The following is a 244716-nucleotide window of genomic DNA, read 5'->3' as shown; positions in this document are numbered from 1 at the left end:
ATTTAAAAGTCCAAGACTCTAAGTGACGGCCTGGAGATTTCTTTCTCTTGGGACACTTCTTTAACGATTGGACTGGCTGTTTTAATAAAGGAGATTAGTCCAAGTTAAATTGGTCTTGGGGGTAAATTATGGAGATGGAGGTTGGGCTTTTTATTTCAATTTTGGGCTGGAATTTTTCATGCACGCTATTCAAGAATGAAAAAGGGCCGAAGGAGTAAGATTTTGGAATCTCGAATGGCCTGCTGACTTCACTCGCCACGTTTTAAGCGGCCGCGAAAATTGAAAGGGAGATGAAGACGGCGTTCTAAAGTCACGGAAAATTTCTAAATTCCTAAGAAAGATTGAAGGGTAAAATAAATATCACATAGAATACATGCTTTGTTTTTAATTTAATTGTTTTAATAAAAATCTGATTTTGTTTCTCACGGTATGTTCTTTTAAAAAGGTGACGAGAACAGAAAGTCGAGTTGATGAATTAAACGAACGAGGTGGGCTTTATTTTAAAATATTTTTGAAGTATTTTTCCAAGTAATGAATGATGTATTTATTTTCCAAAAACGTTATGTCTTGCCATATTTTGGTTTTTTATGAGCTGCTTATCGGCTTGTCTAGTGGGAGGGAGTCCCTACTAGAATTATTAATGGTCAACGAATTCGGGTTTGACATAGATATAAAAAAAACAAAAGGTGTTAAAGGAATTTTAACAGAATATATTAAATTGGAACTCTAATGAAACATTTTATATGATTTATGTTAACCTAAAATATAGGTAAACTTTTTGTATGGTGAAATTTTCCTACCAAATTAGGGTTTCCTTAGTAGATATTTCCTTTAAATTTATTTTTTTCATAAGTTTAAGATTTTCTTTTTCTATATAACGGTACCATTGTTGGACTACAAAGCCACACCTTATTTTTATCATAAGTTTGTGAGTTTTATCTCTCTTAGTTCTCTCATTAAGATCTTTTATCCAACTTATCAACAACTTTTCTGGCATCATTCATTCCACATAACGCCTTATCAATGGTTCCATCATACCGGTTGTAGCATCATTCATCCACAGTTACAAGACTTGCGCCGCGCTCTGAGCCGATCCACCATAAAGTGTCAAATCAAGTATGGAGATCACATTTGGTGTGAGCACGGATTTTAAGAGTAGTGTGTTGAAAAAGTTAGTGGAATATAAGGTCCATTTATTTATATTGGTTTTATAATAGAATGCGGGTTAGTAGAATGTAAGACCTATTTACCATTTATGGTAAAAGTAAAATGTGACTCTTATTGTGGGACGGACCGAAATGACAAAATGTGACTCTTATTGTGGGACGGATGGAGTAGTATTTATTATACAACTAAAATAAGAAGAAGATGGATTTAACCTTCGCTTTATTGATGGTTTGATCGAAACACATATTCCAAGGGATGCTGGCTGATACGCTCAGATTTTGCACTATTTTAAGGTCATTATTTGGGTCGTTTTGAGTGTTAAAGCTGCATTACATGTCCATTATTTATACATTTGGCCCATTTTGGTATTTTGATGTGTATTGTGAGATGTTCAAATTAAAGCCTAAAAAGTCGAATTCATAATTCTTGGGCATTAATGCCGGCCAGCGGTCCACCGAGCATCAGCCAGCGGCCACCGGAGCCCATCGACCGCTGGAATTGCAGCGGTCCACCTTGGAAATTGTGCCTACAAAGAAGAACACGCTCAGCAACCGCCGGGACGTGTGCAGTGATACACCAAAAGTTGCATTGAGAAGACAGAACATTGGTAGCGGTCCAAAATGTTGAGTACTACTCCCGATTCCCACGGAATCACAACTGTTCTGGAAACCAATTTTTCGGTAAGAGATCGAACCTTCAGCACAGACGAGTACGAGGTGGAGGAGATGCACTCATCTCCTCCTAAGGAAAGGGAGAAGACGACGAAGGTTAAGGAAAAGGCGGGGGATCCATCTGCGCCTCAAAAGTTTAGGAGGCTGAGGAAGAACTATAAACCATATGAGACGCTTGCTCTGACGAAGTGTTGGATAGATATCGTTGAGGACCCAGTTGTAGCCAACAATCAACGGAAGCAGGGTTTCTGGATCGTGTCACAACGATACAATCAGTAGATGAAGCCCTAGTGGGCACATACCCACTTGAGCGTGTTATGCACGACATGGGTAAATTTCACGGTATCTACGAGAACAACCCCTGATCTATGAGGAGCAGTATGAACTACAACGACGTCCAGGAGTTGTCGAGAGAGCAGTTCGTGGCCACCGTCAACTCTGCCGGCTTCCATCACTGGAAACCTTACAACAAAATGAAGGATCACCCCAAATTCCAATTGGGGATTGCGGCAGCGATGTCGCAAGGTTCAAGGAGGACGAAGCTCATCGGATTTGGGAATTATAGTTGCGGCGGACCGGTGCTAACCAACTTGACCAACTCCCAGGAAGTCAGTCAACCACTCCTCGCCGCCCAACCGGAGGAAAAGTAGCGAAGGCAAAGGCACAATCGAGCGCCTCACAGGCGACCGACGGAGAGATGGATGCTGATGCAAAAATAGCTGCCAACACTACGCTGCACAACTTCTACAAGTTGTACAAAGCCGAAAGTGATGAGGGACTTAGGAAGGACCTTTGGCGAACAATCAACAAGAGGAAGGACCTTTGGATTTCGACAGCGACGACGACGCTTAAGCTATTCTTCCAATTTTCTTCTATGTTTTTTATTGTGTTTTTTAGTTTTTTTTTGTATTTTTGTTTTCTAAATGTAAGATTTTTTTTTTGAAGTAAGTACTCCTTGCGTCCTTGAAAAATATGAATAGACTAATGTAAATAAAATGATGCATAGGGATAATATACTCCCTCCGTCCTACCACAAGTGATCAACTTTCTATTTTGGGTTGTTCCACCACAAGTGATCAATTTCTTTTTTTAATACTCCCTCCGTCCCGGGCTACTCGCCCCTTTCATTTTCGGCACGGAGATTAAGGAATGAGTGTATAGGAAAGTCAAAAATGACGGCTGTAGGTGAAATTTTTTACTAAAAATGGAAAGATTGCAAGTAACTTGGGACGCCAAAAAGGAAATAAGTGCGAGTAGTGCGGGACGGAGGGAGTAAAACAAAAGAAATTACTTTATCCTCTCTCTTATTTTATTCTTTCTTCATTTCTCTTACTTTTTCTTCTCTCTACTTTAACTCAATACATATCATTTTATTAAATCTCGTGCCCAAAAGAAATTCATTACTTGTGGTGGGACGAATGAAGTATTGTTTAACTATTTAAAATTCATCCATTTTAGAGATGGACAAATAAGAAAATGATAATATGCCTTTGAGATCGGCTATATCCACTCTGAATGCTGCTATGGAAGGCAATTGTAAAGCAAAAAAGACAGCAGAAAAGAAACAATGTCCCTGTCCAGCATAATCATTTTAGATCCTTCAAACCCACCTCTCTGTTATCATATTAATTCTCCCCGCCAACTCATTCTCCCTCTTTTTCTCTCTCTTTCTCTTTCTCTTTCTCTTTCTCTTTCTCTTTCTCTCACACACTTTTCATGCATTTGCAATTAATGCACCATCTTCTTCACCCCCAACAACAGCTCCACTGCTTTTACCCCTCTTGCTCAATTTTAAAGATACCGTTGGGCTCACATTTGCTTCATGCAACAACAAGGTAAGCCCCTCCTCTTCGTTCTATCTCTGGATGCTCATTTCTGCTTATTTCCCTTCAATTTGCACAATTGTGAAAAAGGGTTTTTGTAAATTTATGACCTTTTCTTTGAATTTAGTCGTAGATGGCAGCTTTGTGCTCAAGGTTCTTTTTTTCTCGCTTTTCTTGGAATAGGGTTTGATTCGTCTGCTCTTATTTAGCTTTTGCGTATTGGAATTCAATTGTGGGGATTCAGTGTTTGACGATTTTTCAGCCCATTTTTTTGCTTTATGCTTTTGTGCTTTTATCCCATTAGTCTAGGGAATGAAATATCAGTGTTTGAACAATTGCATCAATTCTTTCCTTTTCTCTTTTTTTGTCTTTCTTTATTTCTAGTTTAGTATTGTAAAGCAAATACAATGTATGTACTTGTTTCTTTTTTTCTTATAGATCTCTTGTGTGTTTGTGTCTGTGGATATATCTTATCCTATTTTAGATTCCTCAGTTTTAGCTGTTTTCTTGTAAAGCATTAGCCTTTAATTTGATATGAGAGGTTAATTCCCTTTATCAGTCAACTAATTCGAATTGCTTAAAGGTTTATCTTGTTTTATGCTGTGTTTTGTGGTGGGAAATGTGACAATAATTTCAAGATCACCCAATGCTTATGTCCTCAAATATTATCTTGGATGGTTGGGTTGTAAATTGTAATAGCATGAAATCTTACAACATTTTTTAAAATAATGAGAGATTCCTGGCAAAGGACAAGTAGTTAAGACAGCCTTGTGATAATTTTTAATTCACACTTCACATGCTAAATAATTAAATTTTAGTCTTGTTGAATTTGGAGTTTACTTTCTTGCAGCCATTTCCATATTTATATACATTGAAATGCTAAATGAGAAAACTCCACTGATTGAATGTCTTTTTTTAGCTGTCTTGGTTACCGGTCCACATCATCTTCAAACCAACTTGATGTTTGACTCAGAGAAGAAGGGACCCAGAATCTATATTCACTTATTCAGAATCTTGTGACTCTTCCTAACTGTCTTTTGCTTGGTCAAATACTATCTGATCTGTAAAATATTATTGAGATTGATTCTGGTCTACCAAGAAGAAGAGGGCTGTTCTTTGATTTAATACAGATGGTCTGTTGTTTCGGGGTCTGAGATAATGGGGGTTTGTGTCTCGATTAGTAGCAGGAGTAATGGAGAAAGGATATCTCCTTCGTGTCTGTGGATAGATATGTTTCAGCGCAAGAGGAGTAGGAGGACGTTTTCTGACCACGGCACAACATTGCAACATCTATCCACTGTCCCTAACCGGATAATCACCAATGGGAGGAGCAGCAGTTCTTGCATATTCACTCAGCAAGGCCGGAAAGGCATAAACCAGGACGCTATGATCGTGTGGGAAGTAAGTCCCTTTTCTTTGTTGCTGTTGTTGAGGCCGTCGTTGTCTATTTCTGAAGATGATATTCTTTAATCTTGTGGATGTGCAGGATTTTATGGCAGAGGATGTTACCTTCTGTGGCGTCTATGATGGCCATGGCCCCCACGGACATATGGTGGCTCGTAAAGTCAGGGACACGCTCCCGCTAAAGCTCTCTTCTTTTATGAACTCATCCGAGTCGAAGAAGAATGGATCAAGTGCTAATTGCTGTAATGGGAATGTGAAATCAGATGTGGTAGATCCCATGAAGGATGCACCTGTCGAGGAGGGAGTGGAGTCTTTGTGGGGAGATGCTTTTCTGAAAGCATATAAGTCGATGGACAAAGAGTTGAGGTCCCATCCTAACTTGGATTGCTTCTGCAGTGGGAGCACCGCTGTGTCGGTTATAAAACAGGTATATTTTATAGTTTTGTTGAAGTTTTTACATCAAAATTTGTATTCCACTTATATTTCTGTTGAACATCCCTTGAATTATCGAAGGGTCAAAATCTTTTCATTGGCAATATTGGTGATTCAAGAGCTATTTTGGGATCCAAAGATAGCAACGATGTGATGGTGGCAATCCAATTAACAGTTGATCTAAAGCCCGATCTGCCTAGTATGTTCTTTTTGTCTCATTTATATGATTTAAGAAGTCGTGTAGTTATATTAATTAGGCAAACAAACTTATGCTTGTTATTACTTGAAACAGAGGAGGCAGAGAGGATTAAGAGGTGTAAAGGTCGAGTTTTTGCTTTGCAAGACGAGCCTGAAGTACAAAGAGTGTGGCTACCATTTGATGATGCCCCTGGTCTAGCAATGGCTCGAGCGTTTGGGGATTTTTGTTTGAAGGAATACGGAGTCATCTCTGTCCCTGAATTCTCTCATCGAACTCTCAGTGACCGAGACAAGTTCGTTGTTCTTGCTTCAGATGGGGTGAGTGTACTACTCTTTAAGCTACGGCCTATGATTTATGAGTTATTTGCAAACATGATGAATTTGTTGAAATGTGTATATGATTCCTCACTTTTTCGCATTTAGACGCCTTACTATTATCTCACCTATGGCGAAAATGTTCTCTAAGATAGGCATTGGTTAATTTAAAGATCGAGATTGTAGCTTGATTTTGGTATAGGTTGAGCAACAGGTGCTAGAGAGTCAAGCCACAACATTATTCTTAAGGCCCCCTTTAGTGATCATTGGCTGCAAACCCATTTTTAATTGTTGAATTAAATGAAAAACGAGTGACAAGTTTCTAGAGTTTGGTACTGCAACCAGGGCATGGTTTCCTGCAGGGATATAAATGAATCAACAATGCATTTAATTTCAAAATGTTATCAAAAAATCAAGTAGTGAGACATAACTGAGCGGCCGCATCCCTAGGTTCTGTTTCTTGAACCAATGATGTTGACTAGATGAGGGCCATATCCGATGTTTCATTCAGCTGATGGACATAAAAATTGATAAGGTGAGCAAAACCGGATCCAAACCGAAAAATTGAACCGTACTGTTGGATTTTGGTCAGTTTGGTTCTGTTTTAGCCATATTTGATTTGGATCAGTAATATTTATAGGAACTGACAAATTTCAGTTGGAAACCAAACTTACTGAACTTTTAATATGAAATAGGAGTATATTTTGGAGTATATTATTATATGGAGTATTAAATTACTCCCTCCGTCCCGTGCTACTCGCACGTTTGCTTTTCGGCTCGTCACAAAGTCCTTACACTATTTATAATTTAAGTTATAATTAATGCATTTAATTAATATGTTAGTTTAAGTTAAGAGCTCTTTTATTAAGTGATGTCTCATTACACCTAAAATTCTTTTTTAATTACACAAAAAAATCAATCCCAAATTTACGGCCTAAAATGAAAAGTGCGAGTAGCATGGGACGGAGGGAGTATTATATTACTACTTTTTTCTTTTATTTCTTTGATTCAAAACCTAAAAAAATCATCTAAGATGATAAATACATTAATATATCTTTTATTTCTTTGATTGATGTTGATTTTATTATGATTATTTATTTTTTTGGCTATTTTGGATTATTTTTTGATAATAAAAATGAAAATTTCAAAAATTTCTCTTTACCGAAAACCTAATCGAAACCGAAACATTTTTGGCTCGGTTTGAGAAAAAAATCTTGGTTTTGGTTGGCCATTTTGAAATGTATGGTGTATAAATGCTATTAGTTTGGTTGGTGGATTTATTTTTCAACCAAACCGACCGCATGCTCAACGGGTCAAATAGCATTGCCCTGCCTACCTCTGCTTTGATTCTAGACCTTCACCTTGTTCCCATGCCTGTGGATTCATTGATGTAGCAGAAGCTCTTCATCAATGGTTGTTTGAATGTGGCAAGAATTTTCTTGATTTAGTTTCTTCTATTTGATTGCTTGGTTTGAAGTTTCTTTCCAAAATGATGCTTAAACATTTTGATTTTTTAGCTTAATGTTTAATTAGAGGTTGGATTACTTTGATATAGTGAACAATTTTGTTCTTGTTTGATCATGCATTTCTTCGAATTTTCGATTATGCATATATTTTCAGTCTAAATCCTTCGAATGCGCTTCCTTACGTAAACATCTTCCCACGATGCAGGTATGGGATGTCCTTAGCAACGAGGAAGTGGTCGAGATAGTATCATCGTCCCCAACGAGATGCTCAGCTGCCCGTATCCTAGTTGAGAACGCTGCCCGCGAATGGAAAGCCAAGTATCCTACATCAAAGATGGACGACTGCGCCGTCATCTGCTTATTCCTGGACGGGAAGATGGACATGGAGTCCGATTACGAGGAGCAGGGCTTCTCCTCAGCAACCCTCCAGAGCAACCACTCGGGCAACGTCGTGGAATCAGACGACGGCCAGCACTCCGAGCCATGCCTGCAGCGGAACTTCACTGTCAGGTCGTCGGAGGACAACGAGCACTACAGCAGGGTGCCGGTTGTGGCGGACAATGGGGAGAACGCCGGTGGCAGCGAGGATCAGAACTGGTCGGGTTTGGAAGGCGTGACCAGAGTGAACTCTCTTGTTCAGCTTCCCAGATTTTCCGAGGAAAAGACGAGGCCGTAACGACGTCGTTTAAGTGATCTGTTTAGTTTACTGCTGTGTTATGTTTGAAAAGTACAAGAAATGTGTTCTACTATTTTTTTTCTTTTTTCTTTTTCTAAAATTTGATCAATATTTATTTTGGTCAGTTGAAATTTATCTTTTATTTTATTCTGAAAATTTCTTTAATTGTTATTAGGTCGACAACACGTACGGTCAAAATTGAAATCATAGTTTGAATAGTCCTCAAAATTTGTTAGTGGCATTATGAATATGTCGAACTTTCAAAATATATTCAACTCAACTCATTGGCAAAACATATGACCAGTTTGGAAAATTAGGTGCCCATTTTTCCTGAAATTAAAAAAGTTGATCATTAGTTCCGGATTATCATTTAAAATAAATTCGATTTGAGTAGTAGTAGTAGTAGTAGTATTATTTTAAATGAAGATCTGTAGTTACCGTACTTGGCTAATATTCCATTCTCCAAAAAAGTATATACTGCATAATTATCACATGTTTCTATAAGTATATTAAATAATTGTGTCATTTATTTGTCATTATATTTGTGTATTAATTTCTATCGTGCGAGTTTATTCGAACAATATAAAATTAAAGGAAATAGATTAACATTAGGATTAGTAGATACACATTTATCAATAATTAAAAACAATATGGATGCACAATAACCACGATTGGCCTATGTTTTACATCATTAATTGGAGAATGACAGTAGTGACTTGTTTGGTATAAGATATTTTTCCCCTTAGTTTATCGTAATACCTTTTAATTTAGGGATATCAATCGAGCTAACGCGTTCGGGTTGGACCAACTCACTCGGGTTGTCGGACTATTTGGGTACGGGTCATTCGGGTTATGAATTTTTCGGGTTATAAATTTTCAACTCTAACCCTAATTCACCAAGTTTCAGGCTAACCCATCGGGTTATTCAAGCCAAAAAGCTTTCGAAAACAAACTCATGTAATTAAAATTTCTCTATGTAAATTGATTCTAAATTTTTGATATTTTTCTATACTTAGTTTTAGAATCACATAATAGTTGGACACGAGGCTTGATGAATAAATAAAGATAAAGATTGTATTCGTGTTAAATAAATATAAACTAAAATTAGAATAATCAATTTAAATTAAGGTTTGTATTCGTGTCATTATTTTGGCATTTGTTATAATCATTGTTATAACAATAAAAACATTGAAATTTTGATGGGTTAATTAATTCTCAATTTTGTTTTAATTGACTTTGATGGTGGTAAGCCAGCGATGACGAGATGATGGAAGAATGGGTTGAGGTGGAACTTAGAAGTTGGTAGTGTGGAACCATGTAGAAATGTGTGGAATTTTGTCTTTATTTATTTCACTATCGAAGAAAATTGTGGTATAATTTTTTCTCCGTTTCTCCGTCTTCGTATTTTGGAGCTTTATGTCCAAATTGCCCTCCCATATTTCAAACTATACAAGCACATACCCATCACCAGACACTCATTGGCGGTGGCAAAGTCAGGTTTCCGACCACCACAGGTATGCCAGAGAAACCATTCAATCTTGTAGTCGTTGAAATTGGAAAATGGCTATTTCTGATGAGAACAATTCTGTTCAGATTAGACCAGCTAATGGTCAACAAGGTAAAAAAGATTGGATTTTGTGATGTGGGCCAGCTCAAGATTGCAGCTTTTTGCGTGAATTGATTTGCTTTCTTGATTTAGGTGGGGGAGAAATGGAAGGGAGGAAGTTTGGAGGTGAGATCAAAGCTAACAGGAGAGCTCTTGTTGTGTTTAATCAGAATCACCATTGTGTTGTCGACAAGAGAGGCTTTGCAGACTACTTATCTTAGCTCCCATCTTCTAATCTTTCTCTCACTTGTTGAAGTTTTTTGACACCATGTGAAAAATCTCAGGTCTAATGGGGTTTGTGATAAGAATGGTTCAGTGCCAGCACATAGGATAATCAAGGACGATGGAGAATGAGGGAGATATTTCATTCCCAAAAGTATGGACATATTTGTTATCACTCTATTTAATCTAATGTTGAGATAGAATGTCTAAGAGCATCCACAACCGTGCTCTTGCCAGCGAGGACGGTTGTGGACCCGACGCAACTATTCCTGCCTGCTCTCTGGCAAGAGCACAACACCCACAGTTGTGCTCTTCCGCAAGGACGAGCACAATTCAATTTAAAATTCAATTAAACAAAAACATTTCCATAATATTAAAATTCATTAAAAAACCATAAATATTACAAATTACAAATAAAATAAAAAAGACATAATTACAATCCTAAAAATTAAAAATTACATAATTAAAAGCTAAAAATACCCCGTGGACGACTACTCATCCGGCGACACTACCCCCAATTAGGTGTGCACAAACCGAACCGGACCGGCGGTTAACCGCCGGTTCGTGAACCGGACCCGGAACCGAAACCGGCGGTTCGAACCGTCCGGCGGTTCGGCGGTTAACACGGGCCGGTTCAGGTTTGGGAAAATCATGAACCGTGAACCGGCGGTTCGGCGGTTTGAACCGCCGGTTCAACGGTTCAAACGGCTAATTCCGGGATAGTTTCGTAGGGGTTCAAAGTAGGGACTGGTGTGAACCAGCGGTTTTGACGAAAACCGCCGGTTTAGGGCGAAAACCGCCGGTTTTGGACGAAAACCGCCCGTTCAAACCGGCGGTTCCGACCGGTTTCCACCGGTTCCGGGAGCTTTTCAGGTGTAGGGGCTAGGGTGCAGAGCTTTGGCATGCGTGTCAGTCAGAAACCGGTGGTTTTCTGTCGGAAAACCGTGGAAAAACAGCCGATTTTGTGGAAAAACCGCCGGTTTCGAGGGTGAACTGCCGGTTTGGGCGGTAAACCGGCGGTTTGTCCGAAAATTTGAAATTTGAAATTTTTTATTTTTTTTATTTATTTCTTCCAATTTTACTCCTATAAATACCTCACTTCCCCTTCATTTCTCCTCACCCCATTCTTGTGTTAATAAGAATTTCTCTTCTCAATCTCAATTTCTCTATTCTCTCCTCATTCTCTCTAATTGCTCACGTTGTTTACTAGTTTCTGCTTACTACTATATTTGTTGTTGTGCTCGTAATTCATCACTTATACTCCATACCTATTCCATCCATACTACTTTCATATAATCAATATGTCTTCAACTTATGGAAGAGGTTTCTCGAGTGCAGGCTGAACGCATGCAAGTAAGTAATGAAAAATTATTTTTACAATTCATATTTCATAATTTCATAAAATTGAGTTCATATTTTTTTTGTGTTCATACTTATACTTATAACTTCAACTTATATAATATTTGTAGTTGGAAGAAGATCATAGGACCGTCATGCTACTCGCTGAAATGCAACAAGGTGGGGGTAGGGGAGGTGGTTCCCAACAAGACGAGTTCGACGTTGCTATATCATCGGACTCGGACTCGGACAACAACGAGGATAGATCTCATTCTCGTATTCCGTCTAGCACCGGCGGAAATGAGGAGATGCCTCCCCCTCCACCCACTAACCCGGCAGCTCGGGTTCGTCAGGTACGCCTCTGTTTAAATATGATCAAAATTTTTTTTCTGATGTTATGACTAGATGGGCGGCAATGAAGCACTTTCCTTTTAACGTTTATGATGACAAAAAATTTGAGGCTACTATGCAAAGTGGTTTGAACGTAGCAATCAAGAGAATTGGTAGAATGACCGTGCAACGATCTACCGTTCGGCAATGTTTGGAGAAAAAGGTAGAATTAACATGTTATTTAGTCAACTTGGGCCACAGAGTGAACATTTGCTCCGATGTGTGGACGGATTGTTTTAACCGTCATTCATACATGGGCATTACGGTTCACTTTGTGGACAATAGTTGGACTTTAAACAAGCGTTTAATAAGTTTTAGAGAATTTGAAACTCCACACACTGCACCTGAAATTGCTTCTTTGATTATACAAGTTTTAAATGAGTTTCAATTATGCAACAAGATATTTTCTATCGGTTTTGATAATGCAACCGCCAACACAGCGGCAATTGGCGATTTGATTGCGGCTTGTACACAGGTAATTGGAGGTAAGTATTTTCATCAAAGATGCATTTGTCATATTTTAAATTTATGTGTACAAGATGCACTTGAATTATGGCAAAAGCATGTTTCTCCTATTAGAACTGCAGTTAGATTAATCCATCAAAATCCACCTATTGGCAAAGCATGGAAGAAATATTGCCATCAAAAGAATGTCAGGTATACAAATTTTACTATGGATGTGTCTCATAGATGGAATTCAACATATGATTGTCTGAATTCTACTTTGACACATAAAGATGCTTTATGTGATTTTTATAGAACCTATCCCGTTCATGATTTATATCTTTCGCATAGTTGTTGGGAACATAGTGTGGCTTTATTTAAATTGTTTAAAAATTTTAAAAATGCTACTGTTGAATTATCGGGTGTTTATTATTGCACTGCTGTTCGTGTTTTAAAACATTGCATGTACATATCCCTTGGGTTTAAAACTGCAATGAAAAATGCTTCCTCTTCGCCTGAGCTAATGTGTGTCTTATATTACATGATTGAAAATGGCTCAAGTATTTCAGTGAGATTCCAACCGTGTTTTTGATTGCAAAGGTATTGGATCCAAAATGGAAATTAGCCGGTACCTCACGGATTTTGGATTTTTATTATAACAACTTGAATTCAATTGATCTTGGCCCCCTTCAAGCGCTCCAATCCGATACCAGTGGCGAATTTGGAGTAGACCTCTCAGAAACCTTTCAAATAACCCTCCCGGACCGGTCCATTATCCAACAAACCTTCGAGTTTAACTTGCGTGCTCTCTACACCGAATATGAAACCAAGTATAACAACACCCACCAAGTCAGAAGACCCCCCTCCTCCACAACATAACTATGGCTTTGCATTTCAAGCCGATTATGATGACCCCGACGCCGCGTCCTAACTAGCCGACCTATACAGCTACAGCACCGGCGGAAGGAGCTCAGGTATAGTAAGTGAATTGGATTTATATTTCGATTCACTCTTTTCATTTGGTGATGAAGGTACTACTCCTCCGGCCCAAATCGACGTCCTTGATTGGTGGGGAACCCACGAGAAAGATTTTCTCATCCTTGCGTCAATGGCCAAGGAGATTTTCTCTTTTCCGGCTTCCACTGTCGCCGTCGAGCCCGCCTTTAGTGTTGGCTCGCTTGTGTTGGATGAATCAAGAAGTAAGCTCTCGACGAAAAATATGGAAGCCGTGATGTTACTTGATGATTTGGCCAAAGCCGACGTCAGAGAACAAGAAAATGATTGGAATGATCGTCAGGAGGGATCACAAGATGAATTCACCGGGGATGAATCGTAGGCCAACCGTAAACCACCGCCGGCCATGCCAAATAGGTAAGTAAGGTAAGAGAAACTACGTGGGCTTTGATTCCCTACTGCAAATGAGCATTGGGGATACGTAGGCATCTCAACTTAAATTTTAAATTTAAGTTGAGTTCAAGTCCTTTTTCCTTTATTTCTTTTTTTCCCATTTGTTCCTATTTTAAAAATATGCAAATACAATTACATAATTGTATTTGTATATACTTTAGTCGATGAAGTAGATTTCTCTATACTGCTAAATCCGGAAAACTTTTGACAATTCTACTATAATTGTTGATTGTTAGACTAAACTCAACATTTAAAGTTGAATTGGTGTCCTTAATTTAGTTATGTAGAAAGATCTCCTTCGCCGATTAAGAGTATATATACTTATAATTTTTTTAATAAGAACTTCTAAGTCTTTTTTGTCAACACTTGTAAATTGTAATTGTTGTAGCTTGAATTTAAATTTTTCGATTTGTAATTGTTGTAACTTGTAATTGTTGTAACTTGTATTTAAATTTTTCGATTTGTAATTGTTGTAACTTGTAAACGTGTAATTTCAGTAAAATTGTAACTTTCATCGTACATTTTTGAATAAATATTACACGTTGGAGTCGTAATTTAATTGAAAAATGCAAAAAAAAGGGCTGAACCGCCGAACCGGCCCGGAACCGCCGAACCGGCCCGAAAACCGGGGGTTTTGAACCGCCGCTTGAACCGCCGATTTTTGAACCGGAACCGGAACCGCCGGGACCCTAGGCGGGCGGTTCCGGTTCATGCATTTCATGAACCGTGAACCGCCGGTTCATGAACTGTGTGCACACCTACCCCCAATTGTCTTTGGAGGCCCAATATCATGGCCTCGTGCGATCGGCCATATTGAGTTGGGCCAAACAGCCATATTGAGTTGGGCCAAAAGCTGCCACAACGAGTTGGTGGGGGGTGGAGGTGGCTCATATGGAACGGGAGCGGGAACTGGAGCATCGGCGGTTGCAGCTGCGGCTCGACGACGGTTGGCCGCCGCCTTCTTCCTTCCTTGCGGTCGGCATTGGGAACCGCTCAGGCCGGCGTCGGGGCTACTCAAGTTAGCTCCGGCGAGTTGGCTAGCCACTTCTTCAGAGCCGGTGTCGGATAGGGATACCGACCTTGACCGTTTGGAGGAGCCGCTAGAGGAGGATGTTACGCCTCCCATATACTTCGGGTGCTTCCGCGTCTCCTGCCAAACGTTGAGATACTTGAACGGCTTGTAGTTCATGGATTGGTAGGTGCTCATCGCGACAGTGATGAAGTCGACCTCGTTCCTGCCGCTCCCTGCATTCCGCTCTTCCTGGAGGAAATAGCCATTGAACTTGCCAATTTCATCGTTGGCTCGGAAGATGGCGTTGCGCAACATACTCTCGTTGCGCTCGACTGTTCTCGGCGGCCGGTTTTCATTGTACCGGCGAGCGATGCGCCACCAAAAGTGATCGCCGGATTGGTTCGTGCCAACCACCGGATCTTCGGAGATTTCCAAGTACGCCTTGAACAATTTATCCATCTCCGTCGGAGTGTACGGTGTGCGGACACCGCGAGTAGGAGGAGTCGGAGTTTGGGAGGGGGGCGGTCGGCCTAGGCTCCGGTGTCCACCCGTATCGCCCTTCGGGGGCACCTTGGTCGTCGATTGGGTATGGCCGCTAGCCACCCGGAACGCCCGAACTTTGGGTTTGAGGAGGGGCCGAGTATTCAGTTTCCGGACTAGGAAACGGTGGTGAACCGAACCATTCGGGGTTCCAACCGGAGCTCGGGGGGTTATCGCCGTGGCCAGACATTGTTATGGTGTAGGAGTGGAAGAAAGATTGAGAATGGATATAGGAGAATGAAGATGAGAATGGATATGGGAGAATGAAGATGAGAATTGTGTAGTTTGGTGTGAACTTTTGGGTGTGAAAGTGGTGGTATTTATAGATGAAAATGTGTATTTTTGGGGGGAAAAAATAAAAAAATTTAAAAAGTGGTAATAAACGGATATATTTTTTTTGGGAAGTGAAATTTTTTTTATCGGTTTTTTAATTAAAAACCGATTTTTAATAAAAAAAATTCAAAGGCAACGGCTATGCCGTTGCCCAATCGCGTGCCGCCACGTCGCCTGCTCGCTGGCACGGACGTGCTCTTCGCAGCGAGCAGCGCCGTGCCAGCGGCGCGAGCGCAGCGGCGGTGGAGCTTGTCCGTGCCAGCGGCACGGACGGACGAACGCCGTCCGTCCACCGCTGTGCTTGCTCTAAGTCCTACCAAATGACGGATTAAGTCACAAAACCTCTTCAACCAAACGCCAATATACGAAGGATTAGACTGGAAAAAGGTGCATCTGTAAACTTATTAAAAGCCTATAAATTGAACCAATCACACTCTAAATAAACAAATCATAGCTATTAGAAAAAACTATTAGCTCTAAGATATATAAACATAAAATCATGGACTGATTTACTTCTTTTCATGATTCATACTCAACATATCGCACTTATGAAAAAATATCAAAATTTTGGTATATCATACTCCTCCGTCCCGCTACAAGTGAGGCGCTCCAAATCAGAAATAGTCAAATGTATAGTTGAAAATAATGCCAAGTTGGACATTAATTTCAGAACCAATTAATAAAGTCTGACATTCAAAAAATTAATTTCCCAATACAATGAACAGGTTTGCCATAAAATCTGAAAGGCTACTAACTTAGTTGGTAGTCTCTTAACATTTATGTTAAAATTAATTAAGAATTTATTAAAAATGTCATAGGGCCCAATAATTACATTTGCTAGAAAGTCTAGTAAATGGGATTTGCCAAACTTGGAAATTAGTATATTCAAAAGTCAATTGATGCTTTGATTGGTGTCACCCGCGGTTAGATTTTTTAAAAATATTTATTTTTATCTTCAAGATATTTGTAAAATAATTAATTTCTAGTTGAATTCTTTTGATTGGAAATCATACATAATTTTCGAAATGTATCATTAATGTCCTGTCATATTCTTATTCATAATAAATTCATCCATTTTGTTTTTCAGAAGTTGGAACTGAATTAAACATTTTACAATTGAAAAGGGCTCAAATCAACCAATGGCCAGGAAGAAAAAAGTCTCAACCAGCCACATAAATTGTAGAAAAACGGAGTCAAATGGTAGAAATCAAAATCATATTTTTATCAGGCATATATATAGTAGATACATATAATATTGTAAATCATTTAAAATAGGTTTAATATGGGAATTCGTTATTTATGTAGTATATACTTATTTAAATCCAACCAATTTTACATTGTAAAAAATGAAACAATTGGAGAAAACGCATACTTCAGAAGATTTAGAAAGTAAATTAGACTCGGTAATTCAGTTTACCCCAACGACCGAATCAATTTTTACAAATTACTAACCATTATGTAATTCGGTATATTAGGTAGGAAATTGGAATGGAACAAAGTCAATTTTTTTTATTAATAGTCTTTTATAGTAGAAGTTACTCCATGTGCTATTAATTATTCAAATGAGATAGAATAATCGATATGTATGGTGGTGATTGATATCATAAATTGAAGACAGTCAAATACACGAGAAGTAATGAAATATAACTCAACTAACCCCATATTCAATATTATTTGCCTAACTTGAATTATAGAAAATGACAAATATTTGGTCCTATTTAGAAAAGTAAATTCCATTTCTTTGGAATGGAAAATGATGAACAACACTTATGGACCAACATAATAGTATATAGTACTCCGTATGTAACTATTTAATTTTAGAATAAAAATGTAAATTACATACTTTAAAATGAAAAAAGTAGTTGCAAATAGTCTTATAATGGAGAACATAAATTATAATGCAACATTGATCAAGTATGAGAGAGATACAAAGAAAATGATATGAGTATTGTTACTGAAAAATGATACAACACATATTGATTAGAGGAAATTATCATAAATACGTAAGGATTAATTTTGATGGCTGAACTAAAATGAAAAACAAAACTATATTTTGTATATAGATATATGAAATATTTTTAAATTCAATTAAATTAAATTTCAAATAATCCATTCTAAAAAATTTGATGAAAAATATAAATTAATTATATGCATAAGTTATACTACTAATAAATAACGTTAATAAATAAAAACATACGATATGAATATATACATGAGTAAAAGTGATGAATTAGTGATATAATTATGGTATTCAATAAATAATAAAACATATGAAATATATACAACGAAATGAAAATAGTGGTAAGTTATGGATGCCTTGATTAAGAATAGTCACAATAAACAAAATCCAATATTAATTCGCACATAAGAGGAAAATGAATCCATACACTATCACTCTGCATTGACTTGTTCAATGGCTAAATTCATTTCTACTCATTAACATATTCCTACTTTTTTTTAGGGTTACAATTCATTATATACCACAATTATTTATGATACGATAATAATACTACATATATACATCGATCGATTGTATTTACTATCTTTTGATTTTTTCTATTCTGGTCAGTCTCATAATAAATGATTACAAGGATCAAATCTTTTGATTTTTTCTGTCCTAGATTCCTTGTTTAGTTGTTTTTTCCTCTTTTATAAAATAGTCATATCTTTTTATAATTTTCTTAGACCATTAGATTGTTTTACAAGATTGTACAAGATTGAAGCTGAAGTATACTAAATTAAAACTTCGTACGTTTTACAAGGTCAAAATACGTGTGTGTTTTCAAAATAAGACACATAAACAAGACCGTATGTTTTTATGTTTAACTTAATCGACAAACATAATTTAGGTTTGGATTAGATAATTTTAGCTTTATTCTGCATAATCTTTTTGGATTAATTAATTAGAAAAGATGTGACTAATGCTAACGGATGATTAGATTCCAATACATAAATTTAACTAAACTTAATCCGATCATAAAATATCGGATAATTGAGAAATTAGAGCATGCGCAGCGGTGGCGTCGCCACCGCCGTCCGCGCCGCTGGCACGGACGCCATCCGCCGCCGCTGCGCTCGCGCCGCTGGCACGGCGCTGCTCGATGTATCGAGCACGTCCGTGCCAGCGGACGCACACGTGGCGCGCTCCCATTCGTCAACGGCATAGCCGTTGTGTTTAAATATTTTTATTTTTTAAAAAAAATCGGTTTTTTATTAAAAAAAACTGATAAAAAATAAAAAAAAATTTCACTTCCCCAAAAAAATATATCCGTTTATAACCGTTTTTTACACCTTTTTAATTTTTTTTTCATTTTTTTTACCCCAAAATACACACTTTCATCTATAAATACCCCCAATTTCACCCCAAAAATTCACATCAAACTACACAACTCTCATCATCATTCTCCAATATCCATTCTCATCTCCATTCTCTCATATCCATTTTCATCTTCATTCTCTCATACCCTACAACATCACTATGTCCGGCCAAGACGATAACCCTTCGGGCTCCCACGGTTGGAACCCCGAATGGTTCGGTTCACAACCGTTTCCTAGTCCGGAAACGGAATATTCGGCCACTCCTCTCACCCAAGATTCGGGCGTTCCGGGTGGCTACCGGCCATACCCAATCGACGATCAAGGTGCCTCCGATGGGCGCTACGGGTGGACACCGGAGCCTAGGCCTCGCGCCCCTTCCCAAATGCCGACTCCTCCATCTCGCGCCGGTGTCCGCACACCGTACTCACCGGCGGAGATGGAAAGATTGTTCAAGGCGTACTTGGAAATCTCCGAAGATGCGGTGGTTGGAACGAACCAATCCGGCTATCACTTTTGGTGGCGCGTCTCTAGCCGGTACAATGCAAACCGGCTGCCGGGAACGATCGAGCGCAACGAGAGTATGGTGCGCAACTGCATCGGCCGAGCCAATGAAGAAATTGGCAAGTTCAACGGCTACTTCATCCAGGAGTCCCGGAATGCCGGGAGCGGCCGAAGCGAGGTCGACATCATCATCGCCGCGCTGAGCACCTACCAATCCATGAACGGTAAGTCGTTCAAATATCTTAACGTTTGGCAGGAGACGCGGACGCACCCGAAGTATAAGGGAGGTATAACATCCTCCTCTAGCGGCTCCTCCAAACGATCAAGGTCGGTAGCCCTATCCGACTCCGGCTCGGAAGAAGTGGCTAGCCAACTCACCGGAGCTAACTTGGGTAGCCCCGACGCCGGACCGAGCGGTTCCCAACGCCGCCCCCAAGGAAGGAAGAAGGCGGCGGCCAACCGTCGTCACGGCTCGACTCCCGAAGCCACTCCCGAAGCCGCTCCCGCTCCCTATGTGCCACCTCCACCCCCGAACAACTCGCTGTGGATGCTCTTAAGCCAACTCAATATGGCCGATAGGTCATCTATGACCCCCACGCAACTTGAAACACACGAGACCATGATAAAAGGTCTCCAAAAACAATTGGGGTTGATCCCGCCGGATGCGTAGTCTTATTAGGAGTTTAATTATGTAATTTTTAATTTTTAGGATTTTAATTATGTAATTTTTAATTTTAAGGAGTTTAATTATGTAATTTTTAATTTTTAGGATTTTAATTATGTATTTTTTAATTTTATTTGTAATTTGTAATATTTATTGTGGTTTTTAAATGGATTTTAATATTATGGAAATGTTTTTGTTTAATTGAATTTTATATTAATTGTGCTCGTCCTTGCGGAAGAACACAGTTGTGGGTGTTGTGCTCTTGCCAGAGAGCAGGCATGAATAGTACCGCCCGGGCCCATAACCGTGCCGCTGGCAAGAGCACGGTTGTGGATGCTCTTATGGGTTATCTATTTCTATGTCAATACTCGGTGTAATAGTAATGACTAAAAACCTAAATATGTAATTTGACATTCAGTACAGATTGTTTTATAAGAAGATTAATAAATTAATGATTAATTACTTCACACCACGGAAAATCTAACTTACTTATAAAATAATTTCATAAACTATTTGTCATATCATAACCAGCAACCACGTACGTCTGTCTATAAGACACAATTAAATCTTTTTATTTTCATTTATTTAAAATTTGTTTTTAATAATTAAAACCATAACAGTACCAATAATAATTATCTCTACAGCAGTATTATCACAATAAAATAGATGAATATTTATTTAAAAAGTGAAATGTTATAAGGTTTGTTCATTCGATAGTATTGATTGTAATAAAAAGTTGTCGTATATGCATTCGAAAAAATGGATGCAATCAGCAAAAGTGCATTCACATGAAATCTTGATAATCATAAAGCTGAAAATGATTTGTAATTTTAACAATAATTAAGGTTTAAACTATTGCCAGTATTAACCCATGTTTAAATATGTTAAGGATTGTTGATTATTTGTTTAGTGAAGAATAATTATTGATTTGGACCATGACCAATTGATCCATTTATGGCATCCATAACGGAGGTTTGTCACGTCCCAACATAACGTAACGACAACAGAGACGCATTAGTTGACGAAGTGTTATCTTGATGGCACATCGTAGGCCATCACGTCATGCGTGCGTGACACACGTGGCCGTTTTAGGATGTCCCACTCTAAGAGCATCTCCATTGGGCGGATGTCCCACTCGGACATCCACTAGGACTTCCCAAAAACACCTCCTGCCACGTCACTAGGACTTCTCATCCCACTGCCACGTCACCATGACATCCCCTTCACAATCCGCCCTTCCCATCGCCCTTCCCACTAGGACTTCCCGCAATAAAAAAAATCACATATTCACAAATAAAGCAATTTACATTTACGGAAATAAAATTTCAACACGAATACGAACGGGAAATGTCGGCCGTGCCTCCGTACGCCAGTTGTCTGATTGCGACAGTGCACTTCTGTAAGGGTGTGAGTCCGGGTTTGCCAGCTGCATCCTCCCTGATCCTAAAATACAGGTATCTTCTCTCTAAAGCACCCACGATATGCATAAACAGCGGACGATGCATCCTAAAACGTCGTCGGAATAAGGCATCCCCAAAACGCGGCTGCGGAGCGAAGTAGTCCTGATACAACCGAATATGTGCAGCAATGTGGTCACGGGGTATTATAGTTCGACGACGGATCGGCCGATGTACCGCCGCCTGCTGCCGCCGCTGCTCCCTCTGGTGTAGCAGCCTATCTATCGCACCTTCCACAGCGACCTCCAATTCATCCTCGCTATCACTGTCACTAGCCATTGTAGATATACTTGAAATAGAGATGTAGAGAGAGAAACTTGTTAACACAAGTGGTGCGAATGAAATGAAGTTCAACGAGCCGTATATATAGAGTTTTAAAAAAAATTTAATATACCGGACGTCCGCCCGCCACAATGGCGGACGTCCGCCCGCCCGTCGCCGCAACGTCTGAGGACATCCGACGTCCTTACGGGACGTCCGTATCCGAGTTGAAACGCCACAATGGCGGACGTCCCGGTCGCCCGTCGCGGATGTCCGACCGGACGTCCGCCATTGGAGATGCTCTTACCAATAAATACCTCAATTTCAATTGAAATTATTAAAAAAATTATAATGAGAATAACTAAGTAATTTACTAGTATGTTATTAAATTAAAATTAAATACTCCGTCTATTTAAATCCATTTTCGTATCCTTTCCACTTTTAACAAAGTAAACTAATTTTATTTAGAGTGAACTACAAAAATGGTCCTTGGACTATGGATTTATTTAGCCCATAGTCTCTGGTCTTTTAAAATATCGCCAGACATTTTTGGACTATGGATTTATCTCAAAAATGGTACATTCTCACTGTTTTCGGTCGAAAATACCCTTTGGGGGGTTTGGGCAATTTTGTCTTTTTACACTTTTAACATTTTAAATCTGATATTATTTCAGTTATGTACTAAATCTGATATTATTTCAAAATTATCACTCTTCTTCCCTTTTGTCATCCTTCACTTTGTTTCTTTATTTCAATATTAGATTTAATTTTATAAAATTAAATTTTAAATTTCAATTTTTAAATGTCAATAAATTTTTTTAATTAAAACTATTAATTCATGGACACTATAAATATTATTTAAAACTATTAATTTTTGTTATTTAATATAATATTCAGCTGAAATGAAGAAGTAGAGAAAAATAATATTAATCATGATAGAAAAAATAAGAGCTATTCTATTTAGCCTTCGTTCGGTTGTTATAATTGTTTTGATTAAATATTATGAAGTTGACTAAAAATTTGATCATACTAAAAATTTTATATATGAGTATTTTTGTTGAGATTTTCTACTAAATTTTGATTGTTTTCAAATTAATAAACGAAAATTATATTAGTCTTACATTAGATGCATATTTATTTCAGAATAAATCGTGTTATATGATCTATTTATGATTAAAGCTATTAAATATTGATTAAAACTAAGGCGTTATCATACATTATTGATTAAATATTAGACACTATCAAATATTGATTATGACTATTAATTTTTGTTATTTAATAATTTTTATAATTAAAAAATTTTATTGATATTTAAAAATTGAAATTTAAAATTTAATTTTGTGAAATTAAATCTAATATTGAAATAAAGAAACAAAGTGAAGGATGACAAAAGGGAAGAAGAATGATAATTTTGAAATAATATCAGATTTAGTGCATACTTCCTCCGTCCCGAATAATTCGTCTCACTTTGACCGGGCATGGGGTTTTAAGAAATGTAATGAAAAGTAAGTTGAAAAAGTTAATGGAACGTGAGTCCTACTTTTATATATTAGTTTTATAATAAAATGTGAGTATGAATGAGTTAGTAGAATACGAGGTCCACTACCAAAAAATGGTAAAAGTGAAATGAGACAAATTATGTGGGACGGACCGAAATGGAAAAATGGTAATATCAGATTTAAAATTTTAAAAGTGTAAAAAGACCAAATTGTCCAACCCCAAAAAAAAATCCCCAAAAGGCTATTTTCGACCGAAAACAGTGAAAAATGACCATTTTCGAGATAAACCGTTAGTCCAATGATGTTTGACGATATTTTTAAAGTCCATAAACTATGGGCGATATAAACCATAGTGTAGGGACCATTTTTGTAGTTCATTCTTTTATTTATACTTTAAAGTTCACATCCTTTGACGTTCATATTTTTTGACATTTAACATTTATTAAAATTGTGCTGATAACAAATGAGACAGACAAATTAATTAGTGAGAAAATAAGATAAGAATGAATTAAATTATTGTATATCATTCAGTGGAAAATCGTTTTCAAACTTCTTTAAATGAGATTCATATTCATACAGACAGTAATCTCACTTCTGTTTCAGGTTTCAAAACACCTGCCCTTTTCCTCTCTTGGAGTGAATCAAAAGTTGTTTCTATCACAACTCCTCTTCCAAGTTTTTCCCTCCCTCGCTTTCACGCACAGCACACGCACTACAAAGCGTAATTCGCTGTGATTTCTTATCGAATTAAGGAAAATCGAGTGCATGTCATTTTCCCAGCAAAGATTGAAAAAGAAAACCAATATTTTTTTATTGTTTTTTTTAATCGAATTTTCAATTTTGGGTAGTGGGTTTTTTTCCCCTAAATTTTATAGGTAAGATTATGATTTTCTCTTTTTCAAGAAGAATATCTGGGCTTTTTTGGATAGAGAAAAAGATTGAATTTTTGGGGGTTTAGCCGAAATCCGACGGAGCCCGGCTTTTCCGGTGATCGGAAATCTTGTTGAAAGATCGAATTTTGGGAGAAAATAAAATAAGGGAAAATTTGATAGAGTTGCGGTTTATGCTAATGGTTTGTCCAAACGTCGTAAGTGTAGTAATCTTTTTTAAGACCAATTCTCTCTCTTCTCTCCTCACATAGAAAGTGAAGGAAAATCCCGTCAATTTCTCTCTTCCTCTCCTCGTAAAATCCTTTTGGTTTTTCCCTTCCTCTGTTTTTCATCCTCTCTTCTCCTCCGTGCCAACGAGTTAGGAGAGAGAATCACACCCAAATTCTCTCTCTTAATCCACCATATCTCGCCGTGTTGAAGGGAAATCATGTTGATTGACAACAAGGTTTCAATGCAGACGACAAACCTTGAAAGCTTCTTAGATCGCACAACGCCCCTTGCCCCTTCGCAGTTTCTCTCAAAGGTTTGATCTTTATCTCAAAATTCCAATTTACATGAATTGTTTCAAGCTCCCATTATTTCTCTATCATGTTTCAATTCAATTTTACTATTGATTGATGATGGTTTTGTATGATTCCCCTCTTTTGTTGATGGTTAAATTGATGTGTAGAGTGAGGCAAGGAAGCTTAACAAGCTATGGCATCCTTGTGAAAGGGAGAAAGTTGACTACTTTGTTCTTGCTGATCTTTGGAGTAGTTTTGATGAATGGAGTGCTTACGGAGCCGGAGTTCCGATTGCCTCCGAAGACGGCCAGAATCTCATTCAATACTTCGTGCCTTACCTCTCTGCAATCCAGATTTTCACCAGTAATTCATCTGCAAACTGCTTGAGGTGAAGAGACCTCATTTGCAAAGCTGATCATCGTTCTTGATTTGATTGAGTTCTTTGTTTAGTGCTTATTTGATTGTGATTGCTGATTTGTGCTGGTTTTGAGTGGCATTGCTAAGCTGAAAATGAATTGAAATTTGAATGTGGATTGCTTGATTTGATTGGAGACTGCATTTGGTGTAGGGAAGAGACTGATTCCGTGAGCGAGACAAGGGACTCGTTTAGTGATTCGTTTAGTGATGAGAGCGAGAGTGAGAAGTTGTCGAGGTGGGAAGGGTGCTCGTCCGAGGAGGGGATATGCGAGCTGGATTTGTGGCATCAGAATGATAGATTGGGTAATCTTTACCTTGAGTACTTTGAGAGATCGTCTCCCTATGGAAGGGTCCCTCTCACGGACAAGGTAACCCTTTTTATCGAGCTTGAGTTCGTGTTTACGCTTGATAAAGTTGAAGGTTTACTTCATATTGGCAAGGAATCAATAATGGAGAAGTGGTTTATTTGGATATGATATGGAAGAATCAAATAATTAGGTATAAAGAAGTTGTGAACTTTCTTGATTCGTGTCTTGATCTGTTATAGGCGAACATCTCTTTATTCTACTTTCGTGTTATTGTTGAGGAATATATTCTTGCTTTTGTGGATTGAGTTTCTTGATTATTTGCTTCTCAGATTAGTAGCTTAGCTCAAAGCCATCGGGGATTAATGTCGTTAAGAAGTGTGGATCTTTCACCGGCTAGTTGGATGGCCATCGCCTGGTTAGCATTCTAAACGCATTACTATCGTATCATTTGTATTCGGTACGCGTGTATAAATCATTTCTTCTTGATCTAGGTACCCCATCTATCACATTCCGACCGGTAGAACCAATAGAGACTTGCAAACGTGTTTCCTCACGTACCACACCCTTTCCTCCTCGTTTCAAGGTATGAACATGGATCTCAATCATCGTCCCGTCTTCCCATTTTCTTGAAACGTGCTTAAAATTCCGGGATTATGATGATATAGACATGGACTTGGACGACGACATAGACAATTTGAAGAGGAAAACAAAGGAAGGGAAAAGTATCTCTCTCCCTCCATTTGGTTTGGCAAGTTACAAGATGCAAGGGGACGTGTGGCTTTCAGACGAGAACGGCCTCGACCGGGAGAGGATGGCGTCGCTCTTGAGCGTGGCCGATTCTTGGCTAAAGCAATTGAGGGTTCAACATCACGACTTCAACTACTTCATGGGAATGCGGCATGGCTAATACACACACCCTTACGTCGCCGTCTATGAAGTCCTCCGCGAGATAGGCCATCATGCATCAGAAGCAGGCGCGCTCCATCGTTTCGAGCTTTTTTAGGACTAGTCTTTTTAATGGTATTTTAGGACAAGTGAGACTAACTTTGAAGGCTTTTTCTTTTCTTTTTATTTGTTTTAGTTTTGCAAGAGAAGGCTTGTGATGTAGCAAATGTAGGTGGGAGAAAGGTGAAACTAATTTGTGATTGTATTTTCTGACTCGATGTACTATTATACAAAGGGGTTGTGCTGATGAACGATGTTTATAAACTCTTTTTAAAGACATCAAATTCCTCATGATCATTCGAATTTTCGATCTACCGGAATAACTGAGAAAATTGCATCTATTTTGTGTTTACTGCCTTTTTCGATAATTGTCGTTTCTAAACAAGTCATTCGAAATTCCGATCGATGGAATCACAGAGAAAATTGCATCTATTTCGTGTTTACTTCCTTTTACACTAATATTTTGTGGTTCATAAATTTGTATAATTATTATCATTCACGTATCACGTCAACTTTTCGACTTTTCGAGTAGATGACAAGTACTTACTCATGTGTATAAGCCATTTATGTCACGTTAATTTTCCAAGGATATAGTAATTGATAAGCGACAAATTAGGTTAGTAGAGTATAATTCACTTCATTACTTACTTTTTAAATTGTTATTTATTTATTAAATTGAAATTTCATATATTTATTTAAGTTTAAAAAATAAGTAATTAAAATTTTATAATTATAATTTAAATAAAATATTTACATAACTAAATAAAATAAAAAAATTGAAATTACATACTTGATCTGACATTTCACGTAAAACTAATAAACCCGTGTTTTAGTAAATTGATTGTATTTAATGTCAAAATCGACCATTGTATATTCATATGTATGTGTGTTATTGCACTACTTAATTTAGTTGTTCATATATAAGGTTATAGAAATGAAAGTTTTAAGGTACGCTAATATAACCTCAATTACAGTTTTTTTTAACAAATACTAACAAAATAAAATCATTGTGGATATGTCTTTCACACCATAAGAGCATCTCCTATGGCGCCCCTCCGGTAGGACGTCCGGTCGGACACCGGGAAGGGCGACGGGACGTCCGCCGTTGGGAGGTCGGAGGTCGGATACGGACGTCCCGTGAGGACGTCGGGTGTCCTCGGACGTCCCGGGGACGGGCGGGTGGACGGGCACCACTGTGGCGAAGGTCGGACGTCCGATATTTGATTTTTTTTTTTTTTTAATTCTATATATACGGCTCGTTGAACTTCATTTCATTTGCACGGGCGACGAGGACAGTGCGGAGTGAGCCGGGGATGTTGGACTATGTATTTTTTTTTTCATGATTATGTATTTTTCTTTTTTTCCTAAATTTGTTTTTTTTTATGTTTTATGACTTTGTATGTTTGCCCTTTTCAAGTATTTCCCGTAATTTTTCCGTATTTTGCTTTCCCGTACTTTTTGTTTATGTTAAAATTAAATTATTGTGATTTTTTTAATTGCGGGATGTCCTAGTGGGAAGGGCGATGGGAAGGGCGGATATGCAGGGGATGTCCTAGTGATGTGGCAGTGGGGTGGGATGTCCTAGTGACGTGGCAGGAGGTGTTTTTGGGATGTCCTAGTGGATGTCCGAGTGGGATATCCGCCCACTGGAGATGCTCTAAGAGAAGTGGGCCCCAGTGGATGAATAGATTGATGTAGATATCGTTATCCTAATTGCAAGATTTCTACGTTTATATACCCATCTTTTGGAATTATTTTTAGATTAGACCAAAATTTTAAATTTAGCAATAATTACTTTGAATTTAACATTCTTTGTAATTGAGTATATTTTTGTGCGATATTGAAACCGAGATTTAAAAAAATAAATTATAATAATAACAAAGACAAAAATAATTTATCCAAATAAGATTTCGAGCCAACAACCAAACAAATATATTTAAACCGTATTTCTGATAATTGAGTGATGGTTGGACACAAGAATTAATTGACCACATATTATTCTACCATATTTTATAGAATAAGTTTTATTGGTTTATATCATCTAACATGTGAGGCACGTGTTTAATATGCATAGTAAGCTCATGTATTTAGCAAAACATTCCATACACTCAATATATTTACCAAATTGAGCCAAAAGAGGGTTTTAAATTATAGGAAAAGACTGAGATCAAGATGAAGAATGCCTTTTATAAAGATTATCTTATAAACTATATTGAGTAAATTTTATGACGAAATTGATAATCAACAATTCAAATAAAAATATGGCGGATTCGTGCACCACAAAAGTTTCCATGAATAAAATTATGAAAAATTAATGAAATTGTAGTACTATATTTTTATTGTTATTCTTATTCATTTATTTAAAGTTAAAGAAAAAGATCAAAAGAATGTTGATTTTTATTTAATTTGTAAAATTAATTATATCATCAGATTTCAAAATTAAAACAAATATATAGGTAAGCGGTGGTTAGAAAAAATTATCACAAAAGATAATCCAAAAGATCACGAAAACTAGTTGCAACAAATTTATGATTTATGAGACTCTTTCTCCAAAAGTTAAATAGAGTATATTTGAATGAAAGCGATAAACCCGACTCTTGGGGGACCAAATCACATGTTTTATGCGCTTTTATTTTCGGTTGAGTTGCAAAAGCGTGTTTCCAAAAGGATTTGGCCCATCATGTGCCCATTAAATTCTATATGGACCCTCTCTTGTTTGTCTAGATAGTTTTTGTTTTGATTTGAAAGTGTTTTTGTTTTAATCCGAAAGAGTTTCGTATAAGACCATTTAACAGAATGAACTCATAGTAATTTTTTTCAAATTGGATAAGTGCCGTGTTAGAAGGTCTAATGGGCTCATATGTGTAACGGCCTAAAGAACGACTCGCAGTAATTTTTCGATTTGAAAAAATGAACTATTAAAAGATCTGATAGGCACATGTGATCTTATAGAATCCAACTTAATATCAAATACTAATGATGATATAATTATGCCATTAGAATGAGTTATTTAAACATCAATATTACTCCATATTGATAAATTTTCATACCATTTTTAAGGGAATAACTTACCTAGATTTCACAACTTTTTTTTATGTATGAAATTGTTTGGTTAGTATGTTAACTTAAATATGAAGATGAGTATTACTATTTCGTTATGTTTTGAGAAACTGTTACAACTCCGAATAAAATATGAGGAAACATTCCTTCTCAAAAAAGAAAAAGTAAGCGGAAACAACCAAGCTTTTAAAAGACATATATATGTCACATTAACTTGATATTATAATTTTCAGATACTATGTGAAGAATGAAAAGACTTTGTTTCTTGTTTTTGGTTGCAAATAAATACTCATCACAGACATTTTATCAAAAAAGTACTCCATGTATATACATATATACTATAATGAAAACGTGTTTGACTTTAGATTTTGGTTTAATAACAATTAATTTCATATGGTATATATATATAAATATAATACGTGTTTGACTTTAGATTTTAGTTTAAAAATATTCTACGGAGTATTTATTTTCTGAGTTTGAAGAAATCTCTGCTTACTACAACAACGATATTATGCTTCGGGTTATTCGATTTGCAAAATTATATTTCGGAATTAAATATATAGTACTCCCTCCGTCCCACAAGAATATGCACTCTTTTTATTTTAGTCCGTCCCACAAGAATATGCACTTTCTAATTTTGAAAAGTTTTTTTCTCTCTAAAGAGGTGAGACTCATTCTCTACTAATAATACTTTAATTACTTTTTCTCTTTACCTCTTTCTTATTTTACTAATTTTACATTAAAACTCGTGTCGAACCCAAAGTGCATATTGTTTGGGGACGAAGGGAGTATGTGATAATTATTTTGGTCCACGGGATAAAATCCCATAATATAATCGTAGATGTATATTCACATGATAATTAGTCATAGTCAACCCCTTTCGTCTGAGGAAAATAACTCCTTCCTTGGGCGACACGCGATTCTATGCAATTTTATTTTATATGTTACAGGAAGAGAATAAAGTAAGAAAAAGAGAATAAAGTAGTGATAAAAATATTTTTATTTTAATAATAAATCATCTTAATTTGGAAAAAAAAAAAGAAGCTGAGTCTAATCTTTGAATTTGCTCACTGAATTTTCCTTAAAAGACTGAAAGAAAGGGACCACGATCATCGTTGCATCATCCTGCAATCAAACCACTCAAAAATTCTAGACAAAGTGGAATTGGATGTATAATAAATAATCATGATTCATTTTGCTTTATGGCTTATGCCTCACTTATGCAATGTGAACTCTCCCACATCAATGCTACAAAAGTAAGTGAAATGTGACTCTTGGGACATATCGAAATAGCAAAATGTAACTCTTATTATGGGATGGTGGGATTAACACTTATTAGGGAAACACATTCTATTGTCAAATAGTTTATCTCTTTGGAGACGAATGGATTACCACATTAGATGCCTCAGATTCCATAGATGCTACAACATACGAATTAGTACAAATTTACATCAAATGTCTCATCAACGGCCATCCACATGATACGTCCGTGTCAGGCTTAAGCCCGACACAGACGGTAGATGCTACACCAGGTAAACTAATCCGCCCGGTGCATCTCTAAAGACACCATAAAAAGAGGAAGAATTCGCATTGCTTCTAAATCTTGGAATTAAGTAATACTCCAATAAATGTATATATAGATAGATAGAACGAACTACAGAAACAGAAAGTTAAAAGCTGGCAAATCATGTATTCCACGAACATCTTCTAAAGACAATTCTCTTTCCAATTGTGTTCTTGTTATTTGCAACACTTCCTGAACATAGCAAGCAAGGTTACTATCTTGTTAGATAAAGAAGAGAGGAGAGACACAGAGAGAGGGAGTACATTGAAATCCATGTATGAAGCATGCATTGCAAGCCATTGAGCGTCCATCATCGTGAAAGCTATACAATAGAGGATGTCGAATGCATCTCCGTCTTCTGCAAATGGCACCACGAACATTTCTCATTCAGTATAACCGAGCATGAATACAAACAAAACATTGCCAAAAACTCACTTTACCTCCTAATAATGTAACAAAGTTGAATCCGGGGAGACATCTGGGCTTTTCTGCAAAGATTAAATCAAGAAAATTGATCAAATATTTATATTTATTAAACGGATGAGAAACGAATACCACATAGTTAGAGCTCGATATCATTTTGATTAACGAAGAATGCACTAATGCAAAAAAAACACACCCCAAAAACTCACTTTCATTAACAATGAATGCCACACCTAAATGCCTCGAAGCAGTCTGAGGATATGCATGAAAAAGCATGTTATTCGGGGCAAATATCGATTTCTAGCCCAAAGCATGCCCCTTTTTTAGGTTCTGTCTGAAATGGTTGTGAAACCAAGCATGAATATATAGAATGCCCGATTTTTGTTGTCTGAAATCTCTCACACTTTACATATCACTACCTCATGAATCGCCTTTGTTCTTAAATCTAGAGCGCACGCACTTGTATTCTGCGTGGAAATTGTACTCGGAAAAAAGCCAACACGGGTTTACAGGGCACAAAAGTGGGCACGAGCCATGGGAAAACATGCATACTTCAAGTTAGAAAGTTGTAACATTTGCCCAATTATATGACATACCTGAATGTAAATCTAGCATCTGAATCAGCATGAACGAGACGTTAATGCCAGCAACGGCAAACGGGTACTCCCATTCGGAATGCTCCCCAGCTTGCTTTAGAAGTAACCTATTAAAAGTAGCCTTCATTTATTTTGTATTAGTCGAAAACCATGTTGCCAAGTGTAATTTTATCCAACTACAAAAGTTCATCAAAGAGTAGAAAACTTAACATACCGGGTAATTCTGGGCAAAGTATAGCAAGTTCTCAAGTGAGAGGAAGCCACAGCCCCTAAAGTGAATGCAATTCATAATGAGAAGAATTGAAATATTGGGATTGATTCACTAACACAATGATGATAAGTGGTTGATAATAAGGGATTTCTAAGACTAGGCTGACTAAAATCGAACCAAATACGTATGCAATTAGACTGAAACTACACGGAATTAACAACTCAACAAGACTACTAGTTGTCTGAACTTTCATGCTAAGATGCGTTTTTTTACGTTTCCATACACTGAGAAGAAGCTAAAGACAAAAGTGCACCTGAAATCAGTCGACGGATTTGCTCCCTTCCATCCCATATCTTTCCACTGCTCGGATATCATTCCTTTAAGCTTAACATCCGGGAAGGCCGCATCCCACAAGGCTTGAAGAGCTTCCTGGAAATGGAGTCGGACTATGAAGTCGTTAAAGATTGGAAATATGTTACACAGTCAAAATCACCCTACTCAACGAGACCACTTAGATTCAGTCAGTTTGAGGAAAGAAAGGAAAATATAGAGAAAGCATACTTGATGTTCGTTCCGTGTCTCATCATAAGGAACTCCTAGACGTTCTTTAAGGCTTTGCAATCTTTCGTCCTGCCAGAAATCAGAACGTCACCACCCACAACGAAGCTATCGCCAGTTGAAAATTACACAAAGACACAGAGAGTATACATACGAACTAATGGAAGACAACCTAATCACCTGCATAGGGGTCAAAGTGTAGTCGAGAAATTGGGTGCTTCCAAATCTTCTGTTGGTGGTGCGGCTAAAGAATCCTCCTACCCACGATCGTGGTCCAACCATAGCATTAGCTAAAAATGAAAGAAGCAGATCAGGAACAAATAAATAGAATATATTATGTAAAACACAATTGGATAAATTGACTATGCACTTCCCTCTCCGTTTATTACATGAATACACAAGAAAAGACACAACTATTTGGACAGATTTTACGATATTGGTAGCATTCTTTATATCTGATGCAAATATTCATACGGAAAGCTAAATTAGGAGATGCAAATTAAAAGATGGGAAAATTTGGAGTGAAGTGAAAAACAATCTCTACTCACTAAAGCATTGGGCTAACTGTGATATTAAGTGAGCAGAATCATGTGACCATGCTGATTCCTTATCTCGTTCCTTCCCGTCCCAGTACAGTTCATCTTCACCAACCTGAACACGGACTCCCTTAAGAACAAACAATAAAGATTCAACTGATTCAAAACTACTGAACAATGAACACTTTGAATGATGACCGACAAGTTCTGGCCTCGCATATGAAAACAGTATATCTTGAAACATTGGTTCAATATTTGAAGTTTGGCAATAGCACTGATATAACAACTTCAAAAGAGGTGAAAAAGAAACAAGAAAGCAAAAGATGATCTGGGAGTGGACAATCAATATCAACAGCTAAAATGATATAAAGAAACCGACAGTACAACTTACGCGAACAACAAATCACACCATTAAATAGAAAACCTTTTGAGATCATTCGCCACTGAACTAGTTCTTAAACAGCATAACATCAGCTAATAATTCATCAACTTAAGATTGTGCATCACATAATTGGAGGCAAAAAAACTGCAATCTACTACACATTTCCAGCATAAAGCTTCTCAGTTTTCGTGTCCGAAGCCAAATCAATGCGTTTTGAGCAAGAAAGAAACACGATTATAAAGGAATATGGATGCAACAGCTTACTCCTTGGTGAGAGGCACAAGAAGGTATACATTTTCTTCTCCTTAATTTCATCACAGAAAGTAAAAATGTGGGAGATCAGATTCCCACAGTCTTTGCCACAAAAGGGGATATGAATAATATGAAAAGCAATTTAACAGTGCAAATTGAATCCATTAATTACTCCAACCCATGCTTGGCCTCTCTCATTCAACCTCTAATCATTCCATAATCCTCTCCCCCTCTCTATCTCCTCTCTCTTAAACACTAGTACAATTTAAAAAATCCCTACTTCCTCAATAGAGTCTCAAGTACTATAGGAGCCCTAAAGATTGGATTTTTATGGACTTTTACATGAACAGGGAGACTAATGGCGCAATCAAAGGAAACTTTTTGTGGGTGTACTTAATCAAATGATGGGTTTTCATTAATTGAGATATATTCTACTCCATGAAACAAAACAAAAAGCTCTCAAAAAAAAAGGAAACAGTAAGGCATGCACATTATGCTTCCATCTTTGCATGACAAAAGGAATAAGCACAACAAAATCATTTGCCACTAACGTCCAATTAATGCTATAAATTTTCAAGAGAAGAAATTGCAGTACCTCATATTTACCCCATGTGAAAAACTAAATAGTAAAAAATTCTTGATTTTGTGATTTTTTTCTTTTTTTGTGTTGAAAAGGAAAACCCAGCAGGGCGAATAGTGAATACCCTGTTTCCTGAATTGGAGGCAAAATGAAGATGAAGGGTGAAAAGTTGCTAAAACATTTTTGCTACCTCGATTTGCAGTTTTTTTTCGATTGTGTTTTAGATTGATTATCTTATAATGGCAATTGGCAAAAGAGAGTAAATGATAATGGGAAAAGATTATTGTGGAAAATATTAATCAACCAACAATGTGGATGTTTTTATATCGTTTGATTTGCTTTTAGAGGGATCTTTGCATGTACTGTAATCGAATGAATTTATTTATATTTTTTGGGGCGATAAAAGCTACTCACACGTTCCATGAGAATATGCACTCTTTCCTTTTTAATCCGTCCCACAAGAATATGAATTTTCTATTTTTGGAAAATTTCTTCTCTAATGAGGTGAGACTCATTCTTTACTAAGAATACTTTACTTACTTTTTCTCTACATCTCTCTTACCAATTTTACATTAAAACTCGTGTTGTCCCCAAAGTGCATATTCTTTGGGGACTAAGGGATTATACGACTATGGGTTATTTAACCATTAATCAATATTTCTATTCTTTTTTTTGTTGCGAAAAACTTATTTTTAATTTAAATAACATAGAGTTGGATCTAAATTCAAGTCCCGACTAAAAATGGCAATATATAATTTTATTTGTAGTTCATTTACCAAAGGAAATGCATATAATTATAATCGGAACCTACCAGTTAATTGAGGAACCAGGAACCGGAAAACCAGTTCCGGTTCCAGTTCTAGCCAGAACCGTCGGTTCCTAACTGAGAACCGGATTATAATTCAATTTTATTTTTTTAATAATTTAATATACTAATAAATCTAACTTATTGAATTAATATTGAATTGAAGTAAAATAATTTGAAATATTGAGTGATTTTTAGATTTAAACATTGTTAAATTTGCGAGCTCTGTTTTCTAAAGTATTTGAAATGTTTAACCGTGAAACTTTGAATCTACAATTATTTCCCCAATCCATTTTTTATGAACAAAATACTATGATTAGGACATCATAAATTTATTTTTAATTTCCAAAAGAACTTATACAAACAAAATATCATTTCATATGATACAAATTTAACTTTATAACAAATTTATGTAACAATTCATTTAATATACAATTTTAATATGTTTATGAATAATTTATTAATTGTTCCGTTATAAACCAAAAAGTCACAACAAGATCAATTAGTATTGGAAATTCATTGAATATTTGTTTAGCCAAAAAAAGGGAAATTAGAATTCAATTTTAAAACTCATTTTTTAAAAAAAAAATTCTAAATTTCAGAACCCTTATTTTGTTATAAAGAGATTGTCAACATAAATTAGTCCGGCCTACTACACTTGGCATCACTCTTACCCGTTGGTTTGTATTTTTTGTGTATTTATTTGAATTTTTAGGTATTATTTGGTATATTTCTAGATGTTGGATTATTATTTTTTAATATTGAACAATAAATTTATATTAAAATTACACATCGGTTCCGGTTTGGAACCGTAATCGACCGGTTCTTAACCGACCGGTTCCGGTTCTAAAATTTATGAAAAATTAAAACCGATTAACCGGTCTGATTAGAACCGGAACCGGCCGATTAAGCAAGCCTAATCTAAAGAAGTAAAATAAGCAACCACTACATCTGCAGGCATCTTTTAAACATTAAAAACAATTATAGAAAACAAAGACGATATACATATACTCGACCAAAAATTGAATTAATCAACGTATCATGGCACATGATACGATTTATTGTGACACATACATTTATAAGCTATAGGGCAAGTCTCAGCCTCTTCAATGGATGAGCATACAAAGCTAACCCTTACTAGCCGGCATGGGGTACAAGATCCACACGCGTGGGTACAATCTGGTAATCTTGACCCAACAACTTGTAATGTATTCGGCCGTTTATGCTTCGACAGGTTAGGACTGACTTGGTAGATTTTGAATCTCATAAGGGTATTACTCTCCATATGATGCAGTTGGATTCGATGGCCACGATCTGCTATTAAAAAGTCAAAGAAAGTAAGTTTAATCATGAACTCATGTTTGAACACTATCCATGGCATGTTCACATCACATGCTAATTAGTCGAACATCGGAAAATAAAAAATGGAGAAAATCTTACGCGGGCGAGCATGAATGGTAACTAGAAGAAACATCAAGGCAAGGATCACAAGTGTTGAGCCCTTCTTCATCTCAAACATTGTTAAATCCATGCCTTTTTTTTCCTTTTAACTCTGGTTGATTTTCCTAAATGAAGAAAACGAGAAGGTAGAAATAGAAGAAATGAAAGGAAGTAGCATTGAAGCAAGTCACATATAAATGAGTGTGAGACGGGAAAAGCTCACATGAAATGAAGTTAATAATTAGATCGGTCACAAGGCTTCAACCATTTTATTTAACCTAATGTTGCATTTTACAATCACACTTCTGTGAAGAGTGAAGATAATAATGTGAAATTTACTGCCTAAGGCGTAGTGGTGCTTTTACGTGACTAAAATTTAATTGCGAGGCTGATTATGAATGTTGCCAATTAATGCATAAAGATGACAGGAAGTATTTATTTAATGTTAAGTTTTTAGTTTTTGAGACATCTACATATATTTTTCCGAAATCTCCATTCGAATAACGCCACTAAGAAAGTTATTTCCTAAATATTGAATTTTCTTCTGTAAAAAAATGGTTATCAAACGCAAATTGGGAAAATAAAGAAAGAATGGAGTTGGAAGAAGAGTGATCAATCCCACATCTAAGAGAGTGCTCGTCACAATTGAAATATAAAGATATGAAAAGTAGAAAAAAGTGATGTTTAATCGACTACTACACAATAATCTTATACTTTTGTTTGTAAAAAAATTTGGCTGCTACCTGACATCTTATTCATACGCAAGAGCATACAATATAATAAGGGGACATTTATTCTTATTAATGATTATTTGAAAAATAAAATAATTATCGGATTAGCTAAAATTATTTTTATCATCTCATCATGAACTAATCAAAGTTATGTAACAATAAGTTTCTTCTCAGAATGTTCATTTACCACTCCATCTGTCCCGAAATAGAAGTCCTATTTAGTTATGACACGGGTTTTAAGAAATGTAAAGAAAGTTGATTGAATAAGTTAATAGAATATGAGTCACACTTATATATATACTCCCTCCGTCCCAAGGTAGTTGAGGCATTTCTTTTGGGCACGGGATTTAAGAAATTGATTTGTTAAAGGTTAAAGTGGAGAGAGGAAAGTAAGAGAAGGAATAAAAATTTTACCAAAAAAGGAAATGACTCAACTACCTTGGGACAAACTAAAAAGGAATACGACTCAACTACCTTGGGACGGAGGGAGTATTAGTTTTATAACAAAATGTGAGTGGAATGTGGAGCCTACTTACTATTTATGGAACGACCGAAATGACAAAACATGACTCGTATTAAGAGACGGATGGAGTATTTGTTTACCAGTTTTAGTTAAACACGATTTATAATGGTCACATCATTGGACTTGGATCCCCTGTTGTGGCAAAATGCACAGCAAGGGATGTTGTGCACATTATCACCCTTCGTATGTTTTTAAGAAATTATACAATTGTTTTTTTATTTAAAAATCAATGGTGGTGACGTGCACAGATTCCCGTGCAAAATTCACGGGAATCCAAATCCCACGTCATTAGATCATCACAAATTGTTAAAATAAATCTGTATTTCATTCCACCAACCTTCTTAGAAACTAAACAGTACCAGTCAAAAAATTTCTCATAAATCAAAACTAAACATTTATTCTCTTAATTTCACCACTAATCTAAAATTAGTTCGCAGCAGCGATGAATGCCGCAGTTTCGCGAAACCCTACGATTCGATTCAGTGGAATTAATGAAAAATTCGACTACAACGCCGGAGCTAGAAGCGGCGGCGGTGGCTGGAGAATTTTCTCAACGCGGCAGAGCGGCCCGAATCTGATGACTTCATGGAGCTACCGCCGCGATCGTTCGAGAAAGATGCGATTTTTTCTGCAGACTATTGGAAATGGGCCACTCACCCCTTAAAAGGGGTCATAAAGGGGAGGGTTATCCACACTTATATAGGTGAGCTAGGATCGTTACCAAGTCGATGTCGGACAAGAATTATGAATTTTAACACGCCCCCTCACGTGTGGGCCGGAATGATACATCGGACTTCCATCATGTGGGTAGGCAAGAGAAGAGATAAAAAGATATAATCCATCATCGACTTAGACCCGCTCTGATACCATATTAGAAATGGGTCACTCACCCCTTAAAAGGCCTCATAAGGGGGAGGATTATCCACACTTATATAGGTGAGCTAGGATCGTTACCAAGTCGATGTGAGACAAGAATTATGAATTTTAACACACACTTACAAATTAGGCTATTCCGACGGCGATGGTTTCGGCGTTGGAATTCTTCCGCGGCGGCGCGTTGAGATCGTGCAATTTCAGAGCCGCTATTCAGGCTGCGTCTCCTCATCGATTAGATAAGTTTGGTTGAATTAGTACTTAGAAAATAATTTTTTTATTTTTAAAAAAATTTGTCCTGTTGTATTTTATTGCCTATTTAAATTTTTACTGTAAAATAGCATGTGTGAATTTGATAATATTATAAGCCTAATTTTTTAATAATATAAAGAGTTTTTTGAAATGCCGCCACATGTATGGTCAAAGTTATTTTATCATTAAAAAGTTATTTTATCATTAAAAAAAGTTATTTTATCATAACTGGTCAATTCATAAACTCCAAAATACTCTGAATTGAAAAATACATATCTTTGTAATTAAAACATAACTAAAGTCATCTATAATCATTTACGCTAAAATCAAACTCATTTATTAATATATGTCACACCAAAAAATAGTTTTACTCCAATCATTTACACCATATTTAAATTTTACACTATTTTTAAGCTTTTGTCTCACAAAAATTTTGCAGTAACATTATATTTGGTGTTATTCCATTGAAAACCTTAAAAATAGATTTAATTTTGGTATATAGTTGGAGAAATTATTTACACTAAAAATGAGTTTTGGTGTATAGTTGGAGATGGTGTAGATAATTTATGAGTTGAAATTTTACATTTACGGTTGAAGTGGTGCTAGTCCATGTGTTTCGTGGGTTGTCACATTATCGAATAGGAATATTAAAACTTCATCCAATGGTATTGATATTTTGAAATTGCAATTGAATTTTTCCTCTTATATAATGGGGCTTAATTGGTTGGATTATGATCCCTTTTATACACTTCTGATTTCATTACTAATTGGGCCCAAATAAAAACAATGCCAATGGCCCAATCAGCATCAATACTTAATAAAATGCACTAATCACAATACATAAAAAGTTTAATTTAATGAAATTTGGGACATAAGTAGTTGGTTAATTTATATCTCACGTATGTAACGTCACAGGTAGTTGGCCTACTCTTTACATATGGTTTAATAAAGTTTGGTTAACAATTCCATGACTAATTATATGTCACAAAAGTATTTAGATATTAGTAGAAGTTATAGTGTGTGTGTGTGTGTCTCTCCCACGCCATCACACTCACACACCCACTCCTAAAAATAACTGCCGAGAAAATGCAGAAGCCTCAACTCTCATTGGTGGATTCACTTCACATTCACCTCCAGCTTCAATCATCACACCCACACTCTCTCTCCTTTTTTATTCATTCATTTTTCTCCGCAGCTAAATACAACTCATACCCAAGAATTAAGCCTAATCCATCTCCCAAAACATGTTCAATATTATCCTCTTTGGATGGAGAAACGCCTCAAAATGGTGCATAGCCCTTCTTCCCAACATCTATTTTCTTTTTCTTTTTTTGTACTTATTTTTATGTTTTTTTGCAGTAAGAAACTGATAAAGAGAGTTCAGTGCCGCCTCAAACTGCTCAGGAGCAAGAGGAGTTGCATTGTGAAGCAGCTGAGAAGAGATGTTGCCGAGCTTCTCAAGCACGGCCATCATCAACTCGCCTTCGAAAGGGTGCGATAAACTCGTGTTTTCTTATGTCCCGGAAAATAAAATACGAGATTGAAATATAGTATATAGTTTTATTTTATATATATATATATATATATATGTATTGTTTAATTAATGTTGTCGAAGTTTTAGTTTGAAGCTACTTTCAAAAAAATTTGGAGTAAATTTGTTGATTTAGTTAATTTCAGGTGGAGCAGGTTGTGGTTGATGAAAATATGGTTCAAGTGTATGATCTCCTGTACCAGTTTTGTGAATTTGTGATAATTAATCTTCCTTATATCCGAAAGCACAGGTAAGTATTTTTTATGACTTCGAAAATAAGTATTTTATTGGATTATTTTAGTTAATCTTTGACAAAAATGAGAGGATTTAGAACTCTTTAAATTTTTAATCTACTACATTTTAAATAGAGAGTTTTGTGCTCTGTACAATATATGTCCCGTGTAATAATCTACACTATTTATGTGTCTTGCTTAATGTAACATGATTAATTTATGGGCATATATATGTTACTATGTGTTTACAGATAATGTGGTATTATGACTCACATACATAATATTCACATGTGGAAGTAATGATTTCGCAATTCTTTTATTGACCATCAACGATTTTGCATGTTTATTAATTAGAATAACAGAATAATTGTTACAATTGTTGCAACACGTGAAATTAATTAATGAGCATGTATTAATATCATGAACTAAATCCAGTTTTCAATTTGAGGCAGTTGTGCCCAAATTAAATAAATGAATTAAACTGTCCAATTATTTGGATTTGGATTCTTAATCGATCTTGGTCATAGGGATTGCCCTAATGACATCAATGAAGCAGCATCAACACTGATTTTCTCATCAGCGAGATTTGGGGAGCTTCCCGAGCTCCTCTCCATCAGGAAGCTCTTCGCCAGCCGTTACGGTCAAAAATTCGTCACCTCCGCACTCGAGCTACTTCCCGGGCACCTCGTCAGTACTGAGGTGAGCCCGTCTTCTCTTGTTTTAGCTACTTGCGTTCATTACGTGTGGGGTCTCCCTACTTTTTTCTATTTTGGTTCGTCCACAAAATTAAAATTTCAATATTTTTTTTCTTTTATATTTTTATTAATTTTACATTAACACTTTAAAAAAATTAGTGGACAGAGAAAGTATTAAGTATATAATTAGTTAAATTTAAGAATTTGAATTTTGTTATATGTCGTACGTAGCTCTAATAACCCTATGGTTGCTTTAAGATTAATATCAAGAACTATGATAAAAAAAATGTGATTCTTTTTATGTTGTAAAATTTTATTTTGATTTCAAATTGAACTTTGTTGAGGAAGCTATGAAATGAAACATGTTAAAATGTCTAATTCCTCCATTGCATAATTCAACAATCAATATGGGACTATTTTATTTAATTTCTTTTTTGTCTTTATTGCAGATTATAGAAAATCTTGAAATGAGAAGTGTGCCTGACGATGTCAAGTACAAATTCGTGGATGAAATTGCTGAAAGTTACACTAAGGAACAGCCTTTGTTTCTTGAATACAAACCTCAATTTCTCGAAAATGAGGTGAAATTCAATGTACATGATTTTTAAACTTTCAATTTAATTACTATCAATAAATTAATCACATATTTTTCAATGTGCGCATGAATGAGCTCAGATGAATGATCAAAACCACGTCGTAGAGCTCGAGATGGGAGAGGGAGACATGAAGATCATGTACGAAGATTTGTTGAATGAATCCAAGAAATTTTGGAGAAAATCATGTTTTGGAATGAGGAAAGAAGTCGAGTTAGGAAATGAGATGGAGACTAGTTCAGAAATTTCAGTCAAATTGGGTGAAGAAGTGATCTATCTTGATGATATCGAGGAGTTCATTCCACCCGTGATCAATGATAGCAATCTCCAAGATCAGAGATTATTCGTGTTCAAATCGTTTGGCGCGGATGAAACAGAGTTGACAAAGTCGATAAGGAAAAGGTCGAGGAAGAGATCAATCATTCAAGGAAGCCTAACCCCAGCTTACAATGAATTTGCCTCATATTATGGGGAGTCGGAAGGGTCATCGCCCGAGGAAGAATCATTCAGTCAGTCTCCTGACGTCTACTCGCCTCATCGCCACATCCATCCAAAGCTTCCGGATTATGATGAGCTGGCGGCCAAGTTTATGGAGCTGAAAAGAGCACATCTTGAGAAGAGGTGAGCCATCGATTTGAGTTTCTTAATTGCTTTACAAGTCTTTTTTTGTTAGTATTTTATTTTATTTTATTTGGTGGTAATTGTCATTTTTGGACCAGGTTTGTATGATTATTCGATTTAGATTGTGTTTTTTTTTTTGAATTGGTGTGACGAGAATTAATACTATTTGGTAATACAAAATGTCTTCTTGCTATAGTCAAATGAAACACTGAAAGGCATTTGTAGGAGTTGATGACCTTTAGATTTTATATATCTCATGCATATTTTCGATTTTCGAACATTTAATAGGAGTACATAATTGTAGTTACGATATTTGTTAAGTTATTACTCCTACTACACTAAAAATTACTTCATGATTAATTTCGTAATTATAGTGAATAGTTGGTTAATTACGTAACAATTGACAGTGCTCACTTTGACCATAAGAAGCCATGGCCCCTCTATTGTATACTAATATGTGTACTAAATTATTATTGTTCATATTAAATATTCAAGTTGATCTTTTATGGGCTTATCAAGCTTGTTTGATACTTTAATTGATCTACTTTTTAAACAAGAAAGGCATAAAAGATGCAATTGAGTTATGTGAGAATAAAATTCCAGTAATTAATAATTACAAACGCCTTTTGAACAACATATGTGTGATATTCTTGGCCCATTTATTTTGTTAAATTGGCTCAAAGCTCATTATCTTTTACTCCTTACCTTTGTGAGTTGTGCCGCCTAGGTTAGCTGCTCCAACGGGATCAGAGTTTTCTGTCTTTTCTGTTCAAATATATTTTATTCTTTAAATAGTTTGTGTTTCTTTCATATCATCAGTCTTGCGGTTTAGATCTAGTTTGATTTGTAACTTTCAATTGTATTTTTTGTTATATGTCACTTATATTCGATTGTAACGGTATGTTAGTTGTGAGACTTGCCGTTTCATTTAACTGTTGACAAAAATAGTCTATGTTAAGGCCATCCGCAAAGGCGCCTAGCGCACCGCCTAGCCGAGCCCCGGCGCTAGGCGGTCCATTGCAACCGCCCAGCGGATTTCGGAATTAAAAACCGCCCAGCGCTCGGCGATGTGTGGGCGCTGGGCGATCCGCTCGACGCCATTGCAGGCTCCGGATCGCCGAGCGCATCGCCCAACGGATTTTTTAATTTTTTTTATTTAATGTTTTTTTATGAAACTCATTCTTGGTTGTTTCTATTTTATAGAGACATCGATGAATGTTTTATGTTCCACTTTCGATGTGGGACAAACTCATTCTTGGTTGTTTCTCTTTTATAGAGACATCCTTGAATGTTTTATGTTCCACTTTCGATGTGGGACAAACTCATTCTTGGTTGTTTCTATTTTATAGAGACATCGATGAATGTTTTATGTTCCACTTTCGATGTGGGACAAACTTATTCTTGGTTGTTTCTCTTTTATAGAGACATCCTTGAATGTTTTATGTTCCACTTTCGATGTGGGACAAACTCATTCTTGGTTGTTTCTCTTTTATAAAGACATCCTTGAATGTTTTATGTTCCACTTTTGATGCGGGACAAACTCATTCTTGGTTGTTTCTCTTTTATAGAGACATCTTTGAATGTTTTATGTTCCACTTTCAATGTGGGACAAACTCATTCTTGGTTGTTTCTTTTTTATAGAGACATCCTTGAATGTTTTGAATTTCACTTTCGATGTGGGGCAAACTCATTAATGAGGATGTTGTAATGTTATTTTAATTTTAATGAAGTGTGTTTTTTTAATTAATGTACTTTTTAAAATTTTAATATTATTATTGAATTTTCTCATATCTGTGTCGTAAATTTAATTCCGTATTTTGTGTGATTGTTTATTATTTGTTTTATATAATTTTGAGTGATGTGGCTAGGCTATGGCTAGGCTATGGCTGTGCTATTTGCTTGTTTTGATGATGTGGCAGGAGGATTTTTAGTGTTGATGATGTGGCAGGAGGAGTTTGTGGCTAGGCTATGGCTGGGCTATTGCTGAGCTATTCCTATTGTGGATGGCCTAAAAAACAAACTTTACAAGTCTAGCATCCATGATGGGATGACTTCCGCCACGCAAAAACTCTAGCCACGTCAGCCACTGGCGGATTCAAGGGGCGACCGCCCCCTTTCGAAAGTCAGGAGAGCCTAAATATCCCTTAGAGTTGAGCCGGAAATAGCAAGATCGCCCCCTCCGTGCGTAGGAAAATATGAATTTTCAATAAACGTCATATTAAAGTTAGTAGCCTAGTGATTGTGTTGTTGGTCTTTAAGCTAAGAAGTCCATGGATCAAGCCGAAGAAAAAGTCTTGATCTAGCCGAAGAGAGCATCCTCACGGTCTCGGTGAATATACATGGGTGGTCGTGGTATAAGCGAAGCTTAGGAAGTCGGGTATTATTTCAAGTAGTCTCTTTCCCTAATTTTTTTTGAGATTGTAGGTACAAGTAGTGCATCAACGATTAATTCCATGCTTGAGAAAAGCATTTGCATCCGGGCTCTGGCCTCGAATGAATTACTCCCTTTGTCCCATTTTAGGAGTCCCAGTTGAGTTCGGTACAAGTTTTAAGAAATGTAAATGAAAGTTGGTGAAAAAAGATAGCGGAATGTGGATCCTACTTTTTTATATTAGTTTTATAATAAAATGTGAGTGGAAAAATGTTAATGGAATGTGAGACCTAATTCCATTTAAGGAATATTCCAACCGGAACTTCTAAAGTGGGACACCTAAAAATGGTAAACCGAGCCTCCTAAAGTGGGAAGAATGGAGTAATATTTTTTAAAGAGAAAAATATATTGGACAAAGAATGAAGTATACTTATAGAATTTGAAATTTTAAAAATATTAAAAACCCTCACATCCCAAAACCCCACCCCACTTCCAAGCGCGGCGGTGACTGTCGCGGCTCTCCTTTCCAGGTGAGGCGCTGGTCACCCAACCATCCTCATCCACCAGCAACGGAGGGGGCACTGCCGCTTCCGTCGCGGCTCATCTCCGTTCATACACTACGGAATGCTCTTGAAATGGAACTAAACTAGAGTTCAAATTAAATAATCAAGAAAGTCAAATCACGACAATGTAATTTCCATTGGAAGAATTTAATAGGTCGGTAGTGGATTTCCACTTTTGTCAATAAAACAACACATTCGTCGACAAAGTTGCTACCAAATTCATGTCATGATCTAAAATAATAATGTCAAACACGCCTACACGTGGCCACCTTACAACTCGCTTCATGGTTAAGTCGAAATATCTTATCACACTTTGTATATGTTTGAAAAATTCAAATTCATTTTGGTGTACCAATAATAAGTGCTCATTGTATCAAAAATGTCACCCACCATAATAAATTTTCGTGATCAAAGAGTGAAAATGTGACTCATTTAAAACTTGAAACATACTCCCTCCGTCCCACGTTACTTCAGGCGTTTCTTTTCGGCATGAGATTTAAGAAAGTTGTGTTTAGTGAGTTAAATAAAGTAGAAGAAAGAGGGGAGAGGATAAAGTAAAAGAAAAAATAAAGTAAGTGTGATTAGATGTTTTATTTTTACGTGAAAATAAAAAATGAGTTGCAATATTTTCTATGATAATATATTCATATTTTGAGTGTACATGTGTAAGATTCAAATGTAGCTAATTAAGTATTTATTATTATTATTATTATAATTATAATAAAACTCAGGATTCTTTCGAGAACAAACAATTCACCACACAAAAATCGGGTACAATCTAGTTACATCAATTATAGTGAGGATTTTGACCACAGAGTAAAATATATTTCTCATTATAGTGACAATTCTGTAAAATAAACTCGCCAATTGCACGATCAAGATTTTTATATTTGTACTTAGGCCATCCACAATAGGAATAGCCCAGCAATAGCCCAGCCATAACCCAGCCACTGCCACATCATCAGCACTAAAAATCCTCCTGCCACATCATAAATAGCCCAGCCATAGCCTAGCCACATCATAAATAGCCCAGCCACATCAATAGCCATATCACTAATAACAATTATATAAAATGACATAATTAACAATCACACAATATACGAAATTTAATTTACGAGACATATACGGGAAAAGTTTAATAATACCATTAAAATTTAAAAAAGTACAATAATTTAAAAAAAGTACATTAATTTAAAAAAAATACATTAATAAAAAAGAGTGACAATTCACTCCTCGTCTCCGTATGAAAATGGTGCGAATGAAAATGACGAGCAAAGCGCGTATATATAGTGTTTCGGAAAAAAAAATTAATTTTCGCGCTGGGCGGTGCGCTGGGCGATCCGGAAGCTGCAATAGCGCCGAAAGGACCGCCCAGCGCCACGCCACCGCCCAGCGCTGCGCGGTTTCTCTCTCCAGTCAGCGGCTGGGCGGCTGCAATAGACCGCCCAGCGAACCGCCCAGCGCCGGCGCTCGGCTGGGCGGTCGCTGGGCGGTTATTGTGGATGGTCTTACGCGAACAAGTATTCAATTGGAATAATAATAAGCTCTTTATTTCGAGGCATATCGCAAAACATTGATACTCTTTAAAAATTACATGTGGAGTAATTAATTAATTAAGAAAGAAAGATAGATAGATAGATATTAATTGTATTTAGTACTCCCTCCGTCCCTCACTACTCGCACGTTTCATTTTCGGCACGGAGATTAAGGAATGAGTGTATAGCAAAGTCAAATATTACGGTTGTAGGTGAATTTTTTTACTAAAAATGGAAATAGTGCAAATAACTTGGGACGCCCAGAAAGGAAATAAGTGTGGTGATGAGGTGATGTGATTGGTGGACCACCAACATTAGCCGATCAAACCGACTTCCCACAGACATAGTTACGTTGGTTGACTTTCCTTTCCGAAAGTGGTCATACCTTCTTATATTACTATTATACTACAAGTTTCTATTGCCCATTTTATGACTAGTAAAATATTCATTATTTCTAATATAAGTATTACTACCTCCGTCCCCCAAAATTCGTCCCGGTTTGACCGGGCACGGGTTTTAAGTAATGTAATGGAAAGTGGATTGAAAAAGTTAGTGGAATGTGGGCTTGACTTTTATATATTAGTTTTATAATAAAATGTGAGTAGGAATGAGTTAGTGGAATGTGGGGTCCACTACCAAAAATGGTAAAAGTGAAATGGGACAAATTTTGGGGGACGGACGAAAAAGGAAAGTTGGGACAAATTTTCAGGGACGGAGGGAGTACTAATTTATAATCCAATCAATTATAATTAAAAAATGGAAGAAAAAGAGAATACGATTGAGTGGGCATAGACAATATATTTGAATACTCTAAACTGCTAAATTCTACTATTCTCTTCTGCCTGCTTAAAAATAGATGTTTTCTTTTTGGCACAAATTTGCAAGTTATTTCCATCTTAATACCAAACTAACCATATTATATATCTATGCCAAAGTATTTTTACATGCTGGTATCAATTTGATTTTTTCAGAATAGGTTTTAATGGGTGTACTAATAATTCAATGATTTAGTTGAACTATTTGATTTATTTATTTATTCTAGGGAAAGATCTAAAGTTTGAGTTCACATTTAGAATCTTTACTTGTGAGATGTCTTGGTTTGGTTTTAAAATGTTTGTTTTGTTTTATTTTTATGCTATTAATCTGGTTTTTTTATTAGAAGTTCCGTGATGGCTTAGAATATCGACGCAATGCGTAATAAAATAATTAGCCAACCTTCAATCAGTGAATATCAATCGTTTTTTAATATAGAAGAATTTCGAGCCTCGAGTTGCTATCAATTCCCAATTACAAATTTGGCCTTGACGAAGAATAAATAATTGTTTTGACTTCGAGATTCAAAATTAAAAAAATATGCAAATAAAAATCGGAGATGTAACAAAAAATTAACATGTTTTTATTAAGGATATTATTATAGACAAAGTCTCCTACGAAAACGTTTTGTGTAAGAATGCGTGGAAAAGCACCAAGTCAAGATTTATAAATCTCAACTAGGATTTATTGTTACTAGTATCTAATTTTTATTTATTTATTATAATTAGTTTTTATTTCCAGATTTATAAAGCGACGACAAGAGATCACACTCTTAATTATAAGGAAACCCCATAATATAAATTAATAGATGTAAATTGATTTATATGTATGGAAGTAAAGTACTAAAGTATAATGTCACACGTCTTAATTAAAATCTGGGAAAAAAATATTTTGTTGTATGCATGTTTCAAAATTGTAGTAATAGGAGTAGTAATTATTTTTCTTCTCATGCTGCCGTCCTTTCACTATAACAAAAGCCGCAATTTGGTAAGGAAATCAAACGTTACATTATGAATTATGCTCATCATTGTTGCTTAAATAATCCACATGCATTCTACTTTTGAATTTGTCGTGGAATTATTGATAAATGGGGCATGAAATGTGGATGAGAGGTAGGCTTTAATTTGGAGTATGAACATTGGATTAATGCAATTAAATTATGCAATTAATGCCAATATAGGTTCATAAATTTCCACAATATAGACATACAAGGTCTACGACTACTATTAAAGGCAGCACTACTCGATTCATACATCAGTAGGGGCCTGATTAAATGAAGATCCTCCAGATTTAGAAACATAAAAGGATAAATCATATTTCATTCCCTTTAAGAGCGTCCACTATAACGTGGACGGGGCTATAGCCGCGAGCGGGGCGAAAGCGGGGCGGAAGCGGGGCGGCTTATAGTGGGAAGGCCGCCGCGGGGGTGGACGCGGCGGGTGATGGGAGGGGCGGCGGACGCGGAATCGCCGGGTTCGGGGCGAGGACGCAGCGGGGGTGGGCATAGCCGCGCCTATAGGCGCGGCGATTATAGTGGGGGCATTAGCCGCGGCGCATGCGGCGAAATTTTTTTGATAGTTTAAAATGGAGGTTTTGATAGTTTAAAATGGAGGTTTAAAATGGAGGTTCTGATAGTTTAAAATGGAGGTTTGAAATGATGAGAGAGAATTTGTTCTGCCAATTTTGATAGTTTAAAATGGAGTTTTTGATCCGCTTTTAGATTTAAATTTAGTCTAATTTTACGATGAAATATGATTAATTATTCGTTGTATAATTTTACCGGTTTGCAATACAACGAATATTCGGCCCTAATTACCTTGTTTTCTAGTTATTTACACTGCAATTATTTAAATTACACTTGATTAAAACTAAAAATATTTTAAAATAAAAATTGATTATAAAATTTGGGGCTATTGGAGGTGTCCACTATAGTGGCGGAAATAGAATTTTGGGGCTGTGGACAAAACACTGGGGCTATGGACAAAAAACTGGGGCGGGGCTATTGGGCGTGTCCGCCTTATAGTGGACACCCTTATTCCAACAAAAGATAATCATCCTTTTTTTAATATTCGCGTTTTACTAGTGTATAATTATTTTGATAGTTTGAAAGCTTTTGCTTCTTGTTGATGTAGCTTGGACTTGCAAATAGCGTTTTATGGTGAGCAGAAAGCTCAATAGCAAGTGAAACGAATATTAGTTTATAAAATTATAAGTTTTGATCAAATTTTGGTATATAATCCACAAACATGAAAATTGATACCCTCTCCGCCCACGAAAAGTAGTCTAATTGTGGACAACACGTGTTTTAATATGAAAATTAGTAAAGTAAGAGAGAAGGAAAAAAATAGGTAAAATAAGAAAGATAGAGAAAAAAGTAGGTAAAGATGAGAGAGGAGAGGAAAAGTGAGTACAGTATGAAAGGGAAACTTCTCATATTTAGAAATGAGACAATTTTCTGTAGACATCCCAAAATGGCAAAATGAAACTATTTTTCGTGGACGGGGAGAGTATAAACAAACTTTACATTCCTTCTGTTATTTCTCACGGCGGGTCAATTATCATATCCGACTAACATACTTGACTTTTGGTACGTACTAAATAAGTGGTCTAAAATATCATAAACGTTTCACGATTGCTCACATAGAATAAGTTTTTTGTCGAAAATAGCTTATTTGGATCGATTTGGGAAATAACAAAAAAAAATTAAGCTTGTGATATTTGAGACCAATTCTAATGTTTGTGAGATATACCAGAATTTGGCTAAAATTTATTATTTTAAAGACTAAAATCAAAGTGACACCAACCTCTCATCCGAGTATCACAGCGTCAGAAAACCCTTTGAATGTGACCTTATTCCAAAATGTCCCAATGAACCAACAAATGACTTTATATAACCAACTCAATCTAAAAATATTAATACTCTTGGTAAGTTCGAATCAACCATACCTTGGCCACGGCAAGAAGATCAATAGATCCTATTTATTAGATGAGGTGACTCCATTCATTAGAAACGTTATAATGGACGACTCCATGTCCCTCCAAACTAAGGTATTTGTGTTTGACTTGAACTATTAATTTATAAATACTAATAGAGAGGAGAGAAAAAAAAGAACAAATGAGAGTTAGCCACCATATGGGCACGGCCATGGCGCCGCCCTTGGGGCTGAGATGGTTGGATCCCATTGGCTTCTAGTTGGATTCCAATTTTTTCTCAACAAACCCCACTCCTTTAATGTTTATATTTAACTCGTCTCTTTCACCAAACACACACATTATATGCCGTGCCACTAACGTTCCTTTCCTAGTGAAATTATTTTGTCCTAATTCAAATAAATATGCGTTGTTATGCCACTTTAATTTTGGAGATAATTTTGTTTACAAGCTGAGTACGTAGATCTAGTTGGTAACTAAGTAGTAGATAAAATTCTCGTGTCAAATGGATTATAAAGAAAGAAAGAAAATTGAAAATTCAAATATATATTCGTCTACAAATATAAAATTAACTACTACTACTATATTTTAATAAAATTAGATTAAAAAAATAACTTTTTTTTTACTTCTCATTTCTATATGATGGTTTTCTTTATAACTAAAACTATTTTAGTATCTGAAAAATAATACGGTAAAATAAAAGAGAATAAAAGGTGGACGTGGAGTAAAAGCAAGGACAGTAGAAAAAAAGGGAGAAAATCAGAAAGAAAAACAAAAAAGATGAAACCCGCGTGGAGCCCATCAACAACCGCGATGCTTCTTCACACGCCAAAAAATATCTTAATTTCTCTCTTCATATAAATCCTGCAATTTCCTTTCCTACTCTTCCACACTTCCCTCACGAATACAGAATAATCTTCCCTCTTTCTCTCTGCAAAATACTCCATTATTACCAAACCCCCATTTTGGCATTCAGTGTTTTTTTCTCAACAGCCGCTCGCTCTCTTATTACATCCTCGTATTTCAAATACTCATCACTTCTTCCATTTCATCATTCTAGATTCTCTGTCAGCTGATTCAATCTCCCAGAGAGTTTTAGCATCTGGGATTTGGATTTCAACAAGAATTATCACTCCTCAAGAGCGAGCGGCCAAAAACAGAGCACTCAAGAAAACAGAGCAAGAATCTATCTTCTAGATCATTCTAGATGGAATCTTCTAAAAATAAAGGAAAATCGAAGAAGACGACGGGAAAAGGAAACGCCATGGATTTCGACGGAGACGTAGCTCTCGATGAAGCTTCCTTTTCAAACCGGCCTTTCAAGAAAGTCAAGAGCCCCGACCGCCGCCAGAATTCATCATCATCATCATCTTGGACGCCTCCGCCGCTTCTACCCGCAATGAATTTTCCGCCACCGTATTTCCCCTTCTCGACGGAGAATCTGCCGCAATTGGGGTCGAATCCGACCCCAATGCTCCGGCCGCAGCACCAGATGATCTCATTCTCGCCGCATTACCAGCAAAACACGGCGTTCCCGCCGTATTTTGCTGGGGAGGCGGCTGCCGGCACGCCTTCCCAGCAGCAGCTCCAGCTGCTGCAGTACTGGAGCGACACGCTCCATCTGAGCCCAAGGGGGCGGACGATGATGCTGAGCCACCTCGAGCAGCACGGGCGGGCAGCGCTGTACCGCCCGCCCGCGATGCCCCTCTCGGCGACGAAGCTCTACCGGGGCGTGCGGCAGCGCCACTGGGGCAAGTGGGTCGCGGAGATCCGCCTCCCGCGCAACCGCACGCGCCTCTGGCTCGGCACGTTCGACACGGCCGAGGACGCCGCCCTCGCGTACGACCGCGAGGCGTTCAAGCTCCGCGGCGAGAACGCGAGGCTCAACTTCCCCGACCTGTTCCTAGGGAAGTCGGCGCCCCAGCCAGTAGTAGCGACGGACGATGAAGAGAATTCCTCATTGTCTGTCGCTGGACCTGATCCGCCGCTAATGCTAGTAGCGGCGGATGAGGCAGAGGAAGAGCCCCCGCCTTCTGGTCCAGCAGAAGGCGGGGGCAATGCGGATGGCGCGAGACCGCCATCGTCAGAGCTTGTGTGGGACGACTTGCCTGAAGCATGGTTCGACACGGTTCCGGCGGGGTGGGGCCCGGGGAGCGCGGTGTGGGACCATTTGGATTCGAATAATAATTTGATGCCACCTCCAAAACTTCCTCCATTTGAGTATATTAAGCATCAAGACTCTGAAAACCAATCAGATGCACAGAAACAGAACAACAGAGATTCTTCATCATCATCATCTTCTTCTTCCCATCCCTTCTTTAGGAACTAACTCACATGAAAAAGAAAAGGAGAAACATCTTTTTAGTCATCTCCTCTTCAATTCTTCTCTCTCATCAGCTGCAGTGGGCTGCATATTAGAGGCCAATCTGCATGAGCATTTGATTTTGTGTTATTAGTTTTAGTTCATCTTTTAATTAGGGGTTTCTGTTGTGGAGAGAGTTTTGTCATATCATTTGCATTGTGATTTTATCCATCATTGTTTCATTAGATCTATTTTTATTTTGATCTAAGGGGAGATGGAAACCAATCAGTTGTTAATTTCTGTTTAAATTATCAGTATGATTGTTATATATTTGGCATACTACTTACTTAATATGGTAACTGTTGCATTCAATATTTTTTTTATTTTGATTAATTTCATCATTGTAAGTATCATGATTAGTGTTATTGCTGAGTAACTCGTGTTTTATCCATGTTTCATGGTGACCTCTTGTTGGTTTCAAGTTTATAATTTCTTTACCAACTTGATAAAACTCTATTATTACTGGAGTATATGTTTTGAGTCGAAATAAAATTATATTAGAGCATCTCCAATCATTTATATTAAAGTGTTGATTCAAATTTATTTTAGTATAAATACCACATTAAAAATTAAGTTTTTCCAATCATTTATGTTAAATTCATGTATGTTTTAATTTAAACCCAAAAACAAATATTTATTTTCCAAAATCCCAAAAATGGGATGGTTTTGAGTTAGTTGTAACTATTTTCTTAATACTTTATTTTGGATTTTAGAATACGAAGAGAGCTTAGGACATAACAATCGTAAATTATTTCCATCTTAGTATAATTCATGCGCATTGCAAGACTATTTATGATATATCACTTCCCTTACATTAGGCGTATATCATATTTATATAAAATCATATGGTAGATGAAAATTGACTGAAAAATCTTGGTTTATGTTTCATACAACCAAACCTTCAAATCAATTCAAACAACCCAACCTTCAATCAATACATTAAATATTAGTACTACTATTTGAGATTATCAAAATCGAGACTGCTTAGTTTTGACATAACAGCCATAAATGTGGGATTAGTAATAAATATTAAAATCATAAAAAACAGAAAACATAATGGGCATGCGTTCCAAACTTAATCTATTTGTTAATCCCTTAATTAGTGTTAAAAAAATGTTATGGGTGTGCTGAGGTGGGGCCAACATCCGGCCCGTGAGATCATCTTAATTTCTTAATTGCGACGTCAAGATATCTGCTTAAAGATAATGATATGATTAAAAACAAATATACACACTATTAAACTACTTATAAATCTTGGTCTTCTTCTCACTGACCTATTCACGCCCAACATTGATATAATTGGGTGTCCCCCAATTTTCTTTTCTATTTATCAGTTTGTGAAGAATAAGTATTGAGCATTGAGATAAAAGGAATGGGCCAATTTTTTTTTTGTGCTATGAGATAAGCCTAGGACAAGATAATGAGGCATGCAAATTAAGTTTTTATCTAATTGTCACAAATACTTCATATATGAATTTTGTTTTATAAATATATATACATGAGATTGTTGACAAATGAATTTTTAATTCATAGCACCTTCACAGTATATACAACAAATACTAAAACCACTGCAACAAAAAAAATCCGTTAAGGACAGTTTTTAATACAATTAAGGATGCTAATTTGTGTTTCTAAATATGCTACCAACGCTTTAAAAGGCGTTATTATTGTTGATGTTCCAACTAAAATTAGAGGAAGCAAATGGAAGCGTCCCAAAATGACAAATGATTAATTTAATTTGTCTTTATTTAGGGACAATTTCTTTTGCATGCTAAATTGTTGTTATTTTTAAAAAAATTCAACGCAAGTGATTGCGTCTTAATTTTTGTATCCCTAAAAAGATAAGTTTTTTTGTTGTGAACATACTAATACTTTCTCGGTATTTATTTAATCAAATAAACATAAAGTAAGTATTAGTGTGAAATAATTAGTACTAATATATTTATAATTTTTACTTGAGACGCAAGAATGGTATTGGAGTGGTTGTGACGACTACTTGTACATGAAGCCGATGTTTAATGTTGTGATAGACATTAATTATTGACAATCCATTCTGATCATGAAGATTATCTCAAGGAATTTCAAAGACAAAGATTTATTAATTATTAATCACACCAAGTCAAAGTAAGTAATGTTTTTTATTTGGATGAAAACTGATTTTGGAGGTTCAAATCGAAGGATAGATATAGATGTAGTTTCCTTTTCAATTTAGATAACAAATTTGATTGGTTAACCTTTAATTCAGCCAATTAATATATCTATAAGCTTCATGAGGCCCTCCTCCCCTTAGTCCCCTATATCGTTGATTATTCACTTCACCTATCCAATTTAATATCAAGTTGGAACAAGAAAATGAAAATGAAAATGAAAATGAATTAAAGAAAAATAAAAAAGACCAAAACAAAAATATTGTTATCTCGACTTAATTTGATTCAAATTCACACTTTACTCCAATTTTCAAGGCTAATCCAAAGTTTTGAAAAGTTGGCTAAAATTTCAATTTTGTGCGAAAGAATTGGATTCTTTTAGCTATTAAACTATGGACGAATAAAATGCAAACCAATGCTTTTGTCTTATTTATCTTTAAATTATGTAGGATGGGCTTTTTTATTAAGGTCCAGAATACAAATTCCATAAAGCCCAGCCCATAACATTACAATAAGAATATTGGCTTCTAGTTCTAATAGGGTAGTTCAAATTTTTTAGATGTAAATAATAACTAGATCAGCAAATCATTATGCAGATCCTACCCTTATTTTTCAATATTATTGACAAATATTATATATTAAAAACTTAATTCTCTCCCTCACGGACAAAGAATATTTATTTTCAATAAATTATTCTCTACTTAAAAAGTACTTCATCCGTCCCAACTAAATTGAGTCAAAACTTTTGGATACGGAGATTAAAAAAATTGTATTGAAAAGTAGTTGAAGAAAGGAATAAAGTTGGAAAGATGTAGATAGAGCAAAGTAAATGGTGGAATAAAAGAGTAAGAGTGATTAGATGTTTGTTTTTCATCAAAAAATAAATAACTTAATTTAGTTAGGACATCTCAAAATTGAATACGACTCAAATTTAGTTGGGACCGAGAGAGTAGTAATGTAGTACAATATACTATAAGATTACAAGTGGCTATTAATTAGACATTTGTCAACTAAAATATGATTATGATTCACAACAAAGCTTCTTAATTAGATGTTTAACATCATTATGACTGCTCACATATATTTAAAAAAGAAAATATGAATGAAAAATTCAAATATTGTGTAAAATTTAAAAATATCAGTTTAAATTATTGTTATTTTTACTAAAATAGAACAATAGTTTAGGTTTTGGCTCTAAATTTTCGTAGAATGAACGAAAAAAATAAATTGATAGTCTAAATAGAATTGGTAGGAGAGGGTAAATATATAAAATTATTTATATTAATTACAATAATTTTATATGGGAAGTGATAATATATTTATTTTATTATGCATCAAATTATAACAAATGGAGTATCATTTTTCACGTCATCGATGTCCGAAACTATGTGAGTGGATTTACTTAAAAGATAATATTTCAAGAATTATAAGAACAAAAATATGAAGTCGAATCAAAGTATATAAGTAGATAAAATATCATAAATATTATCTAGAAAATCAAGACAAATAAAATTGATAGAGAAAATCTAAACTCGAATTCTGATTGGACGAAGGTACCATCGATCCTTCAATCCACCTTATCCTTTCCCGCTTTAATTTTCCCTCTTTACACGACACCAATTTTTCACTCCTAAAACCATAAATCTCCAATTTCAGACAAAATCATCTGAAATTTCGAAAATTCGACACGAATTCTGCAGATATCTCCATGGCTCTTCAAGCAGCTACGTTGTTTCCCTCTACTCGTTGCATTTCGAAAGAGGTACAAAAATGTATATGAATTCCGCTGATTTTCTCTGTAGCAACTGAAATTGAATACGTTTGTGAATTTTGATTCTGATTTTGTGAATTTTGTTTAATTTTGATGTTGTTAGAATAAGGGAATTGCAATTAAAGAGACATCTCTCTTTGGAGCTGCGTTGCCGGCAGGAATTAAAGCTGAATTTAGCCCATCTTTGTACAAGGTGATTCATTTTTATTTCTTGATTTTGATTCCTATCTATGAAAAATACGCATTTAGTTTAGGCTGGAAATTTGTTGTTAAATTTGTTTTCTCTAAAATGTTTAGAATAAATCTTCTCAATGTGCAAAAAGTTAGTAATGATTGTTTTCTACACGAAAACTATAATGTTCTATTATTGAGAAATTGACAATTAGGGAGTATGTTATATTGTATTCTGATTTAGGAGTTGAGGAAAAAGGTATCAAATGGAGCAATCAGGGCACAAACAGCAGCCACAGCTCCTGCCGTGAACCAGGCCTCCTCCGAGGCGAAGAAAACCCTACGCAAGGGCTGCGTCGTCATCACCGGCGCCTCGTCGGGGCTAGGCCTTGCTGCGGCCAAGTCCCTGGCCGAGACCGGGAAATGGCACGTGATCATGGCGTGCCGGAACTTCCTCAAGGCCGAGCAGGCTGCAAAGTCGCTCGGCATTGCCAAGGAGAACTACACCGTCATGCACCTCGACCTCGCCTCCCTCGACAGTGTCCGCCAGTTTGTCGAGACGTTCCGCCGCTCGGAGATGCCTTTGGATGCTCTAGTATGCAATGCTGCGGTTTACCTCCCGACCGCGAAAGAACCGACTTTTACGGCTGAGGGCTTCGAGCTGAGCGTCGGCACCAACCATCTCGGCCATTTTTTGCTCGCCCGCCTCCTCCTCGATGACTTCAAGAAGTCGGACTTCCCGCAGAAGCGCCTCATCATCGTTGGCTCCATTACAGGTATCAGTATTACTAGTTCTCGCACAATTGCTTCTATCTGCGAATAGTTGGATTCGTTCGACTTTTTGCCAAAACCGAACAGAACCAAATAAAATAAAATAAAATAACCCAACGGAAAAATCTAAAAACCCGAACCGAACTCAATATTTCAGTTTGGTTCGATTCAGTTATTTGGAATATTTTGCTCTCCCCTATCGGAAGAGGCGAAAAACAGGTTCTTGAACCAGTTCTGCTGTTGCAGGAAACACCAACACTTTGGCTGGGAATGTGCCTCCGAAGGCGAATCTTGGTGATCTGAGGGGGCTTGCCGGAGGTCTGAACGGCGTTGGAAGCTCCTCCATGATCGATGGTAGTGATTTTGACGGGGCGAAGGCCTACAAAGACAGCAAGGTTTGCAACATGCTGACGATGCAGGAGTTCCACAGGCGCTACCATGAAGAAACCGGCATCAGCTTTGCCTCACTCTACCCTGGCTGCATAGCCGAGACCGGTCTGTTTAGGAACCATATTCCTCTGTTCAGGATTCTGTTTCCACCATTTCAGAAGTACATCACCAAGGGCTACGTGTCGGAGAAAGAAGCCGGAGACAGGCTTGCACAGGTAGGTTATCAACGATGACGTTGTTGTTGATGTCGCATTCTTGAAACTGTTCTACTGTGGTGGTTCAGGTGGTGAGTGATCCGAGCCTGTCGAAATCGGGGGTGTACTGGAGCTGGAACAGCACCTCAGCCTCGTTCGAGAACCAGCTGTCCAAAGAGGCGAGTGATGCAGAGAAGGCGCGAAAGCTGTGGGAGGTGAGCGAGAAGCTCGTTGGACTGGCTTGATGCAGTGTCGGACCGTTGAGGAGGCTGTTTGTTAATGATGAGCAACAAGTGGGGAAAAACCAGTCTCGCCTTCATTCGAACAATATCAAGTATTCATGTTTTAGGGTTAAAGAAATTAGCATGCGTGAGCAAATGAGTTGTTACAGAGATGCAGAAAACAAGATGATCACTTTTTCAAAGGCAATGGGGCAGTGCCCTCTCTGTAAACATGTGAGTTTTTTTTGTACTGGCTTAATGGAGAAACGTTGCTATTTATAATGATCTTCTATGCTTTGATATGAACAAGATTTGGCATGTTTTAGATACTACCTTACAATGTCCCACAACAAATTACTGTATAAATTGTTTTGGAGGATTCAATGTGAACTAGTGCAATAGAACAAGATGCATGATAGTACAAAGAAATCACTAGATACCAACAACCTAGTGCAAGTATAGCAGCGGTAAAAGTAACACCAATCATGAAAACTGATTCTACAACAGCAGCAAAGATAAGCAAGCAAATCCATAAAAATAGAAAGCAAAGATATCAACAAAAAACTACGATAGATCCACCAATGTCAATATAACTGTAAGATGTCAGCATTCACAATCATATTCCTATATCATCTAATGCTTTAGCAAAATCAGAAGTAACGCTAAACTCATCACTGAGGTAAATGAACTAGTTTTTGCCATTTTCAGCAACATGATCTTCTTTCCCTATAGCAGCCACCACCTTTTTCAAGATAAACTCAGTAGGCTGATGGGAATTCTCCACAGCCTTCGATATCCCCTGCCACTTCTCTCCGTGCTTGGGGTCTGCAGCGACACACCTGTTAAGCACATCCCTCTGGTTATCCTCCCCACCATGCTGGAGCTCGAATTTGTAGTACAGCGCCCAGAAATCCCCAATATCCGGAGCAAGTGTCACAGCCCTATTAAACCATGCTCTAGCCTTCTCGCCCTTCCTATCATGATGCCACAATATCTTCCCCACAGCAGCGAGGACATGAGGGTCGTCGCCACATTTCTTGTACGCGTCCCTGCTCTTCGTCTTCTGCTGAGGCCGAGGAGCCATCTCTATTGAAGCAGCCCAGAGGATACCACTAGTCGGGCATTCTTGCAACGCCTTCGCCGTCAATATTTCGGCATCCTTCTCGTCACCACCCACGTCGAGACTCAGCTCTCACAGCAGCAAGCCAAAGCTCAAGTGTTTGAGGGTTTTTCTTCCTAGCCATTGTCAGAACAGCACGGGCTTTGCTTAAGCCTTAATGCATTGTTCACCTTCTCCTCTAAGTGAGCAAGTGTGAGCCACAAGGGAATACACTTCGGGCAGTGCTTACGCATCCTTGGCTCGTTCCAAGTTCTTAAGACGCTCCTCCAAGTTTCTAGCCTAGCAAGTGCCAACCACAGCTCAACATGCAACGAGCAGCATTCCACAGCCCTCTGCAACAAAAGCCTCGCATCTTCCTCATTAGCAAGCTCAACAACCGCCTTCCAAAGCCTCACAGAGTCCCTTCCCCCGGACGCGGCCCACGCCAGGCGTCCCAGGTGTGCCGATCGCCGCGGCGGATCTGTCAGGCAAGTCAGGCGCAGCTCTGGCAGGACCGATATCAGACCGGGTGGTGAAACCGGTGGCGCCACGTCCCAGCCCGGCGACGTAATTCGGAGGTGGCTTCGTGTTGAGGAAGTCGGTCCTGGCTTTTGGAGCCACAGGCGCTTGCATACCGCCGAGGAGAGGGACGTGTAGGGTTAGGGTTGAATTTGGGGAAACCCCCAAATCGGAGAGGAAAACGGCGTCGTTCCTTCGGCGGATAGGAGGCGCGGCGAGAGACAGAGGCGCTGGTGGGAAATTGGGATGAGGTGGTGGCGATGGAGATAGAGGTGAAGGTGAGGCAGAGTGGTGGTTGAAGGATTGAGATTGACGGTTAGGGTTTTGTTGAAGGGGGATTGGACATATACCATTTTAGGGTTTGATCTGTGCTTGAAAATTGGTGGAAATAGGAATTTGAGAGGGCTGTATGTGTGAGTGTATGAAAAATAGGGGAAGTGGGAGTCGGAGAGCGTAGAAAGACGCCGGTGATGATGAAAACAGCTTTTCCCGACGAGATGATCGAAGAGAGAGCCTGCAAGAAATAGGGATTGGGGAACTAAAATAAATTACTGTTACTAGGTGCATAATAAATAATCAAAATCTAAAAATCAATTTCAAATTTTATAAATTAAAAAAAATTATTCCTATTATTATAATATGCTAAGCAATGAATATATATTAATATATTTTCCTTTTATTAAATTAGGGTTTACTTTATTTTATTCTATTTATTTTCTTTTAATTTATTTTTTCATAAGTTTAGACTTTTCTTTTACTTTATATAAAGGCTTCATTATCAAACTAAAAAACAAAGCTTTGAAGATTAATTATGAATTTTTAATACAGGTAAAGTAAAACAGAATAATCAGTAAAATAAAAAAAAGATGAAGAGAAAATGGATAAAGTAAGTGATAAGAAGAGAAAAAGTTGTAAATGTGATGTTAATGAATTGTGGGTTTCACGTTTTAAAATACAAAGTTTGAAAAGCTTTAATTTCAAGGGACAATCCATCGTAGAAATAGTTTCTATTTTTAATTGACGGATCAATTCCCGATAGAAGGTATGTAAATTAAAAAATAAATAATACTACTACTAGAAGATGACGAGCATCTGGTGCAGAAAGAGTGATCCGTGTTTGCAAAAGAAATATGTTTTCAAACTGCTTGATAGAAAACCTATATGTAAGTCCCTTCTTTTGTTAGTTAAAGTTTTTGAACATTTATTCTATTACAATATCACAAATGAGTTGAAAAAAAAATCTGAAGTTTGAGTGTTTTTTTTTCTCAATTATTCAATAATGAAATTTCTTTAGGGGGTTGTATGCGATAGTATGCAAGCTGAGAAATCATGATGGATGTCATTGTCGGCGAGTTAAGCGATATCGTCTATTCATAAAGAAAATAATGTTGTTAGGTTGAAAAACAGGACAATATATTACACATAGACCATCTATTTTTTTTAGTATGAAAATTTAGAATAGATCAAAATTTTATTGTTTTTCCATCTGATATTTTTTAAGTTGCAAAACATGCAAGAATTTGACCTAATTATTCTAGCAATTGAGCCTAGGTTTAATTGTTAATTACTATCAATTTCCGATTGAATGCAATTTACTGATCTTTCACATAATATTATTATTATCAATATAGTACTCCATATACTAATACTACCATATGTATGACACGAAATCGAGATGTACTTGCTCTTACTTGCATTATTAAGTCCAAACAACCAAACAAAAATTAGGGAATTGATTATTGGTAATTTGTAGCAATTGGAAAATGGAAATCACAATATTGATGGAATTTGGATTATATTCCGTCACATGGAGATGAGATAGATCACACCATTATTTAATTTGTGGACCTTTTCATGCTAGCTCCTACACTTTGGGCGTTCACATGCAATAGATTTCATATTTGATATACTGCTCCTGTTGTAATTATATTTATTTTTCATTTCGTATATTTTGTTATCTTTCATATAGTTTTTGGAATAATATATTAGGGAGTAATATTTGGCCGTTGGAAGTAAGCAGCCACGAGCTTGATTGGTTTTTCTGCAGAGCATGTGAGTGTTGAAATTAAAATTAGCTATTGTTGCATTCATATCTTCTGACACAAATGGACCCTACTCTCATGCCAATAAATTTCATTTTTATACTATACACTTATTGTTTATAAATTATGTCAAGGATTAAAAAGATTGAGTAGGTTAGTATAAATGTTAATCGACCTACATTTTTCATTTGTTTGAAATTATAATGTTTGATATTGAATTAATAGTACTCCCTCTTATGAGATTCTTGTTTTAAAGTCTAGATTAGATCCGCTTTTTTTCCAAACATGATAGTTAAATTTGACAACCAAAAAGTTGCATGGATCAATATTGAAACTTTGATTTATTTTTTAGAAAGGAGCAAACTTTGGTGAAATTATGTTATTCAAACACACACAATATTATGAGGAGACGAGAAAGATAAAAAGAAAAGGACAGAGTGGCAAAGAAAAAATGTGTTATCCCCATATCATCACATTTCCTTCAAATAAAACAAATATCACTATATTGATATTATATTGCAATGTCACAACATACAACCATAAATTGTGCCATTACTCAATGTAAAAGAGCACCACTCACGAAGGTGATTCATACATAAAACCGCACTTCCCACCGCACTCTCTCCTTTGGAGATGGCTACATACACTTAAAAGTTAAAACACTTACAATGCTTCACACACTACACACATTAGAGGAAAAAAAAAACTTCTAGGAAATCACACAAGACAATCTGATCCTTTCTCCTTCTCCATTTCGTGTTTTATTTTATCGATTCATGCTATCGTACTACAAAACTAGTACATGCAGATCGAATAAACCACAAAATTGGTACATAATATATAACGGAGGCTTGATTGTCCATCTAAAGATGTATGAAAAAGAAAAAGTTAGCCATAGGTGTTGTTGTAACTTTTACCGGCTACTTTTTCTTTGAAGGAATAAGAATCACACACTTAATTTTAGACACTGAAATATTAAAATATAGACTTTACCTAAATTTGGCATAAAAGTTAGTACGATATCAATTGTTAAAATTGAGCCGGGAGGTGTAGGTAGCCTTCGGAGCCCAGTTCCGAGGGATCACATCCCTCGCGGACAAGGATTTTCCTGAAGATAGAGTTGTGAGCTTGACAGAGAACGGTCCTTGTAGAGGGCCGGCTATGATACACCAAGTCGCACCCCAAATGTGGGTCATCTCAAGCCATTGGTTCGAGTTAGCCTACATAAAACATAAAAAAATATAAAAACATAATAATATTAGGTTAATTAAGTCCCTTTTTTTTCCTTTTTTATACTCATAAATGAAGTGTGTGTGTGTGTGTGATGCACTTAGGATTGAGACATGGCATTAGAGAAGAGAAAGTGGAGGCCTTTTCGGCCAATGGCATGGGATAAAAGATAACTGGCCTAATATCTAAAGGCATGTGTCAATAAGAATAATATTCCAAAGAATAATTATGATCTAATAAAGCTAAGTGAATCTCTTTTCTAATGGAAACCAACACATTGAGTGTCAGAGGCACGTGATGTTAGAGATCTTAAGTTCAACAAATAGCTCATATCTTCACATATGACATAAAATAGAATATTTCTAAAACTGCTGAGATTTTGGAATTATGCAATACAGTAAATTTTTGTTTCTTGAATTTCATGAGATGTTTCTTCAAAAAGGAGAGGTTCTCTGCTATAGTGAGGTGTGAAAGTGGGAAACTTTGTGAAAGAAAAATCCATCTAGAGAAAAGGGAAATTTCTTTGACTAAGGTGAATAATCAACCAAAAAATGAATTCATCAATTTTTGGGGTCACAGAATTTAGCTTTGGTTTTGTCATGTTAGACAGTATGATACTCTGTTATGCCCTGTTCATAATTATCCATACCTAAAAATTCTGTCCCTATTTTATCTTAGATCTCACTATTCTGGTGACTGTGACTGTGACGCTACTTCAACTATTTTTTCTCTTTAACTTGTTTTACTAATTTTCACATAAAAATTAATTTATAGTTTTTCAGAGAAACAGGAGAGTATAAAAGTAGATAATGGTACCTCCCTAATGTGCATGGATCCGACATCACCATCCCCTCCCTCGAACTCGACTAGCAACGACAACCAATAATTAGTCGATCCTTCGTTAACGTGAAACGCAATGTTCTTTCCAGGATACTTGCACGGAGTCCTGTACATAATATTTCATTTTATTAATTATTTATCTAATCATAAAGTGACAAAACAGAAGAAGACTGGATCAATGCATTTTTCCATAGTACTACTACTATTAACGTCGATTTAACTAAATAATAATTTTAGCAAATTTAATTCGTGATTATAAACACAAACATTACATTACATTACCTCCGGAAGATGACGGGGATCTCGCCGCGGTTGCGGAGCTTGCCGCCGTTGCCGGAGACGGCAATCCTGCCAAAGGCGGCGCCGCTGAGGTCGAAGTGCGTGCGGCCGCCGGAGCAGTAGCCGCCGGGGCACTCGTCGGTGATGATGACCGTGACGGCGCGGCGCGAGCAGATCGAGCGGTCGAGGCAGCGCACCTTGTAGCAGGCGCCGCAGCCCTCGCCGCCCTTGAAGAGCACGGGGCTCACCGCCCCCACCCGCGCGCGGAACGGCTTCACGTCCACCAGCGATCCGTATCCGCACGCGCCGCCGTCGCTGCCGTCGCCCTCGGGGCTCCCGTACCACGTCGCCGTCGCCGGAGTCCAATGCTGGTTCCCCGCCGCCGCGGCGCAGGCCGCGGCGGCGAGTAGGATGCAGGAAATGACGAAATTAGACGGAATCGACATAATGCGGAGGCTAATTTCACGGCGGCGCGTGGAAATCGAGGCGGGAAAGTGGCGACAGTTTGGAAGGGAAGGCAGTGGAAGTGTAGCTTAAAGAGACTGAGCGATTTCTGTGTGTGATTTTCTTTTCTATATCATATTTTTTTTGTTTGGAAATTGGGGAATATATAAAGGGGGGAATTTGGTATGACGATATGGCCCATGGGGGTTTATTTAATTCACGGTAGTGCCAATGGCAATAGGGTGTGGCCGGCGACAGTTAAGGCGTTAAATCCACTGAACAGCATGCACGTGTTGGGAGGGTAGTTTGGTCATTATGGAAAAGTTGATGTATCAACATTCTACCGTTATGTTGCATTATTTTGTTTTTCATTTTGATTTTTAATTTGTTTGATGTTGAAGGCATGTGTTGTGAGGAAGAGTTTTCTATCTTGACCGAAAAAACACGTGGGGTTTAATCTCGTTGTTGTTCTATTTATATGGGTTTGGTAATTAATTTAGATGATGATTGATGTGAGGATGAGATGCACATATCGTCCAGATGGTTATGGTTCGAGTTTGAGGTATACTCATAAATTTATACACACAAATATTTACAAAATAGTAATCCAAATTCAAATTCAGTCTCATGTTTAAACGTCTAATATAATGATTTAAAGGATGGAAATTTTATTTGTTTTTAGTTCAAATTGTTAATATTTGATTACTTACAAAATAATGGTATTGGATATTGACTTTATAAGTACTTAATCCTAATTTCTGTGTAATAAATTAATACTATAGAATAAACACATCTTATCTAAATGGACCCAAAAACGGTTGGAATAATAGAGTTGACGAATGCAACTACAAGCTCAACCCATACTTGTAAAATTGTTCTCAACGCAACTGAATTTGTTGATGTAATTGAATTTGGACACATCCATTTAAATACGCAAACTTCAAATTAGAAAAAATAAATAAATAAATAATAGTAGGGTAGCAAATTTGGAAGAAATCCTCATTTGAAGCATGTATAATTTCGTTGGATGGAAGTGTGAGGTGATTAGCACTAATTAGCATAACCGCACGTATAAATGTATAATTATGGTCGTGGATGATGATGGTGGTAATGTGTAACAGGCTGCAGCTTAATAATTCCAAATATTTTTATAAATCAAGTTGTCGGTATGATTTTTACTTGCTTAATAATCAACAAATCTGCTTCGACTATTTTATTCAATTATTTATTGCCTCGTGATCATGCACTTCTCATGATCTATGGAAATTGGAATCGTCATCCATGAAATATGTAAATTTAAATATATTTGCAATGTGAATTATTGGGATCAAACTCGATTTTGTGCATGGACATGGAATTTCAGTTTTCTTCTTATTTTTATAATTCTATTCATTATTTTTCTTGTTTTTTTTTTCTTAATTTGACGGTGAAAACATTTAAATTTTTTTACGAAATTGATATTTTTAAATTTATAATATTGTGGAATGTGTTGTGAATGTCACAATGTGATAATTATGTTTGGCGAATCCTGATGACTATGAAATTGGTGTCACACCATTTGATGAGACGGAGTTGTATTACATATATACATTTTTGTGTTAAAATATTGTATTGGATTGAAATTCGGATTGAATTGAAGCTTTTTATTTACTTATTGAATATAACAATTTCATCAAATACTTATAGGACGTTACAATAATGATTTGGATTTAAAAATTGTATTGTGGTAAAACATTTTATACATTGAATGTACACTAATTGCAATCGATTATACTCCTTAACTAGATCTTTTCCTTTCTTTAAATTATTGTGCTCTAATTATACATGGCGTGATTATTCTCTTTCGCGAAAGAGAGTATACATATTGTGAGGCCTCAATATTGTCTCATTTAATACATTCATTAAATTGCATCTAGCATTTAATTAAATCAGTGGAAGTACATGATGCATATGCACATTCTAAACCAGAAATAAAAATATGAGTGTGAAACCGTTTTTGACTGTTTATACACAATAGTCAGTTCATCGATTTTATTGAATAAAAATATCGTAAGTAATTAATTATATAATGTGAAGGATGCCAAAAATGTTGAAAATGACACTGCATAGAGCAGCCATACCTAACTCAGTAAGTACTGCCCACCCCTCATTTTGTTCATACCAATAATTAATATAGATAGTTGCCGATTTTATTTCAGTTTAGTTTACCAAAATTTAAGATTTTCCGATGAATTAATGTACCTTGGGTTTTTATTCCATATGTTAAGTGCATTCAGTTGTAGGTTCATTTATTTGAAGGCCGGATTATGGTAAACTCGAACCCGAAACCTTTAACCTAAATTTTCAATTAAAAAATATTTATTTTTATTTCACTCAGGAAAATGGATCCTTTATGTTAATTTCAATTTCTTCTCTAAAACATCAAAAAATGGATTTTTTTTTCGTCAAGAAAAAGCTATATGGACATACCCAATCAAGTGAAAATGGACCATTATAGGAAAAAAAAAATGAAACATAATCTAATTTATTAGCTATTTCAGTTTTTTTTTATTAGCTATTTCAGGTTTAGACCATCCACAACGCGTCTCGCGCCGGGCTCGCGTCTCGTCTCGGAGAGACGAGACCCCGCGAGACGCATTGCAGCGCCCATCTCGTCTCTATCTCGCGCCCGTCTCGTCGCGTAGCTCGTCTCGGCGAGACACGAGACGAGATGGCTCGTCACGCGCCAGGGACACGTGGCACGTCCCCATGCGTGAGTGACGCCCACTCGCTGGCCCGCGAGTGGGCGGCGTCACTGATGACGCAATAATTCGTTTTTTTTTAAAAAAAATCAATTTTTAATTAAAATTTTTTTTTTCAAACGGTAATATTACCGTTAAATTTTTATTTTCATTTTTTAAATTTTTTAATTTTTTTCTCTATAAATAATTCTATTTCATACTCATTTCAAACACAAACACACATCTATTCCTCTCAAATCCTCTCTATCACTCCAATTTCCATCTTCAATCAACTCAAACAAATGGATCCTTTTGAGCAAATGCGTCAATTAATGGAACAATCACTCGAAGAAGATCGACGACGAGAGGCGGAGGAAGCCGCACCACCCCCACGACGCTCCCGGAAGTACATCAATCGGAACCGGGAGGAAGCCGCCGCACGGTTAGTACGCGACTACTTCTGCGATAACCCGATTTGGGGAGATACCTATTTCCGTCGCCGTTTCCGCATGCGGAAACCGCTATTTCTCCACATAGCGAATACTTTGGCGGCCAGGGAGGAGTTCTTCCGAGAAGGGTTCGACGCGGTCGGTCGTCCCAGCCACACGACGCTGCAGAAATGTACTGCAGCCATCCGGCAGCTTGCGACTGGACAAACGGCCGACATATTCGACGAATACCTGCACATCGGAGACAGCACTAGGCGCTTGTGCTTGCTCAACTTCTGCAGAGGCGTCCGGGCAGCTTTTAGTGACGAATTTCTCCGGAGGCCAACCACGGAGGATTGTCAGTTCCTCCTCAACCTGCACGAACAAGTGCACGGATTCCCCGGGATGCTTAGCAGTGTCGATTGCATGCACTGGCAATGGAAGAATTGCCCGGTGGCTTGGAGGGGTTCCTACACGAGCGGCCACAAAGGCACCCACCCAACCGTTGTACTCGAGGCCGTTGCCGACTACCGACTTTGGATCTGGCAGGCGTACTTCGGGGTCCCTGGCTCGATCAACGACGTAAACGTGCTCCAACAGTCCGACATCTTTATCGAAGTTTTGGATGGTAAAGCGTCGGCCATCAACTTCGTCGCCAACAACCGGCGGTATAAAATGGGGTACTATCTCGCCGACGGCATCTACCCGAAGTGGCCGACCTTCGTGAAGACGTGCGGCAGGCCAGCGAACCCAAAGCAGGCTCTTTTTGCGCAGAAGCAGGAGGCTGCGCGCAAGGATGTGGAGAGGGCGTTCGGGGTTCTCCAAGCGCGCTTCAACATCATCAAAGCCCCGGCTCGTTCGTGGTTCATGGAGAGCATGGTCGACATCATGTATACGTGCATAATCTTGCACAACATGATTGTCCGAGACGAAGGACCCGATGCCGGAAATTGGTTCGACCCCGAATCCCCCGGAAGCTCAACCGCAAGTAGTCCGCCGCGAAGTGGAACGCATCCATCTATACAAGAACGGTTGGCTATTCGGGCAAGGACACGCGACTCTAGCGCCCACACCCAACTCCAAGAGGATCTAATTGAGCACATTTGGGAAAATTTTGGCGGAGAAGATTAAATTATGTCATTTTTATTTTTTTTAGAATTTTAATTATGTATTCGTTTTTTTAATGTTAAGTTGTAATGTTGTTTTAATTTTAATAAAGTGTGTTTGTTTAAATTGAATTGGGTTTTAAAAAAATTTATAAATTAAATTGAATGAATAGTAATTAAGAGACGGTTAAGAGACGGAGCGTTGCAGGTTCCGTCTCTTAGTTAAGAGATGGAGGAAAAAAGGACAGTGGGGCCCTCAAATAGTGCTCAAATGGTAGTTAAGAGACGGTATAGAGACAACGTTGTGGATGGCCTTAGTGACTTAATATGACGTTGAGAGAGTGTCGGTGGAAATGAATCCGCACTTCACATGAATATCTATTAAATTTACACACTTATGAAAATTAATTTATGAAAAATACTTTTCAAAGGGAAATAATAATATTGCTAAAGACGCCAAATATAGACCTATCACTAGTGAATTGTGTTTTTCGATTCGACAAAAATGGATATGAAAATTATTGACACAGACAGACGTATAATCTATAGAAGAGATTCTTCGTTCAATCAAATTGTGACACACATATGCTACATATATTTGAATGAATTTTATAGTTATACCGATATTTTGAACTTGATATATTGCATTTTTTAAAATCAAGAACGCCCTTTATGGGCGGGAGGTTTAGGCAGACCTCCAACTCGTAAATAAGATCAAAATGTAATGTTCCAAAAACATGATCTTAGCCTAAAAGTGACTAAGATCTAAACAAGAACATGAATAGAGGTCCCACAAATCGAGATTCTCCGTGCTATCAAGTGGAAAGAAACCGACTAAATATATAAGAGGAAGAACAGAAAAAAAAATATTGCCTTTGATATATTTTGAACTTGGATATATTGCGTTTGATAATACCTTATATGTCGATAAATTTTCGATTTTAATTTGCAACTATTTTAATTCGTCACTCATACATTTGCAAAAAAAAAGTTGATTCATATTGAGATTTGAAAATTGAAGGTAAACTTGTGTTGTAATAAATCTCATAAACAAAATCAATTAAAAAGCACTGTAATAAAGTTTCTGAAAATGCAATCAAAAGAAGGCCTTTTAATGATGTCAAGATTTGGTATTATTATGCCTAACGAGATACTGTTATATGGTAGTTAATTAAATATAAATACTTAAGGTTAAAGAAAAGTTATACTATTGTCTCCCATATGCTAAGCACAAAAAACAAACAAATTAATAAAGTCGTAACTTTTCTTTTTCCAACAAATAAAGTCACAACTTTGTTACCATATCATATGTAAAGTATTGGCATGATAAAATTATCATTTTCATTTACTTTACATAAAGATACAAATGGCGTGGTCTTAGTTAGCAAAAGTATTGATATTAGTTAAATCCGTTAATCAAGGGGCCAAAAAGAACAAAACTGAATTTGGAAACAATTAGCTATTTTTGCTTTCAAAAAATGGGACCAGGTCATTTTACTAGATAAGTTAATATGGAAAATATGGAAAATGAAATTATTTCACATTTTATAGCAATCAAATTGCATTGATTACTTATGGGTCAATTGCGCACATTCAATAATATTTTGCATTTTCATAGGATTTTTTTATTGAATCTAAATACATTAATTAATTTATAATGCTTGTCTAGTTTTTTTACGAAAATTATTCTCTCCCAAATTGAAATTGGCATGTTTGCCGAAACTTCCAGATTGGCTAAATCGACATATAGTTAGAATTAAGATGGTTAAATCCAAAATTGAAATGCTCGTAAGCCAAAACTAGAACAAAGATGATTAATTGTATATAAGTTATAGACTTTGACGCACGCATCGGTCAATTAGTCACCACGTCTACACACAGTGTCGAAGCTACTATATGGCCTGAGAGGCCAATGAGTCTATTACGGACTCAATTCTCACATCGGTGAGAACAACTGATGTGAGGTATATAGACTAAATGGGCTCTCTCTCCAAACATGCTAGTTTTTTGGGATGTGTTCTCTCGTTTGGTCTGTATCAATTGGTGCTTTCATTGAGAGCCAAAACGGCTCGGAGTGGTGGCCGGGCAACGAACTCGCCGTGACCAACGAGTACGTTTGGGGCCACTCGGAGTGGTGACCCACGGAGTTGTGGCCGGGCAAAGAATCCGTTGTGACCAACGTGGCCGTGACCAACGAGAACTTGAAGTGGTGGCCTGACAAAGAACCAGCCGTGACCAACGTGGTCGTGACCAACGAGGACGTTGGCCCTTAAAGGATGGTCGAATGTTACGGACTCAATTCCCACATCGGTGAGAACAACTGATGTGGAGTATATATACTAAATGAGCTATCTCTCATAACAGGCTAGTCTTTTGGGATGAGTTCTCCCGTTTGGTCTGTATCAGAGGCCCAGCTAGGGGTGGCAAAACGGGTTACCCGCGGGTACCCGTACCTGATTTTAGCCAAATTTGTTGTCCCAATACCCGCCCTGCTACATACCGGGATTACTCGGGTATCTCGTACCCGACATTGAGGGTACCCGTACCGGACTCGAAATCCTAATAAAAAATTTGAAAACCATAATAGCCGTCGATGTTCCCTAATTTACTCTATTAATATCAATGGAAAGCTTTGAATGGATTGAGAATAAAAGTGAGGGGACACTCTATAGCTAGTTCCGGTGAGTTTTCAATTGTATATCGTTGGAATATAAAAATGTTTCAAAAGAACTCTTAAATTACAAAGTATTCCCACTATTCCGCCTTAATAGAGGCATTTCATTTTCTTCACTCATTTTAGAAAAATAATAACATAAATACACTTCTCTACATTATTATATCCCTTACTTTACTTTTTCTCCATTTTACCTATTTATTTTTAATTTTTCAAAATGATTGCGTATATGGCTATTATTATTTAACTATTTACTTTTTTCCCCACTTTAACTATTTGAAACACCTCTATTAATATGGAATAGATAGAGTATTAAAATATGGTATATGACTAATACTAATAATAACAGGTAATATCAGATTAACGGGTATACACGCGCGGGCTTCCCCCAAAACTCTAAAACACACTACTCGATCCCGCCCCGTTTCCCGTAATTATCGGGTAGCGAGTACCCGATACCCGGCGGGTAGCGGGTCGAGATGAGAATTACCCATTACCCGCTACCCATTTTGCCACCCCTAGTCCCAACATATATGCCTTTATTACTACTATATATAAAAAAATTCATTGTTTTATTTTCTACACTTTTATGTCCAAGAGTTTTACTTTCCTCCATTGCTATTTTATTCACTTCTATCCGACTTTTAAAATTCCTTTTAATTTATTTGTACTTTATTTTTTAACGATAATCGACATATATATTTCTTGTTTCTACTATGCATTCTCTAATTTTTTCTCTCTCATTATTAAACTATATCTTTTGCAATTCTTAAATGTCCATGTTAGTGTTGCCCACGGTTCGAAAACCGGCGGTTCCGGTTTGATGGAATTCGGAACCGAAACCGGACCGTGAGGCTATTTCACGGTTTCGGTTCGAAAATCGGCGGTTCCGGTTCCGGTTCGGAACCGTCGGTTTTCCGGCGGTTTACACGGTTCCGGTTCTCGAACCGGCGGTTTCGCGGTTCGATTTTTTTTAATTTGAAATTTAGACTTATACAATAAATTGGAACAAGACAATGGATAATTTAAATTGAAATAAGACGAATAAGGTGAAAATGATATCAATTTTATTGAATTTGAGTTGTAACGGACAACGATACATTACAATTTACAATACATATACAATACAAGTATACAACATACAACAATGTAATATAATTTACAAGTGTCGTCGGAACGTAAATAAAAAAAAAACATGAAGTGGGGGGAAAATTTGAAAAGGGCTTGAGCTCAACTTAAACTTTCAAAGTTAAACTTTTCAAATTTAAGTTGAGTTGCTTACGTATCCACAATTTTATTGAGGAATCAAAGCCCACGTAGTTCTCTTACCTTGCTTACCTTTTTGGTCGGCCGTGCTCGCTATTCACTGCCCCTCACCCGTCATTGCTATTGTTGAGTGCTCTCGCTTCTGACCTCGTCATCGCCATCAGAGGAAAAGTCTTCACCATCACTCTCTACACGGAAGTTGAAATCCGGCTCTTGTGCTCTCATGTCCGCCTTTGCCCAATCATCAAGTAACATAGTGGCTTCCATGTTCTTGGCGGAGAGATTGCTCCTTTTGTCGTCTAGGACACAACCGCCGACACTAAAAGCTTGCTCAACGGCGACGGTAGAAGCGGGAACGGCAAAAATCTCCTTAGCCATGATGAAGAGTATCGGAAACTCTTTGTCATGTGTTCCCCACCAATTAAGGACGTCAATTTGTTGAGTAGGAGGACCTACATCTTGAAAAATAGAGCGTGATTCCAAATATATATCTAACTCACTAGTAGCTCTAGTCCTATTGGTTGTAGTACCGTATAGATCTTGAAATTGTGATAATACATCTGGATCAATCATGACATTGCTAAAATTCCTGCCACCAAAATCAAATGTAGAAGGACTATGAGGAGCAGGTACCTGGTGAGCGGTTTTATACCGCATTTCATATTCCGCGTAGAGAGCACGAAGTGCACTATCTAACCTTAGTTTGATTTCATCAACATTCGGAAGACTTAGTTCGAAGCATTCTCCTCTTGTCAACCCCATTTCGCGAAGTTGAGAAAAATCCAAATCGTGTAAACAACCATAGTACATGTCTAAAATTTTATAAACACCATGCAACTTCCACTTTGGATCCAAGCATTTTGCAATCAAAAACACATTTGGAATACGGGCAAAATATTTTAACCATTTTTCAACCATATAAAACAAAATAGCCTTCAACTCAATGAATTGAGTATTTTTCACACATGTCTTAAAACCAATTGTCACATACATGCAATGCTCCAAAACGCGCACATAAGTAGGATAATAAACACCGGATAACTCAACAGTGGCATTTCTGAAAGCTCGGAATAATCGAAACAAATCCATGATGTGGTCCCAACAAGCAGGTATCAAAAGCAAATCTGAAGGAACATGAGGGCAAGTTCTAAAAAAATCACATAAATATTCAATTTGGTTTAAAGTCGACTCCAACATATCATACGTCGAGTTCCAACGAGTTGAAACATCCAAACGAAAGTTGGTGTACCTGCATTGCTTGCTATGACAATATTTCTTCCAAACTCTACCAATATGAGCTTTGTTATGAATCAACTTAATAGCAGTTCTAATAGGATCAACATACTTTTGCCACAAATCGATCGCATCTTGAACACACAAATTCAAAATATGGGCAATACATCGCACATGAAAATATTTGCCATCAATAACATGAGAACATGCACTGATTAGTTCATCTATACTAGCAGTGTTAGCGCTTGCATTATCAAAACTAATGGAAAAAATTTTATTGATCAATTGAAATTCATTCAAAACTTGAATGATCAATTGAGCAATTGCTTGTGCAGTGTGTGGTGCGGGAAATTCCTGAAATGCAATCAAACGTTTGTTTAAAGTCCAACTGTGATCAACGAAATGCACAGTGATGCCCATATATGAATTTTTGCAAAAACAATCAGTCCACACATCAGAGCAAATAGAAACTTTATGACCCAAGTTAACAATAAACGTACCTAATTGCGTCTTCTTTTCCATGCAGTATCTAACAACAGCTCGAGTCATAGAAGTTCGACTCAATTTTCTTGCAGCGGCATTATAAACTTATCGCATACTCAACTCAAACGCATCGTTATCAAAAGCATTGAACGGAAAATGTTCATAACGGCAAATCTAGACATCACATTAAGAGCATTTTTGTGATCATATTTTAAAAGAGTATTGTTACACATACCTGATGTTTGGGATGAACCCGTCCCACTCCCGGTCCCGACTCCATGTTGAAAGTTGAGTTGAGTTTGGGTAGGAGCGATACCAAACTCGACCGGATGCGCTTTCTCCATGTGACGGGTAAATGTACCATATCATCCACCCTTTCGGAATGTGTATACGTTTTCGCAATAGTTGCAATACACATTATAAGTGTCCGGATCGTTACTATCTTGTACCTTCTTGAAATGTTTCACCATGATGTTTGAGGTTAAAGACCTTTCAATTGGTCTAGGAGGTTGAGGAGGGTGTCCACGACCACGACTACGGCCACGACGACTCCTTGGTGGTGGTGGGGGTGACATTTCTTGAACCTCTTCCGCCTCTACCTCCTCCCCCACCTCCTCCTCGTCGTCATCATCATCGTCATCGTCATCAAGATTCACAGGGGTTGGAATTTGTTGAGAATAGGCACCGCGACCGGGAGCACTACTACCGGTACCAACATAAACATCGCCTTGGGATTGAGAGCGAGAGAGAGCAATAGCATGTGCCATATCTTGCTCTTCTCGAGTCTACAAAATAATATTTGTGTTGTAAATATCAAATAAATTATGAACAATAATGTAATATAATTCAAAATTAATTATATTAGTAGATAATAAACATTAACCTGCCACGCATCCATGTTCATTTGAGAAATCTCATCAATAACGGATCTCCGAGTTGGCCTCTTGGACTTTCTCTTTCCCTTATCAACACGATCTTCTCGGGATGAAGACATCTTGATAGTAACAAATTATGTAGTAGAAATCTAGAAATATGGAATAATAAAAAAAATTTAGTTTTATCAATTGAGAAAGAAAGACAACTTATAACTACGGGAACAAGTATAAGTGTATAACAATGCGTAATAAGAGTAGCACTTGAATAATTCAAATGGAAGCACAATAGCACAAATGAGAAATTGGAGACAAAGAGAGAGAATTGGGAGATTGAAGAAAGAAACTCTTATTAACACAAGAGTGGGGTGAATGTAAATAAGGATAGAGGGGGGGTATTTATAGATAAAAATGGGGAGGGGGGGAATGGATGAATTTGAATTCAAAATCCGAAAAAAAAATAGAATTTTTGAAAAACTGGCGGTTTTGGCGAAAACCGCCGGAACCGCCGGTTCGGTCAACAAACCGGCTACCAAAAGCTGCGATATGTCGCCTCAGGTTCCGTACCACCACCAAAAGCCACCGGTTTTCCGGTCCAAAAACCGCTTAAACCGGTCGGTTTCAACGCATGAAAAAGCTGCCCCGACTGACTCATTGGTTTCCGTGCCCAAATCGTGAAATCACCGGTTAACCAGTGGTTCGGTAACGGTTCCGGTTCAAAAATTCTTGAACCTGAACCGGACCGCGGTTCGAATTGCGACGGTTCCGGTTCGAGGAAATTGCCACGGTTCTGGTTCGCTGGTTAACCGCCGGAACCGGAACCGGTGGGCATCTCTAGTCCATGTTGCAGTAGTTATCGGCAATACCGACATTAAAAAATACCTAAGACTTGGACCCCAACATAAATTTTTGGCTTCTCCACCGTCTACAATAATACTATATCAATTGAATTTAATATTAATGAACTAATATGACTATATGATCACTCAAGAATATAGTATAATTGATTCTATTTTAATAAGATGAGACTTTCCATTTTAGAATCTTGGGTTATTGTCATTTTCTCGTGTTATAGTGTGGTGTATATATTTTAAATACTCCCAATAAAAATAATCAATAAAGATTATTAACAAGATATGGAGTGGAGATTTTGGGGAAAAAAGTGTGTTAAGGCTTTAATTAAAGTTGGGCCCTTTCAGATCTAATAAATTAAAAGCCCAAACAATTCAAATCCAATTTGCTCAAAACGAATTCTCACCTCTCTACCATCCCTTCATTTCGATTCATTTTTCCTTATACAGTTTCTGCTTTGTGTGATTTTCGAAGCTCTGCATTTCAGGTATTGTATCGTTCTATGTGTATAGATTGATTTGTGAGGTTTTTTCCTGCATGAATCTAGAATTTTGAGCTAATAACATTAGGATTGTTAACGGCTTGCATCATCCGTATAGAATTAGGCCTGTTATTGTTTCCGTCGCCATTTCTTAGATCGATCTGTTCGCTGGTTTACTGAAGCCGCTGAATTTGATTTTGACCAGCTGTGAATTAGAATGTTTGATTATCCTTTTGTTTTATTTTAATTTTTTAATTATCACGGATGGTGTTCGTGCTTGAATTCAGTTATGTGGTTTTAGGGAAAGATTGCTAAGACTGTGTTGGCTGTTTTTAGGCTCAATTGTTAGATTAAATCCTAAGCTAATTTATACTCCCAAAATTGGCGTAAACTTTTTCAATAAAAAACCTGGACTATTGACATTGTACTGAAAAAGTTTGCACTGACGTTTTTGGTTCACAAAATGCTTACTTATAGTGGCTAAATTTGTGAACAATACATCTACTTCTTCGTCTTGTATTTCCTAGTTTCGTCATGATGTGCTTGCATAACTTAGTTGCTATAAGCTAGCAACTAAGCAGTTAGCATCCCGTCCACCAAACGTGTTAGTGGGGATATTTTTGTTACAATGTCAACAGTATTGCTGGTTATTTATATATTTGAAAGTTGAATACATTTTTGGGACTACGGAAATAGGTTAGAATATAAAGAGAGTGTTACATGTCGGGTTAAGTTTGCTTGTATTAAAGAGAGCATTTCGTCTTTTTCATCAGAAGGCCTTTGGCATGCACTTCTTTTTGGACATGTCAACTTATCTGCTATGGTTTATGGACATATTTTTCCTGATTTTATATGTAATGATTGATAACTATGAGTCTTGACCCTTGATTACTCTCATCACAATCATAAAGACTGTTCTTTTATTCAATAAAAACACTTGGGATCTTTTTTGGGGATGAAGCCCAAGGCTAGTGGGTAATGTTGATGAGAGTAGGACCTTCAATACTTGTGAAATTACTAATTTGTTCTTAAATGGGGCACATACTCGGCACCCCCAAAACAGCGTTTAACAATTGCCTCTAGTGAATGATTATGGTGTCTTTGTATACAACTGAGTGAAAAACTTGATGGCAGAGAGAGGGAGAGGGGGAGAAGAGATGGCAATCAGCGCGACCATGTTCGGGGCCATACTGGGAATGGGGACTCAGATGTACTCTAACGCTCTCCGCAAGCTCCCTTACATGCATCGTAATCGCTCTTTCCTTTTCTTCTCTTTTTCACTGATTATTTTGTCGAATTAAACAATTCGGAATGCTAAAATGCAGATCCGTGGGAACATGTGCTGGGGATGGGTTTGGGGGCACTATTTGTTAACCAATTGATCAAGTTCGATGCAAAGGCTCAGGAGGATCTTGACAAATTACTCATCAAGGCCAAACAAGCCAACGAACGTCGCTACTTTGGTAATATACTCACCCTCCCCATTTCTTTCTTAATTCCACCTTTGTAAATGAAATTAGTAATCGTTCCCACTGGATCTGCTCCCTTGTTCTCTCCTTCTCATACATATATTCATATTTCATAATCTACTTTCATATGCCTTACCATGCTCCTCGTTTTATACAGTCAACACTTTTCACATATTAATTGTTGATATTGTGATGATGAAACTGGAAGTATTTGAATTCATGCACGCATGCAATCTTTTTTCTTCACAATATCTGAGAACCAACTGTTGGATTTTTTTTCATGCACCGTCATTGTTTGACTTATAAACTGTTTGCTAGTGCCAAAGTTAAAGATGCTAGTTGTGCTATGCTATCAGGGATTACAACAGAAAGCTATTGAGGATTAGCTACTTGATGCGGATAATATTCTTGAGTGGCTAGAAGTTACTAAAAGAAAACAATAGGTAGAATAGATTTTCATCCATACATGAGCTAAAATTTAAAGAGAGCATTTTATGTTCCATGATCATTATACGAATCCGCAGATTGTAAGAAGTAAATCTGGAAATGAAGCTAGACATGACATAACAAGGTTTGATTAAACAAGATACATGTTCTGACATAGCATGATCTAAGATACATATTCAAATATGTCTGCTTCCGGACTTCATCAAGAATGCCTTTGGGATATCATACCTGCATGGGTACCCATTACCCGTTTCAGTTTCAATCTCTTTCTTCTGTGACTCAAAGCAATGATCACAGACATAGGAATACGATGAGGGCCAAACTGGAAGCTTAATTTCTAGTCATGCTTTATTTTTTAATGTAATTCTAATGAAGGTTGCCAGTATTTTATTTTTCTTTATCTGCTAAAAAAGTTGACCCAAAGGAGAGTCTGATGGTTCAGTCCCTGCTGTTTTATGAATACTCCATTCCTTCTGTGATTGGTTTCGCTTCATTTAGCAATTCTTACCTTTTATGGCTGTTTACTCCGTCTGAAACTGTGTGCTAATTTTGTTTGGATATTTGCTCTGATTCGTATCCTTTCATCCTAATTTTGTTTGGATATTGTGTTTGCAGATGATGATGAAGAATAAAAGATGTTGAAAGGGTCAAACCTCTTTTTTATTTCTGAATTACATTTCTGCAAACATTTGTTAGCCTAGTTTTGTACCAGGCTTGTGTTGCCCTGTATGGGCTTGCTCCGGCTGTTTTTATGAGAATAAAATCTTTGTGATGCACATTTGTTTGCACTATGTTTTGTTAACAAATTTATTTGAGCATACTGCTCTAAAAGTTGTGAGAATGTGGATTTTTAATTGAAATAAATCAGAAAATGGTTAGCAAATGTGAGCCTCCAAGATCTTGTTCAGAAATTAAGTCCCACTTGAGTAAAAATAAGAGTTTCAATATTCTGACAATCCCACACAAGTCATCCTTTCGAAAATGTCATATTAAACGTTCTGACTTTGTTACGGTATCAACAAACGTGAAAAGTAAAATCAAGAGAAAAAAGAAAGAACAAGCATTACATATAATGCATTCACAATGTGAATAAATAAGGTACTAGGTTCAAAATGACGCATTAGACTGCTTAAACAGGGCTACACCTAAACAACAGGAGAATGGTAATCAACAATACTAGGGTTCTGCTCATGATGCGGTCGATATATGTCTAACGATATCTACAGACGTAGTAGCACTTGATATAAGTTGGAGTAAATTCGTGTATAAAGTATAGGAAGAATTTACTGTATATGCACAAATTGGTGGAGATCACGTCAACCAACTGAAGCTCAGAAACACTATCGACTGCCAGAAACTAGTAAATTTGAGACGCAATACCATACTCCCACTGTTCGTCTGCAAGCACTTCATTTCATTTCTTTACCTGAGGGCCAGGATAGGAGAAGAATAAGTCAGCTTAAACTATTTAAGAGGCCTGAGAGATTCAAACAGAGCACATTGTTTAGGTGTTCCAGTGGGTGCAGTCAAGACAATCTTGCAAGGCAGTTGAATGATACAGTGAAGGAAAATTTTCATTTTAACCAAATATGTTCATAACTGACCCATGTATAAAATGAGGTCATTAATTTACTATTGCCTCTAATTAACTAGCTAAATTAATAACATTTTCTTTTTAAAATCTCAGTATGGAAAACTTTTATTTTGATTTTGAGTTATAATAAGTCATAGAGTTATCAAATCTCTCTCACGATCATTGATTTACCAAATGGCCCAGTGATTGTTATGCCATTTCTAAGTTTTTGTAGTGGATGTAAACATGTAGCATGTCTATGGTTCTACATCATCCCAACTACTGAAATTCTTCGATCCAAATGCAGCAACGTTATTATTACTTTGCAAAACTAGATGTTAACTTAAACTATGAAAAGAGGAAGTCTAGCCAATAAGAATGGGATCTGTACCATTCAGAAATTTACATTCCAGTCATGCAAGTGTTATGAGACCTTCTTAATGATAAGTGCATGTACCTTACTGTTGATCCTAGCAATCCAAGAATCACTTTTCACACCGTATGCCGGTTCACTACCATTACCATATGATTGTGGAGGGACATAATTCTTCAGCAGGGGCACCCTATCAGGTAGATACTCATCATCACTTTCATAGTATTTCTCAGAATGTGGACCTAAAGCTTTGAGTACCATAGCCAACAACATGCTTAGTCCCTGCATGCAGAGATCATTACATTAATAAGAAAGGATAACAAAGATCAAGTGGAATAGGATGCTTTACATATAGTCATATAGTAATAATAAATTACACAACAGGTGTGACTTGGAAGGCATATTACTATAACCTCTCATTAACCTTTATATTCATATTTTGAGGATTATGTTTTTCATTTCAAAGAATACAAACAAACGCACACATTTGGAAAGCGCGAGAGCAAGGCAGATTGTGCAGGAGAAGTAAGAAGTTGACCTGTACAGCAACCATTGACAAGCCAATCCATTTGCAAATGTCAAAATTGTCCTTGATGAAGTCCTTCAACCTATCGAAATTTCCAGTTGCATCTGCTGGGAAGTCCTGAAAAATATTCAAGTTAGAATTGAACCATTTCTAATATTCATGCAGTGTCTTTCCATATTAAAAGAAGCATTATTAGAGCAAAATACCTCTTGCCAGTCGTGGTTTAAGAACACATCTGTAGTAACTGCAGCTTCCAGCAGAAAAATCATGAATACAAAAGCCATGTACTATGCTGGTTAAGGTCAACATAGAAATTTGATGCATGCACTTGACTAACTGAATTGACAGACCATGAGCAGAGGAAAACAGTAGTACTAACTACTAACCCTTCATAACACCAACGAGAACCACATAATAGCATATCAACCAAAAGTTGGCAATAAACAAAGCATGCGTTCCCAGACCTAAAGGAAGATACAATGCTTCAGGGGAGAAGGCAGAGATATGCAACTGAAGCAACTACTCTACAATCTAGATATTCTTCTGAAACAATCACAGACTGCCCAACTTAAAAAGGTTGCTCATGTTACACAAGAATAAGCATTACCTAGGATCGCAAGGGCATTTAATAAGTTAATTGCTTCTTGTAAGAGATCTTGTTCAGTGTATTTCACCGAAAGCAGAAGATAATTCAATCACTCAAAAATCTTCAACTAACCTTCAATTTCCACAAAATAGTTAATCTGATCTAGCAGCTGAATACAGATACTGCATCATCTAAAGGGCTTATTTCCTAAGACGCAGGGGCTAAAGAACCAAACATTTTCAAAGAATAACCAGCAACTTGCTTGAATATGACTAATGTAAGCATATGAAATCTAATTGTGTGCCGTTCTAACCACCTTGAACTAAACTATCTCAACACAGCTCATCCTTTACTAAAAAAGGCAAAGTTTGTCTGAATAAACAAGAACACAAATGCACCAAAGAGATGATCTGAGAAAGATGTACAAAGTGCTCACAGTTTCTGCTTCAAGATAAACTGGAAGGAGTGGATTATGAGTCCATCAATGATCATAGTCTGTTGCCGGATAAGTAAAAAAATAAAATGCAACCAAACAAACCCTGATGAAAGGATACAATGTACAAGCAACAGCCATTGGCAGTTTCCGCAGCAATGTGACCGGAGCATGTGATGACGCACAAACTAACACCAAGGCCCAAAATAGTGTATATAAACCTGTATCGCAGCTCCCAAACAATAAAAACAACTAAACAAATAGCCAATTACTTCAAACACACGCAGCAAAAACGCATAAAACCCCACTCCTAAAATTGCCCCCACAAATAGATGCAACATTTGAATTTGTGATTCCAAGAGCTGAAATTAGTAATTACTCCAAAATCCACCTTCATGAAACACACTTACCATGGGACTGGGAAGTTCATAGATTCGTCGGTGTGGAGCCAGACTCTAAACATCCAGAGCGAGTAGATGGTCATGGCGATTCCGGCCATTCCGAGGAGCGAATTGACCAGCTTCAGAAGAGATTGAACGCAGCTGCGCGGCATTCGACCCATTTGTTAAATTTTGGTTTGAACGAAAGCGTTCAAATTGACCACAAAGGGGAACCCTAACTTGGAGAAAATCAAAGTCAGGGTTAGCGTAGAATAGATGGATGGAAATGAAGAAACAGAGGACTAAAAGAGAGAGAGAGACAGATATCTGGTTCACAGCTCAAAATAGTGTTGCGGTTTTCACGGTGCTCCACTTTTATCAGATATATACTATTCAATATAGTAATTGCTATTGCTAGTATGAAATACGATCACAAGGTTGCTGTGGTGTAGTATGAAATCTGACCAAATCCAATCCAAATACTTCGAACAATTTGGAAATTCAATAACAAATATCCAAAAAAATTAAAATCAAATACCAAAAATCCAAAATCAAAATACTCCATTCGTCCAAACTAAGATGACAAACGCATTTTTCTTTTTAGTTTATCCAAAATAAGATTACACATATCAATTTTTGGAAACTTTATCTCTTCAAGTAATATAGTCAACCATCTTTAATCTCTTTGATTAAAGTATTCAATCATCTTTCTCTATGCATTTAATACTCACACCTATATTTTATCTTTCCAATTAAACTTATTAACCAACAACTCTTAAAATTCCATATCGATCAAGAAATATATCATCTTAGCCGAGACGGAGGGAGCAGTAACATTATTCATTTTTAAAAAAATCATGCTTAAATATTTATATTATGCTATTAGATAGGATGAAATATTACCGTCCATTCTCAACCGCTTCTTGCCCTTTCACCTTTCCCCCTTCTCTAAGATAACCTCGTGATAAGGATATAATCATTAATCCTTATCAAGCCAGAGAAGGTAGAGAAAGTCGCAGAGAAACCGTGCTCTGTCGACAATATGTAATTTCAATCTGTAATTTGTGAGATGCTAAACGGAAAAAGTAAATACGATAAAAGGTAAAAGATAGATATGAAGAAGATATTCAATCCCTAAATTATTTGACTAAATAATGCAACTGTCATGATTGTCAACGTCGGCAGTATTAGTTTGATATTGTCCGCTTTGAACCAAGCCCGCACGGATTTGTTTTTAGGTCACTCCCAAAATGCCTCAAACTAATTGGGGTTGAATAGGAATTATATACACCTTCCAACTTCCCTCAGATTTCCGATGTAGGATAGGTTTGTACTCAAAAAACCTCCCCCTCAAACCGAGACCACATCGAGACACATTACGGACAACTAAATAATAATGCAAGATATGAAAGAGATATGAAACAATGAACGTATCACCTCGCCTCAATTTCGGGAACCTCGTTATCATAAATATTCACCGTTAACGGATGGTAAGAGCTCTTATTGGACACCATTAACACATATGGGACCACAATATCTATGCGCACTTCTCATTATGAAACTGAAATTAGTTCAAATTGAAAATAAATTTAGAATGAAATAAAAGTGAAAAGAGTAATTATATTTTTCCAGAGGGAACTATACATTTCTAATTGAATTAAGATTTACAAATATTATAATACTGTTCCTGGTTAATTGAGTCATTTTTTTATTTTTGACAAAATAAAGATTTACAAATATTATAGTACTGTTTCTGGTTAATTGAGTCATTTTTTTATTTTTGACAAAATAATAAAGAATGAAGTGATTATTAAATCTAATTAATTTTTGGTTATAAATTGGTATACAAATATATTTGTTACTACTGTTCTTAGTACTCCATTGTTTATTATGTTTATTAATTCAAATAAATTTCACGCATCATTAATATTGAGTAATCAGATAAATTCGATATATCAAGCGACTACACATTAATTGAAGACCCGATCCCTGTCACTTTAAAACCTAATCTCAACCGTCGATATAACCTTCACAACGGTTCGGATCACTCAACAACGTTGACGCGGATCGCAATCTTAGCCGCAGTTAAGCAATCCAAATCCAACGGTCGCAGATCACCCATGACATCTATTTAAAAACATCGCTAATTTCAACTCAGCCACCACTAACTCCACCTCGCCTACCAAATTGCAATTCCAAATCTAATTCGCAACCGAAAATGTCTGGGCGGGGCAAGGGCGGCAAGGGTTTGGGGAAGGGCGGAGCGAAGCGCCACCGCAAGGTCCTCCGCGATAACATCCAGGGCATCACGAAGCCGGCCATCCGCCGTCTCGCTCGCCGTGGCGGCGTCAAGCGTATCAGCGGGTTGATCTACGAGGAGACTCGCGGAGTGCTGAAGATCTTCCTCGAGAACGTCATCCGCGATGCCGTTACCTACACTGAGCACGCTCGCCGCAAGACCGTGACGGCGATGGACGTCGTCTATGCTCTGAAGAGGCAAGGACGCACTCTGTACGGATTTGGCGGTTGATAATGTGGCTAGGGTTAGGGATTTGTGTAAATTTGTTGTAGTTTCGTAAGTGAATTTGGATTTGAAGTTATGAATTATGAAATTCGATGTATGGAATTTGATGTTTGTTTAATGAAATGGTACTCTTGTTATCTGAAATTCAGCATCCATTTTATTCACTCTTTTGTTTTTGTGTTATAATTTGCAGTTCATAGACGCCAACCTATAAGCTGTTCACTCTGATAACATATTAAATTGCCAGTGTTTTGGAAATGTGGTTTAATTGCATATTCCTTTTAGCTCTTTGTTGCTATCATTTTGCTAGAAAAGTTTTCTTTCGTTATCAGATTCAATAATGTATGAGCTATTGGAATTGAAGCTTACTGTGTTTTGATTCTTTGTTGCTCAGAATCTGAAGTGTATGCAAAGTGTGAAATTCTGTTGACTGATGCATGCTTTAGCTTGGTGCTGCTTTTAATGCTCTCTATTTTGATTCATGATCTTTTTTTTAGAGCCATTCTCCTTTGATTCTGAACTTGATGATTGTAGCTATGTTGAGACTTCATTCAATGCTCTCATTTTTATGTGATTCCATATGCAGATCTTGTGGAAATGACAGCAGCCACAGGTTAGTACTAGCATCATTTGTGTATTGGCAAGTAAAAGCTGAACATATGCATTCTGCACCTTCCATAGATTTGTAATGCTTGATATGATATTTTACAACTGATAGTGTTGGCAGTCCATTGCCCAAATCCACAGTACAGAGCCTGAAGGCTATATTTACAAGATTTATATCTTCTGCAGGCACTATTCACAGACATAAACACATTTACACACGTCATATACACATGTGCCCTATATACACTATTATGCAGGGAACTCTAAGCACGTTCAGGTTCTGAAATGCTTCCAGCTCCGATCCCACCCCCGTTCTGAAATGCTTCCAGCTCCGATCCCACCCCCATAATGACCGAGTACAGCGAAACCAAGTACTGAACTATTATTCAATAAGGTTCCTCGAGGTTATCTTCGGATAACCTCGTCCCTCTTTAGAATTCCTAGTCTCTGAGTGCGTATAGCACAAGACAGAATGGATAGTATGAGAGACGGCGGAATATGTGGCGGTTTGATGAGCCCAGGAAACATAGAGGAACAAACAGCACTATCAATGCAATGACAAAGCTCGAGCTTATGAGGAGGACGGTTATTGCAAGCCAGCAGAGTGTGCTGACAACTAGGTAGACAGCAGCCAAGAATGCTATAGACATCATGGCAAGAGCTAATCCCAGCAGAAGCACAGCCGACTTCAAAGCTAAACGCATGGAACTAGGATCTCCCAGTTGTGCCCACAGTAGAGTGACAGCAACAATGACAGAGGTATGCATTGCTATGGTGTTGCAAATCACAAACTCCTGAAACTTTACCTTTTTGAGCATGGTTGCGATATCTTGGTCATAATGGGTGCTGTTATTACCACCAGGCACAGTGAAACCTGCTTGAAATGTAACTGTTGCAACTAGCGTGGCAACCACCAGAATCGTATTTATCTTGTCTCTCCAACTTTCTGTCTCCAGTTGGTCTCCGAGCTTAAAACTCGTGCTTCTAGAAGTTGGTTTATGTGCTCGTGGGGCATCAACTGCTCTTAAGGCCATGCATGTAAGTCTCTGCATTATGAATTGTTCGTTTTCAGAGTCATTGTTGGTCATTTATGGTACTTGTATTTTACAATTTACTGAGAAATATCATTATATTAAAATCTACATAACTTGTTATTTGAGGCACTTACCTTGTGAAATGATACCAATCCCACTTCAATTTGTTCCTCGGCAATGTCAAGTGCCATCTGGCGATTGTTATTTAACAACCTAGGAATCACTCTTCTGTCCCTCACAAGAATGCCAACCAGCTTTGGATGCGCATGAATGGTTGCAAGGTGTAAAGGTGTGTTCCCATCAGCATCTTTTTCATTAATAAGCATCTCCATCTCTGGCCTTTTAAGCATATACTCCACTGCTTTGTATTTTCCACTTCTAGCAGCTACGTGCAGTATGTTCTGACCGTGTGCAGTTAGCAGCTCCCTTGTATCTGGCCGATGCTGAAGCATCATTTGGATCATATCTACAAGTCCTTTGCTGGCTGCTGAATGGATGGGATGAAAGCCTTGTTTATCTTTCTGGTAAGCAAATTCAAACTGTCTATCAAGCAAGAACTTGACCCCTTCTGTAAATCCCATGCATACAGCTGCGTGAAGTGGACTTTTGCCTTTGCTGTTTCTCAGCTGAAACATTGTTGGATCCTTTTCCCACAACAACTTAATGACATCTAAAATTTTATTATGAAAACAAGAAAGGAAAGGTTAAAAAAAGCATAATATCATAGGAAGAACTCAAGAAAGAAGAAACTGGTATGTGTGTATATATAACCGAAGTGGATGAGCAACATTATCAATCTAAATATAATTGCTGTGTCCCGACTCATCTCATCACTTTTCAGGTAGTCCTTTCTGCTCATCATTATCAAGTTACAACAAAATATAATAGTACATGTAGAAAATAAAGAATGGTATGGATGTTTACTACCTATGTTGTGCCCGAGTATCGCAGCAAAAACAGGTGACTTGTTTTTATGTTTTGCACCTGTGCTGTAGCTCCCAACTGGATTGTCCATAAGGAGCCTTACAATGGTGAGAAATCCTGCTCCTGCAGCCAGATAAAGCAAAGACTTACCTTCCTTGTTAATAGAATAAGACATCACTGGGTTCCTGTTGATCAGAATTCGAGCCACTTCTTCATGCCCATATTTCAGAGCCTCGTGCAGGGCAGTGTTCCCTTCCTCGTTCTTTTCACTCAAACCACCTTCTGCAAAATCCGAATTGACTAGCAATGTCACCAGTTGTGAACTGCCGGCTCTTGCTGCTATATGAAGTGCAGTGTCACCTCGGGCATTCTTTTCAGCAACTAAGTCAGGTAAGTCCTTGCAGATTAGTTTGACGATTTCATAGCTCCCATAGCTTGTTGCTACGTGCAGCACTGTCTTATTCTGTGGGCCTAACTGCACGCAAGAAACCGTTGGCCCGTGTTGTCGATCACATTCCATCGCTCTCACGAATTCAAGAATGTCATCTTTCATTATTGCTCTATATAATTTCGGGTCCATGGTTTGTGCAGTCTCATAGCTCTCCTCTTCATCGAGCAAACCGGGATATTTGGGCACTGACATAGGTAACTATTTTCTTCTCTCAAATTCATTTCGTAAAACCTACTCTTGTTTATATACACACACAGTTGCCAACCAGCCCTTTTGTAAATTGTTCAGTAATTTCTTTAAGCTGTATGATGGTAATGTTTGATCTTACTTGTTTGGGACCATGAAGATACCTAATTTATTAGTGGAGCAAATATTGATTTTTTAAATGAGTAGGCAAGGATCATATAATTTACCTGATCAAGTTTGTGGACTTTCCCATATTAGATACCTCTGAATATTCCTTAAAAACCAACAGCATGTTCTAGGCTACAAGATTTGATATGACAAAGATACATATAATAAAACTTTACTATTTGGAAAAACATTCAAGAAAGTGGAATAAGCATGCATATTGCTGTGTTGGACTTGGGGTGATGTTCTTGTTTGTGTCTTAATATCGTTAGTCAATCACGCGTTGTTAGAAAAGTGTATAGTAATCTCATATTCTTTGATTCCAAGACTTGAAGACTTTTGATTGCGATCAGCTGCCATATAAAATGAGAAAAAGAATCCAATAAAATATTAAAATTTGGAAGTTTCATTTGAAACGGAGTGGCTTCTCTATTTATAAAATCAGGCAAAAAAGTCCACTCGCCAACTTACCCACTCCATCGAGTTGCCCTGTGAGACGGGATGCATGCAAAGCTGGCTCGTTATGTTTTTCGAGGGGAGATATACTATTTCACCAATCGAGTCACATATACTAATTTGAAATACTTTAATTAGAGCCTTCACAACGAAGCTAGTTGTTGGCTTGTCCCGGTGGGACGATTTCGAGCCAGCAACGAGCTTTGTTGTGGATGCTCTAATTAAAGTATTGTTAATGGTCTCACCTTATTAATGAAAAAAAACTTTTTAAATTAGAAAATGCATAATCTTGTAGGATGAATTAAAAAAAAGGAAAAAAGTACCTACTCTTGTACGATGGAGGAAATTGATTTTATGATTAGTTGTGTGTAAATACACAAATTCTCAACTTTTTCACATCTTTTTCCCAACCTTTTCTGAGTCCAAATGTATTAAATTTCTATTGATCAGATTCGTCCCATTGGGGGGAGAAATCGAAAGTGATGTGTCTAGTCAAAACGTATGAAATTATGTCGTTTTGATGTTATTAAAAGGTAATCAAAACAATTAAAATGCCATTTCAACACTCTTCAATATCACCTCTCACTCTCTCTCGCGCTCTCTTATGCGTGTAGTTACCACCAAGGTTGCGCATAGCATCTGCTCCCGACGAAGAGATATGTGAGGAGAGCCTCGTCGATGCCAACACAACTTTATGATGATGACCGTCATCTTCGAGAACCAGTGAGTAGGGATGTCAATCGGGCTAACCAACTCAGAAGGTTGAACTATTTGGATGTGGGCTATTCAAATTATAAATTTTTAGCGTGTTTATAAACACTATTTCTATAAGTTGCAGATAGTGTACTAGCTAGTTATAGACTTGCAGTAGATTATGCTCTAATTTAGTGCTTGTTTTTATTTAACGTCCATTCTTTTAATACATGTACACACCATTTTTGGACATCATGGACATATATTTTATCGAATACTAAAACTGTCTATATTTCATTTTATTTTCTATCTCATAAATTACAATTAATGAGATCATCAAATTATAAATACTATTGAAACTCTATAATAATACGCACTTAATCCATCCACAGTTATTTGGTGTTTTAAGTTCAAGCAATATATGCACGCATTTTTTTCCTATTCTTATTCAACTTGTCAAAGTTTGATGCTTCTTGCGGTATTAAATGAATCATATTAATATAGTTAAGAATTAGTAAGATATAAATAAATAATTTTATAATTGCATGAGTATATTATTCTGGTGTGATCAACCAATCGTAGTTTGGGTATAATTTGGACGAATATATGACTATGACTAATTAGTAATCCATCAGATACTCCGTTACAAATCCCATTTTTTCATTCAAGTATGTTTATTATAAGAGTCGCAGTTTACCATATGCTCCTTAATTGCTAACTACAACTAATTTAATACCATAAGATTTGAAAGATCTAATGGTCTATAAATTGCAACATGTAAATTCATTTTTTATTTTTTTAATATTAAAAACTCTAAATTTAGGGTTTCAAATCAAAATGTCAACACAGTGAATTGAATATATCAACATCATGCTTTGAATATGTCAACACAGTTTCATATTGACATTTAATATGTATTAAGTTGACATATTTTGTTAGTTATATTGACATTATCTGCTTGAAAAAAAATACAAAAATTCACAAATTTTTTTTCTTCAGATTTTGATCTTGAAACATATGTAATTGACTCGTTGGAATCGTTATTAAATTATCTTTAATTTGATATATGTTGTGTGAAAAGATAATTTAAATTGAGATAGTTATAATCATTTAAAGTTTAGAGATATTTTTCAAGAGTTAGTTACAACTAATTTGTTGTAAATTGATCTTAATACCTTTATTAATGTTTTTTATTGATCATAGTGACATTCCGGGGCTGATGACTTAGGCCATTGATTTGAATATCTAATGACTATTATTTAATTATAGTTAATAATTAAGTATTGAGTTAACAATATAACACTCTCCGCCCCGGTATATATAATAAATATAGTCCACTAATCTCCTCAATTATCGACCCAATCAGTTTAGGAAATAAGTCCATTTTGAAAAAAAGAAATCAGCCCAAACATAACAACTCCCACCTGCCTGCCCAAATTCTTATAGTGAAAGTAAAAGGTCCAACAATGTATTTAATGTTCCTTTTGATTTAAATTCTTTTGTCTTGTATAAAAGTATCTTGTATCAACAATACACATTTTGATGGGCAAAGCATTTCCTTTGCAACAATCTCGATTCACATACATATAATTAGAAATCCTTCGTGTTGTGATAAATGCAGACTAAGTAATTGAGAATTGAGACGTGAATTCATAGATAAAACTATACCATCGATCATCACATAAGCATGGAAAAGGCGACGTGCGCCTAATTAGTCGACGTTTTTTAAAAATAACTAAAATTAATACGGGTGGAAAAAGACGGGTCGTCACGCGAGCTTTATAATAGACGCATGCTCTCGGATGCCCTCCCGTCCCGTTCCTGTCCCAGCCCCCTCACTTCACCTGCAATGTATGGCGCCACTCGCTGGAACGCCCCAAGTGGCGTGGCATCTCCATCCCCCATCCATTGTGTGTGCTCTTAGTTGAGCCAAAAAACAAAAATTAAATGATTTGAGTAGGTACAAAAGCACCTTAGTTTTTCCTATTAAATTATCTAAAAACTCTGTCATAGATCGACTTGGTGAAGATCACATCTAATCTATATAAGTGTGGATAATCCTCTCTCTTATAAGGTCTTTTAAGGGGTGAGTGACCTCTTATAAGTGTGGATAATCCTCTCTCTTATAAGGTCTCTTCTCTTGCCTACCCACGTGATGGAAGTCCGATGTCCTTTCCGGCCCACACGTGAGGGGGCATGTTAAATTCTGTCTGATGTCCTTTCCGGCCCACACGTGAAAGGACATGTTAAATTCTCTAACCCTCTTATAAGGGGCAAGTGGCCCATTTCTAATATTTCCCATATCATCTAAAATTGAGCCATTCTTTCCAATAAACCTATACAATTGTAAAAAATAAATCCATGACATTCAATAAAAATGTATAATACTATAATAATATTGCTTTCTCAACACACATTAAATTTGGACAGAAAATTTAATATCTAGCATGTTTATAAATATATCAATAAATTGGAGAGAGTGGGAGTACTAGAGAATAGAGATAGCTGCAGACTCATAGATTACGCTCTTATTTAATGCTTGAATTTGTTTAATTTGGTTCGACTTTGACTTGACTCAATTGAAACATTGACTTATAATTTCGGCAATCAAAATAATTTAATATTCTTTTGTTTAATTAGAGTATTATATATTTATACGTGTTGAGGTGTGTTATATTGCTAACTCACTCTTAAATGACTAACTACAGCTAAATGATAGACATTAGATTTTCAAATCAAGCGTCATGATCATTCAATTCCGAGTATCAATACAGTGAACAAAAAATGTCAATTAAGGTATTTATGTCAATTAACAACAATTAGTTATAACTGACTTTTATAAAATATCTCAATTTTAAATGCATATAACAGTCTGAAATTTTAAATTATTTTTTCACACAACATGTATCAAATAAAAGATAATTTTATAAGTATTCTAACAAGATCCCACTTGCATATGCTTCGATGTCAAAATTTGAAAAAATATTTCTTGAATTTTTGTATTTTAAATGAAACAGTTAATGTCAATATGGCTATTATAATATGTCAACATGATACATATAAAATGTCAATTCGAAATTATGTTGACATATTCAAGACGTCGTATTGATATGTTTAATGCACTATATTGACATTTTGATCTAAAATCCTAAATTTGCTAGATATTCTTATCTTTTTAAATTTAAATAATAATAAAACTAATTTACACACGGCAAATTATAGACCACTGGATTTCTAAATATCTTATGATCTCTAATTAGTTGTAGAACAATTTATATTTCATCTTTATTTTATTATCTCATAAATTACAATTAATGAAATCATCAAATTATAAATACAATTGAAACTCTATAATGACACGTCTTTCACACCCATCCACACTTATTTGGCGTTTAAGTCCAGCAAAATATGAACGAATTTTTTCTCTTTTTCTCATTCAACTTGTCAATATAATGTTTGATTCTTCTTGCGGTACGGTTGAATCATATTTATACTAATAGTTAAGATATAAATAGACAATTTTATGCAATTGCATGACTATATTGATTTGGTGTGATCAATTAATCCCAACTTAGGTATAATATTAGTATAAGATATAAATAGACAATTTTATGCAATTGCATGACTATATTGATTTGGTGTGATCAATTAATCCCGACTTAGGTATAATATTAGTATAAGATATAAATAGACAATTTTATGCAGTTGCATGACTATATTGATTTGGTGTGATCAATTAATCCCGACTTAGGTATAATATTAGTATAAGATATAAATAGACAATTTTATGCAGTTGCATGACTATATTGATTTGGTGTGATCAATTAATCCCAACTTAGGTATAATATTAGTATAAGATATAAATAGACAATTTTATGCAATTGCATGACTATATTGATTTGGTGTGATCAATTAATCCCGACTTAGGTATAATATTAGTATAAGATATAAATAGACAATTTTATGCAGTTGCATGACTATATTGATTTGGTGTGATCAATTAATCCCAACTTAGGTATAATATTAGTATAAGATATAAATAGACAATTTTATGCAATTGCATGACTATATTGATTTGGTGTGATCAATTAATCCCGACTTAGGTATAATATTAGTATAAGATATAAATAGACAATTTTATGCAATTGCATGACTATATTGATTTGGTGTGATCAATTAATCCCAACTTAGGTATAATAGTATAAGATATAAATAGACAATTTTATGCAATTGCATGACTATATTGATTTGGTGTGATCAATTAATCCCGACTTAGGTATAATATTAGTATAAGATATAAGGGTAGTGATTTAGAGACATAATGTCTCTATGACATAATGCCCCTATGTTTTTTTGACATAAGAATAATTTATATATGACCTAGTATACCCTTAGTTCAAATAAGAGGAAATTAAATTAATAGTTGTGTAGTGTAACCGTTTCATTATTGAAAGGAAAGTCAAATGAAAGCAAATTAACTATTTTAATACTGGCTTTCAATAACTTTGGGGAATTATAATTAAGTTATTTAATAATTTTCTTCAAAATTGCATAATATAAAAGTATTTGAATTGGCTTACCTCAAAATGGAGAATTTTTTATATACAATCACTAATATAAATATTAGCTTTTCGATTGAATTTACTCATTTAATAGTCAATAGCGCAATTAATTATTCTATTATTAAATAATACTTAAAATTATAAATTATAAAAATGATTAGATGCATATATATTTAAGTTCTTAGTGTTATTTGTTACTAGGATTAAAAAATTATTAAAATTATAAGTCATAAAAACGGCTACATATATGCATATACTTAATTTCTAAGTATTGTCATCCAACGAAATAGTAATAGTATTAGCATCAAATTATTGTAGTTTTATTTTTAAATAATTATTAAAATTAGTAAGTCATAAAAACGACTACTTGTATATATGCACTTCATTTCTAATTGTTATCATCCAACGAAATAGTAATAGTATTCACATCAAATTATTTTATTAGTAGTATTAAAAAATTATTAAAATTATAAGCCATAAAAACAGCTACATGTATAGATATACTTAATTTCTAAGTCTTATCATCCAACAAAATAATAATAATATTCGCATCAAATTATTGTAGTATTATTTTTAAATAATTATTAAAATTATAAGTCATAAAAACGACTACTTGTATATATGCACTTCATTTCTAATTGTTATCATCAAACGGAATAGTAATAGTCATTCTCATCAAATTATTTTATTAGTATCAAATAATTATTACAATTCTAAATCATAAAAATGATTACATGTAGTATATACTATACATACTTAATTTGTTAGTGTTATCATTCAACAAAATAGTAATAGTCATTCACATCAATTATTTTTTTTTTATAAATAATGTTTAAAATTCTAAATTGTAAAATAGTAATAGTATACATATGTTATATACTTAATTTCTACTTGTTATCCTCTAATGAAAGGATAATAGTCATTTGCATCAAATTGTTTTATTAGTAATTATTAAAATTTGAAGTCATAAAAATGACTACATACATATGCATACTCAATTTCTTAGTATTATCGTCCAGCTAAATAGTAATAGTCATTCGAATCAAATTATATTATTATTTTTAAATAATTATTAAAATTCTAAGTCATAAACGTGTATATATGCACTTAATTTCTAATTGTTATCATTCAAATGAAATAGTATAAAAAAATTGAAATTTCTTAATTGTGAAACATGACTATTAAATTTCTATAGCTAAAACACATTATTTTGACACCATGTAACAATTTAATTCTAGTATACAAATTTAAATTGTTGTTCCCTAACATTTTGTCCATTAATAAAATAAAGCATGTATAAATTTCAAATCTTCATTTTGATGCTCTATGAACTCAAGCAATTAAATTGATTTATTAATTTTATAAATATTAATTCCAGATTCAATAATGATTTGTAATAATAAAATTAAGATTGAGTATTAAATCTATTAAGTACCTATAAGTTTAGAATTTAAAAAATTTAATTGTATAATGTATTATTTAAATAAAGTTTAAATTCATTATATTAGATTTTTTTTAAAATCGTGATTGAAGTTAGAAAGAAAAATTCAAAAATTTAGCATCATTGGAGTATTTAAAATTTTGAAATTTAACTTCCTAAACAAAATAGTATAATATTAAAGTCAATGATGGAGCCGATTTAGGTTGAGAGATTGGAGATTGGAGATTGTGTGCTTAAATCAAGCCATCCATATAAATACCCTCAACTTTCCTAAATTCTTAAATATAAATAAATGTTTTTATATGCACAAGGATAGTATGGTATATGTACAAAACATTTATTTAAATAAAAATATAAAACAATCTAAAATGACTACTTTAACCTCATTATGTCTTAGACATTATGTCTCCAAAACATTTTTCAAGATATAAATAGACAATTTTATGCAGTTGCATGACTATATTGATTTGGTGTGATCAATTAATCACAACTTAGGTATAATTAGGTATAATTTTGACGAATATCTTGATAGCTATGAGTAAAATTAAATTAACTTAGGTATAATTTGGAAGAATGTCTTGATAGCTATGACTAATAAGTAGTACTCCTAAATGCCAACTTACATAAACACGATTAATTGTTCGCCTAAATAAAGTAAAGTAATTAAGTAATTGCCTAAATAAAGTAAAGTAATTAACTAATTGCCTAAATAAAGTAAAAACTACTCCCTCCAGCCCGGCTAAAATGACACATTCCTTGGTTGGCACGAGATTTTAGGAGTTATTGATTAATGTGTTTAATTGGAGAGAGAAAAGTGGGTGTAGGTATTAAGATGAAGAAAGAAAGAAAGATAAATATTTTAATAGGGATGAGAAAAAGTAGTTGGTTGTATTAATTGGAAAGAGAAAGTTTTCAAAAAAGAAAACGTGTCATCTTAGTTAGAACAAAATAAAAAGGAAAATGTCTCATCTTAAGTGGGACGGAGGGAGTAATTAAGTTTGGCAAGACATCAACAAGGGATATGGCCTAATAAATTAAACTTGGCTAGGTATAATAAAAAATCTTGAGTGTTTTATTTTTGACTAAAGTGGGTGTAGGTATTAAAATGAAGAAAGAAAGAAAGATGAATATTTTAATAGGGGTGAGAAAAAGTAGTTGGTTGTATTAATTGGAGAGAGAAAGTTTCCAAAAAAGGAAACGTGTCATCTTAGTTAAAACAAAATAAAAAGGAAAATGTGTCATCTTAAGTGGGACGAAAGGAGTAATTAAGTTTGGCAAGATATCAACAAGGGATATGACCTATTAAATTAAACTTGGCTAGGTATAATAAATAATCTTGAGTGTTTTACTTTTGACTAAAGTGGGTGTAGGTATTAAAATGAAGAAAGAAAGAAAGATGAATATTTTAATAGGGATGAGAAAAAGTAGTTGGTTGTATTAATTGGAGAGAGAAAGTTTCCAAAAAAGGAAACATTTCATCTTAGTTAGAACAAAATAAAAAGGAAAATGTGCCATCTTAAGTGGGACGGAGGGAGTAATTAAGTTTGGCAAGACATCAACAAGGGATATGACCTAATAAATTAAACTTGGCTAGGTATAATAAAAAATCTTGAGTGTTTTATTTTTGACTAAAGGTCATTTGTGGTCCTAAATATATGACGATTTTACGATTTTGATCCAAAATATTATCTTTTGAATTATTGCATCCTGAACAAATGAAACGGTTCGAATTTAGTCCATTTTGGATGGAACCATCAAATTTTTAATGGTCAACGATAATTAAGTGAATTTTAACTGGATTAACAACTTTTAATTTGAATATGAAGTAGGAGACCCCTCAATTTTCTTTTAATACTATAACCTAGCATTTGTTTATTGTTTTGTTATAAAAAGACTAAAGGCCATTTGTGGTCCTAAATATTCAAATTAAAAGTTGTTAATCTAGTCAAAATTCACTTAATTGTCGTTGACTGTTAAAAATTTGACGACTCCATCCAAAATAGACTAAATCCGGGCCGTTTTCATTTGTCCATGATGCAATAATTCAAAAGACAATATTTTGGCCTAAAATCGTAAAATCGTCATATGTTTAGGCCCACAAATGAACTTTAGTCTTTATTTTTATCACAACTTAATAAATTAAATTATGGAGTATCCCGTGTGATGTGTTTTTTTATATTTCCAAAATATGGATACTTGAATTAATTAATTTATCGTGCCTAACATAAGATATGCAATATTTAAATTGTAGGAGTAATATGGAGTAATACTTATTAATTAGTTAGTTTTTCGACTCCACTAATTTAATTTGTTGGACCCGTCATATATTAACAAGAGCTGGTTCCATTGTAACACACTATAATAAATAGCTAGAAACAGATCGAACATATACGGCAAGAAACAAAAAACACAAGGATCACGAAATGGAATCTCGTCGGTTCCGTGTTTGTGTCCTAGTCCTCTTCCTCCTCCTCCTCCCCCTCTTCCAGGCTGCCGCCCATGAGGCGACTCAGCCTCCGGCGGACTTCTTTCCCTATTACTGGTGGCATTGGCATAGGTTCCCATATTATAACCATCCTTTATTTCCTCATCTGCCACCTCCACCTCCTCCTTTAACTCCATCCTTGCCCAATACTCCACCACAGTCTTTGCCATCTCCTCCTCCCCCAACTCCATCTCCACCTGCTTCTTCGCCAGAAGGTTCTCCCTCAACTCCATCCTCGCCCAATGCTCCACCACCGTCTTCGCCACAACCTCCTCCCTCAACTCCATCTCCACCTCCTTCGCCAGAAGGTCCACCACCCTCTTCACTAGAACCTCCTCCCTCAACTCCATCATTGCCTAATGCTCCACCACCATCTTCACTAAAAACTCCTCCCTCAACTCCATCTCCACCTCCTTCTTTGCCAGAAGGTCCACCACCCTCAACTCCATCATCGCCCAATGCTCCATCACCGTCTATACTAGAACCTCATCCCTCAACTCCATCCTCGCCCAATGCTCCACCACCGTCTTCACTAGAACATCCTCCCTCAACTCCAGCTCCACCTCCTTCTTCACCAGAAGGTCCACACTCAACTCCATCCTCGCCTAATGCTCCACCACCGTCTTCGCCAGAACCTCCTTCCTCAACTCCATCTCCACCTCCTTCTTCGCCACAAGCAGCTCCCTCAACTCCATCCTCGCCAAATGCTCCACCACCGTCTTCGCCAGAACCTCCTCTGTCAACTCCATCTTCGCCAGAACCTCCATCTTCACCACCGTCTTCGCAAGAACCTCCTCCGTCAACTCCGTCTACGCCAAAACATCCTCTGTCAACTCCATCTCCACCTCCATCTTCGCCAGAAGCTCCTTCAACTCCATTTTCACCACCGTCTTCGCAAGAACCTCCTCCGTCAACTCCGTCTTCTCCAGAAGCTCCTCCATCATCAACTCCATCATTGCCCAATGCTCCACCACCGTCTTCACAAGAACCTCCTCCGTCAACTCCGTCTACGCCACAAGGTCCTCCATTTACTCGATCCTTGCCCAATGCTCCACCACCATCTTCAGAAGAACCTCCTCCGTCAACTCCGTCTACGCCACAAGGTCCTCCATTAACTCGATCCTTGCCCAATGCTCCACCACCGTCTCCGACAGAAGCTCCATCACCATCACCATCACCATCACCATCACCTAAGTCTTCTCCAAGAGAAGCTCCAACTCATCATTCACCAAGAGGTTTTCCATTCTTAAGAAACCCTTTTGCTCATGCACCTCCGTTATTCACCAACCCTTTTGCCCCCAAATCTCCATCTCCACCTCCATCCTCGCCCAATGCTCCACCACCGTCTTCGCCAGAACCTCCTCTGTCAACTCCATCTCCACCTCCATCTTCGCCAGAAGCTCCTTCTTCAACTCCATCTTCACCACCGTCTTCGCAAGAACCTTCTCCGTCAACTCCGTCTTTGCCAGAACCTCCTCTGTCAACTCCATCTCCACCTCCATCTTCGCCAGAAGCTCCTTCAACTCCATTTTCACCACCGTCTTCTTCGCAAGAACCTCCCCCGTCAACTCCGTCTTCTCCAGAAGCTCCTCCATCATCAACTCCATCATTGCCCAATGCTCCACCACCGTCTTCACAAGAACCTCCTCCGTCAACTCCGTCTACGCCACAAGGTCCTCCATTTACTCGATCCTTGCCCAATGCTCCACCACCGTCTTCACAAGAACCTCCTCCGTCAACTCCATCTACGCCACAAGGTCCTCCATTAACTCGATCCTTGCCCAATGCTCCATCACCGTCTCCGACAGAAGCTCCATCACCATCACCATCACCTAAGTCTTCTCCAAGGAAAGCTCCAACTCATCATTCACCAAGTGGTTTTCCATTCTTCAGAAACCCTTTTGCTCATGCACCTCCGTTATTCACCAACCCTTTTGCCCCCAAATCTCCATCTCCACCTCCCCCTCCACCTCCACCTCCATCTCCTCCTCCTCCTCCTCCTCCATTCTTCAGAATCCCTTTTGTTCATGCACCTCCGTTATTCACCATCACCAACCCTTTTGCCCACAGAACTCCACCTCCACCTCCACCTCCACCTCCACCTCCACCTCCTCCATCTCCTCCTCCATCTCCTCCTCCTCCGTCAAAAGCTCCTCCATTCTTCAGAATCCATTTTGGTCATGCACCTCCGTTATTCACCATCACCAACCCTTTTGCCCACAAAACTCCACCTCCACCTCCCCCTCCATCTCCTCCTCCTCCTCCAAAAGCTCCTCCATTCTTTAGAAACCCTTTTGCTCATGATACACCTCCCTCGCCACCTTCTTCATAAAAGCACAGTGAGGAACTTCTCTTCAACAGGAATAACTTGCAACCCACTTGGCTGCTTTGTTTCACTTTTTTGTGATTTCAGATTTTCTTATCATCCTACTAAAATGTTAAAATAACATTTCTCTTCTATTTCGAATAATATCGATATCGGAACATTGCAATACTCGATGTCGTTATCTTTAATTTGCTTGGTTTGGTCGTTTTAGAATTGACATAACTTTCCGATCTGACCTATTTTCTTTGAGGCATCTAGGAAATGCCAAAAGTAAAAGAAAATTACACAACATCTATTTTATTTTTGACGTGTAATCATTTTTCAAAGCGATTGGTTATCTTGCCAACGAAAACTTGCAAAACACATCTTAATGAAAAAGACCAAGCAATCATTTAAAGATTAATCTCCCATATTATTTAATACCTATTCTTCAAAATCATTATTCCAGAAAATACTCTACATACTTGTAGTAGCAACAGGAAGCGTCAAAATCAATTTGATAATAAGCTACATTTCTAAGTTTCAAAAAGTTTCATCAAAAGAAAACTAATATCTGGCAAATTTTGAAAATCAGTATCTCATTTCATATCTTCCATGAATATATTGAGTTGACACTCGACAACCATTAAATCAATGTTTGAAAATTACGAAGGATAAAATGAGGCAAATTTGACTTTTTAAGTACATTTTCATTGTCAAAAGAAGATAATCGTACTTTAGGATTGAAGCAAGCAATGCATCTCTCATCAAATTACCTCTATAAGTATACATCCACCCAAAAAATGATGAAGATGTGAAACTTGTTAAACAAACTGTTTTGATATTCCTTAAGAAATATAAAGAGCTTCATATCGAAAACAACATATCACAATTATTAAAAATTGAAATTATCTTGTTTAATTGAATCTCCCATCCACTCTATCTCATTTTTATAATTGATCATTGGTTAAGTGATAAAGTCTCATAGTATTAATAATATTTTGATCCATTCTTTGCAAAACAAAATAGTATATATAAATGATTTAGTGTACCCTAATATAATAGTCATTTGTTGTGTTATAAAAACAAAATTAAAAGACTCTAGTGAGTACAAAATGCCTTAAAATTTTCCCTTAACCATCCGAAATAGAGCCATTCTTCCCGACCATCATAAAAACCTCAATAGAAAATAAGTCCCTGACAAAACAATCATATACGGTCCGTGCCTCATGATTTTGAAGTTTACGAGCAATGCATTCTCATGTTAAGATATATATAGTAAAACAAAAAATGTACAATTCATTTATTCATAAATATTTTAATGGACCCATATAAATTTGGGTAAATATTTAATTTGATCCATTGTTTTTAGTGTTCTAACAAAATGTTCCAATCTTGGAGTGATTGAACAAAGTATCAAACATTTCAATTTCCGCTTAAAAATGTTCCTCAAAATTCAGCTACTCCGCATGTTTGGTAGAGTATATAACTCTTGTTTTTTGATAGGGTAGATAACTCATTTAGGGATTGAATTCTACCAACAACAATATCATTTTTTTCATAGAATTTCATCCCTAGATGAATTATTTACCATACTAAACATGGCCTAAGTGTTAGAAAGTGAGACGACTTTGAGAGAGGGAGCCTGAAGTGGCTTAGGCGTTCGATGCGAGGGAGAAGAAGAAAGGATTTATGGAAAGCCACATAAATTCCGTAACTGCAACTTTGGCGGGGGCACGTCAAAATTCGATGGAAGGAATTTTTTGGGAGACATTTTTTGAAGCAGAAATAGAAACATACCTCTATAAAATTGTCTTAAAGTAGGAATATTTATGTGAAAATTAAAAAAAGGATGTAGCAAAATTGAATATTTACCATGTAAATGGCTAGAATCTAGATGTGATTTGAAAAAGGATGCAATTGGAACTGATAATAGTGTTCAAAACACAATTGGTACATATTTTAGAATATCTAATCTGGTTCACACAATATATCAAGTTTAGTTAATTAACTCTAATAATACTACGATACTACACGATTATAATATCACGAGTAGTATTTCAAGTGTCGATCCACAAGGAGGTAGAAGATTGTTTAAAACTTAAAAACTTAAAAAGATGTAACATAAAGATTTGATTTTTGGTTTTAAAAGATTTGGACAAACAAAAATAAAAAATTAACTATTGCAGGATTTCTCAAACGGAAAAGCATGTCACTCCAAGTTGCTTATTAGACTTGAATCGTTCTACACCTATCAAAAGCACATATTTTATTCATCAACCTAATCGCGTACACTGAACATGCTTGCAAGGTATAGTTCACAGTTAGCTGAACACTTATTTCATGAACTAATTTTCAAAGATATTAAATTCCCGCGGAAGTACGGGAATAAAAGATCTTTTACTCTATAAACTTACCTAATCCATTGTCAAATTATCCTTTGAACAATTCAAATTCAATAGCACATCAACTGATTTAGTCTATCCAAGTCGATATTAAAGAGTCGATAAACAAGGATTAAACATCTATAACGATAGAGGTCTCTAAAGTGATAGATTCTCACATTAAACACATCAACGATATCAAAACGTGGATTCAAAGGTGTAGATACATTCAAACAAGCCTAAATTACAACTTGGAGCAACATTGAGAGTTTAGCCAAAACACAATGAAAACCATAGGAAGCATGCTCTCGTTGAGTGGAACGGAGATTCGCAGATGGTTCGTCGGAATGTTGGCCGAAATTTCTTCTTCCTCTTCTTCCTCCTCTCTTTCTCTATTTTCCCTCTCTATTTTCGTGTTTGAGAATGTCCCGATTGAATCCTCAAAAACTGCCCCCCAAATCCTATTTAAAAACTGAATTTTGGCAGTTGGCGACAACTCATCCGACCGGGTGAATTAAGCGCTAAACTCACCCGACCGGGTAAGTGGTTTTGGGGGCTTACTGGACTCCTAATGCTTTGGAAAATGTCATACGACCGGGTGACTTGTCAGCAGTGTATAAAACGCCTCCTAACTTGTTTCCAGCTACTCCCTCCGTCCGCGAATAGGAGTCCCGTTTTTCATTTTAGTCCATCCGCGAATAGGAGTCCCGGTTCACTTTTACCATAAATGGTAATAGGGTCCCACCTTCCACTAACTCATTCCACTCACATTTCATTTAAAAGTAATATATACAAGTGGGACCCCCGTTCCACTAACTTTTTTCCACCCACTTTTATTAACATTTCTTAAAACCCGTGGCGCCATGAAATGAGACTCCTAATGGCGAACGGAGGAAGTACATTTTTACCGTCCATTCCACTTCTTACACCAAAAAACACACTTTTTGCAAGCATCATATCACATAAATCAAGTAAAGCTATGAGAATAAAGATAAACTATTTGATTCACATCAATAATCCTTTAAATCTAAAAATTCAAAATGTAAATAAACTTACTTAACAATCCTTTAAATCTAAAAATGCAAAATGTAAATAAACTTACTTATAGGGTGCATCTTGTTAATTACCACGATATCCCATTTGAATCTCTAAATTTTGAATTTGAACTTATTGCTTTGAACTCTTACCAGTATATTTCCTACTCGAAATCGTATGCATATATTGGCAAGCTGATTTGATGAGCTCCCAAAACCCCCAAATTTGTAGTTCAAATCAACCTAACCATAATATGCTTCTGTTGGTTTTCTTTGATTTAAATGTGGTACAAAGACTTTTCTTTGATTTAACTATGGTATAAAGATACACTAACCGGGCGTAATACAACCCAAATGAAGAATGAAGATAAAAGTACAATAAACTGAATTGAATTAACAAAACAATAATCGAAACAGTAAACTGTAAATAAGTTGTAAGCCGAGTCGAGGAGTCCTCTTTCCGCAAGACGAGATACGCCCCAGTAGTGCTCTCGGATTGGCGTTTTGTGCCCAAAGATAAAACGACTTCGTCTAGTTCGTTGCAGCACCGCAGATGGAACAAGCTCCGACGAACTGGATGATGGCGAGGGCAGAGCTTCGACGGAAGACTATGCAGAGAGAGGGAGAGAGCTATGCAAAATGATATGTAATATGGTTGTGTAGGGAATGCAACGGATGCATGTCTATTTATAGGCCAAGTACACTCATTGGGCATTGATGGAGTCAACGGTCATTATGTGTGCCACGATGGTTTGACTGTAAACGTCAGGGGTTACAAGTCGTTACGGGAGCTAGAGGAGACCGATGCATCTGGACACGCTACACGACGGGGTTCATCGTGAACCTTTTGTCACTCGCTATGCATTGGGGTCTATCGTGGACCGTTTGGGACCCGCTATATGTCGGGGCCCGTCGTGGACCTTTTGACACATGGAACCCGGCAGACAGGGCATGGGTCACGGGACACGGTGCACTGAGCACGAGTCACAAGACATGGTGCACGGAGCGTGCCTCACGGCTCGCGGTGAGGCATCATGAGCGTGTGAACTCTACCGCTCATCTTAGTCTACGATAATTATTACAAGTAATAATTCATCTTATTAAATACATGTTTAATAAGAATATCTCCACCAATGTGGGATAATTAACTCTTTTAATTAATCCCTTGGTTTTATCTCATAGCTCATTTATAGCTCACAATTGTGACAAACTTTAATTTATAATTTCTAACTCACCGGGAATCGATTTAGAGAAAATGAATATACCACGGTCATCTACTCCATTGTCGCTATTGCATTTAATTTTACAAAATTAAATGTCTCGTCATATTTATTATTGGTCAAAGTCCATTGACCAAACACGATTCCAACATGTTCCTTCTCACTCAACACCCTATTCCAGCAAGAAGTTGTGCTCTTTTACTACATTCTCGACTAAAAGGGAGACTATAACGAGCTTCATCAATATGTGATTGTTGGAATTGGTAAATCGTGTGATTTGGATGTTCGATTTCGATGGCGACTTCGGGTTCATCTCGGAACTTCAGTAATCTACAATTCTACATGAAACCTAATCCGAAATATTTGCTATTCATAAATTTTCAGTTGCAAAACAGCTCAAATCACATCTTGACAACATGTGAGGAAGATGAACTGAGAAAGAAGATGAAGAATCAGAACTAACATTTTTTTATTATTATTTTTGTAAAAATGAAAAATTCTAATCTAAACCCCTAATCCGGTCAAAATCGATTAAACATCTGTTGACTATTAATTTTAAACTGCGCCGGCCAAAAAGGACTAAATCCAGCCTGTTTTCAAATGTGTTGCACGGAATAATTCAAAACGTAATGTTAAAGACCAAAATCATAAAATTGTCATATGTTTAGAACCACATTTGGCACTTACTCATAATAAACTATAATCCATTCGTCCCAAAATAGAGACATTTAGAGTGATACAAGTTTTAATGCATAATTGGTAAAGTAAGAGAGATAAAAAGAAAAAAATTATTGGGATATTTTAGTGGAGAATGAGGCCCCAGCTCATTAGAGAGAAAGAAATTACCAAAAATTGAAATTAATAAACTTTTTTTATGTGACATACTTCAAAATAGAAAGAGTCTTTATTTTTATGTCACGGATGGAGTAGTACAAATTATACGTAAAAATAATTTGAAGATGAGGTACTTACTGTTTGCGGAGCTTAAAACTTACAAACATTTTAAAATCTTATTCTGGCAAAACACTTTTGAAATACGTATATAAGATAAGCCAAATAGCATAGCCCCGTGTCGAACATGGACATGGACGGAACTAGAAATTGAAATGAGCCGGTGCTGAAAATTAATGACAAATACGGCAAAACACGCGATGCTCCTAAAATCTCAGGTAGCGACTAGCCTTCTCTAATAGTATTAGTGGTCCGCAATGGTGTATATAGAATTTTCGATTTGAGAATCCGAAGAAAATATTGTTATATACACAAACAATGATATCTTGATACCATAAAAGTTCGCAAATTGAGTTGTTATAATATTAATTTAATATAAATATGGTACTTCATCTATTTGAGATTACTTATCTCACTTTTGACTAATTTTATGTAGAGTATTAATTTTGCAATAAAATATAAATGGAATGTGAATTTTATTTATCAAAATTAGTAAAAGATAAATGAATATGCATCAGCAAGAGACCGGAAATGAAAATATGACATGACTAATTATGGAAAAAAACTAATAAATAATTTGATTGATATAGTAGTATATTATTACACAAATAAAATAATAAAACTTTAAATAGTACTATACAATTTAATTCTTAAAACGTTTTTAAAGATAGAAGAACATCAGTATATTTCTAATATACTCCTAAACTATTATTAGTGAATTAAACGCACTCAAGCAGGAAAAATTAAGTCAAAATCTTCTTTATTACTACTCATTTTTTCACCATTAAAATTATACTTTTGGATTGAAAATATATTAATGTAAATATATTGGATTTAATTTAACTAATTGAAATATTTGTTGCTAAAATAAAACCAATTTATTATTGCCTAGAAAACTGAGACAAATTATGTTCGAATTTAAATTTTTACTATTTTCCTATTCCCACAAAACAATAAATGGAGATAAATGTGGACTCTATTACCAAGGTCATAATCATATTTCTCTCTCCTCTCTTTCTCCATCATCTTCTTTCTTCAATTCTTTTCATCACTGTAAAAAAGAAAAGCATAACAATATTATAAGCGAATCTAGGAGGGTGGCACCGGCCAACCCCCCGTTGAAGCGGCTGCTTGGCCTAGGCTATCTCTGTCCCTGAACATGGAGGCGTTAAGGGTCCCTGATGCTCATATCGGATGCTTCACGATTAAGGTTTTCATAAATAATGGTTGTAGGAGAAATTAGGGTTTTGAGAGAAGAATGATAAGTAGTACTCCCTCCGTTCCATAGTAGTGGGGTCATTTTTCCATTTCGGGACGCTCCATTATAGTAGAGTCATTTCCCTATTTAGCAAAAAGTAACACATTTTTCCTCACTTACTTTATTCTCTCATTCCTACTTTATTATCTATTCACTTAATAAATTTAATATCTATTTCTTAATCTCTGTGGCCAAAAGAAGTGACTCTAATACTATGAAACAGAGGGAGTATATCATTTTATTTCTTGAATTATGTTGCGGTTTGACTCTCTAATGCAATTCGGGAAAGAACCGACAAAGAAAACCTGCATTGGAGCTTATAATTTTGCTCGACTCGATTAAACTCAAAACACAAATTACACCAATAAAAAATAATTGCACACGGTATTGGAGATGACGAGATGTTACGATATGGCATCTCTTGTACCCTGGGGGAGAAGGACATGCCAAATCATGGTTCATTGTCATCATCCCTATTTGGCCCATCATCGTCCCCCTTTGGCCCATCATCATTTTCTCTTGGTCCATCATCATCCCCCTTTCGTTCACCATCGTCCCCCTTTGGTCCATCATCATCTCCCCCTGGTCCATCATCGTCCCCATTTGGCCTATCATCGTCCCCCTTTGGTCCATCATCGTGTCCTTTTAGTCATTCACCGTCCTCCTTTGGTCCATCATCATTTCCTCTTGGTCCATCATCCCCCCCTTTCGTTCATCATCGTCCCCCTTTGGTCCATCATCATCTCCTCTTGGTCCATCATCATCCCCTTTTGGCCCATCAGTGTCTCCTTTTGGTACATCTTCGTCCCCCTTTGGCCCATCATCATTTCCTCTTAGTCCATCATCACCCCCCTTTCGTTCATCATCGTTCCCCTTTGGTCCATCATCATCTTCTCTTGGCCCATCATCGTCCCCCTTTGGTCCATCACTATCTTCTCTTGGTCCATCATCGTCCCCCTTTGATCCATCATCATCCCTTTTTGGCCCATCATCATCCTCTTTTGGCCCATCATCCTTCCCATTCCCATTCAGTAGGACCGCCATGGTTGGGTTTTGGTCATCGGAGTTGCCCTGGAAGAAGATCGTTTGTCTAGTCTCCTTGAAATGTCTGAGCCTTGCTTTTAAATATGTGAAAATAGTGAAAAAGATAATGAAAACTACCTTGATTTTGATGGATGTCATATCCTTATTTAATAAGGTAAATGAAGATTGTGTTTAATTTGCAAGTGAGTTTTTTTATGAAGATTGTGTTTAATTTGCAAGTGAGTTTTTTTATATGATTTAGTTCTAATTTTTCCTTTGTCAAGATGTATATATAGTGCTAAGGTTCAAATAACCGAGTCAGACCAAGAAGAGAAAAAGAGGGAGCAAGTTCAAACTCATGAACTAGCAGTTGGAAGTTAGGCAGTTACATTTTCTGTTGCTATGCCTTTTTTCTTTTCTTGTTGTTAGCCATGTGAGGCAGTTAGAGTAGAGGAGTATATAGTGTAATCTCAGTTTCTTGAATAAGATCTCTCACACATTTCCCTAAAAAACTCTCTCAAACTTTCATCATCTTCTTCTTTTTTCTTACTTCATACTTTTTCAAATCATAACAATTTGGCGCCGTCTGTGGGAATTCACCGGAGAAGAGATCAATTGCAGAAATGGCAGCACGGTTGGAGGCTGAGAAATTCACCGGAAGTTATAACTTCGGTCTTTGGCGATTAAAGATCAAAGCACTGCTTATCCAGCAAGGATTATCTGCAGCGTTGGAAGAAAAGGAGGATGATCAGAAGGCCGAAGAGGTGCTCGATGAAAAGGCGAAGGCCAAGCTAGTTGAGATCTACGCTAAGGAGCATAGCGTGGTGATTTTGTGCCTTTGTGATAAGGTACTAAGGGAAGTTTCAAAGGAAACTACAACAGCTGGGATCTTGGCCAAATTAGAGAGTCTGTACATGACAAAATATCTAGATAATCAGTTGTGTATGAAGCAGAGGTTGTACTCGTATAGGTTTTTGGAAGAAAGAGGAATCGAGGAGTAGCTAGAGGAGTTTAACAAATCTGTGGATGATCTTGAGAACATTGATGTTCAGATCAATGATGAAGACAAGGCCATTATGCTACTAAACGCTCTGTCTAAAAATTATGATCACCTAAGAGATGCAATGGTGTACGGGAGGGAAAAGACCATCACCTTCACTGAGTTTCAATCAGCTCTACGGGCAAAAGAGTTACAAAAGGGATCTGCAAAACCTCAAGAGGCAGTCCCTGAAAGTCTTCATGTTAAGAAATTCAAGAAGGGAAAATTCAAGAAAAAGGCTGATGATGGAAAGGCTTCTACATCAGATCAGAGGGAGACCAGGTCGTGCCATTAGTTATAAAAGCCTAGGCATATCAAGAAAGACTGCTATGCATGGAAGAGAAAGCAAGCTGAAGGCAATTCTCATCCAACCTCTGATTGTGTTGAAGAATGTGATGCACCAGAAATATTGAATGTGATGGAGAGTGGTTTGAATGGTATGTGGATTATGGATTCTGGTTGTAGTTTTCATATGTGCCCCAATAGATATTGGTTTCATGACTTAATATGCCACTAGGTCAGTTTTGTTAGGCAATAACCATGTATGCAATGTGAGGGGGATTGGTACTGTAAAGCTTAAAATGCATGATGGATCTATTAAGTTGTTGAGTGAAGTCCGGTATATTCCAGAGATTAAAAGGAATCTAGTTTCACTGGTGTTACTGGAGGTAAAAGACTTTACATTCATCTCTACCGGTGGGAAAATGGAAGTCAAGAAAGGGCATCATACTGTAATGGTTGCTGAAAGGAGGAACAACTTGTACTACCTGCTAGTAGAAGCAATCACTGGTGATTCAAACTCTGCTATGATTGATGATTTGAAGCTACGACGTGATAGGCTTGGGCATCCTGCAGAAGGTAGTATCAAAGAACTTGTGAAGTCATCCCAGGAGATGCTGCATTAAAGCTTGATCCATGTGAACACTGTGTGCTTGGAAAAGCTAAGAGAACTCCATTCCCTACAGGTACTCACTACTCTGACTCTCCTCTAGAATATGCTCACTTAGACTTATGGGGCCCTACACCAGTAAATACTCTTGGTGGGGGAATGTACTACATGACTATTATTGATGATTATAGTAGGAAAGTCTAGGTTTATATCCTAAAAGAGAAATCAGAAGCTTTTCAGATGTTCAAATATTGGTGTAATGAAGTTGAGTCTGAAAAGGGTACTAAATTTAGGTGCTTAAGAACTGATAATGGGCTAGAGTACTTGTCCAAGGAGTTTGATATGTTCTGCAAGAAAAATGGGATAAGAAGGCATAGAACAGTCCCAGGCATTCCACAACAAAATGGAGTTGCAGAGTGCATGAATAGAACAATCATGGAACAAGTAAGGTGTATGCTATTTGCCTCTGGTTTGAGCAAGAAATTCTGGGAGGAGGCAGTTTCTACAGCAGCATATTTGATAAATAAATGCCCATCTACAAGCTTGAAAGGTGATACACCTGACTTTAGGTGGTATAGAGATCATGGTGACTATTCTAAAGTCAAACTTTTGGGTGCAAGTGTTTTGCACATGTCAAGCAAGGTAAGCTAGAAGTTCGGGCTCTTAAATGTGTTATGTTGGGATATCACAAAGGAGTTAAGGGCTATAGGCTTTGGTGTGTTGAAGAGGGGAAGCAGAAAGTAGTTATCAGCAAGGATGTAACAAGTCTTTCGACACGCTCGACTCTAATGTTGAGTGACTAGACCCAGGAGTAAGCAAGTGTGCACATATGAGAATTAATGCAAGGCTCGTCCAGACACAACGTTCTTCAAATCCACTGGATCACCGGGTCCAGGAACTCTAGAGAACTACAGTGTTTTTGTCGTTGGACACACTCGACTCCTCTTCAAAAATAAATCCCTCAACCCGGATACTATGAATTAGTATAGGGAAGTGGGGTCGATCCCACAGAGATGGATTCGCAAAGTAGTGCTAAGAGACTATGGAAACAAATGGCTGCTGCCACGCAAGAAGGGTTGAGATTTTAACTACCACTAGATCTAGGCAAGAATTGCAAACGCTAAACCTAGGACACAACAAACTTACTGGAATCAGACATCAATACCGAAGACGCAATTACTTCCTAGACTGAGTAAACGACTACCTAATCTAGCTAAACAGAAAGCAACTAACAGTGAGGACCATATTTCCAGAAATGGCAAGTACGGTAAAAAGCTGCAGACAGCCAACTCATACAATTTCCTAACAAGCTCAGACGCGCAAATGCAGAAAACAGAGCATACTCCTGGATTCGAACAGAATATAGAAATTTGGATGCCGGAAACTTGCTACGAATCAGAGATACACCAGATCTACGTAAACTAGGCGAAATGAAATGAAAACACGTAAGCGCGGCATAAAATTAAACCAACAAAGCTCAGATTCACGTTGAACGCTTAATCCGCTCCGGATCCAAGCCATCCGAACTCAGTACCCGGCAAAATCAACTCCATAACTCCGATTCTCGCAGATCTACTCCAATCACCTCCAAATTCCAACAATCACAGACACAACCCACAGCATTAACAAGTTAGTACTCCGATCCATCCACAAACAAACTCCATTCTTCCAGATCTTACCATTAACCTGCAGTAATCCAGAAAATAACCACAAAGCAAAAACCACTCCAACAATCCAACTTCAGAATTCAAGAAAACAAATTCAATCCGCAGAAATCATCACGACCAACGTAAGCGAAAACGAAAATTGCATAAAAGTAGAAATATCCAGAGAATCAAGAGGTCCGAGCTTCGAACAGCGAAGCTCGGTGAATTCAACAGAAATGAAAGCGGAAAATGAATTGTTTCTTCGCCCTCAAAAAGGACGGTGTTACAACCAGGTCGAGAGTGTATGAAAGCTAGAGGTGCATTCCCTAATGTGCCATGAATTTCCCACCAAAAGAACCCAAGAGTGTGAAAGGAATGGACTAAGCTCAGGCTGTTAGCAAGGTCTCCAACCGAGAAGATCCCTCCAGCGCTGCATGCTTCTGCCTTTTATAGATGCGGACATAACCTTCTAGAGTCTTCGTAGAAATCTCCATTCTACCCTTCAACTCTGAGGCTTCCTCCGTCGAGCAATTTTCTGCATAATGTCCACTTATTCGCCTTCTTCCTAGGTCCACGCAACTGTCTCCCTCATATGCTGGACCTGGCGAACAATCTTCACACACCTGGCTTAAAACGTGCGTTAGACCCAGAAATCTCACGAATTAAAGCCCTAGACCTATGCATGAAATTAGCCTTATCAAACTGCTCACACTTAAACCATGCTTGTCCTCAAGTATGAAAGACAAGAAAAGAAATAAGGCGAATTTCAATGCACGGTTCCCAAATATGACTCTAAAAACAAGATTTTCACAAAAAAACAACCTAGACCTAGACGACTAGCAGACTCAAAAGAAAACATCACAAAAACAAACATAACAGAAAAGCATGAACTAATTTCAATTTTTAGGCCACCGTCCCCACAAGCTTAAGTTCAATCCGATCGTCTACAGTCTACAAATCTTCCCCCTTCCCTCTTCTACCTAAGCGGCCCGTCAGTTTGTCAAGATAGCCTATTGATACCCCAGCTGTTAGGTTCGCTCGATCACTCATTACTCACCAGGGATGTTAGGATCAAAGACGCTCCAGAGTTAAAGTTATACCACCGATGCGTTGGGTTATGAGAGTTTCTCCTTTTTATCATCTCCCCTCTTTTGCTGGGTCAGGCAATTCCTAACCTCTGCCCTCAGATAATTAATCTTCTTTTCTTTTATTATTTTTTCCCTGGACTTCGTCCAGCTTATACCTCCTCTTTTTTCCTTTTTACTTTTCTCCTTCCCTGGACTTCGTCCAGCTTATACCTTCTTTTCCTGGACTTCGTCCAGCTTATACCTTCATAACCCATTTTTCTCTTTTATACTCTACTCCCTAAGCATCAAGTGGTTGCCCATATTTTCAAGTTAGCTCAAAGTGTTTAGGTTTATAACTCACTTTATAGTAGGGCTTTACATCTAGGTTATCTAAGACATCCTCTATCGTCCTCACTTCATCCAAACCGCTTTTAGTTTATTAAGGAAAAAGGGTATCAAAGTTGACGTGTATCCTATCTTCAATTGCTCTTACTAAGGGAATTTTTCTGCCTTATTGTATCCACTAGCTCATGCAACACATAACATACAGACAAAACTAAAAAAAACTCTAAGACTCACATTCACATACAACACCTATTCCCTCCCCCTCCCACTTCACGCAAGCTTGTCCCCAAGCTATCTTAGTGAAGGGGGGAAAATAGGGAAGCACAAACATATAAAACAGAACACAGAACAACAGACATCATGCTAACACAACAAACTTCTCACACTTAGACCGTACACCGGGCTAAGTGGGAGAAAGCACAACAACCAAAACCAAACATGCAAAACAGCCCAACCCCTTCTCACACTTAGTCCAGAAATTGGGCTAAGTGTGGGAAGTAGCAACATATATGTACAGATCAAGCATGCAGGCACAGAAAATTAAAACAGAAAGCAAAAAAAAATGAAAAGTAAAAGTTACTTGGGTAGGGTGGAACTAATTCGGGGTCTGGCCCCCTCGGGAGCCAGACTTGGGCGGCACGGCATGTTGGGTCACCTTAGCTTTCTTTCTTGCCGGTGATTCCGGCGTCTCTTTCTTCTCGTCAGTCTGTCCGGGTACGGTCTTCTTCAAGGTAATGGGTCTAGTAGCAGACGGCGTGATTAGAGGCTTGGTGACTTGTGGCTGCTTCCGGATAGATAGACTTCCTGGACTTGGCGCCTTAGGTCCGCCACTGGGTCCAGGAAGTGACTTGGGTGCGTCTGGGAATTTCTCCCGCAGCCACTTCATCATTGTCATCATCAACGCAACACCCTCCGTCATCTGCTCAGTACGTCTGGACGACGTCACTACTAGATCAGAAATGCACCCCTTGAGGGCCACAAATTCCTCCCTTACCTTCCTAACTTCCATTCTCATTTCTTCCATCCCTGTTCGTACTCCGGCAACTTCCTCCCTGACCTTCTCAACCTCAAGGCTCTCCTTTCTTTTACCCCGCAGGGCTATGATCTCTTCCCTCATCATCTTTATTTCCGACCTCATCCATCCAATTTCCTTCCTCACTTCTTCTACTTCTATCCTGGCTCCTGCCTCCATGTTTGCAGCATCCTTTGCCTCCACTATTTCAGGCTCCTGCTTCGTTTGCGCCTCCGACTGACCAACCTTGTAAAAGCACACGTCCCTTCCCTGTGTAATGAGCAGCCCCTTATTGAAGAAGTAGTCCACGTTGAACACCTCCGGAGATAGACACATCTTTACTTCTCTGCAGGACTTGTGGATTTTCATAATAACGTTGCGCTGCAGGTAAGCCCCTAGAAGGTGGCATGTGTAAAGATGTCGAGAAGGGTTTGCTGTCACTTGATGGCAGGCTTGGGCTAACGCTGCAGGTAAGCCCCTAGAAGCTGCAGTTTCCTCTCTTCCTCGCAAGATTCGGGTCTCATGTTTATCTCTTTGACCGCCCAATATGCTCGGTGTTCTACTCCCACGGGCAAGTGACACATTTTGCCGAACACAAGCCTATATGGTGACATCCCAATAGACGTCTTGTATGCCGTCCGGTAAGCCCATAGTGCATCTCCAAGCCTCTTACTCCAGTCTTTCCTAGACGGATTAACCGTCTTTTCCAGTATCGCCTTTATCTCTCTGTTGGATATTTCCGCTTGGCCGTTAGATTGAGGATGATAAGGTGTAGACAGTCTGTGGTGGACGCCATACTTTCTCATCAAAGCTTCAATAGTCCGGTTGCGGAAATGCGTCCCATTGTCAGATATTATAGCTCTGGGCACTCCGTACCGATTGAAGATATTAGCTCTAAGAAACTTCGATACCTCCTTAGATTCGCAAGATGTGGTCGCCTTGGCTTCTATCCATTTCGAAACATAATCCACTGCCACTAGTATGTATGTATTCCCGTATGAAGATGGAAATGGACCCATGAAGTCCATTCCCCAAACATCGAAAATTTCACAAACGATCACCGAGACTTGCGGCATTTCATCTCTTCTGGAGATTCCCCCAGTCTGTTGACACCTCTCACAATTCTGACAAAACTCGAACGCATCCTTATGCAATGTAGGCCAGTAAAAACCACTATCTAACACCTTCCTTGCGGTCTTTCTCGGTCCAAAGTGACCTCCACAAGCTAGGGCATGACAATGATTCAGCACATCCCTTTGTTCCCACTCCGGAATACACCTCCGGATTACTTGGTCGGCTCCCATTCGCCACAAATACGGGTCATCCCAGAAATAGTACTTAGCCTCGCTTTTCAATTTCATCTTCTGTGCCCGGGAAATTATTTGCGAACTGGGTACCATGGTCTGCGAACCATGGTTCAGCGTTTTGATGACATTTCCCTTTTTCGGCATCCCCTGGACCTGTTAACACCATAATCTCTCCCCAGCTGATAGGTCGAGGAAATTTTTTTACGTAGTACAAATGTTCCTCTGGGAATGCATCCGGTATTGCTTCCTCAGTCTCCCCTTGAAATATCCTGCTTAGATGATCGGCTACTTTATTTTCTGTTCCCTTTTTGTCTCTGACTTCCCAATCGAATTCCTGCAAAAGCAACACCCATCGGATTAATCTCGGCTTGGATTCTTTCTTTGCCAACAGGTACTTTATAGCCGCGTGGTCGGTGAAAACTATCACCCTCGACCCAAGCAAATACGGGCGAAATTTCTCAAACGAGTATACTATCGCCAGCATTTCTTTTTCAGTAGTGTCATAGTTTCTCTGAGCTTGATTCAGCGCTTTTGAAGCATAAAAGATCACATAGCTTTTCCCATCAACTCTTTGACCTAGCACCGCTCCTACCGCATAATTACTCGCGTCACACATGATTTCAAAGGGTAGGTTCCAATCGGGTGCTCTAATAATGGGCGCAGATACTAGCCTGTCTTTTAACAACTGAAAAGCCTTTTTGCATTCCTCATCAAAGACAAAATCAACATCGTTATGCAACAAGTGGGTGAGTGGCTGAGCAATTTTTGCGAAATATTTTATGAACCTCCTATAGAATCCTGCATGCCCTAGGAATCCTCTCACCTCCTCCTGATTCGTCGGGTAAGGCAGTTTTGAGATTACCTCAATCTTTGCTCGGTCTACCTGTATACCTTTTTCCGAGACTACGTGCCCTAGGACAATTCCCTCAGGGACCATAAAGTGGCATTTCTCGAAGTTCAAAACCAAATGTTTTTCCTGGCACCTTCTCAATACTATATCCAAACTAGCCAAACATGAGTCAAATGAATTCCCGTACACAGTGAAGTCGTCCATAAAAATCTCAATGCAATCCTCCAAAAGATCCGAGAAGATACTCATCATACACCGCTGAAAAGTGCCTGGTGCATTACACAGGCCAAACGGCATCCTCCTGTAAGCATACGTGCCGAAAGGACACGTGAAAGTTGTCTTCTCCTGGTCCTCGGGATCCACATAGATTTGAAAATACCCACTATACCCGTCTAGGAAACAGAAGTATTGCTTGCCCGCTAGTCTCTCCAGCATCTGGTCAATGAAAGGTAGAGGGAAATGGTCTTTCTTAGTCGCTTCATTTAACTTCCTATAATCGATGCACATCCTCCACCCGGTAATTAGTCTGGTGGGCACCAATTCATTCTTGTCGTTCCTGACCACCTGTATTCCTGACTTCTTGGGTACCATATGGACTGGACTAACCCATGCACTGTCTGGTATGGAATAAATGATTCCTAGGGAGAGTAGTTTCAATACTTCCTTCAGCACTTCCTCCCTCATGTTAGGATTCAATTTGCGTTGAGGATCTCTGCAGGCTTTTGTTCCTTCCTCCAAGCGGATGTGATGCATGCACAAATCTGGACTAATTCCTACCAGGTCAGAGAGCGTCCACCCAATAGCCTTCTTGTTTCTCTTGATTACGTTCAGCAGTTCCTCTTCTTGTTCCTCGGTCAGGCTGCTGTTGATAATCACAGGGAAAGTTTCGTTCTCCTCTAGATAAGCATACTTTAGGCCTGGTGGAAGTGTTTTCAACTCTTTCTTGGGAACATCTTTTTCCTGGGGCAAGGGATTCTTCTCTGTTAGTTCCGTTGTCATTTCCTTCCTCGACCCAGCAGAACCTTCCACACTCGCCACATAAGGTGTATTCCTTGACCTAGCTAGCTCCGGATTTGCACAGAATTTCAGAATTGCTTCAGCTAGCTCTTCATCTGATAACTCGCTTGTGTTCATTGCTTGACACCAACTGGCCACTTCTCTATCAATGGCATGACTCATCTCGGAGTTCTCAATCTGTTCCTGCATCAATTCCGTCTCAAGGTATTCTTGGACCAAAGGGTTAATAACATCTATAGCATGCAAATTTTCAACGTCTAGAGGTTTCTTCATTGCCTCATTAATGCTGAATGTGTATTTCTCCCCATTATAGTCAAGGTATATTGTTCCATCAAAAACATCAATGATAGTCTTAGCGGTCCATAGGAAGGGTCTCCCTAAAAGTACTCCGCCCGACTCTGCAGACTCATTATCACTCATTCTAATCACATGGAAATCATCAGGGTACAAGAAGTCATGTACTTTGACTATAACATTCTCAAGCACCCCTTCAGGACAGATGCATGACCTGTCCGCCAGTTGAATCACAACCCTTGTGTCTACCATGCCTACCCCCACTAATTTCTTGTATATAGAAAGTGGTAACACATTTATCGACGCACCCAAATCACACATAGCGTGCTCGATTTTCACATCTCCAATAGAGATGGGCAAGGTGACCATACCTGGGTCATTGCATTTTGAAGGCATCCTCATCTTCTGAATCACTGGGAGACGTTCTCGCCTATCAAAATTTTCCCACTGGGTCTAGCCTTCCCAGCTATAAATTCCTTGATGAACTTGCTAAAGACTGGCATCTTCAGTGCCTGTAAGAATGACAGATTGATTTCCAACTTCCCAAAAATGTCCATGAAGTCTACCGGTTCTTCCTTCTGTTTCTTGGCTTCCCCCCGACTAGGAAAGGGTTTCAGTCGCTTCCCTGCTCCGGTAGAACTTTCAGCTGATAACTCTCCAGTTTCTTTTCCCACTGCCTCATCTTCCAACTCCGGCTCTGGAACGATGAGGAATGAATCAGTTGATCTAGGCAAAGGTTTCTCTAAATCTCTTGTCTTAAGGTCATCCTTGACCAAGGGGCTTCCTCCCTCCAAGTGTCTTGGCCTAGGAATTGTATCCTCTTCTTCCCCGTCTTCCTTATAATCCGTCACCTCCTTTGTTCTTACCACTGGCCCATCATATCCCTTCCCGGATCTCAAGGTAATCTGACTTATATTAGCTCTGTCCGGTGGCCTTACGGAGGCGGGAATCTTCCCTTCATTTCCCCTCATATCGCTCAAAGAAGTAGCTATCTGGGACAATTGCTTAGCCAGCATATCCATGGCTGCTTTCTGCTCCTGTTAAGCATCTTGAAGCTTGTGCACCACGTCATTGTTCGATTGCAGGTTATTTTGCATATGTCGCTGAGAACTGACGAGGTCGTGCACCATATCATCGATACTTTTTTGTGGTTTCGGTGGCTGACTGGGTCCTGGACCGATACTTAGAGTCGGTCCACTTACTTGATTCTGACGAGCGTTTCCTTGACCTCCTGAAGAGTTGTTATATTGATTTCCTTGGCCCTGGTAATTGTTCTGAAAATTCCTTTGGTGTGGGGGTACATAAGAGTTCCCTTGACTGCTCTGATTCCTGTTTCCCCAGCTCGGGTGGTCTCCTTGGCTTCGATTGATCCAGTTACCATTCTTTCCTGACCAGTTAGCTTGTCTTTCGGGCTGAGGTACAAACTGCTGACTTTGTTGTGGTGCTTGTTGATTCTGCTCATTGTCAGTCCACCTGAAATTTGGATGGTTTCTCCAGGGCGCATCTCTCTGTCTCCCTGGATTCCAGCTCCCATCGGGATTCCAACTTCCCATTGCATTGACCTGGGCCTGATAATCTCCTTCCCGGGTCCCGTAATATTGTTGAATTTGATTATCTCCTGGACCAGGAGATGTCTCCTTCTCTTGTAAAGCCTGTGGAATCGTCTTTTCAATCGCGTTCAAAAGAGCCTTCTCGAGCCTATCAATCCTTGCTTCGACTTTGTCATCTTCTTTTTCTCTCACAGCATGCACCGATCCTCTTCTCACTGTATTCCTAGGGTTATCGTACGCCTTCTTAGCGTCGATCAACTTCCCTAGGATCTCTCTTGCCTCACTTCCCTTTTTTCTCGTGAAATTTCCCCCACTCGAGGAGTTCATTAAATCCTTTGATTCGGGAGTTGCTCCTTCGTAAAACAGAGAGTAGGTCTCTGCTTCTATCATTCGGTGGTTCGGGCATGCATCCAACAACCCCTTAAATCTCGACCAATATTGACTCAAGGACTCATCGTAATCCTGCTTACACTCCAGTACTTCTTTTTTCAGTGCATTCGTCTTGTTGGATGGGAAGAAATAATCTAAGAATTCCAACTTGAAGTCCCTCCACGTGCGGATAGAATCTGGAGGCAACCTCAACAACCATGTATTAGCTTCCCCCTTCAAGGTAAACGGAACAGCACGTAGGCGATAATCCTCCTCCGTTGCGTCATTCGGCCTCTTCTGAATACCACATAACTTACTGAATTCATTTAAAAACTCATACGGACACTCATTTCTACGCCTACGTTCGTCTTGATCTCGATAGTTTTCTGGCGTGGATTCATCACTATAGCTTGAGCTGGTTCTCCATCTAAATGGGCAGTGAGAGAGCCGATTTCTGGATCTGGATCTACCACATGCGCCATGACTACTTCCTCTACTTCCCCCGTTTTTGACTCTGTTTCTAATTCGGGTGGTGATTCTGGATCTTCGCGTCCTGATGACGTCCAAGATTCGTCGCTAGTAAATTCACTCGGAAACGGATCTCCCGTGGTGAACCCAGATCTGGTGGTCACAGTAGAGACTATATCCTTAACCCGCCAATCAAACTGGCCGTGTTTCCACCCAGATGAGTTGCTCCAGTAGGTAGATCTTGAGCCTCTGCTCATAAACTGCAAACAAAAGAAAACAAATCAGAACTATTTACACCACAGACTCTGAACACTAACACTAAACACGCCATCCATCCCCGGCAACGGCGCCATTTGAAGCATGGGTACAAGTCTTTCGACACGCTCGACTCTAATGTTGAGTGACTAGACCCAGGAGTAAGCAAGTGTGCACATATGAGAATTAATGCAAGGCTCGTCCAGACACAACGTTCTTCAAATCCACTGGATCACCGGGTCCAGGAACTCTAGAGAACTACAGTGTTTTTGTTGTTGGACACACTCGACTCCTCTTCAAAAATAAATCCCTCAACCCGGATACTATGAATTAGTATAGGGAAGTGGGGTCGATCCCACAGAGATGGATTCGCAAAGTAGTGCTAAGAGACTATGAAAACAAATGGCTGCTGCCACGCAAGAAGGGTTGAGATTTTAACTACCACTAGATCTAGGCAAGAATTGCAAACGCTAAACCTAGGACACAACAAACTTACTGGAATCAGACATCAATACCGAAGACGCAATTACTTCCTAGACTGAGTAAACGACTACCTAATCTAGCTAAACAGAAAGCAACTAACAGTGAGGACCATATTTCCAGAAATGGCAAGTACGGTAAAAAGCTGCAGACAGCCAACTCATACAATTTCCTAACAAGCTCAGACGCGCAAATGCAGAAAACAGAGCATACTCCTGGATTCGAACAGAATATAGAAATTTGGATGCCAGAAACTTGCTACGAATCGGAGATACACCAGATCTACGAAAACTAGGCGAAATGAAATGAAAACACGTAAGCGCGGCATAAAATTAAACCAACAAAGCTCAGATTCACGTTGAACGCTTAATCCGCTCCGGATCCAAGCCATCCGAACTCAGTACCCGGCAAAATCAACTCCATAACTCCGATTCTCGCAGATCTACTCCAATCACCTCCAAATTCCAACAATCACAAACACAACCCACAGCATTAGCAAGTTAGTACTCCGATCCATCCACAAACAAACTCCATTCTTCCAGATCTCACCATTAACCTGCAGTAATCCAGAAAATAACCACAAAGCAAAAACCACTCCAACAATCCAACTTCAGAATTCAAGTAAACAAATTCAATCCATGGAAATCATCACGACCAACGTAAGCGAAAACGAAAATTGCATAAAAGGAGAAATATCCAGAGAATCAAGAGGTCCGAGCTTCGAACAGCGAAGCTCAGCGAATTCAACAGAAACGAAAGCGGAAAATGAATTGTTTCTTCGCCCTCAAAAAGGACGGTGTTACAACCAGGTCGAGAGTGTATGAAAGCTAGAGGTGCATTCCCTAATGTGCCATGAATTTCCCACCAAAAGAACCCAAGAGTGTGAAAGGAATGGACTAAGCTCAGGCTGTTAGCAAGGTCTCCAACCGAGAAGATCCCTCCAGCGCTGCATGCTTCTGCCTTTTATAGATGCGGACATAACCTTCTAGTGTCTTCGTAGAAATCTCCATTCTACCCTTCAACTCTGAGGCTTCCTCCGTCGAGCAATTTTCTGCATAATGTCCACTTATTCGCCTTCTTCCTAGGTCCACGCAACTGTCTCCCTCATTTGCTGGACCTGGCGAACAATCTTCACACACCTGGCTTAAAACGTGCGTTAGACCCAGAAATCTCACGAATTAAAGCCCTAGACCTATGCATGAAATTAGCCTTATCAAACTGCTCACACTTAAACCATGCTTGTCCTCAAGTATGAAAGACAAGAAAAGATATAAGGCGAATTTCAATGCACGGTTCCCAAATATGACTCTAAAAACAAGATTTTCACAAAAAAAACAACCTAGACCTAGACGACTAGCAGACTCAAAAGAAAACATCACAAAAACAAACATAACAGAAAAGCATGAACTAATTTCAATTTTTAGGCGACCGTCCCCACAAACTTAAGTTCAATCCGATCGTCTACAGTCTTCAAATCTTCCCCCTTCCCTCTTCTACCTAAGCGGCCCGTCAGTTTGTCAAGATAGCCTATTGATACCCCAGCTGTTAGGTTCGCTCGATCACTCATTCCTCACCAGGGATGTTAGGATCAAAGACGCTCCACAGTTAAAGTTATACCACCGATGCGTTGGGTTATGAGAGTTTCTCTTTTTTATCATCTCCCCTCTTTTGCTGGGTCAGGCAATTCCTAACCTCTGCCATCAGATAATTAATCTTCTTTTCTTTTATTATTTTTTCCCTGGACTTCGTCCAGCTTATACCTCCTCTTTTTGTTTTACTTCTCTCCTCCCCTGGACTTCGTCCAGCTTATACCTCCTCTTTTTTCCTTTTTACTTTTCTCCTCCCCTGGACTTCGTCCAGCTTATACCTTCTTTTCCTGGACTTCGTCCTGCTTATACCTTCATAACCCATTTTTCTCCTTTATACTCTACTCCCTAAGCATCAAGTGGTTGCCCATTTTTTCAAGTTAGCTCAAAGTGTTTAGGTTTATAACTCACTTTATAGTAGGGCTTTACATCTAGGTTATCTAAGACATCCTCTATCGTCCTCACTTCATCCAAACCGCTTTTAGTTTATTAAGGAAAAGGGCATCAAAGTTGACGTGTATCCTATCTTCAATTGCTCTTACTAAGGGAATTTTTCTTCCTTATTGTATCCACTAGCTCATGCAACACATAACATACAGACAAAACTAAAAAAAACTCTAAGACTCACATTCACATACAACACCTATTCCCTCCCCCTCCCACTTCACGTAAGCTTGTCCCCAAGCTATCTTAGTGAAGGGGGGAAAATAGGGAAGCACAAACATATAAAACAGAACACAGAACAACAGACATCATGCTAACACAACAAACTTCTCACACTTAGACCGTACACCGGGCTAAGTGGGAGAAAGCACAACAACCAAAACCAAACATGCAAAACAGCCCAACCCCTTCTCACACTTAGTCCAGAAATTGGGCTAAGTGTGGGAAGTAGCAACATATATGTACAGATCAAGCATGCAGGCACAGAAAATTAAAACAGAAAGCAAAAAAAAAAACGAAAAGTAAAAGTTACTTGGGTAGGGTGGAACTAATTCGGGGTCTGGCCCCCTCGGGAGCCAGACTTGGGCGGCACGGCCTGTTGGGTCACCTTAGCTTTCTTTCTTGCCGGTGATTCCGGCGTCTCTTTCTTCTCGTCAGTCTGTCCGGGTACGGTCTTCTTCAAGGTAATGGGTCTAGTAGCAGACGGCGTGATTAGAGGCTTGGTGACTTGTGGCTGCTTCCGGATAGATAGACTTCCTGGACTTGGCGCCTTAGGTCCGCCACTGGGTCCAGGAAGTGACTTGGGTGCGTCTGGGAATTTCTCCCGCAGCCACTTCATCATTGTCATCATCAACGCAACACCCTCCGTCATCTGCTCAGTACATCTGGACGACGTCACTACTAGATCAGAAATGCGCCCCTTGAGGGCCACAAATTCCTCCCTTACCTTCCTAACTTCCATTCTCATTTCTTCCATCCCTGTTCGTACTCCGGCAACTTCCTCCCTGACCTTCTCAACCTCAAGGCTCTCCTTTCTTTTACCCCGCAGGGCTATGATCTCTTCCCTCATCATCTTTATTTCCGACCTCATCCATCCAATTTCCTTCCTCACTTCTTCTACTTCTATCCTGGCTCCTGCCTCCATGTTTGCAGCATCCTTTGCCTCCACTATTTCAGGCTCCTGCTTCGTTTGCGCCTCCGACTGACCAACCTTGTAAAAGCACACGTCCCTTCCCTGTGTAATGAGCAGCCCCTTATTGAAGAAGTAGTCCACGTTGAACACCTCCGGAGATAGACACATCTTTACTTCTCTGCAGGACTTGTGGATTTTCATAATAACGTTGCGCTGCAGGTAAGCCCCTAGAAGGTGGCATGTGTAAAGATGTCGAGAAGGGTTTGCTGTCACTTGATGGCAGGCTTGGGCTAACCAATAGCCCAAGTGAACACGTATTCCCTTGGCCATGCACCAAGTAAAATACAGGTCAGGGGTCGTCAGAGCGTTATTGGCTGTGCCCATTAGGTTGTAGCTTATGAAGGTCTGGGCGAATCGCAGAACCCTGTCTTCGATATGGTGAGCCTTGGAAAAGCTTGTTTTAAATTGACCCACCCTCGGGTGAGTCAAGAACTCCCAAGCGCTTTGCGCTTTGAATCCTGGTGTCAGTTTCGGCGGACCCACCATCCTCTCGCTCCACAAACCCTCATCATCCTCTGTGCGGGTGAGCAGACCCATCCGAAGGGTCCACTCCGGGATACTCATCACATGTTCTTCATTGAAGAGCCTGAAGTTAATGGAGTCGGCATCCAGATCTATGGTGGACTTAAATCGGAAGGTGGAGAAGAATTCCCTTGCCAGGTCGATCGGAACATCGGCAGTGCTGTGCTTGAGCAACCAATCAAAGCCGATTGCGTCGATATAGGTTCGGAATTCATCATTGCAAGCTATCTGCTTGAGCTCCGATGAGCTGTACATTTTTCCAGACTTAGCGTACTTGCCTTGGGCACTCTTCTCCTTGTGGATAGCTGCGCGTCTCGGGTCGTCAAACTTTCTTATCTCGTCCAGGAGTTGTCTTGTAATCCAGATCTCAGTTGGCTCAAAGTTGAGCTCCTCCTCTTGTTCTTCCTCAGAGTCACTAGGCCCAGCGAAATCCTCAGACTCTGCAGCGTATGGTACCTTGGCAGGTTGAGGAAGTGGGGATTCAGTGGATTTCCCTTTCGCCTTCTTGGTCTTGGAAGGAGCAATTTGTTTCCCCTTCCGTTTCTTCTCAGCCGCGTGGCGGCGTTCCTCCGCATCACTCTCTCCTCTGCTCGGTCTGGGAGATTATGCCTGCTCAGGTGTTGTGGCCTCTGGACCCAACATTTCTTCCCCCGTCTGCTGGACGGTTTCATCTATCTCATCAAGCAGGCTCCGACGAGCCTGTCTTCGCGCTTCCCTTGCGTTAACCGGTGAATCGGTTCCTTCGGGGACTTTAGTCAGATCCACTATCAAATCCAACCCGGCATCGACGGGTTCTTGGACATTCTCAGAACCGAGGGCTTCTCCTTCCTCGTTCAACAATGGGGTTGCCCCCGAAATGTAAACAGGGGTCTCTATCCCCTCCAAACCTTCTTCAACGTGGGTTTCTGTACCCGCAGACTTCTCAGGGGTTTCCCCCTCTCTGACATCTTCCTCAGTAATTAGGGCTTCGTTGCCTTCCGGAATTTCAACTTCACCAACAGGGGTTTCCCCCTCAACAAACTCCTCCAAAACAGGGGTTTCCCCCTCAGTGGCAGATCCTAACCTGGGTGCACTTACGGCCAACAACTCCAGCCCCGCGGCCAGATCTGCTTCGTCTTCGTGAGTTTCTGCAGCGGTTGGTTCTGAAACGGCGGCAGTGGGTTTTGCGACGGCCTCCGGCTCAGTGGCGGTTTCTTGAACGATCTCTGGTGGTGGTGCGGAGGATGTTGAGGTGGATGGTACGGATTTCCCCATTACAGCCGCGAACATGGCAAACGCCTCCATCGCCTTTGCTGGTCCCCCAAATTTTTGTAGCATGTCAGCCATAAATGCCGCCGCACTTGAATCGGCGGATCCTGAGGTGTTTCCGGTGCTTTGCTTGTCATCCATGGAGAATTCTGCAGAAAATTTCTTGAAAGAAAGCTTGGACGAAAATTTTCAGATTAGGGTTAGAGAGAGCGAAAAGAGTGAGAGTAGAAATTGGGTTAAATTTTTTGTAGAGAGAGAATAGGTAATGAGAAATAAAGAGAACAAACACGGTTATAGCGTAGGTATGGGAGAGGACGGTTTGCAGGTGTTTGCAGGACATGACGCGAGCGGCCGCGCGTCTCCCAATAAAGTGTCTTTTGAAATCCGAACCGGTGCCAACTCCCTCCAAAAATTGTTTACTTCTCAACTCCTTGCTCTAGCAACTTCCTTCTGTAAAATCATACTTAGAGAAAAACATTAAACAACAAAAAAAAACATATGAAACGCCAGACTCCCCGGGTCTAGGGTATGACAGTATCAAAAACATTCCTTAAGGACTCTAGTATTTCGAAAATATTTTTGGAAGATTATTTTTTTTTTTGATTTGTTTGGGTTTTTCTTGATTCTAAAGAAAGCGATTAAATATTTACATTTTATGTTCAAGTGTTCTCAAGATTTCCTAGGTCAGGACATGTTGAAACTTCTTGGATGCTGGATCTAGGAAATCTTTCTGAGAACACTCACTTCCCAGACCGATTAGGCGATATCAGGGAGTGCGCGTAGTGGCATTTCGTCCACTACACACATCTCCGAATTATCCCTAAATACCTTCACCCTATGGCCATTGACAAGAAATGGAGTAGAGTTTGGAGCACTTCCCTGGATCTCTACTGCTCCATTTGCACGCAGGCTCACAACAGTGTATGGCCCAATCCATTTGGATTTTAACTTACCGGGCATTAACTTGAGTCGGGACTGGAACAGGAGAACCTTCTGCCCAACTTGCAATTCCTTGACTCGGAGGTTCTTGTCATGCCAAAGTCTTGTTTTCTCTTTGTACCACATTGCCGATTCATATGACTCCAGCCTTAGCTCCTCCAACTCCTGCAGCTGCAGTTTCCTCTCTTCCTCGCAAGATTCGGGTCTCATGTTTATCTCCTTGACCGCCCAATATGCTCGGTGTTCTACTCCCATGGGCAAGTGACACATTTTGCCGAACACAAGCCTATATGGTGACATCCCAATAGGCGTCTTGTATGTCGTCCGGTAAGCCCATAGTGCGTCTCCAAGCCTCTTACTCCAGTCTTTCCTAGACGGATTAACCGTCTTTTCCAGTATCGCCTTTATCTCTCTGTTGGATATTTCCGCTTGGCCGTTAGATTGAGGATGATAAGGTGTAGACAGTCTGTGGTGGACGCCATACTTTCTCATCAAAGCTTCAATAGTCCGGTTGCGGAAATGCGTCCCATTGTCAGATATTATAGCTCTGGGCACTCCGTACCGATTGAAGATATTAGCTCTAAGAAACTTCGATACCTCCTTAGCTTCGCAAGATGTGGTCGCCTTGGCTTCTATCCATTTTGAAGCATAATCCACTGCCACTAGTATGTATGTATTCCCGTATGAAGATGGAAATGGACCCATGAAGTCCATTCCCCAAACATCGAAAATTTCACAAACAATCACCGGGACTTGCGGCATTTCATCTCTTCTGGAGATTCCCCCAGTCTGTTGACACCTCTCACAATTCTGACAAAACTCGAACGCATCCTTATGCAATGTAGGCCAGTAAAAACCACTATCTAACACCTTCCTTGCGGTCTTTCTCGGTCCAAAGTGACCTCCACAAGCTAGGGCATGGCAATGATTCAGCACATCCCTTTGTTCCCACTCCGGAATACACCTCCGGATTACTTGGTCGGCTCCCATTCGCCACAAATACGGGTCATCCCAGAAATAGTACTTAGCCTCGCTTTTCAATTTCATCTTCTGTGCCCGGGAAATTATTTGCGAACTGGGTACCTCTCCAGTGACTAAGTAATTTGCCAGGTCTGCGAACCATGGTTCAGCGTTTTGATGACATTTCCCTTTTTCGGCATCCCCTGGACCTGTTAACACCATAATCTCTCCCCAGCTGATAGGTCGAGGAAATTTTTTTACGTAGTACAAATGTTCCTCTGGGAATGCATCCGGTATTGCTTCCTCAGTCTCCCCTTGAAATATCCTGCTTAGATGATCGGCTACTTTATTTTCTGTTCCCTTTTTGTCTCTGACTTCCCAATCGAATTCCTGCAAAAGCAACACCCATCGGATTAATCTCGGCTTGGATTCTTTCTTTGCCAACAGGTACTTTATAGCCGCGTGGTCGGTGAAAACTATCACCCTCGACCCAAGCAAATACGGGCGAAATTTCTCAAACGAGTATACTATCGCCAGCATTTCTTTTTCAGTAGTGTCATAGTTTCTCTGAGCTTGATTCAGCGCTTTTGAAGCATAAAAGATCACATAGCTTTTCCCATCAACTCTTTGACCTAGCACCGCTCCTACCGCATAATTACTCGCGTCACACATGATTTCAAAGGGTAGGTTCCAATCGGGTGCTCTAATAATGGGCGCAGATACTAGCCTGTCTTTTAACAACTGAAAAGCCTTTTTGCATTCCTCATCAAAGACAAAATCAACATCGTTATGCAACAAGTGGGTGAGTGGCTGAGCAATTTTTGCGAAATCTTTTATGAACCTCCTATAGAATCCTGCATGCCCTAGGAATCCTCTCACCTCCTTCTGATTCATCGGGTAAGACAGTTTTGAGATTACCTCAATCTTTGCTCGGTCTACCTGTATACCTTTTTCCGAGACTACGTGCCCTAGGACAATTCCCTCAGGGACCATAAAGTGGCATTTCTCGAAGTTCAAAACCAAATGTTTTTCCTGGCACCTTCTCAATACTATATCCAAACTAGCCAAACATGAGTCAAATGAATTCCCGTACACAGTGAAATCGTCCATAAAAATCTCGATGCAATCCTCCAAAAGATCCGAGAAGATACTCATCATACACCGCTGAAAAGTGCCTGGTGCATTACACAGGCCAAACGGCATCCTCCTGTAAGCATACGTGCTGAAAGGACACGTGAAAGTTGTCTTCTCCTGGTCCTCGGGTTCCACATAGATTTGAAAATACCCACTATACCCGTCTAGGAAACAGAAGTATTGCTTGCCCGCTAGCCTCTCCAGCATCTGGTCAATGAAAGGTAGAGGGAAATGGTCTTTCTTAGTCGCTTCATTTAACTTCCTATAATCGATGCACATCCTCCACCCGGTAATTAGTCTGGTGGGCACCAATTCATTCTTGTCGTTCCTGACCACCTGTATTCCTGACTTCTTGGGTACCATATGGACTGGACTAACCCATGCACTGTCTGGTATGGAATAAATGATTCCTAGGGATAGTAGTTTCAATACTTCCTTCAGCACTTCCTCCCTCATGTTAGGATTCAATTTGCGTTGAGTATCTCTGCATGCTTTTGTTCATTCCTCCAAGCGGATGTGATGCATGCACAAATCTGGACTAATTCCTACCAGGTCAGAGAGCGTCCACCCAACAGCCTTCTTGTTTCTCCTGATTACGTTCAGCAGTTCCTCTTCTTGTTCCTCGGTCAGGCTGCTGTTGATAATCACAGGGAAAGTTTCGTTCTCCTCTAGATAAGCATACTTTAGGCCTGGTGGAAGTGTTTTCAACTCTTTCTTGGGAACATCTTTTTCCTGGGGCAAGGGATTCTTCTCTGTTAGTTCCGTTGTCATTTCCTTCCTCGACCCAGCAGAATCTTCCACACTCGCCACATAAGGTGTATTCCTTGACCTAGCTAGCTCCGGATTTGCACGGAATTTCAGAATTGCTTCAGCTAGCTCTTCATCTGATAACTCGCTTGTGTTCATTGCTTGACACCAACTGGCCACTTCTCTATCAATGGCATGACTCATCTCGGAGTTCTCAATCTGTTCCTGCATCAATTCCGTCTCAAGGTATTCTTGGACCAAAGTGTTAATAACATCTATAGCATGCAAATTTTCAACGTCTAGAGGTTTCTTCATTGCCTCATTAATGCTGAATGTGTATTTCTCCCCATTATAGTCAAGGCAAATTGTTCCATCAAAAACATCAATGATAGTCTTAGCGGTCCGTAGGAAGGGTCTCCCTAAAAGTACTCCGCCCGACTCTGCAGACTCATTATCACTCATTCTAATCACATGGAAATCAGCAGGGCACAAGAAGTCATGTACTTTGACTATAACATTCTCAAGCACCCCTTCAGGACAGATGCATGACCTGTCCGCCAGTTGAATCACAACCCTTGTGTCTACCATGCCTACCCCCACTAATTTCTTGTATATAGAAAGTGGTAACACATTTATCGACGCACCCAAATCACACATAGCGTGCTCGATTTTCACATCTCCAATAGAGATGGGCAAGGTGAACATACCTGGGTCATTGCATTTTGAAGGCATCCTCCTCTTCTGAATCACTGCGGAGACGTTCTCGCCTATCAAAATTTTCCCACTGGGTCTAGCTTCCCAGCTATAAATTCCTTGATGAACTTGCTAAAGACTGGCATCTTCAGTGCCTGTAAGAATGGCAGATTGATTTCCAACTTCCCAAAAATGTCCATGAAGTCTACCGGTTCTTCCTTCTGTTTCTTGGCTTCCCCCCGACTAGGAAAGGGTTTCAGTCGCTTCCCTGCTCCGGTAGAACTTTCAGCTGATAACTCTCCAGTTTCTTTTCCCACTGCCTCATCTTCCAACTCCGGCTCTGGAACGAGGAGGAATGAATCAGTTGATCTAGGCAAAGGTTTCTCTAAATCTCCTGTCTTAAGGTCATCCTTGACCAAGGGGCTTCCTCCCTCCAAGTGTCTTGGCCTAGGAATTGTATCCTCTTCTTCCCTGTCTTCCTTATAATCCGTCACCTCCTTTGTTCTTACCACTGGCCCATCATATCCCTTCCCGGATCTCAAGGTAATCTGACTTATATTAGCTCTGTCCGGTGGCCTTACGGAGGCGGGAATCTTCCCTTCATTTCCCCTCATATCGCTCAAAGAAGTAGCTACCTGGGACAATTGCTTAGCCAGCATATCCATGGCTGCTTTCTGCTCCTGTTGAGCATCTTGAAGCTTGTGCATCACGTCATTGTTCGATTGCAGGTTGTTTTGCATATGTCGCTGAGAACTGACGAGGTCGTGCACCATATCATCGATACTTTTTTGTGGTTTCGGTGGCTGACTGGGTCCTGGACCGATACTTAGAGTCGGTCCACTTACTTGATTCTGACGAGCGTTTCTTTGACCTCCTGAAGAGTTGTTATATTGATTTCCTTGGCCCTGGTAATTGTTCTGAAAATTCCTTTGGTGTGGGGGTACATAAGAGTTCCCTTGACTGCTCTGATTCCTGTTTCCCCAGCTCGGGTGGTCTCCTTGGCTTCGATTGATCCAGTTACCATTCTTTCCTGACCAGTTAGCTTGTCTTTCGGGCTGAGGTACAAACTGCTGACTTTGTTGTGGTGCTTGTTGATTCTACTCATTGTCAGTCCACCTGAAATTTGGATGGTTTCTCCAGGGCGCATCTCTCTGTCTCCCTGGATTCCAGCTCCCATCGGGATTCCAACTTCCCATTGCATTGACCTGGCCTTATAATCTCCTTCCTGGGTCCCGTAATATTGTTGAATTTGATTATCTCCTGGACCAGGAGATGTCTCATTCCCTTGTAAAGCCTGTGGAATCGTCTTTTCAATCGCGTTCAAAAGAGCCTTCTCGAGCCTATCAATCCTTGCTTCGACTTTGTCATCTTCTTTTTCTCTCACAGCATGCACCAATCCTCTTCTCACTGTATTCCTAGGGTTATCGTACGCCTTCTTAGCGTCGATCAACTTCCCTAGGATCTCTCTTGCCTCACTTCCCTTTTTTCTCGTGAAATTTCCCCCACTCGAGGAGTTCATTAAATCCTTTGATTCGGGAGTTGCTCCTTCGTAAAACAGAGAGTAGGTCTCTGCTTCTATCATTCGGTGGTTCGGGCATGCATCCAACAACCCCTTAAATCTCGACCAATACTGACTCAAGGACTCATCGTAATCCTGCTTACACTCCAGTATTTTTTTTTTCAGTGCATTCGTCTTGTTGGATGGGAAGAAATAATCTAAGAATTCCAACTTGAAGTCCTTCCACGTGCGGATAGAATCTGGAGGCAACCTCAACAACCATGTATTAGCTTCCCCCTTCAAGGTAAACGGAACAGCACGTAGGCGATAATCCTCCTCCGTTGCGTCATTCGGCCTCTTCTGAATACCACATAACTTACTGAATTCATTTAAAAACTCATACGGACACTCGTTTCTACGCCTACGTTCGTCTTGATCTCGATAGTTTTCTGGCGTGGATTCATCACTATAGCTTGAGCTGGTTCTCCATCTAAATGGGCAGTGAGAGAGCCGATTTCTGGATCTGGATCTACCACATGCGCCATGACTACTTCCTCTACTTCCCCCGTTTTTGACTCTGTTTCTAATTCGGGTGGTGATTCTGGATCTTCGCGTCCTGATGACGTCCAAGATTCGTCGCTAGTAAATTCACTCGGAAACGGATCTCCCGTGGTGAACCCAGATCTGGTGGTCACAGTAGAGACTATATCCTTAACCCGCCAATCAAACTGGCCGTGTTTCCACCCAGATGAGTTGCTCCAGTAGGTAGATCTTTAGCCTCTGCTCATAAACTGCAAACAAAAGAAAACAAATCAGAACTATTTACACCACAGACTCTGAACACTAACACTAAACACGCCATCCATCCCCGGCAACGGCGCCATTTGAAGCGTGGGTACAAGTCTTTCGACACGCTCGAATCTAATGTTGAGTGACTAGACCCAGGAGTAAGCAAGCGTGCACATATGAGAATTAATGCAAGGCTCGTCCAGACACAACGTTCTTCAAATGCACTGGATCACCGGGTCCAGGAACTCTAGAGAACTACAGTGTTTTTGTCGTTGGACACACTCGACTCCTCTTCAAAAATAAATCCCTCAACCCGGATACTATGAATTAGTATAGGGAAGTGGGGTCGATCCCACAGAGATGGATTCGCAAAGTAGTGCTAAGAGACTATGGAAACAAATGGATGCTGCCACGCAAGAAGGGTTGAGATTTTAACTACCACTAGATCTAGGCAAGAATTGCAAACGCTAAACCTAGGACACAGCAAACTTACTGGAATCAGACATCAATACCGAAGACGCAATTACTTCCTAGACTAAACGACTACCTAATCTAGCTAAACAGAAAGCAACTAACAGTGAGGACCATATTTCCAGAAATGGCAAGTACGGTAAAAAGCTGCAGACAGCCAACTCATACAATTTCCTAACAAGCTCAGACGCGCAAATGCAGAAAACAGAGCATACTCCTGGATTCGAACAGAATATAGAAATTTGGATGCCGGAAACTTGCTACGAATCGGAGATACACCAGATCTACGAAAACTAGGCGAAATGAAATGAAAACACGTAAGCGCGGCATAAAATTAAACCAACAAAGCTCAGATTCACGTTGAACGCTTAATCCGCTCCGGATCCAAGCCATCCGAACTCAGTACCCGGCAAAATCAACTCCATAACTCCGATTCTCGCAGATCTACTCCAATCACCTCCAAATTCCAACAATCACAGACACAACCCACAGCATTAGCAAGTTAGTACTCCGATCCATCCACAAACAAACTCCATTCTTCCAGATCTCACCATTAACCTGCAGTAATCCAGAAAATAACCACAAAGCAAAAACCACTCCAACAATCCAACTTCAGAATTCAAGTAAACAAATTCAATCCATGGAAATCATCACGACCAACGTAAGCGAAAACGAAAATTGCATAAAAGTAGAAATATCCAGATCCGAGCTTCGAACAGTGAAGCTCGGCGAATTCAACAGAAACGAAAGTGGAAAATGAATTGTTTCTTCGCCCTCAATAAGGACAGTGTTACAACCAGGTCGAGAGTGTATGAAAGCTAGAGGTGCATTCCCTAATGTGCCATGAATTTCCCACCAAAAGAACCCAAGAGTGTGAAAGGAATGGACTAAGCTCAGGCTGTTAGCAAGGTCTCCAACCGAGAAGATCCCTCCAGCGCTGCATGCTTCTGCCTTTTATAGATGCGGACATAACCTTCTAGAGTCTTCGTAGAAATCTCCATTCTACCCTTCAACTCTGAGGCTTCCTCCGTCGAGCAATTTTCTGCATAATGTCCACTTATTCGCCTTCTTCCTAGGTCCACGCAACTGTCTCCCTCATTTGCTGGACCTGGCGAACAATCTTCACACACTTGGCTTAAAATGTGCGTTAGACCCAGAAATCTCACGAATTAAAGCCCTAGACCTATGCATGAAATTAGCCTTATCACATACTTAGAAAAATCAGAATGGGGCAAGAAGGCAGATTCTACTCAGATTGAGGTGAAGCATCAAGATCAGTTTCTTGAGCCTGTGATAAGTGTTGAAGACCAGTCTCAAAAACTATAGATATTAACACTGACGCAGATGAAGAAGGTCCATCAAGCACTGATGAACTGAGGAATTATCAGCTGGCAAGAGATAGAACTCGAAGAGAGAATATAAGGTCTCCATCAAGATATGCAAAAGCTGATATTATTTCTTATGCCCTGTGTATAGCTGAAAAGTTGGAATGTTCTAAACCTGCTACATACAATGAAGCAGTGGCTAGCAGTGAGAACAGGAGATGGATCAAAGCAATGAATGATAAGATTGACTCTTTGATCAGGAACAAAACTTAGATTTTGGTGGAAAGAACTGAGTTCATGAAGATGGTCAGTTGTAAGTGGTTGTTCAAAAAGAAGGTGGAGTCTACTGGAACTGAGAATGTGAGATATAAAGCTCGCTTAGTTGCCAGATGTTTCACTCAAGAAGAGGGTGTTGATTATAATGAAGTGTTTGCTCCTGTAGTCAAACATGCATCAATAAGGATCCTGCTAGCTGTTGTGAAGCAGAGAAACTGGGAAATGCAACAACTTGATGTGAAAACTGTATTTTTGCATGGAGATCTTGAGGAGTCCATTTACATGTTCCAGCCTGAAGGATATGTGAAGAAGGGAGATGAGAATAAGGTCTGCTTACTCAAGAAGAGTCTCTATGGACTCAAACAAAGCCCTCGGCAATGGAATAGAAAATTTGATGAGCATATGTCAAACAGTGGCTTTACCAGATCCAGATATGATGATTGTGTTTACATCAAAAGGAAAGATGGGGTTCCTGTAGCCCACTTGTTGATCTATGTTGATGATATATTGATAGCTGGTCCCTCTAAGTATGAAGTGCAGCTTGTGAAAGATGGGTGGAATAAAAGTTTTGAAATGAAAGATCTAGGAGAAGTAATGAGGATCCTGGGTATGGACATCATTAGAAACAGAAAGGAAAGGACTCTTTGGCTATCTCAGGCAGATTATGTGGGCAAGGTGTTAAAGAGGTTCAACATGAGTAATGTGAAGCCTGCAGCTACACCAATTGCTCAGCACTTCAAGCTGTCAAGAATCAAGCACCAGGAAGTATGCAGGAAGCTAAGGAAATGGAAAATATTCCTTATGCTAACATTATTGGCAGCCTGATGTATGCAATGATTTGTACTCGGCCAGATATTTCTCATGCAGTGAGTATAACTAGCAGGTATATGAATGTATTTGGGAAAGAGCACTGGAGTGCTTTGAAATGGGTACTAAGACATCTTAAGGGAGCAGTCAACTATGGTATTCTATATAAAGGTTATGATGAGTCAAAGGGAGAAGTAATTCAAGGTTTCTGTGATGCAGACTATGCAACTAATCTTGATAACAGAAAGTTCCAAACAGGCTATGTGTTTACTATGTTTAGCTCGGTCATTAGTAGGAAGTCAGCTCTACAAAGTGTTGTGGCCCTATCTACTACAGAGGCTGAGTACATAGCTTTAACCTCAGCTGTGAAAGAAAGCTTTTGGATCAAAGGGATAGCAACTGAGTTTGAAGTAGAACAAGATGCAGTGACTGTGCACTGTGACAGTAGTAGTGCTCTGTGTCTTGCTCGACATCAGGTGTTCTATGAGCATAGCAAGCACATTGATGTGCAACTATACTTCATCAAATATGAGGTGGAGAAGGGGAATACAAAAGTAATCAAGATCAGCACTTTGCATAACCCTACAGACATGCTTACAAAGGCTCTTCCTAAAGAGAAGTTTGAGCATTGTAAGGAGTTGATAAATGTCTGTGAACATAACTGAGCTACATTTGTAAGGTGGAGAATTGTGAGAAGTGTGTGCATAAGTAGCCCAACCCAAATAATCGAATCAGTCCAAGAAGAGAAAAAGAGAGAGCAAGTTCAAACTCATGAACTAGCCGTTGGAAGTTAGGTAGGTACATTTTCTGTTGCTATCCTTTTTTCTTTTCTTGTTTTCAGCCGTGTGAGGCAGTCAGAGTAGATGAGTATATAGTGTAATCTCAGTTTCTTGAATAAGATCTCTCACACATTTCCCTCAAAAACTCTCTCAAACTTTCATCTTCTTCTTCTCTGTTCTTACTCAATACTCTTCCAAATCATAACAATTATATATTTTTTTCTTAGCAATATTATGCAATGTTTTGGAACTTTTATTATCTAATTTAATTATCGAAATTTTACATATTTCTACACTCGCATAAAGTCATAAATACATTCTTACATTAAGATAAAAATATAGAAAAATATATCCACAAAAACTACCAATTTTTTTTAAAAAAATCCGTATATAGTACATAAAAGTTTGGAATTTGAAGAAAATATAAGCATTTGAGCCGGTCATGATGAGGAAGAAAGGCTAGAGATGCAAGTCATTCCTTATGCAAACATAGTGGGGGTGTAATTTATGCCATGATTGGGGCAAGACCAGATGTGACTCAAGCAATAAGCAAAACCAATAGATTTATGGCAGACCATGGTAGAAAATATTGGTTAGCCTTGATGGATTCTAAGGTATATAAAGGGAGCTGGAAATGTTGGATTATGTTCAAAGGTGATCCAGGATACGTGTGTGATGCATTGGTGGAATTTTGTGATAGTGATTATACGTGGAGTGTGGATACAGGGATGTCTCAGTTTGATTACATTTTTACTATGTTTGGTGCAAGTGCAAGATGGAAATCAAGTTTCTAGAATGTAGTTGCTTTGTCCACGACCGAGGCTAAATATATTGCGTTGATTTCAGCTGTGAAAGAAAGTTTTTGGTTGAAGGGAATTGCTGCTAACTTTGGGGTAGAGCACAAAGCTATAGCTATAGGCTGTGATAATGACAATGGTATAAGCTTGGAAAAACACTAGGTTTTTTATGAACGAAGTTAGCATGTTGATGTGCGATCACATTTTGTAATGAAAGAATTAGAGAAAGTAAGAGTGAAAGTGTTCAAAGTTGGTACTTCAGATAACCATGCAGATATGCTCACCAAACTGCTGCCAAAAGAAAATTTCGATCTGTGTTTGATGTTGGTTGAATTGTGCATACAATGGTGATGACACCAACTAGGCAATGAAGGTGGAGATTTGTTGAGATTCATTGTTTTGAGTGATCGAAGAGAGTTGAAGAAGAGAAGAAGAAATGTAATGAAAGCTTGTTTCAGCTTGTGGGATGACACAAGATTTTAGAAGGTTTTGTGTTGTGTGTTAGGTGGTACCCTCTCCGTCCATAATAAGTTTCACACTTTCCTTTTTAGTTTGTCCCACAATAGATATCACATTTTCTGTAAGTTTCCTCTCACATTAATATTAATATACTATCTTCTCTCACCACCTAACACAAAAAACAACTTCACCTAAAATCTCGTATCAATCCCCAAGTGTGTCATCTATTATGGGACGGAGGATGTAATATTTATATTATTGTGAGAGTGAACTTTTTCTAAAAATAGAAATGTGACATCTTTAGTGGGACAAATTAAAAAAGAAAATTGAAACATCTTTTATGGGACGGAGGGAGTAGTTATTAATAATGCAAAATTATATACTCCATCCGTTTCAAGATAAGCGATACATTTCTTTTTCGCACTCGTTTTGGAAAAATAATACTCCCTCCGTCCCAAGTTACTTGAGTCGTATGTTGTCCCATGTTACTTGAGTTATTTCTCTTTTTGGCTAAAAACAAAACAGTTAATCTCACCTACTCTCTTATCCAAGCCCCTTGGCCTAGCGGTAAAGGGTGCTGGATACCGCGTCCATCCTGGAGGTCTCGAGTTCGAACCCTGGGTGGCGTAATTTGTCTTTCCTCCTTGTTATAGGAGTTGATTTGTAATTTCGTAATTTCCTCCTTCATATATATAATATTAATATATGAAGTTAATTTAAAAAAAAAATAAAATAAAATAAAAAAAAAAATCTCACCTACTCTCTTCTTTCTCTTACTTTATTCTCTCTTCTTTCTCTTACTTTATTCTCTCTTCTACTCTAGTTAGAGCATCTCCAGTGGGCGGATGTCCCACTAGGACATCCACTAGGACATCCCAAAAACACCTCCTGCCACGTCACTAGGACTTCCCATCCCACTGCCACGTCACTAGGACATCCCCTGCACAATCCGCCCTTCCCATCGCCCTTCCCACTAGGACATCCCGCAATAAAAAAAATCACAATAATTTAATTACGTAAAAACGGAATTATAATTTTGACACGGAATACGGGAAAGTAAAATACGGGCAAAAATACATAGTCATAATACATAAAAAAACATAGTTAGAAAAAAAAAAACAAAATACATAGTCATTCAAAAAAAAGAAGAATACATAGTCCAACATCCCCGGCTCACTCCGCGCTGTCCCCGTCGCCCGTGCCGCCCCCTCCGCTAATCTCGGCGCCATCATCTCCAATGGGTGGCATCCCCAAATCGCGCCGACATCCATCGATGACATCCTTCAGCATCCTTTTGTACAGCGGATCGGTCGTGCTATGCCACCTATGCATGGTCCGGACCAAGCTTGTCGTTAACTGCGCGCGGGCGAGGCGGTCGATATCTTCTGGGGGAGCAGGGGCCTCCGATTGGACCTCGAACGACCCGCTACCGCTGCTGGTTCCCCTAGCCCTCCGCTGCGCAGCCTTTTGCCCAACCGGGCGACGACGACAGCGAGAGTCTGAATGAGGTAGCGGGGACACTTCGTCGGCTTCCGGGAGCTCATGCGAACCAGCACTGCTGCTGTATTCACCGGAAGCGTTGATCTTCATCCGCTTCGCCCAGCCCGATTCGACTCCCCCACAAAACTTTGGGGAATCCTTCACCACGAGAAAGGCCTCCTACTGGTCGAATTGTTTGAGTTTCAAGGCTCTGTCAGGGTACTGAGCAAAGGCACGGTTCCGGACATCCTCCTCGGACATACCGCTGCTTGCCTGGCGGAGGTTGTTTTGGTAGAGGCCAGCAAATCGACTAAGCTTAGGCCTTAACCGCTCCCACTGTTTCCGGCACTGTTCGGGAACGCGACGCTTCGCCCCAGCCGGTTTGTGTGTGTGGTAGGCTTCAGCGATCCGATGCCACAGTTTGTCAATATGCTGGTTGGCACCGACATATGGATCCTCGACTACTGCGACCCAAGCCTTCGCAAGCGCGACGTTTTCCCACTGGCTCCAGATCGTCCTCTTTCCCGTCTCCTCCTCATCCTCCTCTTCTGCCACCGTTCGTGAGGAAGACCCTGGGGCTTTCCCCTTGCCCTTGCCACGTCCCTTCCCCCTGCCCCCGCCCCTTGCTGCTCCCCCCACATCATCAGACGTCTGCCTGACTGGAGATATCCCCAACTCCTCAAAAGAGAAAGTTTCTATGCCGGTGAACTGAGTATCCGGAACATAAGTGGAGGGGGTATCAGTAGACTGCGTATCATCGTCCGCTAGTGGTTCAGGGCCCCTGCCACCCCCTCCCACAGGCATCATCCCCGCCATCATCCCCGACATCATCCCACCCATCCCCATCATATTTGGGGTCATGCCCCCCATCCCCATCCCCGTCATCATCATATTTGGGGTCATGCCCCCCATCCCGGCTGCCCTGGGCATCATACCACCCATCTGTCCCATCCAATTGTACATATAAGGGGACATCATCCCGCCCATTCCACCCATCCCCGACATTCCCGGAACCGTTGTCGCATTTCCGCTGACGTTTCCCTCCAGGTCGATGGGAAACGCCGGAGTCTGCGACTCGCTCGTGGCCGGGGAGTTCCTATCGTTCTCCATTAAAAGTAGAAATGAAATTTGTAGTAAAAGAAGAGAGAAACTTGTTAACAACAAGTGGTGCAAATGAAATGAAGTTCAACGAGCCATATATATAGAGTTTTAAAAAAAAAATTCCGGACGTACGAGTCGGACGTCCAACCTTTGTCACAGTGGCGGACGTCCGCCCGTCCGTCGCCGGGACGTCCGAGGACACCCGACATCCTCACGGGACGTCCGTATCCGACCCTAAACGCCACAACGGCTGACGTCCCGGTCGCCCGTCGCGACGTCCGACCGGATGTCTGATCGGACGTCCGCCATTGGAGATGGTCTTAACTCACTAAATATAATTTTTTTAAATCTCGTACCGAAAAGAAACGCCTAAAGTAACTTGTAACGGAGATTATAAAATAGTTAAAGTGGAAAAATATTAAAATGAGAGAGAATAACGTAGAATAACGAGGGTGAAGCACATGTTGGGACAAGAGAGTACTCATTTGATAATTTTAAAGATCGCTAGCCGCGAGCTGAACTAGCTTATGTGGAAATACTATGTGATGTGTTAAAATGTAAATAATCCTAATTATAGGGTGCCACTTGTTAATTACCACGTATCCCATTTTCCCTCAAAATGTTTTCCCCCATTTTCACCTCTAAATTTTGAATATGGACTGATTGCTTCGATCTCTTACCAGTAATCCCTCCTCCTCGAAATCGTATGCACAAATTGGAAAGCCGATGATACGCATTGTATCTGCGACTGATTAATTCGCAGAATTCCTAAATTTTAGGTATGGCTGCACCATTTCAACGGTCTGCGAGTTTAGCTGGTGCTTTGCAATTGGGGATTCTTTTGTTGTTCCTGTCATCAATTGCCGTCGGAGATGACGTTTCTCGAGCTTCCCCCGACGATGAATCCGCTACCTGCGGTAACGACTTCCGATTGGTATGTAAATGATCTAACCTCCTTGGTCGTTTTGATGGGGTCTTGATGTGCCTGAATTGTTGTTAATTCAGTCGTTCCTATTCGATAATATTTAGATAGCAACACGCAGCTGAATAATATCTAAGCTCAATAATGTTTGAGGCTGATTAGGTTTGATAAAGCGATAACTATGGGCAATCATGCGGGAGAAGCAACTTAGGCTCACTATCACGTCTTTGTGCTTGCTGATGTGGTCGACCTGTGATCGTTTGTGATCACTCAATAGGAACAAGTTAAAATAGGACGACATTCAGTTGTACCATGAATTTAGAGGTGCCAGAGAAGGAATTTATTAGTTATTCTTGTGTGGTGATGATTAAGTTGACAGTGGAGGAACAGTTTTCTGATGCTAACTCAAATTTACACATCTCTTTTCTAGCTATGTTTTGTCTCAACTTCCTAATCATGATGCTGAAAAGAAAACCGTTCATTCAGTTTGTGCTGATTTCTTTCTTTGCTTTCTAGGTTAAGGTCAAAAGGTGGGTAGATGGTGTGGAGAAGGAGGCAATAGGTGGATTAACTGCCGATTTTGGGTCTGTGTTACCTGCTCATGCTGAAGATGGCCACCGTTTCTCGGCCGTTTTTGCAGATCCTTTGAATGGCTGTTCACTCTCGTCTTCAAATGTATTTTTATAATACTTTTATTTTCTGTCATACTATTTTGTTAGGATTTTGATGCACTCTAAGTGCTCTATGACTGGTGATCAATTCTCCTAAAAACCTCTATAGTTGGAATAATTTTTTGGCAGTTTAAGCCTGTTCATGAGTTTATCTCTAGCCTGATGGTCCAATTGGATACAGTTTATGGTACTGGCCACAGCATTCTAAGTGCTATGTATCAGCTAAAATATATAATACAAAAAGGATAAGAAACTAACAACTAATTGAAGCTACAATGGAATGAAGGCTTTCTCAATTACGTTGGTGGAACTTCTAAGAAATGAAGGGCCTGCTTCCTGCTGCTACATTGGTCTATTATGGGATATATCTCAGACATCAAGACCTAGTCTATATTGGATTGTTTAAAGTCATAATTTGGAATATGAGATTACTGCTAGTTTCTAGGTCAATTTGGAACTTACATTGTTGGACTGCTTGTAATAAAAGATGAATATCATAAAAATTACTAGGAAGAATTTTTGTACTATAAATTAGGAGCTCTTATAATCAATAGAGATGGACTTAAAAGTAGTGGGGCAGGCTAGATGCACTGATGATATATGAGTTTTATTTCATAGCTTGATGAAGCTGAGTTCAGTTTGAAAGGATCAATCTTTTTCCTTCATTGGGAAGCAACCAAAATATCATCATAGCTAGTTTTTGGACCATAATGCTAAGAGTCTTTTCTGTTATCCTGCAGGTATCAGGCTCTATTGCACTGACAGTACGTGGTGATTGCATCTTTACAACTAAGGCTAAAGTTGCTCAAGCTGGGGAAGCAGCAGCACTGATAGTGATAAATGATGAGGAAGGTTAGCTATACTGCTGATGCATATATTATGTTATTTTGATGTCGCGTTGCATTGCTTAATGCCCCATATATTATCTGAGTTTATCCCCTTGGTTTTTAATGGATGCTACTTTGCGTGAACTTCATAGGTCTTGTGCAGATGAGTTGTGGGAATGATACTACTTTAAATATCACGATTCCTGTTATTACAATCTCTAAGTCAGGAGGAGAGGAACTAAAGAAATCCATGGCTAATGGTGGAAAAGGTAATACATTCTTATATGCTTTGGTGAGAATAATTTTGAGTAGGTATTTCAGAGTGATGTTACTTAGCTCTCTTATATGTTTTCACCATCTATTCTCAAGAACCTTTATCTATTTTTTCTAACCAGTTGACTGTTATTTCAAGATTTTCGGTAAATTTTCAGAATGTGGTATCAGTGTTTTGTATGTCCTTATTTTAATCTCCAATTCATACTTGCATTTTGAACATTAAGTGATAATTGAACATTAAGAGCAGTCAGGAGAAATGATGGAGTTCAGTTGGCTTGACTCTGTAGCTATTGCTAGTTCCTGTGGAATCCTTTTCAGACTTAAGTCACTCTACTCTTGCACATAATGAAAGTAAACTAAGTGAATATTTCCAAAACCAATGTTGGTCGAATTATAAATGTGGTATTATTGCAGCTTGACATGTACATATGTAATCTGGTAGAGCATATATGATTGGAATTGGCATGTTGAAACACTTTCCCAATAACAGATGGTGGTAAAAAGAAGCCTACTGCCTAATTTACCTAAAGGCTTTTGGTGTCTATGTTTGTCATTACCTCAGTCTTTTAAAAATAGAAACTATTTCCATTTTGATCCGCCCCTTATTTGAGGAAATTTTCTCTCTTATGAGGTGGGACCATTCTACATTAACTATACTTTAATCACTTTTTCTTTCCATCTCTCTCTTTACCAATTATGCATTAAAACCTGTGTTGTTTCAAAAGTTTCTATGTTAAAGGACGACTGTAGTATTTAATATGTATTTTAAAATAGTGTCTTTCTTTTATAATATCAAACTTCTCACATCTATTTCTGATGAAACAGTTGAGCTTCTATTATACTCCCCGGATCGGCCAATTTTAGACTACTCAGTGATATTCTTGTGGTTGATGGCTGTTGGGACAGTAGTTTCTGCTTCACTTTGGTCGGAAATCACTGGATCAAAGCAAACTGATGTGCACTATAATGAATTGTCATCACAGGTTCCTTGAATTTCTTAATGTGCTTTTATGTTCTGTTCATGCAAATACTGATTCCTAGTGTAAAAAAGGGTATCTGGATTAGACTTGGATTACAATTAGCTGATGGATATGATATGCTTCTCGCTGTTCATATCTGATAGTATTTCTTTTATTTTTTACATGTGACCGTTTTACTTTAGAAAACGGTACTTCATTTGTTTTTATTTAATACATGTGATGCATACACTACTAATTATATTTTATATCTATGTTAGGATTCTGGTTCTGCAGCAGACCAGGATGATGAAGAGAAGGAAATTCTCCATATAAGTGCTAAAAGTGCTATAGTTTTTGTTATAACGGCGTCAACTTTTCTGCTACTGCTTTATTTCTTTATGTCTTCATGGTTCATCTGGCTGCTGATCATACTTTTCTGCATTGGAGGTATTGAGGTAAAAACTCCCTCCGTCCCATAAAAATATGTGCACTTTCCATTTTCTTCCGTCCCACAAAAATATTTGCATTCCATTTTTGGAAAGTTATATCAATTTAACAATGTAGGTCCAACTATCCACTAACACTACTTTAACTACCATTCTCCTCCTCTCTCTTACTTTACTATACCATTCTCCTCATCTCTCTTACTTTACCAATTTTATCTTAATTCTCGTGCCATATCCATTGCCCATATTTTTATGGGACGGAGGGAGTATATATTTTTTATACTTGTCCTCAATCATCATTTCATCATCTAGATGCACATTCAGTTTCAAAAATACTTTCATTATAATGTGTTTGTTTGCTTGTGCACAAGGAAACAGCCTCAAGTGTTTCCTAGTCTTTTGTGTTCATTTGAATGTAGAACTAATGAGATCAATTGTGACTGTGTGAATACCTTTTTACCTCATTAATGATTTTGTCATTATCAGGGAATGCACAATTGTATTGTTTCATTGGTCTTCAGGTATGATTTAGTTGTGTTTCTGAAAACAGCAACGCTGATATTTCTGCGACAACTAAGTGTTTTATGAATTTATAGTAACCTTTGTATTTGCTTTGCTTTTTGAGCAGCAATTTCAGGGGTAGCGAACAGAAGAGAATGAATCTGCCACTTCTAGGGGAAGTTTCCATCTTCTCTTTAACTGTTCTGATATTCTGTGTGCTGTTTGCTGTTTCCTGGGCTGCTACCCGGATGGAGTCCTACTCTTGGATTGGACAAGACATCCTTGTAAGCTTTGGCTGCACTGCGCAATAACTTGGTCTCCTTTGCCCTTAATGATTTAATATGAAATCATTCAATTTCATGTCAAGCTAAATGTACCTAGTGTCCACAATGTATTGTCTATTTTTATATCTCATCTTCTACGAAATCTCATTTATTGAAGATCTTGGATTAAATTGCTGATAATAATATTAATCCAATATATGCATATTCCCACTTATTTGTCGTATGTGACTGTGTACACCAGGACACATGTTTTTCTGTGAACATTATGTTTACCCAAATCCTCAGGTTCACAACTACATGTCCTGAAATTTCTCCATTGAGACTGTTTTCCTGTTTGTTTGTGAGTGTATGGCCTTTTGACATTTTCTTTGACACTCTATAAACTGCGACAACCATTATCAATTTCTCCAAAGTTTAATTGTATTGATAATTTTTGTGGATGTCAGGGTATATGTATGATGATAACTGTCTTACAATTGGCTCAATTGCCAAACATAAAGGTATGTGGATACACTTTATTAGGGACATAATTTTACCATCTTTTAATTTTTATCTCATGCCAACTTTCAGGTTGCGACAGCACTTTTGTGCTGTGCGTTCGTGTACGATATCTTTTGGGTTTTTCTATCTCCATTTATATTCCAGGACAGTGTTATGATCGCAGTAAGTTTACACATACCCTTCTCGTTTCCCTGATTTTGTATGCCTGAAAGCTTCCGAATACCGTCATCTTTATCATCTTTTGCTTCTAAAGCTTTCACTTATTTGAAATGAAAATTTGTTAGATAGTCTGCCCTTTTAAATGTTTACAAAGCTGAGGTGCATATGATATCTTTACTGTACGTAAATTGCTTCCTCTGCTTTGGATCTTAAGTTCTTTACACCATCTTCTTATACCTCAATTTGTCCTGGTGCTTACTCATTACAGATTGGCTTGTAGGATCTTACCAATAACTAGATTTGGGTGATATTATCAGCATTGCTCTTGCATTCTTTTATCTCAGTTGTCTTGACCTCTGGTTCTTCTAATGTCATTCAGGTTGCTGAAGGTGATAAAAGCAGTGGAGAATCGATCCCCATGCTTCTGAGAGTTCCTCGAATTGCTGACCCATATTATGGCTATAACATGATAGGCTTTGGGGACATTCTATTCCCCGGCCTGTTAGTTTCCTTTGCTTTTAGGTATCTTACTTATATCACTATAATTATTTGATTGAGATATGTAATATTAAAGGAGCAATATTTCATATTTGTACCATACGTTTTTGTTAACTTTTCTGTTTAATCAATTCAATTGTGTACTGATATGCGTATAAATAAAGTTTTGTAACCTGCTATAGTTAAAATATTGTCCTGTTTCCCTCATCTGAAGACTGAAGTCGTCCATCTATGGGTGTTCATTGCAGATTTGACAAAGCTAATAAGAAAGGGATCTTAAATGGATACTTCCTGTGGTTGTCAATCGGCTATGGAGTTGGTGAGTATACTTGCAACATGGTCATATTTTAGTGCCCATGAATAGTTATGTCCTCCACTGATATGTTAATTGTCTTCCAATTACTATGTACTATCAGTTTAATTAGACATGTTGGATTTCCTTAATTGTCTTGAATAATTCCATATTTATATTTCTAGCAAGATGGTCTTGTGGTGACAAGACATCCTGCTAGAAAATATATAACCACATATTAATATAAGTGGTAAATTCTCAATGTAGTGAGATTGCCTCAACATTCTGCTTCTTGACTAACTGAACTTACTACATGTCTGATAACTATAATATGATTGAACTAGAATTTAATAAAAATGGACGCATGTGATGCTGTTTCTTTGGTATATACACTAAATCTGCTGACAATAGAAAATAAAGTTCAATATAGACTTTATGATGTGTGCACCCATGATCACTATCTCGGTTTTTGACTATACCCGCTTCTAGCTCCATTTCATTTGAGAAGGAATTGAGATGGTGAATAATTACTGAAAAAGTATTTCATTTGCTGCAGGTCTATTGTTTACATACTTAGCGTTGTACTTGATGGACGGGCATGGCCAACCAGCTCTTCTGTACCTAGTTCCATGTACACTGGGTATAAATTCCTCCCCCTTTCTCTAAATCTCTTATTCTTACCTTCCTTTCTGTTTTAGTTCCACGAATCAAATGACTCTCTACAAATCCCAGGAACTTGTGTCTTGTTGGGATGGATAAGAGGCGAGATCAAACACCTTTGGAACTACGACACAGATGATATCAGAGAATCAGACGAACAACTTGTGCCTGGAGAAGAAGCTTAATGAACCAGACATCTATCTGTTACTACACGGTCCGAATTGACCCTAATATCCCTGACTGTTTTTTATCCCGTTCTTCAACTACGCTTGATGATCCTCGAGCATTCTTCCTTGATTTGCTGTATACTTAAAAAGGTGTATATATTTTTGGTAAGTCTCACTGGCTAGTCGACAACTACTTAGGTTGAATTGTTTTAATTGTATAAGTGCTTGGAATATTTCTCTTGTTGATATGATGAAGTTTTCGTACACTCCACATATATTTTGTATGATCTTTATAAACGGATTGCAATCCGGTTCCAGTTAAAAACATATATAGGAGTACAATTGATTATCGACAATCGGTCATGCATAAAAATTAAACGTCCAATAAACCTTGAATCGGCGAATTCCTTGTCGCAACCATTTTGAAACTCGTATGGTGCTGGTGATGAAATATCGTCCGGGGTGTGAAGTTGGAGAAGAAGGCGGTTAGTTGATTAGGGTAAAAAGAAGTAACACACGATTTATTTATTCCCCGATTTTACTAACATACCAAATAGAAATTCACATGACCTAAATCCTAATGTATTATATGACTAACGGGGTGATTTGTATATAATGAGACCCTACTACTAAATGGAGTACCCATTTAAAGTTTGTATTTAATGATTTTGTCGAAGAACCTTCAATATGATTTTGTAAATAAGTTGAACCACCATGATAATGTAACATAAATTTGTTAGTGCAAGACTCATGTTATGTTATCAAAAATTTAAAATTATTTTTATTCAAAATATTGAAGGAATGAATGCTAAAACAATGCCACATAAGATTTTTCAGTTTTTCAATTTGATATGGGTTTTTACCTTTTATGCCTTTTGTAGGTTATAAAACTGTGCTACATTAAATCTTTTCTTTTTTGTAAGTAATTGCATAAATTATCAATTTGTAGAGGGGGGAAATATTAAATTGCGAAAAATACTATTAAATTGCAGGGGAAGCTTTTGAAGAAGTCGATGGCGGTGGAATGAAATGCAAAGCAAGCACTGAAAGTGGAAATTACATCCCATCCAAAAATTTTGAGCATTCCAATTTCCCATGTCATTGAACGCTTTCAAGGAGGCGCTCAAGCCCTGCAAATCCATTCTAAACTCCTCCCAATCTTCATCCTCTTCCCAAATTTCTCACCCCTCACTTCCAACAAGAAAACCCCCCAAAACTTCACTTTCCCGCCAACTTCTCCGCCTCAACGATCCCGCCGATTTCTCGCCCCCAAACGAACTCAAAATCTCCGAACCGGACCCCAATTTTAACGCTGGAAGCAGAAATTCTAAATGCGAGGAGGAGAAGGAGAAAGAGGCGGAAATTCGACCGATAGATGTCAAATTGGAGTCTTTTCGCTCGTTCGATCACACCGGACCTTATGAACCGCTTCTTCTGTCGTTGTCCGCTGAAATTCCCGCTGTTCAGGTGATTTCCCGAGCTCCCATTTGTTCTTAATGAATATTTTCCTCTTCATTAAGAATTGAATAATTTCTTTTTGGAGTGAATTAGGTTTCCTTTTTTTTATTTCTTTTGTGTTGAATTGTGGTTTCTGTATGGCAATTTTTAGGTTCCGGCGTCGATTAATAGTCTACTTTTGGAACATCAGAGAGAAGGGGTGAAGTTTTTGTATAACTTGTACAAGAACAACCATGGAGGAATTCTCGGAGATGATATGTAAGTTAACTTCTCTTATGTTTGTGTAAATTATTATTTTTATTTTTCTCTTCTTTTTTTAAATTTACTGGAAAGAGTGGGCTGGATAATGACTTATTAATGTGTTTTTTGAACAATGTATGTTTATGAAAATATGATTTGATTCTATAAATTGTATTCTCTGTGATCTTGCTTCATTCTTAGCTGTATATAAATTGATTCTCGCCTATGTTTCCTTTTATGGAATCCATCATATTCCTGCAATAGGGGATTGGGGAAGACCATTCAGGCAATTGCTTTCTTGGCTGCTGTGTTTGGGAAGGGTTCGGATGAATCGGATACTGTTTTAACGTCTCATGATGTGAATCGAGATGAGAAGAAGGGTCCCGTGCTAATCATTTGCCCTAGTTCTGTTATCCTTAATTGGGAAAGTGAGTTCTCCAAATGGTCCACATTTGGTGTTGCTGTTTACCATGGCGTGAATCGGGATTTAGTGATCGACAAACTAAAAGCAGGTGACGTTGAGATTATCATTACCAGCTTCGACACGTATAGAATACAAGGAAGCATTTTGTCGAATATCCAGTGGGAGATTCTTATTGTTGATGAGGCACACCGGCTTAAGAATGAGAAGTCGAAGCTATATACAGCGTGTATGAAGATTAAGACACTGAAGCGTTATGGTCTTACGGGAACTGTGATGCAGAACAAGATAATGGAATTATTCAATCTGTTTGACTTGGTGGTCCCTGGTGGCTTGGGGACACGGGAGCACTTTCGGGAATTTTATGATGAACCTCTTAAGCACGGTCAAAGATCGAGTGCTCCACAACGATTTGTTCAGATTGCTGAAGAGCGGAAACAGCATTTAGTGTCGGTGCTGCAAAAGTATATGCTCAGAAGGACAAAAGACGAAACCATAGGGCATCTCATGATGGGGAAGGAAGACAATGTCGTGTTTTGTGCGATGAGTGAGTTGCAAAAACGAGTTTACCAGAGGATACTGCAGCTACCCGACATCCAATGCCTCATCAACAAGGACTTGCCGTGCAGCTGTGGCAGCCCACTCAAACAAGCCGAGTGTTGTCAAAGAACAGTTCCAAACGGTATGATTTGGCCCTATCTTCATAGGGACAACCCTGAAGGTTGTGACTCGTGCCCTTTTTGCCTCGTTCTCCCTTGCCTGGTGAAACTCCAGCAGGTATCTGTTTTACTAGGCTTCATTTGTGCACTTTAATCTACTCATCTCGTGAGATGCTGACAGGAGGGTACATATTTTACAGATAAGCAACCATCTAGAGCTCATCAAGCCTAGCCCGAAGGATGACCATGATAAGCAAATGAAGGATGCTGAATTTGCTTCTGCAGTATTCAGCACCGACATTGATTTAGTAGGAGGCAGTGCCACTCAGAGTGGCAGCTTCATGGGCCTTAGCGATGTTAGGCACTGTGGAAAAATGAGGGCTCTGGAGAGATTAATGCATTCCTGGATTTCGATGGGCGACAAGATTCTTCTCTTCAGTTATTCAGTGAGGTTAATACCATATTTATTTTTGCATCATCTTTGCTCGGTAGTTCTTGAACTCAGATTTCACTCTTGTGTATATATGTTTCCGCATTTGTAATTGTGAATTTGTGATCAACGATACACTCCAATGCATTTTATCATGTCTTGCAGGATGCTGGATATACTCGAAAAGTTCATAATACGGAAAGGCTATAGCTTTTCGAGACTAGATGGCTCAACTCCAACTAGTGTACGGCAGTCTCTCGTGGATGACTTCAACTCAAGTCCGAGTAAACAGGTCCCTTTTACTCACCAACTTTGAGATTTGTATTTCTGCAATTTTGATTTTTATTTATTAGGAGAAATTTTCTGACTTCAGGTGTTTCTCATATCCACTCGAGCTGGTGGGCTAGGGCTAAATCTTGTGAGTGCAAATCGGGTGGTTATTTTCGACCCAAACTGGAATCCTGCCCAGGATTTGCAGGCACAAGATCGTTCATTCCGTTATGGCCAGAAACGGCATGTGACTGTTTTCCGTCTTCTCTCAGCTGGTTCACTCGAGGAACTCGTCTACACTAGGCAGGTGTATAAGCAGCAGCTCTCGAATATTGCCGTTGCAGGCAAGATGGAGAAGCGGTATTTTGAAGGCGTGCAGGTAAATGACCTATCCCACTTTCATACAAAACTCTCATCATTTGTGTTCGCTCGACTCATTTCAAATGGAATTTGTTTCTGAAGGATTCGAAGGAGTTTCGAGGCGAACTGTTTGGGATCTGCAATCTGTTCCGAGATCTTTCTGATAAGCTTTTCACCAGCAACATCGTCGGAGTCCATGACAAGCAAGGGATCTATTTTGACGATCCTCTACAAGAAACGTCGTCTGTGGAATCCAAGGGTATCGGTGGAAGAAGAACAAAGGCGAAGCCAACGCTCGAAGATCTGGGTGAGTTTGCGTCCTGCTTTCCACAAACAAGTCTTGATAGTGAGCAGGATCATCAAACCACTTTTTCTTTGTGCTTTTAGGTGCTGTATATGCTCATCGCAACGAAGACGTTGTCAACCTCAGGTCACGCTGTCTGGTAAACGAAAAACAAAGCCTGTCTCGAGAGCAAGATGACGAGCAGCGACGCCCACCTCCGGAAGAAAGAAAAGAATCTGATGCTACAGGAGAAGCAGAAACAGTTGAAATAGTGATGGATCCCCCAGTGTGTGATGCATCAAAGAAGAGGAAAAGTGACCACTCTAGCCTTCTTGCAGTGTTAATGGGCATAGATGAAGCAGAACTAAATAAGTTAATGCTAGCTTAGAATCATTCATATTTCATGTGTGTAAATATGCATGTATAAATGTTGTTGTATCCAATTTGCTTAGAAATGGGACATGTTTGGCTATTTGAGGAATACAAATGCTCAGCTTTTGAGGGTTCTTGAATTGAATTGGGCAAAGAACAAATTCAGGGACTGTCACCTTTCCACAAATAGAGATTTGCACAAGCACAAGAGACGATAGTTTTCAAAAATAGATAAACTCACCCAGAATGAAAAAGCAGTCAGATAGTTTTCAAAATTAGACATAGATTTAGACATTAATTAGACTATATATTACAAAAATTTGGGGAGATTTTATAGAAAATCGAGAGGGCCACCGCCGTTTTCCCTATGCCTAACAAGGGCAAAATATCCAAGCACAGCACAAACAGCGGCGACGAGATTCCCTTCCTTGATCAACACCTTGACCACGAATCCGGTGATCTCCGCCGTCAATTTCTTCCCCTCCACCACCAGCGTCTTCCTCGGCTTGCCGCAGAAGGTGAGCAGCACCAGCACGGTTATCCACGTCACCAGCGTGGCCGGGACCGCGACCGCCAGCGCGGCGACCATCGACAGAACTCCGAAGGCCAAGCCGAGGAGCGCGGAGGCGTAGAGCGCAGGCCAGCCGGACGGCGGCGCTGACTCGAATTCGTACCAGGAGAGGACGGATTTGAGGAAATTCCAGGAGAGAAAGAGCAGGAGCGAGTAGACGGAGACGAAGAGGCAAACCCAGGTCCGGCGCTTGCTCATGAGGCGGAGCAGTAGCGCCGTGGAATTGGAGAGCTCCGGCAGCGGGGGAGCTCCGGCGGGGGAGTCCGCCATTGATTGATTGTTGAATTGGGGGAATATGGTTGGGTTGGATTGAATTGAAATTGAGGTTTGCTTTTTGGGAGGGTTTTGTTTGGTGCCTTTTTCTTTTTTCTTTTTTCACTTTCTCTTTTTGGTTTGTGTTTTTGATGCGTTTCTTTGTTTGCTAGTTTTGCAGCATACTTATGAAAACTGGTGCTTTGGAATTCAACTCTTCTACGCGGCGAGCCCACCGGCTATCCGATCCCTGGCGCTCGTCAGTTCGTTTGTCGAACTGTTGCAGCCGGCGAGCGCCAAATCGGCGAGAAAAACGGCGAGCGCTCGCCGATCGGCTGGCTGCCTCCCGATCGACGAGCGATCGGCAAGTGGAATTTTTTTTAATTTAATTTTCGAAACACTATATATACGCGATTTGCACGTCATTTTCATTTGTCCCACTTGTTTTAATGAGTATTCTCTCTATCTTAATTTATGTACAAGAGCAACCACGCGAAATGGAGCACAACAACGAGCCTACAAGGCATTTTATCCGGAGGGGAGGCCACGCAACGGGGAGGAGTGCCGGAAGGGGTGGGATCGAATCCGGGCTGGGGTCTCCCGATTTTCGGGCTTGTACACCAACTCCCTCCGAATGCAGACCAGTGGCCAAACTGACGAGGACTGTAGGAGGATAGCGGAGAAAGCCTTCCCCGTGCCCGGGCTTTATAAGGAGTTCACCTACTGGAAATGCTACGAGGTGCTGATGGACTCTGAGAAGTTTAGGGCAGGTGTCGACGCTGGCTGGCCGAAGAAGCAGCGCCTGAACTATATCGGTGATTACAGCGGCGGCAACAGCGGCGGTTCTCACGACCTCTCCGAGGATGCACAGGAGTTCCCGTCCCCTCCCGCGTTTGCTCGCCGCACTCGCCCGATTGGTCAAAAGCGGGCGCAACTGGCTCGCCAGGCCTCCCAGGAGGTCCAGTCGGCATCCCCCTTGTTGGACAGTCGATAGCCGACCTCGCCTTCTTCGCGCGTCAACAAACGCGCTCTCAGATGTGGAAGGTCTTAGCTGAATGGAGGGCGGCAACCGACCCAGAGGAGAAGAGTTTCTCCACGCGATGCTCGTGAGTATGCGGGCCGATTTAACCTCCGCCGCGGCACAGGTGCGGGCCTCAGACGCGTGCTCAGATGCCGCAGATTTGGGGGTCCCGGATAGCGGCGACAACGGCGACGACGGCGAGGAGTGAGGCGGAGGCGGGGGGCTCGTGTGTGGAGCAGGATTTTTTTATATTTATGTAATTTTTTAAAAATTAATGTACTTTTTTTTAATTAATGTACTTTTTAAAATTTTAATATTATTATTGAGTATTCTCGTATCTGTGTTGAAAATTTAATTCCGTATTTTGTGTTATTGTTAATTATTTATTTTATAATTTTGTTTATTGTGGATGGGTTATTGCTTGTCCAGTTGCTTATCATGATGATGTGGCAGAAGGAGTTTTTAGGACTGCTGATGTGGCAGGAAGAGTTTGTGGTTAGGCTATGGCTGGGCTATTGCTTGTCCAAAACCATCGTGGATGCTCTTATGAATGCTTGACACAGACGGATAGTTGATTTAATTTTGAGAATCTCTTTCAAGATGATTTCAAGATTCATTACTATCAGAGTTTATTATGTAAATCCTTTTATAAATTATGGCTTTGTTTGGTGTACATGATTTACTATGTATAATTTGAATTCATACTATATAGTAAAAAGGTTTGGGATCCTTATATGAACTTGTCAATTTCATACTAGGATATTAGACGTGTAATCAGACAAGTCTCTTATACACTATACAAGTTCGATTAGTTGATACCAATGTACCTAATTTGGTCGCATACATGTTTTGTACTATGTTGGTATGCATTCGACCAACTCATATCAGTGTACTCAGTTGCATATGTGTTATAAATGATTGTATGAATTCCACAAATTTGCATCGATCTCGATCTTAGCAGCACAAGTTTGGCTTTTCGGTAAGTTTTGTATGCATGATATGAATTTTACCAATTAAAGTAATACTATCAAACTTCTAATGTTCTGCCAAATTAAAAAATTTTAGAAAAAATCAACCAAATGATAATAAAGTAAAAATATTTTCTACTAAAGTATTGAGTGGAGGAACAAACGAATTGAATGAATGCAAAATTTCATTATATTTGACGATACAAACAATTCTCACAATATTAAATCAAGTATAATAGTCTTTTAAATCTTGGGAGTCAAATTTTGGTCTATCTCATTAACTTTGAAACTAAAATATTAGATCACGAAGTTTCAATTATCTCACCATGCATAAATCGACATCTTTTTGTTATATTAATAACGACAATATTTCAATAAAATAAGAGAAATGAAAAATAAAGAAAAAAAATACTTATTTTAATGAAACTAGTCATTTTAAATATAGTTAAAAGTCGATATTTTGTCCATGGATGAGAATTGAAATTTTGAGATTTAATATTTCAATTTCAAAATTCATGGGACATACCAGAATTTGATCAAATTTCATGATTTAAATGACTATGAACCCATTAAACTATAACTCTGTGTCTGCTATTAAAGGACACGTTTTGAATCGACACGGATTTTAAGAAATTGTTTAGCTTTATAAAAGAAATGAGTAAAAAAAATTAGTAGAATACGAGTCTTGATTTTATAATGTCAGTGTAATTAGTTAAGGAGTATGGGTTCACTTACTAAAAATTGAAAAGAGAATATAGATGTATCTTAAAAACGAAACTTGGAAATGGAAAAACGTGTCGGATATAAGGCCACCTGCAACGCGTTGCGCGGGTGGCACGAGTCCCGTCCCTTCGTGACGAGATGGGCGCGGGACGCGTTGCAGCGTCCCGTCCCGTCACCATCCCGCCAGATCCCCCGTCACGCCGAGACGTCGCGCGAGACGTCTCGCCACGAGCTCCCGCGATGTGGCGCGCTCTGGGGCCATGCGTGACGCCCACTCGCCGGCCCGCGAGTGGGTTTCGTCACGCTGACGCAATAATTCATTTTTTTTAAAATATTTGAGTTTAATAAAATAAAAAAAATCGAAAACTGTAATATTACCATTTTCGACCGTTTTCCTTTTTTATTTTTTACTCTATAAATACTCTTATTTCATCCCCATTCACACACAAACACACATCTAATCCTCTCAAATCATCTCTCTTTCCTCTCCAATTTTCATCTGAAATCAACTCTTTTATTCTTCTCCCAAATTTAATCGATCTAATGGATCCATATGAGCAAATGCGTCGAATAATGGAAGAATCACTTGAAGAAGATCGACGCCGAGAGGCGGAGGAAGCCGCGCCGCCCCAAAGACGCTCCCGGACTTACATCCATCGTAACCGGGATGAAGCCGCCGCAAGGTTAGTCCGCGACTACTTCTGTGATAACCCGGTATGGGGAGATACCTACTTCCGTCGTCGTTTCCGCATGCGGCGACCGCTATTTCTCCACACCGCAAATACATTGGCAGCCCGTGAAGAGTTCTTCCAAAGGTACCCACCCCACCGTTACACTCGAGGCCGTCGCCGACTACCGGCTATGGATCTGTCATACGTACTTCGGGGTCCCCGGCTCGAACAACGACATAAACGTGCTCCACCAATCTGACCTCTTCGCCGAAGTTTTGGATGGTAAAGCGCTGACCATCAACTTCACCGCTAACAACCGACGCTATAAAATGGGGTACTATCTTGCCGGCGTCATCTACCCGAAGTGGCCAACCTTCGTGAAGACGTGCACCAGGCCTGTGAACGCAAAGCAGGCGCTTTTTGCGCAGAAGCAGGAGGCTGCTCGGAAGGATGTGGAGCGGGCGTTCAGGGTTCTCCAAGCGCGCTTCAACATTATCAAAGCCACGGCTCGTACGTAGTTCATGGAGAGCATGATCGACATCATGTATACATGCATAATCTTGCACAACATGATTGTCCAAGACGAAGGACCCGAGGAGGGAAATTGGTTCGACCACCCTGAAGCCTCCGGAAGCTCTACCGCAAGTAGTCCGCCACGCAGTGAAGTGCATCAGTCTATACAAGAACGGTTGTCTAATCGATCAAGGACACATGACTCTTCCGCCCACGCCCAACTCCACGATGATCTAATGGAGCATATTTCGGCAAAATTTGGGGGAAGAAATTATTAAATTATGTATTTTTAATTTGTTTAGGAATTTATTAAATTATGTTTTTTTTTACGAATTTTATTGTAAGTTTATTTTATTTAATGAAGTGTGTTTTATTAAATGAATTTGGTTGGAAATAAAAATAAAAAAAATGAAATTGAATGGATATTAATTAAGGGACGGATAAGAGATGGAGGGTTGCAGGTTTCGTCCCTTAGTTAAGAGATGTAGTAAAAAAGTATAGTGGGGCCATGAATAGTAATTTAAGAGACGGATAAGTGACAGCGTTGCAGATCACCTAACAAACGATGGAGTACGAAATTACATAGAATACAAAAAATAGTACTATACAAAAGATTGAATAAAAAAAACTAACAGCACACATAAAAAAAACGCATGTTGTCTGTATGTTCAGAGGGTGTAGTTTGGTTATTGATAAATTGAGCATGTCGTAGTCCAAAATATTGAAATGATGCAACTTTTTGAAAGTCGGAGTATGAAGTTTGAAAATTTGAAGAATCATTGAATCAGGTAGTTGAAAATTCATTATTTTAATGCGAGCTGTTACCCAATAATTCAGGTCAATGGTAATTTGTTATTTGAGTTTTTCCGAATTTATAAATAGATAAATAAAATATGGAGTGGTAAAATTTTAGAGTTAAGATATTGGGACACCCGAATTCTTAAGCAAACGATGTTCGATATAATATATTTAAGCTGTTGAATCGTAAAATTCAGGTCAATGGGCTGAGCTGAGGAAGCGTTTTTTGTTTGGTAGTTATTGAATCGTAAAATTGCAATTTCCATGTGATGGAGATAAGCTGTTCCATTTTTGGAGTGATAGTGAAGTATATCTAAGTTTGTCCTTGTACATAGTTGTTTCCCACCGAAAGTTTTGAATTCGAACATTCTACGGTTCGAACCATATTAATTAGTGATAGTTGATTTTCATCATACGTTTGGAAGGATGTGTTAGATTTGGGATATACTTTCTTTATGTCCAAAGTAAAATTATACAAAAGTTTTTACATTTCTTCACTTAGAGTGAGATACGAGATATGAGATATGGAAGGAGTACGTCTTTAAATATGAACTTCATCTTAAAATAAGCATTGTGCATATAAAAATGGTGTGCAACCATTACTTTTTTTACGCTGATACAGAAAAATATAAATTAATGCGGAATAGGCGGTTGTGCTACATGTGCATTCTTAAATTTCACCATAAAGAATGATCATTACTCAATCACTTAGGCAATCTGTAACCATGTCTCTTAACCGTCTCTTAACCGTCTCATCCCTTAACTATTCATAGCCCCACTGTACTTTTCACTCCATCTTTTAACTAAGAGACATAACATGCAACCCTCCATCTCTTATCCGTCTCTTAACTTACTATTCATTCAATTTCATTTTTTTTATTTCCAACAAATTCAATTAATAAAAACGCATTTCATTAAATAAAATAAAATTACAACTTAAAATTCTTAAAAACTTAAAAAAAACATAATTAAAAATCCTAATAAAATAAAAAATACATAATTTAATTTCTTCCACCAAATTTTGCCCAAATGTGCTCCATTAGATTATCTTGGAGTTGGGCGTGGGCGGTAGAATCACGTGTCCTTGCCCGAATAGACAACCGATCTTGCAAAGACGGATGCACTCCACTGCGAGGCGGACTACTTGAGGTAGAGCTTCCGGGGGTTTCAGGGTCGAACCAATTTCCCGCCTCAGATCCTTCGTCGGCGACAATCATGTTGTGCAAGATTATGCACGTATACATGATGTCGACCATACTCTCCATGAACCACGTACGAGCCGGGGCTTTGATAATGTTGAAGCGCCCTTGGAGAACCCCGAACGCCCTCTCCACATCCTTGCCAGCAGCCTCCTGCTTCTGCGCAAAAAGAGCTTGTTCTTCATTCACCGGCCTGTTGAACGTCTTCACGAAGGTTGGCCACTTCAGGTAGATATCGTCGGCAAGATAGTACCCCATTTTATACCGCCGGTTGTTAGCGATGAAGTTGATGGCCGACGCTTTACCATCCAAAACTTCGGCAAAGAGGTCGGATTGGTTGAGCACATTGACGTCGTTGTTCGATCCGGGGACCCCGAAGTACACATGCCAAATCCATAGGCGGTAGTCGGCAACGGCCTCGAGTATAACGGTGGGGTGGGTGCCTTTGTGGCCGCTCGTGTATGACCCCCTCCACGCCACAGGGCAATTCTTCCATTGCCAATGCATGCAATCAACGCTGCCAAGCATCTCGGGGAATCCGTGCACTTTTTCTTGAAGGTGGAACAGAAACTGACAATCTGTCGTGCTTGGCTTCCGGAGAAATTCGTCGGTGAAGGCTGCCCGGACGCCTTAGCAGAAGTTCATCAAGCACATTCTCCCAGTGCTTTTTCCAATGTGAAGGTATTTGTCGAACAAATCCGCCGTTTGTCCAGTCGCAGGCTGACGGATTGCTGCAATACATTTCTGCAGCGTCGTGTGGCTGGGACGGCCAACGGCGTCGAACCCTTCTTGGAAGAACTCTTCCCGGGCTGCCAATGTATTTGCGATGTGGAGAAATAGCTGTCGCCGCATGCGGAAACGGCTACGGAAGTAGGTATCTCCCCATACCGGGTTATCACAGAAGTAGTCGCATACTAACCTTGCGGCGGCTTTCTCCCGGTTACGATGGATGTAAGTCCGGAATCGTCTTTGGGGCGGCGCGGCTTCCTCCGCCTCCCTACGTCGATCTTCTTCAAGTGATTCTTCCATTATTCGACGCATTTGCTCAAATGGATCCATGAATGTATTAACTTTGGTAGAAGAATAAAAGAGATGATTTGAGATGAAAATTGGAGAGGAAATGGAGGTAATTTGAGAAGAATAGATGTGTGTTTGTGTGTAATGAGGATGAAAAATGAGTATTTATAGAGTAAAAAAATTTTTTAAAAAAGGAAAATGGTCGTTGAACGGTCATATGACCATTTTTAATTTTAATTTTTAATTTTTTTTAAAAATAATTTATTGCGTCATCGTGACGAAGCCCACTCGCGGGTCGGCGAGTGGGCGTCACGCATGGCGCCGGAGCGCTCCACGTCGCGCAAGCTCGTGGCGAGACAGCTCGCGCGCCGTCTCGGCGGGCTGGGGACGAGACTGGACGCTGCAACGCATCCCGCGCCCGTCTCGTCTCGGAGGGACGAGATAAGGGACACCCGCGAGACGCGTTGCGGGTGCCCTAATCTGAAATACGAAGATACATAAAAGTCGACACATGTTTTTCTTATTAAATTGTGGAATTAATTAATCACATCGCATGACATGTCTCGACTAATTTAACTATTAGCTGATGAAAAAGCTACCACTATTAAATGTTAACAATTTGTTGCAAGTCCTAAAACTAGAATTCACTCTCTTTATTAGATATAGGTATTACATTTTTCCACCTTAACATAAATTTAATTAATTTTTTCCTTTTTGTAAGGATTAAATTAATTATGGAGTATTGGGAAAACCCTATGTTATTTTGTTATGTCAAATCCTTTTGCTATTAGAACACAATGCTGAGAGCTACGGGAAAAGATTGATCTTCATTATAGAGAAGTTTGGTGGTTGAATAAACAACTAAGGAATTAATGAATGAGATTTTTTAACATGCAAGTTTGACTTTAATACATGATTATTTTTTTTTTGGCTTTTTCTAGTTGAAATGGAATGCGATTCGTGTTACTAATTTATTGGGTTTGTGTTCTTGATTTTTACCAAAGAAGATCATTTCAGAGTTTGTTTAAGTTAACACTGGTATATTTCTGAAATTATTTTCCAATTTGTAAAAGTGGTGTTGAAATTGCAAAATGAGTCATAAATGAGTAAGAGCACGTGCTCTTCGTGGCGAACTGTCCCTTAACTATTCATGGATCACACCAACGGGATAATTTGTGTAAAGCTGCTTGTGATCCGAAGTTATAAATACAGCCCTCGTGGATTTTGCCCAAAATAGAAAAAATCCTAATTAAACACACCGAAATTATAAACATAAAACTAGCAACCATCTTAATTCAAATACAACCTAAAATAAAATAAAATAAAATCAAATCAAATCAAGAGGTTGCAAAATCTTCAAGAATTGCTACACAAGGGAGGGAGAGAAAGAGAGATGAATCTGTAATCTGTAACAAACAAAAACCTCAAAAACACATAACAGATCCCATTCCAAAAGTGATATGATTGGAGGAAAAATCTCATCTTCTTACAGCTCAACTCCTTTTCACCTCGCATCCAAATCTTCGAAGATAATGAATGCTTCATTGTCCTATGATGTGGATAAAAATAGAGGAATCGGAAATAGTTTGTAGGATCTAGTCGAAGCAGGAAAGAGCAGTCGGCGTACTAATAAATATGAGTAAGCATCATACGCTAGTAGCGCGTTCTAGGGAGAGGAAGGCACTATTGCCTCTGCCGCCGTCTCGTTCAGCTCAGCGCTCAACATATGGTGGAGAAGCATATCGACCCTCTGATTCCTTGACTTAGCACTGCACAACATCACAGGGTGGAAAACAATGATACAAATATAAGATAAAACAAATAATTCAAAAAAAAGAAGTGATGGAACGTGTTATGCAAGCACAGTTGCAGTGGCCATACCCGATAAGCCTTCGTGACTTCCTTGTTTCTTCCTGTTTTGCACAGCGCAGAAGGTTAAAGTACACTTTAAAATTCTCATATACGACAACTGTATAATAGCAGTTTTTCAATGAAGGTAATATGGAAATGAATACGTGTACGCGAATCCACGAGTCAAAGCGCCATTATGGTTTCAAGCGCGATTACAGAGTAATTAGGCATAAGAAAAGAAAGGTTATGTAAATTCTTAACCACTGACCTTGACCTCCCCTGACTCAGAAGATTCAAGGTCCATCTCAGCAAAGAAAGCCTCCAACACAAAAGCCACAACCTGAACAACGAAAAGAACGAAAATTATAGATACAATTTGTATTATCATTTGGAAGAAGATGACAATCAAGACATATGGAAAATCTACCGAGTATTTCCATGTTCCTTGTGCAATCTACCATTTTTGTGTAGTTTCTTCACCGGATAATTTGAATGATTATAATGACAGATATCGGAAGACAGGTCCGATGAAATGCTAAAAGACCTAGTTTAATATACCTAGCATATTAAATTTAAACTACACGAATAGTCAGCTATATGTGTTTCTATCTGCAGTTCCAAGTTTTAGTCTGTTGAAACGAGATGGACATAAGTATGCTCTAGCTATCTTGCATCTTAGTTCAACTGAGAACAAACGTCGAAAAGAGAGAGCAGGAAACTGCCATAACACAACCGCGTCACGAGTATATTTGTGAAACAATACAATGGCTTACCAAGTTCAAGAGTAGTAAGATTGTGATGAGATAGAAGCTGATGAAGTAGATATAACTCCATTTAGTTTCAGTCAACTCCATGTAGCTCTGGAATTTCAACGAGCGAATTAAGGCCAAAAGGAGAATATTTATTCTAAACTGTGAACTCTTCAGATATCTCGAGGTAACAATACTAAATCTACTCTACATACCTGCATCCACACTTGCCAATTTCCCATCACCAGCAAATTGAATAGTGTTACCATCCCATTTGGGTAGTCATTGAAGTTGAAGAGCAAGTAGCTAAATCTTGTCAAGGGAACCGATGATGTTAATCGTAGTGGATATAAACTGACATCCAAGGGACAAACACAAACAGAGACCTCAAGTCTGAAATGTCAAGAAATCGATAAATCAAAGATTTAGATAAGTATTCTTAAATGCTAAAGTAGGATCAATTATAAAGGATACTCATTATCTTGTAAATCAGTTTTGCTAAGGTTTGGATTTCCGTCATTAACAATACCACCAAAGACCTACAAATCGAGAAGAAGTGAAATGATATAAATCAACACGAACCTGAAGTAAAAATAATAGATATGGATAGATATATAACTCCGAAAGATATGATGAAATCATTCTCTTCTTTCAATGTCAAGTTGTCAATATGTGAAGCTAGTCCAAGCTAAAAAGGATAGCAAAAAGAGTCGAGATAGAAATCACAAATTAATAAAGCATTGGGAGCCACAAATACCTGAACACCAACAGAACAATAAATGCACAAGGTACAAAAGATGATCCCCAGATATGGCATTAGGCTTGGTATGAGGGTCAAGAACGTTGCAACGAAAGCGCGGTATTGTTTAACATGCATCAATAGCCTAATCAATCTTAGCATTCTTGCTATTAGAAGATACCGAATCCTGCGGTAGAACGAATCATTGTCAAGAACAAATCTTGATTATCAGAAAAAAATGGAGGTTATATATTCAGTACTCAGATACAAAAGAAAAATAACTTTCTTTAGAACATGCCTGAGAAAATTAAGATGATAAATCTTAGTCCCACTTTTAAGAAATTTCAGAGAGGAAAAGAAGCAAATGATGCATTTCTTGCTAATTGAAAAACAATTAGATTTCTACTAATATGGCATTATGGGTTATCATTACCATTAATAGTCCAAACCATTTTCTTTACAATAAAAAAAGCAGATATTGGAAACTGACATGCATGGTTATTCTCTTTCAGATGAAGAAATCTTACCATTCTCCATTGGAGAGGAATGTTTGTCCACTTGGAGACAGATAAGTTGCTGTTTCTCCAATTACTACAAAAACAAGACACATTCGGTTACTTTTTCTGAACATATGTAACAAATGAATCATAGATTGAATGAGAGTAGCTGATCAGTAGTATGTACTTACCAATTACCCAGGTGATTACAAAGTCAAAACGATTTTGGCCATCTCTCCAATAATTCACAAACCCAAAGGAATACACTTTCAATGCCACTTCGAGGACATAAATCCATCCTGCAGAAAGAAAATACCGACTGTAGCCTTTGGATAAAACGACGAGTATTATTGAGATTCTCATCACCCAGAGACTTTTGAAATTTAGAAATTTATGTTTCCAAAAAGGAACTTCACAGGAAAGTTATCATATTTAGTATCCAAACAAAATTTATTACTAATACTATTTTTTATCTGTAATAGTAACTGAGAATTCAGTTTAGCATAATAAAGAGACACATCCATCAATATTGCCGTTTCAAGTGAACAATGTCATATATCTGACAATATAAATGATGACTAAGAAATTACAGTCATGTATTTAATATCATACATATTGATACTATCTTAAAGTGGAAGGAGGAAGTGAGAGAACGCTAAGAGCCACATGTAGCACCCCACATAGTGCAGTTCATGGTTTCAGTTATGAGATTAAATAGGACTTACCAAATACGAATTCAATCTTTTGCCAAGCATCTTGTGCAGAATTGTCCTCTATATCGAGCTGCAGTGGAATCAGAAACCAGAATTTCATTAGAATAACATATTCTCGTATATACAACCCCCGTTAGTTCTGTGGAAACATCAAAGGCGCATATCAAGAAAAAGTGTCAGTTGTAACTATTTGATTGAGCACATTCATACCGTTGTCTCAATAACAACAGCAACGAAATTCAGGATGAGAACGAAGGCTACAACGTAACCGAATTTGTCTCCCCGAACAAAATCTTTCAGCTTTTGAGATGTGTATGACCTGTAGAACGTTGGACAGCAGCTCTCGAAAATAGGTTCCTGCATATACAAGCACATTCAGTAGGGTGAAGACTGGCGGGACTCATTCTCTAGTTTGTGAAATTATATTTACTGAATCCTCCTTCTGAAATCTTAGTCCGATTGCATGCGAGAGATCAACGAATTCATCCAGATTAATCTGCGCATGCGAAACAAAGCAGAAGAGGAAAAAAAGTCAAGATGTCAGTGGACAAAAAATTCAATTTTGTTAATGAGATTTCCTGCCAAAATAACTGTTGAAAATAAATATTTCGCCTTTCACAACAAATAACGGCTATCAGTTTATGATTTCTGCATCATGCTCAAAATAACCAGAAATTGAGATAATAAGAATCAAAAAAGAAGAAACATGCACCTATGGGCAGCTATTGAGAACCATAGGAGTCAAAATGTACTCACATAACTAAAAAGAGGTGAGCAACTCTTTTACTAGAAAATTAATTGAAGAAGAATGCAGACATTACATAATTAGAGAGAGATAAGAGGTGGGGCTAATTGAAAAAATTTTCCCAACAATACCTTGACATCATGACTGTCATCCAGCTCGTAGAATATTAATTCAAAATCATCTCTTGATATTTTTGGCAATGTTCTGCGAGTATTATAAAAGAACAGTTTCAATGTGCATGTATATTGAAAATGTTTTTGGCAAAGGTCTGCATGAATATAATGAAGAACATGCATCTATCTCCATCATCAATGTCAACCACCTTTTTTGGGTTCTTATCCTCTAAAATGTTTCGCGCATACAGAAATATTCATGCTACTCTAAATGTAGGAATCAAATCATAACTCATAAGTGAATGATGCGGGGGTTGAGCAAAAAGAATCAGCAATGAAAGTTATTCGGGGAGCATACTATACCTGTATTTGTTCAGCTCATCAAACAAGCGAATGCACTGATCTTTATCGAGGTAACCGAGATCCTGCCAGTACCCAAAATGTGACAAAGGGAAGGGATTTTAGAAATAAGCAAAGCAAACATGTAATAAACTCTTCTTAACATTAATCAAACCTATTGCTAGTGAACAAAGAGAGTTATAGAGCAAGTCGAAGGAAATAAAGGAAAAACATTTATGGTAGTGGAAATTTATGCTTACACTTTCATCTATGATGCTAAAAGCTTTCTTCAGTATCCTTTTTGTTGCATTATCCTTTGCACAAACTTGTTGTACAAGCTATGGTAAAACTATGATTAGTCTACTTGTCATGATTTGAAAAGAGATAAGTCCGAGACCTCTGGATTTAAGAAGTCATCGAACATCTTTTGTAGAGAAAGATAACATGGTGTACCTCAGCCTTAAAGCTATCGTATACAACGGCAAGAATCAAATTGGTGACAAAGTATACACCCAACAACACATATAAGACAAAGAACAAGCTATACCACCGTGAGGCCCTACAAAATAGAAAAGAATACTGAGTGTGTTAGTAGATTGAGTGTTTTCATAAGGTTTGACATCCTTGCAAGATAGACTGATTTATGGATAACAAATGTTAAAAGAATAACAAATAGTCGACTCAATTTTTAAATTGTATACTTGTATGCTGGAATCCAGACATCAGGATTGTTGGAAGTGGTGAATAAGATAAACATCTGGTACACCGTTGTTCCATATGAAGTGAATGTGGTCTTTCCCTGATCAGTATCTTCGAAAATGACATATGCCAACCAGCTCGAAAACAGAAGAAATAGTAGCAGTAAAGCCTGCATTTCGCCCACCACCATAACAAACAGAAGAAAACACGAAAAAATATCATTATCTTCAATTTCTACAAAATTTATAAATGGTAAGGTCAAGTGTGTTTTATGAAAATCGACTTACCAAGACATTGAGGTATGTGAGAAGCATTCCGAACAGGATGACCAATGTATCTCGTAACTCCCTAAGGTCAACATGAACATACTGCATCTTGTCATGATTGGATTTTAATCATATAATTAAATTGCAAGTACAAAGTGCATCTCACTCAGGCTGACCTCCTCTCTGTGTGTGAAAATGGAAGATTCAACTATTGGAAGTTTATTGGTACTCTTACCTGATGGAAAGAATGAAAAATGCGACTCTGAGATACGGTGCAAACCGAAAGGGAAGAGTATAGATTCCCACCGGAGATAGAAATATGATAAAGACAACCAGATCAATAACCAATAATAACAACAAAACCACCTGCAAATAATGCAGGGAGGGGAGAGGGATTAGCAGTCAAAAAGTGTAAAATAATTTCTGTTAATACATCAAATCGTAAGTAATCAAATTATCAAACTAAATGATGATGGATGAGGCCTGAAAATATGAATAATCGAACTTGAGGATCTGAAGGGTTACAAATGAGTGGAGCAGTTTTCAAGCAACTCAGATGCTAATACAAAATTCTAGTAGTTTGCAACTTGATCGTTTTAAAGAGCCAGGTTGAGCTTCATATTTCAAGTTCGGAAAAAGCTTTTGAGCTGAATCTTCTTTGAATGTCAAACTGTGCACAAGCCTATTACAATGCTGTAAAAATCGATTACTTATAGATTGTTCATATTATTGAAGACTGCTTAAAAACAAACAATAGAATCTATGTAATTGAAGTGAAAGGAAAATACCTTAATTTTATTAACATGGCTCTTCCAGTATATACTAATCCCTTCATATGATAATGGAAAGAGAGTATGCACAGTGAGAATCACGATTGTTACGGCCTGCAAAGAAAGGGTAGGAATGAGAAGCTCAACTTATGATTATTGATAAACAAAGGTACCGAGGTTCCGACATAAAGAGAGGGAAAACGGATGATTAACGGGAAGATAAAATGATTGCACAACTAATGTAGCCCAATACAGAAGATTAATTACAACATGGAGCAATGTGTGAAATGAATCCACTCAACTTCGAGTCATTTGAGGCTATAGCTAATTTAGAGACAGGTGATTGAAATGCTAACGAAAACACCAGAGTAATATCAAATGACTTTGAGTTACCTCATAGATGATACTCTCAGTACTAGTCAAGTAAGGCAACTCTCCTAGATAGTAGTATCCCCTGTTGTTACATTCCTCTTTACACCATAAAGGTTTCTGAAACTCCATATCAAGATTAACATTAGCAAAGTTATTGAAGGCCAATATATGAAAATAGGAAGATAAAGGACAAGTGAAAAGGCTATACGAACCTCCAAGAAATTTAGCAGAAGTAGAGCAAAGTAGTTCAGGCTCCAAAGGAAATCAAATTTTATAAATACCAAATATGACCTTAAGGAGTGTCCGAAACTTGGCTGGTCAAAGATTTCCTCAGGTATCCCGATTCCATCTTCAGCCTGAAATTGCATCAGTCATTTTAATGATAAGGCTATCTAAGGTGCCTCCACTCCAATCACAAAAATTCATGGATTTCTCGTTCCATGGCAGACAAAATCACATTCTCATTTATATGGGACTCAAAGGCTTCCCAGCCACCATCCGTAAAACTTACTATGAAAAGAAAAGAATTTCCTAAAACAAACTCTTCCATATCTAGCTGGCTCTTTCCATGAAAGTCGAATTCAATATAAACAAATGTCCTCAAATATTTACTCTAGTCTTTTAGCATATGCAAGAACCAAAAGAACTCTTAGTTTCTAGACAAAAGACAATATTATTAATCGATAACAACTCAAAACTGAAATTGATAACGCAAAAGACTCAACTGTCTTGTATAAGAAAAAAAAGAATTAAGCTTTAATATCTTCTTGAGTAACAAATACTAATACTAACACTTTAAGCAAAGAAAGGGACTAAGAGTATCTCAAAAACACCTGCAACCTCAGATAAAATTACACCTAAAGAGACCACATTTTTCGAGAATTAGATCATGTTCATGTAACAGAGCAGATCCCACCACATAGCACTTTCACATTGCGAATAAGCTCAGTTCCCAACATCAGGATTCAACTAAAGAACGAGTAAAGAAGAACTAACTTACTATGAAAAGAATAATTTTCTAAAACCAACTCTTCCTTATCTAGATGGCTCTTTCCATAAAAGTCAAAGTCAATGAAAATAAATGTCACACTCTAATCTGCTAGCATATGCAAGAGCCAATTTCCAGACAAAAGACAATTAATTAAAAACAACTCAAAACTGAAGTTGAAACATAACGAATAAATCATGATATAACAGAGAAACAGAATTGAGCTTTAATATCTTCTCGGGTAACAACACTTTATGCAAAGAAAGAAACCTGAGAGTGTCTCAGAAACGATCACACCTAAAGATACCATTTTTTTCCAAGAAAAACGATAACTCATCTAAAAAAGCAGATCCCACTTTTACATTGCGAAGAAGCTGAGCTCCCAATATTAAGTTTCAACTAAAAACGAGTAAAGAGAGATTAACATACAAGATCAACCAAAGCAGCAGCCCTTTCATAGGGCGAGCCATGAGCGATAGCCTCTGATCTTCGATCAAACAAGCGCCGATGATCCCGTCTCGCTCTCGCCCAACCACTGCTGCCTGCATCGTCACTGAGAAGAGCTGCATCCATTTCCGCAGTTTTTTCCAAGATTCAGATGTGGGACTTTCTTCACTGAGTAAACCCACTCTGTCCCTTTATTTGTGGCCGTTTAGCGCATAGATCAAACAGGTGGTGCGCCGCTCAAATAAACTATTTATTGATCGAGAGAGTGTGGTTTGTTTTAGTTATAAAATTGAATATTATTATTATATATATGTGTGTGTGAAACGATCATATGTCAGCGGATAAATGAGCTCCCAATTGCAACGTGTCGGAGATCTGATGTGCGAAAATCTGTCGGCATTGGTTTGTTAAGAAGATCGTTGATTGAATTAGGGATAATAACGAATTAACGTCCTTGTCCCATCGATTGTTGAATTCTTGAAATTTTCTTTTTCGAGCAAAATTCATGAGCTATATGATGGGAAAATGTGATTACGGCTATGTGGGGCCATACTAATTTGCTAATTAAGATTAATTAGTTATTGATATTAACTGAAATTATGCAATATTAAGGTTGGTGTGATTGCAAAATAACACGTAATTAACAAACCACAAAACAATGTTATTGCAACTTTCAAATCTATCTTTTTGGCTGTTGATGGTTGGGCGAATTTTTGATGGTAGTAAATGCAGGTAAAAGAAAATATAGATCACGACACAAGGAATTACGTGGTTCGATTTACTGAGGTAAATCTACATCCACGGGAAGAAAGGAGGGCAAGATTGTATTGCTTGATCTGGTTTACAGCTTACAAATACAGACTTGCTATATGATATTTGATGTCTAGAGAGCTCTCTTTTTCCCTAGTCTATCTGATCTAAGTTCTATTTATACATTGAACTAAGATCGTGGCTTGCATCACCACTAACTAGGTCGTGGCTTACATCATCACTAATTAGGTCGTGGCTTACATCATCACTAATTAGATCGTGGATGTCGTGGAGGTCATGAGATCCTGCATGGGTCCACCACTAAATAGATCGTGTAGTGGAGGTCGTGGAGGTTCTGCATGAGTCCACTATCTCCCAGTTCGGTTGAAAACTGAGACCGAACTGCTGAACTATTGCCGAGCAGCTTTTGCCAATCTGAGAGTAGAGCTTGATTGGTCGGCTTTTACCGAGCTGTAGGCTGGGGCCGAACTCTTTGGTAATGCCGAACTGATACTCTTCCTTGGGTCGGCTTTTACCGAGCTGTAGGCTGGGGCCGAACTCTTTGGTAATGCCGAACTGATACTCTTCCTTGGGCTTTGGGCTGATGGGCCGTCACTGCTATTGGGCTTGTTTAGTACGTACCCCATCACTACCCCCCCGAAAAGCGAAGTGAATCACTTCGGCGAAGCGAGTCACTTCGGCATTCTGGATAAAGGTACGGGGGAGGCTGACGTTAGGGGACGTGCCTTGCACGTGACTGCATTAAATGCGACAGTAAAATCCGGCCGTTGAATCCTGAAAAGGTGGGATTCGAAACGGTGCGATGATTTTGAAATCTTCTCCGAATCTGATAAATACGTCCTTTCTTCATCATTTGAACACTTTTGCTATTGCTTCTTCTGCATTCTCTCTCTTTTGCGTAAAAATTTCCTTCCGCTTTCAAGAATTTCTTCAGAATTTCTTCAGACTTTCAAAGAGTAAGAACCATGTCTTCTTCTTCTTCTTCTGAGTCAGGTAGCGGTAGGAAAGGGGGTAAGGGGTCTTCTAGCCGGAAAGAATCCGGGGAGAAGACCGTAGAGTATTTTCACAGCATCTTGAGTAAGGATACTGTGATATCCCTACACGAAAAATATTTTTTTCCTGGGGGGAAGGTTGCGATTCCCGACGACCTTCATAGGGCTGACTCGCCGCCGGAGGGTTACGCCACCGTTTATGAAGCCGGCTTGGAATGCGGGCTTCGTTTCCCTCTTCCCCCTGGCTTTGTAGAGCTGCTTGATTTTTTTCAACTCCCTTTAGGTCAGGTGACTCCGAACTCTTGGAGGCACTTATCGGCCTTTGCTGCCGAACTGCGTAGGCTAGATAAGGATCTGTCTCTGAGGGCAATCCTTAATTTCTTCCAGTTTAAGAGGAAAGGATCTTGGTTTTACTTGATCCCTTTACAGCCTTTTAGGGCCTTCTGCAAAACCAAGTGGCCAAAGTGGCAACATCGCTTCTTTTTTTATAATAGGACAGCGGCTCCGGGCTTTCCCTGGAGAGGGCCGAAGTCCGTGATTTACTACCTGCTCAGTAAACTGAAATGCCGAACTGACATAGCTGCTTTGTATTCTTAACTCTTAAGGAGCTGGAGGTACTTCACTGGAAGCGGCTGTACTCTTCCGCTTTAGATGAAGCTGAGAAAAAAGCCATAGCTGACCAGATGAAGAATGACGAACTCTTGGCTTGTTTAGTGAAGCTGGAGGCCGACAATAAGGACTTAGAGTCCGAAAAGAAAGGTCTGGAGGCCGAACTAAATACTGCCGTCGCTGAGAGGACTGCGTATGAGGATTTCATCAGCAGGCGCGGGGGAATGACCATCTCTGAAGTTCAGGAACGAGTTGACGAACTGTGGGAGGAATATCATGTACTCCGGAGGAACAATGCGCTGGAGAGCTCGGCTTGCCAACAAGTCGTGAAATCATTGCGGCGCTGGGCTTCTCGGTACGACATCATTCTTTCCCGGCGTCCCTCAATCGAGAGGTTCCTTAGGCATTTCCCGCCAACAGATGGTCTCACTCTAGCTCAAACCTCTGATTCACTTGCTCAAAACCCTACTTCAAGTCAGCAACGAACTCAGGAACAACCGGAGACGTCAAGACGAGGACGGACTGAAGTTCGCAGAGGAGCTGTGATTATGAGTGAGCAAGATCAACAAATGCTTCGTGAAGAGACTCTTCGCCGCCGAGGTGCCAGAACTTCCCGGACTCAGGGAAGGGGCGGTAGGTCGATCAGAGCATCTCGTCGACCTGCTTATTCTTCAGCTGCCGAGAACGCCCGAACTCGGCTTCACGAGGATTTTTTGAATAGGTGGCTCAACTTTAGCAACCGTGGACAGTAGAATAGTCCTTTGTAATAGCGTAACGCCTTCTCGTAGGGCAGCGGAGTTGTATGCCGAACAAGTTTTAATAAATGAAATCTTCATTTCGCTTCTATCACTGCGTATTTACAGCTCAGCGAAAAAATTTCATCGTGCTCGTCCTCGGTCTTATGAAGTAAACTTCTTTGACCGGACTCGTCCTCGGTCTTATAAAGTAAGCTTCTTTGACCGGACTCGTCTTTGGTCTTATGAAGTAAACTTCTTTGACCGGACTTGGTCCTCGGTCTTATGAAATAAACTTCTTTGACCGGACTCGTCTTTGGTCTTATGAAGTAAACTTCTTTGACCGGACTCGTCTTTGGTCTTATGAAGTAAATTTCTTTGACCGGACTAAGCTTGTGTCCTAATTTGGCGAGTTTTATCGCTCGGATCGGACTTTCCCTTGTCCTAATTTGGGGATCGGACTTTCCCTTGTCCTAATTCGGCGAGTTTTATCGCGTGGATCGGACTTTCCCTTGTCCTGATTCGGCGAGTTTTATCGCGTGGATCGGACTTTCCCTTGTCCTAATTCGGCGAGTTTTATCGCGTGGATCGGACTTTCCCTTTGTTGCAGTTCGTTTCAGACGAACTGCTTGTTTCTTAAGCTGAATTGTGGTCTTGTATCCTCCTTAGAAGCTTGGACTCACAATCGTTGGCTTATACATGTTCTAAAAAGGGGATCAGCCTTCGAAGAACAAGATACCTCAGTAACATTTGTAAGAGACGACACGCACATAGACAAACAAAACGCACATAGACAAACATGAAAAACAAGTAAAAAACAAAGAAAGCACATACCCCTAGGACCGAACTAGACACAAGACTGACTGACCGGACTGTCTCTTACAAATGGAACTTCTTGAGGTTGGAAATGTACCATGTTCGGGGTACTTGTTCTCCTGACATGTGAGTCAATTTATAAGACCCTTTGCCGAGGACTTCTGACACCCGATATGGACCTTCCCATGTGGGTTCGAGTTTGCCCAGCTTTTCTGCTCGGCTTACTTCGTTGTTTCTCAAGACGAGATCTCCCACTTGAAATTGCAGCTTTTTCACCCTTTGGTTATAATACCGGGCTACTTGCTCCTTGTACTTGGCTGCTTTTATGCAGGCCAATTCTCTTCTTTCTTCGGCCAGATCTAGTTCGGCTCTCAGTCCGTCATCATTCATTTCTGAGGAGAAATTTAGAGTTCGGGGACTGGGTACGCCGATCTCAACCGGAATCACGGCTTCAGTGCCGTACACCATCGAGTTCGGCTCCGGTGTGACTTCGGTCATTTCGCCTGCCTCTGACTCCGGCTGCTGTGATTGCTATGCTTGATGGTGCCGATCTGATTGCTCGGCACTTTTAAGCGCAATCTGCAAACACTCGCTCTTTTTTGATCACCTCGGATGACCGCTATCCCTCCTTTAGTGGGGAAGGAGTTCGGCGAGGAAGCCTCTGATCGCCAAAAGGAGTTCGGCGAGGATGTCCCTGATCGCCAAAAGGAGTTCGGCGAGGATGTCCCTGATCGCCAAAAGGAGTTCGGCGAGGATGTCCCTGATCGCTATGATCGGGCTTCCTCCTGTCTCCTCGGAATGAGCTGTCTAAAGACCGTTTGCGACGGTCTGCCTCATCGGCACGGGAGAACTGGTCCGCAATGTCCCACATCTCTTGAGCTGTTTGCGGACTGCATTCCACGAGCTTTCTGTAGAGAGCTCCGGGTAGGATTCCATTTTGGAATGCCGAAATGACAAGTAGATCATTGAGATTATCTACTTGTAGGCATTCCTTGTGGAATCTCGTCATAAAGTCGCTGATCTTTTCGTCGCGACCTTGACGTATAGAAAGCAGCTGAGCCGAAGTGATTCGGGCTTCCGCTTTCTGAAAGAACCTCCTGTGGAAAGCATCCATTAGATCTCGGTAAGATCTAATGCTGCCTTGGGGGAGGCTATCGAACCACCTTCTTGCGTTCCCGATAAGCAGCTCGGGAAACAGCTTGCACATATGGACCTCATTGAGACCCTGGTTCGCCATGTTGTACTGATAGCGTCCCAGGAAGTCATGAGGATTCACTAACCCGTCATAAGTCATCGACGGAGTTCGGTAGTTCTGTGGCAAGGGAGTTCGGGTGATATCGTCCGAGAACGGAGTCTTTAATGCTCCGTACATGGCGAACCCGACATCTCTTCGGTATGGAGGAGATGGAGTTCTCCTGTGATTCCGGTACCGAGGAGGAACAGGAACATGTCGGGGTTGAGGATTCTTCTTCCTGGAAGACACGGCACTACTGCGGTAGTGACTTTCATGTCTGGATGAGGAGGGAGAATCCACCGTTTTCGTCTCCGGCTTTTGGCCCTTTTGCAGGAAAATTAAGAACTCTTCCTGCTTCTCGGCCAAAAACAACTTGACAGCCTCGTTCAAATCGGGCTGCTGGGAAGACTCGGGGCGATGAGTCTTTGAGCGGCTTGTTCCTTCTCCGTGAGAACTGGAAGTAGATTTCTCCCGAGGCTGTTTTCCAGACCTGCGGGCTGGACTAGCTTCCTCAGGGTTATCACGAACGGTATTATGGGTGTTATGTGATCTGGTATGCATTTTTTTGGTGGAAGAGGATCAAAAACTCGCTTTTATCACAGATTTGGTTCTCTGTTTCCCACAGACGGCGCCAGTGATGGTTGGACGAATTTTTGATGGTAGTAAATGCAGGTAAAAGAAAATATAGATCACGACACAAGGAATTACGTGGTTCGATTTACTGAGGTAAATCTACATCCACGGGAAGAAAGGAGGGCAAGATTGTATTGCTTGATCTGGTTTACAGCTTACAAATACAGACTTGCTATATGATATTTGATGTCTAGAGAGCTCTCTTTTTCCCTAGTCTATCTGATCTAAGTTCTATTTATACATTGAACTAAGATCGTGGCTTGCATCACCACTAACTAGGTCGTGGCTTACATCATCACTAATTAGGTCGTGGCTTACATCATCACTAATTAGATCGTGGATGTCGTGGAGGTCATGAGATCCTGCATGGGTCCACCACTAAATAGATCGTGTAGTGGAGGTCGTGGAGGTTCTGCATGAGTCCACTATCTCCCAGTTCGGTTGAAAACTGAGACCGAACTGCTGAACTATTGCCGAGCAGCTTTTGCCAATCTGAGAGTAGAGCTTGATTGGTCGGCTTTTACCGAGCTGTAGGCTGGGGCCGAACTCTTTGGTAATGCCGAACTGATACTCTTCCTTGGGTCGGCTTTTACCGAGCTGTAGGCTGGGGCCGAACTCTTTGGTAATGCCGAACTGATACTCTTCCTTGGGCTTTGGGCTGATGGGCCGTCACTGCTATTGGGCTTGTTTAGTACGTACCCCATCAGCTGTTATGGCTTGTGTCTATAAATTAACCAAAAATAGGCCGAGATATAAATCACACAAATTGTAAAAATAAATTTATTTATAGAAATTTAAAAATAGTATTGCAAAGGAAAAATGGCTTTGATATTTGAAAATCACTTACACAATTAGACTCTAATTTGTGGTGATAATTTATTTGGAGTAACTTAATTTTTTATTGAATTCTCAGATCGGGTCGCAGCTATAAACTTTATTTTATTAAATGTTGGCACACGAAGTTTTTTGTTTAATCATTGAGTGAGTCGTCTATAAGATTTAAAAATTGAAAATGTTTTTGTAGGTTTAAATGGAAAATGTCAACTCTTTCGCGATTAAAAATTTACTATAGTATTCATAAATTTAGAGTAATACTAATATTTTAATATGCCACACTTGATGTAGGAAATCATTAGCTTGATTCTAGGAGATTATTATGAAACATAAAATAAAAATTTAATTGATATTGCGTATAATGCATCCATGGTTGTCGATTCAACACGTTGTTTGTATATCAATAAATTCACGCAGTCGTAGTAATAAAGAAACTGACAATGCATACTAGTGGAGAAGTCGCCCACATGTATTTTATTTATTTAGGCCCCCACTAATTTTGTTAATATTTTACAAATATCAACTTTGCATTTCTTGAATATGGACAATTTTGAAACACGTGACAAGGACTATGAATAAAGAGACTTTCTAAGCTTATTTTCATTAATAGTACTAAGAAACTTCAAAGTCATGAGAGTTTCCAGATTTGCTGGTTACACTGAAAAGTTGGGATGAATAAAATCTGGAACTAATATATTTACTCGGAGATGAAAAAAACATAACATCCTCCATACTTTATACAAAATCTGGGTCATAAATTGATGAACACAAACAAATGAAAATTTATCAACAGCTAGAGAGAGATGGAGAAACCGGCAAAGACGAAAAACAATTAGAATCTTCAGCTCTGTGTTTGTTCTATCTATTTCACAAGTAAACTCTAAACCTGCATTTCAAAGTTCAATTCTCTTAGCATCGATTCGATACATCTGGAAAACTACCACGAAAAGATTATACATGCCAGAACATAGATACACACAAATGTATAGCTTTTATCAATCAGATACAGAAGATAATAACAGCAGTAAATGAAGAAATTGGGTAGAGGTATTCCATATTCGTATTCATACTCAAATCATTTCATATAATGTAGGATAAAAGGTGTGATCTAGGTGAAAGTAATACCTTAACTCACTCCTCAGCCTTGGGTTTCTTTCCAGCCAGAATTTGGGATATGTGTAACCCGCGACTGAAAGCTTGGTTGAACAGAATCCTAGTCTGCATATTCTGGAATCCAGGCAGCCATGACAGAAGGGCGACGGGGGCCATGACAATAACCCCAAACATGATGTCATACATTCGAGCTACACACATGACAATCTCCCAAACCATTGTTTTCTGCAGAAAGTGGCGAAAGACCTGTGCAATACATATGAATCCCCAGCCCGTAGGAACAAAAGCCAATAAGCTGGTGAAGAAATCCACTAATTTGAAGTCGGTAAACTGAAGCAAGGCAACTATAACAACTATTCCAAAGATGATCACAAGGAACTGAACCAAACGGTAGTAAATGTGCTCCTTTGCTGCATATTTCTCCCGAGCATAAGCTATTACCAAATAAAACCCAAAAGCCACGAACACATATATCCATGAGAGCAAGTAAACAGCAACGCTCTTGCTACCAGCAGCAATGCCTAAGTGATACACGATACCATACTGGAAAAAGAAGAAACGGAGGTTCAAAATGGTCTCCAGCATTTTCCCCCAAAGCCCAGTCGTCCTTAAATGATCTTGCTCTTCGTACCACCACTTTTCCCAGCTCTGTTCAGATTTTGCAAACACACCACCCTTGAACCATACCCAATTCATGAAGTCATCAAAGTCGTACACAGTTTTTAACCAATCAAAGCCCAAAGGGTTAAAAATGAAGGGACCCATAATCCACGAAACCACTAAAAACCAACTGCTAATAGTCAATGCTATGTACACCAAAGTATCTTTAGCTACTGGGCTGTAACAAGCATAAACAGTAAGTATTAATCCAAGTTCAATAGCCTTAACAAAATGGCTACGAGCATATAATCTATAGTTCTCAGCAAAGCTCTTATGCTGCACCACAAAACCACGGCCGGTTGCACGGTATTTTGCACCACCATGTAGAACTGTTCTGCCAAAGTAATGACCACGAGTCCCCATGGAAAATGTATAAAACACTGAAGAAAGATGGAGCTGCATTGTTAGAAAATCCCAGATAGAGTTCAGAAATCCATGCTCAAGGGAGTTCTCCACAACCATTGGCAAGGCAGTAAAGAGACCAAGTTGGATGATGAGCTGCTGGTTCAAGATTGTACCAAGTGCTCGATTATCATTGACATTTGACAAGGCAGCACCTTCAACCCCACTTAATGCCATATACAGCCGACCCCACAAAAATGCATACACGGTGAGGAGAATCATCATGGTATTGAAGAAAAAGCCAACAGTTGTATAAAAGAATGAAAGCATTCGGAAGAAGTCCAGACGATGACCCAACCTATAAACATCTCGACTTAGTATCTGTTCACCATTCCCACTGGCAACCTTGGCTTCAAACATAGAGATTTGATTCAGCCCAACATCCCTACCCTTTCCAACTTGGATGTATTCATGATGGGTAACATTTCCACCTCTCAGTGTGCAATTGAATCCAGCAAAAATATCCTCACTGATGTTGATTACTCTGGAAGCCTTGCTTATGCCTCCCCGAGTTAGAAACCAAAACCTGTCGAACACATCAGGATGCCCATAATGCATTCGAACTTTCAATGGATTTGCTAAAACACGCTGCCCCAAGGTGACAAAGCTCGTCTCCTGAGCAGACATGAACAAAGCAAGTGATGATACAGAACCTGTAAAAATGTGCTCCCGAACTCCTAGGATGGTAGGTTTTCTGATACCATAGAAAGACTTGAATTCCTCCAAGAGATTCCGCATCTTTAGAGCTTCCTCAAAGTAGTTATCCTGGTTCATGTCAATGGTTTGAATTGCATCTCCCCTGGTGAATATAATCGCGTGATTCTGATTCTCTGGTTTCCCTTCGCCAAGCTTCACCGGACCAGGCAGCTTGACCCGATATATCTCAACTTCTTTCTGCAACTTTTGGTCATATTTAACCAGGACAGAGTAATACTCTTTCTCATCCTTCCCTGACTGTACCTCATCAACATAGGAAACACGAAGAGCTTCATTAATTTTCATCAAATAAAGTATCTCCTCAGCCCGGGGATCTTTCTTCGCCTTTTGAGAACCATAAATCTGGCATGCAACTACGTAAGTAAATTTCATTAAAGCTGCTCCACGCTCATGCCCTTTATAAAGAAGACTGACTGAACTACTGGCTCTGCTCAATGTTCTTGAAGTGGGTGACAGCTCTAACAAACAGTCTGCTTCATCATTACGCCTCATGGAACTCAGACGTGGAGATCCTTCTCTCATGTCCACCTCAGAAGCAGAATCCAGAAAAGCCAGCAACTCAAGGGCACGGTAGTAATACATCATTCCCCTCACTGTGCGGGTAAGTGTCTGACCTCTGTATGATGCCCATAATCGAAGATCTCTCAGCCTAGTTGTCCACAGTTCTCTTTCACTTTTCATCCCTTCTCTACGCATCCTCTCAATGAAGTTCCTCCAGTCACGGGCATAAATGGTTTGCATGTAGTAAAGGGTTGAAATCCCATCTTCATTCTCAGTTCGTAGCTGTTCCTTGCTGAATAGTACCTCTTCATTGTAATATGGGGTTAGAACACTGAAGGCTCTCATTTTGTCAACTTGAGGAGCATGAGGCATGTTCATGAACAAGGAATTACTAAAGAAGGCAATCCTACGTCTTGCCTCAAGATTTTCTGGAACCTTTAGCATTGAGTCACGAGAGGTGAGAATGGTATGCAACCGCCGAACCCGGCGATAGAAAGCTTCATTACTTGAACTAGGCAACTCAACAGCACTCTGAAAAAGCAATGCTTCACCAGAAACTGCCTTTTGAGGAGCCAGACCATCAGCAATCAGCTGGTCACTGTTTCTTGGATCTTTCAGGAAATCTCTGATAGCCACCTCGTAAAGGGCCTGAAGAGCATTCACCACCTTATCAGCATTTAAATCAACCTTGACGACAAGATCAAGAAGACGGACCAACTTTTCATAGATCTTGGGGAGGGCAGTCAGGTTATGGGTTTTTGTGAATTTTCCCCTCTGAACAATTTGATCAATTTCTTGGAAATAAGTTCTGATTATGGAGCGCTCCTCAGAATCATACTTCACAATTGCTGGCAAAATATGCTTCAAGCTGTCGTATGCTTCAATAACTGCACAACGTCGATACTCAGACTTGCAGATCTTATACCAAAGCCACCTGTCAGGAGCATCTATTAACTCTTTTGCCTGGCTCAGAGCCAAAAGCAGCTCATTACACAGGAGCACGCATGGCCACTGAATCACCCTAATTTCCCAGTTACTTATAGGATCATTCCCGTCATTTTGAAGCAGCTCCAAAAGCTCAACCTCACGGTCAGAGACGATGTCTTCCTCTCTGAATGTTTTGATTACCTCATTCCATATTAATGCAAATTTGTAGGCCTCGACATGGTTGGATTCAAGTTTCTTAAATGGCCGGCCCAGTCCATATCTCAGCTTCAATCGATGAATGGCATCCTTGATCTTGTTCTTAATATTACCTCTTGCATTCAAGAGCTGCTCCTTAGGCATAAGATTAAACTGGAGAGCACTAGCAAAGAACTGAAATCTCAACCTCAACTGCTGCATATTCCGAATTTCACCCAAGTGATCAAACAACCCAACTGTAGCACCAACAAATGAAGAGTATATTGAGTACCAAATCTGGATATCCATTAGGTAAATCAGAATAACTGGAAGCCACAACAGCCCAACTGCAAACTGATTACTGTGGCCAAAGAACTCATGCCACTCATAAGTAACATTTTTGAGACCCAGCAAAGCCTTTGTTGGAGCAATCATGGGTTTAATCTGCATGAAGTAACTAAAAACAAACTTTGTGGAAAGCACAACGATCCAGAAAATGCTGTACTTAATGTTGTCAACAAGACCTTCACTCAGTCCTCGACCCACAAAAGTGCTGCTCTGGAACCACCACGTCAGCATATAAAATATCTTCCAGTTTGTGTTCTCCAAAAAATTCCTAATCCATGGTAGCACAAATAAAGCCACAGCCAACAGCTCTGGAGCAAGAAAAGCCACCACAACCTCAAGAAAATTAACCATTCTCCTCCTTGTCGCGCCACTATCCCAGTTAAGATCACGATCTTTCTGATCCAAAATCCTCCAGTAAAATACCCCAAACACAACAATCCACCCAGCCGCAACCACAGTTTTCAAAATCATTCTCACCATTAAAGACTTAGTCTCCCTTGAAACCAAGCTGTACTGCATTCCGATATCCAACAGAGACTGTAAGAACCTCAGAGCACTCCATGTTATAAACACGGTCAAGCACCTACCCTGAACTTCGGTAGTTCTCAACGACTGCCACGGGTCCTCCCTCCCCTCCCAAGCAACAATAATTGCCGCCTGAAGAAACAAAAACAGCATAATCCACAACTTATCAAAGCTCCTAAACAAGTTCCAAAATGACCTCTGCTCCACAAACCCAGTCTTCCCAACCTTCCGTCCCTTGTGTCCCGTCACCAAGAAATTACTCCCGAGATCCATCGGCCATTTCAGCTTCTCAAAACACCTCTTACTCCAAAAGTACTCGTTTATATCGTCATAATTCCGCCACGCAGAATGCGGCGCCGTCCCATTCTTACTATTTTCCACCTCGTCATTAATTGTATCATAAATTGGCTTCACAATTTTATTCAAATAAGCATTCTCCCCAGATACAGAGGGCAAATACGGCATCCCCGTGTTGTCATCGATATAATCCTCCAATATCTTATTCATTTCCATCGCCATGTTGTGAAAAATAAAGCAAATACATTCAGGAACAAAGCGCAAGTTAGCCGACTCACCCCAAATCAGGAGATAAAGCGACACGTACAGCAGCTCCCGCCGGTGATCCGACTCCCCGTGGCGCGAGTGCGATTCGGTGAGCCAGACGCTCGACTTGACGTTGAGGTACGAGCACCAATTCGAGTAATTCTTCAGGAGCGAGCGGCGGAAGCGGCGGATGACGGTCGGGTCGAGTGCGTCGACGTCGTCAGCCGGCGGCGAGAGGCGCATCTGCGCGTTGGAGAGGTGTAGGACGAGGTGTTCCCTCTGGTTCTTCATGCTGGAGGCCTGGAAGCCGAAGAATGCGGCTAGCCAATCGAGGAGGTCGTAATGAGGCTTCCATGGCGCGAAAGGAGGCTTGCGGAGGTCCCCGACGGAGCGGAGGGCGGCGGCGGCGGCGCGCACCTCGGGGAATCGGAGGGAGGGGTGATCGGCGAGGAGATTGTGGACGGGGATGATGTTGTAAACGTCTTCTTCCTCTCCGCTTTGATTCATAGCTGCATTCGCAGAGATCTGAGGATTTTGGAAAGGCGATGGAGGTGATTCCTGTGATTATCGAGATTAATAACCGCGACCGCCGCGGTGGTGGCGATTACGGCGGCGGCGGTGGGGTTTAGATTTGGGTGGTTTTGATGTTGATGGCGGAAATGGGAATTGAGAGGGCTAAGTTATTCAAAAGGTGGTAATGGCGGATGGAAATATGATAAAGTGATGTGTAGGTGGTACCTTTGCCTTACGTAGTTGTACCGTAAAGTTCACACTTTTTTCAGAAGGTTTTCTTGGTTGGACTAGGTTAACTCTTTAGAGGCAATTATTTGAAATATAATAAATTAATTAACATCGTTAAAAGAGTCAGACTTACTTGGAAATTAAGATATTCGTTGACTAGTTCGTCACATTATTTAAAAAATAGTACTCCTTCTATCTCATATTACTTGAGGTGTTTCTTTTCGATACGAAATTTAAAAAAATTGTATTTAATGAGTTAAATAAAGTAAAATAAAGTAAGGGAGAGGAGAGGAGAGAAAATAAAGTAAGAGAAAGAAAAAAAGTTGGTGTGATTAGATGTTTTGTTTTTAGCCAAAAATGAAAATGATTCAAGTAACTTGGGACGTAGGAGTATTGAAATAAATTTAAGAAAAATTAAGAGGAAATGTTAAGAATTTAAGTTTAAAGGTAGATTCCGCAATATTGTTTTGACTCAAATAAAATTGGCAATTATCTTACCTTCCTTATTAGCTTATTATATAAGGAAAATTGCCACAAAATATTGCAAACACTATATTTAAAGATTCTCTAATCTTTATTTTATTTTGTTTGAATTTTAGTCAAACAACTTCGTATTTAGTGTCAAGAATTTGTCTAATTTGCGTAATTTTAGTCGTATAATCTTCTTTAACTTCAAAAACAATAAAAATATAGAATCTACTCATGTGATCCTATTCAAACTTTGTACTCCATTAATAAAGAATAAAGGTAAAATTTACCAAACGTGCCACCTCATTTTCTGTCAACACAAAAGCACGCCAATTTTATAATGTTGAATTAAAATAAATGCTCTCTCACAGAGGAAAAACGACGTCAAAAAAATTACTCCATTAATTTATGATAATACTAGTAATTACTTTTTTGTTTGCTATGACTTCGCACTTTTTCTGTCTTGTTCTCCTTTAATTTTATTGCTTGAATATGAAAAAATGTTATACACTGGATTCTATAAGCTGAAGCTTGATTCATAACTAAGTTAACAAAAAATCAAATTTGGTGGTATTGTGGTGATTTATTTCATATATTGCTTAAAAAATAACTGCTAAAGATAATTTTATACGACTAGATAACGGCTGACTTATTTAATGCCCCTTAAAAACGCAACAAATTAAACTGATTGAAAATTATAAAATAATCTCACATGTAAAACACAAAAAGAGTAGTCATGGTTTGAAGGTTTCATGAATCCTGAAGCAATGCACTAACACAATAAGCGTTAAGCAAAAAAGATAAACACAAAACCAATAGTCGAGAAAACAAGAGAGACCAAAGTTCTGAGGCAGAAGATTGGGACTACGCCACATATTGGAGACCAATTTGCATAAATTGAATTTATATGTCCTTCAATAAATAGTGAATATGTTTGCCACCCAGCTCCAGCTCCAATAGTTTCGCAGCTTAAAATACAAATAACCTGCACAAATAAATACTAATTTACTTAATAACAATTTCATTTAATTAGGTATCAATTGAAACACTATATTAACTATAAATTTTAAAAAAAATACCAGATCGAGTAAGATGACAAGCCTCCAAAACTTACTCCCTGAAGGAATAAGTAGAACACCCAAAGTGTAAATGCATATAATTAAGCTAGCCCAGGTAACAAACCTGCAAATTTATTAGTCACAATTTAGAATCTTTTCGTGTAAAGAAGAAGATTTTTAACTTAAAAGTGAAGCTTAACAAAATTTTACTATGACCTAGTTGCTGTGGAGTAAGCAATCGTGATAATAAAGTAATTACTAATTGATTAATTTAGCGAATCATAATTAATAATATATATATATATAATGGGTTGTATTCATTTCCTTTTCTCATATTTCCTCATTTTTCCTTCTTAATCTCAACCGTGTATTTTCTCCATCCAATGGCCGAAAATTTTGAAATTAAATATTACATTTTAATCATGTTTAATACGCAGAAGGGTATAATAGAGAAACTATTTGTTGGTGGTTATGGAAATATCCATGATTTACTCCCTTCATGATCTTGCCTTTTATTTTTTCTCACGCAGTTAGACTCAATGTTTCCTTCTTCCATGTTTGCAATTTTCATAAAATTTTTCCGACGTTGCAATTGTTGAGTCTCGTTTGCCGGATTCTAGGTCTTACCATATTGGTTCGCCGGCGTTGTTGCAATCGTTTTCCCGTCAATAATGGAATAAGGTAATTCAATTGTTTTGTTCTCCGTGTGCGTGTAGATGTCTAGGTATCGGAGGTATGAATAACAATTCAGATCTGTAAATCTGTCTGTGCTGCTTATTGGGCACGTATTTCGTGTGTTTTGATATATTGGGAAATAAATTTGGCCAGGTTTCAGTTGTTTTCCATTAGGGTTCTTGGCATGGCTTGTGGTTACCCAATTTTGGGGGCTAGAGAATTAGTGTAGGGTTATTGCAATGTATAGGATTGAGTAAAGAATGAGCGATACTGATTATGAAACATTCCTTCATGGTTTAGCTCTCGGCTTGTCCGTTTTAAACGCTACAAGTAATGCACAATTTGATGAAGTATAATGAAAATTTTTCACTATATAATTCATAATAAGTGTGCTGCGCTGTATAGGGTATAAATATGGGGTTATAGTATTGATGTTTATCACACGTTTCTTATGTCCCGTTAGGGTTTAATAATCCTAGGGGCTAGGGTATAGTACCTACTCTTTAATAAAAACATATAAGAAGAGCTTGAGTTCGACCTAAAAATAAATCTCGTCAGATTCCACTGTACATATTGTACTTTCTAAACTTGGTTTAAATAATGCACCCAATGAATATTCCTAATGCATTGTATTGACTGTATAATGCATAATCCGTTATGCGCGATGTATAGGTTATACGAATATTTGAAGGACCGCTAGTATGCAGGCGATTTCGATGTTTTATGGTTTTCTTAGACGGTTTGAGACCGACATCGATGTATTACGTGCATTTGTAGGTGGCGTTGAAGAACTTGGTAACTCTCTTGAAACTGGTACTCCGGCAACCTCAGCTGCTGAGAAGAGGCGTATGGTTGAAGAGTTTTATGGAATGGTAAGGCCTGAATCTGTTGCGGTTCATCCTCCGGATGTCGTGAAGACGAAGGGTCACGCCAACAGCTCTGCGAGTCGTCTGATTTCAAAGAGAGGGAAGGCAATAAAGGATGCAACAATGCCTCTTAGACGGTGTAAGGCGTGCGATGAGATGGGTCATCACGACTCCAGGAACTGTTCACTGCTTAAAGAGATGACGATGGAGAAAGATGCGCGCAAGGGTAAAAGAACAACTTGAGTTATGTTATTTAAACAGCGCTTCACAGCTTTTGGTTGGGCTCTATTAGTATTGTTGTTCAAATTTGTTGACGTACTGTTATATGTTGAAACAGGTGGTTGTTGCATTAGTAGAATGTGTTGGTTAATTATTGGATTATATATAAGTCAGAGTACTGTATATATGTGTGTAGTTAACTCAATGACGCCATGGATACTTGTGTTCCCTACTGCCTGCCAAATAATGAACATTTGTTGATGCATAACGCACGATTTTATGAAAATAATGCACAAATAACCCGGATAAATGTAATCTCTCAAATACAAAAGTACGTAAGACAGTAAACAATTAGTCGCCTGTAAAGGACTACACAAAATCAATTTAAGCATATAAGCAGGATAAATCTCATAATGCATAATATATTGTAAATAATGGTTTAACAAGTATTCATAATGCACTACATAAACAAACGTACTGCACATAATATATTTCTGAATAAGTGCATTATTTGTGTTATACCGTGCATTATATACTGTGTTATTTTACATAACGTGGAATACGTTAAGGATCCTTTAAGTAAATGCACAACATCAAAACAGTAAGTCACATAGAATTTGTTGATGCATAACACACTCTTTTAAATAAATAATGTGCATTTCTACTCTACGTAACTATATCCCCTTTTCCAAAAACAATGCATCCCATAACATAAGTAATGTCAAATTTTTTTTTGGCTGATATGGACGGTGACGCTTCACTAATATAATATACCAATTACAAAAGTAAGCAAAAAACTAAACGAGTTGTAAATGCTTCGCTTAAAGAAAGTCATAAATCAAATAACATATTTTACACCCCCCTACTATATGGTACTGTATAATGTATTTGTGCGTTGTTTGTTGTACAAGATGCACAATGTATCGTGTCATTTACATTATGTGGGATGTAATATGCATTATTACTAAATAATGCAATCATCTTTAACAATAATGCACAAAGAAATAAAAGTAATGCACGTATTATAAGTTTGAATAATTACTTGTAATCCATTCATACTACATATTCCAAAAACATTGTCAACTCCTAACACGCATCTTAATGGTGCAAAAAACTTCAGTATCAAATTCACAAATCAACCACAAAGTCAAGGATTTCGTCAACCCCATCAACCTATATGCAAAACCATCACTCGCTACAGACCATAATTTTCAACCCACCTCTCGAAATTGAACTTTGCAGGTCTCTCTCTCCAATACTTTGTCGCTTTATTTTGGTTTGCAGAACCTCGGGTGTTGTGCGCACAGGTAAGGAGCGTCCGTGCAATCTTGATTCTACACATCTCTAAGCCTTTTGTTCCTTTTGCACTCAGCCCGCAATCCCAATCCTTTTCTTTCTCCCCAAAGTACGTTTCCATGTGGCGCATTACGTACACACCATTCTCCATTGTGACCACGTTGTACATCCACGGCATTGAGACCACATTAGTAGTGCAGCTTCGTACGAGATCGGCCATTTTTGTTTCTTTGCATTTGACCAGTGCAGTACCCACGAACTTCCTCTGCATACGTATTACACAAAATAACTAGTAACCAATGTCAACAATACATCACAGCTTCATAATGCACTACCCAAACGCAGGAGTAACCATATTGAAGCTTGTCTGAGTTTCTTAAACATCTAAGCCACTTAACATATTTATGCCTGCTAAAGACATCATAATGCACAATATATGATATATAATGCACATTCCAAAATAACTAATCCATAACATAACCATATGCACACTTTGACAGAGTCACAACACGTATTAATACATATTATACCCAGAATAATGCAGATATCATGAAACATAATGCTCGGTCCACAATAGATAATACACAAAATTAATTGTGCCTAAGTGTAGTGCTTAACAAAAAACCACCCTAAATAATGCATAAGTTACGCCACATAATGCCACTTACATATATACATAATGCATTGAGTTCACCCAATAATGCACATGTAATACACACAAAGACTAGTATACCATATCAACACTAAAACTCAAGGTCAGCCACACACTACACCAAATGCATAAACACGGATTCATAATGCACCTCCCACACCAAACAATAACAATATGTAAACTTTGACATAGTTGCTTACACCACAGAATCAGTACCCGTTCAGGTACAACATATCTTGCAAAAATACTACCTATAATGCGTTTGCCAAAGCAGATAATGCAGATATCAAGTAACATACTGCATATACCACAATAAATAATGCATACACATAATTGTGCATAAGTGTAAGGCTTAACCATAAACACCACACAATGCGTTGTGTACACCCACAAATGCACATGTAATACACACGAAGACTAGTATACCATATCAAGTCTGCAACTCATGCTCAGTCATACACTCCACCAAATGCATTGTTACGGAATCATAATGCACCTCCCACACCACACAATACCAATATGTAAACTTTGACAGAGTTGCTTAAACCACAGAATCAGTCCCCGTATTACTACGTAATATCAACAGCATAATGCAAATATTATGTTACATAATGCGTAGAACAACATAGTTAATTCATAAGTATAATATTGTTTGAATCTAGTCAGTTATAATCAGCACAGCCTACATAATGCATCATATAATGCACATAATGACACTTACATATAGACATACTGCATTAAGCAAACATGGAACAATCGTACCACAAAATCGACCTATGAGATATTGAATTCCAAAAGCAGAGCCGCAAATTTACCTGCAACTTGGGATGGTTGTGAGCGTGGACGTCCTCGCTTAGGCATATTCTATCTGTCTGGCAACAACGAAATCAAAATTAAAAAACAAACGACCAGATTAAATGAAACCCATTCGGATACAGAGCAATGTCAACACAGACTATATAACACACTCGGCCATCAAAATTCATGCTTTTAGACCCACATCTATAAATTCCGGTGAGAATTTATTGTCCTGCCGCATTTGTCACTGTTTCACGGTATAGGTATCGCACAAACTCAATAAATAAAGCACAGAAACGTACCCTGATGCCGGTAGGGTTTCATTGTTACGAACGACGACGGATGTGGGATGAAATTGTGGACACTTGCGGTGGATTACTCTAAAGCGTTGCAATTTTTTCACAGATCTAGGGTTTGGGGAGCGGCGATAGTGGAGAGAGTGGAGAGTTGGCATATTTGGTGTTCAGCGTTTAATGACGAGAATGAAGAGTTGGAAGTTTCGAATGTCGATAATTACGGCCTTTCCAAATTCTGGCGGTTTTAATATTGTACAATTACTATTTTAGCCTTATAATGCACACACACAGGTACCATAATGCAACACGGATACACATTGGAATTGTCAATCTGGACCGTTGGTTTAGTAGATCTAACGCCTACGAATGAGAAGAAGAAAGGATGTTTTGATTGAAAAGGAGAATAATGCTCCCCTATATATAATATATATATATATATATAAATTAAATTAAAGTACTAGATACTGGAAAACAAAAAGAAAATGAAAGTGAGATGCTACGACATCGATATTATACAAGTATATACGACGCGACATGTATTGATGAAATATAACTTACTAGAGAGCATTCCAACGAGGGTATTTGGCGGTGAACGCAACGGTAGAACCTTTTGCTTGTTTACAAACATGATAACACATGCTATAAAATAACAAAGCGTAGATGTTCCTCTCAATATATTGGCTATGGTTGATTTCCCCATCAATTATAATTGCTTGAGAAATAGGGGAATTCTGTGTAACACTAAATTATTTGAAGAGATGGATGAGCAAAAAAAAAGCCTTTGCACCACTATATATTACTCCTACTCAATTCAACTTAGGGCGGTTGTGGTTTTAACTTTAACCTATTCATGAATTAATCAAATTAATGGGAAGTATGTCGTGTTTGGCAATAAAATTTGGCGAAAGGAAATTTATATATGCTCCTTTTTCAAAAGGAAGAAAATCTTATTGCATGTTTGATAATGAGGTGATATTGTCATTCCATATTTACGACATATATAACCATTATTAAAACTAACATAAAAATAAACATTGTACTACCCTTAAAAAAAATAAAAAAAGTTAAATGTCGAGAGTGGGTTTGAAGTTTTGAACCCACGCTTCATCCATATATGATTATATTGTTATTCCAAATTTACGAGATATAGTACCATTATTAAAACAAATATAAAAAATCTTATTACATAGTAGTATATGATTCCATGTTTACGAAATATAGTAGTACCATTATTAAAACAAACATAAAACAAAAATAAAATGAAATAAAATATATGATAATGAGGTAAGATTGTTATTCCATATTTACGAAACCATTATTAAAACAAACATAACAAAAATTAAAGAAAAAATACATATGTCGAGAGTGGGATTTGAACCCACGCCCTTTCGGACCAGAACCTTAATCTGGCGCCTTAGACCAACTCGGCCATCTCGACTTATGTTTATTCTTAACAATTAATATATTTATTTTGTAATCCAGTGATTGGTTCGCACTGAAAAATGAAAATGCCTATTAATCGGTTCACGGTTGTCTTGTTCTAATGTATTTAGTAGACAATCATTGTATGCTCTAGGTACTCATCACTAAAATTTTGTCTACACAAATGCTCCCTCCATATAACAATAACAGTCCCATTTTAATTTAACATGAAATTTTAAAAATACTCCCTCCGTCTCATAGTAGATGTCACATTTGGGGATTGACACATAATTTTAGGAGGTGTTATTTTTTGTGTTAAGTGAAAAGAGAAAATAATATATTTATATTAATGTGACATCTTTTATAGGACAAACTAAAAAGGAAAGTATGACATCTACTATGAGACATCTTTTGAGGGAGTACTACTTTCTCAATCTATCATCAAGAGTCTTATTTGTTTTCATCATTGATATTAACGAATGATAGATGTTAAAAAGTTAGCATAATATAATTTCACTTAATAGTTTTAAATTAAATATGAGTGAAATAAGTTATTTTCTCTGTCTCCCATTAAATATCCACATTTGACTTAACATAGATTTCAAAAATATAAAAGAATATGAGGGAAAAAGATTAGGGAAATATGAGTTCACTTTTATATAATAAAATATGGGTGGAATGTGGGACTACTTAATATTTGTAGTAAAAAAGTGAGGGCATCCACTAAGCGGCGCGCCACAGTCCCGCGTTCGGTCGCGGAGGGACTGAACGCTCGCGCGACGCGTTGCGACACGCCGTCCCGCGGCCCGTGCCTGCGAGACACGGGATGGGCTGTCACGCCACGCACCGTGGCGACGTGGCGAGCCCCTCGCCAGCCCGCGAGTGGACGTCGTCACGCTGACGTAAAAAATCAATTTTTTTAAAAAAATCAAATTAAAAAAAATTACTTTTTATTTATAAAAATTGTTTTTATATTTAAAAACAATTTTTACAAATAATTAAATACAAGAAATTCGTAATAGCCCACATATATTTGATGGGCTTGCAAATTTATAAAACTCATTCTTGGTTGCTTCTCTTTTATAGAGACAACCTTGAATGTTTTATGTTCCACTTTCGATGTGGTACAAAGTCATTCTTGGTTGTTTCTCTTTTATAGAGACAACCTCGAATGTTTTATGTTCCACTTTCGATGTGGGACAAAGTCATTCATGGTTGCTTCTCTTTTATAGAGACAACCTTGAATGTTTTATGTTCCACTTTCAATGTGGGACAATGTCATTCTTGGTTTCTTCTCTTTTATAGAGACAACCTTGAATGTTTTATGTTCCACTTTCGATGTGGGACAATGTCATTCTTGGTTTCTTCTCTTTTATAGAGACAACCTTGAATGTTTTACGTTTCACTTTCGATGTGGGACAAAGTCATTCTTGGTTGCTTCTCTTTTATAGAGACAACCTTGAATGATTTTGTCCCACATCGAAAGTGAAACATAAAACATTCAAGGATGTCCATATAAAATTGTATTTTAAATTATGTCATTTTTATTTTTTTAAGATTTTAATTATGTTTTTCTTTTAAATTTTAAGTTGTATTTTTATTTTATGCTGTAATGTTATTTTAATTTTAATGAAATGTGTTTGTTTTAATTGAATTGTGTTGGAAAAAAAATAAAAAATGAAATTGAATGAATAGTAATTTAAGGGACGGAATAAGGGACGGAGCGTTGCAGGTTCCGTCCCTTAGTTAAAGGATGGCGGAATAAAGTACAGTGGGACCATCAAATAGTAGTTTAAGGGACGGTTAAGGGACGGTGGGGGGCCAGCGTAGTGGATGCTCTGAAAGTCAGTAGTACTGCTTAATAGGGGATGTACGAAATGACAAAAGTGAACACTTAATTAAGATGGAAAACACTAGTAGAATGTAAACTCTATTATTATTTATTAAAGAGTAAATGCCTAAAATTAGTCCTAAATATATGCTCATTTTATAATTTTTGGTCTTAGATATTATCTTTTGAATTTTTCATCCTAAACATTTCAATTCGGATAACAATTGGTCCAAAACTAATTATTCCGTCAAATTTTAACGGTTGACGTTTTTAATCCCTATTCGACCAAATTATCATTTTGTTATAAATTTTTAATATATTTGACAATAATAATTATTATTGTTGATAATAATAAACCTTAAACTGCAAACACGCTGAACAACTGTGAATTCACAATCTTTCCGTTTTCTTCGTGCCAAATGTTCGACGTTTTTTCAGAGCAAAATAAACGACGCTGTAAACTGTTTTGTGGTGAAGCTTTACTCTTTGTTAAAAATAAATGGGGACTTAACATTCATAGAAATGAAATAAAAAGTGAATAAAAAAATTAACGAAGATGAATGAAATATAAAGTAAAAGATAAATTAGCTGAATTTGAGTTTCAATAAAATAGTGAAACAATTATACGGAATTAAAGAAACAACGTCCAATTTGAAAAGAAAAAATGGCTCTCTCTTGCCCACCTACCCTCCTCTCCGCCCCCCGCCGGAATCCATCGACGGCGGCCAGAATACTCTCAATTTCCGACCTTTCCGCCGTTTCACCGCCGCGGCAGCCTCAGCTCCACTCCAAGCTAGCTTTAAAACAGCCCCCACTCTCATCCATCTTCACCAAACTCTCCAAACCCCACCAGCCCAAATTGGCCAACACCACAGTGAAATCCCTTTTCACTGGAATCGTGGAAGAAATGGGGACAATCAAGCACCTGGGTTTCGACCAACCTGACAGTTTCACCATGAAAATCCAAGCAAAAACCGTTCTTGAAGGCGTGCACTTGGGCGACAGCATCGCGGTCAACGGAACCTGCCTAACGGTGACTGAATTCGACACCGTTTCGTCCGAATTCTCGGTTGGCTTGGCGCCGGAGACGCTGCGGAAAACCTCTCTGGGCGAATTGGAGAGTGGGTCTTTGGTCAATTTGGAGAGGGCGTTGAGCCCTAGCACCAGAATGGGGGGACATTTTGTGCAGGGGCACGTCGATGGGACAGGAGAAATCGTGGAGTTGAGGCCGGAGGGAGATTCACTGTGGGTGAAAGTGAAAGTTGGGAGGGAGATTTTGAGGTACATTGTGCCTAAGGGGTTTATTGCTGTGGATGGGACAAGTTTGACTGTGGTGGATGTGTTTGATGATGAAGGGTGTTTCAATTTCATGTTGGTGGCTTACACACAGCAGAAAGTTGTGATTGCTTTGAAGAAAGTTGGGCAGAAGGTGAATTTGGAGGTTGATATTTTGGGGAAGTATGTGGAGAGGCTGCTTGGGAGCGGGTTTGTGGATTCGTTCAAATCATCTTGAAGTAATACCTTTTCTACTTGTCTCTTGTGTGCTATGTATGCCTTGTTTTAGGATATTTTCTTATTATAACTTGGTGTGTTTGTTATGTTTCTTGATGAGCTAGGGCGGTGTTGTCTTCATTGTTGTTTCTTAGTATATTTTGGAAGTAGATTTGTTCAAATCTTCGTGAAGTAATGCGTTTTTACACTTGTGTTTTATGTGCTATGTATGCCTTGTTTTGGGCTACTTGCTTCTGATCATTTGTGGTGTTTGCTGCGTTTCTTGATGAAGTATGGTGGCATTGTCTGCATTGCTGTTTCGTATGTGTTTTGAGGGGTTTAGCGTGTTGAAGTGCTAGAATTTATTGAACATATAGCCAACCTTGGATTGAGATGCTAGAATTCTTCCTTTGTGAAATATGCAATGTGGCAACCAAACATTGTGAATGTATAGCACGAAGGTGAAGTATGTAGTCATGCCTAGTAGCTTATTGGTTGAAAAACTGGAGAAACGGAACTATTTGTTGCTTGTTGGAATGGAAACCTGGATTCTTAGTTTGCTCACTCGCAATCTCTACAAATTTACGGTTGCAATTGAATGCGGCATACGAGCAGCATTTGCCGTTTTGCTTGATTAGGTTAGTGCTATTCCAATTATTACAAGGCTAACTAGATTGCTGATACTTTGGAAACCATGGTGTAGTTGTTTAGTACTGTCTCTTTGGTTTGGATATCTGCTTGACTTTATAGCTTCTAAATCATGAAAAGATAGAAACTTTTCCTACCACGTGCATTCAGCAACTGAAACTTTGCTGAGGTGGCCTAAGTTGGGCTGCTAGAACAACAGAACAAGTCATTCCTTTTGTTGCTATAGTTCTTATTGCTTGATTAGATGAATATTAGACTTATGAGTGGTGTTTCTAAAGTTTGTTAGGTGCCACTCGGGCACTTGGTGTGTTAAGTGGCTTTATGTTGAGCAATAATTGGACATGAGATATTTTCACTATGTAGTATTCATACAATGCTTCTTAGGTCTGATAGGTGTTGAAGTTCGATTTGCATAAAACACCGTATTCATTCGACAATGACTGAAATAATGCTGTAGCCAGTAGCCACCTAGGGTGAATTTTCAGAATCAACCTATAAGAATTCAACCTTTTACAACTTTAGATATCTGCTTGAGTTTATTCCTTCTAAATCCTAATAAGATAGAAACTTTTCCTACCACACACATTCAGCAGCTGAAACTTTGCTGAGGTGGTCTAAGTTGGCGGCTGCTAGAACAATAGAAACAAGATACTCCTTTTCTTGCTAGGTGTGACTTCTTGATTAGATTAATTTAAGACTAATGAAGCAGTGTTTCTAAAGTTTGCTAGGTGCCACTTGGGAACTTAGTGTGTTAAATGGCTTGTTGTTGAGCAATAATTGGAGATGGGGGTGTCTTCACTTTTTAGTATTTAATCAATACTACTTTTTTTGCTCTAATTGGTTGTTGAAGTCCTATTTATGTAAAGCACTATATTCATTTAACAATGCCTGAAATAATGATGTGGCCAGTCGCTACCTTGGCCAAATTTTCAGACACTGCCTATATGAAGTCGATATTTTGGTAGAATGCATCTGTGTCATGAACCAAATGCATAGTTCAATAATGTATTACAGCCATAGGCATGCAGTTTTTCAAGTTACTGTATCTTAGTTAGCAGCATTCTGTATGCTTGAAAAGCTTCAACTATCTTGTGTTTCTGGACCGTTGGTTCCTGCTTGAATCGGTCTTTGTTGGTCTTGATTTACTCGACATGCTTCTAGTTTACAGACGTCAATTAATTTGTTAATTTCCAGCAATAATCTGCTTTTACTTTCATGAAATATCAGATTTGCTTAGCATATTTCTTAATATTGAATTGAAAGAAGTCTCTTTGGCAGGATTAGTGTTTGCTGCTGTGAACTCCATTGATAGGAATCTCGTGTTCGTGTTCGTGTTCGGTTTTATGTTGGAGCTGGAGTTAGTATCAGGAGGTAGCTCTTTCCAAAACAAATATGATGCAAAATCATTCACTACACCAATACAAAATAGTAGTACTAATATTTATGTTTTCTACCGTTTCTTTATGGACAAACAACAAATCTAACTACTTCTCCCTTTCTCTCTTTTTGGTTATTTTGCATCTACCTTTATTGGCAACTTTTCATTATAGTGAAAAACACAATCACAGTGTGATGTACATCTTTAATAAACAATAATAGTTGCTCCCAATAGTTCACTTTGATGTGATTCTATACAAATATTTTTTTAAATGTCAAATTCAGCTAACATACTTTAAAATGCTATATTAAACAAATTATTGCAAGTATTTTGTTTATAAAATAGTCGGTGACAAATGTGAATGATGGAGATAGGATTAATGAAATTCACGTTTATCTAATATAACTATGCCGACGTTGAAGGTACACCACATATTTTGTCGTTATAGTTAATTAATTGATTAATTAGCATTAGTTTTTTAATTGGAACTATAGTGTTAAAGCGATTTGGCCACAAATTATTAGCTATTAATAATTGCTTCAAAGATATTCGACGGATTATTCTTGTTAGTGCTTTTATTGACCTTACGTGGGTTTCTTTTTTCCTTTGTTAATTGACTTACGTGTACGTTTTCTTTATTATTTTTATTGACTTTACATGTTTTCTTTTCATTGACTTTACTTGTGTATTAGTGTTATATTGCATTTTTTTAAATTTAAGCAAGATTAAAGCCAATGCGTATTTTGTTTCATTTTTATTTACTACCCCAAACAAATCATCTTAACACATAACCGGTAGCTACTAAAATAAATAAATTCATTTTCTTACTCACATACTTTCTTCACAAAAATAGTTTTGGTCGTGAATGACACGAGTTTTAATGCAAAATTAATTAAGTAAAAGAAATATAGAGAGAAAAATTATTGAAGTGTTGATAGTGGAAAATAAAATGCATTTTATTAAAGAGAAAAAGCCATCTATAAATAGATAAAGACTAATTTTGATGGACTGGTCGAAATGAAAAACATAGTCGGTTTTTTGGAAGGAGGCAGCTAGTAGTATAAATTTTATTTATTTGTATCATGACAAAACTCCTACTGGAAAACATTCCAAACCTTGTTGAATCCAAAGCCTCCTTTTGTTTTGGGTGGAAAATGGTCCAAAAACGAATCAAGATTTGATTCTTACTTTTGACAAACCCAAAAAGCATAATACTTTTTTAAAAATGGTTATAGTTTTCATTTTCCATATGAGCCGCAATATGAGTGATTCTCATTAAACATTATCCCTTATCTTAGAATGAGACCCCATTATTATTCATTTGAAACATATGTCAAACTTATTAGGGGACACAAAGACATGTGCACTGACCATCCCAACCAAAAGAATCAACATTTTGGGACTTTTGTGCTTCAAATTGCATTTCTTCTTTCAAGATCGAATTGAAGAGGTCGACAATAATTATAAACATTAAGGTAGTGTAGAGTTTACTAGATAAAATAGTATTAAAATATAAATTTATGATTTAGGTGGCCAAGATAAATTATCACATGATTATCCATCTAAGATTGAGTTGTGGGATATAATCTCTTGAACCAATCACACTACATATTTAATCCCGAGATACAATCTTGCAAATCGAACAACCCATAATAAAATGGATATAATCGTTGCCAACTCAATTAATTGTAATAACACAAACCACGTAAGAGAAAGTGACAAGCAACACAGAATTTAAACCTCATTATATTAGTTCATTATTGAAACTATTAAACTAAGGACTAAAGAGATTGATTGTTTTGGAGTCATGCACGAATTGACCTAATTAAAGTTATAATCACTCCAAAACATGGATTTATGATCATATATGGTTTTATCTTTTATGGATGGCTTATCTTTTTGACAACTACATGATTTATCAACCCTATTTCCTTAATCTTCTTGTTAAATCAAATATTTAATTGAAAGCAATTTTGCGACTGAATGAAGTTAATAAATCTTTACATAATTGTCAACCCATCTAGGTTTGTACTTTTTTATACTACCTTTTTTAAACCGAAAGCATCATGTAATAATGACTTAACCAATGTACAAAATTTTGAATTCTTTTTCCATGTCTTGTCATTTTTTTCAAAGCAAGAATTCATGAGACCAAATTGTAATAATTTTGATTCTGATATGAGGATGAGACACGAGTAAGCTCCTTGGTGGCCATGACCTCTTACAAGTCAATTATTAGGGAAAAAAAAAGAAAAGAAAAGAACGTGATAAAGTAGTGAAGGAATCTCTCTAATAACCTTTATTTATTAAAGGTCAAAAGTGAGTGGGTTAACATTACGGTTATTAATAAATAATAAAGCAAGGGAGCCAAAATTTAAATTTTGTTTTTTGGAGAGTGATATGGAGTATATGTATATGTAATGATGATTTATATTTAAAATAAGTATAGTAATGAAGGTTCACTAGTCAAAATTTCAATCTGATTTTTTTAATACTAGTATATTTTAAATTTATTTACGGTAAGTTAATAACTATACTTTACTAATTTTATTTTTTAGTGATAAAGTTATCTTATATGTAAAGCATAACTTGAAGCATCTGCAACGCTAAGGAGGTAGCTCATCTTAGCTGACGTGACACACAAAGAACGTTTTGCGGTGGCAATTACAGGACGGACGGGCATGTTAGCTCAGCAAAAATTATAATAAAAGGTTAGTACAATATATATTAATTATACATTTAGACTAGAAAATTATAATCTTTACTGAAATGTTAGCGGAAAAATTCTTTTTTTGGTAAAGCATGTAAATGGAATTCAATTTTAATGAAGAGCTTTAGTTGTATTCCGACTCAGGGAGTGACGCACAACCGTTATGCGTTGTTAATTGAGAAACGCATAAGCATCATGCGTCGTTATTTAGTGACGCATAAGCATTATGCGTCTTTCCCTAGCGACGCATAATGCTTATGCGTCTTTGGCTAGTGACGCATAATGCTTATGCGTCTTCCGGTGGGTTTAAAACAGGCAGAGAAGGCAGAACACTTCGCAACACAGACAGAAAAGCCGCGACCCAAGCGACGATTCCCAGCAATTTACGGCGAATTTCCACCATTTTACAACCATATTCCAGTAATTGTACTTAAATTTGGCTAAATACATCATTTATTGCTTAATTTGTGCAGGTTTTCCGTAATTTAGCAAAATTAGGGTTTATGATGAAATTGATGGATTTTTGGTCGATTTTTGTTGTTTTGTTGCCTATACCTAGGTATTATGATGAAATTAGGGGTTATGATGAAATTGATGGAATTTTTGGTCGATTTTCCGTAATTTGTGTATTTCATATGCATATTATTTAGAATTGTTGAGTTTTTATGAAAAAAATTGAATCTTGGGTGAATGTTTTGAAGTAGATGACATCTGCAAGTTCCGAACAACAGTTATGTTATGGACCTGAGGATCCATCATTACTATTTCATCAAAACGAACACATTTCAACCTCATTGTTGGCAAATGGCACAGCAAATGTGTTGAGAGTTCGTAGGACGGAGAGTAAGGTTTGGGCAGTGCCAATACATGAAAATGTGATGTATTGGCTTGATGTATGGGGGTTCAAAGGCGTGGTTGAATGTGGAAGGCCGATGAGGATGGACAATGAGCTTATAACTACCTTGATCGAGCGCTGGAGGCCTGAGACACACTGTTTCCACCTTCCAGTTGGTGAAGTTACCATAACCTTACAGGATGTGCAAAGCCTGTGAGGTTTGAGAGCAGACGGTCGTGTTTTCACTGGCCGTGACTACCATGTTGGATATGAAGATTGGCCCAGCAAGTGTAGAGGTGTGTTGGGATGGATACCTGACGCAGAAACAGAAACGAAGCACGGTGGTTTGTTGATGACATCTCTGATCCACCAAGCGACGGTGTCGTTGGGTGATGGGCTGCATGATTATGCATACATCCAAAGAGCACGTACACATGCTCTAATCTTGTTAGGGGGGCTTATTTTACCGGACACCACAGGGTGCAAGGTCCCCTTTATGTGGTTAAATGTCTTTGACGATCCGGAAGAAGTGGCTAATATCAGTTGGGGTAGTGCTGCTTTAGCATATCTGTATCATTATTTGTGCGAGGCTTAAGTAGGCAGGCAGAGAAGAGATGTGGGTGGACCTATGGTTCTCTTGCAACTGTGGGCGTGGGAAAGAATGCCTACATTGAGGCCAACCTTCTTGATATCGCCTATGCACACGCCGTATACCCCGTGCGGAGCCAAGTAATGTATTTTTTACATTAACTCACTTAATTATGTATTTTTTTGGTAACTTATTTTGACATTAATATTATGTATAGGTGGCACGGAGTTACTGAAATTGAAAATGCTCCCCGACATTCAGTAGCTCATTATCGTGATCAATTATCACTGATTCGTCTGGGCCAGGTTAAATTTATTTTTTTTGTCTTAGTTAATGAATTTACTATAGTATGAAATTAATTGTGTTTTTCATATTATTTTTTGTAGTTTCTTTGGACACCGTATGCAGATTGTATCCTGCCCGATTACTGCATTGATCCGACTGCATCCTTCTTGTGCGACACTTATTTGGTGTACTGGTCATTTGTCGAGGCACACGAGGCTGGATGCGTTTGCCGACAATTTAACCGATACCAGCGTATTCCTCAGTATTGTGATAGGATGCTACATAATGCCGGACATCTATGTAAAAGTCACCGCCGTAGGAGGAAGGGCGCCAATTGGGCTAAGGTACATAAATTCTTCATTGATGAATGGGACTTGAGACACGACAGGTTCCAAGCAACTTTTGACCATGCCACGACGACCATAGATGGTCGCATTAATCCGGGCTATAAGGCGTGGTACAATAGGATCACAGTGTCGTACCTAGTTCAACCTGCGACACAGTCAACTGTTGGGATGAACGAGTCAGCCTCTTCAATGAAGAAATTGGTATGTTATGTTTTTGTATATAAAAATGTATTTAGTTTGAAGTTTGTATAGATTGATTGTAATGATTTTGTATTTTTGTTATCTAGGTTGAGACCCTTCAGGGGATATGGCATTTGACCTCTGAACATGACACAGACCCTTGGTTACTGCAGATTCGGGAAATGGCTGCTGAGGCCCTTCGTACGACGGACCATACTGATGTGATGGAGTATCCAACTTCGCAACGGCGAAATGTGGCCATGCCGCCACGCCCTCCAACTTCTCTTCGTCATGGACTGCCGGGTGACCGGACGGGTGGGCACGGGATTACACGACAACATAGGTTGTCGCAGCAGCAGCAGCCGCAACATGAGTATCCGGTACCAGAGCCCTTGAGTCCTGAGTACGATCCCCCAGGATGGTCTCAGTTGAGTGGTGCAAGCCACAAGCCCTCGCAATGGGGAGCACGAGCATCATGTGATTCATTCTTTGGCGGTGGGTCTGATTGGGCTGCAACTCAACCAGGACGTGATCCATACTTTCAAAATTATCAATTTGTGGATCATGTGGGGAAAGAAGAGGGCCAGGAAGACGATGACCATGAAGAAGAGGGCGGGGAAGAAGATGATGAAGTTATATTTCGACCACCGACCGAGGGATCCTCACGTCCAACTGTGAAGAGTTCATCAAGTAAGATTGGGAAGGCTATGCACAATGTATTAAGGGGATTTTCAACAAGGAAGAACAAAGGGAAAGCTCCAACAAAGTTCACGCCTTCGGGGAAATAGGTTTTCAACAAGGAATAACAATGTATTGTTACATTCAAATAGGTTTTCTATTCTATTAGTACTAAAAAAACTAGTCATCTAACAATTTCTTGTTTCAAATTCAATTCTTGCAAAAATAATTCTCATTTTCAAACATTAATCTGCCTATCAAGATGGGGTCCAAATCCTATTTTGAGACTACCATTGAGCTTCGCGTGGGTACCTCACACGCCCCAATCGGAGTTCGGATGAGAGAGATATGGCCAATCTACGAAAACCGCGCGGAACTGCCGGGAGTGCCACCCGACCGGGTGGATTTTGTGTTGACTAATTCCACCCGGCCGGGTGGGAAGTTTTGCGCATGGAAACTCCAGAGCATTTCACCCGACCGGGTGGATTTTGTGTTGACTAATTCCACCCGGCCGGGTGGGAAGTTTTGCGCATGGAAACTCCAGAGCATTTCACCCGACCGGGTGGATTTTGTGTTGACTTATTCCACCAGGCCGGGTGGGCAGTTTTGTGCATTGAAACTCCAGAGAATTTCACCCGACCGGGTGGATTTTTTGTTGACTAATTCAATTTTCTGACCCAAAAAATAATTTCATTCCAAAACGACATAATAATATTTTGTGGTAACACAAATGAATTAATATACAAGAAGATAATATTTATTTATTTAGTTTTTTCAACTGAAGAAGATAATATATATGTTGGATTAAAAAGCTCATATTTTGTCAGAATAACGTTCAAATAACATCTCACAAATGTTGATACATAAACATAGTAACTAGCAGATAAGATCCATCAAATATGCATTTGTGCCACAAATTTACTGAACAGCACCGGCTGTGCAATTTCTTCGGTCATGCCCCTCAATCCCGCAATTTCTGCAACGGCGGGGAGCTCTCGGTTCATCTTCCTCGTGGACATCCATTTGATTAAGTATCCTCCTTCTTCTAACTCGGCCACGCGTTATAGGAATCAACTGCTGAGGGGTGATGCGCAGTTTCCATGAAAGTGTAGTCTGTGCTCTGGTTCTGCCTTCCGTGTGTTAAAAGCTGACTGAAAGACGCATAAGGGTTATGCGTCATTCGGGTAAGACACATAATTCTTATGCGTCTTTAAACGACACATAACCCTTGTGCGTCATTAATGAAAGACGCATAAGGGTTGTGCGTTTCATTAATAACGTCGCATAACTCTTATGCGTCACTCCTCCATTTGAAATAAATCTAATCTCCTTCATTAAAATGAAATTCCATTAGTAATCTAGAACAAAAATAGAAAAGTCTCACGCATACAATGACACGTTAAATCTTTTCTACAATGAGTAGGTGATCGTGTTTGCGACCTTTATTTGTTGAGCAACTTTGTACGATTGTATAACTCATATTAACCTTACGCAACTACAACATTACATTACTTTTATGGAATTATGGTACATATATATACCTTAACTACCTAATTTGATTAAATTTTGTTTCGACTGATTTTAAAATTGAATCTTTAGGTAATGGTCGCCTCGGCCATCGTGCCGTGTAGCTAAGAACAAATCATCATCAACTATAAAATAGATTTCCTTCATAAAAAAACAAAACTTTTTTGTTTTTTTGGACGAAAAGGATGTAATAATCGTTAGTTGAGATGAATCTACTACATTCGCACGATAGCAAACAAATCTTACAAAAAATGACAAAATCATATCAAAATATTATCTACGATATGCATATACCTTATCTTGGGCTACTAAAATAATAATATTGGTTTATTAGATACAAATGAAATGAGTTAAAGATGAACTTTGGCCATAATTTAATTAGTCGAAAGTGTCTGGATGAGATGAATAATCATGAAATACAATAAATAGATACAAAGACCAATACATCTAAACTAAAAGTTTGACAAATAGTATGAATAAGCTACCCTTTAATTGGGGTTGTCATTGAATTATTATATGAAATCCATCCATATAATAGACATTTTAGTCTAAACTGAAAAAATGGAATGTACTATTTGTTTTTGTTGTTTACTTAATAGCAGAGTAACAATTTTCAATCGAAAATTTCATATTGTTTGTAGGCATGTTTTAATCGAACATTTCATATTGTTAGTAGGCATGTCATTAATTTAGATATTTGTTTTTTGAAAATTAATTAACTTATGTAATGGCTGAACTTTGTTTAAGAGTTTTTTTTTTCAGCACAAATTTTAAGAAAATATGCATAAATGTGAGTTGAAAAAAAGTTTGTGAAATGTGCGTATCACTTTTATTAATTTTTATTATAAAATATGAGTGAAATAAGTTATAAGTGAAATTTACTATTTATAATAAAAATAAAATAAAATGATCATTATTTGATGGACCAAAATATCCAAAAATAACTTTTATTGCCAATTGGATGGAGTACTTTTATAATCCTATTAATTATATGGGTATTAATTATATGAACAATAGAGATATGTGTATAAACTAAAAGGGACTTTAAAAGGTAGTATGATGTCAAGAATCAATGTCTAATATAAAATACAATCAAATATATAATTGGTTAAAAACTTAGGAGATTGCTTATTCATTTTCAATTATAATTAGATATTGCGTGTTAAACACTATGTCGAACGTTATTAATTTTCTATTGCTCCTAACAACTTGTACGACATATATACATCATCTACCACAACCATATACCATATTAATTATACTCCTAATAAAGTCACCACTCATAAATTTTCTCTTTCATATACACCACAAAATTCAGAATCACTCTATCACCACATACATAAAAACAATACACTCGAGCAAACGTTATTTCATCCCACATATTTATGACCCTAAAATGTCAAATCATTCATCAACTAACTAACAAGGACTTTAATAGCAAATCAATGTGTCAATTGCGTTTTTCTTGTACTAATACTAGTAGTATCTATTTTTTTTTTAAATGTCAATATCTTTTATTTACATATTTCAAAGTTCAAATAATTTTATGACTCATTCCATTTAATCAACCGTATAGTATTCCTATAATATTGGCCCATTTATTATTAACATACTGACCTTGGACTTTTTACAATCCATGCTACTAACAATTGTTCTATCTAATAATCAAATTATTATCTACATCGAAGATGATGAAAATCAAGAAAGAAATAAAACCTAAAGGAATCCAAAATTACACTTAAAAAAACAAAATTGAATTACATGTGGCAAAGCAAAGATGTAAACAGCTCCATTCCACGTGGCCCGGACGATTGGGATAGTAAACATGAGAAAAATAATGAGGTGTCGTGGGTGCATCTGCTCCATACACGTGGAAGAATTCTATTGGTGGTGAGTCCAAAATATCGGCCTATCTCTGTCCAGCAGAAGTGGTAATCAACGCCCTGAAGCGCAAACCTAATTTTAAATTAACAGAAATGAATTTACTATTCTACCCTACCACTACCATAAGCTAATTTTAAATATTTTAACAATTTTGATATTTTTTTATGTGAAAAAGCATTGGAGTGTGTACTAAATTTGTGTCGTTTACTAGTATAATATTTCAAGCATATTTTTTTTTATTTCTCTTATATTTTTAGTACTAAATTTATATCGTCTATTGGTAAGATCGTTTATAGTAGTCACGAGAGGGATTACAAGATAAATCTCCTACCAATCAATTACTTCAGTGAGTCTTATAATAGCCTTTTATTTCTTTCAGTAGATTTTTGTTTTGTGTGTTACGTGGATAGAGAAAATATAATATTTACATTAACGTGAGAGAGAACTTTTGCCAAAAATGGAAATGTGACATCTTTAGTGAGACAAACTAAAAAGAAAAGTGAGACATCTTTTATGAGACGGAGGAAGTATTATTAAACTGAATTACTTTTATGATTTCATGATAACTTTTATGATTTCATGATAAACTAATGAGTTTAATTGATTATACTATCCTTATTTGAATAGTAAGAGGATCAATGGGGGCTCGCGGTACTCCACATAATGTACAGGTGGTAGAAAGCACCGGAGAAGGGAAGACCAGCGTGAAATGCCGCGGGGCCATCACGGCACTCACACGTGCCTGAAGAATCACGTGACACGTATCGCATACGTCCTGACAAGGCACATTGTCTTTGAAATAGCTGTTAGTTTTTTTATAAGAAAATTAATTTTAATTTTTATTTGATGTTGAAAATTGTAGTAATATCCAACTAATAACAATAAGACTGTCAAGTACGTGTTAACTAGTGAGAATGTATGATAGTACAAAAAGTGAACATACAACTGATAACATGTTGAATTGAAGAGAAGATAGTAAATATTCAATGAACAATTTTCCACCCGAAGCTCGGCCGATTCTTGTTCCATGAGACGAGGCTAATGTGAAGCGAACTAGGATGATGATAATAATAATAATAATAATAATAATAATAATAATAATAATAATAATAATAATAATAATAATAATAATAATAATAATAATAATAATAATAATAATAATAATAATAATAATGTAAATGATGAGAATAATAGGGTTGTAACTTGTAATTTCTTAGTGATAGAGTGGAAATGTGGAAAGAAACACTTTAATCATTTAGTTAAATAAAGTGAGTGCTAAAAAAATATCAAGATAATGTTTTAGACTTTTAGTTAAGGATTATAGCATAATTGTCAAATTTAATTGTATGCGGAGAAGTTAAGGCAAGGGTAAGACCGTAATTGAAGTAGAGAAGTGGGCGTCAGATGCCAAAATGGTTGCCGCGTATTTATTCGCACAAATAAAATGACGCACCACACTTCCCTATATAAATTAAATACTCTCTCCTCCCTCCACCATAAATAAATACCCACCCGCAATTTCCCACCTATTTTCCGCGAAGAATTTCACGCCTTCAATCAGATTCAATTCCAGTTACTCTCTGATTCATCGCGGAAATTAACTACTCTATCTCAATCAATGATGAAGAAATCCGGCGCCATCGCCGCCTCCGTCGCCGCTTCCGCCACCGCGATCTCGTCGGCGTCGTCTGCCAAATTTCACTTCCCTCGCGAGGTAATTTCCAATCTAGATCTCGGTTTTCATCCTTGTTTTCGCGATTTCGCACTAATTTCTCCTTTTCACGGTTGATCTGAATCTCGAATTTATTTTTTCAATTTTATGGTGTTTTTTCACCTGAATCGGTGCTAGAATTCGATTTCTCAAGTGTTTTTGGTTGAGATTTATGGAGAAATGCACCGGTTTGATCAATTAGTGAAAAATATGCATTGAAAAAGGTTGAATGTTTCTGTGGTTAAGAGATCACGACTGTTCTTCGGTTGTTTCTAAGCGCACACATATGTTCATCACTCTCATACTCTCAGTTTCACCTTCTGATTTTATTTTAATTTTATAATAAAAATTAGGATGATCGGGCGGAGAAACACACCGAGAAGTCTGCATCACAGGGATCGTCTTCTTCGGAAAAATTCGCGCCGAGGTTTGATGGATTGAGATTCATAGAGACGCTGGTGACAGCTCATAGATAAGATCATCTGCGCGTTTCTAATTTTTTTTCCTCTTCTTTTTCCCTATTTTTGGTCCAAGTAATTAATTAAAAGGTTTGGATGTTGAGTATTACAAGGGACCGGATGATTTGTAGGCTAATTTGGCGTTATTAGGTTGATTTATATTGTTGTATCATTGCTCTGTATTGATGTCGTTTTGACTGAGCTTATAAGCTTCTGAGAAGTGTTTGACAAAATAAACTTATGAATAGCTTATAATTTTTGAAAATAACATTCAACAGCTTATAATTATAAGCCCAAAAAACAGGTTCTTCTACTATCTAGTTTCATGATTTTATAAGCAATAATCAATTTACAAAAACAATCTTCATATGATTTGTTATTCTGTTTCATCTGTAGTTTAATAAAATTTCAATTCCGTCATACTCTTTGATGATCTTATATGCACCAATTTACAAAAATAACCTTACTACAATTTATTTTTTTAGTATATGTGTTCTTCTAATTTTTATTATAATTGATTTTCTCTCTTTACCTTCATTTTTTCTCTCTAATTCAAGATTAATTCTTGCCCTCTACCTTTATAAATTAAATCATCAGAATATTGTTAAAACATTATACAAGTATGAACTTTTGACATATTATATTAAATTAATTAAAATAAGCCTAGCTAAACACTTTGATTGCAACCCTCCCAATTTTTTTGATTTCAACTTTCCAAATCTTCTATTGATTAAAACTAGATTCTTTATTTCAGAAGTTCCGTGACTTTTCAGATACTTTGTAATTTTTCACAATTTTCCTTGGCATGGTGATTGCACATGCAGATAATTGGTCATGTTACTTTGTACATTATTAATATTTTATTTAAGATTTGTATATATGGCGACAGCATCATAATAATTGTTGCTTCGTCAACATATTTGTAACTTTTAGGTAATGCTGAATCTCTGCAAGTTGTGGATGTGGTTTCCAAACATCGATTGGCCTAATTGGGAATGCTATTTGATGCCTATATATATATATATATATATATATATATATATATATATATATATATATATATATCTCATTGGTGTTTTGTGAATGTGCGGCCAAGAATCCAACACCGCTGAAAAGTTTAATATTCAATAACTCAAATCAATTCTTTTTTCCATCAAATTCCAGAAAACAAAAAAGTATGATACGATGGAAGAGATTCAATCAAAAAAATTAGTACATATTTTTTATTGTGAGGAATTAGACTTATTAATTGGGCCGGCCTGACTTAGCCATACCCTAAATATTCATATATTTAAAATTTCCTCAAATACCATTAAAATGAGATAAAATAATAATTTTTTTAATATATACTCTATTGTTGAAGATGACTATCTTATTCATAGAATAAACTTTTTCTCTTATCTGTTTATTAAAATATTTAATTATTTTTTTATTATTACTTTCAAACAACAACTTCAACCAAAATTATGTGTCTTTAATGAAGTGGTCATCTTGAATGGAAAGTGGAGTATATAAATCACAATTAAAAATAAAAGTCTTATACTTTACTTAATCATCCAATTATAATTATTTTTACTTTATTATAATAAAAAAATTCAAAAATTGATGAGAATTTAAAAAATGCATGATTTTTTTGCATAACCCAACCCACTTCAGTTATGGGCTGAGCCAAACGGACTTGGATACTCCTCCGTCCAAAAAACAAATAGTCCAATTTTATTATTTTGGCGTGACCAAAAATAGTTTCATTTCAAAAGTGAAAACTCTCTTATATTTCATTCATTTTTTTCCCTCTTCTCTCTTAATTTTTCTCTTTTCTTCTCCTACTTTATCTATTTTTTTTCTCCTCTCTCACTTTACCAATTTCTCGTTAAAACTCGTGTTGTTCACAAATGAGATTGTTTTTCGTGGACAGCAGGAGTATATTTTATCGGATGACTGCAGTATGAGAGTTTGAATCTCACGAGGGCAGAACCTTGATCCAGTCTCACAATAAACTTTTAGTATTTTTTTTCTTTAATTTGGTCCATGTTTTCAAATCAAACATAGCAATGCAACAAACATAGGATGATATGATATTACTATTAATATTGTGTGCACAATCCATCCCAATTGGAACACAAAGACCTTTTTTCCAAATAATCAACTCATAAATAGGCCAAACAAACTACAAAGCACACACAAATTACTCTCTCATCAAATATAGCAAAACATGATCAATGCTAATGCAGCAATGGCCATGCCTAGTGAGGAGGCAACGCAAGAGGCCCCATTTTTGGCAACAACAACGCCTTCGCAGTCGAGCCCTTCCTTGCCCTCCTTGCAGAGGGAGGCGAAGAGCCCCGGAGGGTACTTGCCGTAGAGGTTGACGTAGCTAAAGAAGACGTCCGCGCAGTCGCTCTTGAGATCGTTGATATGATCCTTGATGGGGCAGAGCAGTTGCTTCAACGGCGGGCAGCATCTATCGGCCGAGTAATTTGGCCCCTTGCATTGGCTTGTGATCACCGTGTAGTTCATGTTCTCGAAATCCACGGGGCAAGCTGCAGTTATTTGTCGCCGTTAATTAATTAGGGGTGTACTTCATCCGTCCACGAATAAATGTCTTTGATAATGTTGTGAAATTTACTCTTTTAACCCTAATTATTATTGAGTATATGAAGGGGCATAATTCAAATTTTTGAATCGGTTCAAATTAGTCAAAAGTTTGAACCGAAATCCGAATATTCATCAGCACTATTCAAAATTGAACATGGTAAATCTCTAAAATAACTATTTTGGACAGGCCATGCATTATAGTTGTAGTACTACTATACAAACAATGTGAGAAAAAAAGACGAAAATGAGGAAAACAATAACAATAAAAATATTTTTTTTAATTGATAAATGAATAGAAATTTAGATTCTTACTTTTTTTCTGCTGTAGAAGCGAACGACCAATTAATCCATGCGGTTCGAAGATCCCATCTTCTCACAAATATCACCAAAAAAATGGGCAAAAAAAAATCAAATTCTTGAACATTCAAACAATAAAATCAAATAATTAAACTGCTAATTCTTGCAAAGAAAAATACAGTTTTCCCCATTACAAAGGAAAAGACCTCCAATTTAAATCAGGATTCAAATAATGATAGAGAAATAACTTGTGTATATATATAAAAGGAGAATTTACTTGAAAGGTGGGAAGAAGATGCAATGCCAACAACAAGGAAGAAAAGAAACAAATGCAGCAAGGATTTGTTGGAATCCATTGATGCCTTCTTCCTTCTGCAGACGGGATTTTCAACCGATTTTTTTTTCTGTCGATTGCTATTTTCTATATTTGCTTTTCTAATCAAATATTTTTGGTTTTTTTCTTGTTATTTACTTTTTCCTAATTTTGGATTTCTTTGAGTCGGTGAGTTTGAAGGAGAAGAAATCGGGAGAAGAATGGTATATATGCAACATAAAAATATTTATTAATCTTAACTTGTTATATTAGAGTATTAGTAGTATTAATTTATTGCACAAAAATAAAATAAATAGGTATTTTTTAGGGATTTACAGATAAAAAGGGGGAAAATCAGACTCATAGTTATTGCTGTATAGACAAATTGTGTTGAATGAATAAGGTGGCAAGTAACGGTTATATGAAATTTTTGTCACAGTAACACTTTTTAAATCAAAATACTTTGCCTTAATAATAGAAAAAATTCAAAAGCCTTTCTACATTCGTTCTTATTTAGAAGTGTGAACCGGTATCTATTCTTACAATTTTTGATGTATTTATAATATTCTTAATTTTGAAGATAATTTGTAGTTAAATATATATAGAGACTTCTGAATAAGAGTAGGTTAGATTCCATTGAAAACATCTCTATTTTCCATTTTAAAAGCCTAGAATTTAATTTCAATAACAAACTTTAATTTTCAGTGCATACTTAGCTGTTTTGAAAGGTTCATTAAAAGTCTTGGGGTGTTCGGTTTGCAAGATTGTATCCGAAATTAAATTTATACTATGTTTGGTTCAAGAGATTCAATCCCACAACTTAATCCTAGATGAATAATCATGAGATAATTAATTACAATTAACCCCCATGACTAAAATAATCTCACAACTCTATCCTAGATTATATCTTGATACTATTTCATCTTGTAAACCAAACACCTTAGTTGTGGGTCAATTGTTTTGACACTATCATGCAACTAAGTTAAAATATGAGAATATGAGAGACAAAAATTCAATCTCATGAATCGAACATGACAAAAATTCAATCTTGAGCTCCGATCTCCCAAACCGAACGCCTCATTAGTAACTATTTCAACTGACCAGTAGCAGAAATATAGAGCTAAAAAATTACACAAAAAGAACTCTATATTTTCTATCTTTCTAGTCTCATTGAATTCCACATCAAACGAGACAGACAAAAATACAGGATTGAAACAAAATCGAGAAACAATCATCAGAAATCAGCAAAACTTCGTATGCTAATATGCAAAAACCGTAACATATGGCGCTGCTCGTTACCAGATATCCCAGTTGTGCCTTTCCTTGCGAGAGATCGACCTGCCCCAGCGCAGTCTCCGAGTAATGAGACCTTCGTACAACACCTCCAAAGCATCGTCTATTGCTTCTGCCTGTTTGTCCAATCCCATGGAACTGAACTCCGGAAGCTGGTTGAGCTCATTGAGGAGGCCAATTGCTGCAGCAGCAGTACATGTACGATCCCAAGATGGCTGGGGTCTAAATCACAATTTGTAGTTCGAATAGACAATAAAACTCTAATCTCAAACTACAAAACACGAGAAAGAAATTAACAGGCAATACCATTTTTTGTAATTGAACGCTTATTATTAATTTGTATCAATAATTTACAACCACAAAGATCCTCAGTTGTGAATTAACCATATTTTTGCCTACGATTTACAACCAAAAGTGTTGTTGGGACATGGGGCAATGAGGTAAAATTTGGGGCGACGGGGCATTACCCCCACGAATCAGGGATCGTTAACAGCCAAAATCTGTTTAGATCTATCCCTAGCTAATCTTACTAAAACTTAAAATAAATGACTTATAAATTAAAACATAAAATTGCAAATTTAAATTACTAATACTAAAATCAAAATAAGAGATATAAAGTCACCTAGGGAATATAAGATATGGAAAGTAATGTTGCTAAAATAAAGAGATATAAAGTCACCTAGAAAGAGCAAAAAACAATCTAGGGGATAGAGTGCCTCTATTCCCAAAATTGAAAAGTGTATCACTTTTAAATAAAGAAGTCGCCCGGAATATAAATTGGCCCACCCACCTCGGGACGCTTAAGGTGGTGCCCCGTGCGCCCTGGGCACCCCCTAGGCGTACTTACTGTGGATAGCCCCTATTTCCTAGACTTTGTGACCAAAATGCTTCAGAATCGTGAATTGAATATATTTTTCCTTCAATCCACAACAACAAGGCTTCTTACTTGTGACCTGACCCTATTATTCGTATAATTCACAATCACAAAGCTTTTTAGTCCGAACCTGAACTGGCCTAGTTTGCTTGTTAGTCCATAAAGTGTTTTAGTCATGAATTAAGGCAAGGCTAATTCACGTGAATGGTGAAACAGTACTTCATGCCAAAAAAATGATGTATTTTAATTTTTTAAATCCTTCGTATCTTTATAATAGCAAAATGGATAGTACATGAACTTAACGGAGGAACATGGAAGAGATTTTACCGTAGTTTATGCATCAAGGATGCACCTGTGTTCAGAGATATGCAACGCAGTTCCTTTCCCCATTCTGATTCAGCTCTAGTCTGTATAAAATCAAGCTTGCATTAATAAAATGTTATCTTTCACGATGTATGAGTGTGGAAGAAAATCTTAGCCAGCACAAATGGTAGCTACGCAATGCCTAACGAGCTATTCTTCGAGTACATAGTTAGTTTCATATATTCACTTTTCATTCATGAGAAGCTGGATTCATAGATTCTTAACATAGCAAGGAGTGAATGCAAATAAAAGATTATTAATGAGAACAAACTTTTTTTTTGGATATTATACAGATTTATATTTGTTTAGCTCCAAACCTGCAAACGCTTGACCATTGCAGCTGAATTGCTCCAAGTACCATCGATAAAAATAAAGTGCAACACATCATCTTTATTTGCCTGTGTGACATTAAAATATGAGCTTTTAGCATATAACTGAAAGGGGCTTCATGCATAAATTACGTAAAAAGACTGCATAGGCTGTAAATTGAAATGGCTTTTGGTATATGATATTATAACAAACTTGAGCCTGCAGTAACGAGGCATGCGAATTACCGGTTCTGCTTGGCTTTCCGGACTTGTTGAGCAGCCAACAATATCCTTAACAGATTCCGTCACTGCATTCTTATTTGGATAAAGACACCAAACCCTGTTTCTACCTGTAAAACACCCCTGGTCGAATCAAAAGAACTTTGCTGATAATTTGGTAAAATTAGGAAACTTAACATTTGGAGATCAAAATTTCACATTTCCTTGGAGAAATTGTGGATTGGAAAAAGGGCATAAAATAAGCATAACCGATGCTAACCATGCCAAAAAAGGAGTAAAACTTTAAAGGTCAATTTGGACATATATCTCAAGAGTTGAAAGTATATAAAATACCTGCACGATTCAATTCATTCCACATCATTTCTTCGTGCTCGGCTATGCCAAAGATACACAAGCTCGCAGCTTGAACACCAAAAACTTGCCACAATAACTTCCCGGTATTATTCTGTCTTAGGAAATCCTGATAAAAGACATGAAAATGCAATGCTCAACAATCTTATTTCATGTTTTAGAAAGCATATCATAAAACTTAAATGAAACTCAATCAGAACAAGCATATGTGTTTCCTCCTCTGAAATGAAAGAATAAATGCAAAATTGTCAACAAACAGACAGAACCTCAAACCTTCGGGTGCATGTACAACCAAATATGCAATTTATTCCACAAGGAACATGTTTTCATTTTCGAACATACACAGTCTTCTTGGGGAAGCCAGCACTGCAATAAATTCAAACAACAACAAGTAGTTAAAAAATGGAATTAATAACCACGTATATATGAAAGCTATTAAGTCCATCAGAGTAAGGAAGTCAGTCACTAACCAATTATATTTGTAGAAACAAAATGGTGTACGACAAAATTGATCAACTCTGTACCTTCTGACACAGATAGCCCCTACTCCCAAGTAGCCGGCAAGCTATCTGTCGAGCTGAAAAGAATTGGAGTTTTTCTTCAGTAGTGTATAGAGATGCATATTTTGCCCGATGCTTCTTGTCCTCCGCTACCTTGAAGCCTCCCTAGAAGCAAGCAGAGATGCCAATGTTAAGGAGGAGACAAAACCAGGCTCTGAATTATCAAGTTTCAGTGATAATTAGTTTGCTTATGCATATCTTAAAACATTGAGATCAAGATAGAAATAGTTGAAGAGTTTATACACAGATGAAAACGGTAATATGAATCTAGACATGGCTACTGTATCTAACCAACTAACATCGCGTTTCTCCGATTTTCTTTTGACAATGATTGAAAGCAATAGGTTTATGCAAGTGTTTATTGCGTAAGTACTCAAATGGCCACTCTTACAAGTAAAACATATTCTAAAAATGGCAAAATATGCATTCACAAACTTTGCATTGATGATCACAATGATTTTTCCCCATAAATTTGATCGAGGCCAAACATCTTTCCAGGCAAAGACAAACTATTATATCCAACGGTTAATTGGTTTTAATACAATTTTGTTCCCTAATATTGGTTTTGCACATGTGACATGACCGGTTGCATACAATAAACTACTCCTGTCTTGTATGCACAGGGTATGTTCACACTGGCGAATCAGCTTCAATAGGTTTATGCAAGTGAGACACTTCCCCTCCATCCCATAGGTTAGGGTGAAATTAGGATAAACTTACAAACAACGTAGTGTCTGTATTCGAGGACGTGCAAATCCAAAATTGGGGGCAAATTTTATGTTGTTGAAACTTGAAACCAATTAATCCATAGATAAACCACAAAGAAAAATACAATACTCAAAAATCACCATTCACCACAAACAGACATACAAACAAAAAAGGCTAAAATCAGACATAAAATTAATTCAATCACACAAACATCAAACTCCACCCCACAAATTCCCAATCTTTCCAAAACCCCACAAACCAAAATCACAACATCATCCAATTGACTCAATCCCCACACAACTCCACCGCATTACACACAAGCTAAAACGAAAAAAATTTGCGTTTTCTGACCGTGAGGGCGCCGCGGTTTCCGCCAAAGGTCATGGGCTTGTCAATGTCCTTCTCCAGAAGCTTCATATCATGAATAACTTGATCCACCATCGCCGGCAGCGGCGACACGGTGCCCCACCCCTGCCATTCTTCGAGGCTAATGGTTGCACCATCATTGTCTGCTGCTGTGAGGGTGTCCGCTGACATCGAAAATGGGGGTTTTGAGGTAAAGGGTTTGACCCCAATGTAAATATGAGGAATCTTGTTGCAGCTATTGAATGTAGTCTTTGGGCTGAACAAGATTCCACGAGCAGAAATTAGCATCTTCAATTAATTTTATTAGGGTTAAGTTTATGAAAGAACAATGCAATATTTTATTCAAATGTATAGCAGATTATTTACTTTTTACTAATAAATATGGGCCTTGGCCCATTTTGTTACTGTCAGTTTATTTAATCGTGAAATTTTTCGCGAGCCCAGTGATATGTTTAAAGAGATTTTAGTTTGATAAAAAATCGTGGAAAAATTGCCTTGGTGGGCATGGAGTAAAGAACGAAAAAATTGTGTGAAGCCAACATGAAAAAAATTAATAGAGCAAAGAAGAAAAAAGAGCTAAACATCGACTCTTAATACTATAATGTTGTTTTATTTCTAATCAATGAATTTTGGGATATAATTCAATATTAGGCCCATAAAAGTTTGAGGTTACATGGTGGCCCATTTGTGTGGCTTGTTGTTGGATTAGTAAGGCCCAGTGTATAAACAAAGTTTCAGAAAAAATAAAAGCAAAAGCAAAAGCCGATAGTTTCCCTGCTATTATACATTGTCAAAATAATGTCAATATTGATAAGCGTATGAAATACTCATTTATCATTTCGCTGAATTCAACATTTGTTCTAATTTTTTAATTAGGTTAGATCCGGTGCCATGTATTGCCAAAATAATTATATAATATAAATATGATAAATAATAAAAAAATAATAATATTGGTTTGTGATATTTCTATCAATTTGCAAATTAAATCAGTGAATTTATTATTCTCATGGAGTATTAAATATATTTGGGTCCTTGTCAAATTATACTTTTATAAGTAGAGAATCTAATGCAAATGGCGTTACAGACACACATATGATACATATATAAATATTTTTCCACATTTATAACCTTATCGAAAAATCTATCTCCTACTCCATAGATATTCATATTTTATCATTTTTGGCTGCTTGCTCACCTTATCTTTTGGTTCCTCTTCACCTTCTCCATTAATTTTCATTTACGAACAATAATTATATTATTTTATAAGTTCATGTTGTCAATCAATGTGTAAATAATTATGTATAATAACTGCAGACCAATCTTTGACCTCATGTTACAATAAAAAATGTATATTTGGCCGATTGTAGATTGAATTTCTTGTCGCTGACACAAAGACCAAAAAATTTTGAAAGTTCAATAATAGAGACATATTTTGTACTACTAATTAAATTCATATATTATCGCTGAAAATGAGATAGTAGCATTAATCTTAGAAATGGGATTATCTTTTTGATATCAGTTATCAAACAAAGCATAGATTTTGATTCAATTTGACTCGATTTTGAAAACCTGTCAAAGTTCAAGTTAATAAAATTGTACTTATACTACTTTGAATTAAAGTTTATATTTTATTTGATTATTTTGATAAGCCAGTTGCTTTTTTTTAGATTCTTCTACTATAAAATTATGATAACAAATTATATTGGTGGCGAATAATAGAATTTAACTAACGCATACTCCATATAAGCAATAAACATGCTATATCCAAAATTCTTCAAAATCATGATAGTACTCTTTATTCATTTAGGATATGTTATACTTCCTCTCTAATAGAAATATGTCTTTTAGGGTTAGACATAAGTTTTAATACGTAATTTGGTGAAGTAAGAGAAGAAGAAAAAATAGTTGAAATTGTGTAGTAGATATTGAAGCTCATAAATGATAAAGTAAAAGAGAAGAAGAAAAATGTTGACATAAATAGATATGGACTATTTTTATGAGACGAACGAAAAAAAGAAATATGACCTATTTCTATAAGACAATGGGGGAGTATATTTATTAATTAAACGTCATTGTATGTGCCACTCAACTAGTGTATAGTAGTATATAAAGATTGTCAGTAGTTACATACTTTTTGTGAAAATAGTATGTTAATTGGGCTGCTCAATTTTTTGCCATGTACTATATTTTCTAGTTATATGTTATAAGCATGTTAAATTATTAATTATTTCTTAAACAAATGGCAACATTTTTTATACAATCATATCACTAGATGGATTTTAGCCATATGACATATGGGTAATTGCCGATAGATATTCGTATCTAATTACAATTTGCATCAATATAATTGCGTGACGTATTATTAGATAAGGTAAAAGATTGAAGGAATAGTTTACCTATAATTAGCATATGAGTAATGAATGTACTAACTAACATCACTTTACACGCAAATGCATACATATAAATATGAATAACATTACGTTAATAACTGTAATAATCAAAGCACACGATATATTAATCAACTTAGATCAGACTATAATAGCAAATTCAATTAGGTGGCGGCCAAGTTAGTTTCTTTCAAGTTTGGTATGATTACGTAATTATTTCTCGCGAAAAGCAACTTTTTCTGTTATATTTCTAACTAGAGTAGCATCACTCAATGCAGAATCAAGAAAAATACAACTAATTATGTGGGTGGATCAAGCAAGTTGAGCCTTAAATATTCAAAATTAATTTTCTAGTTATATATAGAGATAAGTATAGTTACAACAATTTGTACAACTAGTTGGTTGTTAGAGGATAACATAAGTATTTATTAGTACTATTTTAAATGTAGCTGTTATTTTTCTTGCCAATTTTGACACCTTAATTGGAAGGGTAGTGATAAATTAACAAATATTGTATATACAAAATTGGACATTTTATGTATTTTATATCTATAATAACATTGATGATGATTAATTAGTTTATACTCCATATCACATATTTACCCTTTCATAACTATTTAGGGAAAAATTAAGTTTGTTAATTAAATAACTACAGATTTAGGCAAGTATTAAGTAGTTCTATCTTAAAGCTACATAATTATAGATAGATCAAAACTAAAAAGATGGATTCATCTCATTTTTCATCATACATTTTAATAAAATCTGGGTAAGTAAGACTCAACTTTTAAATGCTACAGTATTATACAATAAAATTTAATTGAATAAATTGACATATAAAATTTTAGTCACTAAAAGAACGTCACATAATGTATTTAAATATTTAGGATTATCATCCAACTAATTATAATTTGTTATTTCAATTTTTAGTATTCCAACTAATTAAAGATTATTATTTTGATTTATTTATAATAAAAATAAACTAAAACAATAATAGTTATTCAAAACTAACTATTTCATTGTTAAATGGAATAGTAGCAAAATTATAAATTATAAATATAACTACTTGTAAATATACTTAATTAATTAGTATTGTCATCCAACTAATTAAATATCATCACGTCGATTTCCTTGAATACTATACGTTTTGACTGGAAAATTATGAAATGAATATAATAATAAAAAATAAATTAAAACAATAACAGTCATTCGATCAAACTATTTGAATATTAAATAATTTTTAAAATTGTAAATTATGAACAACCACATATATGTATATTTAATGTTATAATACTATCAATCAAACTAACTGATAATCATTAATTCAATATCTTGACGCAAAATCATGAAATAAAAATAAATTTGATATATAAGTAATAAAATAAATTAAAACAATAATAGGAGCAATAATTACTATTCACGTCCACTTATTTTATTATTCAAAAATTTTAAAATTGCGAATTACTATATATATTAATTTCTTAGTACTCTCGTCCAACTAATTGATGGTCATTAGTCGGTTTTCTTGTGTACTCTACATCTCGACTCAAAAATTACGAAACAAAAATAATATAATGTAATAGTAAAAAATAGATTAAAATGATAATGGTCATTCACATTCAATTATATAATAATATAATTGAAGGATTAGTTAAGAAATAATGATTAATATTTTATTAATATTCTAAAAGTAATTAATAAAAAAATTTATGTATATGCTTTTGGATATTTAATAAAAAAGGAACAAGCTTAGGAAAATGTTAAAGAAAAATAACACAAAAATAAAAAGAAAACACAAAAAATATTACTAAATCATTATGACAATAAGTATGTTCTCATGTAGTTGACATTTCAGTTATAAAATTGTTTTATTATTTTAATTTATTTTTTTCATGTATTGAATTATTTCATTGTAACAATATTGATGATTTATATAGCATGACAATTTGAATGAAATATTAACAAAAAAAACCCAAACAAGTTATGAAAAAATAATTTGAATGACAAAAAAAACTAGATACTAAACTATATAAAATGATCAAATATAAATTTCTTTTAAAAAATAAATAGTACAGTACTTTATTAAATTATATACTAGTATTTATTTTATAATTAAATATAGTAATTTAATTAAGTTGTGTGTTAATCAGTATTAACATAAATAGTTTAAAACCTAAATCAATAATATTTTCCTAAACTAGTACAGTTAGAAATATCCAATATTAATTACTAAGGGTAAATTAGTCATAAAATTATATCCCCAAAATAGAATTAATTTAAAGGGTATTTTGTATATATAAATGTTGTTAATTTATCTTTTCTCTAATTGGAATTATCCCAAGTCAACAGAAAATTACCATAATAACCCTAAACCTAGATGGACCCTCCAATTCCGAAGCTTCTCGCTCCCAATCGCCGCCATCGCCTTCACCACCTCCACCCACTCCACCACCGCCAGTAATCATTCAACTTGATGACGGCGATTCCAATTTTAAGAGTAATTTGGTTATCAAATCTATATTTATTCAAACACAACCCGTATAGTGCGTCCACCTTTCCAATGTCATACACCTTCCGTTCCCTCCTAGTTGAGGCGAAACTTTTCGGCACTGAGGTTAAAAAAAGGGATATTGAGTGCGATAAATAAATAGATAACAAAGTAAGAAAGAGAAAAAAGTAGAAAGTGAATAAAGTAGAAAGAATAAAGTAAGAGAGAGAACAATCCAAGCCCCCTAGCTCAAGTGGTTGAGGAGGGAGACAAGGATACCGCGCCATCCTGGAGGTCACGGGTTCGACCTCTGGGAGGCTCATCTTGGGGATTAATTTCCCCTGGGGCTTATGGACTCACTGGCCTGAACCCAGGCATCGGGGGAGTGATCTGGACTCAGGTATCGGGGGAGGCTGGTGGCCTGAACCCGTGCCAGGGGAAGGAAAAAGCTGGACCCGTGCTAGGGGGAAGGTAGGTGGACCCGATGGTTCCCACCTTGGCAACGAAGCGCAGCTCGGTGGTAAGACGCTTCACCTCCGACCGTTAAGTCGGGGGTCCGAGTCACTTCGGGGGTAGATGGAGAACCATCGTCGATCCTCCTTACAAAAAAAAAGTAAGAGAGAGAACAAATTACTATATGAAAATGACTCAACTATGAGTGAACTTTCCGAAATAGAAAAATTACTCAACTATGAGGTAACAAAGGGAGTATTAATTATGATACTCCCTCCGTCCCGGACTACTCGCACATTTCCTTTTCGACACGGAGATTAAGGAATGAGTGTATAGCAAAGTCAACAATTGCGGTTGTAGGTGATAATTTTTACTAAAAATGGAAAGAGTGCAAATAACTTGGGACGCCCAGAAAAGAAATAAGTGCAAGTAGTCCGGGACGGAAGGAGTACTTTGATATGTCCTAATAGGTATTTATTTATTTGTGACTAATGTGACACAATAGGTTGGCTTACGTGGCACCTCCTTTACTAAATGTTACTCCCTTCGTCCCTGAAAATTTGTCACCTATTTCCTTTTTCGTCCGTCCCTAAAAATTTGTCACCTTTCACTTTTACCATTTTTGGTAGTGGACCCTACATTCCACTAACTCATTCACACTCACATTTTATTATAAAACTAATATATAAAAGTAGGACCCACATACCACCAACTTTTTCAACTCACTTTCTATTATATTTCTTAGAACCCGTGCCGGGTCAAATGGTGACGAATTTTGGGGGACGGAGGGAGTAGTATGTTACTACCATATTGAGAGCGAATCATATTTGCAAAAGGTGATTTAAAAGCACCCATATTGATAGCAAATTATACATAAATTACTATAACCAATCATATTACCAAGAGGTTATTTAAAAGCACTTTAAGAGCATCCACAATAGCGGACGTCCCGACGGACGTTCGACCGGCGAGCGGGTCGTCCGTCCAGGATGTCCACTATTGGGGTGGACGAGCGAGCGACGGACGAGAGGTCATCTGCGGTCATGCGCGGACGTCCGTCAGAGAATGTCTGTCGTCTCGTCCGCTATTGTGGTGACTCGACGGACGTCCCGGCGGACATCCCAATTTTCGATTTTTCTTTTTAAACTCTATATATACGACACATTCCACTTCATTTCATTTGCACCACGGACGAGCGACCGGCTAACACATATATTATCATGATCGTCGAAAATGAATGCCTAAAACAAATACTTTGTTTGTATCGTTTTTTTTAATTGTACTATGTTAATTTTTTTATTTAATAAAATTATTATTGCACTTTCTTTCCATGTATTCGTGTCGAAATTTTAATTCCGTAATTGTGAAATTGTGAATTTGTGAATTTTTATTATTGTGCTTGTCCGTCGTGATGTCCTAGGGGATGTCCGCTATTGTGTAGTGGGATGTCCTTATGACGTGGCAGTGCTGTGTGATGTCCTTATAACGTCAAGAGGTGCTTTTGGGATGTCTGCGGGCTTATCCGTCGGGATGTCCGTCCCTATTGTGTATGCTCTAAACGGCTTGATTATTTTTCTATCATGATTTCATATAATTCATGTAATATGATAATATTAAAAATGTTAATATAAAATGAAAGGATATCTAATCGTAGCACATGACTCAAGTGTTCCACCACAATTCCCAATCAAATCAATAAAAAACAGTTTTGGAATATATCCCTCTACTAATTAATTATTATGAGCTTCCAAGCTCTTCCCACATATCAATCGAGGAATTAAAAAATGGAGAAGAAAATAGAGCCCTTTTTTTTGTAAGATTGGGACATTAAACTAGAATATACTATTTCTTAATCACTCATTCCATAACTCAAAGAAAAATTGTGCGATGGGAATCAAAATTAGATCGCCTACTTCTAGAAAAAAGGGCAGTGGGGACTTCTAAAGAATGCTATTTTCAAATAAAATAGGACCACTAATCTCTTAATGATTGACTCTCTTAGTCTCACAAATATTAGTTACTATTGTGGACAAATTTGCTTCTAGATGCACGTAGCAAACCGGACATCCAATATAGGGGCCACAAATAATGTTTCAATTTCTATAATAAATGCGACAAAGGAAAGATCATATACTATTGCAAGTGGAATATCTCATCAAGCATGCATCACGGACCCTACCGCGGCATGGTATTAAGTTGCGAAAAAAAGATAAGTCAAAATAACGTATGACCAATCGAGTCTGATTCATTAAGTATTAGACCACACTCCAGCATTATCAATCAGTCTATCATAGATAAGGATCGAATATTATTGTAAATAGATGATTGCGGTGCTTAGGTTATGTTATACTCGAACTTCAATCTATTTATCACATAGAAAACGTTCTACCAACTGCGTAGCTAAAATTAAATTGAGAACACTAGCGTTTGTATATAATGCTCATATATATAAACTATAATATGTACAAATCATAACATTGAAAATACATTTAGCTCAAAATAGGAGCAAACATAGCATCATACAACAAAAAAAGAAGAAACATACTCTGCTCAATGATTTATCAGTTTGCACCATATGCCATCGCAGCCTAGGCGAGCTGCTACCGGCTGTATAGTAAGAATTTGGATACGTATACAATGTCGTCTCCGAGTTCCCGAAGATTCTCGAATACACCATCTCCCCGAACACCCCGATCATGGGGTCGGCCAAGTGTGGAGCGCTGCTTCCATGTCCGAGGACCGGGGACGCGGGGTAGCTTCCGTAATCTCGTCTAGGGGATGGAGGGGCGTTGTAGCCTCTACGGTGGAGTTGCTCGAACGGGTATGGCGTGTAGTTGCTTGTTGCGTTGGGAATGATGAGGTTGGTCAGGCATCGGGGGCTCGGAGGCCTTTGCGGTATGAGACGGGATGGCTCGTCCTTGGAGGCGTCCGTGCTCTGGCCACGGCCGTAGAGGGGTATCAAGGTCTTTTCCGAGACCTTGCTCTTGCAAACCGGGCACTGGGGGCTTTGGTGGTCGGGATTCTCGGGGGAGGCTTGTTGGGATTTGATCCACCGGTATATGCACGGCCAGCAATAGAGATGGCCACACAATGTGACCACGGGGTCCTGCACGAGCTCTAGGCAGATGTTGCACTCAAAGCCGGCGGATGGATTGGCGTTGGGCTCGTCAAGCGTGGAGGTCAAGGATTTAAGGTTTTGGCACGAAGTCCTTGCTGGTCCTCGGAGATAACGCTCCATTTAGACGTCTGCATAGATAGACGAAAACATTGAATTGAGTATTTGAAGGATAACACGGTTACACGAACTCAAAATCGTTCAATCCAACAATATACGCAACATAAAGCGCAAAAACAACAAATGCCGGAAATAATTAAAAGACAAACCCTACTAAAATTGCGGACTAAATAATGTCATACATCGACTATCTAACACGGCCTAATGAGGCTGGGGATCCTTTTACACGCTTTCTCGTTGCGTCTACAAGTAGAGACACATTGCAGTTCTAACAAACCGGGCGTAGTCACAACCCGAGAGCCACGGATGTGACATACACCAACTAGTTTTCCATCAACTGCAAAATATACATACCACAAGCCACCTACAATCTAAATGTGATATCACAATCCACACCACAAAAAAATGAAAGTAGAATTGGTTAGAATATGACACACCACAATCAAGTGGCCCATGATGTTGAAACCACAACTAGTTCAAGCAACTAAGAATTTCTCAAATATACTTATTTTCAAAGTTTATTAATTTTGATATCAATGACCATCATTAAAGAAGATTTTCCATAAAAAAGACCATCTCAAACGAATTAATAACATTAGGTGAGATGTTGTTGGAAACACTAATTCCATCATCAATAATTTGGATCCGAACCACTCACCTAACTTCCTTTGAACATTAAGTGAAGAACAAGAAAAGCAAGATTCTCATAGTTTCTTGTTCATATCAAAAATAGTACAATCATGTGCAGAACAAACAAATCCCACATATCAATTTGGAGAAAACAAGGTTTGCTATAGCCTTTCAGGGAGATGCAACCAACCAATGAGAATCCCACATATCATAACACATCTTTGCTCAATTGAAAAAGCAACTGCATATTAATGCTATGAAACCAGACATACTCTCTTTTCACCAGACAAGGTAGGCTGATATTTTCAAATTTCTTACAAGGGGATAGAATTCTGAATCAAGATTCAACCTTTTCAAAACGGAGATTACAAGAATCCTCAAAGAAGTTGAGAATCAAGGAAATCCACAAACATGAAAAAAAACTCAAGAGCATCAATTCATTTATGTCACCATTTTTAAAATCCGAAACCTTAATAGTATAAAATTCTGAAATGTTATCTGAGGTCTGAAAACAAGACGCTGCAGCCAAATCCCAGCAAGAAACAATAGAGATGTATCACACTTCCCAAGAAAGGAAAAAGTTTCAATCTTTATCCCCAGAAAAAATAAAAAATGCCAGCCAGAGCAAGAGATTTTAGAGAGAGAGAGGCCCTTCAGCAGAAGAGACTAAAAAGGACAAAACTAAAATATTTTACATCGAAAAACAGCACTCTAAAGAGACCCACATGCAATAAACGCAAGAAGCATCAGACAAAAAACGCACAAGCACACAAACCGAGTGAGGAACAACACAGGATATATACCGAAATGTGGAAAAGGGCCTTCTTAAAAAGCTCCAAAATTCTGATTCCAATCAATCTCTCGAATACAAAGCAACAAATTCGCAGTCTTTTCAGAGTTTAAGTTGAGTGAGAGGAGAAAAGCTTTTCTTCTTCATTTATACGCTGATTTTAATGGGGTTTTTAAGTATTTGGTTGGACTTATGACTACTTTTGAGTGCGTGGAATACTTATCTTGAACGTTAATATATACCCTCGATCTAGTAATTTGATTTCCACTCTTGATCAATTTATTCTAATTTTTGATTAATTATTTTATTTTAGTAACTAATGTGTCTCGTCCCATCTTCACGATATTAGGGCATCAGTAACCCCGTCTCCATTTCCGGCCCCAAGTCCCCTCCACGTCATCATTCCTCTACAGTTACGGCCCAGGCCCCAACTGCTGTAACCCTGCAGGCCGCAACTCGGGCCGCAACTAATAAATGACACTATTCACAACTCCAACCTATTTAACTCGAAAACGCAATTCGTTGAACAATTGAAACCGGGAAAATGCATTGTTCATTCGAAATTAACATTACATTACTAGACGAAGCAAATTTAAAATACAAGAAACCCGGGCCACGACTACTACTTCTTCATTTGGGCGCGAAGGTAGGCGATCATCTCACGGTGCAACTCGAGCTCCTCGTCCGACATCTTCGATGTATCCCTCGCTGTCAACTCCGTCAGCTGGCTCATCCGCCATGTAATATTCATCTCCGACAAAGTGTCGGACATCTTATCCAGAGACGGATTGGTCGGCGGTGGCACCATAGCGGAGTTGCTCGCAGCTGCCTTCCCCTTTGCTTTCCTCTTGGCCGCCTTTGTTCCTGTCGGGCGGCTCTGAATGCTAGGAGAGGAGTAGAAGACATCGTCGTCCGTCACATTGAGGTCGATCGCCGGACCTCCTTCGCTCGAAGAGTAGTTTCCGGAGGCGGAAACTTTGGTTCTCTTCGCCGCCCCAGTTGCCGCCGGCTCAGCACTGCTGGTGTACTTCGGGCTCTTCTCGACGAGCTTCCAAACTTCGAAGTACTTGAAGGTCTTCTTCCTGTCAGTGAAGAACGCCTCCTTTGCCTTCTCGACGAGGTCCGCCTCGCTGTGCCCGCTCGGCCACATACGGACTACGTTGGCCCACTTTCCGTTCCACTTGCTCATATCCGCCTGGACCCGACCCCAATGCTTGCGCAGCTTCACGTAGCTACGCTCGCTCGACCCTTCCGGACGGCCAGCGTTATATTTCTGCGCAATCCGCTCCCAAAAAGCCTTGCCGGTCTGCTGGTTGCCGATGATAGGATCCTCGGAGACGTCGATGTAGTTCCTCGCAAGCCACATTGTCTCGGGCGGAGTGTACTTCTTCGGCCCATCCTCCTCCCCGGCCTTCTCCTTTCCCCGCTCTTGAGCGGACTCCATCTCACTGACCTCGAACTCGTCGGTGTTGACCGGCGATGTAATGTCGACGTTGCTACCGACTCCCGGACTAGGCTGTGTCTGCGATGGTTGCGATGACGGTATGTACCAATTGTTCGAGTTAACGAACTCCTCCATCTCACGTTGATCGCTGTTGAACCAATCCATTGGCGCCGAAACAAAGGGTATAATAGAGTATTGAAATGGAACGCGGGATTGAAATGGATGAAACGCAAGCTCGTATTTATCGACATCGAATTAAAAAAAATACAAAATTGGATTTGCGTCCCGGCCCGAAGACCGTGTAACGCTGGGCCGGGACGCGGGACTTGCGGCCCGTCACCGTGCAACCCCGTCCCGGGCCGGGACGCGGGACGCTCCCCAGGCCGGTCACGCGTCACCGGGACGGGCCTGAGCCGTGCCGCCCTTCCGTGTAATGCATGGGACGGGCCGGGACTCGCGAGATGCGGCCCGACCCCTTGCGTTACGCATGCTCTTAATACTCACCACTCACCACAGATATCTCACCTGTAAATAAACGGATTTTAATAAAAAATGGATAAAGTAAAAGAGAATAAAAAAAAGTAAGAAGAATAAAAGAGAAAGAAAAAAAAGTAAGTAAAATACTACTCCCTCCGTTCCTTATTAATTATCCATTTATGTTATTTTCGTGCATCCTTATTAATTGTTCACTTTCATCTTTTACTATAGTAAGTAAGTCTCATATTCATTTACTCATTCCACTCACATTTTATTATAAAATTAATATACAAAAGTGAGATCCATATTCCATTAACTTTTTTCAATCCACTTTTCTTTACATTTCTTAAAACTCATGCCGGAATCAAAGTGGACAATTAATAGGGGACGGAGGGAGTAAGAGATATAGGAAGAAAAAAGTAGGTAAAATAGGAAAGAAATGAGAAAAAGTAGATAAAGTTTGAAAGGGAAAATTTTTATTTTTAGAAATGAGACTATATTTTATGGGCATCCCAAAATGGAAAAATTAGACAATTTTTTGTGGACGAAAAAAGTATTAAATTACGTCTCGACATGATGCATCTAATGTCATTTATATGAATAATTTAATTATAAATAAAATATTATAGTATATTTTGACTTATATGTGTAAGTTAAAATAAGAAAGTTATAATGAACTTCAGATTTTTATATTATGATAGATGATATCATTATTTTCAAATCTTTAAATTCTTTATAATAAAGTATAAATAAAGTTGTAATGAACTCCGCATTGTTTTATAATAATGTGTTTGATGTTTAGCGTTTAAAACTAGTTTGATATGTATAAGTTAAAAGAGTCCCATTATAGCAAATTCATTATGTGTTTAGGGTTTAAAATTAGATTGATATGTATAAGTTAAAAGAGTCTCATTATAGCAAATCAATTCTTTATTGCCGAACCACACAACCATACCAAATTAGGGTTTTCTGATTTAGTTTTTTATGGATGAGATGCGCAAATTTATAAATTATTTTTGCCTTCATCACGAGCCTATTTTAATTCATCCCAGGGCAAATAAGTCATACTAACATATTATGAAAATTTAACTTCATTTAATAATATATTACTTCATTCTAGTAGGTTTTTACTTCATTCCAATAGGCTTATCATTTCAATCTAGTACGTAAAGACGGTTTCACCGTCGCGTACCTTTCTCTCTCTATAATGTCCATCACCGCCGCCATGACGGTGAAAAAAATGGAATGATAGCCTAATTGAATGGTGTAATAAGCACATGGAATGATGTAATTAAACTATTTGAATGAAGTATGTGTAGAAGCGTTTGAAGTCCTACTATAATGAAGTAAAAAACATTTTCCAATGAAGTACGTTTCTGAATGATGTAATAAACCTACCGGAATAAATTGCATTTTTTAAAGTGAATAAAGTAAAAATCCAGTTCAATGAATTCGAATGAAGCATGTGTTGAATCATTTCAAAATCTACTAGAAGTAAGTAAACACATAATGTAGTTTCAAAGTATTACGTACCAGAATGAAGTAATAAACCTAATACAATGAAGCAAAATGGGCTTGTAATGAAAACCGAAATAATTTACACCGCAGCGCATCTCTTCAAAAAAATTAGATCTAAATTATCTAATGGCCCAAATTTGGTCTCTAGTTCGGTCTTTAAAATAGATTCGACATTGATCACAACTCTAATGTGATCAAATGCAAACTCTAAATATAGTACAAACTCCAAACTATGATTTGAACTGTTAGAAAATGTCAACAGATGACAAAATAGTAGCAACAGAAAATGTCAACACAGTGTCAACGGTTGATGCTATGCTGATATTGTGTTGAAATTTTCTGTTGCTACTATTATGACATCTGTTGATATTTTTTAACGGTCCAAATCATAGTTTGGAGTTTGTACAATATATGAGTTTGTATTTTATCACTGTCATATTTATATACTCCATATATACTCGTCATATATACTCGTCCAATGCTTTATGTGGGTGTTCGGTTTGCTATATTGTATTCGGGATCAAAGTTGTAGTGTGTTTGGTTCATGAGATTCAACCCCACAACTCAATCCTAGATGGATAATTATGAGATATTTAGTTATAGCTAACCCCCTGCTACTAAAATAATCTCACACATGAATCCTAGATTGTATCTTGATATTATTTTATTTTGAAAACTGAACACCACCTATGAATTCTGTGAAATTAGAGACGTATAAATATAATACATCTATCTGGTTTTGATTTATGGTTTTTATTTTTTCCTTTGGAGATGGCCAACCCTTGGTCACCATCCCTGTATTTATTTTCTTGTTATGTTAGTTTTATCGTTTGTTAGATGGTTAGTATCCGGTCTGTGGGGATACCATGGTAGCTTTGTTAGCTCTTGTAATTTGTATCTCATGTGCGGACCAAGTCACTTTTGGACTTGGTTGATGTATGTTTCTTTCGTGATTTTTGATATAGACAGGTTGGGTCTGCCTTAACCCTCCACCGTGATGGTGTTTGAGGAAAAAAAAATATAATACATCTATCTGCTGCGAAATTAGAGACAAGTTGTTTTAAATAGAGGGAACATCTTTTTTGGTCCACGAACTTGGCCAAAGTATCATTTTAGGTCCTTGAACTTTGAAAATATTATTTGAGGTCCACCAACTATAGATTAATATCATTTGAAGTACTTTTTACTATTTCCAAGTTTTTTTGGACGAAAATACCCTCAATACCTTAAAGTGTATATATTTTTAATAAATTTATCATATACTCATATTTTTTTATAAATATCTTTACAGTATATTTTTGACAAATTTTCTAAATATAATTTGACCTTAAACATTATCACTTAATTTTGTGACATGCAAGTAAAATTGCTTCTTCAATTTTTTATATTAATTTTTTAAAAATTGAATAAAGAATTTTTCTTTAATAATAAAAAATTTAATAAAGATATTTTCTTGCATGTCACAAAATTAAATGATAATATTGAAGGTCAAATTATATTTAGAAAATTTGTCAAAAATATATTGTAAAGATATTTATAAAAAAAATATGAGTATATGATAAATTTATTAAAAATATACACCCTTTAAGGTATTGATGGTATTTTTCGTCCAAAAAAACTTGGAAATAGTAAAAAGTACTTTAAATGATATTAACTCATAGTTGGTGGACCTTAAATGATATTTTCAAAGTTTATGGACCTAAAATGATATTTTGGTAAAGTTTATGGACAAAAAAAGATGTTCCCTCTTTTAAATATAAGACTGGTATTTAATTTATTTCTTTATTTAACTAGTTATTTATCCCCCTAAAAAAGAATTAAGAGAGACTAAATGTAATTAAATAGTACTCTGACGGGGGTGGGTAGGTACGGTATACCTTACCGAAACCACCATACCGTATACCTTACCGTAAATACGGTATGCGAAAAAATCATACCTTTACCTTACCAGAGTTTTCGGTATACCTTATTTTCGGTATGACGAATTTCCATACCGATACCGTACCTCATTTTCGGTATACCATACCGAAGTTCGGTATACCTGACTTTCAACATCAATTAAAATAGAAAATTAGAATTTTATAATATTATTTATATTTTATAATTTTAAAAATAAATTAAATATAATTTATTCATAATTATATTTATATTTCACAATAAATTTTATAATTTAAAAATATATAAAATATATTTTATATATAATTGTGTTTATATTTTTGTGGTATATACCTTAGTTTACGGTATATACCGAATTTCGGTATGCAACGGTATACCGCGGTATTTGAAAATCCATACCGTTACCTTACCGAAATTTATTGTGAAATTCGGTATTTTCGATATTTTTCGGTAAGGTATCATACCGTACCGAAAGTCACGGTATACCAAAAATTCGGTATTTTCGATATTTTTCGGTACGATAAGGCCGGTATTTCGGTATTTTTCCCCAGCCCTACAGTCTGACCGATTACAAAATTGAATTAAAAAACCCTAAAAGTGCTTCATCTTCTCCACTCGTTGACAGAAAGCATGGCTGCCCGCCGTTTGGGACGTTTAGCCACCTCCGCTACGCGCTGCCTTCCTCTCTGCAATTCTGTTCGATCTACCAATTCCTTTTCAGAGCAGGTTATTAAATTCGTCACCTAATTATAAAAAAATTATATATTCCAACTGTCAATTGCTTGCCTTTTTCTTCTTTGAACTGTGAATTAGTATATTCCTTCCTCTTTGTTTGTGTTTTTTGACAGGAAAACGACGCCCCCGCCTAGGAGAAACAAGCTATACACGCTCTTTGCAAATCCAACAAATGAATCCACAGGTATTTGCAAACTTCAATTCTCTGTTTATTATGCTATAATTACATTTTTCACATCTATTCTTAACATGAGAAAAAAGATACAAACTTTAACAAAAAAATAAAAAATAAAAAAATGCGTGTTCATCATTAATATGTGCATTAGTTATATCACCTCATTTTAATTATCCTATTTTTTTGGGATAGGTCCCTGCGTGTCCGAGACAAAATGTCAATCATTGTCTCCATTATCACAACTTTGGAAGGCAAACATCATCTATACTAAGCCTGACATATACTATGTTTATTGTTGCGATAAAGTTCTTGGTTCTTATTTTGCTGCATATTGCATTGCACCATCAACACCATGTCATGTCGCCCAAATATTACAAATGTCTCCCCTCTGTTCTGGTGAATGATAATTGCTTCACTGGGGCTAGTTCGAATGGTCTATTTCTTCTTCGTAGTAGTAAGTTGGGTTCTGCTCTTTTGAACCCAACAACGGGTGAGTATATTGTGGAACTCGTTCCTCGTCTTGATACAATGCTGCTGCATTCTGGAATGTGGTATGACCACAAATGTGATGATTATAAATTGCACGCTCCTATTTATTAGATGAAGCAGAGTTGTATGGGTATCACATTGAATTATATTCGCTCAAAACTAATTCCTGGAAGAGAATAATACCATTCCACATTCCCATATCCTAAAGGTAAATGCCACTGTGATTTTGATCTTCCAGAGTATAAAGGCTCGTTAAGTGCTCTTGAGTACTTCTATGATAAACCTGTAGGCCTTCCTAATCCTTTTACTTATCATCCTTATAAATATCATCTTTGGGTAATGAGAGATGGATCTTGGATAAGAGAATCTGTTTTCCATGCTCATCGTGCTCGGCAGCCATTATTTTTTTCGGTTGATGGTAAGTTATTGTACTTTGCAAGCTTGACTGATGATATAATGGTGTTTGATCGTGCCACTGGAAAGTTGAAGAATCATGGTGGCAATAAATATTCGATTTATCCAAAGCTCATTCCTTTTGTTGAGAGCTTTGTTCAATTCAATGGAATTACACATGTTGAGGAGGTAATATTCATTTTCATTCTCAGTTACTGCTGCTTATTTATGGATATGGATGAGTAATGTATTTATGTTGTTGATATAAATTGTCAAATTTTATTCTATATGGATATGGATGAGTAAGAGCATCTCCAGTAACGGCGTCAAAATCGCGACGCCGATTTTTCGCCGACGCCGGTTCTGACGCCGAACCATTGGAACCGGCGTCGGCGAAATCGGCGTCAAAATCGGCGTGGCCATGCTGATTCGCGCGATGACGCCGGTTCCGACGCCGATCCTCACGGCGCCATTGTGGGTCCCGGATCGGCGTCAAACCGGCGTCAGATTTTTTATTTTTATTTTTATTTTTTTCGAAAACACTATATATACGCGCTTTTAACGTCATTTTCATTCGCACCACTTGTTTTAACGAGTACTCTCTCCACCTTACTTTCTGTACAAGATCAATTTAAGAAATGAGTAATGCCGGTGGTAGTGGTGGGGATGCGGATGAGTACGAGCGTATGATGAACGAAGAGCTAGATGCCTATACGAGCCGTGAGGTTGATCGATGGATGCAGAGTTATATGCAGCCGGCGGCACCTCGCCCACGACCAGTTGTCCACCGTCGACAAGTGGTTGATCGTGATCATGAAGCTGCACATCAGCACCTGTTCATAGATTACTTCGCAGAGGAGCCGTGTTTTAACGCCAACCATTTCAGGCGTCGTTTTAGGATGAGGCGTGACTTGTTTATGCGTATTGTTAACGCTTTGGAGCAGCGATATCTGTATTTCCGCTTCAGGCACGATGCGGCTGGCAGACCCGGCCACACTCCTATTCAAAAGTGCACTGCGACAATCAGGCAGTTGGCCTACGGCACCGCGGCAGACATGTGGGACGAATACCTCCACATCGGTGAGACGACTGCCGTCGAATGTATGAAGTATTTCTGTCAGGGCGTGATCGAAGTATTCGGTGATCAGTATCTCCGAAAGCCTACCCCCGAAGATTGTCGGAATCTGTTGCGGATGCACGGGGATCAGCATGGGTTCCCGGGAATGTTAGACAGCATAGATTGTATGCATTGGGAGTGGAAGAACTGTCCCGCTGCCTGGAAGGGGTTTTACACGACCGGCTACAAGGGAAAAAATCCCACGATGATTCTCGAGGCCGTAGCTGATTACCGGTTGTGGATTTGGCATGCGTATTTTGGGATAGCCGGTTCGAACAACGACCTAAAAGTCCTCAACTCGTCGCCCCTTTTCAACGAGCAGTGCCAGGGCGTCGGTCCGGCCATCAGTTTTGTCACCAACGGCAACCAGCATGATATGGGCTACTACTTGGCGGATGGGATATACCCTAGGTGGCCCGTCTTTGTGAAGACGATCCGGTGCGCATCAGATGCGAAGAAGGCCTACTTTGCGACGCGGCAGGAGTCGGCGCGAAAGGACGTGGAGCGCGCATTTGGTGTGCTTCAGGCGCGATGGGCTGCAGTTAAGGGACCAACGCGTTTGTGGCATGTCGACTGCATTGCTGATATAATGTACGCATGTATTATCATGCACAACATGATTGTCGAAGATGAAGGTGTACAACTGACTGATTGGGCCAACGACGATAATGAGGCCGGTCCAAGCCACGGCGTCGCCACCGCCAACGTACGAGGTGGGGTACCTCACGATGAAGAAGCCCTCCTCCAAGCACATGCCGACATGCGTCAGATGGAGGCTCATATTCGACTCTAAAAGGATTTAGTTGAAGAGTTGTGGGCGCGGAGGATTGCAAGCCGTTAGTTTTTATGTAAATGTATGTAATTTTTTTAAATGTAATTTTTTTAAATTATTGTACTTTTTGAAATTTTAATAGTATTATTCAATTTAAATGTATTTGTCTCGTAAATTAAATTCCGTATGTTGATACGATTGTAAATTAAATTATATAATTGTTATTAGTGATGTGGATATGTAGTGTGGAGGCTATGTGAGGGCTATTTGATGTCCAGTTGATGTGGCAAGCTGATGTGGCAGGAGAATTGTAGTGCTGATGATGTGGCAGTGTGAAGGCTATGTGAGGGCTATGTGACGTCCAGTCTTACTGGAGATGCTCTAATGTATTCATTTTGAATAGTTCAACTTGATCGAAGACGAAGACGAAGATCAAGACAAGACTGAAGCATGGGGACAAGGCATTCTAGCATAGTTTGTTTTCAATATTGGGCTCAGGCGTGTATTATTATTTATTACAGTTCGTTGGATTAGCTACTTAGTTAAAAAATAGTAGTAAGAGTTAGAGCATCTCTAGTTGTTCTCGACATGCAATAGCTCTCCCATAGCCTTGCCACTGCCACATCATCAGCATTAAAATCCTTCTGCCACATCATCTGGACATGCAATAGTCCAGCCACATCACTCAATTATGAAAAACAAACAATTAACAATCACACAAAATACGGAATTAAATATACGACACATATGCGTGAAAATATACTATTTTCATTTAAATTAAAGAGTACATTTAAAAAAACTTACATAATTTTAAATAAAAACTAACGTCTTGCAATCTTCTGCGCCCACAACTCTTCAATTAAATCCTTTTTGAGTCGAATATGAGCATCCGTTTGACGCATGTCGGCATGTGCTTGGAGGAGGGCTTCTTCATCGTGAGGTACCCCACCTCCTACGTTGGCGGCGGCGACGCCGTGACTTGGACATGCTTCATTATCGTCGTTGGCCCAATTAGTCAGTTGTACACCTTCATCTTCGACAATCATGTTGTGCATGATAATACAGGCGTACATTATATCAGCAATGCAGTCGACATTCTACAAACGCGTTGGTCCCTTAACTGCAGCCCATCGAGCCTGAAGCACACCAAATGCGCGCTCCACGTCCTTTCGCGCCGACTCCTGCCGCGTCGCAAAGTAGGCCTTCTTCGCATCTGATGCGCACCGGATCGTCTTCACAAAGACGGGCCACCTAGGGTATCCCATCCGCCAAGTAGTAGTCCATATCATACTGGTTGCCGTTGGCGACAAAACTGATGGCCGGACCGAAGCCCTGACACTGCTCGTTGAAAAGGGGCGACGAGTTGAGGACGTTTAGGTCGTTGTTCGAACCGGCTATCCCAAAATACGCATGCCAAATCCACAGCCGGTAATCAGCTACGACCTCGAGGATCATCGCGGGATTCTTTCCCTTATAGCCGGTCGTGTAGAACCCCTTCCAGGTAGCGTGACAGTTCTTCCACTCCCAATGCATACAATCTATGCTGCCTAACATTCCCGGAAACCCATGCTGATCCCCGTGCATCCGCAGCAGATCCCGGCAATCTTCGGGGGTAGGCTCTCTCCGCAATCCTCCTGCAGTCTTCCTCTGTTTGGCCACTGGTCCGCATGCGGAGGGCGTTGGCGTACAAACCCAAAAATCGAGAGACGGCAGACCTGATTCGGTCCCAGCACTTCCGGCACTCCTCCCCCGGTGCGCGGTCTCCCTTCAGGGCAAAATGCCCTGTAGGCTGCGGCTATCTTGGCCCACAAGTTGACGATCCTCTGGTTGTTCGAAACGAGAGGAACATCACATACACTCACCCACGCCTTGGCCAGTGCAACGTTCTCCGCGTCCGTCCACTTCCTCCGGACCCGGCTATCCTCATCCGGCTGCGACGACTCACCGACCTTCTTGGCCTTGCCTTTCTTCTTAGGGGCGCTCCGACCCCGCCCTACTCCCCAGCTTTGAATGGGAGTTTCCGGAACCTCGTTAATATCAAAACCCAACTCCTCTAAGGAGAAGGTCTCATACTGCGTGTACTGTGCATCCGTTGGGGTCGATGTGTGCGAAGAACCGGTGGAAAAATCAAAAGCCGGCCGATAGACGTTTTCCAAACCGGGCGTCCCCTGCGGCGGTGGCATCATCTGCTGCGCCGGTGGCTGCATCCCGGGTGCCCACCCCGGCATCATCTGCATAGGGGGTTGCATCGGCGGTACCCCCTGCCAAGCCGGCACACTTCCCACGGCGGCCATCGGTGGCATCATCTGCTGCCACGGGTACATGTTGTAGTACCCGGTCATCGGAGGCCAACCACCTCCCACGGGAGCCGGGGGAGTCTGAGACCTCCCCCGGGAGTCGGGGGAGTCTGAGACCCGGTCGTCACTGGAGTACCTTCGTAGTTGTTCTCCATTTCTCGTTGTTGATCTTGTACAGAAATTAAGATAGAGAGAGTACTCGTTAAAACAAGTGGTGCGAATGAAAATGATGTCCAAAGCGCGTATATATAGTGTTTCGAAAAATTAAAAAAATAAATTAAAAATCTGACGCCGATCCGGGGCCTACAATGGCGCCGTGAGGATCGGCGTGAGAATCGGCGTCAGCCCAAGAATCGGCGTGGGCACGCTGATTTTGACGCCGATTTCGCCGACGCCGCTCGCAATGGTTCGGCGTCAGCACCGGCGTCCGCGAAAAATTGGCGTGCCGGTGACGCCGCCGCCATTGGAGATGCTCTTAAAGAATAAAGGTTTTCGGCATGTGATTTAGAAAATTGATGTTTAAAGGTTAAACGAGAGAGAATAAAATATTCCCTCCATTTAAAATTTCTATTTTTAGGAGACAGAGAGAGCAAGAAAGAAAAAAAGAAAAATAAAGTAAAAGAAAGTCAAACTACATAAATATAATAAATCCAATTATTTACTAGTACTATAATGCAAATAATAATTTGTCTTTAAAGAGTTTCTTATTAGAGTATTTTACAATCTCTTTGGCAACAAAGCAAAGTAAAGTCCAATTACATAAATATAATAGAGTCCAGTTTTTTTTAGATACAAGCTTTGAGCCTAACCAATTAAAATGCTATATAATGAAGTGGGCTCCAAACTAAAAGCCTAACTAATTAAAATGCTATATAATGAAAAACAAATCCCCACTACTCTTCACGCTCATCACTTTTTCTACAACCAATCTGCAAAATAACTTCTCAAATTAGAATCAGTCAATTGAGTCAATCAACAATTAATTGAGTCGATCAACAATTATTTTCCAAATTGATTTTTGCAATCAACCCTCAAATTACTCACATTCACATTCACATTCACATTCACATTCACATTCACATTCACATTCACATTCACATTCACAGCCGCCTACCACACATTACACCTTTTACATTAATTAAGAGCAGAGAGACGAAGAGAAGGTAGCAGAGAAGAGGAGAAGCAAATTTCATTATGCATCCAACTAAATTGATAAATACAGTTTTTGCATTTTTTAAGGCCTATATTTGACGTGTTTTGAACGTCAATCATGCAAATTACTCCCTCTGTCACACTCTATGTGAAGCATTTCTAATCCGAAATGAGATTTTATGTAGTGTTATTTTGTGAGTAAAGTGGGGAGAATAAAGTAAAAGAGCGAAAAAGTAGAGGTGAGTGATGTTACTATTTTCAGAAATGTGTCATTTAAAGGGAGACATCCCAAAAAAGAAAATATGAGGCATTTATAAGAATATTTCACACCCAACCCAAAGGGATATTTCACACCCAACCCAAAGGGGGCTTAAGTCCCCTACATTTATTATCACTCCCTCCATTCTTGAAAAAAGGTTTTGGTAGTAGACAACAAAAATTTTAATATGGATTAGTGAATTAAGTGAAAGACAAAGAGAACAAGAGTTGAAGTATTGCAACTGAAAAATTAGAACTCCTCTTAGAGCATCTCTAATGGCGGCGTCGGCACCGGCACGCCAAATTTTCGCGGACGACGGTGCTGACGCCGAACCATTGCGAGCGGCGTCGTCGAAATCGGCGTGCCCACGCCGATTCTTGGGCTGACGCTGATTCTCACGCCGATCCTCACGGCGCCATTCTAGGCCCCGGATCGGCGTCAGACCGGCGTCAGATTTTTAATTTTTTTTTAATTTTCCGAAACACTATATATACGCGCTTTGGACGTCATTTTCATTCGCACCGCTTGTTTTAACGAGTACTCTCTCTATCTTAATTTCTGTACAAGATCATCAACGAGAAATGGAGAACAACTACGAAGGTACTCCAGTGACGACCGGGTCTCAGACTCCCCCGACTCCCGTGGTAGGTGGTTGGCCTCCGATGACCGGGTACTACAACATGTACCCGTGGCAGCAGATGATGCCACCGATGGCCGCCGGGGGAAGTGTGCTGGCTTGGCAGGGGGTACTGCCGATGCAACCCCCTATGCAGATGATGCCGGGGTGGGCACCCGGGATGCAGCCACCGGCGCAGCAGATGATGCAACCGCCGCAGGGGACGCCCGGTTTGGAAAACGTCTATCGGCCGGCTTTTGATTTTTCCACCGGTTCTTCGCACACATCGACCCCAACGGATGCACAGTACACGCAGTATGAGACCTTCTCCTTAGAGGAGTTGGGTTTTGATATTAACGAGGTTCCGGAAACTCCCATTCAAAGCCGGGGAGTAGGGCGGGGTCGGAGCGCCCCTAAGAAGAAGGGCAAGGCCAAGAAGGTCGGCGAGTCGTCGCAGCCGGATGAGGATAGCCGGGTCCGGAGGAAGTGGACGGACGCGGAGAACGTTGCACTGGCCAAGGCGTGGGTGAGTGTATGCGATGATCCTCTCGTTTCGAACAACCAGAGGATCGTCAACTTGTGGGCCAAGATAGCCGCAGCCTACAGGGCATTTTGCCCTGAAGGGAGACCGCGCACCGGGGAGGAGTGCAGGAAGTGCTGGGACCGCATCAGGTCTGGCGTCTCTCGATTTTCGGGTTTGTACTCCAACGCCCTCCGCATGCAGACCAGTGGCCAAACAGATGAAGACTGCAAGAGGATTGCGGAGAAAGCCTACCCCGATCCGCAGGGGAAGAAGTACTTTGAGTTCACCTACTGGAACTGCTACCTTGTGCTCAACGAGTCGGAGAAATTCTGGGCAGGTGTCGACGCTGGCTGGCCGAAAAAGCAGAAACTGAACTATACCGGTGAGTATAGCGGCAGCAGCGGTGGTTCCCACGACCTCTCCAAGACGGCCCAGGAGGTCCCGACCCCTCGTTCGTTCGGTCGCTGACCTCGCCCGGTTGGCCAAAGGCGGGCGCAACGGGATGCGAGGGGGGGGGCACCCCGAGGTCCCAGGAGGTCCAGTCGGCATCCCCCCTCGCCAGGTCCACCGAGGAGCTCAAATTCTTCTCGCGTCAACAAACGCGCGCTCAAATGGTGAAGACGTTAGCCGACTTCCGGACGACGGTGGACCTCGAGAAGAAGGCTTATCTTCGCGTATTGCTCCGGAGCATGCGTGAAGAATTGGAGGGGTTTCAGAGGGATACCGGCCGGAGTAGCCGCGGCGTTGGTGGCGACGGAGGCGGCGGCGGCGACGACGAGGACGGCGACGACGAGGACGGCGGCGAGGAGTGATTTTTTATGTAGTTTTTTTATTGTACTTTTTAATTTTTGTACTTTTTTTTAAATTAATGTACTTTTTTTAAAATTATTTTACTTTTTAAAAATTTAATAGTATTATTCAATTTCCCGTATTTGTCTCGTAAATTAAATTCCGTATGTTGCTACGATTGTAAATTAAATTATATAATTGTTATTTGTGATGTGGATAGGCTATGGGAAGGCTATGTGAGGACTATTGGATGTCCAGTTGCATGTCTAGATGATGTGGCAGAAGGATTTTAGTGCTGATGATGTGGCAGTGGGAAGGCTATGTGAGGGCTATTGGATGTCCTCCACCATTGGAGATGCTCTTATTAGTGCGAGAAAATTTTCGTAAATAAACAAATTAATTTTGGTAAATGGACCAAAATAGAAAATCATAACTGTTTCTTTGAACGAATGAAATACTCCCTCCGTCCCATAATAGATGACATAGTTGGAGAATGACACAAGATTTTAGGAGATTTTTTTGTGTTAGGTGGAGAGAGAAAATAATATATTTACATTAATGTGAGAGAATACTTTTTTCAAAAAAGGAAATGTGACATCTTTTGTGGGACAAACTAAAAAAAGGAAAGTGTGACATCTATTATGGAATGACCGGAGTATAGTATTAACAAATATTTATAATTTGACATAAATGAATGTACAAAAGCCCATACCATCAAAAAAATTACTATAAGAAAATTCTCCCTTCAACCTTCGAAATACGAAATATAACGTCGCTAAAAAAATTTATGCTTCCTCCTCCCTTGACACTGACATAAAAGATTGCATATTGGAGTATAAAATTAAATCTAATAGTTGGACAAATTGCAACCAAATCTTCCGATAAAATAAATGCATTTTATTTATTAATTGTCACATGAAATTGTCTAAGGATGCACTATTTATTGCAATACAACTATTTGCAAGTATACAAGGCAAAAATAGTATAGCTAAATGTTAGTACCAGGATATCGAATACATGGAATATAATTGCAACTGGCTATCATGTACTAAACGTCATATATTATTTAGAGACACAAGAATTTTGGTTGGATTAATTAACTAGGCAAAAGTAATAAAACAAAGCATGCAAATAACCAACGTAAATTAGGCAAAGAGTGGAATTCCAAGGACAGAGCTTTTACAATTATGGCTTACACAAAACACAATTATGATACCCTAGCACAGTTCATGCTTAACTAGAACGAGTCACATAAATATTGCCCATGCGACACAAAATAGATCATACACTAGGGTCGTCAATCCTAGATTAGCAACTCTAAAAAGCACATAAGACTCATATTGTTCTCACCAGTGGCGGATGTACATGTGCTCAAAGAGGGGCAATTGCCCCACCTCATGTTTTCCATCCCATATATTTATATACCTATTTTAAATTTATTTTTTAATCTTCTACTAAATGCCATTCTTCAAAATTTTAAAATTCCTTCATATATAAATTTGCCCCTTTTTCTACTAATTCATAGCTCCGCCCCTGATTCTCACTCTCAATTAAAAGTATCGTTTTAAGGGGAATTAATTGTAGTGTTCACTAAGCGATTCTAACATGCAAATAAATCCTCTTTCGATTACTTTGCAGGCCAATTAATCATCACAAGAATGTGTCATGCAAACATGAAACATTATCCACGACATTGAAATAAAGCAAGCAATGAACAAAATGAATACCAAAAACTGGAATTATATAAACCAATTAAAGTTACTAACACATCCAAAGAATTATTATAGTTTAGCTACTCATAGACAAATAGCAAACACTACAAATTAAAAAAGCAAACAAAATACCAAAATGGATAAAATATGCAAATAATGGACGTATGATGCAACTTTGACACTCAAAACAGACTAAACAATAGCCTTAAAATAGTGCAAAATCTGAGCATACCAACTCCCCCAAACTTAAATATTTGTTTGTCCCACATATCATACCACATCTTTGCTCAATTGAAAAAACAACTGCATATTAATGCTATGAAACCAGACATACTCTCTTTTCACCAGACAAGGTAGGCTGATATTTTCAAGCCACATGGCGAGTAGATGCCGACAGAGGTCACAATAGCATTTGGGCTTTTATGTCTTGGGCCTATATTAGCGGCCCATCTCACATTTCACTAGGTCATGCAAAAGTTTAGAGTTACTACACTAATTAATTTTTAATACAATTGGATTGAAAATGTGGCATGTTTTTTGTGTATTTTTACGATGAGAAAATCAGGTAAAATTACTTTAGATTATGTTACAGTATATAATTGTGGAAGGGAAAATCTAAATTAGTTGGGGGATTTGATTAATTTCTACTAATTTTCATGCCATATTAAATTGTCTAAGCATATTTATTAATATATTCATGACTAAAGTCCATTTTTAGTCCCTTACATTTATCCTAAAAAACTTTTTGGTCCTCTACATTAAGTTTGTGACCTTTTGATCCCAAACAATATGTTTTGGTCCAAACTTAACCCTTTTCCGTTAAAACTAACGGTCAAACATGTTTGACCAAATTAATGACTTAATTATAATCTAATCAACCTAATTAATTTAATATTGAAATTTATAAAATATTTATTACTTAAAAAATAAAAAAAGAATTAAAATTAAAAAATTATTTAAAATAAAAATTGACTTATTTATTTCTAAGTAACCGAATTAACTTAATTAATTATTATTCTATATTTAAATATAAAACTATCTCTTATTTTATGAAAATACTAACATTTGCGGGACTTTATATAAAATAAAATTAGCATTTATGGGACTATACTTCTTTTCGACCCATCCTCAAAAAGTAAACAATATTTTATGATATTTTTGGTATAAAATTAACATTTACGCGACCTTACTTTTTTTCGATCCATCCCCAAATATCAATCAATATTACATGTTATTTTTGGGTGAAGTCCCGTAAATGTTTTTTTCATTAAGTAAGAGGTAGTTTTTATATTTTAATTTAGGATAATAATTGATTAAGTTAATTAGATTATAATTAAGTCAATTTTTTATCTAAGTAAATTTTCGTTTAATAATAATCAATTATTATTTTAAGTAAAAAAATATTTTATAAATTTTAATATTAAATTAAATAAGTTAGCTAAGTTAATTATATTATAATTAATTCATTAATTTGTTTAAATACATTTGACCGTTAATTTTAACGAAAAAAGTTAAGTTTAGACCAAAACATATTGTTTGGGACCAAAAGGTCACAGACTTAATGTAAAGGACCAAAAAGTTTTTTAGACTAAATGTAGGGGACCAAAAATAGACTTTAGTCTATATTCATTGTACTAAGTATATGTGACTTAAAACACAGAATATGATTATTTGCCCAGAATATCAGTACAGAGTGGGAAAAAAGGGTGCAGCGACGACGCTGCTTTCAAATATTTAACGAGCCTCGACATGAGACATCGTCATATCTTGTATAGAACAAATCTCGACCTCTCTTTGAGCAACCAATGCTCTCCCAACAGTTAAAGTTAGATTTCTTGGTGTTTGTATGGCTCTTTTATCATTGTTGAGCATTGCAACAACATCACAGATGAGTGGTCTATCAACTGGATTTTCTTCGACGCACAATAGACTTATCTGAACGTATCTCATTGCAACTGATGACCAAGATTTGAGCAGTTCTAACGTAGTAGGATCAATCAGCTCATCAACACAACCTTTCTTCCACAAATCCCACGCCTGAAACCAACATCAAATTCCAACATTTTCAATATTAATGTTAATCATATCATTGCAACTTTGCAAGATTCAATACTACTTACATATCTAAGAAGACATAGATACTCAGAGCCATAGAAACCAGTATTCTTCTTTCCACTAATAATCTCCAGCATCAGTACTCCGAACGCAAACACATCAGACTTCACTGAGAAAAGCCCTTCCATGGCATATTCTGGTGACATATAACCACTGCATTTCCACAAATATATATAGTCTCTCATTTATGCACTGCCATGGATGAGAAATAAATAGCATTTTACTCACTATGTTCCAACAATCCGTTTAGTATTCGCCTGCATCTCATTCCCTCCAAATATTCTGGCTAGCCCAAAATCCGAGATTTTGGGATTCATGTCAGCATCTAGTAGGATATTGCTAGCTTTCAAATCTCTATGAACTATTCTCAACCGCGAGTATTGGTGGAGATACAGAAGCCCTTGAGCAAAGCCTGAGATAATATGGATGCGTTTATTCCAATCAAGTACGTGTTTCTGGTTGGGCTCTGCATTCAAATCATATATTCAGTTGAGATGGTTAGGCATGGCAATTTAAGAATTTGATGCATGACTAACCAAAGAGGAAACAATCCAAGCTTTTATTGGGCATGTATTCGTAGACAAGTATCATCTCATCTTCTCATCGCAGCATCCTAAAATGCGGACAAGATTTCTGTGCTGCAGTTTGGAAATCAGTTGCATCTCATTTCTGAATTCCTCTAATCCCTGCCTTGATCTCTTTGAGAGCCTTTTCACAGCTACAAACTGTCCATTAGCCAACTCTCCCTGCAAACTCAAATCTAACTCAGTTAAGTCTCACAGATTCAAATCATCGTCCCCGTGTATCAAAAAAATCAAATTAATTGATTCCATTCGGCTAGAGAATTTCACATCATAAAAGTGAAAAATATATCATCCGCCAACAAATTTTATGTCAAAGATTAAAGAAGAGAATTCA

General features: G+C 38.1%; 24 protein-coding genes, 3 long non-coding RNA genes, 2 other non-coding genes and 1 pseudogene across 55 annotated transcripts; 14 read left to right on the top strand and 16 right to left on the bottom strand.

Moving 5' to 3' along the window:
• Positions 1 to 3388: 3388 nt before the first annotated feature.
• Positions 3389 to 8302, top strand: LOC121784535 (probable protein phosphatase 2C 52). Of its 4 annotated transcripts, none has more exons than XM_042182690.1 (6): positions 3392 to 3673; positions 4846 to 5062; positions 5148 to 5492; positions 5579 to 5696; positions 5790 to 6013; positions 7682 to 8302. In XM_042182690.1, the coding sequence occupies exons 1-6, from the start codon at positions 3555 to 3557 to the stop codon at positions 8150 to 8152; spliced, it is 1494 nt and encodes a 497-aa protein (XP_042038624.1). In that variant the 5' UTR covers positions 3392 to 3554; the 3' UTR covers positions 8153 to 8302. The 4 variants fall into 4 exon arrangements, with proteins under 4 accessions (XP_042038623.1, XP_042038626.1, XP_042038624.1 ...); XM_042182693.1 differs by having other exon boundaries at positions 3394 to 3673; positions 4581 to 5062; XM_042182689.1 differs by having other exon boundaries at positions 3389 to 3673; positions 5579 to 6013.
• A 15438-nt stretch (positions 8303 to 23740) lies between these two features.
• On the top strand, positions 23741 to 26510 carry LOC121785356. The gene is made up of 6 exons (XM_042183744.1): positions 23741 to 24557; positions 24705 to 24925; positions 25106 to 25322; positions 25592 to 25677; positions 25754 to 25845; positions 25928 to 26510. Exons 1-6 carry the CDS (start codon positions 24462 to 24464, stop codon positions 26167 to 26169), a joined length of 954 nt encoding a protein of 317 aa, XP_042039678.1. The 5' UTR covers positions 23741 to 24461; the 3' UTR covers positions 26170 to 26510.
• A 4047-nt stretch (positions 26511 to 30557) lies between these two features.
• On the bottom strand, positions 30558 to 34064 carry LOC121783739 (ELMO domain-containing protein A-like). 6 transcript variants are annotated; one of them, XM_042181906.1, is made up of 10 exons: positions 33802 to 34064; positions 33168 to 33270; positions 32800 to 33074; positions 32623 to 32691; positions 32375 to 32490; positions 32065 to 32119; positions 31851 to 31971; positions 31272 to 31319; positions 31095 to 31189; positions 30558 to 31023 (listed from the first exon to the last, which is right to left on the bottom strand). In XM_042181906.1, the coding sequence occupies exons 1-10, from the start codon at positions 33850 to 33852 to the stop codon at positions 30922 to 30924; spliced, it is 1035 nt and encodes a 344-aa protein (XP_042037840.1). In that variant the 5' UTR covers positions 33853 to 34064; the 3' UTR covers positions 30558 to 30921. The 6 variants fall into 6 exon arrangements, with proteins under 6 accessions (XP_042037840.1, XP_042037842.1, XP_042037844.1 ...); XM_042181908.1 differs by having other exon boundaries at positions 32800 to 32909; XM_042181910.1 differs by lacking the exon at positions 33802 to 34064 and adding an exon at positions 33547 to 33788 and having other exon boundaries at positions 32800 to 32909.
• A 5979-nt stretch (positions 34065 to 40043) lies between these two features.
• Positions 40044 to 43793, top strand: LOC121783908. Of its 2 annotated transcripts, none has more exons than XM_042182095.1 (6): positions 40044 to 40281; positions 40353 to 40485; positions 40680 to 40774; positions 41285 to 41456; positions 41902 to 42033; positions 42128 to 43793. In XM_042182095.1, exons 1-6 carry the CDS (start codon positions 40238 to 40240, stop codon positions 42668 to 42670), a joined length of 1119 nt encoding a protein of 372 aa, XP_042038029.1. In that variant the 5' UTR covers positions 40044 to 40237; the 3' UTR covers positions 42671 to 43793. The 2 variants fall into 2 exon arrangements, with proteins under 2 accessions (XP_042038029.1, XP_042038027.1); XM_042182093.1 differs by having other exon boundaries at positions 40671 to 40774.
• Positions 43794 to 52086: 8293 nt separating this feature from the next.
• LOC121784100 (ethylene-responsive transcription factor ERF053-like) lies at positions 52087 to 53208 on the top strand. The gene has a single exon (XM_042182278.1). It carries the CDS (start codon positions 52087 to 52089, stop codon positions 53206 to 53208), a length of 1122 nt encoding a protein of 373 aa, XP_042038212.1.
• A 3781-nt stretch (positions 53209 to 56989) lies between these two features.
• Positions 56990 to 59191, top strand: LOC121784517 (protochlorophyllide reductase-like). The gene is made up of 5 exons (XM_042182673.1): positions 56990 to 57150; positions 57263 to 57352; positions 57575 to 58106; positions 58348 to 58706; positions 58775 to 59191. Exons 1-5 carry the CDS (start codon positions 57097 to 57099, stop codon positions 58928 to 58930), a joined length of 1191 nt encoding a protein of 396 aa, XP_042038607.1. The 5' UTR covers positions 56990 to 57096; the 3' UTR covers positions 58931 to 59191.
• A 264-nt stretch (positions 59192 to 59455) lies between these two features.
• LOC121784519 lies at positions 59456 to 61079 on the bottom strand (annotated as a pseudogene).
• A 1973-nt stretch (positions 61080 to 63052) lies between these two features.
• Positions 63053 to 65478, bottom strand: LOC121784518 (expansin-B3-like). 2 transcript variants are annotated; one of them, XM_042182675.1, is made up of 4 exons: positions 64919 to 65478; positions 64613 to 64742; positions 63560 to 63786; positions 63053 to 63429 (listed from the first exon to the last, which is right to left on the bottom strand). In XM_042182675.1, the coding sequence occupies exons 1-3, from the start codon at positions 65359 to 65361 to the stop codon at positions 63589 to 63591; spliced, it is 771 nt and encodes a 256-aa protein (XP_042038609.1). In that variant the 5' UTR covers positions 65362 to 65478; the 3' UTR covers positions 63053 to 63429; positions 63560 to 63588. The 2 variants fall into 2 exon arrangements, with proteins under 2 accessions (XP_042038609.1, XP_042038608.1); XM_042182674.1 differs by having other exon boundaries at positions 63053 to 63786.
• Positions 65479 to 77366: 11888 nt separating this feature from the next.
• Positions 77367 to 80273, top strand: LOC121785341. The gene is made up of 4 exons (XM_042183724.1): positions 77367 to 77480; positions 78609 to 78722; positions 78800 to 78937; positions 80006 to 80273. The coding sequence occupies exons 2-4, from the start codon at positions 78632 to 78634 to the stop codon at positions 80020 to 80022; spliced, it is 246 nt and encodes an 81-aa protein (XP_042039658.1). The 5' UTR covers positions 77367 to 77480; positions 78609 to 78631; the 3' UTR covers positions 80023 to 80273.
• A 167-nt stretch (positions 80274 to 80440) lies between these two features.
• On the bottom strand, positions 80441 to 83637 carry LOC121785339 (tetraspanin-19-like). The gene is made up of 6 exons (XM_042183722.1): positions 83292 to 83637; positions 83003 to 83102; positions 82069 to 82149; positions 81875 to 81979; positions 81421 to 81618; positions 80441 to 80816 (listed from the first exon to the last, which is right to left on the bottom strand). Exons 1-6 carry the CDS (start codon positions 83441 to 83443, stop codon positions 80805 to 80807), a joined length of 648 nt encoding a protein of 215 aa, XP_042039656.1. The 5' UTR covers positions 83444 to 83637; the 3' UTR covers positions 80441 to 80804.
• Positions 83638 to 85431: 1794 nt separating this feature from the next.
• Positions 85432 to 85929, top strand: LOC121785340 (histone H4). The gene has a single exon (XM_042183723.1). It carries the CDS (start codon positions 85480 to 85482, stop codon positions 85789 to 85791), a length of 312 nt encoding a protein of 103 aa, XP_042039657.1. The 5' UTR covers positions 85432 to 85479; the 3' UTR covers positions 85792 to 85929.
• A 508-nt stretch (positions 85930 to 86437) lies between these two features.
• On the bottom strand, positions 86438 to 88992 carry LOC121785338 (protein ACCELERATED CELL DEATH 6-like). Its single transcript, XM_042183720.1, has 3 exons — positions 88353 to 88992; positions 87560 to 88095; positions 86438 to 87437 (listed from the first exon to the last, which is right to left on the bottom strand). Exons 1-3 carry the CDS (start codon positions 88990 to 88992, stop codon positions 86832 to 86834), a joined length of 1782 nt encoding a protein of 593 aa, XP_042039654.1. The 3' UTR covers positions 86438 to 86831.
• LOC121785342 lies at positions 87016 to 90575 on the top strand. 4 transcript variants are annotated; one of them, XR_006046945.1, is made up of 8 exons: positions 87016 to 87150; positions 87254 to 87714; positions 87848 to 87949; positions 88421 to 88456; positions 88546 to 88739; positions 88941 to 88994; positions 90058 to 90140; positions 90222 to 90575. It is a non-coding gene; the product is annotated as an uncharacterized LOC121785342 (long non-coding RNA). The 4 variants fall into 4 exon arrangements; XR_006046946.1 differs by lacking the exon at positions 90058 to 90140; XR_006046943.1 differs by lacking the exons at positions 90058 to 90140; positions 90222 to 90575 and having other exon boundaries at positions 88941 to 89186.
• An 8699-nt stretch (positions 90576 to 99274) lies between these two features.
• LOC121784099 (glycine-rich cell wall structural protein 1-like) lies at positions 99275 to 101067 on the bottom strand. Its single transcript, XM_042182277.1, has 3 exons — positions 100998 to 101067; positions 100060 to 100626; positions 99275 to 99984 (listed from the first exon to the last, which is right to left on the bottom strand). The coding sequence occupies exons 1-3, from the start codon at positions 101065 to 101067 to the stop codon at positions 99275 to 99277; spliced, it is 1347 nt and encodes a 448-aa protein (XP_042038211.1).
• Positions 101068 to 108585: 7518 nt separating this feature from the next.
• On the bottom strand, positions 108586 to 108984 carry LOC121784098 (prostatic spermine-binding protein-like). The gene has a single exon (XM_042182276.1). It carries the CDS (start codon positions 108982 to 108984, stop codon positions 108586 to 108588), a length of 399 nt encoding a protein of 132 aa, XP_042038210.1.
• A 602-nt stretch (positions 108985 to 109586) lies between these two features.
• Positions 109587 to 111542, top strand: LOC121784097. Its single transcript, XM_042182275.1, has 5 exons — positions 109587 to 109811; positions 110016 to 110284; positions 110520 to 110860; positions 110968 to 111052; positions 111185 to 111542. The coding sequence occupies exons 1-5, from the start codon at positions 109587 to 109589 to the stop codon at positions 111540 to 111542; spliced, it is 1278 nt and encodes a 425-aa protein (XP_042038209.1).
• Positions 111543 to 141382: 29840 nt separating this feature from the next.
• LOC121783660 (signal peptide peptidase-like 3) lies at positions 141383 to 148233 on the top strand. The gene is made up of 14 exons (XM_042181803.1): positions 141383 to 141731; positions 142236 to 142394; positions 143131 to 143242; positions 143370 to 143486; positions 144319 to 144476; positions 144731 to 144907; positions 145385 to 145419; positions 145527 to 145683; positions 146130 to 146183; positions 146254 to 146346; positions 146723 to 146865; positions 147090 to 147160; positions 147690 to 147773; positions 147866 to 148233. Exons 1-14 carry the CDS (start codon positions 141579 to 141581, stop codon positions 147976 to 147978), a joined length of 1626 nt encoding a protein of 541 aa, XP_042037737.1. The 5' UTR covers positions 141383 to 141578; the 3' UTR covers positions 147979 to 148233.
• A 714-nt stretch (positions 148234 to 148947) lies between these two features.
• Positions 148948 to 152593, top strand: LOC121783659 (switch 2-like). Its single transcript, XM_042181802.1, has 8 exons — positions 148948 to 149427; positions 149570 to 149676; positions 149923 to 150856; positions 150939 to 151189; positions 151334 to 151460; positions 151542 to 151817; positions 151901 to 152105; positions 152186 to 152593. Exons 1-8 carry the CDS (start codon positions 149056 to 149058, stop codon positions 152467 to 152469), a joined length of 2556 nt encoding a protein of 851 aa, XP_042037736.1. The 5' UTR covers positions 148948 to 149055; the 3' UTR covers positions 152470 to 152593.
• Positions 152594 to 152719: 126 nt separating this feature from the next.
• On the bottom strand, positions 152720 to 153421 carry LOC121783661. The gene has a single exon (XM_042181804.1). It carries the CDS (start codon positions 153292 to 153294, stop codon positions 152785 to 152787), a length of 510 nt encoding a protein of 169 aa, XP_042037738.1. The 5' UTR covers positions 153295 to 153421; the 3' UTR covers positions 152720 to 152784.
• Positions 153422 to 161429: 8008 nt separating this feature from the next.
• On the bottom strand, positions 161430 to 169763 carry LOC121785196 (two pore calcium channel protein 1A-like). 3 transcript variants are annotated; one of them, XM_042183577.1, is made up of 24 exons: positions 169457 to 169763; positions 168252 to 168395; positions 168061 to 168156; positions 167686 to 167781; positions 167133 to 167263; positions 166919 to 166979; positions 166634 to 166800; positions 166386 to 166491; positions 166193 to 166270; positions 165957 to 166018; positions 165612 to 165684; positions 165166 to 165231; positions 164946 to 165092; positions 164748 to 164805; positions 164214 to 164321; positions 164053 to 164116; positions 163544 to 163712; positions 163261 to 163325; positions 163002 to 163092; positions 162811 to 162897; positions 162306 to 162377; positions 162068 to 162099; positions 161814 to 161955; positions 161430 to 161735 (listed from the first exon to the last, which is right to left on the bottom strand). In XM_042183577.1, exons 1-23 carry the CDS (start codon positions 169598 to 169600, stop codon positions 161853 to 161855), a joined length of 2220 nt encoding a protein of 739 aa, XP_042039511.1. In that variant the 5' UTR covers positions 169601 to 169763; the 3' UTR covers positions 161430 to 161735; positions 161814 to 161852. The 3 variants fall into 3 exon arrangements, with proteins under 3 accessions (XP_042039511.1, XP_042039510.1, XP_042039509.1); XM_042183576.1 differs by having other exon boundaries at positions 161839 to 161955; XM_042183575.1 differs by having other exon boundaries at positions 161430 to 161955.
• A 6906-nt stretch (positions 169764 to 176669) lies between these two features.
• On the bottom strand, positions 176670 to 182726 carry LOC121783526 (callose synthase 12-like). Its single transcript, XM_042181622.1, has 2 exons — positions 177223 to 182726; positions 176670 to 176983 (listed from the first exon to the last, which is right to left on the bottom strand). The coding sequence occupies exon 1, from the start codon at positions 182533 to 182535 to the stop codon at positions 177229 to 177231; it is 5307 nt and encodes a 1768-aa protein (XP_042037556.1). The 5' UTR covers positions 182536 to 182726; the 3' UTR covers positions 176670 to 176983; positions 177223 to 177228.
• LOC121785645 lies at positions 179505 to 179585 on the bottom strand. The gene has a single exon (XR_006047029.1). It is a non-coding gene; the product is annotated as a small nucleolar RNA J33 (small nucleolar RNA).
• A 7728-nt stretch (positions 182727 to 190454) lies between the features above and the next one.
• Positions 190455 to 190535, bottom strand: TRNAL-AAG. Its single transcript has one exon. It is a non-coding gene; the product is annotated as a tRNA-Leu (tRNA).
• A 2439-nt stretch (positions 190536 to 192974) lies between these two features.
• LOC121783948 (riboflavin synthase-like) lies at positions 192975 to 196002 on the top strand. The gene is made up of 2 exons (XM_042182134.1): positions 192975 to 193864; positions 195768 to 196002. The coding sequence occupies exon 1, from the start codon at positions 193015 to 193017 to the stop codon at positions 193861 to 193863; it is 849 nt and encodes a 282-aa protein (XP_042038068.1). The 5' UTR covers positions 192975 to 193014; the 3' UTR covers position 193864; positions 195768 to 196002.
• A 10374-nt stretch (positions 196003 to 206376) lies between these two features.
• Positions 206377 to 207336, top strand: LOC121783279. The gene is made up of 2 exons (XR_006046556.1): positions 206377 to 206616; positions 206967 to 207336. It is a non-coding gene; the product is annotated as an uncharacterized LOC121783279 (long non-coding RNA).
• Positions 207337 to 208538: 1202 nt separating this feature from the next.
• Positions 208539 to 210488, bottom strand: LOC121783983 (GPI-anchored protein LLG1-like). The gene is made up of 3 exons (XM_042182163.1): positions 210241 to 210488; positions 209979 to 210035; positions 208539 to 209611 (listed from the first exon to the last, which is right to left on the bottom strand). The coding sequence occupies exons 1-3, from the start codon at positions 210317 to 210319 to the stop codon at positions 209268 to 209270; spliced, it is 480 nt and encodes a 159-aa protein (XP_042038097.1). The 5' UTR covers positions 210320 to 210488; the 3' UTR covers positions 208539 to 209267.
• Positions 210489 to 211274: 786 nt separating this feature from the next.
• Positions 211275 to 215650, bottom strand: LOC121785378. 4 transcript variants are annotated; one of them, XM_042183781.1, is made up of 8 exons: positions 215325 to 215650; positions 214230 to 214370; positions 213979 to 214071; positions 213688 to 213814; positions 213361 to 213464; positions 213124 to 213204; positions 212771 to 212850; positions 211275 to 211791 (listed from the first exon to the last, which is right to left on the bottom strand). In XM_042183781.1, the coding sequence occupies exons 1-8, from the start codon at positions 215625 to 215627 to the stop codon at positions 211572 to 211574; spliced, it is 1149 nt and encodes a 382-aa protein (XP_042039715.1). In that variant the 5' UTR covers positions 215628 to 215650; the 3' UTR covers positions 211275 to 211571. The 4 variants fall into 4 exon arrangements, with proteins under 4 accessions (XP_042039715.1, XP_042039717.1, XP_042039716.1 ...); XM_042183783.1 differs by having other exon boundaries at positions 211597 to 211750; XM_042183782.1 differs by having other exon boundaries at positions 211651 to 211840.
• Positions 215651 to 223075: 7425 nt separating this feature from the next.
• Positions 223076 to 225508, bottom strand: LOC121784976 (E3 ubiquitin-protein ligase RMA1H1-like). Of its 9 annotated transcripts, none has more exons than XM_042183273.1 (2): positions 225293 to 225508; positions 223076 to 223910 (listed from the first exon to the last, which is right to left on the bottom strand). In XM_042183273.1, exon 2 carries the CDS (start codon positions 223900 to 223902, stop codon positions 223159 to 223161), a length of 744 nt encoding a protein of 247 aa, XP_042039207.1. In that variant the 5' UTR covers positions 223903 to 223910; positions 225293 to 225508; the 3' UTR covers positions 223076 to 223158. The 9 variants fall into 9 exon arrangements, with proteins under 9 accessions (XP_042039207.1, XP_042039208.1, XP_042039209.1 ...); XM_042183274.1 differs by having other exon boundaries at positions 225333 to 225508; XM_042183275.1 differs by lacking the exon at positions 225293 to 225508 and adding an exon at positions 224558 to 225286.
• Positions 225509 to 231253: 5745 nt separating this feature from the next.
• Positions 231254 to 234639, top strand: LOC121783664. The gene is made up of 4 exons (XR_006046612.1): positions 231254 to 231380; positions 231503 to 231573; positions 231757 to 232635; positions 234580 to 234639. It is a non-coding gene; the product is annotated as an uncharacterized LOC121783664 (long non-coding RNA).
• An 8778-nt stretch (positions 234640 to 243417) lies between these two features.
• On the bottom strand, positions 243418 to 244470 carry LOC121784096 (putative cysteine-rich receptor-like protein kinase 35). The gene is made up of 4 exons (XM_042182273.1): positions 244335 to 244470; positions 244027 to 244264; positions 243804 to 243951; positions 243418 to 243720 (listed from the first exon to the last, which is right to left on the bottom strand). The coding sequence occupies exons 1-4, from the start codon at positions 244387 to 244389 to the stop codon at positions 243418 to 243420; spliced, it is 744 nt and encodes a 247-aa protein (XP_042038207.1). The 5' UTR covers positions 244390 to 244470.
• Between the last annotated feature and the right edge of the window lie 246 nt (positions 244471 to 244716).

This window comes from Salvia splendens, chromosome 21 (genome assembly GCF_004379255.2).
Source record: "Salvia splendens isolate huo1 chromosome 21, SspV2, whole genome shotgun sequence".
NCBI classification, from domain to species: domain Eukaryota; kingdom Viridiplantae; phylum Streptophyta; class Magnoliopsida; order Lamiales; family Lamiaceae; genus Salvia; species Salvia splendens.
Note: the sequence above shows the minus strand (reverse complement) of the source record. Positions and strands in the feature narration are given on the sequence as shown.

Excerpts from the sequence above, each read along its gene's own strand:
- LOC121785356 (XM_042183744.1), top strand. The coding sequence starts at position 24,462 with ATGTTGATTGACAACAAGGTTTCAATGCAGACGACAAACCTTGAAAGC. Across the intron at positions 25,678-25,753 it reads AGTTGGATGGCCATCGCCTG|GTACCCCATCTATCACATTC; the intron begins GTTAGCATTCTA and ends TTCTTGATCTAG. Across the intron at positions 25,846-25,927 it reads CCTTTCCTCCTCGTTTCAAG|ACATGGACTTGGACGACGAC; the intron begins GTATGAACATGG and ends ATGATGATATAG.
- LOC121784097 (XM_042182275.1), top strand. The coding sequence starts at position 109,587 with ATGGCAGCACGGTTGGAGGCTGAGAAATTCACCGGAAGTTATAACTTC. Across the intron at positions 110,285-110,519 it reads TCAGATCAGAGGGAGACCAG|GTCAGTTTTGTTAGGCAATA; the intron begins GTCGTGCCATTA and ends ATATGCCACTAG. Across the intron at positions 110,861-110,967 it reads GCTTGGGCATCCTGCAGAAG|GTACTCACTACTCTGACTCT; the intron begins GTAGTATCAAAG and ends CATTCCCTACAG.
- LOC121785341 (XM_042183724.1), top strand. The coding sequence starts at position 78,632 with ATGGCAATCAGCGCGACCATGTTCGGGGCCATACTGGGAATGGGGACT. Across the intron at positions 78,723-78,799 it reads CAAGCTCCCTTACATGCATC|ATCCGTGGGAACATGTGCTG; the intron begins GTAATCGCTCTT and ends GCTAAAATGCAG.
- LOC121784535 (XM_042182689.1), top strand. The coding sequence starts at position 3,555 with ATGCATTTGCAATTAATGCACCATCTTCTTCACCCCCAACAACAGCTC. Across the intron at positions 5,063-5,147 it reads ACGCTATGATCGTGTGGGAA|GATTTTATGGCAGAGGATGT; the intron begins GTAAGTCCCTTT and ends GTGGATGTGCAG. Across the intron at positions 5,493-5,578 it reads CTGTGTCGGTTATAAAACAG|GGTCAAAATCTTTTCATTGG; the intron begins GTATATTTTATA and ends GAATTATCGAAG.
- LOC121783948 (XM_042182134.1), top strand. The coding sequence starts at position 193,015 with ATGGCTCTCTCTTGCCCACCTACCCTCCTCTCCGCCCCCCGCCGGAAT.
- LOC121784098 (XM_042182276.1), bottom strand. The coding sequence starts at position 108,984 with ATGGCGGTCCTACTGAATGGGAATGGGAAGGATGATGGGCCAAAAGAG.
- LOC121785340 (XM_042183723.1), top strand. The coding sequence starts at position 85,480 with ATGTCTGGGCGGGGCAAGGGCGGCAAGGGTTTGGGGAAGGGCGGAGCG.
- LOC121784100 (XM_042182278.1), top strand. The coding sequence starts at position 52,087 with ATGGAATCTTCTAAAAATAAAGGAAAATCGAAGAAGACGACGGGAAAA.
- LOC121785338 (XM_042183720.1), bottom strand. The coding sequence starts at position 88,992 with ATGTCAGTGCCCAAATATCCCGGTTTGCTCGATGAAGAGGAGAGCTAT. Across the intron at positions 88,096-88,352 it reads GATACTCGGGCACAACATAG|ATGTCATTAAGTTGTTGTGG; the intron begins GTAGTAAACATC and ends ATAAAATTTTAG. Across the intron at positions 87,438-87,559 it reads GATTGGTATCATTTCACAAG|AGACTTACATGCATGGCCTT; the intron begins GTAAGTGCCTCA and ends TTCATAATGCAG.
- LOC121784099 (XM_042182277.1), bottom strand. The coding sequence starts at position 101,067 with ATGGAGGAGCTTTTGGAGGAGGAGGAGGAGATGGAGGGGGAGGTGGAG. Across the intron at positions 100,627-100,997 it reads GGAGTTTTGTGGGCAAAAGG|ACTTAGGTGATGGTGATGGT; the intron begins GTTGGTGATGGT and ends TCCTTGGAGAAG. Across the intron at positions 99,985-100,059 it reads AGGGTTGGTGAATAACGGAG|ACTTAGGTGATGGTGATGGT; the intron begins GTGCATGAGCAA and ends CTCTTGGAGAAG.
- LOC121783661 (XM_042181804.1), bottom strand. The coding sequence starts at position 153,294 with ATGGCGGACTCCCCCGCCGGAGCTCCCCCGCTGCCGGAGCTCTCCAAT.
- LOC121784976 (XM_042183273.1), bottom strand. The coding sequence starts at position 223,902 with ATGGAGCGTTATCTCCGAGGACCAGCAAGGACTTCGTGCCAAAACCTT.
- LOC121785378 (XM_042183781.1), bottom strand. The coding sequence starts at position 215,627 with ATGCTAATTTCTGCTCGTGGAATCTTGTTCAGCCCAAAGACTACATTC. Across the intron at positions 213,815-213,978 it reads GGTTGTACATGCACCCGAAG|GATTTCCTAAGACAGAATAA; the intron begins GTTTGAGGTTCT and ends GTCTTTTATCAG. Across the intron at positions 211,792-212,770 it reads TCCTTGATGCATAAACTACG|ACCCCAGCCATCTTGGGATC; the intron begins GTAAAATCTCTT and ends ATTGTGATTTAG.
- LOC121783660 (XM_042181803.1), top strand. The coding sequence starts at position 141,579 with ATGGCTGCACCATTTCAACGGTCTGCGAGTTTAGCTGGTGCTTTGCAA. Across the intron at positions 141,732-142,235 it reads GCGGTAACGACTTCCGATTG|GTTAAGGTCAAAAGGTGGGT; the intron begins GTATGTAAATGA and ends TTTGCTTTCTAG. Across the intron at positions 144,477-144,730 it reads ATAATGAATTGTCATCACAG|GATTCTGGTTCTGCAGCAGA; the intron begins GTTCCTTGAATT and ends TATCTATGTTAG.
- LOC121784517 (XM_042182673.1), top strand. The coding sequence starts at position 57,097 with ATGGCTCTTCAAGCAGCTACGTTGTTTCCCTCTACTCGTTGCATTTCG. Across the intron at positions 57,151-57,262 it reads CTCGTTGCATTTCGAAAGAG|AATAAGGGAATTGCAATTAA; the intron begins GTACAAAAATGT and ends TGATGTTGTTAG. Across the intron at positions 57,353-57,574 it reads TTAGCCCATCTTTGTACAAG|GAGTTGAGGAAAAAGGTATC; the intron begins GTGATTCATTTT and ends ATTCTGATTTAG.
- LOC121784096 (XM_042182273.1), bottom strand. The coding sequence starts at position 244,389 with ATGATACTTGTCTACGAATACATGCCCAATAAAAGCTTGGATTGTTTC. Across the intron at positions 244,265-244,334 it reads CTTGGATTGTTTCCTCTTTG|AGCCCAACCAGAAACACGTA; the intron begins GTTAGTCATGCA and ends ATTTGAATGCAG. Across the intron at positions 243,952-244,026 it reads AAACGGATTGTTGGAACATA|TGGTTATATGTCACCAGAAT; the intron begins GTGAGTAAAATG and ends GTGGAAATGCAG.
- LOC121785196 (XM_042183575.1), bottom strand. The coding sequence starts at position 169,600 with ATGGATGCAGCTCTTCTCAGTGACGATGCAGGCAGCAGTGGTTGGGCG. Across the intron at positions 166,492-166,633 it reads GTCTGGATTCCAGCATACAA|GGCCTCACGGTGGTATAGCT; the intron begins GTATACAATTTA and ends TCTATTTTGTAG. Across the intron at positions 161,956-162,067 it reads AAGTCACGAAGGCTTATCGG|TGCTAAGTCAAGGAATCAGA; the intron begins GTATGGCCACTG and ends GATGTTGTGCAG.
- LOC121785339 (XM_042183722.1), bottom strand. The coding sequence starts at position 83,443 with ATGGGTCGAATGCCGCGCAGCTGCGTTCAATCTCTTCTGAAGCTGGTC. Across the intron at positions 82,150-83,002 it reads ATGGCTGTTGCTTGTACATT|TACATGGCTTTTGTATTCAT; the intron begins GTATCCTTTCAT and ends TAACCAGCATAG. Across the intron at positions 81,619-81,874 it reads TGTCAATGGTTGCTGTACAG|GGACTAAGCATGTTGTTGGC; the intron begins GTCAACTTCTTA and ends CTCTGCATGCAG.
- LOC121783659 (XM_042181802.1), top strand. The coding sequence starts at position 149,056 with ATGTCATTGAACGCTTTCAAGGAGGCGCTCAAGCCCTGCAAATCCATT. Across the intron at positions 149,677-149,922 it reads GGAATTCTCGGAGATGATAT|GGGATTGGGGAAGACCATTC; the intron begins GTAAGTTAACTT and ends TTCCTGCAATAG. Across the intron at positions 151,818-151,900 it reads GGTATTTTGAAGGCGTGCAG|GATTCGAAGGAGTTTCGAGG; the intron begins GTAAATGACCTA and ends TTGTTTCTGAAG.
- LOC121783983 (XM_042182163.1), bottom strand. The coding sequence starts at position 210,319 with ATGGATTCCAACAAATCCTTGCTGCATTTGTTTCTTTTCTTCCTTGTT. Across the intron at positions 210,036-210,240 it reads ATCTTCTTCCCACCTTTCAA|ATGGGATCTTCGAACCGCAT; the intron begins GTAAATTCTCCT and ends ATTTGTGAGAAG. Across the intron at positions 209,612-209,978 it reads GCTTCTACAGCAGAAAAAAA|CTTGCCCCGTGGATTTCGAG; the intron begins GTAAGAATCTAA and ends AAATAACTGCAG.
- LOC121783908 (XM_042182093.1), top strand. The coding sequence starts at position 40,238 with ATGTTCAATATTATCCTCTTTGGATGGAGAAACGCCTCAAAATG. Across the intron at positions 40,282-40,352 it reads TGGAGAAACGCCTCAAAATG|TAAGAAACTGATAAAGAGAG; the intron begins GTGCATAGCCCT and ends GTTTTTTTGCAG. Across the intron at positions 42,034-42,127 it reads CTCAATTTCTCGAAAATGAG|ATGAATGATCAAAACCACGT; the intron begins GTGAAATTCAAT and ends GAATGAGCTCAG.
- LOC121783739 (XM_042181905.1), bottom strand. The coding sequence starts at position 33,399 with ATGTTTCAAGATATACTGTTTTCATATGCGAGGCCAGAACTTGTCGGT. Across the intron at positions 31,320-31,850 it reads GATGCTAGATTTACATTCAG|AAAAGCCCAGATGTCTCCCC; the intron begins GTATGTCATATA and ends TAATCTTTGCAG. Across the intron at positions 31,024-31,094 it reads CTTCATACATGGATTTCAAT|GAAGTGTTGCAAATAACAAG; the intron begins GTACTCCCTCTC and ends TGCTATGTTCAG.
- LOC121784518 (XM_042182674.1), bottom strand. The coding sequence starts at position 65,361 with ATGTCGATTCCGTCTAATTTCGTCATTTCCTGCATCCTACTCGCCGCC. Across the intron at positions 64,743-64,918 it reads ATCCCCGTCATCTTCCGGAG|GACTCCGTGCAAGTATCCTG; the intron begins GTAATGTAATGT and ends TATTATGTACAG. Across the intron at positions 63,787-64,612 it reads GATCCATGCACATTAGGGAG|GCTAACTCGAACCAATGGCT; the intron begins GTACCATTATCT and ends TGTTTTATGTAG.
- LOC121783526 (XM_042181622.1), bottom strand. The coding sequence starts at position 182,535 with ATGAATCAAAGCGGAGAGGAAGAAGACGTTTACAACATCATCCCCGTC.